Source organism: Dermacentor andersoni, chromosome 7 (assembly GCF_023375885.2).
Source record: "Dermacentor andersoni chromosome 7, qqDerAnde1_hic_scaffold, whole genome shotgun sequence".
In the NCBI taxonomy this organism is placed as follows: domain Eukaryota; kingdom Metazoa; phylum Arthropoda; class Arachnida; order Ixodida; family Ixodidae; genus Dermacentor; species Dermacentor andersoni.
The window spans coordinates 82,752,091-83,040,448 of record NC_092820.1 but is presented as its reverse complement, the minus strand read 5'-3'; the positions used below and the strand labels follow the sequence as shown (position 1 = coordinate 83,040,448).

Genomic DNA, 288,358 nt, shown 5'->3' with positions numbered 1-288,358 from the left:
GGCACTTTACTTGGTAGAGAAGTAAACGAGGGATCCAAAAGGACGGTGACTGTTCCGCAAATATAAATTTATCATTCTTCCAGAGCTAATTAAAAAAAAAACGCCACTATAGTCGGATACAGCTTAAAGGGACACTAAATATAAATACTAAATCGATGTGGACTGTTTAAATACCATTCCAGAAACTTCGCAGCGCTTGTTTCGTGCCAAGAAGTGACTTGGTTTACCAGAAAATTGCATCTGAAGGGTCCGGACACCTTTTTCGCGATTCAAATCTCCCGCCGCCCAACAGGGGAGTGGTGACGTTGCATACGCCATCACCGGCCTTAGCTGCCGTCGGCGAGTAAAACGGCGCCCGACAGACGGCGGTATCGAGCCAACACACTTCCAGTGACTCTAAACACAGATAAGTCAAGAGTGGCGGATTCGCCGCTGCAGCTGCTTTTTGGTCAAGTGGCGTAGGCCGTTCAAGCATCCCGCGACACGACGTGGAAGTTGAATTCTCTGCTACTTGCACTTTGTGCGAGTTTTGCGAGCCAGCAAAACCACTGCAGCACTACGCCATAGCTACTGAAACGGGAAAACGTGGGCGTCGCGGAGTCGAGAAAAAAGACGAAACTGTTCGACCGCCCGCGTCGTTGTCAAGGGTAATTTTATTGAGTTCTTTTGTCTAAACATGAAATAGAACTGGACAAGTAGCAGTTTATTTCCTCTTATAATACAATGCAATGATGTTGTTCTGTTTGCAGCTAGTGGTTGAGTACTAGTGACAGAATTTAACTGACGAGTGCTTTCGTCATCGGGCAAGTACTTGAATGTCCCGAGGGAGTCTCTAATCATGTCCTGCATTTACCTCAATTTCTCGCTTATTAAGGTTCTGTTCGCGATAACATTGACGCCTTAGAGATTCCCGAGCACTAATCTATCACTTTAGCTTGACTTAATATTTGCTTTTAGTGTCCCTTTAAGTCTCGAAGCCTCGCGCACGCACTCATAATCGCCAGCCACTGTTCCTCCGCGATGCTGCAAATGATTTTGCTTCAAACTTTTCCTGTTACGCAAATAAGGCGGTAACCACAAAAATAAAATTATTAACGCGTAATGTTATACGTTTTCACTCGCCTATTATAGTGGGATGGCGAAAGCCTAACTCTTTATTGAAGTAAAATAAAATGCTGCTTCGCTGCAACTATTTATTGCCAAGTTTCACTTCAGTTGGCAGTGAAATTTCATGAGTAAAATGGGCTCAGCAAGAAAATGAACTGTATCGCAGACTTTTGAAGATTTAATTAATTATGGAGTTTTATGTGGCCAATACCACGATCTGATGATGAGGCACGCCGTAGTGGGGGACTCCGGAAATTTGAACCACCTGGGGTTGAACCACCTGCGTCCCCGCGAAGAGGGGACGCAGGAGACACCCACGCGTGGAAGGAAATCGGATTAGTTGTTGCACCGTAGAAGAGGTGCCAGATCTGCACCGTCGCTCCGAACAAAAGGGAAGACTGTCCGAGCTGAAGGGGAGCGTTCGGGGTGACGGGCGCGAAGACAAAAGGTAGGGGATGCTTGAGGTCACTGCCACCGCTAATGCCCATGCGCTTCCCACGTGTCCCGTCGGCCGTCTCGGTCACGGAAATTGGGCAACGCGACACTGCCCATCCGGTTTAAATGTCAATGTTTGGCATCCGCGCGCGCCTTCTGAGAATGCCTTGTGGAATCGGCGGCATCTTTACGACCAGTTAGCCGGCTACGACCGATGGATGCGTTTGGGTGCGACCGCCATCGGGTCCCAGTTATGGTGTTTGTTTAGATTTCTCAGTACTGGCAGGGCAGCCCACTGTGCGGCAGACATGCAGTCAATAAGCCGTCGTTTCGTGGAAACATGCTCTCAGCTTGCGGAGCGGCCGCTTGCAGGAGAAAAGAGGAGGAGGACATCAAGGCGGACACTCGGAGCCTGACGTAGGGGAGAGGGAGATGGCATGTGTCTTTGAGAAATCCTATCCCCTGGCGTGTTGTATGGTGTGCCACTCTTTCCACCGATGCCGTGTGCGGCACGAAGGTGGTTGTGCTATTGGTTGCAATGATGTGAACTCGCATGTGTGATTGGCTGGTTTGCGACTCCTTTGTGCAGCTGAGGGTTTTAAAAGTCCTGTTTTGGTTGTGTGGGAGAGAGCGGAGTTTGGGGCTTGCACTCGGACAGACGCCTCGGCGTTTGAATAAAGCGTCTCTTTCCCGGACAACGGCTCCTCCTTCGCGCTGCCACCGTGCACTCGAATCATGGAGGGGCGGCGACTTCGGACCTTAAAACATTTCTAAAAGCTACCAGAGGAGGAGGAGGAATAAACTTTATTAGTAGAAATGAGCCGACGGTAAAATCGTCCGAGTTGGGCGGCGTACCTAGTCCAGGATGCCGTGGGCCTGAGCCGATAGCTTGGCCCTGCTCACCAGGCGATGCTGGTCTTCAGGGCTAGAGCTTGTCAGCTGGGCCTCCCATTGCTCGACGGTTGGTCCGGTGGTGGGCGGTGTCGATGGGTTTTGTTGACATTCCCATACCACGTGGTAGAGGGTATTGGGCGTAGAGAAGAAGGCGCATTTGTGAGTATGGCTCGTAGGATACATGGCGTGTAGCAGGGTGCCGTGCGGGAATGTGCCGGTCTGTAGTTTTCGGAAGATCACCGCCTCTTGACAGCTTGGGATGCGGGGGTGGATAGACCCTCCTACCCAGTCTGTAGTGGCTCAGGGTATCGGCGTATCTTTTCGGGAAGCTATCTTGTTCGTCTACCGGTGCTCGTGAACCCGGTGGGATAGCCCGGAGAATGTGATCTCGGGCAGCGGCATTAGCCGCTACATTACCCGCAAGGGACTCGTGTCCCGGGGCTCAGACAATGTGCATTTCTGGAAAATTGTCTCGTTTTTCGAGGATGCTCAGGGCTTGTTTGGAAATGCGGCCCTGTTGGTCATTTCTACATGCTGTTTGTGAGTCGGTGATGATTGTGATTTGATCTTCCTCTCGCTGGCCCGTAGTGGCCGCCAGGGCTATCGCCGTTTCTTCCGCGCAGTCGATGTCTGGAGTGCTTACCGAGGCCGCTGCTACCTCTTGTCCTTGACCGTTGATCACGCTGATAGCGCGGGCCGCTCTGTTCTTGTACTTTGCCGCGTCGGTGTATCGGACTTCTCCTTGTTTTGGTCCTTCGTAGGCCTTACGTAGAGCTTTCACTCTCGCTCGCCTCCTTTCTCTGTGGTATTCAGGGCGCATGTTTCTCGGGATGCTGGCTACCGTGATCTTCTCCCTCAGGGGTAGAGGAACCCGCTGGTTTGTGGACTCATATTCGACTGGGTAGCCCAGTCTTATTAGCGTGTCCCTACCCGTGCTGGTGAGCTTGAGTAGCTCTATCTGGCTCGTCTTGTGGCCCTCTACAAGTATTGTAATGCCAAGTATTGTGGATGCCCAGTTTGAGTAGCTACCAGAGGATAAAGGGAAAGGAAATTAACTATATGACTGTCGGGTTTCTATTTTGCAAATGTAATATTGCCTCTAATATCGCTAATTAAAACTTTGTCTTCATTGGCTGCCAAACCTTAGGAGATGTGCGAATGCGCTTATCACAAGTTATCAGTGCAGCACCCTGAATTATTTGGTGCAGAAAAATGAAACAGCCTGTATACCTCCTACATTAGCGATCTCTGCGAACGAAAGCGAAGGGGAGGGGGGGAGGTCCAAAGTGGCAGTGCTTGTGTTGACACGTCACTCCCCTCCCCGGAAATTTTTGATATTCTCGCATTCCTCACTACACACGGGGCGACAAGGGGGGGGGGGGGGGGGATGACAGAAGATTTATGGGCCCCGGGTGCCAGACGACCTAGCTACGCGACTGCTTAGGAGTAAGGATCAACAGCGAATATCTCAGCTACCTTCAGTTTGCAGATGACATTGTCCTGTTCAGCAACACTGGGGACGAGTTACAACAAATGATTAAGGGCCTTAACAGAAACACTGTAAGTGGGGTTGAAGATTAATATGCAGAAAACAAAGATAATGATCAATAGCCTGGCAAGGGAACAAGCGTACAGGATCGCCAGTCAGCTTTTAGAGTCTGTGAAGGCGTACGTTTACCTAGGTCAACTAATCACAGGAAACTCTGACCATGAAAAGGAAATTCACAGAAGAATAAAATGGGTTGGAGCGCATATGGTAGACATTATCAGTTTTTGACTGGAAGCTTACCATTGTCATTGAAAAAGAAGGTGTACAAACAGTGCATTTTACCGGTGCTGACTTACGTGGCAGAAACTTGGAGACTGACAAAGAAGCTTGAGAACAAGTTAAGGACCACGCAAAGAGCGATGGAATGAATAATGCTAGGCATAACGTTAAGAGACAGAAAGAGAGCGGTTTGGATTAGAGAGCAAACGGGGATAGCCGATATTCTAATTGACATTAAGAAAAATAAATGGAGCTGGGCAGGTCATGTAACGCGTAGGTTAGACAACCGGTGGACCATTAGGGTTACAGAATGGGTGCCTATAGAGAAGGGAAGCGCAGTCGAGGACGGCAGAAGACTAGATGGGGGGATGAAATTGGTAAATTTGCGGGCGCAAGTTGGAATCGATAGTTGTCGCAGGATATATAGGGGTAATTGGAGATCGCAGGGAGAGGCCTTCGTCCTGCAGTGGACATAAAATAAGCTGGTGACGATGACTTTAATTTGCGAGCAAACACATTTCGGTAAAAGCTTACCTCGCTAAAGCCAACGCAAACACAGGGCACCGCCAAGCAGAAATTATCAACCACACCTATGCGCATACAGACACGGGGTGTCAAGCTGAAACTATTTAGCTATCGCTAGGTGTCTATGCCTTATAGTGTTTATTTCTTTTATTTTTTGCGCGCATTGATTATGCATGCATAACCAACCAGCCCGCTGTTTAAGTTTCTTTGAATATAGCGGCAGTTTCGAGGACGCGGAAAAGTGGGACGTCGACCGTAGATGTACCCGGTTTTTGTAATTCCGATCTTGACGGTGGTTGTCGCGTTCATTTCAACACACGCAACGAATTTCTTTAGCTCTCTTCATTTAAGCGTTTGTCGCATTAAAGCACCGTTTTCGAGAGAGAAAAAAATTTATCGGCGCGTTATAGTCCATTCAAGGCACTGCCGCTCCACTCTTCCCACTTTGAGTATCTCAAGCTGATCAGCTTAAGAAACGTCTGTATGCCGCTCGTGAGCGGGTTGTCGCAGGTTTATGTCATGCGCTGCCGAACATTTTCTGATTTTCGTAGCCAGCCAGGCCGATTCCGGCTATGGCAGCGGCGTGGCGGCATCCAAGCCACTGGCGAATGGAACGCTGAACGAATTCTTGCAGCAGAATACAGCTCCGAGTGGAAATAGAAAACGTAATGAATTGTTGAGGGTGCAGTATTCAGAAGGATGATAAATGGAATGATTCGCTGCGATGCACAGCCCCAGAAAGAGTGGGGAACGGAATCGAGTCGGTACAACAGAACACGGTGTGCCAAATCTAACGGGAAATGTAACGGGCCGTTAGAACGAAGCTGCGGACCCCAAGAGAGTATAAAATGAAATGTATTGTTGCAGAAAGACCGGAGCCAAACGAAATGGAGCAGTTTGCTAAGTACGGGCCTAATATAAGGATGGAAAATGATGTGGATATTTACAACAAAATGTTAGTGCCAAACAGAAGGGAAAATGGAACCGATTGTATAACAATGAAATACGGCCCCCAAAATTATAGAAACTGGAATTGATTGGTGTAGCAAGATACGGAACTAGAATGTAAAATGTATTAACAGCATCTTCCGAAAACCATCCAAATCTTGGCCAATCCCCCGTAGTGGTTACGCGCAATCGTAGGAGGATAGGCAATCCTATCCCATGAGGCGACCATTAATGTATGCGAGTAAATACGGTATACGAATCAATGGTATGGGTAAGAACTTCGTGTGAATAGAATTATAAATACAGCCTAATAACGGCAATAGAAATAAAAGCAACTTTCGCAAGTCTGCGCATTTACGATGACTATTATTATTCCCTACGCATGCGTGAAGCGCTTCCACAGACTCTGTTCCAATAACTCTCGCGCAAATGTCAGTTGGAACGTCGTTGGACGTTGCTTTGCATATTTGGAGCGGATATTGGGTCGCGTACAGTCCAGTGCTCGAATAAAATTAATTCCGATCGGGCGCAGAGGTTCCAAAGGTAGCCTCAGAGGCGTTGGGTGAACGCGTTTGGCCGAGAGAGAGAGAGAGAGAGAGAGAGAGAGAGAGAGAGAGAGAGAGAGAGAGAACCTCTTTATTAAACTCGGCACCTTACTCCGTGTTCTCAGTTCTCAGTCGTCAGTCTGGCCTACAAGTCGAACACCCACAGAGGCTAGACGGATTCGTCGAGTCCTCAGTAGAAGCATAAACACAAGGCCACTGCCGACACCACGCGCCCCTGAGTACCCGCGCCAGCATGCCGGGACGTCACAAGTCAGCCGGAGCTCTGAGAACTTCGACAGCAGCGCGACGAGGTTTTGGGCGCCAAGTTCAAAGAAATGAGAGACCATTTGAGTCCATTTTTGTCCGGTAATTCACCAACCCCCGCCGTCGAATGAACGAAAATAGCGTTTTGGGAGGTCTGGAATAGTTCCGTCTGCCACAAGCAACCTTACACAAAAATTTTGGAATCGTTCGCCGAAAGATGATGATGATGAGACCCGTTCACAGAAAGAGAGGAAGACGACGACGTCGATGGCGCGCGCCGTCCGCCAGGCCTGCGGCTGTGACTGGCCTCTGGTGTAGAAATGATCGGGAGAAAATTGTGCGGCGCCCGCCGTCGCCGAGGAGGCCTGGATCCGTAGCTCATCGCCATCGCCCCCCCCCCCCCCCAACCGACCACCGCCGGCAAGCGACAAAATTTCGCGACCAACTTCGGCGCGCGTCCGTCGTGTCCAGAGACACCGCCGCCACCAGGGTTGCTGCGGTCGCCGGCGTGCGCCGGCGCGGACGGTGCTTGTGGTAGTGGGTGCGGACACCAGTCGTCGAGATAAGCCCCGCCCAACCCCCCGCGCCCGAAACTGACGCCCCGCCCCCGGTAACGCTGTCATGGGAACCGCGACGGACGCTGACGCCCCCGGTCCGCGCCGAAGGTGATCTTGGGATTTGTTTTCCAAGGCCGCAGTGCCCGGTGCGTTGAAGGCACGATTAATTTCGTTGTTGCACCTGTAAGCTTCCGTACGTCTACCTACATCTTGTCCACTGAGGTAGTGGTACCAGTGAGGAAATAATACAGCAGGATTTGGTAATGGCCTTTGGCTTAGCTATGTTACAGGCATTGCTCTTACAAAGATGTCTTGTTCTGCACAGTCTGCGATGGAACTGTTATAATGCACCCATGCAAGTTTCATTAGTTTAAAGGGCTAAAACTTATGCGCTATCACATTCATGTTTTTTTTTTTCGTAATTGTTTGAATTAACACACCTTTCACATTATGAGCATTGCACGATTTTGTAGTTTGCTGCATAGTTAATGGAGATGAATTATTTTATGGCCATGCTCACTTCAACCAGCCTTGGTTGTACAAAAATTAACATTATGAGTGTCAAAACTAAGTTGAGGTGAAGTCATTTGAGTTTTGCCTGTAAAGTGGGAGGTGTTTGCCAATTACGGAAGGCTTTGAACCATTTTCTAATGTTTCCTGTGTGTGATGTGCCCTAAAAGAGGGTCAACAGCAGTGTTGCCAATTTGAAAGGTTGTTAAAATTGTTGATTAAACTTTTGAGTGAATTTTAAGTAATATAGGCATTTTGAAACACTATAATGTTGGCTAATGTGGCATAAATTATCTGCTGACACATTCCACGTTTGTCGAATGTCCATGCAGGTGAGGAATCAGCAGTGAATTTATCAGCAATACATAGAAGACTTTTGCTCTACTGATGTATGCTAACATAATAGATGATGACACCAGAAGTTATCGATTTACCCTCACATTGTGAAGTTACAAATGCAGCACAATTAAAATGAACACAAGTTACCTGATTTTCCCAGCTCAAAAAAGAACTTGCTCCACATTTTACCTGCAGAGTTTCTAGTCTTTGGCGCTCCTGAAAAGGGAGCTAAATTCTGCTGCACTCACTTCGTGGCGTATTAATGCTAGCGGAGACATTTACATGACATACATATAGGCCAGTACTGCATTTCTGACCTTTGGTATAGACGAAAGCTCGAGTCAATATTGATTTGTCCAAAAGCAGTGAGAAAAAGAAGCAGTGTGCTCAGACTAGCATGAATGAGCTCAGCCGCTCCAATCTCCTTTTTACTGATAGTCTTTCTAAACTCAATCTATCTAATTGTTCACCCACTGTCTTCTGAATCTCATGACAATATTTATAGCAATAGTCGTTGGCAAGCTTGTTTACTGCTATGATTGCAAATGTTCACCAGTCGAATGTATTTAGTGAAATTGCTGAAACGGCAGCATTAATACCCATTCAAATTGCCTTTGCAAGGAAGCTAAAAAAAACACTAATTCTATCAGTGCAATGCGAATCCTTTGAAGGGCACCGTACTGTGATACATAGGTGTGAAGACCACTGATGCGAAAGCAGTCGTTCTTTTATCATGGCCACAGAGCTCACACATAATTCAGCCAATTTCGAAGTTGCTAAAATATTGGCAATTGTTCTGTCATGCCACTAAAGAAAATCACAGGTCACCTTTCAAAAAATTGTTGCAAAATGAACAACAAAGTTGTTAAATCTATCGACAAATTTCTGTGGCAAAAATGGTCCCCAGGGCCTTATGAACTGCTTGTCGAACCAGTTAGAAACAGTTCCTCCAACAAGTTCCGATTCGGGTTCAGTTCCAAGGTGGAGGAAAAATAACAGTTTGGTTCAGCTCCAGTTCAGCTCCAGTATTTGGTTCAGTTCCGGTTCAGTTTGACACTCTGGAACTTACAGACAGCAAAAACATGCATGAAATACACACACACAACTATCCCCTACATGTTGTGTGCGAGTGCTATCCATGTCATTTTTTGTGCTGTCTTCCATTAATTTGGTTTAGAGGGATCGTTGCAAATTCATCGCACATGCAACGCATGTGCGATGAATTTGCAACGATCCCTCTAAACCAAATTAATGGCACATGCAACGCATGTGCAAAGAATGTGAACATCACATTCACATGTGCAACTCTGGCAATCATTGCCTGGCATGCAGAGTTTGCTTCTTGCTAGTGTCCAGCTTCACAGCTGTGATTGAACACGTGAGCCATTGAGCCATCCATTTACTAGGTTGTTATGACAAGTGAAATGTGTGGACAGGCGCGCTGACAGGCACTGCATAGTAAGCAGCTTGTGGTTGGCTGATCTTTTAAGGTGGCGTGATCGTTATGATGAAGCGGTGGTGTTCTTGCTGTTAAACTAGGGTCAAACGTGGGCTGACTGCTAGTAACTGGCTTTTAGAGGTTTCTATGCAGTTGGTTTGTATCGTGGCCATATCGTATCAGCTTTATGAAGATCAACATACACAATGGGCAGACCTGAAGAGAGAAACAAAATATACAGGATACTGAGATGTGACTTGGAGATGTCATCCTTGCAGCTTCAGTTCACTTCTTGCTATTTTGTCATGGCGTTGATGCCTGCCATATCTGTCCCAAGGTTTTGCTCTCAAACCACTCGTAAAACAGAGCTTTTAGTGCTTGCAGTCTCAAATTCACACTTTTTCTTGCACTGTTGCAAACAGGAAAAATGGTGAGCATGGCTCTGCACTCTCATAAGGTTAGGCACTGTCCAGTTATCTGTCATTGACTGTAGAATTGCAGAACAGAATAAGACAGCATAATTCGTATGCATTAGCTTAACTACAATTTGATCACATTGCTACTGAAGAAGTCTTTGCTCACAAGGGCTCTTAAGCAAACATGCATCCACCGTGCTAGCTCTGTATATGCAGATTTGTTTTGTTATGGCTTATTGAAAAATGGGACAAACCCCTCTCACGCAATTTTTAAATGCGAAGCCTGTCTTGGCGAACATTTGCCACTTTGATAGTATCTGTCTGTCTAGCTGGCTGCATCTTGGTGCTCTTGTGGTCGTTTCGTTAACTTGGTATGTACCACGATTGGCATAGTACGGCAAGAGTGTATGACGAACATAAATGATTGGTCATTACGTGACTGTCATGACATGTGTGTCATGTAGGTCATGAAACAGCCACCTATGTCTTGGTGCTCTCATGGTCGTTTTGTTAACTTGGTAGGCTCCCTGCACACTGCTTCGCACGACGTCGATTCCCACAGGGCGCGGGACCTGCTTTTTCTTTGTGAGCTGTGCAGCCTGTTAGCTTCACATTGCACAGCTCATGTTGATGTTCTTTCCAGTCGGTCACGATGAGTAGCTTTGTATTGCCGGCAGTATGCTGTTGAGTGAACTAGACAGCGCCCCAAAGCGCCGCAGCCACTTCACGTTTTCAGGAGCTAGAAATAGTAGCTAGGTGAGAGTACTACAGAGCTTCCCTTGAAGCTGGGCTTTGTGCCCAGACAGCCCTGTGTCAAGGTCATCCCAATGCCATGTCTATTCCTGAACATCTGTTTTATTTGGGCCTCCCCTTCAGCATCTGGTTTCTGCGATAGAAGCCTATATATAATGGCATTATTTCGAGCATTTTTTTTTTTTCACGAGAGCAAATGCAACAGAATTTGGGGAAAGACTGGTTCTACCGATCCATCGGAATGTATTGTTTGTAGCCTTGACGTGTTAAGCCCTCCTTTCAGAGGGCAAATGACCTTGCAAAGCTAGACAGCTGGGCATCATTTAATGAGAACTTCTCTAAATTCTTCAAATTTTGTTTATTTGGTTCTTTCCTCTTCACCTTTATTTTGTGGCAAAATCCTGAACACCTCTTATTGTTGTGCTAATGCTAAAGCGGGAGCATTCTGCACAGCTTCCAGCTCATGCTGGTGTTTTAAAGGGAAGCAACTCACATGATAACTTTTTTTTCATCAAGGCGATAAAAGTCATTCGTTGGTTCTAAAGAACCTTGACTCTGTCTCAAGCGATCGACTTGCATAGTTACACATTGGATGGGTATAGTTTGCCTTCAACTTTGAATGCCCGCTTTCTTGCACAGCACTGGCCTTACTTTGAAGATGTGTTCTGTTGTGCGTAAGTACAAATGTCACCTCTGCACATACACACGTGTGCACTGTGTGCTTTCATCTTTTTCACACGGACCGTGCTCTGCTTCACATGACTGAGGTTAAGCACATGTTTTTGCCCGTTTTGATAATTCGTGCCATGTGCACAATTGTGCACGCCAAGGAAGCGTGTAAACAAAACATAGTACTGCTGAAATAAGGATAATAAATATTTCTCACATTTCGAAAAACTTCCAATGGAACCTGTGCTGCAAATTTGAAATACATGTTAAGTGTTCTAGTAAAATGTTGTTGAAGGTAGATAGCTGGGTTTTCGCTCTCAGTCTCAGTATGTCATTGTGTAGTGGGTTGACTTCTTTCATTGTTTTTCACAAGTTTTATGCCAGGCATATTCTTCGGTTGGCTGGATAAGTGCTTTCTAAGTATTCTACACGTGAAATAGTTGGGTTCCGATATCCCGCTTTCCTGTAGGGAGCTATCACGGGAAGTCTGCATTCTGCAAACTTGACAAAGGTCACTGAGCAATTGAAAGTTCTTAATCTCTTCTGCTGGTGCATACCCTTTTTTTATGATTCTGGAGATGCAAGAAATGTGGTGAAATGAAATTTTCAACTGTTAGGTTGTCACAAGTGACAAAGAGCCGCCGTAAAGATTTGGAGTACCGCAAGATGACTCGAAAATATAGGGTGCACCACCAACATGGCAACCCACCACATTGTGTTAACTACTGATCTCTGTGTTTGGGCAAAGAAAAGCTACTGTTATTGTAACAAACATGGGGATATGGTTACTTTGTCCGCAAACACATGCTGCTTTCATTGACTAACTGTGGGATTTAAATAAAAAATGGGTTTTGCATGTTCGTAGTGCACCAGTCATTAATAACAACCTACATGAAAAACTGGGAAAACGACGGAAATGTCTTTGAGCTGCCTTTGGATCTTGGGATTTCGGAGGGTACGTGATGTTCAAGTCCCACCTGCTGTCTCATATGCCGCCTTCCAGCCCTGAGGGTCATGCTTTGCTGTACTGCGGATGCCGGAAGTTTGTCATCATTGTGCACTTCCTATAGCTGGTGTACAAATTGCTTCTTCAGCAAACCTCAAATTTAAAATTTATTTTTCTGAGTGAGAACAAATTGCCATTTCTCTTTTTCCATGAAAATCTGGTGAGGGGATAATTGACGTTATTGCATTTTAAGTTCCTGGCCCTGAAAAACCTGGTATGCGCTACAACTGAAGGCGCATTATAGTTGAGTAAATATGATAATTGATCCATTTTCTCTTGATTGTGTGCTCATCATGGAGCTGTTGCATTTGCTTCTGACCTCATAACATCAAGCAACTTCAGACTAATTCAAAAACTAATTAATGCTTTTTATTTATTGTGTAGATGCACTTTCGCTCTCTTTGCCAAGCTTCTACTTTGCTACTAGCGGGCATACTCCCTGTCCTCGATGGGACTTGTGTGAGCTCTGCTGTATTTTCTGTATTTTCTATCGCATCGTATGGTACCTGCAAACAGTGAGCCTTCATCCCATGAGGCCACCGAACTGTGATTCTTGGATCCACGATCCCAGTGGCATCGAGCCCTACTGATGTACATTGCCGAAACCGATCTGTCTTTGTATAATTAATTGTTTGTGCCATTGGGCAAACTTCCGAGAAAAAAAAATCAAACTTTATGCAGAATGTAGTTCTCCCTCTTCACAAAGAGGCACAATTTACAGTAACTGAGGATAATCACATTTTGGTAAGCTTGATATCTTGTGGTCTGGGCTTGGCAGCCATGTCTGGCCAACTGAAACAGCCATGTTTTGTGTCATTCCGTTGACCCATTCTTGCTTATGATGGGCATACAGGAAAAATGTTACACACCACCAGACAGATGGACAGAAAACTTTATGGAGGTACCTTTTGGTGTTTGCAGATTATGAGTGTTTGCAGTGCTTTCAGAATTCTGCTTGATGTAGAGAGAGGCTTTGACATAATTTGCATGGACATTTGTACTTTGTGTGCTCTAGTCTGTAACGCCTGATTTAGGCGCTCGGGGTAATTAAAGTGGGCTGTGCTGGCAAAATAATAGCCTTAGCTCTTGTAGTATGTAGAGTAGGCATGGTTGTTTTGGCTGACTACAGAGGCAGAAAGTTGGCGACAGTGAAATGCGTAAGTTATAGAGAAAAATTTTGCATACAAGTTGCTCCCAAATCGGCAAGTGTGCATCTTCCTGCTCTTCTGTGCGATTTCTGCTTGTATATATTTTTTTATGACTACGATGCCTGCTATGTGGATATCTTTTATTGTTTGAACTTGTTTTTCAAACTTGTGGATTGTGCAAGGTCATTCTCAGTAGGCAGGTGTTGTAGCAGTTGTATGCTTCTTCATTTGTTGGTTCTTAGAAAGACACGTTCGTCATTCGCAACCTTTCTTTCTGCTCGAACGTTGTTGAGTTGGCAAGTGCTTCCTGATTCTTAGGCACAATACACTGCTGTCTGTTGGACCACTAAAGCTCGAGTTTCATTTGAACATGTCCGTCGCCAGTAGTAGACAAAATGGATGTTGCATGGAACTTGCGCCTTATTGTCGAGGCTTCTCAGGCTATCAGGTACGGATCACTTATTTACTGTCTCTCTGCATAGGCACTTGTAGGGTGCAGTTGTCGTGAAATTCGGTGGTCGCTGTACCTCACTGTTCATTTTATTCTCCTGCTCTCAGAGCCATATAGGCATCACAGGGAGTTGGTCTGCGAAACTTTCTTTCTGAGAAAACTGTGTAGATTTTTTTTGTAGCTTCATGCTGCAGTCGACTGCATAACAATTTTAGAGCACAGCTCTTAGGCGGCCGTTCCTGCGGCTGCCATCGTCGGCTCACCCTAGAACGTGCAGCATACAGTGTCTGAAATAAGAGCGTACTGAAATTTCGGACGCAAGAACGTTTCGCCGCCCGACCTCCCGCACTTTCTGCCGGGACCGCAGGTCCGAAACGGCATTAATCAAAGCCACCACTGCCGTCGTTTTGATTACTTCGCCGCATTGAGCCGGTGCTCTCGCACGCAGATCCGCTGGCAGCCGTAGCCACTACCGCGGCAAACGCTAGGCCGGTACTTCGCCGTTCGCTATTAAGCTTCTTGCCCTTCGCCGCCGTGTTTTTCCTGGAAAGAATTCGCCGCTGTCAGCAATGGCACCGACTCCGCCTTTTTAGTCCTCGCGATTGGCTTCGAAGCTCGGAAAGCACGGCGCGTTGCATAATGCCGGGTCCTGAATGTCAGCTTCTCCTCGATACAGCAATGTTACGCGCTGAAGCATACGCGAAAGTACTGCGGTGAAGCATAATAAACGTGGGAAGGGGCAATTGTCACGGGACACAGTATGTATTCCTTAATTAAACACGCGTTTACCCGCCATCTCACGTCACAATACGAGCGCCGATTTGCCTAATAAGTGTACTGGCAAATCTTTTTGGATGTCCCTGTGGCTTTTTGAGCCCTTAAGGGCAGTAAAAGACGCGCATTCATTTTTTCGAGCTGCCCGATTTTTCGGACGTTTTCGCGTCCCCTAGGGAGTCCGAAAAATTGGACGTTGACTGCAACAATGACCAAGAGAATCCTTCAAATGGTCTGTGGGACGAACGCGCGGTGGGAGAAGGACGAGAACAGAAAGGACCGCTGCATTGATGAATGAACGGGAAAGGAAGCATGCCGCCGCTTCTTTCAAGAAGCTTGAGCTCAATAAAGCAAAGTGTTGGCTGACGCCGAGATGCAGGTGTCCCTCATCCAAACCAAAATAAACTCTTTAAAGCAGTGAAACGCAACACTGAGGCATTGTGCACAGGCTGAGAGTATGTCGGGACAGTAGAGGTTGACTTTTCAGTTGCTGAGAGAGAATCTCACTTGCGACAAAGTTTGGGCCTCATACCAATGAGCTTACTATCAGTTGATAAAAATAGCTCACATCCCCTTCAGTCACGTCGTCCACATTTGTAGATGCAGCCTATTTTTGCCATTTCTATGCAGTGGTAGCAAGGAATAGAGCACAAACGTTAAGCTTGGTAAATTGAACATTCTAATAACGTAATAACGTTCTAATAATGTATCATTACAGAGTACTGCTTTGGTGACGTTTGACGTGAAGCATGTCGGTAGCAACCTTGAAATATATTTTTTTCTTTCTTGAAATGCTTGAGGCCAATGAATAACTTGTGCATGTAATTCGAGCAGAGCATTTAATCCTTTTTATGAAGAAATGTAGCATGGCTGACTTTACAATATTCAAATATTTAGTTACTCTGTAATTATAACGACTCATCATAATATGCTTAAAGAGTCATTCTTTTGCTTTCAGTGAAGTTTCAAGCAACATCGATGTTTCACGCATGTATTGACAGTCAATCATAATTCGTGACTGAAGGGGATATCCGAAAATATTTCTGTATGCATCTCCTTTTTATTCGTATTTGACAATGTTCAATTCGGTTTGCAATGAGTTTTACTATTTTTTTCAAAGGTATTTCATTTCCAGTGCACTTTACTAGCCATCCCTTCTGATTTCTTTTTGAATAAAATAAATGCTGCTCCTTACTATTCAAACTGGATTAAGTCGTTTTGTTTTTTTCTTAGCATGTTTACTAGAGAGTGACAGCATTGGGCAACATGATTTCAGCCTGTCTTGACATAAAACAAGGTTCTGTGTCACTCAGGGAATTTTGCAAAGGTGCTCAGGGAAAACCTGGAAAACTTGGGGAATTTGGAAGTGTCAACTTGGTAGACACCCTGGAACTGAAGTGGAGCACCGTTTTCTTTCTTTTTTTGCATACTTTATGCGCATGGAAAATTGTGCATGCATGCATTGTGCCTCCGGTATGAAGTGTGGCCTTATTATATATTTTTGTGTCCGACGCAAACTTGTGCCAAAATGTAAAAATATGCAAGCTCCATGTAGCTGGGCAGAACCAAGGTAATGCTGTTTGCTGTCGCTTGGAGCAAGTCAGACCATTTTCTGTATGTGGCGTAATGACATAATTAGTAATTATTAGTTAACCAACTGCACAAATATTATATTCCGAGAAAAAGTGTGAATGAGAAAATTGTAGACTTACCTGAAAAATTCCCGGTCCAGCTTTCGTTTGCTCAATATGTACAGGCTACATAAAAGTTTTTTCCAAGCCTGAAAGAAAGGCTGCAAAACACGAAAAGGTGCTGTGTGATTAGTTGCAGAGCACATTCTCTTGCTTTGTGAGTGCTTTTTGTGAGTGTGCTTTTCGGTTTATTTCAATGTACTCTTTTTATTTAGGCCGTGGCGGCTTGGTAAACGTTCTTGAATGTTGCCAAATTCAGTCTTTGGCTAGTTTAGAATAATATCACAGTCATATCTACTGGGAGGGCAAGGGGGGCAAAGTATGTCATTTGCTCCCTCCCCACACATTTTTGAGAGCGGGCACTTTTGGCTGCACAGTGAAAAGTCCAACAAAACTACAGCTGAAGCTAAATTTTCTTTCTTAATAGAGTGACCACACAAGTGATGCTTTCCTTTACTATGCATACCCTGCTTGGACAGCAAGGATTGTCATTTGTGTCTTCTCGGGACGCCCTGTAGCGGATGAAGTGTGGGATTTGCCATACACGCTTGCATTGCAGAGAACGCTTGACGCCGCGAAGTTCCCGCCCAGCAAACTGTCAGCTTGCGCTACATGCATCATGCCCAGTTTTTTGGGACCGCTGTATCCCTATTTGAAAACACAATCAGCTTGCTACATTTAACCTGCGGGCGCGGGGTAGGTCCGGATAAAGTTTATAATCAGCCGCGCCTAACAACTGGTGTGCCGTACACCATGAAATCGTTGGTTTATCAAATGCTATAACTATTTAATCTCTGTCCAGAGATAGCCTACATAGCGTTTCAGTCTCGGGATCTTATCACCATCAAAAATCTAATCAAACCTCTTACAGATATAACTGTCGAATTTCATTGTGCAATCGTCACTTATGGTAGATATGCTTGGGAAAAGGACCTTGGTCGAACGGGCAGAGCCATTTCAATACCCATAGAGCACTGACTAGAATTTTTTTATAAAGGCATGTGTCACTTCTGACTTTCATGATTTCATTTTCATTTGCTGTTGCTAAATAAGAGCTACACTAATACTTGTTTCCCTGCAGGAGCTGAAACAGCAGATATTTCGTATTTTGAAAATATGAGGGCCACTTTTTGGTGATGTGTACCGATATCTTGCACTGTATAGGTTGCTTATGTGCTCTGAAAACAGTTACTGAATAATTAACATAGAAAGTTGGGCTAGTTGGTGACTTTCTCCCAATTTTTATGCGTTATAGATAGAATTTAGTTGTCTTTCCCCTGTATCCTCAGCAAAATATGTGAGCCACAGCGTTTATACTTATTCAATGTTCGAAGCAATGTTCTGAGGGGCGAGTGATATGCCTTTATTCTGTGTAGGTTCATTGCAGCCTTTGTAAAAGGTTACTCATTCAAGTGTTTCAGGTTGTCATACTTCCTCTAATGGAAACGTTTCCACACTCCTAAAACAACAGCACTAGAGACAGTTGAAATTCCATGAAAATAGTGAGAATATTAAAACGCAATGCATTGCAAAACTTTCACTTTCCTGCTTTAAATGCAAGTGCTGCAGTTAATTACTAATTCCCCATTTTTCCATGTGCTTCCATGCATTATACAAGATTCATGGTTTGTTTCTCCAGTGTCTTCGGTGAGCTAAACAAGGCATCTTGTTTATATCTGAAGGAAATTAGAGGCATGGTATGGCCGATATGTTCAAAATGGGTGGGTTGAACGCACATTTTCCAGTAGAATATGCATGCAGGTGGTCCATAGTGTTATTAGTCGGTTTTATAAGCCGTGTAAAACTTGGATGGCTGTGCTGGCATAATTACAACTACATTTGGGATAAAAATTTTTTTAACGTAAGGAGAACAATACGCCAAGTTTATGTGCAATGGTAAATGTGTGTTGATCACATACAGCATTAAAAAGATTGTAAGCGAGTGCCCGAGAGTATCACGCTGCTGTTAGCTAGGTTTTCCAGTGTCCCAAGAGAACTCTGCGTTTCAAATACTTGACACTTTTAAAGGAACAGGCAGCATTTAGTGCAATGTGTAGTGCAGTCGTAATGTTTCTCACTTATCTTGAAGCGTTACAAATAATTACAGAACCCTGATCTTTTTTTCTTTTTGCTTTTTCATGCGTACAAGTTTCACTTGGTGTCTTCACTGAACTAAAGGGGGTAGCTTTGTTATGTTTGGTGACTGTAAGGCCAATTTAATGGGTGATATGTAGCAGAAGTTCGAAGTGCATGATTAGGTGGGGCTTTCGCAATGAATTACGTGTGCAAGCACTCTAGAGTGTTATGAGCACGTCTACTGAGCGGGGAAGAATTGAACCCGCTGCCCTGGCAGAACTATAAAAAATCAAGAACAAATTTAGCTGAAATTGGAGCTACGCTATAGGAACTCTTTATGCGAAGGTAAATTCGGCCGGATCAAACGCAGCCTTTGCAAAAAATTTCTTAATCAAGTGTTAGAGCGTGTGATATGGCCTCTTATCAGCTATGCTTCCCATTGTCCTGACATAGCTGTAGTTTACAACAGGTTTATATTTTGTAGAAAGAGGAGGGGGGACATGGTAATCTCTGTCATCTCCTTGCACTATGAATCCTTGCCAACTAGCTCAGCTTTCTGTCATTCTAAGGGACATGGTAACTGCAATGTTCAACAAAATTTTTACGTTCCTGGTCCGGTTAGAAGTGTTGCGAATAATTACTGAGCCGTCATTTTTCTTTCCCTATCTTCAGGCATCATAACAAGTTCCGACTTGGTTTTAGTGATGTCCGTGGGGAACTAAACTGGATATTTTGCTTGTATTTGGTGAAAATAAAGGGCGCGTTATGGGCAGTATGTAGGTAAAATTCAAAGACAGGGGAATAATTATGACATTTGCAGTAAATTATGCATGCAAGTGATTCGGAGCTTTAGAAATGTGTTTTGCGAACGAAGAATTTATCTCGTTGCCTTGGGAGAACTGTGAACTCGACCGATATCAAATCAAGCAGAAATTGAGTAGGGGGGGGGGGGGGGGGACACCCTGGTAAATGTAATGGCTAAGTAACGTGTGTGATGAATAGCTGGGTTTTTAAAAATTCCCAACAAGAAGTGCTCCAAAGCATTACAAACGGGCAAGTATTCAAATGGACCGTTGTATATATATATATATATATATATATATATATGTGTATATATATATATATATATATATATATATATATATATATATATATATATATATATATATATATATATATATATATATATGGGGGCATTGTTTTAAAGTATGCAGTATAATTACAAGAAAATGGAACCTTTATTGCAACTGTGCAAAAGAAACAGCTTCGCTCGAAATTCGGTCGTAATTCTCCAAGGTCACCCACATTTGCTGTCTTTTTTTCTGCTGAATATTGCAATTAACTTATGTTTATTGTACTTCATTGCCTAAAAGCTCGACAACTATATTACCTAAACTAGCGATACATTTAGACTTAAACACCAAGTACAATTCTTTAATTATTAAAATTCTTTTTAGCAAATGTGCATTCTTTATGTGCGCTGTACCGCCGCTACTGGGCGGGATCCAGGACCTCTGTGAGGCACTCATTGCCTTTTGTCCCTGCATCATCTTGAGGCTTTATATACAGTTGCAAAAAATAACTGCAAATTCAAATAATTTTTTGGGCCGCTGAATACAATGTAGTTAATCTTTATTGATAAAAAAATTAATTAGGCCCAAGCAGACATCATATATATCCACAACATCACACTGAGCTCGTACAGGAACCTTGCATTTATTTTTTTCACCTTTTCTGGCATACCAAGCATCCCCTAATAGTAAGAGTGATTGTTTTGGTATTGTAGAAAGATAATTTGTTAATATACAGCTCACATATATATTTATTTTCCCTTTAGTGTCCCTTTAACCCTGTATCTTGGGAAAACTGCAAAAAAAAATCCAAAATTTTCTTTTCCTATGAAGTTTGCGTGCAGCATTCTCAAAGAAAAAATATCAAACATTTGCTCTATTTCTTGTACTCGTATAAGACATCGAATAACAAACTGTGTTTTCATAAACAGTTTTTCTCACAATAAATGAAAGTCTTCAATAGTATTCTTTCAATGCACGTCAGCAGGACCAATGTAAACTGCAAAATAATATGCACTGGCACCCAAACTCGGCAGTAAGCTGTGTGATGAGCAGACGTGCATGACTCGTTCAGGGCGATTGATGAGCAATGGAAAATGTAATGTAGATGCACAAGACTCGTCCTTGGTGATATTGCTTCAAATTGGCAGGACGAGCACTGCTCGGGCTTGCTAGTTAAACGTTGGTTAAGACACCGCCTGAAGCATTTAATGGGAAGTTAAGCGAGTTGCTGCCAAGTATATATGCTAATTGGCAGACTCGCACTCATGCTTTCGAAAAGATTTCAGTTCATAAAGCACCAGAACATCACTAATGGTGCACTGTCCGCAAGCGCGCTGCTTTCTTAAATTATGAGGAGAGGCCAGAGAGGGCTTTCAAACGATGTGGATTCAGATTCTGCACATAAGTGTACATGGGAAAACTACAAAATATTTACCATCAGCTGTTCGTAATTTGTGACCAAAAGAGACTGTTTGGAGCATCCACAACTGCTCACACGATACCAGAGGGAGGGATGCACAAAATATCAGTTTCTGTAATAAATAAAACATTGTGCATTTCATTTATTATAGCAACTACCACTTCGACAGTCTCTTTTGGTCACATATTATGAATCACTATTGGTAAATATTTTATGGGTATTTACTTCAATGGAGATCATTCTCGGAATCAACAGTCAGAATTCTACCCAGCATCGTGCATATTTGAAAGTTGCTTTGCTTGATACAAGGCAAGTACTGGGTTGCTTGAAAGCTCAGATTTAGCACGGTGCGCATTTTCTGTGAGCGCAGACTACATATAATATTTGCCCAATTTTACCCAGACATTTCTCTACGTTGTTGCACTCCCACATGTCAAAAGCTCATTCAAAAAGGACAACGAATAAAATGTGGCCTGATGTGCAGACATCGTAACGATTCAGCGACGCCTTGTCTTGATTGTCATAAAGCAGATGTTGCTAGGTTCCAGGAGGGGTAACCTAACAGTATGGTCTGATTTCGTTATTCGTACAGCCTACGTTGGTTCGGTAGTCCAGATGGTTCAACCTTTGGTGTCCTTTTCAAGCTATATTTTCACAGCTGCTGTTTTGTTATTGCATCAGTGGTTTCTTTCTTTTTGTTTTTTTTAAATCTTCGACGAACACCTTCATGCCTTCCCGTGTCGTGCATGCAGATGTATGGGCACAGCCGGAAGAACAGTGACAGCACCGAGTTCAAGGAGATGTCCAAGGCGGACGCCCAGGCGCACCTGGCACAGGAGCTTGAGAAGCTCTGCCGCACCGCCAGCGCTGCCGAGCGCGAGACTGTTGAGGCTGAGTTTCGTGGCTTCCAGCGACTCTTTCGCAAGTTTGTCAAGGACACCGGGCCGGCTATCGTCTGGGACAAAATCCAGCCCGTGCCCGAAAATGCGGTGAGCATCTGTCTGTCTGGTCAAGCGAAGTCATTTTTCTGTTTCACTCTTTCGTGGAAAAGTGATGGGAAAATGACTGGTTTCTAAGGCATCCCAGAAAGTGTTTTTTTTTTCCTTGCTATAGACATCCTTTTAGCATAAAATGTGGTATTCCGAAGTGTGAAATCTGAAATAATTTTTTTATGAACATGTCAAAAATCAGCATTTGAAATTGTTGATCACTGGTCATCTATTTAAATGTGTGTGGTAACGAAAGAGTGAGAGGGTTAAACTGCATATTTTGCTGGGTAGGAGGAAGGTGCAATCTCGTTTGTGTGACAGTAGGCATCTGAGTCATGCTGTTGCTGTTTTTTTATCCACACAGCCCTGCAAACTGCTAAGAAGCATTGAGTAAAAGGGCTTGTGGTAAAATAATGTCACTGAAGGGCGAAAATAAAGGAAGAAAGAATAAAGTTAAGGAATGCACAAAAATGCTAGGCTGATCATACAACTCACATTTTATACAACAAAGAAAAGAAAGAAGGGGAGGAAGCAGAAAATACAAGCATAACATATGTGAAGCTCGATGACTATTATTATACAGTGTTGTACAAAGGATAAAACATGAAGGTGTAACTTTTCATCAAATGTTGCAGAACTAGTTTCCACTAGTTTCACTCGGGAGACTATTCCAAAATCTGCTTATGAAGCAGTGCAGGGTTGAAAGGTTGTGTATGGCTGAAAAGGCTCTTGAAAATGAAGCCGATTACCTAAGAAGCCAAGTGTAAGTGAGTGCACGGTAACGTGATAAAGTGCACACTTTCCTGCTCCTTCTAAGCCGAATGGGAAAGGGCGCTTTACTCTACTTGCTTCGGTTTAGCCTCGGAATCCTGCACCTCTTTTCTCATCAACTGCACGGCACGCAACATTACGGTAGCTAGCAATGCACTGAACCTTTGCCCTCGGCTCAGGTTTGTCCAAAAAGCGTCTCACGGGAGTGAGAGATTTTGTTTGGAATAACCGTTGCGCAGTTTTCGGAGTTGGAATTCGCGGGCATTTTTCTCGATTCAAATACGTGGCTCTTTGCTAGGGCCAGCAGAGCAGTATCAGAGCAGCGCATAGCACATGAAGCTTGAACAGAGGGCTGAGGCGAGAGGGGTGTGGTGCACTTAGAGCGGGTGATGCGCTGTCGCAGGTCATCAAGTACGAGACACTGCCAGCGCCAACAGAGGAGGAGGCCATCCGGTCTATGCTCAACAAGCTGGTGGTGGTGAAACTGAACGGTGGCCTCGGCACGAGCATGGGCTGCAAGGGCCCGAAGTCTGTGATCCCCGTCCGCAATGACCTCACCTTCCTCGACATGACTGTGCAGCAGATTGAGGTGGGTGCCGAGGCGGCTTTTGCTGTGCGCATGTGCTTCCCTTGCTTTACCGGAGTATCTTGCAAAACGTATGCAATTTGAAAATTGTGGCACACTTACAATGAAATATAGGTATTGCACTACCCAACAAGCCTTGGGTTGTACGTAGGTCTTGCCTGAACTCCAGTGTCAGACAGTGTCTGGTTTACATTTTTGCTTCTTATCGGCTTTCGCATTAACCACCTCCGTATTTTTGTCCGTAAATATCGGGAGCTACGTCGAATTTATATCTCAACTTGATTATTAAGCTTTAGTGTTGATAGATGGTTTGATATTTATACACTCTGCCTACTGTTTTTGTTTGCAATAGTGCATGCAGTATTTTGCCTCTGCCAAAACATAATTGATAGGGGCTTGTGGGCTTGACCAGCTGCATAGATACAGCATTTATCTGCAATTCTTCCCTATGTATTTCTTGCATAGAATACAGAATATACATACAGATTAGACTAATTTCATTTCATATTTTGGCTGGGCAGTTCTGTAACCCGCTTCACTTATCCTTGATGTGCTTTGGTCTCCGCAAAGGCGTCCTTGCAGGTCTTGTGCTGTGTTGATGCCAGGCAAAATGTATATGCCAGAAGAATTGTGCTGGCATGGCCTGGCTGCAGAATGGCAGACATGCCAGGAGACGCGTTTTTGTACAGTTTGGTCGGCGAGCTCGGATGCGAAACTTGGTCTGCGTTCTCAAGCGATCAACTTTGGGAAAGTTTTCACTTTTGCATAAGGTGGCGGACATTGCATGATCCCACTGAAGTAATTAATAATTTTTTTGCCCACCGGCTCAGCTGAGCAGAGCCCTCTGAAAACTGTCTGTATCCTCAAGACTGATCGGTCCCTCTGGGTTTTGTTCAAGCCTATTGTCGACTGGGTGAATCTTCTGGACTTGTATTTTCCTCCTCTTTTAGACAGCTGAGCTAAGCCACTAGGACTGTATAGTATACATATTTGAAATAAAAATCTGGCAACCCAAGTTTTCTGGTAAGCTTAGCAGTGACTACACAGTGCACTTCCATTAATAAAAAAGTTCTGATTAGACAGATTGCCAAGGTGACCTCAAGTGCTCCTTGAAGTGAGTGCTCTGTGAACAAGGCTTGAAGCACAGTGAGCCTTCGAATGGTACAGCAACACCTTTTAGGAAAGGTGTGTAGTGTGTGAATGGACACTTTGCAAAAAAGTGAGCGCCCCCTGCCGTAGGCCTGAGGAAGCGTTCGGGGCACTGGGTGCGACAGTAGTTGCGTGGAAAACATTCCCCGTCATCGCCTTATTACTACCTGTACCATCGAGTTTTATGGCGTGAAATTCAGCTTGCGTTGTTTGTTTAGTCTCCTTACGTTGTGTCAGAATGATGGGGAGGAAGACTGCATTTTGTTTTCTTTTTGCACACGGGATCTACTTGCGAAACAGCGACCAGGTGCGGAGCTCCCTGCCTCAACAACTGCGACCGTGTGTCAGACCCATCGTGGTTGGGCATTAAAAAAGAGGGTTACGTGGAGAACATTATGCTTAATCTCAGTGACCCAGAAGCGCTTCTTGTTCAGACAGCTTGCACCTTCCCCATTTGATTTGACGTCTGTAGATTCACTCTTGACTTTCTCTTCCTGCAATGTCGTAGAAGCTGAACTATATGCATTACAATGCACATTTAGTGCTGTGCAAACTGTTACATGTATGTATTAAAACAAAGCTAAAATGAAGTTGCCGGTATGAACTGGATCAAGTGGCTTGGGTAGACGCTAACACATACAACCTGTCGCATCGTCAGCTGTCGAAGCCAGCTGCATTCCATCAGCTAGCCTTTGCTTCATATCGCTCACTTTTCTCGCACTGCCCTATTTTACAACAGACTGCATTTATGCAATATAACTCGTCGCATCAAATAGCCAATCTATGTGCTATCGAATGTGTAGCGACGTGTGAGATGGTATGATATGACTTTCAAAGTAATCGTTAGCAAATACGGCCTTTGATTTTCCTTTCCTCTCGTAATAAAAACATGTGCGTTAGCTGGCCTGCGCACACGCACACGGTTTAAGCCGGCGATATGCTGGTGGAGCGAGCCCGCGTGCTGAGAGCTAGGAGCGTACACCAAGCACAAAAACGCCCTCTGAAACCACTAGCCGCCACCGCTGCGGACATGCCATCCTGAAATCCTGCTTCGCTGTCATTAACATGCTCTTACGTGCCTCTTCATCAGTGCAATGACCGTGCCGCTGCGCTGCAGCCTGACCGGAAGTTCGGGTGTATGTGAAAACAGTTGGCACGTAGTCAGGGTGGCTAGAAAAGTTCAAAGGCTGGCCTATAATTGAAGAAGGGCAGATATTAATACAAAGGACTCATTACAGACCAAAATTCATGAGGTACACCTGTTATAAAGTGCTCGCTGCAAATCCAAATCCTTGAGTTACCAAACTGAGCCGTCCGAATTCAACCGCCTTACGGTGGTCACCCACGATGCTCTTTTTAACAGGTACCACTACTCGGACAGAAACAAAATAACAAAAATGATGTTATTCTTGCCTTAATAATTCGTACATCCATACACAACGCAGTGCACTGGCATAGCATTCAGAAACGTGGACACAGGAGCTTGCCTGAGCCTGCCTGAATGCCCAGCCAGGCCGGGAGTCGTCTGCTAGCTTTTCAACTGCATAGGGGGCACTCGCACATGCGCAGCAGCTTTTTTGCTAAGTGTCCATTCAGGAATCTTTCACAACAAGGAAGTTTTTTTAATGCGCTTCATATGAGCAGAGTTATCAGCACTCAAATCCTGCCTTTGCCGCAACATCTTCTGTTTCATTGTTTCTGCATCTGAAGCTGTGTGCCTGCATTCCTCCTCACATCATTTTGTTATACTTTCATGTGAGTATGGCCTCCAAGATCGGTACATCACGCCATCGAATCTCTGAGGCCATACTATTGTCCTCCCAACAACAATATTGTCCTCCCCCAACAAGATCATACCATTGCCCTAGCCGTCACAAAATTTCTCTGTACCTGGTCCTGCTGAAAGCAATGCTTTGTTATGACATGTAATGAGCTCTGGCCAGTAGCCATCATATTTACTGGTGTGCCACAATAGACATGAACAATTTCAAGAAGCCAAAGAAGGCATGCAGTCTTTTTGGTGAAATTGTAAGCTGCCTGGTTACATTTGGAAGAACGACATTTGACAAAGGTGCTCATGAGAGCATTGTCTAGCAACTAAGCAGGTTTGTTTACCATGTTCAAGAAGCACTTCAGTGTGCTTTAATAAAATTGTAATAAACACATTGTTAAGGCTCTTTCAGAAGGCCTATCTTGATTTTAGATAGCTGAAGTTGTTAGTGACTCTAATGCAGCCTTATTATGTATAATGTTCTGCTACATTCGGCTCAAGAACATTGATTTAGAAAAGGCAACTAAGTGCGTGTACAAGTGCAGGTACTTGCTGTGGGTTTGGAGCTATATTACTCCATTTTATAACTTCCGGTTCAGCAATAATGCTTGATGAATTAAATAACATCAATCATCCATGGTACATAATCTGCACAATGAGTTACAAGCGGTGTCTAGAACATGGCAAGTGGGACCTATTTTTGGCTCCTGCAATTACTTCCAATTCTTGCAATATGTAAAAGCATGGCCTTCAAGTGTTTCCGTTCTGCAGAGGCAGCCATAGCTCGGTGTGCGATTTCGACACCTATTGTGTAGCTTCACTGTTGGATGTAAATCCAAAAGAAGGCTAAAGCCCCGACGAAGGCAAGCCCCCTTCTGGAAACATTGGCTCCAACCTTGGGGCGTCCCTTGTTTACTCACTAGGTGAGTAAACTCACCTTGTAAATTCACCTAGTAAACTCACTAGGTGTGTTTACTTACCTCACTAGGTGTAGCGGGTGTTGAAGACAGAGTAGAGTGCATTTGAGAACATTGAAGTAGAGTGCATTTGAGTGTTTTCTGAGTTCATTTGTGTTCCATTGCAGTACCTGAACAAGACATACAACGCCAACATGCCGCTGGTGCTCATGAACTCATTCAACACTGATGACGACACGTCCAAGGTTCTCCGCAAGTACAAGGGTTTCAAGGTCAAAATATACACCTTCCTCCAAAGCAGGTGCGTGGAAACTAGGTCATCGGTCAAGTTATATAGTGTTTACACACACACACGCACGCGCGCACACACGTGCACGCACGCACGCGCACACACACACACACACACACACACACATACACAAAAGCACGTTGCATGGTTGTATGTGGTAGGGGGAACATTTGACTGCTGTCATAGTTGTTAGGTGTAACGTGCGAGATGCAGACGTGTCAAACAGGTACTTCAACATCTATCAACATCGACTTCTATAGTTGACTAGGCATCATTGTGGTCAACCTGATATTATCAGATTTCCGATGGAGAAGGTGGTTATGGAGAGACACAGTGGTCATTGGAAGTTTTTTTGGGGGCGAGGGGGGGTGTAACGCTGTGCCCGAAACGCTGTGCCTATGTTGTGAGAGACAGACTAAATTTATCACCTGGGTACCTTTACTGTGCATATGACTATCACTGTACAGGATATCATCCATTTTTCTCTTTCTTGAATGCTGAAGTCACAGCAGTGAACTATACTAAGAGGAAGCTGTTGGTTGCAGACAAATTTAGCTTGCAGAACAGTTTCCTAGTCATTCTTTCTTTTCTTTTCTTTTTGTGTGCTTAATCTCTGTTTCTCTCAATTGTTGGCTTGGGGAGTGTATTGCTTCAGACTTGATTTCAAATGAGCATGAGAATGAGAGCATTGTATTATATCTTGTTCTTAGCAAACAATGACTAGCAAGTAGTTTGTGGAAAGGTCTGTCAGTACATACCCCTTCTTCTTAATTAGTGTAATTAACTGTGATTTCTTGCATCACTCTCATGCTGCAGCTAGGTGTGATGTAAGGGTAAATGAAGAATTTGAGTTTGCTGTTTGTGACCTCCCTCCCTTCTCTATGAGCAATAAATATTTGATGTCATCATTTGTTCACCCTCCAGATATCCAAGGATAAACAAGGAGACGCTCATGCCAATTGTGACCTCGCTGAGCTCACCATCAGATGAAGCGTAAGTATGATTGCTTGCTAGAAACAACATTCTGACTAGATGTGTGCATAGAGTGTCGATAACATGGATCAGCTACATGCAGGTGAATGCAGCTTGTCTGTCTTTATTGCAATTACAAATGTCGCTGCATTTTGTTTCATTTTACTGACCATGCCTCAGAACCATACTAACAATTGTTCGTAGGAATTTTTTTTTACTGTCTGTTTCAGATTGACCACATAGACCATATTTGTGTCGCAATTTCAGTGGGATGTTGCCTATTTTTTTCATTTTGTTAATATTGTTACGGGCTTAAAAACAGTCAGACGTATATTTATAAGATATTTACAATAATAGTAGCAGCTGACATGATGGTAGACAGCGCGCCAAGTCTAGAGCGTCGCCTTCCTACCAAGCTGACATCTTCTTCGTCAGCTTGTCACATGACCCCCAGCGGCTGAAGCACCGGTTCGGTGCTGGTTAGGAGGCGGGCGAGTGATACAACTTAAGACGCGCAACGTGGACCACGTCGGAGTGATGCGGAGCCACGGTTGGCTCAAGAGGGGCGATTTCGTACGTGACGTGAGTTACTTGACGCAAGACACGGTAAGGGCCAGAGTAGCGTGAAAGTAACTTCTCCGAGAGGCCAACACGTCACGACGGTGACCAAAGGAGAACCAGGGCGCCTGGTGTGTAATGGGCATCACGATGGCGGGCATCATATAAGCGCCGCTGGTGTCCTGCGGCTCCACAAGTCGACGTCGGGCAATATGGCGTGCTTCTTGTGCTTTGAGTATGGCTTCACAGGCGTACTCGGACGTGGAATTCAGGCTAGCAGGCAGAATGGTGTCGAAAGGTAGTGTAGGGTCGTGGTCAAAAAGGAGGAAGAATGGAGAGAAGCCTGCGGTATCATGGTGAGACGAATTATAGGCGAAAGCAACGAACGGCAGTGCAACGTCCTAGTCGCGATGGTCAGTGGAGACATACATAGACAGCATGTCAGTAAGGGTGTGGTTAAAGTGCTTGGTTAGACCGTTCGTTTGTGGATGGTAAGCAGTAGCAAGTAGCGCACGAGTGTAGAATGTCATTGACAACATTAGAAAGAAAGTAGCGGCCTCGGTCGGTGAGGAGCTGTCGAGGGGCGCCGTGGTGAAGAATGACGTTCTCTAGGAGGAAGTCGGCGACATCGGTTGCACAGCTTGTCGGAAGAGCCCGTGTGGTTGCATATCGGGTGGTGTAGTCTGTTGCTACAACAATCCACTTGTTTCCCGAAGCAGACGTTGAAAAAGGGCCTAAAAGATTAACACCTACACGGAAGAATGGTTCTGATGGTACGTCAAGTGGTTGAAGATGACCAGCAGAGAGTGTGGTCGGCTTTTTGCGTCGTTGACAAAGGTCACATGCAGCAACATGACGGCAGACGTCACGGTATAGACCAGGCCAATAGAAGCGCCAACAAACGTGGTCATAAGTCCGTGACACACCAAGGTGATTGGCACTCGGTGCATCATGAAGCTGGGCGAGAACAGTCTGATGCAGATGCTCAGGCACAACGAAGAGGCGGGCAGGGCCATCCGGGCGCATGTTAGAGCGGTACAATATACGATCTTGGAGTTCAAACCATGCGAAAGGAAGGATCGGGCGTCGTTGAAGTGAGCCGTTGAATAAGTTTTTGTAAGGAGGCATCCCCGACGTTCGGCTCCAATATTGTGAAAAACAGCCAGAGAGAGAACGGTGACAGGTATGCCGGCCACAGAAACGACAGGAGGGTCGACAGGATGGCGCGACAAGCAGTCCGCATCTTGATGTAACCGGCCAGTCTTGTATACAACTGGATAGTTGTATTCTTGAAGGTGCAGAGCCCAGCGGCTGAGGTGCCTGAAGGATCTTTGAGGGACGAAAGCCAACACAGAGCGTGGTCATCACTGATGACTGTGAATTGGTGGCCGTACAAACAGGGGCGGAATTTACCCACTGCCCAAACGAGAGCCAGACACTCGCTTTCGGTGATGGAATAATTGCGCTCAGCAGAGGAAAGAAGGCGGCTGGCGTAGGCAATAAGACGTTCTCACCCTTGTTGTTTCTGTGCCAAGATAGCGCCAATACCGTAGCCACTGGCATCGGTACGGACTTCTGTTGGAGCTGACGCATCAAAGTGAGTGAGAAATGGGTGGGGACGTAAGCAGCCCAATCAGCTCGTTGAAAGCACCAGCTTGCTCAGGGCCCCAAATGAATGCATCTTTCTTGAGGAGCTGATTGAGAGGGCGCGCAACGTTCGCAAAATTTCAGACAAACCAACGGAAGTAGGAGCAAAGGCCCAAGAAGCTGCGAAACATCCTTGGCACATGTTGGCACGGGAAAGTCTTTCACTGCCCATATTTTATCGTGATCAGGGCGTACACCAGAAGAATCGACGAGATGCCCGAGCACAGAAATTTCCCGACGACCGAAGTGGCACTTGGACGAATTTAGTTGTAGCCCCGCCTGACGGAAAACAGATAGGATCGTCGATAGGCGTTCGAGGTGTGTCGCAAAAGTTGGAGAAAAAACGATCACGTTGTCCAGGTAACAGAGGCAGATGGACCACTTGAAACCATGTAGGAGGGCGTCCATCATTCGTTCAAATGTAGCCGGGGCATTACATAAGCCGAAAGGCATCACTTTGAACTGATACAGGCCATCGGGAGTAATAAAAGCTGTCTTCTTGTGGTCCATGTCATCAACGGCAATTTGCCAGTAGCCGGAGCGAAGGTCGATGGACGAAAAATATTGTGCTCCATGCAGGCAATCCAGGGCATCGTAAATGCGTGGTAGCGGATAAACGTCCCTCTGTTACCTTGTTGAGGTGTCGGTAATCCACGCAAAATCGCCAACTGTTGTCCTTTTTAACTAGTACAACAGGGAAAGCCCATAAGCTGCAAGAAGGTTCGATGATGTCTCGAGAAAGCATCTTGTCAACTTCATGTTGTATGATGTGTCACTCAGTAGGCGAGACGCGGTAGGGTCACTGATGGATAGGGCTCGCATCACCGGTGTTTATTCAATGTTTTACGACAGATGTTTGTCGTAGAGGGCACTCTCCAAGGTCAAATACGTCCCAGTATGAGGCAAAGAGGCAACATAGTTCTTTAGCACGCTGGGGCAGAAGGTCAGGAGCAATCATTTTTGTTAGGGCATTCAAGTCTGAAGGGACAGGGGGCAAAGCGAGTTGAACACGAGGAGCTGTTACAAGTTAAAGCCGAAATGTGGTAGTCTCTGGCCGGCGTTTTTTGTGCCAGGGGTATTCTGCGTGGGAGTACTTGTGTACAAAGTCCAAAGTTCACAAGTGGAAGGCAGGACATGTTGTCTGAAATGGTAATGACGGTGTGAGGAAAAGCGACGTTATGCGAGAACAGGACATCCGGATTAGGGGATACGATGTAGTCACCGTCTGACTACGATGTAGTCACCAATGTAGTCATCGGCGACTCGGACCACAGGCAACGGGGCAGGAGTGAGGACTTTCTTGAGATGATTCCGAAGCTGAGCATTCATCGCAGATATGTGCACACCAGTGTCAATCAGAGCCATAACAGGTACACCATACGTTCACTTTAATGAGGTTCCGATGTGTGTGCAAGGTCTGAAGAGGATTTTTGCGTCGGGTCGATTTGGCAGCATCACCTCCAGGTGCTGCCCCCTTTAGTTTTCCGGAAGGGTGTGCCGGGAGGAGCTAGGAGACGGTGATCGGCGAGATGGGAGCGATAGGGAGAAGCGGCGACGTGGCGAAGGAGAGCGGCTAGAGCGGGTAGGCAGAGCAGTGTCACCAGAATGTACTGGCTGCGTTTGCAAGGGGATCCGAGGAGCAGCATGAGGGCCATGGGATGGGAGGCAGGGCCAGAGGGCCGAATTCCTTTAAGACCGGCACTGACGTGAAATATGGCCGATACGGCCACAAGTGAAGCATACAGGCTTGTCGTCTGGAGTGCGCCATTCGGCCATGTTGCGATACCGCGTTGGGGCATTCAGGCTGCGGGTGCGTATGACAGTGCTGGACGGTGTGTAGTCAGGCCGATTGACCGAGCAGACGTTGGTCAAGCCAACGTTGGCCAATTCTTGGTGCACGACGGACTGTATCAATGAGACGGTCGCCTGGCAGTTGTCGGGGCCATGGGTTGGGGTTGTGACAGGAGATGCGGCTTCCATTTCACGTCGGATGATATGTAGGACATCATCAGAGCAATTGGGTGTCGGCGGACTGCGGAGGGGCTTTGCAGGTGGACTTAGCAGCCGTGTTGGGAAGGTGGGGAAATGGTTGGGCAATGTGGCGACTCTTGGCTTCTTCAAACCGCCGGCATTCAGTAATAATGGCTTGTACAGTGGAAGAATTCTTGAACACAAGGAGGGGTAAGGCATCATCTGCTATGCCCTTATAGACATGTGCAACTTCGTCAGGTTCGGACATCTTCGGATCCACTTTGCGGCACAGAGCAAGCACATCCTGGATGTACGTGAGGTAGGATTCAGTGCACGTCTGGACAAACAAACCGAGGTCTTTTTGGGCAGCGCGCTGATGTCCAACAGGCTTGCCAAACAAATCCTTGAGCTTCTGTTTGCAAATGTCCCAGCTGGTAAGTTCCTCCTCGTGGGTCTGAAACCAAACGCGTGCCGTGCCCGCATGGTAAAATATCAAATTAGCGAGCATGATGGTCTGGTCCCAGTGGTTGCTGGCGCACACCCCCTCATATAGTTGAAGCCAGTCTTCAACATTAGTGTCCTCGGTGCGAAAAAAGGCTCCTAGGTCGCGGGGTTGTGCTAGAAGGACGGTGGGCATGGGTGCCGACGGGCCAGAAGCATCCTCGCCTTGTGCTGGCATTGTAGATGCAGCCAAGGAGCGCCTGCGGCGTAAATCCGTCTTGATAATGATCCCGCTACCTCCACCAAGAATGTTACAGGGTTAAAAACAGTCAGACATATATTTACAGGATATTTACAATAATCATAGCAGCTGACAAGATGGTAGATAGTGCGCAAAGTCCAGAGCGTCGTCTTCTTCCGACCAAGTTGACAACATCTTGACAATATTGTGGTGGCATGTTATTTAAGAATCCAACTCTTTATTGGGCAAATTTGTGCCCAGAAAGGCGAGCAACAGCTGAATGGCATTGGTAGAGGCGGGCACTGTCATCAGTCGTCAAATGTAATCTGATAGGTCAAGTCAGTCTGCTGTTGACAGCAAACTGACTTGAAAGGTGACTGAAAGGTGACTGCAAGGTGACTGACAGTACAAGTCAGTCACCTTTCTCTCAAATGCTCTTTTCAACAGAAGCCTGCTCCTCACTCTTTTCTGGGTGCTTTATTTCTTAATAAAGCAGATTCCCATGCTGTTGTGTATAATTCTTTTACTTTGTCCCCTCTGCTATCCTTTCTCCCAGCTACGCCTGCTATTGTCTAATAGCTGGCGTCAATCAAGAAGGGTATTTGGGCCAGTGTGCTTCTTCCTACTGTTACTGTGTCTATTTATTGACGAAGTTCAATAAACAGGCTGAAGTAAGCGAAAACGTGCTTTCAAACTTGATAGTAATTACATACTTCCAAAAAAAAAAGCGGACTGTCTGCCCACGCTCAGTCGCGACCGCCCACGTAGGAATAAAATTTTGGCCACCTTGCGTATTGGTGTCGTAGCTGGCAAGTCTCACTAATTTTGACTAGTTTTGAATGCTTAACTAGCTGTGAGTGTGAACCACGCGGTACTTTAGGTTGGACCACATGCACGCTTGCCAGCGCATGCTCACTCCTGGCCACTCCTGGTTAGTTAGACACCTTGGCAGACTAACTGATAGTGCTTAAAAAATGTGCAAGTTGGATGTGGCTACTATCCGTGGGTCAAGCTGGTAGAGGACAAACCCAGTCTAGACCACATAGGATGGTCAGACTGTAGCATATGAGCGCAAGCATGTACGCAAGCCCTGTCGTGCACAAAGCAAGCACTGCGCATATGCACTACAGTTGCATGCAGCTGCAGTCTGCTACTTATCGTAGGTACTGGGAGTATCCAGCGATGAGTCCACTGGTTAAGTGCACTGCAGCTCGCGGAGGACAACCACGTTCGGCTTACACGTGGTGCATCATAAGCGCCAAGATTGGAAGATCAAAAGTAGTGGCATCTATGTTAATAACCAAAATCAAATTTGAACTGCACCCCACGGTGAATGCAGAGCATTGTGGGCACGCTCTGCTACGTCGCATTCTTCGCAGTGTATGGCATTGAAGGAGGACCAGAAGCACCGTGAAGGCCGTGTTTTATTGCCAATAACTCCTCTTCTGCTGGACGCGTTGTACTTTTTGCGGCAAGGTACTTATGAAGTGGCCTGTTTTAACTCCAAGTTAGTTTCTCCACTTCGATAAAAAGCGGTTCAGGGCCCCTTTAAGTGAAGAACAGTCCCCGAAAGAAAAATTTACGTATGCATGACAGTGTTATCACTCCTAAAGCACATTAGCTTTTAACCGTACAATAACCATACGATGCCACTCTGAATATAGCTCTGAAATATTCCATATTGTTCTCTAAAGGTATTAATTTTCTTAAATTGCGTACCAAGTCAGCTTGCTGCACGTACTCCTGTGGCATGCGCGGAAGGATTGTTGATGTGTTGTCAAACTGCTTTTGCGTGCAAGCATTGACGTTGATATTCTCTCTGGCAGCTTCTATCCGCCTGGCCACGGGGACTTCTACGCGTCATTCTGCCAATCGGGGCTCATGGACCACTTCCTGACGGAAGGTCGCGAGTACTGCTTCATCTCCAACATTGACAACCTTGGTGCCACAGTAGACCTCAGTATCCTTTTTTTTCCCTCTCTGGGAGAGCCTCCCGTCTCAGGGTTGCTTCAACACGGAGCAAAATGTGGCGTTCTGCTCTCTTATGCTTCACAGTTTGTTTGTTCATTCTTAGTTTTAGGTACACGCTAGAAGAGAGTCTTAGCTTGTCCGTAAGTGCAGTACTCTTTACAGAAGGCCGGTTTACCGGAGTTGTCGACGGCAGTAGCAATGCTAGTAGTGACATCTTTTGACTCTTTCTCCAACTACAATGTATTCGAAACATTTTTTACGTTGTGCGAGTGTTCCCGTTGAACAAACAAATAAATATAACTGAATTTTAATGATTGTTACTGCCATCACTTCACAACGACAGTTAAGCAGAGTACGGTAAGTCAACACAATAAGAGCCGTGTCCTTTCTGGTTAAAGTCTGCATCACGAGATGGAATGCAGCTGGTTACGTAAGCACCTCTGGTAATGGTGTATTTCACAAAGTGCAAGATGTATCTTCATTAACAAGCCAAAACTCTCTAGAGAACCCCAAGTGGCTGAAATTAATCAGGAGTGCACCACTACAGTGTCCTTCATAGCCCATGTGCTGCTTTGGATCATGTTGAACCACCCGCCGTGGTTGCTTAGTGGCTATGGTGTTGGGCTGCTAAGCACGAGGTCACGGCATTGAATCCTGGCCACGGCGGCCGCATTTTCACTGGGTGCAAAATGTGAAAACGCCTGTGTACTTAGATTTAGGTGTACGTTAAAGGACCCCAGGTTGTCAAAATTTCTGGAGTTACCCACTACGGTGTGCCTCATAATCAGATAGTGGTTTTGGCACATAAAACCCCATAATTTAAGGAACATGTTGAACCCCGTAATTTTATTTGTTTTTTATGCCCAAGTCAAGATGGTTTACAGTTTAAGCTCAATATAATATACAGTGAAACCTCGTTAAACTGTAGTTGGCCGGAGCTCGGAAAAAGTACGTACTAAACGGTAGTACTGCTTAACCGATCGCCCACTTACCTGTCAAAAATCGAACTCAGAGTGAGTGCGATGAAAGGGGAAAAAGACATGCAGTATTTATTGACTTCGCACAACAAAAGTGTTATTTTCATTTGATGCTGCAGCGGCCTAGCAGCGACGACAGCGGCCTCAACCTTACTGAAGCTGCGAGCCAGCTTTTCAGCCAGCCCCCTCTTCTCGGCAAACACTCGCATGGCAAATTCCTCGTTGGCATTACATATTCTCCATGCTCGCGTGTGGTGGCTCTGCAAAAGTCGCAGGGCTTTTTTGTTTCTTTTTTTCATTTTGGGGTGCTGTTCTCGTCACGACGTTCGCAATCACGAGGCTGACGTAACGTGCAGCTTCTGCCACTGTCGGCCCTGAATCGCCCGTGCTTTCGCTTTCCGTGTCGTCCTCATCACTGTCGCTAGCCGACACTTCGGCAACAACAGGCAACGATGGCAAAAAGTTGAACCTCGTAGCCAACATCTCTTCGCGGTCGCAGCAGCTCTGCCGAACAACTTCTTCGCATTCCAAATGCCACACACTGCAGTCAACAGCAGATCCCTGTCGCGTACCAGCGCCGACTTCTTCGTGTCATGTTCGATAGCACGAACGATGTCTAATTTTTCTTCAATGCTGAGCACCCGGTGTGTTTTTTATCCAAGCTTCGACATGATGCAAGTCCTCGCCTGCAGGACGCCACAACGCTCTCTGGCACGTTGCCGAAATGATGTTGATGTTGATGTGGCTTTACGCGCAAATGCGCAGGGTGCTTGGAGGCCATTGTTCTGATCTCTGAGGCTTGTTGTTTTGCCAGGCTGCCCAATGGAGACAACGCACCGCTGTGCTTGCGCGACGAAAAGTGGAAACAGTACATGTTAACCGACACGTACGCAACAAGTTGGTACGGTTTATGTGGATACAAAACACATTATGTTCAATGGCCGCTGAGTCGGGGATTTGACTTTGCTACTCTTAAACGAAACTACTGTTTAAGCGGGTACGGTTTAACGAGGTTTTACTGTACGTCAGTATAACTAAAGTCTCGTTATAACGAAGTCTTTCATGTTTTATAACTTCTTGTCCATTGTGGGGTCTCACACACGGTCTCTTGGGTCAATGAAATGACAACACAGTAGTGCAAACAATAACAAGAGAATCTATTGCGCCTCTCATACACTAATGCCTGCTAGCTGAATTACTATCCAGAGAACATGCCGATGGGCGTGACAAATTGAGGAAGCCTGACTCATTGCGACTGGATAGCGAGTGAAAATGTTCGCCCCATGCTGGCCACCAACTCCTAATCGTTTGCGCGTACGATCACGCGAATGGTGGCGCGTTTGTCCATTCCAATGTCCTGCTTCTAGGCCTTCCACAGGACAGTCTTCCACAGGACAGTCTCGCAGTCGCCCCACTCTTTGCCCCATTTTGCAATGTGCCGCACGAGACAGATTGTCCGCGCCAACCATTATATCGCTAAATGCAAACATGTACGGAGCTGCACTCAGATATCGCATTAGGGAGTATCGTAATTGTCGCTGAATTATGGTCCCAAACTTTAATTATTTTGATCCTGAAATTGGCTGTCGGTGAATAATTCGATCCTGACCTGTCAGCACGCATCCAGATAGCGACCCCTTTAGTGGCAGCGTCTATCTTGGCGCAGCTTAGGAGGTGGTGAATGTATTGAGCACATCTCTAATCGAAAATGCCAATTTTTGGCCTGGCCTAGGAGGACTTTCAAGCAAGAACCGTAGATCACAATGTTCGAGTACGGTGTTTACCCTGCTATAGTGTGCACCTTTCCTTTTAAAGAGAAAATTGGATCGAAAGTTGCGTGCGCGATGCAATCGGACACGAAATTTACATATGAACATAAGAATGTTGCCTTCGCTACGTTCTTATGCTTTGCCGCATAACAGGTATGCGGCGAAGCTGACTTTAGGCAACTAGTCGCCATTGTGTAACAATTTATATTGTGAAGAAATCGGGTGCACATTAGGACCTTTAATGTCATTTCTACGTTAGTTTTGAACACATGAAAAGAAAGTGTTTGATTCAGGGGCATGTGCTAGAATTCGGCAAATACTGTCGAATGAATCGTGTTCTGCATCTTGTTTAATTGGACAAGCCACATAATTCGATCATTTTCGTTGGTCCGGTCAGGGTCGAATTAATGGAACTTGACTGTATACTGTATAACGAAGTGTGTTTATAAACAATTCCAATATTAGGAATCTTCACTGTCGCCATAAAGGAATACCGAGACAACAGATGGAAACTTCCACAGACACAGATAGTCAAATGGTCGAATTACAAGCGGCTGCTTGCAAACACACTTCTCAAATCGCACGCAGCATGACGAGCAACCGCTGAAGCAGAGCTGTATAAAGTGCAAGTGTGATAAGATCCTATTGTGCCTCGCACGCAGTATGCTTTGGGTTCGAGCAAAAACATGAGAGAGTGAGCTGAGAAGGACGGGGGCTTGATGAGCGTTGTCTTCCCACGTGAGCAAGACGAAAGGGAGGAGGGAAGCAAACTCGCGGTGACACGATCAAGCGCGAACGAGGGGGAGGGGGGGTGGAAGTAGGGGCAGGTTAGCGCACTTCTCCTTTTCTAGCATGGCTGTCGGCGCGGCTGAATCCATGCATGTGTGCCCTGTTTTAACGGTAATTTGCCACTTGTGGAAAAAGTGGGCATGCAGAGGTGGCATGGCATCACGTGTAGTCTTCCCACGCGTTTAGTACTGGAGGTAGCATAACCTTGAGTCTCGGAGACATGTTGAAGTAAGAGGTAGATGAAGCTTTTGCCGCCTATATTGATGGCGTCGTCTCACTGCGGGCACCACTATCAGCCATGGGGACAAAGTGGACGTGAAAGTGTCGCTGGCTTCGTTTCGTACCACCACTCTGAAGATATTGTGGACATGGCATGATACCATATCTTTCACCCCTGAATCTCAAATTCAACAAAATTAATTTTTTAAGATTCAAATTGCTCTTTTCTATTGCCTAATAAACCGCACAATTTTGCAGCCCCTTCCATTTGAGAAAAATTAACTGACTGCTATACTTGCATAAAAGGTGAAATTTTTATATAAGGAAATTTCTATAAAATGAAGCAATTTGTCAATTTTAGTGTCCTTGCTTTATCGAGGTTTAACTGTAATATGGTGCAATATGGTGCAATATGGTGCAAGGTACGTAAAATGAACATAGTAAGTAGCTACAGCTACTTACTATGTAAGTAGCTACAGCTACTTACTACTATTTAGCTAATCGATGGCTGTACTTATTTTCATAAAAAGGGAAATTCTTATGTAATGAAATTTCTAAATAACGAAGCAATTTGCCAATTTTAGTGACTTTGTTTTGTCGAGGTCCAACTGTAATATGGTGCAGCAACAGCAAAAGGGGTATGCTTGGCCTCTATGTCACTGCTAGGGCTGGCTAGAATGAGAGATGGTGCAAGGCACATGAACATGAACATAGTGAGTAGCTATTACATGAACATAGTAAGTAGCTACAGCAACTTACTGAATAGCACATTTACCTGCGGAGTATACAAGCATGTACATTAGTTTTTCTGCACTTTAATAAGAAGCAAACTTGAAGGAGCCAGCTGGAAAGCTGTGCGTTTAAATTTGAAAAGGAACAGCGCAATGTATAGACATGCATTGAGGAAGTAGGCACAGAAAAGTATTAAATCTAAATATTATTGCAAAAGACAGTGTATTTGCAGCTAAGACAGCTCTTGTGCAACAGCAAGAAAAAACAAAGAAGATCAGAAGAAAATACAATCAAGGACATGCATTCTTTTGTGCATTCTAACTCTCCCTTTCATACATATGCTTGCTTTTGGAAACCCTTACCCCTCCTCATGCAGGTCAAGGGTAAGGGTAGGAGCTGCTGAGGTGTCCTCTCTGGAGTGAGAGTTACAGCGCTGTAAACAATTTCCTTGCTTTCCTCTGTAATAATCTCTTACACATCCTCCTTTTGTCTAATTTTGCGGCGTTACACAAAGCCAGTGGATTGAGGCTACCTCGCTCAGGTGTTCACATGACAGTGTACTAGGTAAGTTCCCCCGCCACAAAGGCACACACAAAACAAAACAAAGAAATGAGAAAACACCAAGGTTAGCAAGGAACGACACCAAACAAACCGGCAACGATAGAAAAGCCTTGAGAACAGTTCAAGACACAACCTGCTTGTAGTTCAAAGCTACTGGCAGCTGAACGATGTTCATTTTATAATATTTTTAAACAAAAAGTGCAAAATGCATAACAACTGTCTGCTTCATTGTCAAAAGGAATATGAATCAAGATTAGATTTTCTGGATCTACTTCATGCCTGTCAAGGTTGCGCTGTTTTCTAAAAAATATATACATTTTTTTAGCCTGAGTGATTCTGTGTGCTTAGCAAATCTATTCCTTGACCGGAGAAAAATGCGTTCAGGCATCCTGAACATGCTGCTTTCTGCAAGTGGCAGTCAGGCCCCAGACTTTGTCATGGAAGTCACCGACAAGACAAGAGCCGACGTCAAGGTGCGTGCCTTGGTTTCAGTTTCAGTTTATTTCTCTAATAAGTTGATTTACATGCTTCCACAAGCATACAAAAGGAGGTCCCAGAGCATGATGGCTGAAAGGGGACCTCCTTTCAGAAAATATATACATTAGAGCAAATACACAGCATAAAACAGCAATATAGTAGTCAATAAGTGGAAGATTATGCAATGTAAATGTAATACAAACTGCAACATAACATAAAGTCAATAACTAGTTGTAGAATTAAAACAGTAGTTTAAGGCATTCACGACAGAACAAACCAAAAGTATTTATAAATGCTACAAATGAGAAAAACTAGAAAAAATGAAAAGGAAATGAGCAGAAGTGAAGTGAATGGCTTAGATATGTGGATTATTTTGCCTATTTAGTGGAAAAGTGAATAATGTTTTCTTGAAGAAACCTAAAGACGAAGAGCGCTTGACATCTAGCGGGAGGCTGTTCCAAGTATATAATGCTGCGATATATCCAGATTGTTTTCCATAATTAGTATGTATTAGTGGCAGTAAGGAATTGTTGTTTGCGGCAAATCTTGAGCGGTTCAAGTTAACCAAAGTAGCCTCAGAAAATATATTCACTGAGGGAGGATTACGTGTTACCTTAAATAACATTATGGCTAATTTGCATTTAATAAGATAAATTACTGAAAGTGTTCTGTGGTTCGGGGAGAGGAGGAAAAGCTTTTCAAAAGCATTCCTGTAGAATGAGCTGAACAACAATATCCGGATGGCTTGATTCTGCATATGCTGTAGTGGTGCTATATGAGTTGGATATCTGTTACGCCACGCTGTAATGCAATAATTGAGATGGCTGTGAATAAAAGAATAATACAAGGTCAGCGATGTTGGTTTGCTAAAATAATACCTTGCTTTAAGTAAAATTCTAATACCGGGAGAAATTTTGTGCTTCAAATAGGCGATATGCTTCGTAAATTTTAAATTTGAGTCAAGAAATATACCAAGAAATTAGCATTCATTAACTGCACTGATGTCGAGAGAGTTTAGGTTGACAGTGGGAATGAATTCTGGTGTCCTATGATATGAATGAAAAAGCATAAGATGTTTTGGTATGATTTATTCTTAGCGAGTTAAGCTGGCATCACGTTAAAACATTTTTCAGGTCAGTGTTTAGCTTAGTAGTCAGAGAAGTTAGCGAACGATCGGTTGCAAGTAATGGGGTGTCGTCAGCATAAAGGAAGGCCTCAATTTCTGATAAACAATTGGGTAAATCCTTTATATAAAGCAGGAATAGTAGTGGGCCGAGTGTAGACCCCCCACGGGACCCCTTTATTGGTTGTTCTGAATTTAGAGAGTGAGGAGCTAAAATACACAGCTTGTTGTCTATCTGTTAGGTTACCTTTTATAAGTTCCAATGCTGGGGCCATCGACGCCTACTGCCCGTAGCTTAGCAAGTAAGATGACGTGGTTTTTTATAAATTCACATGCTTTGGATAGATCGATAAAAACTGATCGTGCATATAAACCGGCATCTATAGCGCTTTCATACCCAACTGGGGTTTGGGATATGTGATGTTTCTCACAGAATAAATCACTTGCAGGCATCTGGGTATGTGCCGCTGTGACACAAGCGTTACAGAATCCTTAAATGTATTTAGATACAGTCGAACCTGGCAGCAACAGCTGCTTATGGCGCGGGCACACGGGCTCTCTCTTTTTGAATTGAATTGAATTTATTTCCATGTTGAATGGGGGAAAGCCTGAACCGAAAGTGAAACTTAATTCACCTGACAGGAGGGTCGGGCCCCCTTTACAAGGCATACAGTGGGAGGAGCCAAGAGATACACCTTCTAACACAACAAGCATTATTTGAGCACAATACACATTAAAAACAAAATAGCACACATTTAATTATCAGTATTTCAGGCACAAACTATAGTTTCATACTGCCTCTATTGGAAAAGAATGCAGAAAATACAGAGAATTGCACAGGTACATAAATAAAGTGCATATACTGAAATGCATATTAGTTTTCAGACAAGCACATCCTCACAGAACTAATGGTATCATGAACGCATCACAAAAATAGTGATATCGATCTTTCATGGAAAAAAAAAATTAGAACTGCAGGTATGGTGAATTGAAGCATTTGTTCGCCATATTTCGTTCGAGAAAATTGGACTTTTCAAAAACCTTTGATGCATGTGTTGTGTATCGGTGTCCTAATCTTCAAGTGCGATAACAATGTTATCATGTCTTCCCTTGTATTCGTACTGTGTTTACATCGTGTGGCCATATTATATGAATAAAGATTATGAGCATCTATTACATTAAGCCGCCTGAAAAGTTGCTCGTTATGTGTTTTGAAGGGCATGCCAGCTATGTGTCTAACATCTTTTTTTTTCTTTTTTTTGAAGTACACACAATTGATGTAAATTAGGTGATGTAGTTTTGCCTCATATAAGAAAGTAGTAGTTTTAGTTGGACAAAAATAATGCATTGTAAATCAGTAATTTGATATTGGGTGGTAGAAAAAAACTAAAAATGATATCTTTTCAAAATGCCGACAGTCCTTGAAAGTTTGGTGATGATGTGTTTAATATATGTGTCCCAGGACACGTGCCTGTGGCAGTATGCACTGAGTGTTTTGAAGGAGTCAACAATCTCTAAAGGCATTTGAGCAAACACAGAGTTTTCTATGCGAACTACCGGCAGCTGTGTAGGAGTAAAAAGGGTTGCTTTAGTTTTGCGATCTTGAAAGGGATCTGCAGGGGGTACAGAGTCTAGGTGCACTGAGTGCTGATGGCTTCGTGTGCGCTGTGTTCTGACCGCTCGGTTTGCTTTGAAGCGAGGGGCAGCACAAAGGTCAGTTTACTCCCTGCTACTACCACACCCTTCCTCACGCCAGCATTTTTGACATCGAGTGTCCGCAGTCATTGAGTGACATGTGTTTGTGTTTACCTGTGCGTGCATGACACCACACTTGTTAATTTAGTTAGTAAGTGAATGTTTTCAAGGTTATACAGTCGATAAAACTACTGTCCTTACTTCATATATCTGTCCTGATAATTTGCTACCACAATCGGTGCTTTGCGTTTTGGACGAAATTGAAACATGCCTTTTTATGTTTCATTTTCTTCATACTTGGTTTTGTGTAACCTGCGAGCTATTCTTCTGTTATTTGTTTCTTGATATTGTTTGATTTCTGTGGAGAATATACTATGCTTTTGCTTTGTTTGTGTTTATACATCAGACATATTTTTGTATATTTTTTTAAGTGTGTGTTTTGCTTACGTCTGCTTCACTGTGATGCTGCTGCAAGGGTGGCATGGCCTTGTCAGGCACTGTATGCCTTATTCCATGTCATCCAAGACGATTTCTTGTGTAAATTGTCTTTAACAAAGAGGGAGACATGGAAATAAAGATAAACAGTTTCGCAGGGCCATCGTCACAATAGTGAGGCACGGAGAGCAGCAAATAAACTGTTGCAATGAGTACAGCGCTTTGACTCTGACAGCGATGCTGAACCAGGTTCAGAAATGGTGTCTGCATAGCTCCTTTCTTATTTTTATTTTTTTCTGAATTTGTAGGGTGGCACACTCATCCAGTACGAAAACAAGATTCGTCTGCTGGAAATTGCGCAGGTTCCTAAGGAAAACGTGAGTTGCTTCTTCTTTTGCTATTAATTGCAGGTCAGATGACTTTCACAAGCTTTAGTCTCTCTTCTTTTAGCAGTTAAAAGATTCGCTGGCATTTATAACCCTTTTTGAGTTGAAGTTCTGCACTGTTTGAAGTCTGCACCTTACGTGGAAAGTTAGTGTAATGCAGAAGATCTGAATAAAATACATTTATGTATGACCTGAGCTAGCTGGTGGCTTGTAATGGAGCCTTTTCATAGTTTTAACGCTCTCTGATGACGTAGTTGGTCGATTTTGTAATCGTTGTGTACAAACACAGTCTGCTTGTCTTATGACATGGAAAATGTAAACATGGCTTTTGTAATGAAACCATTTGCAAAAGACAAGCTCCAGCATGTGCAGCAAGCATTTCGTCTGCCATTCAAACCAAGACTGTTGCTGACATTAGTTGGGTGAATGTGTCATGCAAAAAGAGCACAACTGCGTTTTAGGAGAAGGGTGCGTTGAGGTTTCCACAAGGAAATGAAGTGTATTTGCGTCACCAGCTGATGAGAAGTGTACTATTGGTGGTAACTTTTTGCAGCCGTTAATATGTGGCAACATAGCATTGGCACGGCTGTCCAGCTAATCAAACTCTTCAGTGAACTGCTCGAAACTACTCTGATTGACTTGGTGCAAGATTGCAACCCTGGTGATGTAATGTAGCGAGCGAATGATTGTTTGAGATACCACTGGTTCCACAAGACCTTGTCCTCGAAGTCTAGACCTGCGGGCTGAAATGTAGTTGTACAGCACACACACACGTGTGTGTGTGGGGGGGGGGGCACACAAAGTGGAATTGAGATTTTAGCCAATGTCGTGACCTCACAGACTTCCATGCATGCATCTTTGAGGGGGTTTGGAATTGTCATTGAAGCACGGTGCAAATGTGCATTTCATAGTATAGAATTTGCACAGAGCCATTTTTAACCTCTCTTCCTACGAGTTACTACCCTTCTTGCTGACTTAATGTGTTCTGCTTTATTTACAGGTTGATGAATTTAAGAGTGTAAAGAAATTCAAGTGAGTTCTTTTCCTTTGTACATTTTAACAAGTGCTTCTTGGTACTGCTACTCTTGTTCATTTTTTTAGAGCACAGCTCTTAGGCACCCGTTCCTGCGGCGAGCGGTGGCGGCGTACTTCATAACCAAGCGAACCGTGAAAGATGAGACCAAACGCGGAGCGTAGCGGGCGATGAAAGACGGCGAGAGTGAAGATCATGTGAGGAGCAAATTTGAGGAGGAGGACAGGGCAAAAGCGTGAGAAGAAAAGCATAGTGCCGCGCAAAACAGACTATGGCGACAGTGACTAGGAGGTGACGCTATAGTAGCGCACATTGTGAGGGTACCTCGAGGCGCTTGCTCGCCTCTGCCTTGTTCGCGGGGATACGGGTATGCATAGAGGCACTCTGTGTGTCGTCTGTTCACCAACACGTTGCCTGAGCAGAGGTCTGTCTGCGGCAGCTTCTGTGAACCGTGCCCACGAGTCAGCCATGTGCTGTCTCTCGTGATCTCCCGATTAGTGAGGTAATCGCGCCACACTTCGATCTGTTTGGAACGTGCCGCATGAGGTGGATTGTCCGCACCAGCCAATATATCGCGAAATGAAAACACGTATAGAGCTGTGCTCAAATTTCGCATTAGGGAGTATTCTACTTGTCAGTGAATTTTATTTTTATCACTTTAAACATTCCTTTCCCATCTTCTCCTTTGCACGTGTAATGCAGGATCTTCAACACGAACAATCTCTGGATGAAGCTGAGCAGCGTTGGCCAGTTGGTGGAGAGCGGTGGCATCGACATGGAGGTCATCATCAACAACAAGGTCAGTTGAATTGATTTTCGACTCCCTTCTTTCTGGGTGTCCGCAGGTTGGATGTGCTGGCATGGCTTGAAGGGCCACTAAAGAGACAAATTATTTCAGCTGTCTTAGTAAATTACCATCCTACAATGCCAGAAAAGCCACACCTACAGAAGAAACTTGTTAAGACAAAAGAGATGCAAAAGTGAGAGACAGGTGGAGACGCCGCCTTGAAATTCCCGCGCCACCTTGCCGTCATGTCGTGTGGATTTTGATGGTGTCAGCTCGAGCTTAGTTATACTTTTATCGATGAAAATGGACTACATTGCGTCCTAGAAGAGCCAAAGACTGAGCTTGAGAAGTTCAAGAGGAATGTTTGCTCAGTCACAACAGCTCAAATGCGAAAAAATACATTGAAATCTGTGATGTCACGCTGATGTGCTGGCTTTGAGATTTTGGCGCAACATTCGAAGAATGAATTTATACCTTCATTTTCTAATAATCAACATATTACCGTGAAATCGACAAAAGTAGAGTTCTTTAAGTATAGTACCTTATCACTCTAAACTGACTTATTTCTCTTTCATGTCCTTTACAAATGCAAGGTGCAAATAAATTTCACTTTGGCTAACTTGGTTATAAATGAGTACAGCATATACTTTTGAAGCAATCTTGGCAAGACTGCAGGGCTCTCAACTGTGGAATTCTTTGATTCATCATCATCAGTTACCCCTGTCTTGCACTAGCTGATTCCAACTTGCACGTGCAGGTTCTGCAACTGTCATGATCCATTAGTTATCTACCCTACATATTGCATGGCCTGCCCAGCTCTATTTTTTTTCTTTTAATGCCACCTATAATATTGGCTATACCCGTTTGCTCTCTGATCCACACCGCTCTCTTCCTGTCCGTTAATGTTACCCCTAACATTTTTCGTTCCATCACTCTTTGCACGGTCCTTAACTTGTTCTCGGTCTTCTTTGTTAACCTCCAAGTTAGTGCCTCACGTGTTAGCACTAGTAGAATGCAATTATTGTACACGTTTCAATGACATTTGCAAGCTCCCAGTCAGGAGTTGGTAACGTCATATGCACTGCAACACATTTTTGTTCTTCTGTAAGTTTCCTTCTTATGATCAGGGTCTCCTCTGAGTAATTGACCAAGATAGCTGTACTCCTGTACAGGCTCTAGAGGGGCTGGCTGACGATCCTGAAATCTTGTTTTTTTTTTTTTTTTGCCAGGCTATTGAGCATTATCTTTGTCATCTGCATATTAATCATCATTGTTTCTTTGATCTTTGATTAATGCCTTCAAATAGGACCTAAGCAGGTCTTTGTGATGTGACACATGGATATTTGCAAAATATCGCCTAGAACCGCATTGCCACATCTGTGCCATATTGATAAGTTATGTAATTAGTGTTAGTGACAGTCCAATTTTTAGTTTTGGTGTTTATTTTTCCCCATGTCGAATATTTGTCATAAAGAATTAGGATTCATTCGACCAGAAGGTGTTAACTTTCTTTCATTTTTTGAAACAGACTTTGGATTCGGGCATCAACATCATTCAGCTCGAGACGGCAGCTGGAGCAGCTATGAAGGACTTCCAGAACGCCATTGGTGAGTTTGGTGGTTTCCAGTTGGTTTTGAACCTGGTTTCCTCAGCACAGTAGTCCTATGATCTACCCATTAGACCATGCCTACAAATCCGACATAGCACTCTTACCAGCTTCAGTCGTGCAAGCCAGTGCCCTGAGACATTAGGCAAGTGAGTTACTTTGCATGACAACAATTTACTATATTTACATGAATCTAAGGCATACCTTTTACCCGAAAATAAATAGGTCTGGAAATTGCCTGCACGTTACAGTCCAATACAAAACCAAAAGCGCATGGGCGGCGTCAGCAACAACTTACCGTCGGAGCTGTCAGACGCAGTGTCATCGCCATCACGGGATGGCTGCAGAGCATGCTTTTTTAAAGGTTGCCGTGGATTCATTTTATGCTCGAGCATGATCACTTTTGTCAATACTATCGCTTTCACAATATTTTGCGCGACTCGACACCAGATGCAACTGTGTTTCAGGCACCATGCCAAGCTCACTTATCTGCACAGAGTGCCAGCATGCTCTCACCTGCGTATTTCGACAAGTCTGATGCAGAGTTATGTAAGATCTCATGAAAGTGATAGTAGTACAGTTGAGTCTGGATATATCGAACCCACATATAATGAATTATTGTATGTATCGAACAGCCTTAAATCCCCTTGAAAATGTTTGTATAAAATGTTTATTTAAATGTTGAATTGCCTATATATATATCGAACTTTTATGTGATCCCTTCAGATTCAGTATATCCGAGTTTGACTGTATCTCTAAAAGTGATAAATCGAGAATATTGCCTTGTGCGCTTGGTATCTTGAATTGCAAATGGCGGCGACCTGCCGCTTTCATTATGAAAGCTCATTTAAGAAAAAGCTTCCCTTCTGTGAAGGTCAATTCTGCATGTATCATATTTTGTGAACGCGAACGTTGGGACAGGATACCTTTTATAAATTAGGTGTATATTACATTCATGTGCACATTTGTTTTCTTACTTTCATCTTGTGATAATTGGGGTGTGCTTTAGATCTGGGCACATGTTAGATTCGTTTAAATACAGTGCTGATAAAAGTGAGAACGTGTGTTCTTTTAGTTGACTATAAAAATGAAAATTTTACACCTGAAAGAGACGTATATGCAATCATGCCAAGTCAGATGGGCTGAACTTTAATTCCACAGTGCCAGTGAGACAAAACTGCTGCTGGGAGGCCACTCTTACTGAACCTTTCTTTGCGCCATCTGAAAGCGCTCAAGTTCACCCAGTAAAAGATACATCAGCTGCACGTTGCCCCCGCTACTGCATCAATCGCGACTATGCATGCAGCTGATTACAGAGCCTCTCTTGCAATCAGGACGTCCACCTAAGGGGCCGTATCAGCTGCCAAGCTAGAAGAACGGACCCCCTCATATGTGTAATTGGTATTGAGCATGAAGCAATGGGAAGCTGTGAATGACCACATTATATAGTAACTAAAAGATATCTTCAGCAATATGGTGCATCGCTACATTGCTTGAATGCTAATTGCATTAACGTCAAAGGTCATCGTGAGATGGGTTCTTCCAGGACTTTCCTTTTGAGTTACTAGTAGTAGATTCAGGTGGTGTGAGCAACACTGACAAGCGATATGATATGACATGCATGTGCAGCAACTGCTTGTAGATTCGTGTCACATTTCGGGCTCGGTAATATGCAGTAATGTAAAAAGAGTTCACATTGCAATCGATTCATTTGCGTAACTTGTTTTGCATACATTTTTCAGGCAGTGATGCTGGTCTTGATAAGCTTTTTGTTGGGGGTCATTGCTAGCCGGAATGTGCAGGCTTGCAGAAGCCTACTCTCAGGTCCAAGAAAGAAAGCTTAGTTTTGAAGTAGTCCAGGCTACACTTTAAAGCTTTATTTCTCATTGAAACTTATCCTGTGGCAAATTTGGATGTCTACTGTAAGTTCACCAGTAACCACACACACTCTTTCAGTGCATCTGAACATAAGATATGCACCAACAGCCCTCGTAAAGCCCTTTTTTGTTTGACATTTTGAAAGCATGTTACAGGACTCTCATCTGCGTTTGTGTAACTGTAGCTTACTTTCAGCCTCAGTGTGCACTGTGCTTCATGTTTTTGCATGCATGGAGCCGTAATTATACTAAAGACTATTTGCAAGATATATTTACATAAGCAATTGCAAAAGTGAGCAATGTATCTGAGAGCTTGAACAAGGGGGTCAGTTCATCGTCTTCTTCATCAGGGTGATGGTGCGTATTGTTCAAGAAATGAATGTAGAATGCAGACGCACACACCACTGAGATGGCGCAATGCAGATCAAGCTGAATAGGTGGATGAGTGTCCCCTATGTGCATTTTCGGACAGTCATGCATCTTGAACAGGCTCTTGATGACATGTTGCACCCACGTGTTCTGGCTCGTATATTCTGCATTGGCTGATGTCGCGTACGCTATCGAAACCTGCAGGCATCAACGTGCCGCGCAGTCGTTTCCTCCCGGTTAAGAAGACCTCTGACCTGCTGCTGGTGATGAGCAACCTATATCACATGAAGTTTGGCACGCTGGTCATGAGCCCCAAGCGTGCCTTCCCAACCGTGCCCCTCATCAAGCTGGGCGACAACCACTTCTCCAAGGTATGGGCTTTGGCCGCCTGCTAGCTATGCAGCAAGTTCGGAAGGTTCGGATGTGCGGCCAGAATCACTGGTTAATCTCGCCGGCCACTTTTCTCCCAATTGCTGAGAATGTCTCGTCTCAGCTTGTTTCCTTCTACAGCAAGCAGCTGTGTTTGGGAACTCCGTACCGCCCAACTCTCGAATTTAGGATTGTTGTGTAGATTTTTCAAAAAATAAATTATGTTTGCAAAAATGTTTTAAGTGTGTTGAAGGATGTGGCAAGCAAGATTTAAGAAAAAAAATGCATATAAGAAAGAAATTGTGATGGTGCCTGCGGCTGCCCTTTTGTGTAAATGCAAGGCACTAGACAGAGGGCTGCTCGCTTTGAGTAAGAGAACTTTCTGAAGCAGGCTAAATCAGCAAAAGCAATATCACTGATCAAGTCACTGTGATTTAAGAACACTGTATTGCCACCTCTGCTGTGCCTAGCTTGCTGCTCCTTATGTACTGTGTCTAAATGTAAATAATCGTAAATACAGTTCGTGTGAATCCCACAGAAGGTATGTTTTCAGGGCAAACGTTAGCAAAAGAAGCACTGTAGCAATTGAAGTTACTAACTTCTGCGCATAGCCTTTGTCAGGGATATAACTTGTGTGTATGAACACGGTGTAATGAGTGCGTGGCGGAATCCAGAGTCTCGCCTTGGTCTACAATGCAGGTGCGAGATTTCCTGAACCGGTTTGCGAGCATACCGGACATTTTGGAACTGGACCACCTGACGGTGTCCGGTGACGTCACTTTTGGCAAGGGTGTTTCCCTCAGGGTGAGTTGTCGTTGAAGGCTGTTTTTGCTTGTTGTGTGCGTGCGCGCGTGTACACATGCATATCAGTTGGCCCACGTTTCCCGCATTGCGAAAGTGTGGCCATTGTCTCAGCAGTAGTGGCACCTTTATGCGACACAACGGACAGCACAATATGTAGCTGGGCAGCAAAATGAATTCGCTGATGTCGGCAAATTTCTGCTGCCATTTCTGTCATCAGTGCACACAACTACTTCATAATGAGAAAGTACAGCACGTACTACTCATAATGGCAATCAGTTATGGTAGTATGCATTGTCTACATTAGTCTGTGCATACCAATATCTGCAGTTGACTTTCACAATATCACAATGTTGGAACTCTTGACGAGATGTGTAATGGCCCAATGTTTTTTACATTGCATTTGCTTTTGCCAAGTTAACCAAATAGGGCATAGAGTGCACTTTTTATTTATGTGCATGGCACAACAATGCCCAGGATTAACTATGAAACAGAAAATTGTTGCTTTATACTACACGGCCATGAGGGGCATTGGCTGACACTACGCTGTTCAGATCTTGTACGCATACATAAATATCTGAGTATGTGGATGTGGAAACAGCCGCTACCGTAGCTCAGTGGGCAAGAGCATCACATGCGTAATGCAGAGGATGTAGGTTTAGCTCCCACTAGTGGCAAGTTGTTTTTGTGTCCACTTTCATTTCCCTTTCTCGTACCATTTCTACTTTCAGTTAAAAACAACCAGTAATTTCCTCTATACTTTCTTCGGGTTCGTTATCTATTGATTTCATGGGGTTGAGACTAACAAAAATCGGGCCCCTCGGTTCTCCTTCTCCACACTCATTCCATGTGACATAACTTATTAATTAATAGCATGACCCTGCTGGAAGGATAGTGGCAAATCTTCTAGTTGAGTGTGCCTGTGCTGTCTGCATCATGCTGTTGGAAAGCTCCAGGAGGCAGTTCATTTCCTTGTGCATCTGTATACTTGACACAAAACCACTGCGAACTTCTTTTACAGGGCACGGTAATCATCATAGCCAACCATGGTGACCGGATCGATATACCAGCGTCAGCCGTGCTCGAAAACAAGATTGTGTCTGGCAACCTGCGCATCCTGGACCACTAGGCTGGCCGGGGATGCTCGGAGAACTCTTGCAATCCTGCAGTTGTCATGTTGTGCCCATCTGGTGACCTCTCTACTTGGCTGTGCTGTGACACTTGCTCTCTCCTGTTGTGAATTGTTTATCTGGTTTATACAGTGATGCCCTTATCTGTTTTTTTTTTCTCACCCGCTCTATAGTTGCGTGTCTCCCAAGCTCTTTCACAGAGATTTAATGCTGGCAAACCAGTGCAGGAAATGCAGAAGCCGTACCCGTTTGTATGGCAAATGCTGACCTAGCCTCAGAGCGAGCTAGGTAATGTCTTAATGGCATTTAAGGTGAACCAAAGGCAAATGTGTAATTGAACAGGTAGCAATTGAGTGTTGTAGAAGATTGTTTTCAGTACATCTCCACGGCAGATGTCATGGTCATATCATGGTTCATTGTGACATGGTCGAGACATAGCTGCGTCACGATTGTGACATAACCATGCCACGGTTGTGGTCACGTCACGGTCATGATGCACTGTGACTGCTTACTGCATGGTCGTGTCACATTTCATTGCGGCAGTCGTTGCAGACATCTCAAAGGTGTTGTACAGTCTTGCCGTGCGGCAAAATTCTCGCATAGAGATATTTTTTACTCTTGACACACGCTGCTAATGTGTTGCGTGAAAGTGCTTTCAGAGAAGTTTGTCTGCACGTATGAATGTTAATGATACTAATTTACGTGATCGCTACAGGGCGCTGTTCACCTGCTGCATTGCTTGTGAAGGCATTACATCTTGAGTGGTATTGACCATCCATTTTCCTGTAGCTTCCGCACTTGTTCATGTGCATTTAAGACTGTTGGCACCCTGAATTTTACCCATTGTGCCATTCCTATAGCTAGAACTCCTAGTCTGAGCCAAGTTAACACAAAAGAATGGTGGTTAGTATGTTGTCAGTCAGTTTCATTCAGCAGTTTTCAGGATGCCATATTTGAAGGGGCATTCACATGTGAGCTTATTTGACATCTCAAAACTGAGCTCACGTCTGTGCCATAGACGAATGAAAAAGTTGGTTCTCTGAAAAAAAAAAAAAAAGATTTCTTTACAGGAGTGAGCTTATTGCATACACCTTGTGCCATTTCTTTCAACGACGCTGTAAGCCTTTGATTTGTGATAAGTCATTAAGTCAGCAACAAGTCTAATCATTTTTTCTTTCACATTTTAAGCAACTTGAAAATCATAAGCCTGCCTTTGTTCACCTACCAGCAGACTTTGTGTTATTGATCATTGTTACAGAAGTGATGCCAGGGTTGACTACTGATGGAACTCTCATTCATATGAAATCAATGAATTCTTGCGTTCTTTGTTTACTATTACTATCTGGCTGTATGGGTTTATTTATCTGGGAAACGTAGGATATGTTGTACGCTATTTTTTTTTGTTAATGGTTTTCGGGGAAGGGATGAGTTGTAAGAAAAGTTTACTTATTATGCGTGATTACGCGCACATCTGGTGTTGGCCCCAGGTTGATGGGGTCTTGGTTAACTCGGAGCAGCATTATTTGACAATTTTCATGTTTAGCTGTGCGAGTGTTTTAGCGGATGTTGCCAACAGAAAGGGATGCATAGCAATCCACCAGCTGCGTTGTCATCGAAGATGTCTATGGACTGCAGTTATGTACAAAGTAGGAAGTTTTGTCTTAGGTCATGAAATAAATTATTCTTGAATTCTGTGTACTTTGGTTTGTGTGACTCGCTTTCTCTGTCTTGTGCAGCAGAACGTAAAACTTACTACATTACCACGTGTGCATCATGCTTTTGCCTTCACATGTTACAGGAGTGTAACATGCTAACAAACTTTTTCTTTTTTTGCATGACCAATGTGGATTAAGGGGAAGCTTTAGCTCGAGTGCTCCCATCTAAATACATGTAAAAGAAGAATTCGTTTTTTTTCAGCAACCACTGCACCAAATTTGACGAAGTTTGTTGCATTTAAAAGAAAAACTTAAAATCTAGTGACTGTTGGCTTCGAATTCTTGATTTATGTCAATTTTTTATTAAATATTGGCAAAACTATAAAATTTTCAGAAAACAAAACTATGAAGTTTAGAACTCGTACAAGCTGACAGCAAGGAAACTCAGCAAGGAAAAATTATATTCTGTGACAAAATCTGTGACAAAAAAAAAATGAAGCGTGAACTCTTCACTAAAAACAGATACCGCAACTGTATAAACTGCATTTCCTGGAGCATCTGAAGCAGACATGTAATGTACAAGCTGACAGCAAGGCAACTCAGCAAGGATAAATTATATTCTGTGAATTGCATCTGAGGGTACATGTCAAGCAGACAAAACTGACATGTTACACATGAATCTAAAAGAAGTCAGTAATATGGAAATCGTTTTTGCAGAACCCTTATACACAACGTAACAAATTCACATAAGTTATAAATTGACATATAGAATTTGTCCGCTTTGATCTAATGGATGCCGTTTACAGAGCTGCAATAGCTGTTTCTGATGCAGAGTTGTTAATATATGAACTCATGCATCTATTATTTTCTGACTTGCGAATTATTTAAAAACTTATTAAACGAAATTCAGGCCCAAAATCGAAATTCCGCTTCCAACAGTCACTAGAATTTAACCTTCTCTCTCAAATGCAACAACTTTCATTAAAATCGGTCTAGCAGTTATCTCGGGAAAGCGTTTTTGCGTTTTACATGTATTTGAATAGGCCACATCGAAGTTGGACCCGTGCTAAAGCTTCCTCTTAAGTTGACGTCGCTAAGCTATAGCTGGGGCATGAAGCATTGCATAGTAGTATTAAGGAATTTCATGGGGAAGCATCAAAGAAATGCTTTATCAAGTTTTGCCAGTTTTGGCTGTTATCATGCTTACAAGAAAGTTGTAATTTTGCCTCATTTCTTGCAAAAAAAAAAAATTGGGCCTGTAACATAAAGCAGTGATATAATAGGTGGCGAAATGGAATGCGCAACAAGCCTTGGGCAGTTTCATACGGTGTTTCTTGGAATAAGCATTTGCAGGCAGGAGCGAGCAGTCCTCCTTCAAGTAAAAGAAGTGCAAGTCATGTTTGTTTGTGGAGAATACATCTGCCGGTGGTGAAGCGGAACGACTCTTTTTTTCTTCCTTAGCTCTTAGCTTCATACTGCAGCATTTGTTTAGCTTTTCTCAAATTCATATTTGGGCTACTTCATTAATAGGGCTCACGTTAATCTGGAAGAACAGACATCAGCACTGCCAGTAAACATAACTGGGCATAAAACAAGAAGACTGATGAAGATGAGGCAGACGCACTCGTTCATTGTCATTACCACCCGGTTCGTGACCTATCTGCCACAGCGAGGTTATGCCATCAATTAAGCATTCGTAAAATTCGTGGCCCATTACCCCTGAATAGGTTGTGCCATTTCACTAAAGACCAACCAACCAACATGTGGAAGAAAACTTCATGTAAGACCACCCCCACAACTTGAGGCCACAACAACTGGGCAGACAACATGCTAGAACACATGTCGAGGCCACAATAAGATGCGATTGCCAGCTCTATCCAGTACATGGATATTGAGCGAGCGTCACCCTATCATCACAGCTGCTGGTGTGATCGTGCTCTCCAGAATCTGTATTCTCCACTACTGTAGCAGTGGCAGAGTGGTTGAGAGGTAGAATTGCCAGTCTGTTGGTCGTAAGTTTGAATCCTCGCGGCACAATGAAAATTTTCCTTTCTTTGCAATTCTCTTGCATGGATTCCAGCTACAGCCCTGGTGCACATCAAAATGACCGGGGCAGTGAGCCCATGACAGCTATCACGGTAAGAAAAAAAAATTGCATAAGAGCTCTACCATTCCACGTGCAGTACACATGAGAAAAAACTTCGCATTGCCAAGGACCATGTAATGAGCGATGGAACGCAGAATTATAGGCATTAAGCGGAGGCTTTACCTTGACCTTTTCCTTATCTTTATATCCAATTTCCCTATTCAAATACATACACATGAAATGCAGATATTCTCTCATTTTTGCATCGTCACGCCAGCAGCTGTGATAATTGGCTAACGCTTGCTCAGCACCCATGTACTGAATAGAGCTGGCGATCGCACCTTGTGGCCTCAATGTGTTCTGGCATGTTGTCTGCCCAAGAAGAGTAGTCGCTGAACTGATTTCAACAAACGTTGCCTTCAGGAGAGAGTTCTGAACTCTGCCAACTGTAGGGAGTGAAATATTAATTTAGGGCCTCGTAGGGTAACAGATATTACCAAAAATCTGTGACAAAAAGAAAAAAAATGAAGCGTGAACTCTTCACTAAAAACAGATACCGCAACTGTATAAACTGCATTTCCTGGAGCATCTGAAGCAGACGTAATGGACAAGCTGACAGCTCGTACAACGTTGACAGCTCATGACGTTTACAAAGGCTTGGCGAAAGTCCTATTCGAAATATAGCGATACATTGCAGAGTAGTATATAATGCATCAATTTTCTCCCATAATGTCGCCGTAGGTGCAGCAATGGCACCTAGGTGGATTAGTAGCTATGGCATTGGTGTTGCTAAGCACGAGCTCACGCGTTCAATTGTTGGCAGGGGCAACCAATAGGATCGTGGCTTTGACACACAAAACCTCAGAATGCTAGCTCAAAATTTATTAGGTGCAGCTCACAGTATTGCGGTACTGTTATTTGTTGCCGAGTTAGTCGTAAATTTTACTTTTTGGAAGAGGGGGGGGGCTGCATTTCTTTGGTGATGTGGTGGTCTAAATGAAAAATATGCTCCTTGTATTCAGTAGAGTTTACCTTTTTTCTTTTATAGGTAGCAAACCTAGTAAAGTTCAATGCAGGAGATGCTGAGCAAGGAAATTTCTCTCTTCTCGCATACTATTCAGGTAGAACCTACCATGATAAAGCTTTGTCTCGAGGAATGGGAAGACAACAGTGCGAAAGCAATGGAGGTTGGCATGTGATGTGTAGTTTAACCACGTCATGTTCTATTATCATAACGAAATGGGAAAGCCAAGGGAAGAGAAAAACATGTTCAAAGGTGGCAGAGCACTAGTAGGCATTAAAGGGGGCCTATTGACACAAACGAGGAGTAATACCACAGTCACACATTGAATGACCATTGAAATCAAATATCATTGAAACTTGCGAAGCCTATTGGCTTCCTTTTGCAAGCTCGCATTAAGGAGCTAACTAGGCGTGCGGATTTCAATTATACCAGGGTGTGTACCAACTCGTTGATTTTGAGTAGTCTGAAAAAACTCGGGGAACTTGTGCTTCTATCACGGAAAATTAGCTGTAATCTTATTGAAAGGGTCGAAAGTCGAGGTAATGCTGGCTCGAGTAACAGACAGGAATCGTTATGAATCGTCTTTGACGTCATGTCGTCAGCTGGAGGAGTTGCCAGTATACAGTCAACGACCGACTTTCCGAATTCCCGATAATTTGGACGGCTTCGCGGCACCACCACGTACCCCATAGAGTCAATGTATCGGAACGTCTTAAATTTCGGACCTAAGAACTCTTCGCCGTCCGATTTTCTGGAGGTTTTCCCGTGACCGCAGGTCCGAAACGGCGTTAATCAAAGCCACCACCGCTGCCATTTTGATGACCTTGCTTCATGGAACCGGCACTCTCGCACGCAGATCCGCTGGCAGCCATAGCCACCATGGCGGCAACGCTACGCCTAGCTGCTTTGGCGTTCGCTACGAAGCTTCTTGCCTTTGGATGCAGTGTTTTTTATTGAAAAAATTCTATTCTGTCAGCAATGGCACGGACTGCGCCTTTGTGGTCCTCGCGGTTGGCTTAAAAGCTTGGAAAGCACGGTGCGTTGCGTAATGCCGGTTCCCGAAAGTCAGCTTTGCCTCCGTACACAAATGTTACTTGGTGAAGCCTACGTAAAAGTATTGCAGTGAAGCATAACAAGCGTGGGAAGGGGCTATTTCCATAGGACACAGTATGTATTCCTTAATTACACACGCGTGCACCCGGTATTTCCTGTCGCAGTACGAGCACCGATATGCCTAATACGTGTACCGACAGGCCTGCAGAGCGTTTTCGACTGTGCCTTTGGCGGATTGAGCCCTTAAGGGCAGTAAATGACATGCATTTATTTTTTCCAACCAGCCGATTTTTCGAACGTTTACGCGGCCCCTAGGGAGTTCGATAAATCGGACGTGGACTGTGCAACTGGCCAAGAAGATGCGTCAAATGGTCCGTGGGGCGAACGAGTGGCGAAAGGCGGACAAGAAACGAAAGGACCTACGCACTGGCGAATGAACGGGAAAGGAAGCATGCTGCCGCTGTTTTGAGCTGAAAAAACAAAGTGTTGGCTGATGCTGAGATGCAAATGTCCCTCATCCAAACCAAAATAAACTCTTTAAGTGAAACATAACACTGAGGCGTTGTTGCAGGTTGAGAGTATATGTCAGGACAGTTGAGGTTGACTTACGAGCTGTTGAGAGAGAATCTCAATTGTGACAAAGTTCGGGCCTCATATCACTGAGCTTGCTACCAGTTGATAGAAATAGCTCATATTCGACAATATTTGCTTCTGTATGCATCTCCTTTTTATTTGTATTTGAGAATGTCCGACTCGATTTGCAATTTTTTTCGTAGACATTTTATTTGCTGTGCATTTTACTGACCCCTCCCTTCTATTCTTTTTTTGAATAGCATAAACACTACTCCTTAGTATTCAAATTGGACTAAGTCGTTTTTTTTTATAGTTTTCACATGCTTACTAGAGAGTAACAGCATCGGGCGATATGGTTCCAGCCAGTCTTGACATAGAACATAGTTCTGCATCACTCAGGCAATTTTGCAAGGGCACTCAGAGAAAACCTGGAAAACTCAGGGAATTTGGAAATGTCAACTTGGTAGACACCCTGTATACTATTTGGTTTCAACACTTGCTGCAAGCCAGTCTGCGACTGCCGAGAGAGTCCTTTTTGTTGCAACAGACATAAAAGACATATTTTTTCAAGGCTTAAAGGGCCCTGAACCACCTCTGACATTGTTTTAAAGGTTTCAAATAAACTACTTTTAATAAATTGTTTGCAAGTGCGGCAGCACTATGTGCCGAAGGGATGCCCCATATTTTCTAAAACAATACCATGCTCCTCTCCTGGCCTTTCCCTGCATAGCAATGTGAACGAGGTGCTCCAGGCAATGACACCAGGGTTAAACACTGTTGACTGGTCGGGCTACAGGGAACTACAGCACCTACATGACGATAGCTGACTGTGTGCTTCGAGAATGGAGGGGGCTCAACCGTACTGCACCAGGGAACTTTTAATGGAAGCTTCTATTCAGTCAGCTTCAAGCAGAGGGTGTCAAGGGGGCTGACAATGGAGGAGCTTTGCTTCTAGTGTGCCAACGCAACCATTAGCTTTCGCTGCACTGCATGGAAGTTGGTGCAGCTATGTGGCGAAGAGGAGTGTCAGTGGAGAGGGTAGCGAAGCCGAGCAGCCACCTAGTTGTTCATCAAATGCCCGAAACTTTGCTACTGTGACACCATTTCTAAAAGTTATTTTGCCAATATGTTCTTTGTAGGCTACTAGTGGTGCACATCAGCCACTGTGTAACTAATTTCAAGCTGATGGTGGTGCAGTGTTGCAACGCAAGATGGGCTACAAGGGATGCCTTAGTGAAGAGCTCCAAATTAATTTTAACCACCCGGGTTTCTTTAATGTGCACCAAACTCCAAAATGCAACCACTGTTGCCAGTAATTGAACCCGCAACCTCATGCTTAACAGCAGAATGCACTGAAATGGATGAACATATAAAAGAGGGTAACGATGAAGAGGTAAGTTAAAGCTGTAAATTTACTTTGGCTAAGTAAAAACGTCTGTTCTTCCTTATTACTTAACTTTTATGCTACAAACCTTAAATATGTAAATTCTGCTGCTCAATAGCAAAGATCAGGTGCAGTTATTTTCCTGGGTACAAATTTAATTTGGCCAAATGGTTAGATAACCGTTGGATCATTAGGGTTACAGAACGGGTACCAAGAGAAGGGAAAGCGCAGTAGAGGACGACAGAAGACTACATGGGCTATGAAATTAGTAAATTCGCGGGTGCTAGTGGGATCAGTTGGCGCAGGACACGGGTAATGGAGATCGCAGGGAGAGGCCTTCGTCCTGCAGTGGACATAAAATAGGCTGATGATGATGATGTAGTCCCCGAGAAGCTAAACACAAGCGGCTAGAAGCCAGGGTACCGAGGGGATCGATTTTTGTCAGGCACCACCATACGAAGCCAAGAAAAGTGCAGGGGAAATCAAGTGCGGTTTTTAACTGAAATGTAGACACAATAAGGTAAGGGGCAAAAAGCGGGAAAAACAACAATGTGCTGCCGGCGGGAACCGAGCCCACACGTTCCGCATTACACTTGCGAGTGTTAGCAAGTGCCACTCATGGCAATGGATGACAACACAACCAGACGTCTTGTTGATAGGATTTTTTTTTACTCTGCCTTATAAATTAGAGCTCTTTCTGTCAATTTTATATACAAGTTGATATTGCATCATCATTTAATGTGAGCAATGGTGGGTCTCGTTGTTCATGATCCATCGAGCCTGGAGCCCTGCGTGTTCCCGTGCATGAGGTACAGCGTGTCTCGGACAGACGGAGGCAGCGTCGGCCACTGGGACTGGAGAAGGTGCCTCAGTCGTAGAACTTGCTCCAGGCAGATCCTGCAGGAATAAAAGGGACAGAAACCTGCACTACTGCTTCTCGTACGGAAAGCGTACATCGAATTCCTACTTGGGGCTCGAGTACAGTCAAACCTCGGGATAGACTTTTTACATAATGCCGACGACCTTGTGTGCACACTAGGTTCTCGCCACCATAGTCAAGGATAGATATGCGAGCGAGCGTAGGACGCACGTAGAAAGCTTGTGCACCACGCGTACTCTACTAAACATCTCATTTGGGTTTGCTGGGATGCTCTGCCATACACATTGCAGGTCGATGTTTTGCAGCGTATGTGCTAATGCAAGCTTGGTTCCCCGCAATGGGATAGGTTGAATATCTTGGCATACTCCCGCACTTGCACCGCAAGAGGGCCGTTGACTAAGGTTAAATGAAAGCGGTAACGGATGACTGCAGGAGGTACAACTTTTTGTTGAGGCTTATGCCATTCTCGATTTTATCAAAGCAAAGCAAACTAAGAAGCGTGGCAAGCTGTGATATCTTGTGCATTGGCGTAGCAATCCCGCATGGTCGTCAAGCGCAGCCTAAGTGGCCTTACAAATGCTAGGGTAGTCAGCCATACGAGTGGGTGAGCTTGTCGCAGCCGCTGTTACCTGGCATATCATTTTTCATAATTGGAATCAATTGTTATTGTGCATTATATGAGTACATTTAGATACACAATATGTACAGAAGGAGGACTCGTAGTCAAAGACTGTAAGGGCGAGACTTCCCACTAATAGTTACAAACACAAAAGTAATAATTATTACAGCAAACACCAAATTGATGTATACATGAATAAAATACGAGCATAAATGCATCATAAACAATCAAACATAAGTATGAAAGAAAAGAAAAAAGAAGGAAAGAAGATGCGTAAATATATATGCTATGTTGTGTTTATACATATAGCAAGAATGTGGGCAACTCGAATTTATATCAACTAATGGCGGAATATTCGTTAAGGTTGGTGGGTAACATATTCTATATAGCCAAGTTGAGGCGAAATTAGCAGGCAACAAAAATATATTCTGTGAAGCAAATCTTGTAGGTGTGCCATATGGGGATCTGGGTTAATCAGAGATACTACTGGGAGTTTTCCAGTGATGAATTAGTACAAACGCGACTACTGTGGCCTACACAACTTTAGGTGAAACTTTGCCCACTTCCAGCACGAGTTGTGAGTGCCAAGTCTCAGCAGTAGATTTGCCAGCACCAAGTCAGCATCAAATAAACTACACTGGGGCTGGACAGCACGCTGAGACACATGCACAGCATGGTATTGCTGCTCTACCAATGTCAACTCACCGGTACAGACTTCTTGGCGAAAAGGATAGGGTGATGATCGTGTCTTCCTGCGAGGGAAAAAAAAGTCATGTAAAACAACATGGACCACTGTTTCTACAGCAAGGAAAATCATTGGACGAACCCAACAGCTGGCTACAGGTGGCGTTATACTCGCACGTGAGCAACGATAAGAAACTTCTCAGTGTGAATATTTTCATTAGGAGTCTCCCTCTATGCTGTCTATTATGTCCCTTGGCAAACACCAACTAGCCAAACACTGGTTGCTTTCACAAAAATGCAGCTCATCACCGCCATCGATCGGCACTGCAGATGCTATTGGTGAGCGGAGGGCGGTTGGAGACCGAACCAAGTTTCATGCCCAGTGAAATACCATCGGCTTACCGCATGGATGCCGCCACGCTGAAAGATGTTCCCCGCACAGCCACCAAATACGATGACCTCATTCTCACAGCTGAGGCAAGCCGAATGCCAGAGCCGTGGAGGAAGTTGCAGCTCCACACGGACCCACGTCAGGGCAGGAACCACAAACAGCCAGCAGTCAGCTGCGATGGTGAGAAAATTTTGGCACAAGATCAGCAGCTTTTTGACAGAGCAGCTGCCTCCTAGTTGCTATGTGTTGCCAGTATCGTCAAATATTGATCGCAACAGACAGTGGCCACATAAGTTTTGGGGGTGCTCGTCTCTCTTGTGTCCCCCCATGTTTGTCTTCCCTGCACGATAATAGCATCTCGCGAAGGCCAGCTTCACCGCTTGACACACACGCGATGGTGGAAGTCAGTGTTGCAGTTATGCAGATGTGACAAGAGATGGCGCGAATGTTCCAATGCGGGTGACACCTGAAGGCATGGATATTACAAGTGCAAAAAGAGCTTGCTTTCTTCTTTTCAGCAGCAGGACGTTGATGCATGCACACGAACTTTGAAACACAACACTAGCACTCCAACTGCACATAATTGTCACCGCCCCCACAATGAGCAACCTACAATTCATCTGCTTTTTATTGCTTCACAACTAAAAAGGACCACAACACAGGATGCAAAACAAGAAACAAGACCCACTGTACTGTCGCGTTTAACCCACAGAACATGAACTCACCCAAACTGGCACCTTACAAAACACTTCCGACTCTTCAACAGCTGTTGCCCGAGCAGCTTCCACAACGCTGGCGCTGAAGGAAGCTGCTGTGTGTGAAACCTGCCTACTTGAACACGTGAAAATGATGACACTTGAAGCCAAGAAGAACTTATTTAAGTTTGTGTAAATATACTAAAAGCAGTTTTATTACTCATGCCGCTGAGTGTTTGTTAGAGACATTCGCGAGCCTCTTTCTCTATGAACGCTGTTAGCACACACACTGCTCTAATGATGCAGCTAGAATTATCTAGCTAACAGAAATATTCATGAATATTATTTGTGAAACATTCATGTAACGAGTCTAAATTTTGGCTGCCACTATACATTCTGTATTCATATTCGTTCGAAATCAGTTTTGCTTTAAACCAAATGCAAATCAAAAATACTCAGATTATTTGTGTTGCTATGGAAATTGCAAACAAGCTCTGAAAAATCTGGCACATTGTGACAAAATCATAAACGTTGACAGCTACACAAACCGCTCCAACAAGAAACTCTGAATGCTCCTGCCTTGAAAGTTTCAATACGAAAACATAACCGCTTCTCAAATATTTACTATTGATATTACTGATCTTCAAAAGCCAGTACACCTGTCAACTTCACTTGCTCGGCATGAAAACAAGCCCCGAGTTCTTTTTTTTTTTCGTTCATTTGTATGGCAAGAAACCAGGCTCACACTAGCTGAGGCCATTCACACAGCCTCAAGGTTAGAAGAGCAAGCTGGTATCTTTCCATGAAATGTGTTGTAGTTTCAGTTCCTTCACAAGTCCAGTTTTAATTCTAGAAACCCTGCATCACTTTACTATTTTGGATATCTATCATCTTTGTAACAAAAAACGTGCGCACAAGTCATCGAAATGATAGAGCACAAAGCTGCCGACAATGCACGGACACAATTGGTGGACAATTTACATCGCACTGTTTTATAATGTGGCTGCAGTTCTGCAAAGAAGGGTGGTGTGGTCACTTTTCTCAGTTCATACTACAGTCAGGTTTGTACAAGCTTCTGTGGTGCCAAAGGAAACGTCTTGTCTCACTCTACCGTATTTGCCAAAACTAGACGATTGTTGAAAACAGTGTTTGCGTATGCCCACTTACACAGTGGTTCCTCCGTCTGGCTGAACCCGCCATAGAGGACGATGCGGAACGGGGGAAGGGCCGTGAAACTGTGCCACGACCGACCACGCGGCTTTTCACCGACGGTGTCCAACCTGCAACAAGGATGCATTGTTACCAATGGCCGAGATGAAAGGCAGTGCATGGACAAATTACTGCACCACACAACCTTGACATCAGCAGCATGCATCAAGTCTTTCTATCCGATCGCGTCATCTATGCTGTTCGACATATTGAATGCAAAACTAATCAGCTCAATGTTGCACTTTCGCGATGTCGGTAGGCCCCAGAGCAAAATAATTGTATTCACTGGGCAGGGTGCCCCGAAATTTCTGGCCCGAATTAATGTTGCAGTGCAATACGTTTGTGTACTTTTTGGGGCCCATAACTGAGTAGTTATCGTGTTTCGTTTCTGCACCAAGCTGGTACACTTGCTTTCAGCTGCCCCCCCCCCCCCCCCTTGCTGTTTACAGTGACACATTCACCATATCGAATGCATGAAAACCCCAAACAATCTGCAGTGCATTACCAGCATAAATTGAAATGCGAATAAACAAATAAAACTGATCAGAACACCTGTTATGCCTGATTAGATTACAGTTGCAATGAACAATCACTCCGTGGACAGTTTAAAAGCATGGTGTAGTCTTGGAGCCCAACATAAGGCATGGTTAGAAATGTGCACAAACCAAAAAACTCAACAATACACTGCGGTTGTTTTCAACTTGTTTGTGTTTCACTTTATGGCGATGTAGTACATGCCCATGTATAAATACCTGACTCGGAATCCGCATGGCGTTCCTGTGCCGAATGTCAACAATGACTGTCCGCTGTGTTGTCGCTGCACAAGTTTGCACAATAAAGGCCGTCTTGGGTGGCATCAACTGGCTGTAGCACTGCCAAGCTAGTAGGCATCACAATTTGAGGCACGAGAAACCAGATCAAAGTATGCCAGTAAGCTCAACCGAAGGGGCAACTGCTCATTTACCCTACATGAGGTGTCTGAAGTTCCAAAATTGCAAGCTGGCTGTGATGGAAAGCTCTGCTCACACCAAAGGCTCTTGCCCACAGGCTCTTTAGCATTTTCAAAGTGAAACGCTTTCTTTGGGTCTTTCGACTGCTTTCGTGGTTGCTTGATGGTCGGACTTGGCGAGGAAAGCATTCTTTCTTTTGTTCAATCGGGCTATTTGCATACATTGACAATCATCGTTGATGGTTTCTGCACAATTTTTATTCAGAAATGTAACGAAGATGCTACCTGGTTTTTGAAAACCCCTCCCTAATCTCAACCTTTCCAAATTTTAATAATAATAATAATAATAAAAAAGGCCAGAATTTTTTCTTTGTCGTGCTCTTTTACTATGTTCAGTTGGCAAGGCTGCGGGCCCACTTACGTGCCGCTCCACTGCATAGCATCAAGGTCTAGCCGGTGGATATCGTTAAGTCTGCTCTGCTGGTGCCGGCCACCAAAGATGAAGACGAGGTTGTCAATTTGTGCAGCCGCGTGAGCTGCTCGGGCCACCGGTGCTCGGCCCTGGAAATAAAATGGAACTCTCAATCACCGGAGAACTTCAAGCACGTAGGCGCACATCTCATTCAAACTTTAGGCTTGGTGCAAATCTCATGTGACACTCCAACAATCAATAACAGTTACAAAGCCCTTTCCCTGCACCACTTTTTCATAGTAGTAGCGATTATACAGACACTCCAGCTACAATCGCATCGCTGGCCGCAATTTGCCTCGGGCTGCAAGACAACAGTCTGCGTAAAACAAAGACAGCGTTCTTTTGTCGAACACAACACATGCTGGAGCACTGCCATGTTAACGCAGGATTCAACAGAGCAATTCACAGAAAGAGTAACGCTACACGAGGCCCTGGCCACGGCATCTGATGGTACTATAACCAGACATATAGAAAAAATGAATGCACCAGTGTGTCTCTTGTGTCGTCACATCGTGAGGCTAAAGACTACCAGTTCAGTGTACCCCAAGAAGTCTGTACGTCACAGTGCCCACTGGGTTAACCTACAGAGTGTGGGGAGCACCCGCCCCCATTTCCTTCCACATACTCGCGTTGTCCCGTTCGCACGTGGCGGACGGGTTGAGCCGGCGTAGACAAGGGAGAGAGGCACTACGCACCCTCCCTTTCTCCGTCGCTCTTGTGACGCGCATATCCCTCTCCCCCCACGCGGCTCACGGAAAAGGGAAACGTATCCGGCGGGCGAGGAGGACTTCCTCTCGTAAAAAGGTAAAAAGGCATAAAAGCGCGCCACCGGAGGAGACCCTTTGGGACGCCGGACAGCTGGACCGCCTGGACGAAACCACCTGCTGCAACCCGTGAGTGACCTTCTTTGCCTGACCTGCCCAGGCAACGAGGCAAGCCTATTTATTACTATTACTGAGAGGACGTCCCTCTGCGAGTGTTCGTGATTGCTAATAGCAATAAACATTATTACCGTTGACGCCGCTGGTTGCCCCTGCTGTGGCACCTTCAGTGCAATACTCGCCCGCCCGTCTCACACGAAAACGCCGGCGTACACTCAGTTTCTTATTCTGGCACCAGCAAATCTTTTCCGGGGTCGTCGCAATGCATTCACATCTATCGCCACCAGCCCTGTTGCGATAAGCATCTTCGCCTATCTGTTTCACAGTGCGTAATGCCGTTGGAACTATACTGCAGGCCTTCAACAGGCGATAATCCAAAAGTGCCGCCATTCCCTGCTGATGGAAATGCGATGCGAGCGTCAAGTTTCAATCCCGTAGTGTTCGCCCAATCTAGACAGATTAAACATTCCTCTGTTTAGTGCCCCACCAAAGAATCAGATTCAGTTACACACCTTGTACATAGGCCAGTTCCAAGTGTTGGTGTGGGTGTTAAACACCACCAACTGGTTGGTCCATCCCCTCTGGATGAAATGAAAATGCAAGTGGCCAGTCAATTACACCAGAAAGAGGACAGAAACCGAAGACACTGCTCAGAACAACAGCCTCCTGTCAGGATGGGTTATATACAAACAAAAAACTGACACAAGATATGAAATGCAGAATTTAGCACATAACATTTAGCTGTACTTAATGCAGTGGACAAAGAGAGTCCTTTCTTTTGGCTTCTATCCCATGAGTTACACAAAACATCACCACGAAGGAGATGTGAAAAGGATCTGGGGTAATCAGTGGCATTAAACTCACCAAGACCAATCAGCTAAGCAACAAGCGTGTTTTAAGAGCGACATTTTCTGGCGAAATTGAAATATTTGAGAAATATGTTCTTTAAAAAAGTGAATGAAAAACAATCTTTTCTCTGCTTCCCAAAACAGAAGCAGCAGCTTGAAGCAGAAGTGTGGTAAAGATTTTTAAATGAAAAGAGAAATGGATTTATACTTTCCAATGCTACTCAGAAGTCCATTTATTTCAACAACTTGTAGATGAGCAACAACGAAAAGCCTCCAGAGTTTCAGGTTGGTGAGCTTAAGCGAGCCCACTTTCCCACAATATGCAGATTCAAATATATATAGTAATTACATGTATAATTTGGCCATAAGTGGACACACTTTCAAAGTAAGTGATTATGAAATTCTTAAACTGAACCTAAACTGAAACTGAAAGTATTCAATTCATATTTGAGTACTGGCACAACCCTACAAAACAATAAATACTTACCCAAGGTGCTTGCATGTCATGGACGTAGGCAAAGTCTAGCGGCCGTTGCACTCCCGCACGTGGCGCCATGCCAAACCCACCAAACACGTAGAGACTGCAAATGCATGGACAAATGACAACACTTGTTTTCAAGCATGCTTATTCGCACCAAACAGGAGGAATGAAACAACAGATCAATCAGAAAGACTACACAAGATTGACACAGGTAAAACCTTCAGGTTCCGACACCCCTACCCCCTCGACCTGCAACTTCCTACTGCTACTCTTTAAGTGCAACTGTAGCCGAAAGCTAGAAACTAGGTTTGCTGTGTTCGTCTGTCCTCTCTGTTGTATCATCATCAAGTCAACGCTGTTGTCTTTCTATAATCAGGCCACCTCATCAGAGAAAACTTTGCCCACCACCGGCTCTGTGATGCGCAATTCAGAGTATGACGAGCTAACTACTGTGCTATCACTCAGCTTGGCCACTTGGCATGTCACTGGACCGCACAGTGACTCAGAGTGTCTGCGCATACATTTCGGAGGCCACAGCGGCCAGTACTGCGGCGGACGAAGGTGATTGCACAATTAAAAAAAAAAAAAAAAAAAAACCTTCTTGAGAAGATGGCAGTCCACTATAACAGCCTGCAGTTCTCTCAGCAAACGAGTTCAGAGCCAGGGAAAGTTCTGGTCTGCCAATTTTTATTTTATTAGCCTTCTTAAAATATATCAAGGCAAATGTAACAATCATAGTGAGTAAGTTTAGCGACGCTGAAGTGAAAAGGATGAGATGCAAACGGAAGGAACTGAAGCAGGTCACAAAGGCTCGTTTGGTTGCCCCAGTGTCTCACCAGTCCTGATGCGTCCAACCTGCTGTCTTGTCGCAAGGGATCGGAAGGTTTCCCTGCGCATCCACCAGCTCCCACGTGAGTGTGGTCAGGTCGAGTCGGTACAGCTGGTTGGTGTTGCGGTCGGCATGGAATCCACCGAACAGGTACATCGTGTCCCCCAGCACTCGGGCCACTGCACCCGAAGTGCCTGGTGGGACGTCTCCGGTCAGGTTACGTGGGGTCCTGTGTTAGGTACATGTTATGAAACGCAGTGAAAGTGTAATTGTTACAACTATTGTTACAATTGTTTTGTTATTTATTCACCGTAATATGTTATGTAATGTTGTGTAACCCCCTATGCAATACCTGTAGAAGGGTCTTTAGGGTAAAAATAAAATTAAAAAAAAATATGTTTGAAGACATATATTATACAAAGAAAGCAACCCCTGGCAGCATTAGTAATAGTCACACAACCAGAATAAATGAACCAAGCTCGCATAAAAAGAAATTTTTTTTTCCGTGCAAACGATCCTGCTGCAAATTTTGCATCACAATGGCAAAGCTTATAAGAAAAATACTTTTTTAACTGTATCAAAGGTAGGCTTCACTACACATAGGTTGCTTTCATAGCACGTTTTGAGTCTTCTTATTTCCACATACCACTGTATCACTCTCACTCGAAGAAGCTGAGCTCTCTGAACCATCATGCTTTCTTTGTCACACTATCTTGAAGCGTTCACTCATCCCATGAACGATGCCCTCTTGAAAGAAGCAAAAAATAAATAGACTTAGTTGACAACTTATTTCAGTAGGCACGTTATGCCATGTGGTGTTGTACAAAACAACCACACAACAGAGGTCGAGCACAAAACGGCGCTGGACGAGTTGCGCTTGTTGTTCATCTGTTTGGCAAGAGCATGCATGATGAGCTGAGCTTGTCTTCTGTCCAGAAAGGGTGAACAACACACATTTGAGTGCTAATTAAGAGGGTCATTTTGAAACATTCAGCTAAACCCTACTAGGCCCACAACTTCAGTTTTATCATTAGTGGTTTTACCAACATGCAGCGGCGTGACAAAAAGGAGGGAAGTCGCGACGGGCAAACCTCGATTCGAAAATAATGTTTTCAGCTGTCAACCACGCAAAGTTCATGGGAACTCTTTTACGTACATATATAAAAACCAAAACGAATCAACTAACTTCTTTTATTTGCTCTGCGACAGTGTTCAACACACCTTATGAAGACGATTCACTTAATTCGTTTCGCCTGTCTGGTGCGCGTTGGAATAACGCGCGTTTCCCACACAACACGAGCAATAAGTATCGTTAGACGTGCTTCCCAGTACGACATGAAAGTGTTGCCGTGAAGCCAGCCTACTGTCTCACGCGCTCGGGCAGTTTCGGATTCGGCGAGACGCCTGCAGCCTCCGTTTCACTAACTCACCATCGTCAAGTGCAAAAAGGTAAACCCTGTAAAACTGCTTAATGCTTTCATTGTGACTGAGGCGATAAAACAAAAAACGACACAAGGGAGAACATCAAATCGGGGAGTCGTTGGCACACTGCCAAATGAAGCAACCACATGGCGCTCGCGCGGCTGACTCTCAGATGTGCCCTTTTGTTTCGCGAGACGCCAGCCCGTGCCAAGAATAGCTGACAGCCCGAAATGGCCGCGTTTTCGAAACTGTTCCCTTTCCTTGTTGCCGACAATGTTGCAACACGCTCGATTGCTGGCGTCACTGGCAATCCGTGGCCCATGGCACCCACCACAAAGTCCGTGTGCTTTGTACTGCTTGTCACGCGAGCATACGTAACGTCCCACGCAAGTTCATGACAGACGTCATGCTGACACCGCTAAGAAACGTTCAACTTTCTTACCATCTCTCGAGGAAAGTATCGTAAAACCAGAGCTCATTGCCGGGCAGGTACCTCGTCGATCGCTCCGTCTCCTGCAATGGTTCGCAAACACAAACTGTAAGCGCTCCTTTCCGCGGAAAGTGTGTGCAGAGTGGGCGTACCGAGCGCAACGTCGTCTAACGTTGTGCAAGCGAAAGTGCAATTCGTCAAAGCGAGGTCTCCGTTATGTAGTTAATTAAACCACGATGCACACAGCTAACCGCGAGCAAACTGCAGGTAGCGCTGCAACGGTACACCATGCATCAGCCGGTCGTTACGGCAGCATCATTACACATACCCGGGTCGTTCATGGTTTTGTGAAGACGGTTGACGGCAAGTTTGAACACGCTGTGCGGTTAAGCGGGCTTCGTACGCTGTCAGAAGCAGCTGTGTCCACATCGCGCGGCGTCGCTGCACTTTCGAAGCGCAGCGACGACCAAAAGCGAAACATGCTCGCGCAGCGATGGCTATTAATAAGCACGCATCGTTCGTACCAAAACAAATAAACACGAACCGCCGCCTGCTGCGGGAATCGCCGGCGTCGCAAATGGTCCTCCTCTGATGAACCTACCCGGTAGCCTCCCCAGACGAGCACGCCGTTCTTGTACGAAGTGGCGACGTGCCCTGTCCTCTGGAGCGGCTTAGTAGCGCTCTCTGCGTTGCTCATGCTGCTTGTCGCGCACTGGCAATGTATGCGAAGCTTGCATTTGAAGGGCCTACTTTTATCGCCGCACGACACGCAGGCTGCCCGATGAAGCTCTAGAGACGTTCCTTTTCCGCTCGATGAAACTGATAGCTTCTGTTGGCTGGGCTCTAATCGACTCGTGTTGGCCGCTAGTGTTGTATGCTAATACACTAGACTGATGCGGCCGGTGACATAAATTGTTGTATGAAACTCTATGGCCGGCGACCTACATTGTTAAAAAGAGGTGTTTCGTTTTGTATGACCCACTAATATTTACAAGTTATAAAAAACCTGAAATAAATTTGTGCATAGGGGTTGCGTTTTCTTTTATTTTATGTCGACAATTCCTCTGATTTTTGTGTTTGTAACGCCAAGTAAAGTAATCATTTGAGAAGCACTGATTTGTTGAATTGACTGCACAAAGCGGGGTGATCAGGCAGGAGATTAAAACTCGCTGTACTGATGTGATAATAACCTTAATATGTATGGCTAAAGGCCGCTTTTCAGCATCTCTGAAGAGGTGAGGAAACTTGTGTTTTTTCGCCAATGTGTTATATAAACTATGCCTACCGGATGCGTGCGTCTATTTGTCGTACAAAAATCCCTCACGTGACCTGATCCTAGGGGCCTAGAGACAGCATCACAGCATCATTTAGGGATTTTTGAGAAGGCGCGATGCTGGCGCCGAGCGACGCCGTGGCGAGTTCGTCCTCGACGTGATCGTTCCTATGATCGTTCTCTGAACCGCGCGTTGTTCAACATTGCTCATGTAATCGTGCGTGCGTTGCTTGTGTGTTGGTTGTAGGTTCTGTGTTACTTGGCGGAAAGCCGTGAGTAGTGGCGGTGCGGCTTTGGCCTCGATGAGCTCTGGCACTACAGAATCTACGTTGTGTGACCCGTGCTTTCTTGAGAACCCGGCGGTGGTGACAATTGAAATATCGAAGTGGCCTAGCGCCTCGGCAGCGAAGTTCTGCGAACCGCGATGTGGCGTCGCCGTGTCCGACTTTGCTTAACGGACATCGAGGGATGTGCTGCTCGCTGCAAGTCATGTAAATGCAACTGCGTCGACCGCCCACTGTTCAGCGCTGAATGTGTGTTTGGTGTGCTGTGCTTGAAACGAGTGGTGCAGCCGTGCAGCGGGGGTGGCAGAGGAGCAGAGTGGCTTAGGGGCTCCGTTTGCGCGTTCACAGACATGTCCCGTCTTGGTCTCATTGGCGCCTGTCGCGGGACTGTCGTGTGCTAGCTCCTTGCCTAGTATGAAGTTTACGACGCTAACACACAGCATGTTCACGTTTTTCCGCGATATATGTCATTTGCATGACGGCCGAGTTGAAAACGAGACATATAAGATTACTTTCTATTGTGGAAGTTCTGGAAGTCTTATTACGCAAGGAGTGCGAACGTAAACATAAACACATATGTGTGTCTAAAATTTTGAATTACCTATAATACCCTTTACGACTGATAAGTGGGCTACACTGCCTGTGTGAATCAGCTACCGTATGTTGCGACACTCTTCCGTGTGGTAGACTGATGCATGGTGCGCGTTTATTTCTGTACGGTTGTAAAAACCATTTGTTTATTCACTCAATACAAACGTACGGCTTCTTCGCCGCAGTACATTTTAGTTACGCGGTGAAGCATAATAAAAGTGCGAGGGGGCCACTATCAGCCAGCATAGTATGTCCACTTAGGCGACCTGAGAGGCGGCGGGTTCGCGAGCGTATGATTAAAGAACTCTTATTATGTCCAGTGACAGTGGCCCCTTTTCACTTTTAGTATGCTTCACCGCGAAATATTAGTGTATTGCGAGAAAGATAATCCTAAAAAGCCTAATTATCCAACGTTTCTATTGTAGCTTGCTACACCGCAATACAGGGGTGAAAATTAGCGTCATGCAGTAAAGCATACTAAGAGTGGAAAGGGCACATAGGTTTACGCTGTGCTCATTATTTTCAATTGTGACCTAATTTGCAAGTGCATCTGTGCTCGTGGTAAGCTTCATTGACAATTCTTTGTACATCACAAATTCATATTGCAGGGAAGCTTACTAAAGCACATTCGCCATTATGGTACGTGTTATTCACCTTCAATGCAGGAGCACAATGTGGATTCTTGCCCCTGCTTTTGGCTGGACTGCACATGCTCATTGAGAATTGATTCATTGTTCATAAGTGCACTGGTACTTTACTCTAAACGTTAATATGGAAGCACAATTTTTATTAAAGGGACAAGATGTTGCCGAGATGGTTGCAGCACAGCTTTTTTTTTTTCTTCCAGGCACCTTTTCTACTTGAAGCTTCCATTGCAGTGTTTCAAACCTCTTTGAACCAGCACATAGTGTATATAAAAATTGGACACTGATTGGGGATATCACCTAAGTACATGCCTATATATAGTAAAAAGATGTAGCACGACCAGACAAAATAAAGGAAGGGGGTGGGCTGTAGCAATACTAAGTGTTAAATGGTGCTTTATCCTTTCTTTTGAGTTTTCTTTCTGTTTTTGTGCTTTTTATGGATCCTCCGCAGTAACCATGCGAGTGCTGAGCTTGAGCTTGTTGGTTTCAAGTCTCATGGTTGTTACTAACAGAACAGTGTGATAAATGAACAAGGGCTTGGAGGCATCGGTTCACCTTGCTTGCCTCATGGTGCTGCTTCATAAGCACCGTGAGCATCCAGGCCAACTAGGAAGGGAGGTTTGTTGCAATTGCTTCTGAACTTTACTGCCACCAAACCAACAGTGCTCTCAATGAGAGCTTTTGGACAGTAGAATGCTTGTACCCAGCAAAGTCTTAAGAAGGAAGCATTCAGGATGTGCAAAATGGGCTTTTGAAGCTGGCAGCATTACTGAAGGGGCTTTGCCCATCTGCCCTCTTTATGGATACACAAAGATGATTTCCTCTTTAAGAGGGATTGCTTCAGAGGTTGTTACATGGCAGCAGTGTTGGGTGTTTAGTAGCTTGTCTTTGCCCACTGTTAATAACCTGTTCCTTCTCCAGTGCCCCTGTGAAGTGCCTACTTTTTGGACACAATGTGCTCTCCATGCATGCATGCATTTTTAACTTGTAAGGACGTCTATTAACCCCTTGCCTCAAGCGGGTCCTTGCTGATGTCACCCAAGAAGGCATTGGGGAGTATGGCAATGTACACTTACAAAACACTGTTGATACCAGTGAAACCAAATTAATGGAGCTGCTGTTCTTTTTTTGTCCACTCCATCCTTGTTAGTTACAATGAGCAATGTCCGAACAGAAGGCATATGTAGTTGGTCGTGCATAGCCTGCGCACTAAGACTTGTTGGCATGTTATGACCTTAGCAGTGTTTATATGTAAAAACCTTCTGATGTGTTGATGACTACCTTTTCTTTATCATACTTTGCCTGATGGAGCCAGCAAGTGGGTCAACCAGATGTTCAACAGGCTTCCCACTAGTTTTCCCAGAGTCTCCTTTACCAGGGTGCTGCTCATAGATATCTGTTTTCTTGATCTTGCACTGCACTTCAACCATGGCCACACCTGCTAAACCTATAGCATGCGATCAAAAAAGTGCTATACATCATGTTGCTCCAAACTTGTAACATGTGCCACAAGGCCTTGAGGAACACCCTCATTTAGTTACACCCTCATCATACTGTATGAAGCTTCGCATGATAAGTGCGACAATTAACATCTGCTGGTTTTTCAGTGTTATTCCTGTCCAGCTTGCTGAAAGCTATCCTGAGTGTTTCAAAAAGCAAACGACCGCTGCTAGACAAGAAGTGCTTAAAACAAGGGTCGCTATAACCACATATGTCACACGAAATGAAGGCCACTGAGTATACAGGCGGTTTACTTCATATCCGACAAGCTTGGTTCTCCCTTTGCTAGTGAGTGAACTCAACTTTCCCCGAATACATGGCCTGTGACAAACTATGTGCCAGATGCTGTGTCCCCTGCAAAGCTGAAGATGTGTGTGAGATCCTGACACCCTGCAGCGGCTTCTACACTGGGCAAACAGGCTACTATAAAAACGACTGCCTTTACTAATATGCTAATAACATGAAAACGGGCAGAAATTTGGCTATTCATTGGACCCAACTGCAGGTGCAAGCCACCCTTCCACCAGATGTGTGTTGTTCACAGAAACGGGAGCTATACAAATGCAGATAAAAACAATGATGTTTGAAAGTAGTAGAGCTGCACTATATTCTGCACAAGCAGTGCTATCTGCAGCGCTGGTACCTTATAGCCACAATTCATGGCTGCACCACCATGCAAAGGCACTATTCTTGAATTATTAACTTCTATTATATTTATGGTGGCCATATATTGCAATTACATATCATCCACATTGTGTGCAATATGGTTAAATTTCAATTATGATAGCCATTCCTAATCTGAAATGCAACAAAAGAGCAAATCTAGGCAACAAATTGCAATTCAAAGAGATAAAAAGCAACCAGTGCGCAGGATAAGTGACAGACTTCCTTTTATTGAAAAAGAAACGTGACATGTGTCATGCCACCACCAGTGGGTAGCAATCTTTCAAGCTTGGGTGACAGAGGCAAAACTTAGCAAAATGCTACAATCACGCTGTAAAACGGCCTTGGACACAAAAAACCGACATCATATTGTACAGAATGAAAGGGCAAGACTTCATCTAAGAACAGTCTATGGCACCACATACTTGAAATGGTGCAAAAATGTTGACATGCCCTACCCATAAAGAAAAAGCAACAAACACAGAAAACACGCCTTAAAATGCAATGTGCAGAGTCTGAAACCAAGAAAAAACAACCAGAAAAAGGTTTCGCTAAGTCTTTCAATGATTAAAATTGTCAAACTGTATCATCACTTCTTAATGAACCTGCACAGATGAAAAGGAAGGAAAGCTCAATAGCAGGGCTGCAGAAAATGTCACCGAATAAATATACTTTGCTTACCAACGATACCTGTGGTTTAGTTGTGGTCTGTGTATAAACTAATTGTGTATAAACTTTTCTTGTTTAGAATGGCTGAGTGGATAGGGAAAAAATGACCATAAGAGCACCAGGTGTATGCGTAGTTTACGCACAAAAAGCCACTGCTTTCTTACCTTTTTTTCTCTGTATTACTATTCATGAGTATTTAGGTGCCTTATTAGCACTGCTAACATCCCACTGCAAAACACAAAATTGGGCAAGTTGTGGCATAAAGAAAATTGAAGTTTCACTCATAATGTGAAACAATGATGCAGTAGCTGATGAAATATGCACAGGAAGCTTACTTCATGCAGTGTTTGCTGAAGTGAACACTTGCCAATGCAAGTCGGTAATCTCCTTAAAAAAGTAAAATAAGTAAGAGTCCTATTTATTTGTGGGAGTTGTGCCTCAGTGTTGAAGTGGAAAGACTCGGTTTTTCTTCCTCCTCTTTCATATCCGGACTTAGCCACTGATCTACACCAAAACAACCCTTTAGCTTCTTACTGCTGAATTCGTTTTGGTTTTCTCAAATCTATATTTGGGCTACGCATTGCTATGTCTCGCGCTTTGCTTGAGGAAAACAAGACACCAACAGCTCCATCCAGTAAATCTGAGAAGCCAAGCACTAGAAGAAGAATAATGAAGCAGATACACCCAATCATTGTCATCACATGCAAGAAGAAAACTTAACATAGGACTGCCTTCACAAGTGGGAAGGTGATGTGTAAGAACTTGAAGGTGTGGATGCCAGCTCTATATACAGTATGCAGACATTGAGCAGGTGTTAGGCAATCTAGGCACCTGTTGGCTAGATCACGCTCTCCGGGATCAGTATTCATCACGACTGTACCTTCAGCAGAGTGGCTGAAATGTAGAATTGTGGACTGCCACTCTTTTTATCGTATGTTTGAATCCTCGCAGCACAATGAGAACTTTATTTGCAATATTCTAGCAAGAAATTCGGAAATTCCAGTGACAACACCAGTAGACATCAGAACAACCAGGGGAGTTAGCCCATAGCAGCTATTGCTGTAAAAAATAAGACTAGCATAAGCACAAGAATTGACATGGGCATACTACATGCCTTTGTTCTGGTAGTGGTCCACTACTTTGGTGCTACAGTTAATGATCTCCACTGTCACTGGACATAATAAGAATTCTTTAATTATACACTCGCGCACCCGCCGCCTCTCAGGTCACCTGAGTGGACATACTATGCTGGCTGATAGTGGCCCCCTCCCACTTTTAGTATGCTTCACCGCGTAACTAAAATGTACTGCGGCGAAAAAGCCGTACATTTGTATTGCGTGAATAAACAAGTGGCTTTTACAACACGAAGAAATAAACGCGCACCATGCATCATTCTACCACACGAAAGAGCGTCGCAATATACGGTAGCTGATTCACACAGGCAGTGTAGCCCACTTATCAGTCGTAAAGGGTATTATGGATAATTTAAAATTTCAGACACACATATGTGTTTATGTTTACGTTCGCACTCCTTGCGTAATAAGACTCCCAGAACTTCCACAATAGAAAGTAATTTACAACACACAAACAAAAGAACACTATATGTCTCGTTTTCAACTCGGCCGTCATGCAAATGACATATAGCACGGAAAAACGTGAACATGCTGTGTGTTAGCGTCGTAAACTTCATACTAGGCAAGGAGCTAGCACACCACAATCCCGCGACAGCCGCTAATGAGACCAAGACGGGAGCACACGTCTGTGAACGCGCAAACCCTAATCCACTCTGCTCCTCCGCCACCCCCGCTCCACGGCTGCACCACTCGTTTCAAGCACAGCACACCAAACACACATTCAGCGCTGAACAGTGGGCGGTCGACGCAGTTGCATTTACATGACTTGCAGCGAGCAGCACATCCCTCGATGTCCGTTAAGCAAAGTCGGACACGGCGACGCCACATCGCGGTTCGCAGAACTTCGCTGCCGAGGCGCTAGGCCACTTCGATATTTCAATTGTCACCACCGCCGGGTTCTCACGAAAGCACGGGTCACACAACGCAGATTCTGTAGTGCCAGAGGTCATAGAGGCCAAAGCCGCATTGCCGCACCGCCGCTACTCACGGCTTTCCGCCAAGTAACACAGAACCTACAACCAACACACAAGCAACGCACGCACGATTACATGAGCAATGTTGAACAACGCGCGGTCCAGAGAACGATCACGCCGAGGACGAACACGCCACGGCGTCGCTCGGCGCCAGCATCGCGCCTTCTCAAAAATCCCTAAACGATGCTGTCCCTAGGCACCTAGGATCAGGTCACGTGAGGGATTTTTGTACGACAAATAGACGCACGCCTACCGGATGAGCGCGAAAAGGCCGCCGTCTATGGCGGCGCCACCTACGTAGGGTACGAGTAAGCACATTGAAGGGAGCGGCAAACCTCATCACGGAGATGTCGCAAATGCCGCATGATAGCGGTAGCAGACGACAAAAGTTGTTCGCACTCTTGTCATAATAAAGGTTTGATCGGCGGTTGCGGTGATGGCAGACGATTTCTTTTTTGGAAGCCGCAGAATTGGAAACGTCGTTGTGAATGTTTCGCTGCTTTTCCTAAGTTTTTCCTTGCAGCTATCTCGCAAAAAATGCGAAGTTTACTTTCACGAAGGCAGGATTTCATGCTGGAGCGCTAAAACCAAGTAAGTATTCACGATTTGCAGCGTATTAAATAGGATGGAATAGCACAGTGAAGTTCGCTGAAACTGTACGTATCATCGTTAGATTGAATCGTTTGTTAAACGATTCAACAAACGATTCAAACAATTCAAGTTAAACGAAACGTTAAAATTGTGTGCTGAGGTTGTACTTCTCGCATCCACCTCATTAAATTATCGTGCGATCAAAGTTTACAATTGCATGTGCTGTTTTAAGCATGCATTATGTGAGTCGACGAAGTAATTTGTCTGTAAAGCGGGATATGGCTGTGGTGGGGTGCAAAATGCATCGATCCGTTAGCATTACGCTAACCGTAACTGTAAAAAAATGTCCTTGTATATGATTTTAGGAAACGGGAAGGGCAAAACGATATATATATATATATATATATATATATATATATATATATATATATATATATATATATATATATATATTTGCTTACAGACCAAGATGGCATACTGTTGCGTGCCCAACTGCAAGTCGGATGGGAAAAAAAAGGTACCAGGTGTATCTTTCCATGAGATCCCTGCCGAGCCCACACTGCGAGAAGCATGGATCAGAGCAATTGATAGACGTGACTGGACCCCAAATGTATATTCCAACTATTCAAGGGTCTGCAGCAAACACTTTAAGGACGAAGATTTTACGAATGGGCAAAGGCGCCGTCTGAAGAAGGGCATAGTGCCTGCGCTCTTTCCGGAGAGATCGTCAGAAGTGCTGCGTGCGCCTTCAGCAGAAAGCACGATTGAGCACATTGGTCATTCAGAAAGCGAACCTACACAGAACAAAGAAATTAATAATTCAGCCAGTGTGGCAGAGACGCCTATGGAGGTTGAAAAATCCACCGAGAAAGAACAACGCGCACAGTCTTCTTCGAGTGCGGTGCAAGAGCAGCTATGTGCGCCACCAAGGACTTTTGATGAGGAATCAGACAATAACTCTCAAATAGTTGTCCAAGAGGCGCAGATGGACGAAGAAGAAGAAGCTTCCAGTCTTTACGCAAACGATCGAGAGAGCAAAATGGTTGAGAAAAGAAAGAGAAATGAAAAGAAAAATTGACAGACTCCAGAAAACAGTTGACAGATACAAATCAGAATTAGAAAAGGTCAAGGAAGACTGCAACTTTGCGGATATGTCGTACATAAGGCAGCAAGCCAAGCAAAAAGACACATCGGCTGTCTTCCTTTGGAATCAAATAATTAATTTCAGACGAAAAAAACCAACATGGTCGGAAGATGTTGTGCGTCACTGCATCATATTAAGGCACCTGTCCACCAAGGCCTATGAGCGTGCTAGGAAAGAAGGACTGCTCAAGCTGCCCGGCAGGACCACCCTTCAAGAATTCCTTGGGGGCATGAGTGGTGAAGCAGGCTTTAATTCTTTGATAAAGCTGCGCTTAAAAGCAGAGATTGAGAAACTGACGTCGCCTGCTTCAAGGCATTGCTCCCTCATCATGGATGAAATGCGCATAAGGCCAAAGCTGCAGTACAACAAACAGCAAGATTGTTTTGTTGGCCATGCTGACGTAGGCGAAGTGAACGACCCAGCGAACGAGCCCTTGCTGGTGAATTCGTTGTTGTGTTTCCTCATAAATGGCCTGTCAACCTCTTACAGGATTCCAGTGTCTTATTTCTTCACGAAGAGCCTCTCTGGTTCTCAGCTGTCGCAGCTGGTGCGATCAGTTATTAAGAACGTTGAAGAATCTGGCTTCAAAGTAGACAGACTCGTGGCTGACAACCACAAGATAAACGTGAGTGCCATGAGAGACCTCTGCGGCGGATTTCTGACATACAGAATTGAACACCCGGTTGATCCCGACAGACCTTTATTTCTCAGCTTCGATTGCTGCCACGTCCTGAAAAATGTAAGATCTCAATTTTTGGAAAGAGAAATTGGCCCGGACGGAGAGATATCTTCTCGTTACTTGAAGAAAATATACGACTTGCAGAAAGAACTGATCGTTAAACCCGTGAGAAAACTTACTAGAAAACATGTCTTCCCGAACAACATCGAAAAAATGAATGTCAAGCGTGCGCTGGAAATTTTTTCTCCAAGCGTAACGGCGGCCTTGGAATTTTTAAGAGGACAGGCAGGGCACAGCTGTGACTACTCCTTCGCTGCAGCCGGACCAACAATAACTTTCATGAAGAACATCTACCGTTGGTTCATACTTCACGACACCAGCAACACGGCACAATACATCCACCAAAACAACCCCGATGTCAGACACTATGATGACTCCGACGATAGCCGCCTCGAATGGCTTGAACTAACTTTTCCCATGTATGTGGAAGAATTGAAAAACAGATCGCCTTCCGCGCACAACTTTCTCACGGCAGAAACCTACGAGGCGCTTCTCCTGACGACCTACTCCACGGTCGCTTGCGTTCGGCACTTGCTTGCAAAAGAAAAATTTTGCTTTGTGCTGACAAGGAAATTTAATAGCGACCCCATCGAATCCCTTTTTGGCACGTTGAGGCGATCCTTGGGTTCTAATGACCAATTGGACGTGCGCTCCGCGATGAGTGGCCTTGAGAAACTGCTCAAAACAGGCATCGTAGCCGTGCCTGAATGTAGCAACATCCTACACGAGCAAGAGCTCGTGCAAAGCAAGGCGCTCCCCGCTGCAGTTCGCACACGCAAGGAACCGTCCATTCTGCCTTCAGCTGCCATTCACATCCTGGAGCGCTTCAATGTGCAAACCGTGCCAACAAGCTTGCCGACCCTGCAAGTAACAGCAACAGTCTACATGGGCGGATACATAGCACGAGTGGTTAGAGAGCACATGGAGTGTTATAACTGCGGTGAACTAACAAGCAAAGTTCCCAGCAGCCAGCCACTTCAACAGCTCACCAAGAATCAGGACAGAGGAGGACTGCTATACCCCTCAGACGAACTTCTTTACGTCCTAGAGACGCTAAGAATGTTCATTAACAGTGCACTGACGGAAACGCCAAATCTCCGAAGGCCCCTGGCATCGCTACTCAATGTAGCTGTACCAGCGCTGATACATTCAGCCCTTCTGCGATGCACTATGGGTGACGACCAGCACCGCCAAAAATTGGTTGAACTTGTGTGCTCCCGATTCATGAAGCCCCTGCTCAGCAACTACGCTTCCGCTGTGACCGACAAAAGCGATGTATGCAAAAACTTCGCTCGGAAACCGCTGTCGAGGAAGTACTTGAAGTTGTAAATCGAGCGGGCACAGTGAACACGGGTGTCCGTGGTGCGACGTGAGCAACTTCGACGATCGACCTTGCACAAAAGCATTCTTTGTGCAAATGGGTGTCACAATTTATTTCTTGATTACTATTACAAGCGGTGAGTTTTTAATTAGTATATAACAGTGAATAAATATGTTTCAAAGCTTCAGAAGTAGACGACGCACTCGCGTGGTACATATGTCCAAGATCACAATTAAATACTAAGCATGATATATGGGTGCTCACGTGCAAAATCCACGACATCCGGAGTCCCTGCATCCCTTATTATCATAAGGGATGCAGTATGGTGGTACTCCGGATTAAATTTGACCGCTTGGCGTTCTACACCATGCATCTAAATTTAAGTTCACGTATATTTTTTAAAATTTCTCCTCGGTTGAAATGCACCCGTCGCTGCCGAGAACCGGCTTGCTTACGGCGCCGTTCTTAGAAATAGACAGGCTTTCTTTGGTGACGACATTCTGACCGACGAAAAAAAGAAAAGATTTCATCTTCGTGCCAAGCACCACAATCACTCATGATTTGTTTGAACAGAGAAGCACGACGAGCGCGTAGTTCGCAAAATTTCAAAAAGCGCGCCTTAGACCCATACGTAAGTGGCGTCCCCATCACAAGTTTCGACGACGACCTCTTTGTATCGCTATATTATTACAACACTAGATTATATATGTATTTACACAATTTTTATTCACTTTTAAGTTCTTTTTGTCACCTATGAGAACCAAGAACGTAAAAAGTTCACACGCGGCAACCCTACGTAAGTGGCGCCACCGCCATACTTCTGACGATGGCCGCTATCCATGCGATCGCTGATAATCCGGCAGGCATAGTTTAACTATATTAAGTATTAGTGCTGGAAAAATAAACTTATACGTGACGTCATAGTTAGGTTGAAGTATTATGTCACACAGCGACTTCCACTCTAATGGGAAAAAGCGTGTGAGGAGGAGGCAGAGGGAGGGAGGTCATTCGTGAGACTCGCCGGTCAAGTTCTCTGCTTGCGTGGAGTAGCAATTTTCCAGCGCCCGCTCATCGAAACAGGCGTTCTTCTCGCCCCATCGTCCTCGCTTTTATCACGTGCTGTTATCGGCCGAAGCAGCCATGAAGCTGCCAGTCTCCCTCGTCTCTCAACTGCGGCAGGTTGCGCGGCACAACTTTTCACAGGGAAGGATGGCCCTACACTCGTCTGCTAGCAGGACAGCAGCCGCTGGATCGGTGAGCTTCGCCAGATGTTGACGGGGACGAAGATAACCTGCGCTTCGCGAACGAGTATATGTCGTGCACTTAAAGTGGTTGCGTGCCGAGCACTGCTGCACTCCTCTGAGTGAGCAAGGTTACGCGAGCTTTATCGCGGTCTTGCCATGCGTAGGACGAGCTCGCCTCACGTTTTTGCGTCCCCCATAAACGCAACTTGGTCTTGCAAAGTTAATTTTTTTTATGTTAGTTTGTGAGATTATGGGATCGGCATTGGTAAGTTTTACGTTACGTTGTGGCTGCAGTTGTGATAAGTTCGTCAATCCCGGCCAAAAAAACAACAGAGGCATTGTTCTTCTATGGCGTCTGCTACTCGTTCTCTTGGTCTAACTTAACGAAGTCGCATCAAGAAGAATCGCACATATACTGTAGTCATGACAGTACGTAGTACATAAAGTCTAGATATTAATTCTTTCAACGAGCCCTATACAAGCAAAAGCTCATCCTAAAACTGAGAACATTTTTCGCACTGTATATGTTAGAACTGTTAAAGGAAAACCTGTTGTGGCTTTGAAATTATAGTGCAAAACTTCGTTACCCCAGTGGCTATTGTGCATGTTGCTGTTTTGCTTGCTGTGAATTTAATTCCTTTTTTATTTTTCTTCTTGCAGGGAGACTTTCGGATTGAGTCCGACACATTTGGCGAGCTGAAGGTGCCCAGCGACAAGTACTATGGAGCACAGACAATGCGTTCCATGCTCAACTTTGACATTGGTGGCGAGCACGAGAGGATGCCAGTAGGTGTCATGAGACTTGAATTCTGTTGGCTAGCCCTTGAGGTTGTTTCATTCCATGGCATCAGTGCAGTTGGCATTAAGTGATGCATTTTTAAGACGAATGTGTCGAGCTCAAAGCAAAGCAGCACCTTTCCATAATTTAACATTGTCCGATGATAATCTTGCTTTCAAGCAGTCAATTACCGATTGTGAAATACTGAAATCATATTGTGCACACAGTGTGGTAGAGGTGTTCTACTGACGACGTAAAATAATTAAAATCCTGTGCATCTGTTGGGGTCAGGGGTGCAGACCATGTCTTCCTATTTCTTATAGTGCTCGCCACATCCATGTCACAGCTCCACTTGAGAGATGTTTGCAATACTACCATGCAGTTTTCTAGTAACCAACGCCGCACACAAGATGGAACCACCTTCCTCACGACTCATTTTGCCAGGATGTGTGTGCCCCCCCCCTCCCCCCACTCCCTTTTCTTTAGAGTAGATAGAACCCACTGTCTGAAGCCCAAGTGTGCTTCAAAAATGAGTGATTTTCTTTTTCCTTGTTGTCATCTCCCTGCTGTCATGCCTTTGGGCAATGCTGGGTTATTCTTTAGAAGAGTTCTAAACTTGGCTAATTGGGGTTTCTTCAATGTGGTGAACCGCACATACAATAGAGCAAGTGATACACAAACAATTATGTCCTGTGTCAGCACACCCATTCCATCTGTATATATCATGTCCCACCATCTGCAATGTTTGACATGATGGTTCCTGAATAAGCTTGCAGAGTATCACATGTAATGAATTGCAGAACCAACTGATCATCGCAATTCTTATTTTAGATGTCAGTACAAGTTCTAAGCTAAAAACATTACTGCTGTTTATATCAAATGCACCTTTTTCCTTCTACTTGCATGTGAACGAGCATGGTAGGTTTGAACTTGTTTGCATCGAATAACTTGTCAGCAGGAATAAAAATAATTGAGATGAACTGGAACTGGAGGTTCCCACACTCCCATGTTTTTGTTTCATTTGCTTGGATTCCTTTCTTTTTTTTTTCTTTGAACATTTCGAACCTCCTGTTGCACTTGGAGATTGAATCAACCCTTTGTAGTGCCACATGACTGCAGAAAGATACTTTATTATGTGTCCTACCTCTTCTTCAAGTGTGGGGTGACTGTATGAAGCTGAGTCATGCCTGTGTGGCTACCAATGATACGATGGCCTTTTACCTCTTGAAACAAGCGTGTTGATCTAATCAATCTCTCTTCTTTTCAGCTCCCAGTGATAAAAGCCTTTGGCATCCTCAAGAAAGCCGCGGCCATTGTAAACAAGGAGTACGGCCTGGACAACAAACTGGCGGATGCCATCTCGCAGGCAGCCGATGAGGTCAGTGCACTTCGACTTAATCTTGGCTGCCATCCTTATAGTGCAATTCTTCATGCAGTCGCACTGTAATTGCAGAGAATCATTTTGACTCTAAAGTATGTTATCTTGGGAGACAAAATGCAACAAGGCACTGTATCGGACAACACACAAATCATAGACCAACAACTATTTTATTCCTGAAGAAGCCACGCTGCACGTGCTATCACCCAAAGATAGTAATTTTATGTAATGAGCACTTGTAAATGATAAAATCAAATACATACTTGTCTTTTGGGGCTTGGCATAGCTTAAGGATGCACTTTTATTATTATTTTTTTAATCCTCGTGGGGGGTCTCATCCCTGCTCTTGGGACCAAAGAACGACAACACAGTAGTGCAAACAATGACGAGGGCATTTATTGCACCCTTCATACACTAATGGCTGCTAGCCGAGTTGCTATCCACAAAACATGCCTATGAGCATGCACAAAATCGAGGAAGTTTAACTCACCGCGACCGGATAGTGAGCAAATATGTTTGCCCCATGCTGGACACCAATGCCTGATCGTTCACATGTACGATCATGCGAATGGTGGCGCGTTCCAACGAGGCCTCATGAGACTGTCTCGCAGAAGCATGGATTGACGCATGCGTGGAACGTCCATGCCGCTTGCCAATCCTGAGCCAAAGAGGAAGAGCCTACTCCCTGTCGCACCCGACTAACCCCGCCATTAGATCGCGTTAGCAGCGCAGCACTCGTACCATCTCTCGTAGTGTGCTGCAACCAGGCTGACTGCTGCCGGCACTAAGCTATGCAGAGAAGGCAGATTACAGAAGATGGGAGCCACACAGAGAAAACAACATCAGGGCACGCGTGAGAGTTTTGCATCCCCACATCTTCTATAGTTCTATATAAAACAGTATTTGTTTTGAAATAACATAGTCATTAGTTCATGCATAACATCCAATATAGTGTCTGTGCCTGTGCAATCACTCGAGTGCTGCTGTTCATCCTCCTCACTTGGCCTCGCATTTCATCTGGATGGATGGATGGATGGATGGATGTTATGAGCATCCCCTTTGGAATGAGGCAGTGGGTTAGGCCACCAAGTTCTTGTTATTTTATTACCTAATGTCCTACCTATGTTGAAATAAGAAAAAAGAAAAGGAAAAAAACCCACCATGAATTTTCATAACCAACGTTCCTGAACCCCTATTGTGAACTTTGTTTTGTACGCTTCCTCCATTGTTTGTCATTTCCCTACTTTCACCAGTCTTCCAATCACCTCTTATGAATTGCTATTGCAGACATGTTTACTTTCTCCCTGCCCTTGCTGAACCCAAGGGCTTCAAGGAGATCAGTGATTCCTAAACCGACCGCTGGGCAGACATCTTCACATTCTAATACAACATGCTCCATCGTTTTCCTAGCTTTACCGCAGCAAGCACATGCTTCTTCTTCCTTCTTATATCTCGCTTTATGAGTGCGTGTCCTAAGGCATCCGGATCTTGCTTCGAAAAGTAATGAGCTTCCCTTTGAGTTATTATAAATTGTTTCTTTCCTGATTTCGTTTTTTTTCTTTGGGCTGTCAGCCTGTCAGAGACTGAGAAGGCACTGTCAGCCCATTCTGGGCTGACAGCGCCCTCTCTAGGGGTGATATCAAAGCGTCTGCGAGCTGTGGCCTGCATGCATAAAAAGTGTAAAGGTAGCAGGCGCGCTTCTGAAAGTCTACTAAAATGTCACACGACTTGTTTTCCCGGATAAGGCAATGGCTGAAGATAAATGATAAAATGAATATAAAGCAGCGGCTGCTATATGTAAAGCAAAAAGGCGGTTTCATTTGTGAAGTTGACTACAGGTGTACCCTTCCCAGAAAAATGTACAGATGAGCCTGTCCTACCAAATTCGTTGTTGCACTTTGTACTGAACGAACTCTGTTTGCTTCACTTCAGAATTTCTGTAAACTGCATTTATATAAAAACTGCACTGGTCGAGAGCTTCACACTGTTGTGCAGTGCGTGCTAAAATAAATTTGAACGGGTCACCTTTCTCATTCTGCGCACCATCACCGACCATCACAAGAATAATGTGGCTGTGTTTTATTGTTGACTTTACACCACACCATGAAAGATCAGATTGCTAGTTATTCTTTGTGTTCAGTCAGTGTCATTTGACCATGAATGCAAGATCACAATTTTTTACGTGTGACCTCAGCTAAAACGGTGCTCAAGTGCTGCCATAGCACTGTCAATTATTTAGGCTTTATTCATCACGAGAAGTTCTTCGAGATGATCCTGGCTAACTTTTTCCACCTTCTGCTAAGTAATTTGCCCTGGAGGTAATGGACAAGAACGACATCGCCAAAATGTTTGCACAGAAGCCTCTGTTATTGATGGTTACAAAGTGTAACCGCAACTGAGGGCAATATTTGTGTGTGGTTTGCATTTTTTCAAACTTCATATTTTTTTTTTGCTTGGCTAACGTGTAAGACAGCTTCAATATGTAAAAAAATGCTATGAAGCACCTCGGAATAAGTGCGAACAATCTCTCGTGCTCATTCTTTTTTCTCGTATGCATTTTTTCCTTTTCGGCAGCCAGTTTGTTCATGCCAGTGTAAGTGTTGCTGCCACTTAGATTCAGTAAAGCTATATAGGATGCGCAGAAAAAAAGGCCAGATCAAGCGGGCACTGCGCTACAGCGTCGTCTGCTCTATTCTCGTCTGGCGGTGCCGACTGACGGCGAGCGCCAAAATTAGGTGTGACGGCATGAAAGTATATGGGGGCTACAATTCATGCTTTGTATATACCATCCTAAGTTTCCCTTGTTGCAGTGTACAATCAACTAGACCCGTTTGCCACCTCACAGTTTTACATCCATCTTCTGATAACAGGACACCACAAAGGCCTTTGAAGATTCTCTGTTTCTCTTCATGCCTGCTTCATGTTAGAACTAGCACTAGTAAACATTCATAGATTGTTCCACAGTTGTTCTCCGCTGTCAATATGAGCAATTATTGGCAATGCGCACTGCAGGGCTGCTACTTTGCAATTTGTATTGTGCTAACGAGGACAACGCCATAGCGAAGAGTACAGGATAAATGCGAATGTCCTGTTTTCTTTGCTGTGGTATCGTCCTCGTTAGTGCAATACAAATTGCAGAGTCGTACTTGTCCGCTACACCTATAACACATAAGATCCCCTGTCGTTTTCTTACGAATACAACCAAGGACAATCCCACTATTTTGATTGACATCTCACACCATTATTACTGCTGGTTTCATATGTAGCTAGTGAGATAACTGTGCAATGACACAAATGAAATTGGCTGCGTCATGTGTTGGAACAAATGACTTGTGACCTATTAGAGCAACAGACTTGGGGCCAAGGGAAAGGGTGTGGAGTGACAATATAAAAAAAAAATGCTACAACAAAGTTAGCTGTTGCAAGACTTGAGATTGCTATAAGAAAACTTTGGCCTGTGGCAAACTTAAACAAGTTGGTAGTGAAGATGAGCACGTCTGAATGGGATGGTTTCAACCTGTAGGTGATTGACGGGCGGCTGGAATCCCACTTCCCACTGGTGATTTGGCAGACTGGCTCAGGTACCCAGTCCAATATGAACGTCAACGAGGTTATCGCCAATCGGGCCATCGAGATCCTTGGAGGCAAGCTTGGCAGTAAGAGCCCTGTTCATCCAAACGACCACGTAAACAAGAGCCAGGTGGGACCTCCTTACCTTCCATGTGCTGCATGATGACCACCTTTAGCTCCAACATCTGTGGCACGCTTTGTCTTTTTACACCTATTAGGTGAACAATTACACCTCTTTTTGGGTGTAACCTTTATCATGACAATAGCCATACCTGCATACATTTCTTTTCTTGAATGGTGCGTACCTGGTGCTTTTCAGTTAGAAATGCTACAATCATCTAGATGTTCCTGTGGCATTTCTGACGAGAAAGTACTGGAACCGTTGGAAGGTTCCCCCCTGTTACGCTTTCCTGGCTGCTACGTTGAATTTTCATTTCATTTTCAAAGCCCATTGACTCCTATGTATTACCTTCCCATTTGATGTCGCCATTCTGTAATGTTCTAGTATCTTACGATGCATTTGAACACTGGTTTTCTTAAGTCAGCTTCTTTGCAACATAACAATGTTATGCAGTGAAGTGTATTAGAGGGGGACCCTGAAACACTTTTTAAACTTGGTAAGAAAACATGTTGAAACAGAACTGCTTGTTGGCCTAGTTGGTATTTGCTAAAAGACATGTTTTTTGCCGCAATTGAACACACACAAAAGGAAGACACATTGCCTGTGCACTGCAAGGCCTGCATGTGCAAACCACGGTTTTCCGAGATTAGGATTCTTGGCAGAAGTAGATTTCAAACAGCACGTGAGCTGATGGAAGCCTACTATATAAAAAAGAAAGGTACAAATTGCATTAGTGATACATCTATCATGCTCTATAAATTGGAAACTAGATTGTTTGACCGCTGGGTTACGTAGATCTGTGAACAGCCAGCGCACGCGTGTATGTATATGTATATATATTCTTGGGTCAAAGCCCAAAATAAATCACTTAAAGCCGCCTGTGTTGTCTTTATGTGTCTTCCTTTTGTGAGTGTTCAATTGCGGCAAAAAAACGTGTCTTTTGGTAAGAAAATGTTGTTAATCTGTTGTAGAGGCTGCTGTGAACATGTAAGCCAAATATTGCTGCATTGTATGCAGCAGGGAATTTGATGTCGTGCCAGATCGGCAAAAAATCTCTTGCTCCCACAATGTTGCCATGCAGTGTCATCGAAACCAGTTGGCCCACCAATGCTATTGACTGATTTCGTGACCATGAGAGAATCCTCAGTAATACATAATTGCTAATGTTTAGTTAAATAAATGAAAAACATATATGTCTGCTATCATAAAAAGACAGAAAAGTAATTTTTTCTTTGCACTGTGCACAGCTGTGTCTGCTGCGCCTGCTGCACGTGGCCTCCAAGATAGCAACGGCATTGCTGTGTAGCGTAGTCTATTGCGGCTGCCGCGGGATGCCACGACAAGCCCTTTTGCTGCCACGACACTCAACTTCTGGCTGGGGCTTTGCCGTCTTGACTTCTCTGCTGTATAGCCTCCAGCGCGTTAGCAGAGATGCAAATTTGGAAGACACTTAAGCTTCGCTTTTAAAAATGATATCATTCAAAGATCCCTGACTGCTTTTCACGCTTCCTGGGATATGCTGGTGGCAAACGCTCCGCACGAAGGCAAGCTTTCTGGTAGAAACGTGGCTTCTTGCGTGGACCGATCTCCTGTTATTGTTTCGCACTTTTCATATTTTAGTCACTGAAAAGATCTAACATAAGAGGCATGCGCTGTCAGTTTTTTTTTTATTACATTTATTTGTGGGCTGTCATTCTCATACTGGCAGCCATTCAGAGCTGTTTCTGACATTGCTGAGGCAATTCGGAGCCATCCTCGCTGTTACGTTTTTCCCTACTGTTACATTTTTTTCCTGCAGTTTCTTGAAGAATGTATCAACAGGTTTGTAATTTATACAAAAATAAATGCTTGTAAATGCTGCAACCATTAAGAGCTGTCCTTGGGCCTTTGCAATTATATCAAGAGGCGCAGAAGGTTCAGGGCACTATGGTCAGGTAACAAGAAAGGCTTAGCCCAGCCTCTCCCAAGATGTGACTTTTTACAAGCTGTCAGGCATTTAGTAGCATCAAGTGCATGAATATCATGCTGTGAAAAATCATCCAAAACCTTCCGCTCGGTGTCCCTCAGGTTTCATTTTTAGATGCTGAATGTAAACAGTTAATGTGCAGCTTTGTAGTGACACTTTTGGCTGTTTTCTTGAGATCAGGCACTATGTTCACAGCTAAACATTACGAGCTTGCATTGGATTGCTCCTGTTATCTTATTTCTGTGCTAGTCAGGCATATAAAAGGCTTGTTGGGCATCAGAAGAATTAAGGGGGTTACGAATTCTCTCCCCTGCAATGGCAAAATATTCCGAGCCTAAGAAATGTGCGTAGGTTAGCGTCAAACGGCAAGGATTCTTACGCACGGTACGTGCAAATGTTTTTCTAGGTGTTTTATACAGTATGGCTGTAGCACTAGCAGACCTAGTTGCAACACATTGCAGCCAACCTCTGTTCACTGCATTTTCTAGTGGCTCGTGTCTGTACGCATTGTTGTTTCTGGCGGTGCTATGAAGGGAGCATACTTTTCTGCGTGTCTCTTGTGGTCACCCATGTCGTATGTTTCCTGGCTGCACTTTTGAACACTCGGACCGGTACACGCACTTTCAGAGTTCAAACGACACGTACCCAACGGCCATGCACATAGCGGTCGCCATGGAGATCGACACGCGCCTGTTGCCGGCACTCAAGAAGTTGCACGATGCGCTCCGCACCAAGGCCCGGGAGTTCGATGACATTGTCAAGATCGGCCGGACTCACACTCAGGTGAGTCTTTGCAGAGCTGAACCGGAGCACTTTAGGCTGTTTCCTTATAACTCGCACCACTCTGAAGATGCTGCTGTCTACCAGTGTTTGGTGCAGGGTGGTCCTTTATTAAATGGAGCGCCTAAATAATATTGAGGGAACACTATAGTTTTAAGCTCGGCTAGTTTGCTAGCGAGCGTCGCGCGAACTTGCAGTGACCCAGATTCTTTGACAGGTGGAAAATCACGCTGAACCTGACAAAGAAACGGCACCTGCTATGCCCGAAGCAGTGTTCGAGTCAAGTGATGCGCATTCCTTTCGTCTGTTGCACAGATTGGCCTTATGTTAACCCAAGTGCCATAATGTTGGTTTAGCACTTGTGTATCTTAAAAACTGTAAAGAAAAACTTTCTGTAAAATAAGTAAGATTGCTGCTAACCACAGGTCTACTATTGAATTCAGAACCTCACTGGTATTCAGTACAACAGAACGTCACTAATTCATTTGTTTCAGAGGGAAAAAACAACACTTGATTCTATTCATCAGAAATTCTATTGATAAAGAAGATATTTCCCAGAACTTCATGTACTAGAGCTGAGCTGCAATCGGTGCTGGCATACTAATTTGGCGTTCCCTTTAATAGGAGCAGACTGTACTGTAGATTTCCATGTACCTAAGTTACTGATAGCCTGAAACATTCTTCTTATGCAATGCTAGGAATCTCTCACGCAAGTGCACCACCGTATCTTATTGCCCAAAATTTGTAAGCACTAAATTTCTTGAAAAACTTTCTGATATCCGATATTTCATTCCATATTCAGCTTTTTTTTTTTTCTTAATTTGGTTCGAAATCTATTATTCAGTATTCTCCCGCCCTACCTATTCGTGGGCCTATGTGTTCTTCTCGTGTTCTTCTGGCATTTCACGTCTTCCGTTGCATATTGTTGGACAGCGAGTACATGTAGATACATCTGATGTTTTTCACGTAGGATGCCGTACCCCTGACCTTGGGCCAGGAGTTTGGCGGGTATGCTGCCCAGGTCGAGTTCGGCATTGAACGAGTGAAAGCAACGCTGCCACATCTGTATTACCTGGCAGCAGGTTGGTGTGTGCTGGTCAGTCTTTGACGGCAAACTGCGCAATGTTCTGTCGTGGGCAAATTATACAGCACTATTGCACCACCGCTATTTCTGAAAGATCTATGCAATCATTTAGGGTCATTTTCTTGCAAAGAAGTAATCGTAGTTGGCGATTTTAATTTACCTTCTGTTGATTTGCATTATCCATTTTCAAATACAGATCAGTGTTCAGATGTTGGATCTTTCCTTGATATTATGCTTAACCTGGATGTACATCAACTAGTAACCAAGCCTACATGAGTTTGTGGTGCATCCTCTTCAATTCCAGATCTTGTTTTGGTTCCTAGGACAATTGAAGAATGTACAGTCTCTGTGAATCCCGGTATTTCTGATCATGCAATGGTGTTGTTACCATGTAGCCTTGAAAAACCTTGTATTCCTCCCTCTGAGATAGTTTCTGTAAAAGATTTTTCTCGTGCCAGGGATGAGGGTGTCCTTGATTACCTTGAACTAAAATTCAGCAGCTTTCAAGGCTCAGGTGTTAATATGCTTTGGAATCAATTTAAAGGATATGCACTTACTGTCTCGATAATTTCGTTCCAAACAAAACTAATAAATTTAAAAAGTCGAATCCCTGGATAATGAGAGACGTCTTGCATCTAAAAAGAAAACATAAGTGCCTTAAAAAAAAGTATCACCTACAAACATTGTCAAAACCGCTCGAACGGCGTTTAATTAGGCATTGAAATGTTCCAAATGGCATTATTTTCAACATACCCTACCAGATTTTTTAAAAGAATCGCCTCAGAAGTTCTGGGACTTCTTGAATCGGAAGGAAAAGTCTATTGACGAGATACAACTCAATGATATTCGAATTGTTGACAAGGAGGCCATAGCGGAACATTTTAACTTATATTTTCACAACGTATTTTCAGTCCCTTCTGAAACAGTCAGTCACAACCCTGTGTCATGCTCTGATCTGGAAGATATTGCATCATTACAAGGTGTTGTGACTATGCTTCTTAACGTAAAGACTTAAGCATCATCTGGCCCTGATGGTCTTCCAAATGCGTTCCTTGGTCGTCACGCGGAAATGCTCGCCCCATTCCTTGCATGCATTTTTTGTACATCCGAATCATCTGTGGATCTACTGGCTGATTGGTGAACGGCGCGTGTGTTGCCCATACACAAGAAAGGCGACACATCACTGATTTGAAATTATTGTCCTATATCTCAGACTTCTTTGAGCTGTAAGATGCTTGAACATATTGTTGCTAATTACATAATCAAGTTTTTAACAGATAACAACATTCTCTCCTCTTTTCAACATCGTTTTAGGAAGGGCTTTTCTACAGTCACACAACTAACCACAGTAATTCACCATTTTGCAAGCATTATCGACTAGTCTGGTCAAACTGATGTCATTTTTTTCGGACTTTTGAAAAGCGTTCGACCTTGTTCCACATCAAAAGTTAATCTTCAAACTAAAATGCATTGGCCTCCCCTCTTTCATAATAAACTGGATTTCCGCCTACTTTGCGAGCTGCACACAGTCGGTTTATGTTAATGGTCACCAATCGTGCCATTTGCCGGTTACTTCAGGGGTACCACAAGGTAGCGTACTGGGACCACTCTTATTCTTTATTTTTATTAATGATATTTTTAGCACTATTGCTGGACCAATACAAATACACTTTTTCACAGACAACTACATTTTGTTTCATGATGTTGGTTGCAAAGAGGATCAGGAACTTTTGAATAATAACCTTCATAACATTTATTCATGGTGTAAAGAATGGGACATGAAGCTGAATGAAGAAAAGACAGTATACATACAGATAACCAAAAAAAGGACGTAGGTGGGCGTTTCCCTATAGTCTTCCTAATCATCCTCTCGTCGAAGCAAATGAATATAAATATTTGGGTGTGACAATAACTAACAACCTAAGTTGGAATTCTCATGTCTCAAATGTGTGTGCTGGATCATTTCGCAAACTCTGTATTCTGCTTCATAAACTAAAACAAGCACCCCCCAGAAACTAAACTTCATGCATACAAATCACTCGTTAGGCTGAAAATGGAATTCGCATGCACCATCTGGGATCCACATAATAAAGCCAATATTAATGCACTGGACATGATTCAGCGGAAAGCAGTTAGGTTTATTTTTTCCAAGCACCGTATAACTGACTCACCAACAACTACCGTGCACGATCACTGTGTACAGACATTACAACTACGGCGGAAAATTCTAAGGATTAAATTTCTTTTTTTACTCAAAAATAAATAACTCTCGATCCATCTTGCTCCTTATGCCCGACCATTAACCACAAGACAAACCAGACATCAACATTCTGAATCCCTAACTCTCTATCAAACAAGAACTAATGCCTTCAGATTTTCCTTTTTCCCCCAGTACTATTGAAGAATGGAACACACTACCATTATCATTCTTAAAACAGCACTGACTCAATTGATCTGATTAATTTTTGATCTGTTAATCTTATAACAGAGATCTCCAGCAACGTGGTTTCTGAGCTTTGTGATAAAATAATCTATTTCACTCTTGCACTCAGTTTGCTTTGTTGTTACATAGTTATTTGAGATGATAGTCTTTGTGTTCTGTTTAAGCAGGCTTAATCTTGTTTGCAGCAGCGTAATTATGATTGTGGGGCTGTATGGGTTTAGGTTTATGTGAGGTTATAAAATTGACACACTTTTCTTGCCATGATTGTTACACTAATCACAAAGATAAATTACATAAAGCATTTCATCCTTATATGCTGTTATATGTAGCTTATTAGATGTGAAATATTGTAATAAAATTTTTCAAATTCACATTTTTAAGAAAAAATTGATGCTCTGCAATTCCAAGAGCAGTTAACCTCTGGTTTGTGATTATTTTAAACATTCATAGCTGCTGATATACGGCTATTACAAGCAATTGATACTTTAGCACTAATGCAGACTTGGCACTGACAATCATTTAGCAGAAAAAGTAAAGAGAAAAGGCCATTACTTGACAGTGTTTAAATTTAAGCGCGCTTCATTATCAGCAGTAGCTTTTGTGACGAAATGCTCGTTGAAACATTATGCGAAAAGCTGACATGCGTCAGGTTCTTTTCCACTGCCCTCTCTCCTCAAAAAGTGGCGGATTTGGCTGGTTGGTATTTCATTCCTCAAAGATACACCATTCGAGGGTCGCAAAGTGTTCAGTACAGCTTTATTTTTTTAATATTTGAGGACAGCTATTTGCAACCATGTGCATCTCCCTAGCATCACAACTGTCATGCCAGCAAAAGTCATGCGCCCAGTTTTGTTTCAACGAAACCTGGCAATTGTCTTTCCTGCAATTCAGTTCACTTGTGCGTGCATGTTCTCCAGGTGGCACGGCTGTCGGCACGGGCCTCAACACGAGAATTGGCTTTGCCGAGAAAGTAGCCGAAAAGGTCTCCCAGTTTACGGGTGAGTTGACGGTGGCCGCACGCCATCATTAGCGGCCTTTGGCAGCCAGCTACATTGTAAGTGCAGATAAGACTAGTTCAAAGGTATTGTAACATGTGCTGTCCTCTGTTGTTTGTATCTATCTTATTTGTGTTACCATGGGTTCCCCAAGTATCAACCAACTTGTCCAACAGCGCATTTTCATTAATACAGTATTCCACTGAAAGCAAAAACACTTGCAGTTTGTTTTAGAAAAGGCATGTGAATAAATGAGCAAGTAAATGTACTTTTGGACAAAGTAGCCTGCATTCTGTTATGTTCTACGAACAGCCTATTACTGTAGAAATAAATACTACAGTGAAAAGAAGGCATAGCTATTTGTTATCAATTTGGATATTTAGCTGGCCTCATGTCCGTGCTCTGTCATGCAACAAATACTCAACATTAGCGACACAGACAGCTTTGAAGTGTTTTTCTTCAGGGGATGAATCTGTAGAAAAAAAACAAGGCTTGCCTGGGTTCCAGTGAGCAGTACCTAGGCTAGAGATGACCAAATTTTGAGCTCCAATTATTGGAGCAACTTCTTTTATCTTACATAGGGGCTTCGACAATATGGAGTGCTCGTAGGCACATAATTTGCCTTGCTGCACAAGAAATTCTGCTTTGGGTCTGCATATGTCTTCACCAGGGTTCTCTGCAGAAATTTTTGAGAGGTGGACATTTTACAACCAGAGTAGGTGGGTGGGTTAGGGGTGGTTTACACATACAACTAAGCCTCTCTCTCTCTATCTCTCTCTCTTCTGATATGACCATTCCACCATTTTGAATTGTAAATTCACCACTTTTGCAATTTTGACACATTCTCAATATAAAAGTGAGCCAGCTGCGCATCGTACCGCAATGGCCAGCTGCGCATTGTACCGCAATGGCCAAACTTCAACGGGTCAAAGAAACGCGCAGCACGCCGCTGTACGAATGCATATGAAACATACAAATACAAATGCCTTTATTTCCATAAACGTACAATTTATGGGGGGATTTAAGGAAAAAGTTGCTCGCAGCAACTTGACTGGCCTTAAAACCCGGTCTGAGGGCAGCAGCAGAAGGCACAGGCACTAATTTAGAACCGACAAAACAATACATAAGCGAAAACAAACAAACAAATAAACATTACAAATCATAAATAACTACGCGAAATCCACAGTTTACAGTATTGTACAAAAGAAGCATCAATAGAACAAGGTAATCATTGTAGGAAAGAATAAGACATGATTTGACAGAGGCTAATATCAAATTGAGATGTGTGACGACAGTCTACTTCAGAAAACAGTCACAAACAACACATTAAATCGTCTTCAAAATGTCACTGAAATTGCTCATATAAATGCGATACAGGACAGGAGGTGACATCTATGTTATTACATTTAAGCGTGTTTAATAGGCGTGGTAAGCGGTGGTACAACATTTGAAGAGAATAGTTAGTGCGAGGGTGCGGCACATACCAGTGCCGTGACCGTGACCGTGTATTATATTCTATTCTGTTTCTAGTTAGCTGTGCTAACGATGTGATGTATGGCTGGCTTTGTTTTGCTTCTTTACGATAGGCAAGTAACAGCCTCAACTGCGACAGAGAATGCAGTGTGAGTAAATTCAACTGTTTGAATAGAGGTGCAGTGTGAGCGTCTACTGAAGCATTACAGATACTATGTATTGCCTTTTTTTGAAGCAAGAATAACCGGTTTATGTTCGTAGCAGACGTCGTACTCCACACGAGGCAGCAGTAGTGTACGTGACTCAGGAAGAGAGCGTTGTACAAAAGAAGTTTGACCTTGCGTGGCAGCGGTCTTAAGCTGAAGAGCGCCCCAGCTACTTGCGCAAGTTTGCCTCCGAGGAAGTCGATGTGATTAGTCCATAACATATGGCTGTCAAAAAAGACACCTAACGTCTTCGCAGACTGAACAAGCTCAATTCTTGAGGAACCTATTATAATGTCGGTCTCTAAGCTCACACCTTTATTTTTTGGTTGAAATAAAATAGCTTTTGTTTTGTCAGTGTTAATTCTTAAGCCATTATCCTGTGACCATGTGTGTATTTTTTTAAGAACAGAGTTTGCAGTTGAAACCAGCCTTTCAACGTTGTTCGATGAAAAAAGCAGCGTAGTGTCATCTGCATAAATAATGTATTTAGGTTCACTATCGACAAGAAACAAGGTCATTAACGTATATGTTGAAAAGCAGGGGGCCCAATATGCTTCCTTGGGGAACACCAACTGTTACTTCCTTAAACTGGGAGCAGATGCCATTAATTTCAACGAGTTGATTCCGCTGATTTAAATAAGATTTCACTATATCCAAAGCAATACCACGAATACCGTAGTACTCTAGCTTCTTTAACAAAAGTTCGTGGTTAATGGAGTCAAACGCTTTACTGAAGTCGATAAGAACCCCGAGCGTGAGCAGCTTGTTTTCAAAATTTTGTAATATTTGTTCCTTTTGTGTTAGTAACGCGAGCTGGGTTGACCGTCCCTTTCGAAAAGCATATTGACAGTCAGTGAACAGGTTATGTTTTTCAAGGAAATCTGAAATACGCCGAAATATTATTTTTTCAAGTCCTTTTGAAAATACTGGAAGTATGGAAATGGGTCTGTAATTAGATATCACAGTTTTATTGCCTTTTTTAAACAGAGCAAGTACTTTAGCTGTCTGCATTTTGGCAGGAAATACGCCAGATGTCAGGCAGAGGTTGTAAATGTATGTTAAAACAGGCGATATAATGTTCAAGACATGCTTTACAGGTGTAATCTGTATGCCGTCAATGTCACACAACGTGGTATTACGCAACTCATAAAATAAATGGACTAGCTCAGACTCAGTAGTAGGATATAAGAATATACTATCAGGGCACCTGACCTGAACATAGCGGGTGGCATTTCTGTGCACACATGATCCAGCTGCATTAACAAAGAAATTATTAAAGTAATCAGGAAGCATTTCATCCGGGATGATAATGCCATTTTCAAAAATCTCAATATTTACAGGTGACGACAGCGCTCGGTTTAACAGAACATTTAACCCGCCGTGGTTGCTCAGTGGCTATGGTGTTGGGCTGCTGAGCACGAGGTCGCGGGATCGAATCCCGGCCACGGCGGCCGCATTTCGATGGGGGCGAAATGCGAAAACACCCGTGTGCTTAGATTTAGGTGCACGTTAAAAAACCCCAGGTGGTCAAAATTTCCGGAGCCCTCCACTACGGCGTGCCTCATAATCAGAAAGTGGTTTTGGCACGTAAAACCCCAGATATTATTATTATTAACAGAACATTTAGTTTTTTCCAAGTTTTGCGACTATCATTTTGACAAGACATGAAATATACACATTCATAAGAGGCCTTGGCTTTCCGAAGCTTATTTGTTAGTTTATTGCGGTAGCGTTTAAATATGTGTAGATCGGTTATATTACGAGACTTAACAAACTGGTTATAGAGCATGTTTTTAAACTTTATTTTGCGAAAGAGGTCGTCCGTGATCCACGGTTTGCGAATGTGCGATGATCGCTTGCGTCTAGTTCGCAGAGGAAAGTTTTCCTGGTAACACGTGATGAAAATACGTAGAAATTCCTCATATGCTGATTGTGCACATTGTGTGGCATATACATCGCTCCAGTCAAGTAACTGAATCTGTCTGCAAAACGTTTCGAGACGGTTTGGTGTAATGACTTGGCTGGGGATAAGACGCTGTCTGTTTTTTTCAGTGCATCGTTTGAAACAGAAAAAAACAGGCATATGGTCGCTCAGGTTACATGAAAGAACGCCGGCTTTTATGATAGCCGTTGAAACATTGGTGATAAACAAATCCAGGCAAGTTGACGCGGCATAGGTTACTCGTGTTGGAACAGAGATAACGCTTGAGCAACCATGCGACTGAAGCAGGATATGAAATTCCCGAGTTAAGCACGTGTCAGCTAGGAGATCAATGTTAAAGTCACCACCCCAGATTACGTCGTACTTATACGTACATGCATATGCAAAGAAATTTTCGAGAAAACTAAAGAAACGTGGAATATTGCCTCCAGGTGGACGATAAAACACCGAGTAAACGCTTCTGCCGCTGACAAAGGATAGAACTTCGTAGTCATCTGTGACACATGAGAATTCTTCGATGTAGTCGACATTAATGTTGTCACGAACAAGCAAGCTAACACCGCCGCCTCGAGAGGTAGTCCTAAATTGGTTGAAACATTGATAGTCCGGTAGATGCCAAACAAGAGAACTGTGGTTGTACCATGTCTCAGATAACATAACGAAATCGAATTTAAAGTTAAGACTAGCAAATAACACATCTAGCTCATTATGTTTGTTTCGAGCAGACTGGCAGTTTAAATGAAAACATTTAGTGGATAGCCAGTGTTCCGAACCGATGAAGTCGAGTAATTCTGTAGGCGATACCCAATCTCCACTTGACATGGTGAAATGATGGCATGCAGATTAACTCGTCATTTGAGACTATTTAGATCAGATAGATTCTTTACCACATGGGCGCTATCTCCTTCTTCCTTCCTAATAAAGATCTTGCCACCACGGTGCCAGACAAAGCGGAATTCGTTTGCTTTCGCCCATTCCTTAGCCTTCTTAAGTAGAGCCCTATTTTGCGTTGTCAAGTTTTCCATCACATGTAGGCCAGATTGAAGAGCCGGAAACGCTTTCCTTTTCTCTAACCACTTATCTCTCACCGACTGATTCGCAAAACGTATCAAGACGGCTGGAATTTTATCTGCTCTAGCTGGCAGCCTGTGGATTGCCGAAACTAACTGATTATTCAGCATGTCTAATTTGAGTTTGGATGCGATAGCGTTTATTTCTGTAAGCAGGCATTCGTCTCGAACTTGCTTAAGACCATGAACTTCGAGGTTCAGCTTTCTGCTCTGGTACTCAATGTCATTTACAGAAGAAGCAATGCGCTGCAGTTCTGCACCAGAGCCGTCTGTTTTTTCGAGCTTTGAAACCCTAGCGGTAAGACATTTAATCTCGCCTTCATGCCTGGTTACATCACCAAGAATGGCATCGTACTTGTCAGACATGAGCTTGACCGAGGCCTCTAGGTCGTGAACCATCTTCTTCAAGGGAAGCAGCTCGTCAAGCTTTCTGTTCATCTCAAGAAGCAGGGCAGCAACAGAAGTATCTTCAGCATCTTTGGGACGGGAAACATTTGGCTCAGACTTTCGGCACTGTGTACATTTCCACGATTTCTTATAGTCGTCGCCTTTCGACTTAAAAGTTTTCTCCGAGACTCCGGAGCACGTGCCCAAATGGAAAAGGCCTAAGCATTCGCAGCACACCATGTGCCTGATATCAGATGATATATCTCTCATGCAGTTCGCACAGGTTGTATCGCTGAGATCGCTCATTGTAATTTAAGAGCACGGCTATCTGGTACAGAGGAAAATACTTTTCGGAAGGATAACTGACAAGGGCTAGGAGCACTTGGAACATAAAAAATGCAGAAGAACCAGCGTGGCAGCAGCAGCGGCAGAGTACGTTAACATGAGTGTTTGCTAAATAAGTCGGCAAGTGTAAACAACCAACCTGTAAAAAGTTTTTAGCAGGTTCAGATAGCGCGCCAGGCCTCTCCGCTGCTGCTGCCAGAAATGACTGCAGGCTCGTGGGGACGTCCTTTTATGCCTTGGCTCCCCTGGCGGTTCCGTCGTAGCGGCAATGATGTGGCTCCTGACGTCAAAGGAAGATATCTTGCGTGACTTCAGAGACTGCGCAGCAGTTGGGGCTCCGAAAACAGTTGATCAGGCGGATCTGTAAAAAGTTTTTAGCAGGTTCAGATAGCGCGCCAGGCCTCTCCGCTGCTGCTGCCAGAAATGACTGCAGGCTCGTGGGGACGTCCTTTTATGCCTTGGCTCCCCTGGCGGTTCCGTCGTAGCGGCAATGATGTGGCTCCTGACGTCAAAGGAAGATATCTTGCGTGACTTCAGAGACTGCGCAGCAGTTGGGGCTCCGAAAACAGTTGATCAGGCGGATCTGTAAAAAGTTTTTAGCAGGTTCAGATAGCGTGCCAGGCCTCTCCGCTGCTGCTGCCAGAAATGACTGCAGGCTCGTGGGGACGTCCTTTTATGCCTTGGCTCCCCTGGCGGTTCCGTCGTAGCGGCAATGATGTGGCTCCTGACGTCAAAGGAAGATATCTTGCGTGACTTCAGAGACTGCGCAGCAGTTGGGGCTCCGAAAACAGTTGATCAGGCGGATCTGTAAAAAGTCTTTAGCAGGTTCAGATAGCGCGCCAGGCCTCTCCGCTGCTGCTGCCAGAAATGACTGCAGGCTCGTGGGGACGTCCTTTTATGCCTTGGCTCCCCTGGCGGTTCCGTCGTAGCGGCAATGATGTGGCTCCTGACGTCAAAGGAAGATATCTTGCATGACTTCAGAGACTGCGCAGCAGTTGGGGCTCCGAAAACAGTTGATCAGGCGGATCTGTAAAAAGTTTTTAGCAGGTTCAGATAGCGTGCCAGGCCTCTCCGCTGCTGCTGCCAGAAATGACTGCAGGCTCGTGGGGACGTCCTTTTATGCCTTGGCTCCCCTGGCGGTTCCGTCGTAGCGGCAATGATGTGGCTCCTGACGTCAAAGGAAGATATCTTGCGTGACTTCAGAGACTGCGCAGCAGTTGGGGCTCCGAAAACAGTTGATCAGGCGGATCTGTAAAAAGTTTTTAGCAGGTTCAGATAGCGCGCCAGGCCTCTCCGCTGCTGCTGCCAGAAATGACTGCAGGCTCGTGGGGACGTCCTTTTATGCCTTGGCTCCCCTGGCGGTTCCGTCGTAGCGGCAATGATGTGGCTCCTGACGTCAAAGGAAGATATCTTGCGTGACTTCAGAGACTGCGCAGCAGTTGGGGCTCCGAAAACAGTTGATCAGGCGGATCTGTAAAAAGTTTTTAGCAGGTTCAGATAGCGCGCCAGGCCTCTCCGCTGCTGCTGCCAGAAATGACTGCAGGCTCGTGGGGACGTCCTTTTATGCCTTGGCTCCCCTGGCGGTTCCGTCGTAGCGGCAATGATGTGGCTCCTGACGTCAAAGGAAGATATCTTGCGTGACTTCAGAGACTGCGCAGCAGTTGGGGCTCCGAAAACAGTTGATCAGGCGGATCTGTAAAAAGATTTTAGCAGGTTCAGATAGCGCGCCAGGCCTCTCCGCTGCTGCTGCCAGAAATGTGCTGGCGATTCAAATCTACATCAGCCAATGAAAGTGCTTCTCGTGAAGATGTGGCAGCAGTAACCAATCACGACAGTAATTTTTTAACTTGTTGTTCACTTCTTTTGCTTTTATTTCTGCACGGCGAAATGCGGCCGTGTGGCTATTGATGCTCAGATCTCACCTCTTTAAGATGGTTCCAAAATTGCAGTGTTTCGTCAATGGAAAGTTGCACTAGTCGCACACACTGCGGTGTGATAGCACCTCCTGACACTCGTCCTTCTGCTCAATTTCTACGTTACTTTTCTTTCTAATATTTCCCCACGTGATAAAGGAATGCCAAAGGATCACGAAAAAAGAAAAAAAGAATCTGAAAATTTAATCAGTCAACTGGAATAGCGGATCTTAAATCTGGAGCACTTGGCGGTAAACCAGAGAGGTGGGCAGCTTTTGCATTTCCACCGCTGCCCATTGTGGTGAGAATCCTAGTCTTCACACATTATTACAATAGCAATTATATAGACCTTCCAGGCGAATTTCTGTCGTCGCCGTTGCCGTGATGTTCCACACAAAGTCCAAACATAGTAACAGCGTCGGTGCGCCGCATGCTGTACGTGTGAGTGAAACTTGCAAGGGTCACCCACTCGGTGATCGCGACTCAATCTCGTGCATGTGAGGGAGGAAAGCGGGGAGGCAGCGCGCTGTCTTTCGTCACGTGCGAGGCACCGGGGGGGAGTGACGAGGGGGTGGGGTTCTACTCCGGTGCCTGCTGCAAACGACGAGGCCGTGCCGGCACTGTATCTGAGAAGTAATCTGCAATGTGGACAAAGTGCGCGATCGCGTAGGCCTCATTGTCAAAGCGATTTGTGATGTGGACAAAGTGCGCAGAGTGCTGGTATGTTGTGTTCATGTTTACCGCTGTGTGCGTGACACCATGCTTGTTAATTAAGTTAGTAAACGAATGTTAACAAGCTTATACGGCCGATAGCTTTGCCTTTTGGGTGAAACTGACTTTTTTTTTTCCTGATATGATTAAAGCATGCCGGAAGGCATGCACATCTTCACACATCCTGTTTACATAGAGGTTACATTTACAGTTCGATATTTCTAGCATCTTATTGTGCAGCTAAAAATGTCGATTAACATAAAAAAAAATTTCAGATATGGTGTTGTAAATCTAAAGTGCTTTTTACTGATATTAGTGTGCAATGAATGTATGCTTATAACGAATACCTGATAGAACGAGGGTATTTTTGTGTCAGATGCAACTTGGTTATAACAAGCTTTGACTTGTAACCAACAGCATCGTTCTTGGTAAATAGTGTATGCATGCACTGTGAGAGCAGTAGGCTGATCATCCATGCACTTTCATGTCACTACCTGTTACATTCGGTTGGTAACCATCACAACTAAAAGAAATTCTTACGTTTGTACATTGCTGTTTGGCAGAGTGCATTGTCTGCTGCTGGTAGGGTCATGTTTGCTGCTCTCCTGCGCTGAGTGGCTGTTGTGTTGTCGCAGGCCTGCCATTTGTGACAGCACCAAACAAGTTTGAGGCTCTCGCCGCCAACGACGCCATGGTGGAGGTGTCTGGCGCCCTCAACGTTCTCGCCTGCAGCTTTATGAAGATAGCCAATGACATCCGTTTCCTCGGATCGGGACCAAGGTGCGGTTTCGGCGAGCTCTCTCTGCCGGAGAACGAGCCGGGAAGCAGCATTATGCCAGGTCTGTGCGTTTGCAGCGTAGTAGTAATTGCACTGTGCATTTTCATGTACAGTCGACTTCCGGTAATTCGACCCTGATGGGACAAACTAAATTGATCTAATTATCCAGCGGGTCGAATTAAACAAGATGCAGAAAAAAACGCCAGAACACACCGCCGATTCATGTGCAAGTATTTGCCAGATACTAGCATGCCCCTGAATCAAACGAGCACCCATTTTCTATGAGTTCAAAGTTAAAAACTAATTTAGAAGTGACATGAAAGCTTCTTAGTCAAGTAGACATCTGACACGCAATCGATATTTTAGCAATAAGAGTGGGTAAGGATCTAGCATGTGTTCCATAGTGACAGCCGGTTTTATAAAGTGAGCTTTGCCGCACGGTATTTTTAATTGCAGCTTTGCTGCAATGCACTAGTGTTATGCGGTAAAGCATACAAACATTGTGAAAGCAATTTTGGTTTCGTATTCTATTGCACCACGCAGGCAATTTCCAGCCCCATTTTCCTTTCAAAAGGCATGCATTAGATTCGGGTAAATACCATAACGAGACATTGTGAGCTTCTGTTATTGCTTGAAAACCTTCCTAGGGCAGGCCAAAAATAGGCAATTTCAATGGGAGATGACGTGTTCAACAAATTCACTGTCCCCTAGGCTCCACCGAGACGGATACTGCCACACCAGGAGTTGTTATTGGGGTCACCATAGAGGTCAGGCATGTGCATGCTGACTGGTGGAGTTCAAATTATCCAGCAAAGGTTGATTTTAAGATTGAAATAACAAAAGTTTAGGCCCATAGAAATGCATGGGCACTGGCCAGGACCTTCGGTTGGAATCTCATTAACCGGAGTCATATTAATGTAGGAAATTTTCTTGCATAGTTAAATTATACCAGTTTAAGCATTCCGCTTCTAACTGCTTTCAGCATCAATTTGCGTAAATCAACTGACTGACGTGCACCAATGAGTGGTAAAATAAGACTTTTCTGTGATGCATAATCACCCAACACCTGCTAGAAGAGTGCTTGATGTAAAAGTCGCATGTAAAAAGGATGCTGTTAATTCGGGTCCATTCATAGATCTACTTTTGTTGGTGCAGTACTTGGGAAAATGGCATTTTATAATTTGTTTTGCCATTCATAAGTTGCATGACGGTATGCTTTTTGTCAATCAATGTGTTTGTGTCCTGAAACATGGGATGTATGGAGTGTTTCCCAATGAGTGTGATTGAAGGGCTCGAGTGTTCTCAAAAGTTCTGAGTCCGGAGCATTTATAACCATTAACGGTCGTTGGAACTTCAGGACATATAGAGCAGCTCAATACACAGAGAACCCACATGCCACCATATGGGCAAGGGAGCTTCTCTTTCACACTGGTGTTCATTCCTTGCCAAAGCATAGTTATGGTGCAAGTAAAACATTGTGTTTTCGAACATGTAACCATCCCTAAAGCAACCCCTTTATTTATTATGCATGAGATAATGCCTTAACAGCTGTGAAATTTGAATGTTTTGCAGCATTAGCAAACTCTGACCTTTCAAGCCACCAACCTCGTACTGTGACCACATAGTGCACAATCACCACTGCAAACCTTGTTCTTGAAAACAAAAGAAAACAACTACTTAGGAGTGTGAACACAGAAAAGGAATGTTTATTGCCCGTCAGGTATAAAATGCCAGCTAGCTAAAATATTGGGAGTAGTAAGAGTATGTTAAGGAATCAAAAATATTTAACTCAATGTTTTGGATCACTGTGTGAATGATAGCCCATTTCCAACTCGAAGGCCAAATTCCTTTGCAGGCAAAGGAATGCAGGCAAAGCCTGTGAAATGCAGCACATGCGAGGGGTTATCATTACCACGAGTCTATGACTTCCGAGAAATGTTCCCAAGCTGAACAACAAGCATGCATTACATTTGTGCCTGTTGAGTTCCCGAGGTCAAGAAGTGGGAAGGATGCAAGTTCTTGCACACTTGCACAGCTAACGCCATTAGGTGAAGCCAGTAGCTGCATACCTCTGCTACCTCTTGTCATTACTGTGCAACTACATCTGACTAGGCTCCTGCAATTGCATGCATGCCATGCAGGGAAGACATTGCATGAGAGAGTTGAGAGCATTCCCCTCACCCATTTTTTGCCCCTTTGGTCATTCCACTTAGCTTGGAATCTGCATTCCACACAAAGACTTCCCTGCATATAAAGTGTTGGTCTCCCCGTTTGATCGAATGTGACCCGACGAGACTGTCTTTTGTGGGCGAACTGCAGGCAAGGTGAACCCAACACAGTGCGAGGCAGTCACAATGGTGGCCGCCCAGGTCATGGGCAACCACGTTGCGGTCACCGTCGGCGGCAGCAACGGCCACTTCGAGCTGAACGTGTTCAAGCCGCTCATCGTGTCCAACGTGCTCCGCTCCGTGCGTCTCCTGGCGGACTCGAGTGTCTCCTTCACGGACCACTGCGTGGCTGGCATTGTGCCCAACAAGTGAGCAGCCGTTTCTGTTCATTGCACTAATGTGTCGGAAACCATTGCCCTGCACTTTACCCAAACCAACCACTTTCATGCGTTGTAATAGAGTTATTGCAGCTGCGAGATATATAGTACACTGTGCTTGGAAAGGACATCTCATGTTTTCAACTTACCTAGTATCTTTCCAGTGGTTTTCATTCAGACATACTTTGCAGCTTTTTTTTTTTGCAATACGGAGTACTAACTGAAATGAAGGAAATGCAACGCTAAAGATGACAGAGATTTCTGAACTATGGGTGGCCAAGTTTCTTATTGCCACCACAATACTTTCTTAGAAGAGCTGCCTGGGTGTTGCCCCAATCTGCCTGCACTGTTCTGGATGCCTGCTTGAACAAATTGGAATATTAATATGGTGTGCGTATGCATTAGTCGGTGCATACCGACTGGCATTTTTAGTAGAAGTCTAGATGCAAGAATTATGGGAATAAAGTGCTGCTGACAACTACAATTTGCTAAGACATTGCTGAAAGTGCCCTCATCACCATCATCAGCCTGGCTACGCCCACTGCAGGGCAAAGGCCTCTCCCATACTTCTCCAACTATCCCAGTCATACCACAAAAAGGAATACCTGACTGTCTGCAAGTAGATGAAACATAGCTGTTCAAGGCTTGTTTACACAGCAGAGAAGTTATCAACCTCTATATGGGACAGGGCAACTTAACTCTTTAAGGATGGTAAAAATACGGAACAAACTTGCAAAGAAGGCAGAATTTTTTTTCTTTACATGCAAATGAGTTTCATGATCATATAAAGCAAGACCATATGAAAACTTGTCAGAAAGGTGAATTTTAGTATAAAAAAAAAAAAAAACTTTACACTTATGAAAGTGGGCTTCACTGCACACAAGTTCTTTAAACATCAAGTGCAAATAATTCTGATGATCATACAAAGCAAGACCATGCAAAAAGTTTGCCATAAAGGTGAAATATTTACGCTGTTATGAAAGTGGGCTTCGCTGCAACTTCACCCAACTTCACTGTTCAACAGCACTGAACGAGCTGGTCTCATTGTTTGTCTTTCTCGCAAGATTTTGCTTGATGAGGTGAGCTCGTCTTCCATTCTTAAAGAGTTAAAGTGTGCTGACATATGCTGGAGCATATGTGCCCTGGGCCCACTTGTGACAGTCCAAAAAGCATGTTAGCAGCGTGGGCAGTGTAAAGCTTCACACGAGCAACTTCTTTAATACTGCAAAATAGATTCGATTTCGTAATACAATTAAACCTTGACATAACGAAGTGTTATTAAACTTTGTATAACTTGTCCATAGAACGCCTTGTATATTGAACCGCAATATAACGAAGTGTGCTTATTCACGATTTCAGTATAACAAATTTTTTTTAGATCGCTGTACTAGTATGCTGTTCATTCCAGCACTGTTATTTGACCATAGCACTTGGAGCTTTAGTGGATTTGCTATTATGGCTACAGAAGTTGGGGCCCACGGGCCCACTTACAACTTTGATAACACCCGACTGCTTTCCAACCATTACAGGGAGCGCATCTCCAAGCTGCTGAATGAGTCTCTCATGCTGGTGACTGCGTTGAACCCGCACATCGGCTACGACAAAGCGGCCAAGATCGCCAAGACGGCGCACAAGGAGGGCGCCACGCTTAAGGAGACTGCCATCAAACTCGGGTTCCTCACGGCCGAGGAGTTCGACAAGTGGGTCCAGCCCAAGGACATGCTGGGACCCAAGTGAAGAGCACACAGTAGTGGGAGGTTCCCATCATCATTTTGCCTGAACACACCGGCGAAGGTGTTCCTTTGTTCAAACTGGATCGCCTCTCTCATCTTGCTGAATCTGCACACAAAACTTGGCTGCACTATTGCCCGAACGCGTGAGAGTTTATGCTGCCCTATTCGTGTGCCTTTGCTCGACTCATGGGTGCAAGGACTGCGCTGAAGACGTCGCAACTCGTATCTTTTATGAAAGTGTTGTACATCTCGTGTTATGGATGGTGTTCTTGTCTAATGAAGGAGTCATGTTGCAACATCGCTTGCCTTTATTCTGTCACACGTTAAGCTTAAAAACAAGGAAGCCGGGATAGACGGTTACAAGTGGTGTGATCAGCAGTTAATGGTAATGGACCTGTAATTTTAAAAAGAGAGTACAGAACTCTTGCATTTGTCTCGCTTGCATCTGTAAATTAACATCGGGGCCTGTAGCAGCCTTTAATTTTGAAGGGCTTGAAGAACCCTTAAGTATGGTGCTTTTTTGAAAGATGCTTGCATTTCATGTTGAACTAAGTAGACTTGGCTCAGATATCTGGCTGCAGGGTTGGTACAATCCAAAAATCAAGCCATTCGAATCTGGTTAGCCGCGCGTTGTCTTAAAGGGGCCATGACATGGTCGTCCAACAGTTCTGTTTATATTTGTAACTGCGACATTAAAAAATTCAAATACAAGTTATTTACTGCACCAAATGCACTCAGATTTTGCCAGCTTGGTGTAGGACGCATAAGGGTTGACATACATGCATAATTTAAGCTTGAAAATTTGGTATCATGGCACCTTTAAGTTAGTAGTGGTTCACTTGTAAAGTCAGTTGTGCATTGTTTTTCAGTACTGTGCAGTAAAAGAAAATCGTTTGTTCCTTATTAAAGTCAATACTTTACATCGAAATATTCAAAAGGAATGTTGCTTTCGTCCTCTGAAGTGCTTTTTCAGGGCCTTGGGAATTCTTAAAGCATGTCATGCAATTTTTTCAACAAGAATCCGAGAACGCCTAAGCACTGCCGAGTTCTGAATGCAAAAGCATTAATGTCCAATTGAACACTACTGAGCGGTCCTTCGAGTTAGAACTCCTCGCAGGCAGGTGAGCACATTTTGTTGATTTTGGCCTTAGAAAGCAGGTGAGAGCTTGTGCAGACAAGGAACGTGCCGATAACAGAAGCTTGCGAGAGCAAGGGTGACATAGCATCACGGTGATGCTCTCTCCCCTCGCACAACACCTGGCGAAGTGGTGTTCCGTTTCACCCGCTCTGCTCCGTTGAGGCGCATTCATGTTGTGGCGTCGCAGCCAATGGCAATTCAGGCTGCTACAGATGCCGGTTCTTTCGCTCAGTGAACCATTTGAAGCTTTCACTTCAATAATCGCTGCAAACCTTGAACATGAATTATAGGATGTGTTTGTACTCCAGTGCATAAAAGCTCTACTAAAATGTCTCTAAACTACACCAAGCAAGACTTCCACTAAACAGACTCTTGCTTAATGCCCACAGGGGTATAAGCTGCAAGATCATAGTGACAGCCATGAAAGCACACATTTAGCATAAGTGTAGTCCTCTGGGTTTTCAGCGACAATCGCACAGTGAAGCGTTCTTAGTTGTTGCACAAATTACAGGGGTCGTCATGAAATATTAGGACAACAGAGCTCGTGTTTGTCTGTCTTTTGCCAACCCTTTGGTCTTTTCTGTTTTCTTTCCGCACTTCAATGTTTTACGCTGCAGAAGTCATGCCACAGGTTGAAATGAGTAGCTGTAGTCATTCGGAACAGCATTCATTTCCACAGTACTCAGATCGAGCTTGTAACCATGGATAATTATGGCGTTAACTGCACCACAGTAGGTTCCCTTTGAGACAAGACTTGTCAAGCTAATTTTCTGATAAGCTGCAAACTATAGGTGTGTGCAAATGTCACCTAATCAAGTCAAATAGTGAATGCTCGAATAATTCTATTTGCGAATCGAATATCTCCTATTTGATTTCTCGAGTATTCTGTATATTTAGTGTAGAGACCCACACAGTGTCACAGAGCCCCTCGTACTCGATGCCACCTAAGCGAACGTTCCACTTCATTTTCACTGCCAAGGAGACTGTCGAGCGTGGTGGTAGCGATGCGAGTGCTCCCAGACAGCTCGGTACGGGAATCGCATGCATAGCGCACGAATGCCACAATTTGCAGAATGGCACTACATCGGCCGGGGCCACCCATCTCAGCACAAGGTTTGTCCAAGTCGGCAGGACTGATAGAAATTATAATGCGACACAAACAGAGGGAATGGCAACATAAGCAGCACACATTTTGTGAAGTATGAAGTTCAGACCGATTAGCCGTCGATAGACATGCAGATCACGTTGGATACACGGCAAAGAACTTCAGTCGAACAGCCATCAATCTAACCTGCATGCGTAACCTTGGGACTGATCACACGAGGAGCCACCAATATAAACATACTAGCAGCATGCATTGCATAACGGTTTGCGGCCCATTACCACATCGGCCATGCAGTGGCGAATTTTCGTCACGGCCACACTGCCCGAGCCATTAGGCCTAATTGGCACTGCTTCACCGGACGTCAGTGACTAAAGTTTGGTGCCGAATCAATTTAGACCGATTCGCAGCAGCCGCACGACATTCGGAAAGCCATTAAACGAAAGTGAGTGCACGGGCGGCACTGTGCGCAGAGCAATGTGACAACCTTCGCCAGTCTGTCGTTGGGAATAGGCTTCACATAGGTTAAGTTATGCGATACCAATTTTTTTGCAACCGCCGAGTGTTAAAGCCTGTTTACTGTTCTTCGTCTGCTAAACAAAGTAATACAAATCATCAGAAGTGAACAACAGCAAATGTTTGCGAAGCAAGGCAGAAACGAAATTAATAATGCAGGCCTTATTTTCAGTGTCGAGCCTTGTTTCAGTGGAAGCGTACATGGCAAACTGTGATTATTGCTTGTAATCTGTCATTTAGTGTTTTTTTGTAGTCTAGTCACCTAGCAGATTTATTTATTGTGTGAATGCAGCAGCATTCACACAATAAAGTGACAAGAAATGGATAGGGAAATAGAATTGCCACAAAATGTGGCTGGCAATTTTTTTTCTGACACACAAATGCTACAACCATGCACGGGAACATATCACCTCACTTTCTGGTGTTCACAAAGTGAAATTATAAACAAAACAAGATGAGAAGGCTCAGGAACAAAGAAAATTTTAATTGCAAGTTGGCCTATACATGCTATGATACATGTCCAAACTGCGAAAGGATGCCCATGTTTCTTGGGCATTTGAATATCATGAGAAACAATTTACTCATTGTGCATAATTTTGTTCGGCCTGGTAACAGAGCTTTGAAACATACCATTAGTGTTATACAATGCAAACTGGAGATGCAAACTTTGTCTTCTTACAAAACCACCATACTGTTAATTCTACATCAAGCAAATCAAACATTTCTTTTAAGCACTAAGGAACAGCTTAGTTGCTTTTTAGTGCTTAACAAACGTGGAATGCATGATGCATGTAAAAGGAGACATGGACAAAAAGAAATACAAGTGAAAAACTTGAGTAAACGGGAAATGCTTAGCAGACACTGACAAGGCAATGCTTGATCTCAAATTTTGAGAGAAGTCGCCAGGTTATCTGCTAACAACACAGTCCCCGATATGTCGGGCCATACCGTAGAGCATAAAGTACACATATGACAAAATAAGGCTTTCACCTGACTGCACCTTATGGAAGACACTAGGGTCAACCTTAAGTTGTTTTCTATTAAAGGTTGACGGGGCTCATCCATGCTAACATGCACATGTACCCACAGGGCTCTTTAGTAGTATGCACGAGCTGTGAAAAAAAAGGAAAAGAATGCAGGCATCGTGGAGTTGACAGCTGCACTGACAAGTGTGGGTGCACATTTAGGCTTCGAGCCAATTACAACTTTTTTACAGCTGGCATGTCCCGAGAAGCTTTGTGGGCACCTGTAATTCAACTAAACGCAAACACACTAGTTCGCGCACATACCTACTGTGTTAGCGTATGTGAAGAAAAATGGCAATGGACGAGCACTGTTTGAATTGCATAATCCCACTGCAATCAAGTATTCATCCGTCAGTATTAAAAGTATGAAAATAGTTGCATCAGGTGTTGACCAGAAACAAATGAAGTTATGGTCATCGTGTACATTACTGCACACTGCTGACAGCATACAGTAGGTACAGTCAGCGTCAAAAGTTACCAGACCGGGGGATGCAAGAGGTGAATATATTTCCAAAGCCTGTTATTCAATCTGCAGCCTCTACTAGTCTAAAGATGCATTGATGATGGCAGTCTTTCAGCAAATACTAACTACAGTTCATTCAAAAACTTTGTGTTGTACAATTTTACGGGCCATGGTCACAAAGTGCAAATAAATTCTAGATTTCTTTCATATCACACAGTTTGTAATTTTTTTTACACCAACTGCACCTTACAGATGGTAGTGCCGGACTTTCTACCATGTCAATAAATGAGGCACCACTGATACCAAAAAAAGATGCCAAAAAAGATGATGTGACAGTTGACCTATACACATTGCAAACAAGCATTACAAAACACACGACATCTGTAATATCAAATTTTATACCACAGAAGGCAGGACTTTCTGCGCAACCTTTGGCAATATTGTTGATCTTGAGCTAACGCAGAGTACACTTGGAGCAATAATACTGCTATACAGTCATGAATAAACTCTAATATAATTTGCAATCATAACGATAGTGTACACTCACATACATGTATTAAAAATTGATAAATACTATACATATGCCAAGGTAAGGTTTATAATAATATTGGCACACCGGTGCAGACACCCCTGTGAGCGAGTAGTAGTGTACAAAGTACTGTAAACAACCTTTCACGCTTCTGACCCAAATGTAAGTTTCAAAACACTGTCTACACCCATTAATTCCAGTCTACAGCCGTTAATTCGACCCTTGCGAAACCGCATAATCTGCTCGAATGATTCCAATTGACAAACAACGGCAGAATGAACAGATTCAATTTTTTTTTTACTGCTTGAAGTAGCTCTGGTTCTTTCTCTTGAAGCACGACTCAACCAGCATGCAGCAAAGAGCACCAGCATGTTTTAACACTGCCTCAATGTTGGACTGTCACGTTGCTGACACTGTCATCGTCGGTGAGTGGCCCACATACCGCTACACTGTTGTTGGCACTGACAACATCCTAAAAAGAAACAAAAGCAGTAGTGCCGTCTGCTGAATTTTTTGTGTATTCAAGGTTTTGGCAACAACTGCGCACATGAGAAGGCGCTGTTACGAGTCTGTCGGGGTCGAATTAACCAAACAGCATGCTTTCACGTTCAAACTAACGAGTTTTTCTTTTGTAGCAATGCATTATTGCTCGCTGAAACTTTCCAGTGCGTCCAAATTTAAGAGACAAACCTAATTAGCCATGGTCGAGTTAACGGGAGCCCGACTGTAATCTGCGGGTACACAATTTTCCAAAATGGAGGGGCCTTGTCTGTATTATGATGGAAGTCTAAAATGAATTGTGGGACCAAATTGTAGACCATTCACAAAAATTGCAAGAATTAGCTTCGTTTGCAACAGCTTACAGAACCTAATACGTCAACATCACCGAAGCATTTAGTGGGCCATCACCATCACAGCATACCCAGAAACTGTACCAACTGCTGTGACGCTCTGGAGAGCAGCTTCCCGTAGAATCTATTTGTGAACATATGATACAGCGGTGTTCTTGATCTTTGTGTTCTTAAAAGGGACCCAAAGGCAGATATCAAAGCAAGATAGAGTTTTAGAAAAATGCTCTAGTGCCAGCACTGGTGTCGCCCTCTCTATATAGAGCTGCAAATTAACGTAGCCAATACTAAAAGGCCTCCAGGACCTCCAGCACAGCTATGCAAGAGACTCCATTCATTATGGGCTATCTCAGACCCTGAAGTTCTAATTGCCTGCGCAACTATAAGTCCTCTCTTGGCATATAACAAACGACAGGTTTTCCAAAGGGCAACTGAACAATTTAGACTAACCCGAAGTTTGTCACTCAAGACATCGCCTGAAAAAAAGCAGTACTGTCCCTTGAATGAAGCACTCATTACTGAGCAGTGATGTTCCCAGGCGAAATCTGCAACAAACAGCCGCTTGAGAAACGTGCCTACCGCTTCAACATGTTCTAGCACGGGCACCGAAAGTGGCGATATTGCGTTGCCGAGTTCAAGGTTGCAGGTTCAATCCTGGCTGCGACGACTACGTTTCGATGGGGGTCAAACGCAGAAACACTTGTGTACTTAGATTTCTAAAAAACGTTGAACCGTTAAAGAATGTTCGTGAACCCCAGGTGGTCAAAATTATTCGGGAGTCCCCCACTACGGCACGCCTAGTAATTAGATAGAAATTTAGACATGTAAAACCCCAGACTTTAACATTGAAGAATTTTAATTGAAAGTGGTTGATAGTAAAAAATATGTTTCTGGAGTAACCAGCAGTGCGGTAAGTGCTTCAATTGTGTACTAACACTGACACCATTTTCCTGGAGTTGAGGCACTGCACTGAGTGGAGGAGTACTAGGGCGAATGTCCCAGAGAATATGATATCCTGGTGCCCCGTCAACCCGCCTTGTACTGTACATGTTATACTGACAAGCATGCCTGAACTCATACATAAATGTAGTAACATGGAAATTGTAACAATGCTTAAAATTTCTGGTAGTCTTTGCTAACAGAAGAAACACAGAAGAACAACTTGAGCTCATCTGCAGAGGCAATACTAAAAACAAAACAACTAAAAAATTGTGGCAGACATTGTCCCCAAAAAGGGATGACCTAGTTGCTCGCACATACATGACAGGCACAAGGTGCTGCAGGATTGAGAGGTGCTCTGAAAAATTGTTCTACCAAATCTCGTACATCATGGCAAAGGAGTTTGCACAGAGAGCGACTTCCCAATGCACTGTCGCGGGCAAAAGTAGCAGACACCCTGGTATTTTTCAAACCGCGGTCGGGCATCACTTAATGGAACAGTTAGCGTTAATTCTAGTTTAGAATAGTATTCTTTTGGACTAGTTGGTGAAGCATGTTTGTCAGTGTGAAGTGCAAAGCATAAGACCAAAGAAAGGCGAGGCGAATTGAACAAGCGCTACTAACAACTGCGAATGTTTATTGGAAATATTCCCCCGATACTCTCTGAAACCTGCAACGACGGAGGGAGCAGACAAACAAAAATTGCGTACAAAGCATGCACAATCTTGTTAAGTAAAACGACAATTAGGCAGCACTTGTCCACTGTCAACAGCCCACAATTGTTGCAGAAGGCATAAAATTGAATAGGTGTGAATGATGAACCAGCTTAGCTGTTCATTCACAATGGTTAGTGGCACCTGTGTCATCCGTTCTGCCTTCCTTTAGTCCAGTGCTTTATTATATTATATCCCCGAAGGATGTTCTACAACTAGAAACAACATTTTTGCTAGGTGATGCGAAAATGGGGATCCATACCACAGGGAGGTCTGTTATATTTTTACACGAAAGGAACTATATATAGCAACAAAAGGCACGCCTGTTCCACGGTACAGAACAACAAGATCCAGAATCTGCCAACGCTATCACAAATAACGTAAGAGACAGTACCTGCACAGAGACCGTACAACTGACCAGGGGCTATCACAGCCGACGTACAGACCCGGGACAATCTGAGCGGCCTGTGAAACTGTTGGCATCGGCGTTTCCTGCCTCACGTCGTCTGCTCCATGGTGCTGCTGCTTGCCTCTTGGTCACCACCCAGTGAAGGAAGGCTAGCACTGCTTTCGCGTGTAGTAGCTCTGAAGAGTTGCCTCAGCGTTTCCCCAGTCTTCTCGTCAAGCTCTGTCCGAAGGAAAAATACCGCATGGTCGATCCCGCTATAATCCAACCAACAAACTATTGGCAGTGACTATGTTGCTTAAAAGTAAGCGGCACGCAAACACTGCTGCGACGAATACAAACATTTTGAGGCAGCAACCAAAGTGCAATGAGAGCACCACAAACATGATTGTGGCAATGTTGAGAGAAGTCGAGGAAGGTTCCGTTTACCTCACATTGCACGCCCTCTTGTTGTATCACTATGAAGTTTTTTGAGCATTGTAGCCGCGAGATACAAATTTTCGCAGTTCTGCAAATCGTCCTCGAATTTACGAGTAAAATGTAATTATTGCCTGAGGAACAATCCAGTGTGCTTATGAACTGAAACGTCATTTCTTTCATGATTAGCAGGAAATATTAGCGGGAAAATATAGGTGTGCTTGTCACACCTATGTGACAAGCACATAGGTGTCAGATATATGGCAGCTTGCACAAAGTGCTTTCACAAAGTACTGCGGCCACAGAAGTTACCACTGCATGCACCTCCTTGCTTGTAGCAGCAGTGCCACAGCAATAGCAATCCGAAGCACTTGATTAAACAGGCACTAAGACACGTTTTAAACATGGTAAGGAAAAGCTACCAGAAAGGACGACAAGCAAGATCCCTCTTTGTTGAGATTGCTCTAGCATCACTCTGTGCTGAATATGAAGGCAATGTTTACCTCCAGCGCAATGGAATTTGCATCGGATCATGCATGGCACCAGTGTTGTGGAACATTTTCATGGCAAAAGGTGACCATGTTTCAGCTGCTTTGCTAAGCCAATTGAACATTAATGCTTGTTTGTGCTACACCGACAATTTTCTGCTTTGCTTCCCCATCCAAACCATCCTCAATGCAGTCGTTAAAGGGCCCCTCACCAGGTCTCGCCATATTGAGATGACAAGTGCAGAGCACACAATGCACAATAACGATCGTGTCTGCAAAGTATTAGGTCACTACACGCCGCGGAAAAATCTGAAATTTCAAACCGAACGCCGCTTTCCCTTCTCCTTGCGGCTGCCGCGCTCCAAGCCAGAGCATGATGCACACGTGCTAGTGCGCCTACGTACACGTTCGCACTGTGACATCGCTAGTGGTGACACGTGACTTCGAGAATTATTCAAAGCAGCATCTGTTTGTGTAATATGGTGCTTGAATAGACGAATTAAAGATTAGAGAAATAATGAAACACACAAACCAAATGTCTGCATGGTTTTGTTTTACTTCGCACCACAGCAAGAAAGATGTACTTCCGTTTTGTCTGCTTGTTCCCATGTCGTGCAGTCGCGCGTGCAGACACCGAAACTACGCTATATTCTACCATGTTCTAGCGCGGGATCATGCTCTGTGATCCACTTGTGTCTGCCTCAGTATTCGTGGAGCACTGACTTATACCACTAGTCAAGGGTCCTTGTGCACAGCACGCAAAATCGTGCGCTGCGCAAAACAAGACAATCACAACAGCTCGTGCGTGACGCCTGCAGCGATAGTGTGCCGCGCCGCAAAAAAAGCGAGAAAAAAAATAACGAAGGTGGGGTCCGTGACGTATGCGTCACGCTATCCTCAAGGTCCAGTATGTGAGAACGCAGGGAAGGAATATTGTTTGCGGAGACCAGATGGGGCAAGTGGAGAGAGTATCGCTTGGCAGTGGAGCTCGCCTCCTGAAATCATGGGTTCGCGGCACTGAAATATTTCTATCTCGGCTATTAATGAGCCAATTTGAAAAATTATTGTGGCAGAACGCTTCCTAGAGCACACGCAACAACTTCCAGTGTATAGGTAACCAAAATTTGCTATGGGGCCTGTTGAGGGGATCTTTAAGGATGTTTTACAGGTCTTTATGAAAGTGTCTGCAAGCTTAGGCTTCACATGTGAACTGCTTAGCAATTCATGATTGAAGCTCCTAGGAATAGTATTGAATTTCACCTCTAAACATACTTGATGGATGTATCTAACAAAGGAAGGAAGCTGAAAAGGTCACACAAGCACAATATTGAAGCAGTTTCTTATTCCCCAAGATGGCAAATGGCAAGTGAAAAAAAAAACTAAAGATTGCTAACGAAACCTGAGGGATAGAATATGGGTGCAAGTTTGCCGAATGTGAAAAAGAAGTGATGTATAATATACCAATGGCATGTGGTTGAAGATGCTCTGATCAGACATAACAACGGGCCAACGCCAGACTCAGAGAGCACCATGTCCTCCTCATATTGCTTCTCACTTATGTACAACCTCTCAAGGCTCACCTTTCCTTTTCCTGATCTTGGCATCCCTCGTTTCCTTGACAAGATCAGGCTGGCTGCTGCTGATGTCGCTGGAAGTATCGTCTGCACAAAATTAGACCACACAGTTGCCAATCTACACTAAGGAACAATAGACTGCTACAAATGCATAGCTGCAAAAGCCATGGTGGTTCACTGAAATTGTTTGCATGAAGTTTTGACACATGCCTGTCTGCCCCTCCGTGGGCTTTAATCCTGCAATATAATTCGTCATTTCTGCTGCTTCATGTTGGCACCTTACATAAAGCAGAAGACAAAATCCACAATGCACTAATTTCCATGCATGGGAAAACAGTGCGCATTCACTAACACATTGAAAAAGAAAAAAGGAATGTTAGGCAATGCAAGTCATGGTTTTGCATGCTTGGCTGAGCACTGGAGTGACTTGACATGTTGCCACCTGTCCCTGTGCTATACAATACATTTGCAATGACAGCAGGAGACCAAAGGGTGCCTCAGAATCTTTCTAATGTGTGTCACCTCATCTCATCACTCAAGGCCATTTACTTTGCGCAGCGGTGAGTAACCACATGGAGAGTGTCGAATGCAGTACTTTAGACTTGGCAGCATCCGGCATGTAATTTTTTACGCTGCGCAATGACCACGCTGTGGTCCCGAGCAAATTGCATTCGGTTGTACAATAATGTGGTCAATGGCTCAAATGTCTGGCATTTCAGCCACTAAAAGGGCATTATGCAACACAAAACGGATGTGCAGATGCTCTAATATGCCACGTGAAAACTGCACTGTAAATATGTTTTGCATGGTTGCCACTTCAGGGTATAACCTCTGGTATAACTAACTTGGGTCGTAACAGCCTACCCTTGGAAACATTCCTCCAAAGTGCAACTTTTGCCCAATTTAATAATAATGACAACAATCATTGTTTATAGGATTGAAAGTTCAACAACACATTCTTGCACTGTACGTGAGCACAGGAGCTATGTCAATGCCTTCAATCCCATAAAGCTTCAAGTCACACATATTCCCCTTGCTCTAACAATTGGTTGTGCTTCCATTATGTTTGTTCGCAAGTTGTCTAGCAAGTTGGCTTAACTATCAGGGAAGGAATTTCTCAAGTCTAAATTTAGCCTTGTACATCTCAAGATTCCTTTCCTGCTAACACAGTGTTGAAATCGGTCTGGAGCTTAGACATAGCTTGCAATTATCAGTGTATCTCACAAAAATTGAAGCAGCTGTGTGCAATGTCTGTGCATAGCTGCAAAAGTGTTCATAGCAAATGAAATGTGTTACGTGATTGTTGTGTTTCTCTAAGTAAGCTGTAGCCTTGCTGCAGAATGCAAACACTGCACATTTGCATTTTATGCTCTTTTTTTCTGAAACACCAAACACATCGTTCATGAAACATTTTGATGCCAAACCTTTGATCAATCATTATTATTTACTTCTCGAAGGCTGCTACATGTATTTACTTCTACAGAAGACTACCAGCAAGTGTACATTTGTTCTGTGTGTAGCATACGTACAGTGCTCAGCAAGTCAAATGTGATAATCGAAAAACATGGTGGCATTTAAGTGCCGTGTGCAGGATGGAGAGTTGTTTTCCATCTTGCGGCCCAAGTGGGCATTGCTCAACCACAGCTGGCACATTGTGGTTGTGGCGAAGCTCAAATCTCGCACATCCCCCCAATGTTGTTTTGCCCACGTGGCTTTTGAGTCTCCTGAAATTGGGCCTCCCCATGTAGTACGCGAGGCACTGGTGCTTGCGCAGTAGTACGAGGGGTGGCCTAAATGTTCCACTGCCAATTCCACCCATCAGAAGGGACACAAGAGGGGCCAGCCTTGGTCTCTCTGGCTACGGGTACACGGTGCACGCAAATGGACCATGCGTGCACTCCACGGGACTGTCCCGCGCACGCTTTCCCATTCGCTCGTTATGTGCTAGCTAGCTTGCTTATTTTATAGAAGGTGCAATAAATGCCCCTTGGTTTGTCTCCACTACCGCGTCCTTTGTTCTAAGAGCATGGATGGGACACCACAAATGGTATCTTGCGCCCGAGTATCCCTGCCGTCAGGTGGCGTTACCAGCGGAACGCTAGTGCCATCTCTTGTACTACTGTGAAACTACCGCCGCCGCACGTGTGTTGTGCGGAGAGGCCGAATCCCAGGAGACACGAGAGCCGTGCGGGGAAAACAGTGTCACCGAATGCGCGAGAGTCGAGCGTCCCCACATAGTATACGATAAAAGCAAGAGCCTTTGTGATGCATTGCAATTGCATTTGGCTCCCCAGGGCTCACCCATGGCACAAAAAGTGCTGGCTGATTATTGCATTTTATCGCTGGGCAATGCACTTCTACAGGTGAAATTGAAAACATTGTTTACCCTTTCACGTTGTAGCCTCATAACTTTTACAAATTTCACAAAACATATAGCAGATGTAATTTTGTTCGCATAAAATACATCTGAACCAGAAAAACATGAAATTTAGTAGCCAATAATGTATGCAACATGCTTGTTGTACATAATATTTTGGCCATGAAACTATTGTTTTTAAACACCTTAGATTTTGAATGCTTGAATCAGTTAATATTTAACAACAGAGACACAATATCTCTCTGCCTGCAATAACTTTCTGCAGCAAAAATTCTGTCTTGAGCACGACTAACTATAATAGGTGTTATTTTTACTTTACTTTTATACTGAGTACCATGGTCAAAAGAAGGTGGTGAAGGGATGCAACAGATGGCAATGTAAACCTTGGGAAGTTTTATTTGGTCTCTCCAGAGCTAAATATAAGTTTAGAGATTTATTTTTTGGATGACCATCTTGTAGGAGACAAAAGAAATACATTCTTCGCATTAAAGAGTGACTAGACGATAACCCTGCATCCTGCACAGAGCAATGATTACACAAAGTTTGCATGGAGGAACACAGGCTCAGCAGCAATGTGGTAACCACAGAACAGGAAGAGTATCACTACTTGCCACTGGACCAGTTGGTTCGCACTTCTTGCTGTGGAAAAGAAACACGAGCAGCACTATTGCTGAAATGAACAAACTAAACAGAATCCATGCATTCCAACACTTCTCATTCTACACTTATGCAAAATGGGGCACAGTTTTATGTGAGCATAACCTTTTATTTATTGTGCACTAAGTTCTCCACACAGAAAAGGGAAAAAAGAAAGAAGGTGAAAAAGAAAAGGCTTGACAAAATGAAATGCAGTAATATTTTAATCTGCTTCAGTTGAGCTTTCCTTGCCGGACATTGTGCAAGGAAAAGAGGCAGCTGAAGTACCAACTGTAACAGTAAATGGTACTGGTAACTCGCCATCAAAATAAATTCAAATTCAAACAACTAGAAAATGACTAGAACACATGGTTACGTTTCGCTCACCTGGACATGTAACACCGGCTTATTCAGTGTCTGCAACATACATTTTGCCATACACTGTGCTTATAAACTAGGTACACAGCAACCGTGCTCTACAGTAGCATGTAATTACATTTAACAGGCATTCAGATCACTTTGTTCCTGGTCGCATCTCTATTTGTGCTGATGGTACACCAGCACTTTTCACATTGCACATGATGTCAGACAGCAGCTAAGGCAATGTTTTGTATACATGGGCAGTGACAATGCTACTAATAAACACGAGCATCGTATGCCAGTACTCTCCACATTTCATGCGATGTGCCCAATGCGATCATTGTTGTTCCTTCTCATCTATGCTGACGGTGTAACAATACCATCCATGCCCCAGCACTTTTCACATTGCATGTGATGCCAAGGGAGCTATAGTAAAAGTCTTGTATGCATGTGCGATAACAATGCATGGTACAAGTAATGTACATCAGCACTAGTAGCATGCACCAGTGTTTGTCATTGCAAGTCACGCAATGAACTCTTGAAAAGAGGCACAAGAGAGGGCAGTGACAACAGGCACCACTGGAAGCACAAAAAAGTCGCATTTAGCATCATAGCTGGCATGAACACAAGTAAAAGCTAACATTTTTTTTTCCTTACTAAAGCAGCCTTCGAATTCTTAGCACTAAGAACAGAAAGGGCTGCTCACAAAACCCACGTATTAACACTTTAGGGCCGCTTCAGAACGACGCTGGCAAGTTGCTGCACTCAAGCTAGTATGGGAGAGGGTGGCTCGCTCGGCAAAAGTTCGAAAGGCGGCCACGTTGTAATGTCTAAGTCGCGGTCTTCCCATTCCAGTTCCGCACGCAGCGGCGACAAGCTCATACCTTCCGACTCCTCGGCATCTTCCAGCTGCGCCTTCTCACTGCTGGGGTGCTTCTTCCTCTCTGCCAAGGGGCGGCGCGGCTTTGGCTTGGCTGGAGTCAGGTGGTTCCAGGACAGCAGCGCCACCAGGCTCACGAAAAAGAAGTTGGTCGATATGCCCACGACGGCCGATGTGAGTGGCCAGTTGTAGAGGATGTACCTGCCAGCAGTAATGCTAGAATGAGATTCCTTCTCTTGGCACAGATGCCGATCTAGTGTCCAAGACAAGACGCAATAAAAGGTGCATTGCCCGAGGGAACAGCGAAGAATTGCTAGTTGGCTTAGCGAATCCATCACTTAGCGAATATAGCACTTGTCCGATCAGTTCTTCACATTTGTGCCCTGGTCAGCTTGTGCAGTAATGGGCAAGACGACCCCATGTACGAAATGTTATGCTGCATTCCTGAGCAACTACACGCTTGCCTTTTAAAAGATTTGGAATGAAGAAAGTAGAGGGTCAAGCTAACCATTACAGAGCGACAGAATTAACACTGGCAAAACAGTGAGAGAGCATGGGACAGAACAAGAAGCAAGAACATCCGGCTCTGTGTACTTCATTATTTTTATGCGACTTGAAGAATAAAAAAAGAAAAAACATTCACGAAATAAAAAACTGGGCAAGCCAACAACATTGCTCAAACTTCTGCATGAAAACACTTTACCAAAGCTCGTTTCGATGTGTGCAGTAAGCGCGTTCATAGAATACTCAAGGGACTTCGTCCAATACATAAGAAATGCAACCAGAACACTACAAACCACATGCAAACTTGCTGAAACTCTTACTTGCGAAAGTCAGACTCGGCTCGGTTTATTTGAGCTCAAACTCGCAAGAAATCGGACCCCTCTAAACTCGCTCAAACTAATCAAAATCAGACTCAAGCAAGCCACACTGAGACTCGTGCTCACTTGGGCTCGCTCAGATTCATGCAATTACAGACTCGCAAATGAAATAGTGCTAGACTAGTATGAGCTCAATGACTATGACAGAGGGAAACACGGACATCGTAGCCATAGGGAGTGCACCTAATGCCACAGAGTGTATAACTTCCATGTAGACCTCTGCTAAAATCCATATTTTAGGAACCAGGTCTGTACTATTTACTGTACAGGGTGCGGCAAAAGTTCCCACATTCTCGAAAAATCAGTTGTAATGGCCCAAACCGAAGAAAATTTCTGATGTTCTGTGCGAAGAATTGCGAAAGAGAAGCTGCACAAGTACAAGGTTCATAAAGCTACCAGGGTGAGAAGATGCAAGGAACTGCTCAAACGCTTCGACAGTATGGCACGCCAGCATTGTCTTCACAGACGTGGCAATGCTCAATATTGAGTGGTTTTTAAACCACCAATTGAGAGGAAGCCTCAAAGAAACCAATGTTAGTGGAAGGATTGACTCAAGAGTTTCTCATCATCAATCAGTGATGGATTTGGGGGCAAAATTTGCCTCTGATGGAGTGATGCCACTGGTTTTCTCGGAACAGGGAGTGAAAGTGAACAGTGAAAACTATCTGGAAGATGTCCCAAAGAAGAAGATCCTGCCTTTGGCTGAATCACACTTCGGAAACCGTCAGTGGATGTATCAGCCGGTTCCGGCTCATGAGGCCAATGTGGTGCAATAATGGTGCATGGAAAACTTGCCCAATATTATTTCTGCTGCAGAAAGGCCCCCAACAGCTCGAATCTACACCCTCTTGACTATTCAGTCTGGTTTGTATCAAAAAGCATAACCTGCTCTACTCCTCATCACAGTTTGGCTGCTCTTCGCCAGGCAATGCCAAAAGCATGGAGTGAATTACACAAAGACTACATCTGTGCCGCCATTGATACATTTCCAAGAAACACAAAGCTTGCATTCACGTGAGAGGTAGACTTTTAAAAGCAGATATGAATTTATGCATGTAGATTACGTGACACATTAAGTTAAGATACAAGTGTTTTTCTACAATGCAACGCAACCACATTTATGGGTTTTTATTTGAGTGCAACAACGTTTGCCACACCCTGCATAACCTTGTAGATAGAACGCTGCATGTCCTGCCTGAGGCTTACTGGTTCGAGCAGACCTCACTTGTGGACAGAAAGTCAGATTCACCCGCATTTACTTAGACTCGGCCTTGGATGTAGTCTCACGGACTCAAAAGCAATCGGAATCCCATTTGATTCAGGAGTACTTGGACTCATTCAGACTCCTATGAACATTGATTCACCAGTCCTCACTCTGACTCAGACTCACAATTACGTGGATCACATTGACCCAGCCATACTCGAACTCCCACCTATGGGAACCACCGTGGCTAACTCGAACCCAAGCTCATACCTGCACTTAGCTATAGACTTGTGCTGGCTCTAAGAGTGAGGAAGCCAATTCACTAGAGAGTCTGCTGACCTATGCTTGAACCACAATTTAAAAGCTGTGGTCAGTGATGCTATCGCTGCTTTGTCAAACACTCAGTTGGGGCAATAAATTTGCTCACTGATGCAGCTTGCTGCAACCATGCTTACCTTAACCCAGTGAAATCTGCATATACTTTCAGTGTTGCCGAGTAGACCTCAATGTGGCTATTTCGGATCACCAGGCCTGCCTGCGTGGCTGGCTTTGCCTGAAAGTGCAGGACTAGCATAAACTTTACAAATATCTAACACTGCTAAATATCTAAACTACTAACACGAGGGCCATGTGGAAAGTGCACTGTTAAAGAATTGTAGGTCCTCACGCTTCACTCGAACTACTAATGCAACAGCATTACTAGATCCTACAATTCAATGATAATCTATAGATCCATACATTAGTTTTCTCCCTTCTCATGGCTGCTGTGCGAGTTATGGCATGAGACTCAAGTGCTGCTGTCTACTAGTCTGCAATGTCGCCTATGGCAAACTGAAGCACAATGATTACTTTTTGTTTGTTGCTCCAAAGAGCACTGGCACATATTTGTCAAGTTTTAGGAACTTTACCACATGCTTCACGCATGTAAAAGGGTTATGCCAAAGCCAGTGTGAAGATTCGAAAACATATCTTCTTTTAGGTACCCACTACGATGAGGGGGCCCGCCATAATGGTGCAGCTGCTAAAGTGAGTGGGCCCCTTTTTATTCCATCGCATGTTACGTGTACAGAGTTGTGCTAGTCAGCGGCCCGCCCCTGTCACTGGGGTGCACAGTAACAATGCGTCATTATTCATTGGTTTGCAGCTACTGAAGCGGCATCTATGTAAGCCCCCACCCCTGCACCTATAATCATTTCGCTCCCCTTGGCAGGGACCCTCCGTATCACACCTGGTGGTGAAGCATAGGACAAAAGAACACTTACTGAAGAAATTAGACGACGAAAATAATATAGTAATGCAGCAATATAAAAAAAAATACTATCCCTACAAATTATTTGAACCAAGGACCCAGCAATCATGAGCCCAGCAATCTTGCACGGCACCACGTAACCAGAAAGGAAGGTCTGCTATTACACAGGTTCTGCATCAGCTGCTGTTAACCCATCACTACAGCGTTACTACAGTGACTATGGTGAAGGGCCCCCTCACCATAGTCACGACCATAATTTTAACACTGAGGTTTGTTTCATAATGCTGGACCTGGAACATCATTGTCATTATTGTGACGTCATGACACGGCTAAATATATTGCCAAAGTTGTGCAGTAGTAACGCTAGGTATGACGACAATGCTCGCAATAAAAACGGACAATATTGCCACACGCAGTGCTCGCATTTGGCAGCTGCAGCTATAGCAGGAATGCAGCGAGCCAATGTGCCACATGACATCACGATACATCCCATCTCTCCGGTACCAAAACAAAATTGGTCCATAGAAACCAGTGTTCACACACTAGTTACAGCTACTTGCTTCATCACCACCACCTCCATACAACAGTGTGGTCAAAAGCATCATGCAACTGCTGCTACCCCTCCAATCACGTGCCTCTCTATATCATGAGTACAACACCAACAGCCAGTTTTGATATGCATAATGATGTGGGATTTAAAGGGGAAAAAAAAATAAGTGCACCATGTTGAACTTACGTAGTCTTCCACGTATTTCTCAAACAGCAGGAGCGATACTGTCTGTTTCTCCTCCGCGGAACCGAAGAGGAGCATTGGAATGTAAGTCAACGTTGCAAAAAGTTTGACAAGCATCGACTTGTACCGTAGAACACCCTGTTATAGGACAGTCAGAGAGGAAGAAAGTGTTGCAAAGTAAATTCTAATGAGTGCAGATCAAATTTCCCTGACCTACGTGCCAGACATGCACAAACCCATGCAGACATGGATGCATTTTATTATGCTGTTGACAGATCTTTGTTTGAATTTGCATTAGTAGCTGAATTTGCATAATGTATGATAATAAACAGATTTATAGGTTGCAATATGAACAGCAGCTGCAAAATGTAACTGCTGTTTTTATTTATGTTCTAGCATGTTAGATTTGCTTCTCTCATTATATCCAGGTATCGTAGTTTTTTCTTGGGGGTGTGCGAGCAGCGATCTTTTAGACCAAATGGAATAGTGCCAGGAGCAAATCAAATACTTTTCGAATAGTTTTCAAATAACGAACAGTTGTTATCATAATTAATATAAAATACCGTTCACACCCCAGTATTCTAAAGATTAGCACGTTTTTCTCATTAATAAAGGGAAAATGAGACATCCACCCAAACATAGCAATTGCTACAAACGAAACCGAAATGGGTTCCTCAAAAGAAAAAGCTTCGCAGTTGAAGAAAGATTCATCCTGGTCATCACGTTATCAACTGGTGAAATGTTATCAATGCCTTACAAATGTGTTCTCATCAGCCATTCTATAGCATAGTCAGAATATTTGAAACAGCTAAAGCCTTCTAAATAAATTAAGCAGATTCAAAAGTGCAATGGAAATGCAGCCCACGAAATAAAATTTTCAGATTTGTTTGCATTAGCAAGAAAGTTTAATAATCTGTTGCAATCATTGTGAGCCAAATAAATTTCAACTTTCGGACATGCGACAATTTTGGAAAATAGTTTTGACAAACACACGTGAGCATAAAAGAAGTTTGAACAGCAGCAGGTATTTCAAGCACACGTAGGGAGAGTACATGTATGAGGAAATGAAGAAGTGTGTATCCATCAACACAAAGGTGTTGACCGACACAAATACAGGCAGGCAGATGCACACAGCATGACACAGCAGTAACAATAATGTCACGAAAGTTTGCAAAGACAGGCTAGGTGGAGTTAGAATGGTTTTGTTTTATGGGACCAAATCATAGTCATGGCAGACAATGCAAACCAAGACTTTTTGGAAAAGAATGTCTGTTTGTGCTAATGCATAGATTATTATGCCCTGTCACTGCACTGTGGTTTGCAAAGACAGGCCAGGTAGAGTTTGAATGGTTTTGTATACGGGACCAAATTATAGTCATGGCAGACAATGCATAGTTTATTATGCACCATCACTGCGCTGTGGTTTGCACGGATCAAGAAGGTCTCAGGAGATGAGGGAGGGAAAGAACACACACAGAAGCCGACACAAGTGCAAAAATACTGTGGCAACGGAGACAGACAGAACACAAGTGATAAGGACTGTGAGTAAATGAAGCAGGGCAGGCCGAGAGAGAAGTATGCAAATAAGACAAGGTGAACAGCAGGAGACGAGGTTGAATTGGTCAAGCAGAAATGAGGCACGGGCATTCGGTGAGCTATGTGCCTTACACAGCTGCCTCGTCCATGCAAATTAATGCGTGTGGTGAGGCAAAGCTGAACAAGGAAATAGCGCTTGTCAGGGTGAATGGAACTCCACGTTTAGTCTGCAGCCTTACCGATCTGTGCGTAGACTTCAACACTTCACCATCTTCACTGATCATGTCAAGTCCGACTGTGAACATACCTGCACATATTTGACCATACAGTGTTCAGTGTTGTTGTATATTAAGTGAAGCCAATATGGCTCACACTAAAATGGTCAACGTGTGTCAAAAGTGAAAAAAAAATATAGAAAACCCCTTCTCCCAACCAGCTCTTGTGTGATACCAAGGCACTCAAGCATATGTATGAGTGCCTCACTTCACTGGACGAGGCCAGATAAGAACAGCTCGTCTGCTTCTGTTGCTAACTCTATTTAGGTGTCGCGAGCCAAAACGATGGAAAGCACGCAATCCTCACCAATTCTTTGATTAGCCTCGGACTCTGGCATCTCAAGATCTAGATAGATCTTGTAACGCTGACCCCTGGCCAGGTACTGCAACGATAACAACAGTGCGACATACATCCGGTTACGGCACCTGAATCTCGCACGAAGTGCGCGATAACGGCTATAGGTGTAGCCGGACGCGAGGTGTACGATATGCGAAAGTTAAAAACTCACTTCGTCTTGCCCCGGCCTCACGATGGTAACGTTTGCCATTAGGAAGTCGCAAAAGCCTGCGGGACATGCTGTCGACCTGTGAAAGGAGTATTTGCAACGTCAAACAGATGCGAAAGTGCGCAACGTTGATGACCCCGTTTAGTCGCTTCCGAAACCAAACACACCATTTCCCCACTCCTTGGAAACAGCTGGGGTTTAGCACGTATATCCAAGGTCGTGACGAAGGGAAAAAAAATATCGCGGCCAAACTCACTCGAAGTGCAGGTGCACCGGAAAGACGTGCGACGATTTGGGAATGTAGTTCCAGTAGAAGACGCCGTACAAGAGTATCGAAGTCCACGTTATCACCGAGAACAACACGGCTACGAAAAACGTCTGCGAGATGAACTGCCTGACGCTGCTGAACACGACGAGCGGCAGCTTGAGCAACGAGAGAATCATCGTGCCACCGCTGCTTCACTCCAGGAAACTCGCTCGGGCATATGATGATGGTGTGGCGACGCGCACAGCCCCAAGGCGATCATAACAGCTCGACCGATTACGGACCATAGACCCATAGATTGCCAACGGCCGCACGATTGCGCGCCTGCAGTGCTGTTTTGTTTGGGATCTCGGGTACCGGTAGCGCACTGCTTTAAAGTGATCGCGCCACAAATTACATAGCGGTAGAGAGGTAAACTGCAAATAATTGTAAAATATTTAAATTATATCACAATGTTCAAGCATTATAACCCAATAAACTAAAGCAAATATTGATTATACTGCATTGTTTTATTGATATTTACGAATAAAAATGTCGCAATTTTGGTTTCCCTGGCGGACGAGGCGGAAAGCTGCGCTTTTCTCGTCTTCTACTTCCGCTACTGGAAGTCGCTACATTACAACACAAGTTCACAGCAGACGGTCCGCGAAATTGTTTTTTCGCGATAGCCGCGGTCTAGCACCGTGTATTTTCACCCATGAAGTTCTTTTCGAGGCTAAAGAAGACGACCAGCAGGGGATAGCGCGGCGACTGCGCCCCGGGCACAGCCACGATGTCGAGGTGAGTGGCGCACAAGCGCGACGCGCTCGCTGCTGGCCGGCCGCACACCACCACCACTCTGCGTCAAGCCGCCTGCCCCGAGAGAGAGACGACGGCGGTTAGGCCTAGCGCGCGTGAACAATAAACACCTTCGGTGGACGTGCCCCGGAACGCGCGACCACAGACACCGCTCGGCACCGCACGAATCGCCGCAGACGGGGCAGCCGCTTCGCCGACGGGCCTTGGTGCGACGCCGACCGTTTCCCGTGCCGAGACAGCGCTGCGAACAATGGTTCATTGGGAGAACGTCCGGTAGGCCTATCACGCTTTGAACTGCACGCAGCGTTCTTGCAAACGAAATGCGGCCCCACGGACCGGCGCATTTCGACTCTGCCGCTGGCGAGACGGTCGCCCGGTTTTGTGTAGGCCGCTGTCGAAGCGCTTCGCGCCCAGCGTGGTCGTGCTGCTTGTGTGCGTGTTCGGAATGTGTTGCGCGGCGCATGTTTCAAGCGAAACTACGACGGTGCCCAGTCATTGGCAGCGACACCGTAGCGGAGGCAATTTTTTTTTTTTTCTGTCCCGAGAAGAGCTTGGTTTGCGCAACGCCGCTTCCGACGAACCCGTTCCTTTTTGTCGACACTGGTTGCGTCGGCTCCCCTGATTGACGCGGAAGGGCAAACCGTGCCCCCACGAAACTACAGCCAGCCCGTGCGTGCTACCGCCCGTCGAACGTCGGCAGTTTTGTCTGGCGGTCGTCGCGCGACGCAGCCTAAACAAAACGTGCGTCGTTGGCGGCCGAAATAGCTGCCTCTGCGCTTTACTTGTGGTTCGTTGCCTCGGAGCCAGGACCTGCCACGACCGCGGTTAACCCCAACCTCGTAGTCTGAATTTTTGTTGCCGAAGTACGACGTAGATTGTATTCTCGAAGTCGCTTTGCGTAATTCCACGCGATTCGAAATGGCGTGCCGCTTCTTCGTCGAGGAAGCGGAAGCGAAGCGCCAGTCTCGTGTCACGGGAGTTCATTCATTGCACTGCGATGCATAGCCAGAATGCCTCGTGGTGTTTTTTGACAGTCTAGTTATTTATAGCCTCCGCGGCCGTCTTGTATCGTGTAGTTGCCGTTTGCAGCTGTAGTGCACGACATGAGGTGCGCATAAAAGTGCGTGCCGTTTGTAATGTTCGCGCAACGTGTTGAGAGTTATAGCACGTGCTTCCGTGAAGCGCTGGTGGCCCTGTGCGCTTGGGTATCGTGTAGTCCTCGTCTTTTCGCGCTGTTTTTAACTGCGACATGTTGCACAAAATTTCGCCAGCTGACTAGGCTTTACTTATTAGGGGTCGTAGGTAAAAGTGGCATTGTGAAGGATGCCACGTTTAGTGCCGCTTAAGCGTAAGGATTCTTCGAACGTAATATTGTTTCCATAGCGACTTGTGTAGAAGACAGTGTGGCTGGGCGGTGTGTGCTAATGCATGCAAGAGGAGGTGCGGATAAATACCATGGAAGATTTTCGTCCGAGTGCTGGTTGGAAAGTTCTGTGCCTGACTTGTGCCAGTGACCCTTTCTGGGCAGCTTGAATTGTATGCACCAGTAGGCATGTGTGGTTTTCAGATGAATGTGTGTTGGGCTGAGCTTGGCCACATACTGTTGCTTACATCAGTGGGCTAAGCTGTCTGTGCTGGTCAAGTACCAAGCATTGCTCATATATCAGATATTTTGAAATACTTCACAAGCGTGGAGTCTGCTGTGTGTGAAATTCAAGCAGCAGGGAAACGCATCGTGAAGCATTGTGCTGACACTTGTGCCACGGTAACTTGCAAGGCAAAGACTGCACATGCAAGGCATTCTGCACATGCAAACTTCAAATTGCCATTTGATGTGCAGTGATCACGGCAGGTGCGATTTTCACATTATCCGGACACCTAGTGGAAGGCTGAGCTGTTCTTGGTATTTGCTTATTGAGCTTACTTTGGTGCGAACAAAGTAAAACAGACCAGTAACTGTTATTGTGAAAAAATTTTTGTGTTCGAGCTTTTAGTAAAGCAAAGAAGGGGGCTAGTTGGTGAACGTTCATGGTTATATTGCGCTCAGTTTTACAAACACAATATTAAGGAAGGACAGGACGTGGACGGACGTAGCGCTACGTCCGTCCACGTCCACGAGGTTGCGCTACGTCCGTCCACGTCCTGTGCTTCCTTAATATCGTGTTTGTAAAACTGAGCGCAATATAACCATGAGTGTTCGAGCTTGTTGTATCCAAACGGAAAATAAGCTAGCAGGCCACAGTGACCTGTCCATGCCAAATGCACAAATTTGCAGAGTTCAGCAACTTGGAAAATCTGAAATCGCACAACGCATATGGCATATTTGACGCATCTACAAATTCAGATCATGTACAAGCTTTAAGGCTCTTATTGTCCTTTCTCAAACAGTTTATTGGGAAGCCTATAAACCTTAATTTGACTTCTGAAAAATAGACCCATTTGTGACTTCTGTCACCAGGCCATTTATATGCCTTATAGACCCCAAATGCCAAGTCTAAGAAAGTGCAAAGCAGCTTACGGGAAGTTTACAGGCAACTTTGTATGCCGTCCAGGCATTTTCTTATAAAGATGCTTCCGACATGTTTCCACATTGCGAATGAAGCAATGCTTGCAAGTATGCCTCGTGCAAGGTTAGGGCCGAACAACCAAGTTGCACTATTATACAATGATGCTCTCTGCTCAATTGTATGTCACTTGTGTCATCCACGGTTGGCTGATCCCTTTCATGACGCAGGCGAAGCGCCACTCGGGCTCTGATGAAACGTGATATGGAATGGCATAGGAAAAGACACTGCTTGCAAAAACCGCTCACTTTTGTAAGAGGAGATACCTCTGGGCAAAGTGTTGGTGTCATGTTTGATTGGGTTACTGTGGTGCAATGCATGAATGGAGATGCAGCAAGAGGAGCTCACAGTGCTTTAGGGGAACCTCCTGCCGGGTAGCAGATGGAGCAAATGGGCAGCTTGCTGACACGTTGGTGCGTGCTTGTCCGCAGCTTCCCCGTGCCGGTGGGTCGCGGGGACCTCCTGAGTGGCGGCGGAGCTCTGCAGCCGCAGCAGATGGGCTCGGCCGCCGGCGTGGCAGACAAGACGCTGGGCATGACCTCGGCCATCAGCACTGCCCCGCCCAAGCCCAGTGACCTGCAGCGCACCCAGGAGCTCGAGGAGACCCTGCGCCAGTTCGGCCTGTTCGAGTCGGAGGATGAGCTCGCACACAGGTGCTCATCTGTTTTGTGCCCTTGCAACTGTGTGTGGTGGTGATAGTGTGTGTGTGTTTCTGCGGGCTTGAGGGGATGCTTTTCCCTTCAGTCATTGAAAAAAGAAAAGAAGCCACAGTTTTGTTTATTTCACAGTGGAGATAGGTGGCTTCTGAAGACCACATCGACGTTAGGGACAGAGTCGTCAAGAAGACTCGCCTTCTCCGGCTTCGCTGCATTCTGTTGTGGTAATTGCGTATGCACGAGCTCCACCATCCCTTGTGCTGAAGAACACAACTGTGTGCGTAGTGGGCGCAGCCTTTGCGTGGGTGTGCACCCCAACGGGCGCTTTAGGTATTCCTGTCGTGCTAGTTCGAACTGTTTTTCTGCCAGCTTGGAGGCTCCCATGGCGGCCTCGTGTGGTTATTTTTAATGTGGCGGAGGGCAGGTGAATGCCATCTGACGGTTTAAAAGCTAATATGTTGTAAAAATGTGCAAGAAGTCAGGTTTTGTAGTGCAGCCCCTTGCATATTGTGTGCTGTATTACACAGAAGCTTGTCTACGGGCTTGAAGTGTTGGAAATTGGCTTTTGTGTTCATTGTGGGTAACTCCATATTGAAGTGCTCATTATGGCAAGTGCCCGCTGTGATGCCATGGTCCTTGGTTTTTGTGCCTAGGATGGATGTGCTGTCGAAGATCAACCAGCTTGTCAAGAAGTGGATCTATGAAGTCAGTGTAAAAAAGGTGAGCTTCAGGTTCATTTTGCCTCAGTCTTTTGGAAAGCTTCTTGTACAGTCTCTTTTTTATTGAAATTTCTTAGTATTTATTGCTCCCAGCTCACCTGGAGTTTTTTCCACATGGATAGTGAGAGAGTGATAGCAAATGACCCCGCCTGCATTTACAGTGAACACATTCCAGGATGTATGCAACAGGAGTATTCGCAATGGCAGCACACTCTGGCGACACATACAGCAACCATTTAGCAGAGTGATACGGGATGTAGGCACGCTTCCTGCCTTTGTTTACACTGAACAGCTCATTTGTGCATGGACCATAAACTATGTACATTGACTGAACATGTGGCCCATGACTTTGGGGATTAAATGGTCACAACACACAACGAAGTGCATCTAAAGGTAATGTGCTCATTAACAGCTGTGGTTCTCCTGCAGACACCGCATAGCGGTGCATACATAACCTAACCTCTATATCATGCTGTTATTCTCTGATGACACTGCTGACACTAGACGCACCAAAGTTAAGAGCATTTAGTGGGTTTCTGTGGGTTCATGCGTGTGTTTCTAATCTTGTACAGAACATGCCGCCGAGTGTGGCCGAGAACGTGGGAGGGAAGATCTACACATTTGGGTCGTACCGGCTTGGAGTCCACACGAAGGGTAAGTTCTAGGAGAGAATTGACATGTAGCTGTCGCATTGAGCAGGCCTCCTGGGGCTGTATCTTGTGCGGTTTTTATTGTCGAGTGAAATTTTCGGTCGTTTGGGCACAACGTGGATGATTCACTGCGAAGGCATTTTGTTTTTGGGCCCTTATAGCCTGTTGTTTGCCCTGGTGCCTTTGCCAAACCTGCGTCACTGATATTGTATCAGTTTACTGAGAAAGTGCCATATCTGGAAAAGGGCCATATCTGCCCACGTGTTGACACCCGAGATCACTGGCAGGCAGTGTATCGGTCTATTTCTTACAAAGGCAAACAATTAAATGGGCTTGTCTGTGCGGTGTGCAAGTGATTTGCTGCGTTTGGTGGCATCATTGTGCACCAAAGAACAATAAATTGCACTTGTGGCTGGCACTCACGGTGGCTGCGAAGGCAGGAAGGAAAACTTCATTTGCATAGTTGCCCACAAAATATTGCCGGGTATGTGAGCGTGCAGCCACACCTTAGCGAAGCAGTCCTTTGTGGGTGCCATGACGCCTGGAGGCATGGCTTCGTGTCATCTGCTACAATGTTTGGATGCGCTCAATGGATGTGCTTACTGGTATTAATGACCAGTAAGCACACTATATATTGTGCTGGGCTTGAGGTGGTGAACCTCTGTTTGATGCAGCACACAAACTCAAAGGCTGGCTTACCGCAACGGTGATATGCTACCGAAGGCAAAATTCGCTTCATCGCACCAAGACCCGGGCTTGGTGGGCCCAAACAAAGTAGACATAAAGCGAGCGCCTCTGCATTGCTGTAACTGTGCAGATTTGCTTCGACACATTTACGGCATTTTCAGTGGCACTCTGCAATACTTTCTGTGCCAAGTGTACAAACATTTTGTCACTTATGGCCTAGTCCCCTCATCGAGCTTGGGTACACACAACGGATACTGGAAACTGCAGGATTTGCACGAGCATTGTGGGACTAGGGACTAGTATGATGTGACAGGGGAAGACATTTATGATAAAGACGTTATTGTAAAATGTAACTTTGTAACTATTGTAACTTTACTATCTTTAATTTTACGTTCAGTTTAAGGCAGAGTTGATTATTGTAAAGTAAGCATACGGCCGAGACTTGATTTTTCAGTGACCAATCTTTACCAGCTGGATTACTTGGGCTTATCCACAGTGCCGCCACCCACTCTAGAACTAATGCATAATGGCAACCAAAATTTTGGCCACCATTACATTAATGTTTAAAGAGTATGTGTTTCGTCTGTTGCTGACCACTGTAACTGTGATTATAGAGTGAAATGTCTGTTCACTGTTTCTACAGAGTAACTTTCATGCAGTCGAAGTAATATGCATTTTCGTATATTGCCCCACATTTTCATATTTTTGGGCACCTAATATTTTTCAAATTTTGGCATGTCTGTTAATGGCTCACATATTGAGCGGCTTCTAGGCATTGACTTTTGAAACTGGGGTGTGGATTTCTGTTGCTTTTCCTAATATGAAACTACGCTTCTCTGCACTGCACATTTGCCCACCTAATGGCGGTACCGGTCATCATTCACATGAGATGAAGTGTGCTAGCTGCTTCTTGCTGGGCGGAGCTTGTCTCTCAAAGACACTTCTTTTTCTTTTTTTTCTTTTCCACGAGAGCCACGTCTACATATTTCATGTTTTACTACAAGCACTGCGCTTACACATGTTGTTTGTTGCAAAAATGACTATACCACCATTAACTTTGAGAACTGTTCCGCAGGAAAGCTAGTTTTACAATTATGAAAGGGGTCCATTGGTTTATGGTTCAGTTTCAGTAGTACTTGTCTACAGTGATGCTGAGAGTTGCGAAAACTGGCATTTGATCAGCACAGGTCAAGCCCAACTTGTTGTGTTACTTTATTGATACGTTTAGTATCACGTGCCTTGTTTGTGACTGAGCGCCCGATTCTCATTGCATTGTCTTTGACATCGGAATGTTTGTGCTTGTATGCAGGGGCTGATATCGATACCCTATGTGTTGCACCACGGCACATTGAGCGTAGCGACTTCTTCACCTCGTTTGTGGAGCTGCTCAGGCAACAGGAGGAGGTCAAGGACCTCAGGGTGAGCCTCTGCTTCCCTCCTTTCTTGCTTTTGCTGTTGTTCCTTTTAGCCACAAAATTGTGTTCCACCGCAATGCATTGGAGTTTGGGCTGCGTGTTCTTTGCATGTAAATCGCACAAACAGTGTACAAGTACACAGCATAACACCAAGAATGGAACTACATCCAAAGTATTAGAATGGTGATGCTAAGAATAACAATGCACTTACGGGCTATAGTGCTGTGCTGCTGAGTGGGACCTTGCAGTTTCCTTTGGCTGCCACATTCTGATAGAGACGGAATGCAAAAGCACTCGTTTATCGAGCATTATGTGCACATTAAAGCGCCCAAGGTGGTCAGAATTAATCTGGAGGCTATGGCATGCCTGATAATCAGACCGTGGTTTTGGCCTGTAAAGTGCCATAATTTAATTTTTAATTTAAGGATAGCATTACACTATAATTCTGGGCAGCATTCTACTTGCGAATTGCCTATATGTTTTTTTTTTCTTTTTTTTAATTGTATGCATGACTTACGTATGTAACCTTTTACAGGCTGTTGAAGAGGCTTTTGTACCTGTCATCAAAATGACATTTGATGGAATTGAGGTAATGTGCACCTCTGTTATGTTTTTCGTGGGTAACTTTTATGGCATTAAATGTAAATGCCATTAGTGAATTGCCAAGTTCCAATGAAACATGGAGTGCTTGCACTCTTTACCAGTGTGTGTTCATTCATCGCTTGCTTAGGTATTTCAAAGCAGAGGTGTAACAAAATTGCGGTGATGGATTGTTCAAATATATTTTCATGCATGTGAAGTTGTGTCAGGCTTGTTAGTTTAGTTTGACGTCCTCAAAACTGCTGGTGTCGTTCCACTTTCACCAATTTAGTCTTGAATTCAGCAACAGTTGTCAAGAATGCTTCAGACAAAAGCACACTTGCCAACTCTCCCGAGCTTTTTGTAAACTTCATGAATTTGGGCTTGATTTATGATGTTACGAATGTTGTGTCAAGTTTTATGAAAGATATAATTCGTGGGAGAGTTTTGCTAGTCAATTTCAAAGCCTTCTGTTGGAAGTCTTTTGATGGTAGGACAAAAGAGGGGTGCCTGCTTTGAGCAAGTTTAGACAGAGAAGTTCCTGGAACAGGCAAAAGCGGCAACAGCAAAGTAGTTGTGATGTTAAAAAGAATGTTCTGCTTCTCAGTATTTGCTGTCCCAAGTTTGTTGCAGCTTTTGTGCTGCATCTAAACGTAAATCCTTGTTAATAAAGTACATACATAACCCTGAGAAGGGGTGTGCATTCAGGGTAAGCTTTAAAAAAAAAAATGATGCATGTTCTTTTTGAAGTCGTGTCAAGGGGATTTTACAAATTTTGAAGTTCACAGATTTGCAGGTATGCTACAACGACACTTCTCTGAAAGATGGACTGGTTGAAATATGCATATTACTTTTTAGCAACAATCTTTGTACTTCAACAAACTGTTTCTAATAAAGTTGGGATGACAGACTTGTAGGACCGACTGCATGTATTGTCATTACGGGTAAACAAGGGCGGCGCGAGCTTTAAAAATAATGATGCCAGTTGGTAAAGCCATAGGGTGTGTTAAAAAGCACCAGCAAGAAAAACTGGGGCAGGGGTCATGTAACCGCATGCCAGTATCTAGAGTCCTTCATTTGTTTGCAGTTTTGTTATGCCTGGACCTATTTGGGACTGGCACAATTCGATGGCCTCTTCCACCCCTCTGATGTGAACCAGTATTCTGATATTGCAAACCCTGTAGCTGTAGAAGGGAGTTGTTGGCTTCGGTTTCTGCCTAATGAATGTGTATAGTGAAAGACGAAATGGAACAACTTGCATTTTTCCTTGGTAAGGGAACGCAGTTCATGGTTGGGAGCAATACTCCTCGGGGCAATGAAGGCAAAAGTTCGAGGTACATCTTTTGCTCGCGTGCCAAGTGTTGCAACAGCTTGTCGCACATCGGGAGCAAAGTTGTATACTCGGAAGCAGAGGTAACTCTCGCACTTCCATGTCATGTTCCAGCTGGACATGCTGTTTGCACGGCTGGCCCTGAAGGACATTCCGGAAGACCAGGATCTGCGGGACGTCAACATCCTCAAGAACTTGGACCAGAAGTGTGTGCGCAGCCTCAACGGTGGGTGTGCGCACATAGTCGGTTGGTTGACGTGGGATATCTTTTGAGCGTGGGCTTGGATTTCGCAGATCACTTGAATCTTCTTGTAGAACACAAGAGGCTTGGTCAAGCCAGAAAGTCTGCATTATCGGAAGTCGGGGTGGCGGCTCCGCCTTTGAAGTTGTTGCGCCAGCCCACCACGACATCAAGGATATTGGCAGGGCATCTGCTCAGGCCTGTAAAGATTGCTCTTTCAGATGTCAAGCAGATTTTCTGAGCCACTACAGCCCAAGTACAGGAATATTCTTTGAAATGTCGCCGATACTATCGCTGAGGCGACTGGTTGCCAAAAGTGATTGTCACAAAATATGTCCCTGGTTAGGTCTAGCCGGCGGGGGTGTCGGGTGGCATGCCATCGCGGGAAGCTCGCCCTTTGTATGTTTGTACCTGTAGACGATTGCATAGAGATTGCACGTGCAGTCACGCACACGCTCACGGTCTGAAATGACAGCAGTGCATGCGAAGCGGAGTTTGGTTTCTCTGGCAATCAGGCTGCGGCAACTACTGCTCAGGCGTACCAAGTCTGTATGTGCGCGCACTGGTAGGAACGGTGGAAGCTGACAAGTGCATGTAAAGCCTAATAGCTCCAGCTCCAAAATAAATTGTAAAACACGGCTCAAACTGACCGCAGTCAAGGTCACACGCTCTATATCTGCATATCACGACAATGCCTGCTGATAAGCAGCTGGGCAAAAGGCTTCTCGGTCGCCAAGGAAACCACCATGCACCCGCTTAGTGCTGCCACTACTTCGATCCCCCCCCCAATACTTCTTTTGCTCATGTCTTGTCTCGCGCTCCTCCTTCGCATCACCCTCTTTGCTCTTCCCTCCCATCAGCTGGCGCACCTCATTCAGAAGCATGCTTGCTGCCACACTTGTTAGTGGGATTTTCCGGCGGAAGCTGCATTATAACTGGTATTTCATCTCGCGCAGCTGCACTGTAAGCAGTATGTGTATACATGGAGTTCTATGGGAGGGTAAACGGGAGTCGGCTAACGCCTCATTTAGCCAGTTCTGCACTATAAACGGTTACATTATAAGTGGTCTAAGCTGTAAGTGGAACTTTGGTCTCAATTCTCTCTCCCAGTAATGAATTTATTGCCATAGAATTAACAGAAGTAGATTTGACAACATACTTTTCTCAGCTTAAACTGGTTTAGTGTTCCTCTATAGCTTTTTTTTTTTTTATATAGATGATTTACTCAATTATTCTCAAATACACTTTCACTAAAAGCTGTTCCTCAATTCTGTCGAATAGAGAAAAGCATTACCCTTCAACTGAATGAAGGCACTGAGCTTCCATAATGGGCCTTCTGCCATTTGGGCATTTGAGGCAACGGCGAGATTACCGTGCCGCAAAATTTTACTGTAATTACTAGAGCTCCTGTTTTCAGTTATGCACTCGGTTTTCCCTTTACATGCTTCAGCTGAATTTCTGTGCAGGATGACAAGCACAAAACATGCCCTGTTTGTGTGCTCAACTTTTCTGGGTAACTGCAGTAGAACTCCGTTGACACATTTTCAGAGGGACCGCGAGAAAAACGACCGCACCAGCTGTGAAAACATAACTGCGAGGAAGCACGCAAATCGCCACAGCACAATGTCAGAAACAGTCCAACTAGTGCAGCTATTAGAAATCTCGGTGCACGTACTGTGACCAGGAATGGCAGATGCGTGTGCATATAATTAAGGGACACGTACAGTGTCCCGTAATAGTGGCCCCTCCTGCCAAATTTTGTATATGCTTCACCACATAACACCGTTCTACTGCACCAAAGCTGTCTAATGAGAACCGGCAATTGTGAAATGCAAATGAGACCCCTGCAGGCCCCAAAGTAAATGAAGCCTTGCACTTGGTAGGATCGGCCCTTTGTGCAGGGTTCCCAGTAGGTTTTAATCGATGCACACTTTTTCAGATGCTTCGTCAACTGCTCTGTGCATGCTTTTTTGCAATGTTTGTGCACTGCCTGGCTTGCAACTTTGTTTATTGCAAACTTTGGTCGCTTGTGGCAACGAATTGGCCGCTTTTTGCGACATGCCACAGCCAGTTTCTCCCTGCACCATTATATTTACGTGGTGGCCACTTTCAAGTGCTACATAAGATGCAGGAACATTACAGAATGGCACCGTATCAAATGGGAACAGAAATACACAGGAGTCAGTGGGGTTCCACTGTATCACTAGTATTTTAGTGCACCAGAGATGATTTCATATACACTATAAAGTGTGAAATAGTAAATAGATTTCTCCACTCTGTGCGTAATTAGAAACATCTGCGCAATTTTCATTGCTCTATGACAACTGAAAGGCGGAAAAAAAATGGTGTGCACAAACTCTAAACAGGCACAACCATCGTGCTTTAAGAAAAACTCAGTTGAAAGTTTATTTGTGTGCCAGATGGCAAAATTCTCACTCACATCAGCTGAAACTTGGTGGAGATATAGTTCAGTGTTCGCAAGCACATCCTTTCGCTAGTACTGGCTCTGATGCAAAACTTTGACAGCTGATCCTGTCCAGTGCCAATCGCGCATGCAGGGAGCACTGCTTCTCGTAAAACTCTCCCGTGGACTCGCGCTGTACAGTTTGTGGTCAGTGAGGCACTCATCAGCAGTGCGAAGTGACGTCAACGCAGAAGAAATAACTCCTGCAGGGCACTTCCCATTCATACACTTGGGATCAAGTACACAAATCGATGCTCTTTCACTCGCTTATGGCAGTACGGGCGTCCCAGCATGCATTTTAGGTCACGGTCAAGACCGATCGGGATAGCACTTCTCTTTTGCGATTGGCTGTTGCACAAGCTGCAAAAAGTAGCCAATCACAGTTGAGAAATCTTATCCTAATTCGGCTTTATTTGGCCTGCACCAAGCTGCTGGCCGAAGGTAGTTATGGATGAGTCATGCACTCGTGAAGGGGTACTGCAATTGCAAATCTTTCTGTGGGTTATGTGCGGGGATGTGTTATCTTTCCCAGGTTATTGTAGTTGGGGGTGCGGGTTGTACACGGAAAAATACGGTGCCGCATTGCTGCCAGTATCACCAGTGTAGCGGGCATCAGTCTGAGAAATCCACCCTTTAGGCAATGCTGTTTTGTTCATCTGGCAGCGTTCACTCCTTTGACTTCAGAAACGCGTTTGCCAGTGTGCAACGTCTAGTGGCCACAAAGCTCTGCACGCTGTGTCAGGGCACAGACATGTGGTACACACACAAATGAAGCCAGCATTTCAGCTGTGCTATTGTGAATCCTTTGCACATGGAGTCACATGTCCTAGACAAAGTGCTCGGGATAATTCTGCTTATTCAAAACAGTGGCAACTGCTGCTACTTGGGACCATAAAAGCCGAGTCGACGTCAAAAGCGTCGCAGTTGGACAAAAGTGTACGCACCACGGCATGCTCGTGCTCTGCAGGGTGGCGAGAGTCAACTTGGCAAGCTCCCGCTATCGCAGGCTTTGTGATGTACTTCCGTTTTTACTGAACCTCCATCTGCTCCTATGTACTGGCACATGCAAAGGGGCCTAACTACCACTGCTTTCTGTCTCACGCATGCGTTGAAATAGCAGATGGGCAGAATTAAGTGCAAGGTTCGTCCTGGTGACACTGTCAATAGGGCGTCGTTCAGTGCGGAAATTGTGCCAGTTCAGCACGAGCGAGAACTAGCACCCATAGCCCCCCGTGTTGCTTTGGGAGGCTACAACCTCTTGAATGTAGTCGGTCCTGTCCTTTATCTGTCGCACTGTTGCCAAGCCTGGCTGCCCGTTCTCTGCGTGCAGGCTGCCGTGTGACGGACGAGATCCTGCACCTGGTGCCGAACCGGGAGACCTTTCGGCTGTCGCTGCGCGCCATCAAGCTGTGGGCCAAGCGTCACGGCGTGTACTCCAACGTGCTGGGCTACCTGGGGGGCGTGTCGTGGGCCATGCTGGTGGCGCGCACCTGCCAGCTGTACCCGAATGCGGCCGCGGCCACCCTTGTGCACAAGTTCTTCCTGGTCTTCTCCCAGTGGCCCTGGCCCAAGCCCGTGCTGCTCAAGCAGCCCGAGGAGAGCCGGCTGGGCTTCCCCGTGTGGGACCCGCGGGTGAACGTCGCCGACCGCTTCCACCTGATGCCCATCATCACGCCCGCCTACCCACAGCAGAACTCCACCTTCAACGTGTCCGTCTCCACCCTGACCATCATGCGGCAAGAGTTCAAGCAAGGTGGGTGCCAGCTACGGTGGTGCACACCGCATGGGGGTGGGGACAGCTTTGTGCGTTAGCTCAAGTTGCCGAAAGAATGAAGGATGATGCAACATTTTCAACTTGTCATCTTAGTCCAGAAAATTGAGATTTGAACAAGAAATGCTGCCAGAGACAACCCTCTTTTGGCACAATGAGTGGCGGTATTTAAACATTCACTCTAACCAGTTGACAAAATAATTGCAGGAGAATGTCAGTGTAGTCATATACAAAGCACAGTAACCAAAATTCACATTTCTGTCTACAATAAATGCTGCTAGCATTCAGGGGGGTGGTCAGAACTTTCTTGTTTCTTGGTGGAAAGTGCTGTAAGTTGGCACACAGTGCACATTGCAATAAAGAGACAAATCTAAAATTTCATTGATATCTTCATTTGTTTTTAATAAGAGTTTATAATAAATTCTAAGTTAACGAAACTAGGGAGCAAGGAATACTTCTGTTTGCCGAAATGTCTAATCTACTTCAAGACAGTGTTAGATTTTTTTAGTACCCTTAATTTTTTGCTGAACGTGAAGTGCATGTGACTGTGCTTCACTGCATAAAGTTATGTAGTTATTGCAAAATAAAAAAAAATGATGAACAGACAAACATTTCAAGACTGTCTTAGTGTATGGAGGGTCTCAACTATGGTTAAAACCCTCAAAATCGTCATCGGCGAAGCCTGCATCGGCCTCGAGCGGCATCGAGGTTGTTGCATCCCCAGCAGAGGAGGCAGTCTCTCGCTTAAAGCCACAGTGCTTGAACGAGTGTTTTCGGGACACTGCGTCCCACAAACTGGCAATAAAACTGCATGGTGTCGAGCACAGGGATCTTTTTTTCCGACTCGCTGTGCTCCATAGCCGCCAGCCGATGCTGCAGCACTAACCGCTTCCGGTGCCCTTGCTTGACGCTCTTAAGGGGGGACACGGCTTTTCGCATCGCGAAAAATTGCCAAAAAATCGATTTTTCGAAAATCGCATTTTCAGTTTCTATAACCCTTTTTCTATCTGCTACCCAAATACCATCACTGTAAACCACTTAGAAGTGCTCTAAAAAATTCGTTTTATCACCCAAAGTGGCAAAAAATCATGTGGAAATCAAGAAAGAACAGCATTTTTCAAGCCGCAATATCTCCGGAATGGCGCGACCGAGCGCCACCATCTTGGTCTCGTTGGAAAGCGCATTTCTCAGTCTTCAAATTTGCCGCTTCAGCGATCTCCTCCGTACAGAAATAAGCGCACAAAAAGCAAATGACTGAAGGTCGTGCCAGAGTCTGTGATTGGCCGTGCCTGCCACGTGACTCCAGCGCGGTTCGCCATTGGCCCGGCGCTCGCGTCGTCTGCTCGGCTCTTTGCACCTTGCAAGTCTGGATGTCTCCACTCGCCGTAATCTCAACATGTCAAACGTGCAAGTTTTTTTTTTTTTTTTTTTTTTTTTTTTTTTTTTTTTTCTCGTTTTTCTGGGCATCGCTTTACCACTGGGGATGCGCGGTATTTGCCTTTTTTTTTTTTTTTTTCAAGCGTGCTGGCTGACTAATGATTGTAATTTGTTCGTGACTGGTCGCATAAATGGATTATCTTGCTCAACAATATTTACTCCGGATCCATTATTTACGTGCAGGAATGCTACAAATGTGCTCCAACATATCATTTTTCCTGTGAAGAAGTCTGCCCCAACCCTTGGGCCATTCTCACTTTTGAAATTTGTTTGCCTTCATGCGTATAAAGTGAACAGGGGCCGAAGACGAGCATTTTTGTTGTTGTTCTCATTCTGAACGAAACGTTCATATTAATACACGGGCTCAGTTTTTATCCCTTTATATTGGCCTATTTTTGTCTTGTCAAGGGTCCAAACATGCAAGGGTTGTGCCACTTTTGCCTGGCGTTCGTGCGCATGTGTGATTTGCAAGATAGGTCTGGGGACTGCACCTAGGCAATACGGAGGAGGACATGCTCTGCTCTTTTCATCCTTAGCCAATGGCAATGCGCAGTATGCAAGAAACGGTGGCCAACTTCTGTTCATACGAGATCACAGTGGCCGACACAGAGTCCATAATGGGGAAGCACACAAAAAACGAATTCACACTAACAATGTGTCATTATTCATTAAGTATCTACCTAAGCCCCCCACCTCCACGCTTTGCGACGGGTCACTTCGCTCCCCTTGGCTGGGACCCTCCGTGGCAAGCATGGTGCTGAAATATGGGGGGAGGAGCGAACAGGCACTGTAGAAGAGAAAGGGGTAAATGATATAATAGTGCAGATTGAGTTGGAAGAAAAAAAATATACTGCACTCATTTTTTAACTATGGACCTTCCGCTCATGAGCGCGGTGCTGTGACGGCTATGTCACAGCACCGCTTATTCCAAAGTATTTATCAGCAGCACAGTGCAGCTTGGCTAGGGACAAATTGGCCTAAGCATGTTTTCCTCTGTAGTACCTAGGCTCAGTCCCACATGGTTCTCATGCAGATCAGGTCACGCAGGTAGGCCGCGTATCTCTTGCATGTCTGTGTCGCCAATAAGATAGAAACGTCCTGTGCACTGACCGCTAGTGGCGTCATAATGTAACGATACAGCTGTTACTGTGGCTTCTGGTTTTCGAAATTTCTTGGAATTAGTAGGACAGGAACTTAATACGCTGCTGAACACTGCTCGGCTGGTGTATGGCAGAAACCTGAAATGTTGTGTGCAATGCTGAAACGCACATCCCTGTTCGCAATGCAGGGCTGGCCATCACGGACGACATCATGCTCCGCCGCAGTGATTGGATGAAGCTGTTCGAACCGCCCAACTTCTTTGGCAAGTACAAGCACTTCATCGTGCTGATGGCCAGCACCCAGTCCAAGGAACACCACCTGGAGTGGTACGGCCTGGTCGAGTCCAAGATCCGCATCCTCATCTCCAACCTGGAACGTCACCCATACATCGCCCTCGCACACGTCAACCCGGAGTCGTTCCCACCCTGCGAGCCAGAGGGGTGAGGCACCCCTTGTCGTCCGATTGCATGTGGCACCCGATTTGCATGTGCAGCCGGAGCACTTCTGGTGTTGCATGTAATCATAGCTGGAGTAATTCGGTCCCTCCGGGGCTTCGTTTTTGCGAGAAACCTTTTGCTGCACTACGTGGAGCACCTGGATGCCTTGGAGAACGATGTCAGCAAGCTTCGCGCAAAGCATGCAAGGCTGACGGACATGAGGTTTTCTCGTGCAGGGCAGTTAGAAGCACGTGGCTAGATGTTTGTGGCAATCTTGCCTCAGCGTTTCTTCTGGATTTCTCAATCTGACAGGCTGTCGCAGGCAGCCTTCTCGCAATCTTTAAAGGCCCCTTTTGGGGCCACCGAAGTGATGCCTTGGCGGTGCTTGCATATCACTTGCCAGCCGTGACCCCTCTGTGCAGTTGTCGTAGCAGTGCCATTCTTCAACGCCAACAGCCGCGGCTTGTTACACGCGTTCGGAGCACCCAGGAAGCAGTTAAACGAGTGAACACAATCAGCAGCCAGATGGAGGAAGGTGGTGGGGAGTGGCACTGGCCTCCTCGCCATTATAGTTTTCTCACTACAGCTCTACCCACCGTAGTTGCTCAGTGGCTATGGTGTTGGGCTGCTGAGCACGAGGTTGCGGGATCGAATCCCAGCTACGGCAGCCGCATTTAGATGGGGGCGAAATACGGGAACACCCGTGTACTTAGATTTAGGTGCACGTTAAAGAATCTCAGGTGGTCGAAATTTCCGGAGTCCTCCACTACGGCATGCCTCATAATCAAAGTGGTTTTGGCACGTAAAACCCCATAATTTTTTTTTCCACTACAGCTCTGCCATCCCCATATTTTGATTTTTTTTCATGCAACCCGGTTATAACAATTATCGGTTATAACAAAATTTTCGTGGCAGTGGACATTGTTATAAGTGGGTTTGACTGTATCAGCTTATATTAGTGTGCATACATAAGTTCTTTTTTATGGGTTGCACAACTGGCTCCCTTGCCATATAATTTTGACCACCTTATAATCGAATAAATACGGTATCCCTCAAAAAGGTGTGTGCTGAAAGCAAGAAACTGACAGCCACACTTTTGTACCATAAATACTCTGTGGCTTTTACTTAGGTGCTGGTGTTGTTAATTGTGATCAATTTTAATGTCACTTCCATGGCGGTCGCAATGGACTGGACATGTGATCTTGTGGGCTGAAAAACTGGTGACATTGAGCTGCAGAATTCGTCAGCTAGTGGCAAGCATGTTGTCGTCGGCATCAAAATAGTCATCGTCGGAAAGTACAAATAGTTCTTGCACGATGCTCCTTCGTTTTACATGAACATCGTCAATAGAAGCACGTCATCGTGCGAGCGAAAAACGGTTCACAGCAGTGCGCCATTCAATGGCGTACGGCCCCAATGACAGCCGCCGATCCAGCCAGGTGTGCTCACTGGCCACCACAGCTGACAGCACTTGTGCTCCCGCCACAGCTTCTCAGTAGAGTGCCTTTTTTTTGCCAACATGATTAATTTTTGCAGAGTTCTTTTAGTTTTCTCGATGCCAAGGTTACAAAAAGCAAATGTGTAAGCTATGCAAGAACTGCCTTGCTGATACGGCTGGCGTGTGCGGTGGTCCGTCTGAGAGGCGAATGCTCTTGCATCGCACCTCCGTATCGCACCCGTGTTTTAGTTGTGGGCACTCCTGTGCAGGACAGGTGCACTTTCAGCATAACCGTATTCTGTTAGTTAATATTTAGTGTCGGAAACAAGCTGTAGTTGATTTTTATGCCTCTGTGAGCAGCGATAGATACGTACGCCTCGGCTGCAGTGATGGACCACCAAGTAATCGGCCTACCACAGCACTGCTTTCGTGCAGATCTTGCACAGTCTGTGCGAGTTGGTTCGTACATCGTCCGATCCAAAGCCACATCCTGTCGGTACTTAGAAATTGGTTGTGTGTGGTAGTTGGTACAAGTCGCACGCTGCGTCGTATCGTTTGTGTCTCTTGTGTACACACGAACAGCCCTGCATGGAAGCAAGAAAGCAGTGCCCCATCGTGCTTCCAGCAAGTATTCCTATGTACGACGTCGACAATGTTTGAATTGAACGACACGAAACATCTTGAGTTCGAAATTCTGGTGTTCTGTTTGCAGTGCTTTTATAAATTATAATAGTGTCAGGTTGGCAGGTATGAGATATTGAGCAGGAGGTGATAAGAAAGGAATGGAATCTAGGAATGAGAATAAAATGAAGCTCATTTAGAGCTGAAGTATGTAGGGATTATTTTTGTACGATTTGAGTCTTTTCTTACCAACAGTCTCACTAAGTGGCCGATCTCTGTGATGAAAAGCAGAAAGGGTGGAAAATGTAAAGATTTCTTACACAATATGGGCCTTGATGAGTTGCATATTACTGGAGAAGTGTAGCCTTTTGAGCATTTCTCTTTGTATTTTTGGTAAGTGAAGCTTGACTTTTCTATTGTGCCTGACTGCAGGGACAAGCTACAGTCTATGTGGTTCATTGGCCTGCAATTCAACAAGACGGAGCACGTCAACATTGATCTCACCTACGACACACGGTCATTCGTCGACACTGGTACGAGGGCCTGCCCCCTTCTCTTTCTGCTGTAGAATCGCACTGATGCCGTAACTTATGGTGCAATCTTTGGGGTGCTACAAATTTAGTCACAGCCGAAATGGACTTCAGCCCTGTCCGTGCCAGGGACAATTCTCACTCATCCAGGCATCTTGTGGCTGGACTCGGCTGCATGTATGCTTCATTCTTTCTGAATGATGTGCTCAACTTAATGCTGTTCCATATGCATAGTGACAAACGTGCTCATCACTAGATCATACCTGTTGCTGGACCTCGGAGTCACAGCCATTTAATGGTGGCAACACTGAAGTGCAACTCAAGTCCACAACTAACACGGAAAAGCTGGAACACTCCTGCAACAGAAGGGCTGTGGTCTCCACAGCAATGTGCTGAATGTTACACCACTCACTAGTCAGGCTGGTGACTCGTTCGTGCTCAGATTTCATGAGAGGTGGCATTGGCCAATGCATGCAGTCTAGTAACCGTGATTGCGTGCTCTACATGCCTGTGTCATGCACAGTTCAGGACATGCATTGCCTACAACAACTTTAGACCACACATACGATTGGCAGGAATTGAACACTAAAAACAGTGAAATTGGGCAGTTGTCAAGTTTTGCCTCGGGAGACGGATAGTGCCGACATTTGTTGCAGAGAAGTGATGCTATTAAATTGGTAATTGCTGCAGGTGATACATATTTGTGATCAGTTCTGGACAAAACGCGCTATAATGCATCCAAATGTTGTGTTAAACTATGCTATGGTGAATGTCACCTCAGAAGCAGCATTCGTGGATGATAGCAATCGGGGATACAATCATTTTCACGAGATTTAGTGTGAAGACGATGCAAGTAAACAGGGGGAGGCTACCCTGGAGACCGAACTTTTTTATTTTTTAAGATATCCTGATGAAACTTTCAGGGTATGTTCACACCACCGAACTATTAGGAACTGCGAAGTTTCATGAAGATAGGTTTATTAGTTCCAGAGTTATTGAGGTCTAACTAGGTGATTCATGTATATGCCTGAGGAAGAGCCTTGAGAAATGCCAGGACATCGTAGGAAGCTGAAAATCACTGTGATGATCCCTTGATAGATATCCCAGGGGGCTAAAGAGCCCTTTTCTTTAATTTCCGCTCCAAAAATTTTAAGACAACTTTGAATTTGATGTAGCCAGTAATGACCACATTCATCAAAAATTAATTGCTTATTATAAATTAACTGCGCCAACTTTCAATAAAAGAAGCCTGTTACCCCCTGGCAAAGTCATTAAGGAACAGAATAAAAAAAAACGGCATACAAATCTGAAGAGCGGTTCTTGAGATATCGCCTTCCCCAGCACCACTACTAGCGAAAAAATACATTCCGAGAAAACAGGCCTTAAAGTTGAACACGTGTTTTTTTATTAGAAAGCTCCTGCGGAGCTTCTAATTAGCTCTTGGGGCTCCAGGCACACTCAGTGTGTCGGATTTTCGACTGGCGACAGCCAAAAGCACAGTTTCGCTGCTGAAAAGCGTCTACGCAATCGGCACTCGCTGCGGAAGATCGGAAGTTCGATGCTCGTACAAGACGCATATCGCGCTCCCGCGCACCGAACATCGGCACTGTCTTGGGCTTTGCCGGCATAGCGTGCAGCGAAGAACTAGCGAAAAAAAAAAAGGCTGAGCAAATAATCTAAAAGATAGCGCTAGGCGGTGAACAGCTCGAAAGCAGGCGAGCAAGGGACGCGAGCGCGGCGGGCGCGGCATCAAAAGGAGCAGCCGCCGCCGCCCGCGCAGCAGCCAATGGCAGGCGCGCTTTAGCCCGCGGGATTTGAGCAGCCGCTGCCGCCCGCGCAGCAGCCAATGGTAGGCGCGCTTTACCCCGCGGGATTTGAACGCGCTGCTCCGGCCAATCAGCGCTCCGCATCACATCGCGGGAAAACGCCAATAGCGCCTCAACCGTGCCGACGATGCCACTTTGTAAGGCGGCAAAATAGAGACAAAGAATCCACGGTCAAAACGACACCAAGATGGCGAGGGCAGGCCGCATGGTCCGGGAATGGCGCGCGCGCGAAGTTTGACTTCATTTCGGCATTTGCGCGTGTTTTGTGGGCCGCGGTGGCCTCAAAAGTAGCGTTTTTTTTTTTTGGTACTTTACGGTTGAATTAGGTGCTGATAATTACAGAACAGGTAGTTTATGAGACATACAACCCAAAAATATGGTTTTTCAAAAATAGACTTTTTCGCGATTTTTCGGTTTTCAAGGGCCGCGTCCCCCCTTAAATAGATTTGCACATAAATATCTTGATTGTGAAAGAAAATTTCCTTTGTTGCCAATTCCTTGCTTATGTTGACCCAATTTGTTTGTCTTGTATTGTTACTCTTGCAGTAAAGAGGCAAGCAACAGCAATCAACATTTTCAAACAGGACATGGAAGTGGACATCAAATACGTCAGGCGGTAAGTCTTTTTGCATGTTCTGTTCATGGACGAGGCGCAAGAATGTAATTACTGTAACACTGGATGTGTTAGCGTGTAATAAATGTCATTATGAAGAAGCAGGACATGCATCAACCAAGATTAATACAGTCGAACCTCGATATATCGAACAGCGCGGTGATCGCAAAATAGTTCGATATAGCCAGAATTCGATATATAAAATCACGTAGAAAACGCGTGAAAAACTAGCGCAAATCAATCAATGAACCAATCGTGGCGCAATAGATACTCACATGAAGCTTCAAACAAAGTATTTATTTAGTTCGCTGAAAGTACTGAAGCAGCGTAGCCGGCTTCATATTGGCAACCGCGTGCTTGACCACGGCGTCCTCAACATAGTCCAAACGGTCCACAATAGACAGTCCAGTGCCTTCTATTGCACCACAGTAGCGGCGTACAACGACCAAAGCAGCAACAGCCTCAGTTGCAGTCGGGAGCGGGGCAACATCAGCGCTTGCTGGATCAGCCTCGGCAGCATCTTCGTTTGGCCGCTCAGCAGTCACTTCTGCCGCGATCTCCACGGCTGTTAACTCCACCACTGTTCCGGTGCAGTCGTCACCGCCAACGAAGTCCGCAGTGCACATGATGTGTGGCTCAGCACCGACAAAGCGCTCCAACTGGCTCCACGGCCGCCTCGATCACGCGCGCATGGCGGGGGCAAGCCTCGCCGTGCGCGCGTGATCGAGGCGGCTTGCCCCGCCGTGCGCGCATAGGTGCGCGCGTGATCGCGGCGGCCGTGCTGGCTCCAAGCCGCCGCGTGTGTACGCCGCTACGTTCAAATGGCGCCCTCGGCGCAACCGATGTGGGCAGCTGTCGTACGCAGCAGTCTGGAACGCCGATCGCGCCGCCGCTATCTTCGAGGTGTTGCGGGAAAGCTCGCCTCATGTCAACAGAGCGCACTTGGTCTGGGGCGGCGGAGTTCGATATACCCATTTTACATCCGGCCCCGTTCGAAATAAAGAATTAAAAATGCATGCGATTTTTCATGTGATATAGAAATTGTTCGATATACGCAATAATTCGATATATCCGTGTTCGATATATCGAGGTTTGACTGTAAAATAATAGCTTAGACATCCTGGCCCCCACACGGTACTCTTGGTCAGGTTGTAAACAAGCTGCCCATGTAGAGAACATAATGCCAAGTCCAATCTTTTCAGGGTTTATACTGGTCCTTCAAAGCCTTGAATGGGAAATGCCTCTTAAGGTCTTGAAAATCGCAGTTTTCATGATCCATCAAACTTTGTCTACATAGATTTAGTGCATCTCTTCAGCGTCCCCTTAACGCTTGCATGTCTTTCTGCAGGAGAGAGCTTGTGAAGTACCTACCTCAGTCTGTGCTCAATCGGTCCAAAAAGAAAGGAAACAAAACGGTGAGTTGTTTGCTGGTTCTGGCTACCCTAGGTTTCGGGTTTTGCTCAGCCCATTCGTGGATCACCTCATTGCTTGCAGAATGCGACGCCAAACTCCACACCTCAGCACAGCCCTGGCTCAACCTCGCAGACGGGAAAGAAGACTCTGTCTTCGAGCCGTTCAGACTCTGCCCTCCTTGGCTTGGTGGCTGATGGGATCGGTGGCACTGCCAATGATGTTGCGCTGATCAGTGACGACTCCTGCTCTAGCCTCAGTGTGGTGAGTGGACTGCTTGTATATCACGGCCTTGTGTACTTGGGAAGGATATGTTGCTGCTTGTTAGGTTTGAGGCTGCTTGAGTGAGAGACTATCGAATAAGGTGCGTTATGTTTGCGCTGTTCGAGTGCAATGGCTTGTTAAAGGAGTTGGGCACCTTTCAAAGTGTCCCTAAACTACCCCGAGGTTAAATTTATATAATGGCAGCTGTGTAAGAGTCCACAATGAAGGCGCAGCTGCAAGAGTTTTTCAAAACGATGCCATAATAGCTGGGTTACAGGCTTATGATGATCGACGACACGGGGGCTGCTCATTTCTCCCTCTCCTTCGAGCATCTCCCTTCAGACTGTTAAACTTGAGATTACGCACCCTCAAACACTAGGCACATGGGAACACAGTGCGCATCGAGGCACCAGCCATCTTGGCTCGACCTTTCCACTTGCCACAGGTTACCTCGAAGACATTGCCCACATTCACTAGGGGGGGAAGCAGGTGTTCGCATGCCTCGCCCCCGTTAGGCTTGATCACGTTGAGCATGGGGGGGGGGGGGGGGGAGCACGCCCCTCCCCACCGTTCTTGTGCTGGAGGAACAATTGCTGGCAGCGAAACAGGGCTGCCTATATGCATTCAGGCTCTGAAAGCAGGCCTCAGTTAAATTAAGGTTTATTGTATTGAGGATTTCACTGACACTTTTCTTGTAATTATACGCCAAAGCAGCAAGTGTCGTGCGAGAACACTGTATGCACGACGTATCCAAGGGGATTCTCATACATAAATGTCTTAGCCCTTTGCTGGGATAGGGCTTCAGCTGTGTTGTGCCTGGGAAAACATACAATTGAGAAACATATCAGCGGGGTTCTAGTATGCCGTATCTATTCGAATCTAGGCCGATAAGTTGTTTTTGTATTTTCACATAACCATATACCAAACTCCAACGTCAGCTTAGATTCGAGGCTTTCAAAAAATGTGCCAGTTTGTAATTGGAAATGATAGCTATGGTGCATATGTAGCGTTGTCTAGAAAAGTCTGTATCGCAGCCGTTACTGGCCGCTCCAGTACACGAGCGACGTCGCCATTTTAATCTGTGTCGTATTGGTACGGTGGCTTGGCTAAGTATCAGCTTGCGGTGTGGCATTATTGTAATGGTACGAAACAGGCGATGCCACAAATGAAAAGTTGTGCTAGCTGCAGAGGCATTGTCAAACGTTAAAAAGCCGGGCGGGACTTCAGCATCGATGACAAAAACCTCCATCGTTGGAGGGGCAACGGGACACGCCTTCTGCATGTGCCATAATGACGAGATGATAGCGATAAGAAAGATAAGTGCGAGATAACAGAAAGGTGCTTTTCACCAAGATAGTGCTGCGGCGCCGGTCGTACGCATTGAAACGTGCCGCACTGTCTGTGCATGTCTGAGCGCACGGGCGTGAGCTTGTGCGTGTCCACAAGCGTAGGAGGCTAGCAGCAAAGATGTAGAGTGAGCTTGCCATGTCCATATTAAATATTTTCATTTTGTGAACGCTGTCCTCGCTTTTTTGTTCAGCTTACATTCGAGGGTTTTTTTGTTTTTTTTTCGTGCGTTCGGGGGGTCGGCTTAAAAGGGGGGCAGGCCTAGATTCGAGTATATACACAAATTTTTATTGTCTTGGCTGCACTGGTTTACGTATGTGGACCAATGGCTTTTCGGAAGGAAAACCGATTGTGGGTGAGCGCCCATGTGGTCCGTACCTGCCCCAAACTCTTCTGGGGAGGGTGAACGGTATCTAGCTCAGCCCATTATCGGCTCTCATAACCTACTGCCTGCCTTGTTTGTGCCGCGCAGACTGCCAGCAGCAACCCAGCCTCCATTGCTCAGCACAAGCGCAAACTTGACCCCGAGTCTGGCGTGGATGTGGCAGTGTCAGGTGGGGGTGGTGGTGGTGGTGGCGGCGGCACTGGAGTGACTGCAGGCAGCCACCCTTACCACAACCAGAATGCCAACAGCTGCAGTGGGGGCTCTGGCGGGGAAGAGGCCAGTGAGGAGGACGGGGGCAGCAAGCGCTGCCGCTCGGACGAGGTCAACAGTGCTGCCTTCATGGATGCCATCGGACTGGGCAAGAACGCTGGCTCAGACCTGCCCTTTCTCGAGCGCACCGCTGCCGACAGCCAGCTGCAGGTAAGGATGCCGTGCATGCTATCTCGTCTCTGGACAAGAACCACAGAGGAAACACCGCGAGGCTATATAGTCAACGGCAACCTAAGAATGCAGTGGCAAGTGCGGTCGAAGCTTGATACTATAACAACTATACTATTGGATATAATAGAGTAAATGATTAGAGTTGTTTGCGTGCTACATATCGGCACAGCAAAGGTCATAAAAGTAGACAGGAGACTTTACAACTCATTGTGAAGCATTATGATAGTGTTTCTTTTGCAAAGGCTCGATTGCCTTTGTTGATACGTCACAATGCTAATAGCTGAAGTACAGAGTCTCCACACGGCGCTCATGGTTTGTGTGTAGCTGCTCCATGGCCTGTGCACCACGCCAGAGGCCGCGTCGGAGAATAAAGTCTGTTCACTCTGAGTTGACGGCTCGGCACGTTCCCTTGTTCATTTGTGGGCCTTCTCCTGGTAGTCACAGACTACTCCTAGCCATCTGCACCACTTGCTCTGCTGCACCGTTTGAGACAGGGTGATATGGCAATACCAGCATGCAGAGTGTTCAGTTTCAAGTGACGAACCCAGAGGTGCTGTGCACTGGTAATAGCAAGACCATTGTCGGAAACTATAACGTAGGGGAAGCCATGGTGAGCTAATGCAATTCTCGGAGCTGAAGTCGTAGCCTCTGAAGACGTGGAAGCCACAGAGAAGACTTCGAGAAAGCATTAACAATAATAATGTATGTCCTAGCAATGGTCCCCCGATATCAATGTGAAGCCTTGGACCAGGGTCGCTGTGGAAAAGGCCAGGGCATCTGTTGGACTGGCTGTGCAGGTCGATGTTGAGCCTGGCGTGTAGTGCACCTCTTCGCACTGTTGGCAATGTCTATGCCTGGCCACCAGACGTGGCTCCTAGCATTCATATTCCTCTTCTCCGTACAGGGGTGGCTGGCATGAAGCACATGCAAGTATTTGGGCCCGCAGTGGTTTTGGAACCACGACTCTTGAGCCCCATAGTAGACAGCCCTCGTGGAGATTGAGTTCTGTGCTTTCGGCATTGAAGGGGTTCCGCTGTGGCCCTGCTGCGAAGCTTTCTCCTTTCAAAACGGAAAGAACATAGCCCAGAACTGAACCGTTCCTTGTGGCTCGTGCCACAGCAGCAGGTGATAGGAGTCACGGATATGCCTCTTCCAGCAGGATCTTGCCAGGGAGAGGCAGTGTGGTGCTGTTGTTCAGCAGCAGCAGCCCACTAAGAACATCGGCATGCCCAAGCTCTTTGCCGTGCTTGTAAGTGGAGAGCATTGCAGCCCACCTGACCACTCGAGGCAAAGCTTGCACTGGAACAGGCTTGTTGGTGCCCAACAGTCCCAGAAGTGGCGTGTGGTCAGAACGTGCTTCAAGCAATATGTCCCACACATACTGGTGAAACCGATCCACCCCAAACACCAAAGCCACTGCCTCCTTGTGAAGTTGGCTGCAATTTTGTTCCGCTTTTGACAAGCACCTTGAGGCAAAAGCAGTGGGGCATTCTTGGCCATCAGCATCTATGTGCACCAGAACTGCGCCTATAGCATGTGATCATGCGTCACAGCCGAGACACAAGCCGGTCGGGCAGTGAATGCACCTTGCTGTTGCTGTCCCCACTCTCGCTTCTTTCCGTCAGAAAGAAGCAAGTGCAACGGCCGGAGGAGTGCAGAAAAATTGGGCAAGAAACGTTTGCTTGTCTTCGGCGACATCATTCACCTCAAAAAATGCTTCGGGCCGGTCCACCCTCTTGAATGGTTTGAGAATGCCGAAATTTGGCATGTGGGCAGATGGTAGAGTGGTTCGGAAACAGACTCGTCACCAGTTGATAAAGTACCGACGGCCGAGGATAGTCTGTGGCTACCGGGAAAAGAAGTAGGACATCAGGCCCGCGAACAAACAAAGGAACATGCCAAGCTGTCAACCCAGAACAAGCTTTTATTCTCTGGTGCGGACTTTTGGCACTCTTGCCAGGCCTGGCACAGCTACACACAAACCATTAGTGCTGCGTGGGGGCGCTACACTTCAGCTATTAGCATTGTGACAACTTCGATGTGGACAAGCACAAATATTATCACGTATATAATGGAGGTACAGTGAAACCTCGTTAAACCGTAGTTCGCCGGAGCTCAGAAAAAGTATGCGCTAAACAGTAGTACTGCTTAACCGAAATAGCATGAGATCGCCCACTTACCTGTCGAAAACAGAACTCAAGAGAGAGTGCGATGAAAGGTGAAAAAAACATGCAGTATTTATTCACTTCGCGCAACAAAAATGCTAGTTTCCTTTGATGCTGCGGCGGCCTAGTACGACGACAACAGCAGCCTCAAACTTACTGAAGCTGCATGCCAGCTTTTCAGCCAGCCCCCTCTTCTCGGCAAACACTCGCGTGGTGGATTCCTGGTTGGCGTTACGTATTCTCCGTGCACGTGCGCAGTAGTGCTGCAGAAGTCCCGAGGGCGCCTTTTTCATGGCCGGGTGCCGGAGTTTGGAATAGTTACGTTATCGCGCCCCTGTTCTCGTCGCGACGATTGCATTCATGAGGCTGAGGAAACACGCAGCTTATGCCACTGTCGGGCCTCAATCGCCCATGCTGTCGCTTTCCGTGTCATGCTCATCACTGTCACTAGTCGACTCTTCGGCAACAACACAGGCAACGATGGCGAAAAGTCGAACCTCGTAGCCGACATGTCTTCGCGGTCGCAGCAGTGCTGCCGAGCAACTTCTTCGCATTCCAGTTGCCACACATTGTAGTCAACAGCAGATCCCTGTTGCGTGCCAGCGCCGACTTCTTCATGTCACGTTCGACAGTGCGGACGACGATGTTGATGTTGATGTTGATGGGGCTTCACGCGCAAACGCACAGAGCCCTTGGAGGCCGTTGTTCCGATCGCTGAGGCTCGTTCTGCCGGGTTGCCTGATGAAGGCGGCGCACCACCGTGCTTGCGCGACGAAAAGTTGAAACGCTACGTTTTAACCGATGCGTACGCAATAAGCTGGTACGGTTTATGCGGATACAAAACACATTATGTTCAATGGCCACTGAGTCGGGCATTTGACTTTACTGCTGTTTAAGCGGGTACGGTTTAACGAGGTTTTACTGTACTTCCGTGTCAAATTCAACTTTGTCGTAGAGAGCTTTGGCTGTGCACTGCCACCAAGTCTGAAAAGAACCTGTATGTATGCTGATCGAAGGCACAGAACGCTGGTGTGGTGCGATTTGGGGGCACAGCCTGTCCCAAATTCTTAGGTTGTCGCAGAGTGAACAGGGCTTTTCACTGTAGCTCTAAGAGCATTTGGGGAGGAGCAGTCAAATAGGTCGAAATGGGCAGCTTTGGCATGGATTACAGCGGTCATCTATCAGATGCTGCGAAGCTTACTCAACCAGTGTAATTTGCACTACCACAAGTCCTGCAAAATGTCACTCGCATTGCTATCATCGTGAAGGAAACGTGGGAATGGCTTTTAGCACACCCTTCCGCTGCTTTGTCAAGCATCTACGATGGGTCGTAATGGGCTGTATGTGGCCGAGGTTGCGACTGCCTGCCAAAGCATACAGAGGGCTGCCTTGTAGCCTGTAACCTCAACCTGTAATGCGTGCCACTGTCAACGTGCATGCTGTCCAAAGTGCATGCTGGCCTTTGGTCTCCAGCTGTTGAACTTCAGTGTGTGACACATTCCTCACTTTTTTTCTTTAGTATCCTGTTGCAGAAAAGCCTGAAGGCTCTTTTGCAACAGTAGAGCCCATAGAGGTATGTCGCAGAGGTCACATGACCGTTTTGGGCCACCTGCTGTTTCTTGGTCTCGAGTTGCAAGGCCTCTCACAAAATAAACTGGGTAGGAACAACATGGTGGGTTAGCCATTCTAGGATTAAGTTTACTGCCTGGTTGTTAATCGACCATGTGACGTCTGCTGCCATTCAGGAATGTACACTTACTGTGTGTGGTTTACGCCGAGGCACAGGGTGCATCATTTTGCTTGACTCTGCTCTTGCAGTTGTGAGCAGCAGCTTAGTTACAGAAAGTTTCCTGTACACTTTGGGTAGAGGGCGTAGCATCGCATCTCGGGCTGTATTCTGTCTGTGGCAAGAGACATTCTTTGATTCAGCCACATTATTACTACTTCTTGTCCTGTCTTGCCTTTGAAGCAGTCATAGCAGCATACAGCCCATGGTACGCTGCAGCAGTCCCTAGCATGGACAAAACCCAGGCCACAATAAATTGACTTAGTTTTACCAACTGCACCACCGTTGCCATAAATCATGTCAGCATTAGCAGCACTTAGCCGGGTGAATAGCAGCTATGGTCAGTGTCGAAAGGCAAGAAGGTGAGAATAAAAACATTCTACCATGGTAGCGGGGTTGAGGGGGCTCGACCCCAAACTTCAACCTAATATTCACTGGAAAAATGCACAATGGCAGTGTCCTCAATGTTTCTTCAAACCCACGTACAGCGAAGAGGCAGTGAGAACTACTGTCACTGCAGCAGCGACCTGCACTCTAAACGTGGTGAAATCTTGTCTATTGTTGGCCTCGCACATGCTCCCACATGTGGTGCCAGTCGCTGCTCTTGGGTACCAGCCCAAGTGCTCTTGCATCACACGGAGCGCTGGCTTCCTCGTTTGCCAGCGGATGTCTCCCGCACGGGTTCTTGCCAAGAGCAACGCTTCCACCACCAGCTCTGGCAGCATGTGCTTCGGTGGCCCGTGGCATGGTGGTGGCAAAGGTAACATGGTGTGTGGTAGCTGGCCCATTGCGTCCCACTTGGCACCAAGAAGGCTGCATCGCTGGTGAGGGTGGCATGGCAGCGGGGGCGGTGTGATGGAGAGCCCCCTGTGCGGCAGTCAGTGTTGCCATTTTGGCAGGTTTCCCACTAGATCTGGCATGTTTCATGCAAAACAGTTCATCTTGAATGATAGCTTTCTGAATCATCTTTGGAAGATTCACCAAAGTGTGCAACCAAAATGCGACCTTTGCCATGTCTGCTGGTCATGGCGCACTGAAACATCTGGACACTCTGGTCACCTCCCTTCTTCACATCGTGCTACCTTTGCCACTTCCAAGCTGCCCCAGCGCCATGGGTTTCAGAGAGCGTGTCGTTGCATCGTAACGCGACTTTTATTTAACACTTTTGACCACTATCGGAAGGGCCGTCCTTGCTTCAGCGCTACCTCTCCTTGCATTGTTCTCTTGTAGGTGTTGGGCTGACACTTTTCCCCGCTACTTCCTCCTCTCCATGAGCACGTGCAGAGAAAAAGAGAAAAAAAACACAAAAAACATCGCCGCCGCTGCCACCGCCGCTGTGCCACCTCGCTTGCTCGGTCCTCGCGGCCACCTTCTTGACAAGCCCTGTGCACCCTGCTTGCCTGCCATCTGGGAACGCTCCGCGTTTGCATGCACGCTGCCTGCTGGCTTTGTTTTCGGTGCACACATGACGCCCTGCGCCTCTCCGCGCCCTGCCCGTCTCCTCGAGACAGTAGTATGGCTGTACATTGCATGGCTGCGATTGATTGACAACCTGTGATCTCTCTCTCTTTTTTTTTTATCCCCCTCCCATAACACTCTGCTTAATTTGGTGCTTTGGAAAACGGACAGTAGTACACCTTGCAGCTTCTGCATGCACGTAAATTGGGGATTTGGCCAGTATCTAACCCTCGGACAAGGTGCATTTTTCCTTTGGGATGTTTTCTATCCCCTTTGACCTTCTTTACCCTCTCCCGTTTCCTGAAGTCATTGGCAATGTTTGTGACCAGTTGCTTTAAGAAACGTAACATTGGCTGCTGTGCAACCCTCTGTGTGGGCAACTGGTTAGAACAGCCTGTCCGAAATAACTGACAGTTTCTTCTTCTCTCATGCAGTCCAAGCTGAATCTAGTCACATTCTTCCAGCTTTTTTTTTTTAAGTTCAAACATTTTTGTTTCTTCTGTGTCTCGAGCAGACAGGCCAGGACTATCTTTTCTCATAGCAGCACCGTCCTCCCACTATGGATGCCTGCGCACAGCATTTAGGCTTTAAAAAAAAAAAAATTAGCAGTAGAGTTTTGCAAAGGTGTTTCTTTTTTGAGATACTGTGGCTTATCTTCTCTCTCAGCCCCTCATCCCCTGTCTTAGTAATGTGCGTGTTATGACTCATCTGCTGCCCGGTGTTTCGCTAAATTCAGGACTGTGTGTAGGCTTCCCACGGGAACGTGTGCTGGAGCCTGTGTTTACTATTGTCATTTGAGCAGACATTCCGTGTGCGGCTTCAAAATTTCAAGGCGCGTCTTTCTTGTTATGCTCTCTGTGTGCCAAAGCAGGTTGTAATGACTTTCAATAAAGGTACTTTTCTTCTAGCAGATGTTTGGTGCTTGTGACTGTTGTGTGTCTTGTTGGATCATGTGTGTTTTAGTGCACCGTTGTACAGTCTTGGGTTACAGCTGTTCTGTCATCTTTTACAGGCTTAACCTGTATGGATAATTTTTCTTTTGTGTGTAAACGGTTAAATGCCCCTGCAGTGGATTTTGCAACAAAATTACCTGTGAAATGTAGGATTCTGTATGTCCCGGCTAAATTCTAGATGCGTATTGTTCAGGCCTCAGCAGCGAAGACCTCCACAACAAATTGTTTGAGCATCTCTGGGGGCAGATTTGTTGAGTTACAATAAATGCATGTAGTAGCAGTGCTCCCTGCTCTGTGCAGTGATATTGTCCAACACCACAGCTCAATATATTTTGTGGTAAATGAAGTGCAGATGCTGTTGGAGTCGTAAGATTGCCTTCAGGATCCCCGAGCGCATGCATGTTCGTGCTTGGGCAAAAGTTGATTTGCCACCTTGGAGCACATGGAACAAAATTGAGAGAGGGAATTTGAATGTACCAGGGCTCAAGAAAAGCCTCTGGAACACCAAAACAGTAAATACTTAGCTGCTTACTTACTTTATTTTTCACAATTTGTGCTCTTACGCTTGAAATACAGGCTAACCCACATAAAGTGAATTATTCTCTATTGTAAAATTTACTGGCTGATACTTAAGCTAAATAATTCCCTCGTGAAAAACTCAATGTTAGGTGTAGCTGAAAAACTGCCTTGCCGGACACTTCCCGGTGCTGAGCTAACATTGGGAAAGGTGGACTGCTGGATCAGGTCTACACAATCTCGCACATGAGGAATGCTTAGTGATACTGAGAAACATTCTGAGAGAGGCAAGAATTACTGTCTACTATGTGTAGTTTCTTGACCAATAAAGGCATTCCTTTCTTTTCTTCAATGGAGACAGTTTCGTACATAATGAACACGTCAGGAAAGTCTATTTTAGGCAAATTTTGGGTATAGTGTTAGTATCAAACTATTTTCAGCGCATAAGCCTGTTCACTATATCTGAATTCTACTGTAATCACTGCCTGCCTTCAGTACCTTGCAAATGCTCATAAGCCGCATTTGCAAGGTATACTATCCTCATAGTGCCAAGAAGTGTTCATCTTGTTAGCTTAGTGGGATGCGAACCAGTCTCAAGGTTCATAGTTTCACCAATACATAACGTTGGAGGGAGGGAAAAGTAGAGGTAGCAATGACTTCGTATTGCACCATAGTTTGGTTGCAGCGGGCACACTCGTAATGCCACAAGTTTTGCATGGCCTCCCGAGATGGCGTCGATGTTGTTGCTCATCCTCTGGCAAGCAGAACACACGAGTGATGCACAGAAAAGCAGAGTTGTTAAGGAACTGAATTTAGTGCCGAACACGTGCATAGCCAAAAGGCAACTCCAGAATACCCATTTATATCGGCTTGCCACAGTTATGATGCAACGAAATGTATGGCGAGAGTCTGACGCTACCGATGAACTAGGCTAGAGCAGGTCTTGATGAGGCTGGTATCATTCAGCCACAAACACTTCTACGGCTGTTACCTGTTTGCACACTGGATGTTTGCACACCAGAGAATTGCATGTTGTGAAATTCCTGCAGCAGTGCTGCTAAACATTATTACAAGAAACCTTTTCTCCTCTACTGCCACCTGGCTGTTCTGGAGTAGCTACCTAAATCCTTTGCAAGCACTTGGATATTGCACATCCAACACTGCCAGAGGGCGGCAAGCTCCGCACTGTATCCTGGCAGAAGCTGCCTTATGCAGCCTGCATGAGGAACATGATGTTGTAGAAGTCTTCAACCGATGGCAATACAAAGGCAGGTTCATTGCGACAATATGCCTGGAAATGGAAACGCAATTACAAGTTTCCAAAGGAAGTTCACAAATTTCTTGTGGCTAAGCAAACACCACTACTCGTCCCAATGATTTGGTAACATGCCACGACTTCTGAATGGAGGATGGTGAAGTATCCTGCGCATGCAAGAATGATGCACACTGTTGCATGTTGCACAAGCAGTTTCCTATGCTCTTCTAACAGTGGCACAATGAGACTGTTGCATGCAACTTTATTGTGGAGTGCTCTCCACGGAACTGTGCTCTGTGGTATAGCTAATAGTTGAATCCATGCGTCAACGAAGCGACAGTCATCTGCATTGCAACAACCCATTGCCAACAAAGGCACAAGACAGCCAGGGTGACCAGATGAACTAGGGTCGACAAACAAGTGACCTGTTTATTGAGCAGTACCAAAGTGGTACAGTTTTTTCTTGTAAGAGTTTTTTTTTGCTCCCCAAACAAGCTTTGTCAAAATTGGGTTAAACCGGATTTCCCCCCTGGAGTTTGCACTTTGATATAGGGTAATAAATGCAGGTGTTTAAGTCCTGCCAACCTTGTCTGAGCAGGTGGTCAAGATATTGATATTATCCACATATTAATTATAATACACGCTTCTTTTTTTTTTTTTTCACTTAATACTCAAGTGAAAATCGGTACATGTAAGTCGTGTCCATCTATAGCGAACTCTATAGTTCATCGAAAAGTGGTCTTTGTATCAATAATTGATTATATATATGCAGGGATAATTAATCATTCATCATTTTAGCCTTTTGTTAAGGAATGGAGATTTTTTGCCGGGTGCTGTCAAAAAAGGTTGAAACAGTTATCTACTTTTGTAGGATACTCTTTTAATGTTTGAGAGGTGGAACCTAGTTTGACACATAAGTGTGTAAGTGTTGATAAAGTATAGTCTCTAACTTGTTAAAAGACTAAATATAGTTCACAGTAGTGGTTTTTGAAAGGAAACAAAATGTTATGAAATGGCACTTAGTACAGACTAAAATGCATGGCTCTAGTGAATCCCTGTATAGTCCAGTAAAGTAAGAAAAATGCCAGAAGTGAAAGGTGAAGTCCAGCTGCAATATCCAAAAAATTGCAATATACACAGGGGAAAAGAAAATTACTGGTTTAGGACTTGAGACCACATGGTCTTTTCTACAGAGCAAAGGAACCGACACCTTCTTTAAATGATCGGATGCTATAGATTTGCTGGAACTTCATCACAATGCATGCTTCAAACCGGAGAACATGCTATGCCATGTCTTTAGTGGGCTAGTAGTGGTAAGACGATCAATGGCTTGGTTGCTCATAGTATGCCTTGAATTGGAATGCCCCCAGCTTCGGGCGACGTCGTGACGTGTGCGGTGTAGGGAAGGATAGGGGAAGTGCTCGGCTCGCCATAGCTTGGGACTCTGAAGAACAGTCGACGATCGCTGTACCACAGCCTTGCAGCACTCGCTGCTCGTCCAACGCCACTCCAGTACGATTTACTCCAGTACGTATGTGGCAAGTAGACAATCCCAGATCTGCTTATTGTAAACCAAACTGGTCAGTTTGCTCAGATTGCTCAATCGCTGGTAGCAGGCAGATCACAAAATAAAGTGGAACAGGCTGCACGAATACTTGGGTGCTAGCATGTATGTATTTCATTGAGGCTCCTATGGAATATAATTGCAACCCAAGTTTTAGCGAAGTATACTGCATTTTGCAGCTGTATTCTGGTTTTATTGATTGCTCGCACTATGTTGTGGCTAAGACAGCTTTGCACTGATGGGCGTTGCTGGCATTGATCCGAGGAGAGTCTGCAATGTTGTTTCTGGCAGCTGCAGTGTGCAGTGCCACTCGTTTGCTGAGAAAATTGTCGTGCAGCTACATAGGTTGTACTGCGTAGCTGGAAATAAAAATTTTGACAGATCACTGGTTTAATTGGTACGGTGTTTGTGTTATGATGTGCAGTGCCTGTTTACATGCACATGCATTTGTTTTACCTGTTCTCAGTTGTACAAGGTGAGTGTCTCGCATTCACTGTCCTGTTGCTCACCTGCGTTTGCATAATTAAGACTGTTTTAGCACTTCGTACAAGTTGATGCAAGGAGGGAGGATAACAGCAGGACATTGTGCAGTTCTCACCTAGTTTTCTAGGCAGTGGCAGTTGACTAAAGTAAGCAATAATCTTTACAGCACTCGGGAGTAATCTTCAAATTGTTTTATACAAAGAAGCTCTACTGTCGTCAAGCGTGACGTGGTGGCAGATGTATGCTTGTGCCGTAAGCATCCACAGTTTGAGTGGTTCAAATAAGTACATAATTTAGTACTAGGGGAAGAAAAAAAATGAATATCCATTTTAAAGATGTAATGACATGCATGTCCATAGTTAGAACTAAGCAAGCCAGTGCATCCGAAAAAAAAAAAGAAAATCTTGGTGCCTTGGCATGTAACCCTACACTGAGACTGCAGTTCATGCATGACTTTGCAAACAATGTATTGCACTCGTCAGTTGTGGGTTGTCAGTCTGAGTGGCCAAAAAAGTTTCTGGTTTGCATATTTGTTAGCATGGGTGTACATATATAAACACGCGTTTTGAAAAAGGTGGATGCAACTCAAATGAGCGTTACAGAAAATGTAACCCTTAGCATGACAATGTATCCAGCACGTGACATTCAGTGTAGTGCTGTTTCGAAACACGTTATTGTGAAGACGAGTTCCGAAACAGGATGAATGAACAGCAACATATTTGCCTCGGAAAGCACGTTTAACAGTAATGGCAAACTTCACTACTCAGCGCGAGGTTGCAGGTTCAAATGAGAGCACTCGGAGAGTGGCAAAATGACTATGCAACCATCGGTGGTGTGCTATAGATGAGAGCAAGTAGACGTGAGCAGGGAAGCATTAGAGGAGCTGAGACATGGAAGGCCCCCACTTCGATGTTCCCGACAGCCTACCATACAGTTTCAGGACACGAAACCCTAAGCCCCCCCCCCACAAGTCAATTAAAATTTGATGTAAATAGACAGGGTAGTGACATTTGAAAACTGCATGCACGTGTTGATTATGGCAAATTTTGAGACAAATACTGTACTTGCCTCGGCCATGCATAGACTTGTCTCGCTCTTTTTACCTCTAGCTTGAGCACTCGTCGCATACCTTTAAGTCCACTGGATGCTTGGCAGTCGGCACCTTGAAATGCCTCATTCTTCCCTCAGATGGACGATTCGCCGTCACCTCTGAACACCAGTGGTGGCACGAAGCGGCAGTGCGATGATAACTCTGAAGCTGATGGTGAAGTGGTCAAGCGGTCCAAGCCTGACAGCAGTGAGGTGTGTGGGATCATTTGTTTAATTGCACAAGTGTGGCATTTAAGGATTAGGATTGACCACAGCAGTTCTACTTTTTTTTGCGGACTGCAGGTCTTATTGAAACTTGTCTTGTAGAGTTGTGAGCGAGATGGGGGGGGACAACCAATTTCATTTCTAAAGCAGCAAGCTACTTGTGATGTGTGGATTCGAATCTGATGCATTAATATGTAACGAGTAGCTTTTCAGTTTAAAACACCCATGTACCGTGTATTGGGAGCATATTAAAAAACCCTGGGTGGTCAAAATTAATGCGGAGTTCTGCGCTATGGTGTACCTCATAATCGGATCATTGTTTTGGCATGTCATTGGTGGAACAGCTGCGCCAATTGCGGCAAACTGCACCGAGAGCGGTTCTTTGTGCCATGCTGTGCCAAAATGGCATTTTAGTGGCAAATTGTGCCGAGCCTGCACCAAAGCATGTATAAGAGCGAAACCCTCCTTTCGTCGATGCTTTGCAGATAGCAAAACTGAAATCAAAACCTACAGCACGCTGTCATCATCATCATCATGAAAAGAAGCAGAAGGCCTGTCCATAGTTTCCCACTATATAGTGAGAAACTCTGTGGACTGTCTGTCATTCGCGCATTTATCTCCGACGGACGTACGATGCAGTGCCACTGGTCTTGTTGGCGCTTTATTTCGGTGTTCATCAAACCCACTTGTGTGGTACTGCAGAGTTTGCCGAAGGTAGATATCACGTTTTAGGGGTAAATGTAAGGTTTTTCATAGTTTGTGGGTGATAGCAGGGCTTTGCAAAAGAGCCGCTGTGATCAGAGTCGCACATGGTGCATAGTTAAGAACGGTATTGGCGAATGAGGTCGAATGCGGTGCACCACGAGAGCCAGCACTTCTATGGGTGCTGCCATGTTTGTCGACACAAAACTTTTGCATTGAGCTTGGGCTGCTGCACTATTTCGGTGATATGGTATCACCGACGCAAACGCAGAACCCTATTTGTGTCACGTGCATATGCAGTGGCGCTGACGTTTTTTGCGATGCTAGAACCTCTGCGGCCCCTATTCTAAAACTGCCTAATGTGCATGATATCACATTAGTATATTGCATGATGTCGTATTCAGTACAGGCGTGCGTACCCTATCGGTCTTGCAGTGAGCCCTTGCCGACAAGCTGCGACTGTCGCACTGTTTAGCATCCTGGGTTAGTAAACACATGCTTGTTGACGATCTGTCTGTGCTGTCTTCTCTGTCCCGTATCAACGAACCCTGTCGCACCACCCTTTGCGTCATGGTGTGGAGGTGCATAGCGTTCTCTTTTGACCGCGCTTGCAGGGTAAGCCTCGTGCAAACCTGTCCCCGCAGCATATTGACTATATGAGTTTAAGTTTGCATGGTGTATGGTAAGAACACATGCATTGGACCCTGCGCCAAATCGGCTTTTTGCCTGCGCCAGGACCTGCGCTGAAAGGTCAAATGGCTGTTCCACCACTGGCATGCATGTAAAACCACATGATTTAATTTAATTCTGACTGAACACTGTCTCATTGAACATGTTTATCTGGGACACATCACATATGTCTTTCTGAGTATTGAATGGGTTTAGGCGCTATGGCCTAAAAAATTTAGTGAATACCAAAGACATAGACGGGAGTAGTGCTATTTCTTGCTGCTCATTTCGTGCCTAAGCGCCGCGCGTTACTGCGCAGACAATGGAGGAAGACGACGACACCGTGTCCTCGTCGTCGCAACGCAACCACGTGGTGCCCGAACGTGAGCCTCCCACGAGTGAGGGGTCGGCGGCAAGTGGGCCTGAGGTACTGTTGCGACTGGGCAGAGCCTGCCCATCATCGGGAGGCCACTCTTGTTCACTCTCTCTCTTTCTCTCTTTGAGGAAATGTTTGCACTTTGAAGCGCAGCGCACAGTTGTGCTCTGTTTCTGGGGGTTGTGTTAACTGACCAGTGCCAGTAGAAGCACTGGGAATGTATGTAGGCATTCCTAGGCTACAACCTCATCAGACTTTACAGCAAATGGCGGCCAGATTGTCAAGGAGATAACCATTCACTGTATTCTAGCCTCTCTGATAATATGCACATCAGGAGTACTAGTGCAGTTTCTCTCACCTGGATTTGTCGCACTCTTGTAAAGAGCAAACTTGGTGTGGGGTGGATAAGTCAGTCGTGATCGTAATCCACCATAATTTTATCAGTATGAAGTAGGCGAGGGTAGCGTTAATATTGGTTTCATCCTTCACAAGTATGGCAAGTAAACAAGTTGTGTCCGGGGCTTGCACCACAGGCAAAAAGGTAATGTGCCAGGCTGCGTAACTAGGTAAACTTTAATCTTGAGGAAGTTTGATCCCAGCCACAGCAACTGCATTCTTATTCGGCCTCATTTTGAGGTGGCTATCAATGTTGATATACTACATGCATCAAGTGACAATATTAACATAACTTTCTGTCTTTATCTTGCAGTTCACTTTTTAAATTGTACCCTCGATCAACAAACATCATCAGTGATGTCCATTCCAGCACAGATGCGTTCCAGAATTTTCGTCTTTCACTGTTTGGGCAGATTGAAACTTGTTGGTCATAGTAGATACTCTGCTCAATATGTGGGGATGTAAGGAAAAGGCGCACTGACGACATTAAAAAATGGTGCCTGTTTTCCTACTACTAATCTTTATTTACACTTGCAGCCGAGAACATTTAGGTGGGGGAACGCATGCAAATAAATTTCGCGGAATCAATCACAATCAAGAATAATGTGCAGGAGTTGTATTTCGTGCCGTTCCAACCCCTCCTAGATAGACACAACTGCGCCCCTCGTTCGTGGGGTGCACCAAAGTCATGACCACTCGAGTGTAATCCAAGCACACTATTTCCACAACCTCAGTAATTTCTCTCCTGGCTTCGTACAACGCATGTGATTGCCTGAAAGTATCTTTGCATGTTCCTGTTCGAGTGGTTTGCTGTGCAAGTGCCAAGATTAGATAACGGTGCTGGTGTTTGGTCTCGTCATCGTGTGTGCTTTCTCTGTTAGTCTCTTGATGGCGTACCGAGTGTATCTACCATTGCTTTTGTGGCTGGGGTGTGTTTCACATCACATGCTGTTCAGTTTAGGTTTTCATTTGCAGCTGGTGCGCTGAGGAATGTTTTCACAAGACCTTGGCCTGTGGGGCAGTGTCCTTGGAAAAGTAAATACTGGGGGTATTGTACATGTGCTAATTGATTCAGAACACATCTCAAAGAATAAAAAGCAGAGTCGGCTGTTTGTTTTAACGCCTTGTGACTGAATTTTCTTGGAGCACTTCCTCACCGCATTCTACAATGTTGTGGCTGTAAATGAAAAGAATCTTATAGTTGTACCCCTGATGGGCATTGCAAGTACTGAATTGTGGTCAGTAATGCAGTCTGGACATTCAGTATGGCAGAGAAAAATTGTCATGACATTTCACGATACTTGCCCCGCCTTGCGGGATTCCGCAGAACTGATTTGCCAGCATGGCAGAGTAACTCGGGGTAAGCTGCATTCTTTTTTTTTTTAACCTTGTCGTGCTAATTGTTGGGCATAGCTCGTGTACCATAGCTGCTAGCCCCTCTTTTGGACGGGCAAGAAAACAGATCTTGTGTTGTCATTTGGTGTGGTGCAGCTGTGTTGGATTGTGGCTGGGTGCTGCTTTAGGGTGACACTTCCTTACCGGCAGTCAAGGAGTAAGTTTTCTTGACACACAAGTTCTTCTGTTCCTTGCACCAGTGCTCTTTTGAGTTTTCTTATCCTTTGCGTGTACTTCCAGATGCCGGCTGGAGGTTTCGTTGCATGAAAAGTGCCTTCTCGCCTAACTCAAGTAGTAAATATCGCACAGCTCCTCGGGGGTTAGTGGAATGGGTTACCAGCAGGCCTCGTGCATCTTGCATTCACTTTTCTTATCTTTTTATTCATACATTCTTATTCTGTGTCATGACATCTTAAAAATGTCATTGATGCGAAGTTTGGCGTCTTGAGACTAACTTGGCTGACAAATTAAGATGTCCTACAAGTGTTTCCCAGCCTTCACACTTTCTAATCGTCATCTTTGTAAGTTTGAGAAGCGTTTTGAAGAGCTTTTACAATTTATGAATTAAGGCTTTTTTTTTCCCGCCTAAGAAGAGCTGCATCACTGTAAACATTCACCCATGACCAAGTGCCTGTGCTCCCGTGACAGTGTCAAACAACACATTTCAACTTATCGCCCGTTTTGGTTGTCAACACCACCCCACGTCAAAGCTTCTGCAAGCATTTCATTTCACTAGCCTCTGTTTTCATCGATACTATATGCGGGCTTACAGTGAACCAAAGCTGAAGAAATCCTCGGTGAGCACGAGTTGACGAGAAATTGGTTGGGGCTGTGTGGCTGAAAACGTGTGCCGTGGGCTTTCATTTTGTGGCATCCTCGGGCACTGCCTGGTTTCGGTAGTCGTGCTAATCAGCTTCCCCGCTTTCTCATTTTCTTGTGCAGTCTGTGATTGCCTTGCAGCGTGACACTCTGAGGCCCTCCTCTGCCGTGACCTCGTCAACTGCCGTCGAAGAGAAGGCACGCATCTCAGACGTAAGTTCACTGCAGTCCGCCGCAGGTTCTTGGAACGGTTGTAGTGAATTTGAGACCTTGTGTGCGAAAGCTTGTACTCCGCTTGGCCTATTCCTTATTGTGAGAGAGAGAGAGCATCGAGAGTCCCAGCAATTTCCACGTCTGCTCCTCCTCGTCGCTATATGGTGCATGCAGTTATAGCAAAGATGAGCACTGTGTCCTGTCTCGTAGTCTTTGTATTTACCAGCTCAGGCTTTTGTTGGGTGCAGTGTCCCACAAGCCGTAACCAAGGAAATTGTAGGTTAAATGTGCCTCAAGTAAGGCATTGTGCAAGTGTGCTTGCTAGTCCTTTGTATGCCATGTCTGTTTTTGCTCTAGAAAACATGCCCTTTCCTTCTTGTCACGCAGGGCATTGACAGCACTGCGAGGTCTCCGCTCCATGCGACGGCGCTCGAGACCTCGGTGTGAAGCAGCCTTTTGTTCCACTGCCGCAGGTAACAAAAGAGAGGGGAAAACACTCGGGACAAAGAGACGCAGAGTGAAAAACAAAAATCTTGAGCAGCAGGAGCAGAGGATCCAGGAAATCCGTCACCACTGCTTGGCTTTGACCATGCTCTGTTCTTTGGTGTCCTCTGCAGTTTAGTGCACATGTCCCTATCGCTTCCACCTTCATCCGTGAACCCTCCTCCGTCCTGCATCCGTCATTGACACTTTCCTGTCCCCTCACACCCCCCCTTACCGTGCATCTTTAACTCCGTCGTCCTCTCATAATTTTTTTTTTTTTTTAAGTAATCGCTGTCATTCGAAAGCCAAGCAGTTATTGCAAAGGATTGCTTTCATCACCTCCTCCTTGCCGATTCTGCTCTCTGAAACGTCGCCGGAATCAATGTCATCGTTCGATGGGACTTGACGTGCGACTTATGCACCACTGGACGCAAGCATGACCAGTTCTGTTATGTGAGGAGGGACTGGGGCTGTGTTTCTGGTCTTGATTTTACCGCGATTTCGGTGTTGACCACAAACGTACGGAAAGTGGTTGTCTGCTGGGCAGAGCACTACGCTAAGTTGGTGTTAACGTTTATTTTTTGACAGGCAGGGTCAGCCATTTTGTTTTTAATTATTATTACTACTGTTACCTTTGGCCACTTCACAGTGTGTTGCACTACTGCAGGGCTGAATACTGCTCAGTTGCAGCTCAGTTTTAGTCTAAGCTTTAATTACGCACTCGCAAGGAGTAGTCCTGTCTTTGGAGCTGCAGCAGTGGCACAGGCTCGTCGCAGACGAAGGTCCACACCCTTAGACGCTGCTCATCTAAGCTCCTGATGTATGCAGCAGCCGGCTGATGGTTGAAACCCACAGCCGATCCAAGCCGGTCCGGTCCGCCACTGACTTACCGTAAACTGCTGATGTTGCCCGTTGGCAACACAGACACACCATTAGACGGCTGGAACCGTAAAGCAAGCTGCCCTTCAGTCAGGCCTGCATATCAGACGTTCAGTGTAAACACAATATTTGTATTTTGCAATTTTTTTTACCTTCTTTTTTCCTCTCTCTCTCTCTCTGCTTTCATCTGAGTGCCCTTTCTTTTTCATCTTGTGTTATGTGTTACCAAAAGAGGACACAGCTTGCTTTTTATTTATCTTTTTCTTAAGAACCTCTAATTTGATTAAACTGTTTCATTTTCACCTTCTCATTCCCTGTTGGTGCTTGACTGCTGTTTCTTAAGAGTAACACTAAGGACATCTTCACAGATGGCCACACCTCGTGTGTCGATGAGGATGCCAGTGATGCTTATTCTTGGTTGCATCCTGTTGAGGGGTGGCTGCCCACATGAGTCTCCTTGACAAGGAAGCCACAATGAAGCCGGTTTTTCTCGAGGCGGCCATGAATTGCCAGGTGCACTCTGGTGGCTACAAGTCGAACCTAAGCCTTGCAACTGTCAATATCTTTGGCCTCGTGAAGAACATTTCTTTGTGGCTTCTGCGGTGCGCAAGACATTTGTGAGCAGCTGCAAGTGTGTGAAAGTCTTGCTGTCAAATGTCAGGAAAGTTCTAGTGGAAGTAAATTGGGCACCGGCCAGTGTCCCTCAAGGTTTGTGTTAGTTTCGAGATCTGTTGCCTGAGAAGTGTTTGTTGCATTTGTTTGCTTTGCGCATTGTACAGGAATGTGACGGACTTGTACCTTCTGTATGTATGCGCTTGCATGAGTGAGTTTTCGTCAGAGCATTACTGAGTTCACAATGCATATTTTTCTAAAGCCAAGTCATAGGAAAGTTCAGTGTTGCAGGAAGCTGCTGCGACTTCTTTTTTGCCATCTCATCTCTTTTTATGATTCTTATCATGTTTTTGTCACAAGTTCATTTCATTTTTCTCTCTCCCTTTCAAACATTGCCTGTTTAATTGTTGTTATACATATTGTGTGTGTCAGTGTAACTACATGGACACTTAGGGAACCCGTGGTTGCCAAGTCTTCTAGTTGCACTGCTGAAGAAACTCTTCTATTGATAGAGTTTGTTGCAGTGGTACCTAGGGGGAAATCTGGTGCTGCTGTCTGTACAAGTTTCCTAATGAGAGTTGTGCCTTCATGGGAACGCCGGCATGTGGGTGGTTCAGATTGTCTTGAGCCTGGCTTGGCCTTAAACACGGTTGCTGCCGCACAGGTAAATTTTTCGTGGAATTGAGTGTTCTCCCGCAATGCATATTGAATTTATGTGGGCTCAATTATGGTATGAGCCAGAAAACTGAAAAACATTTGTTGGAAACCAGGCCCCCTCACATTTTCTGGAAATTCTTTTACTTGCTGGCAATACTGGCTTCATTGCGATATAACTTTACACATTAGAGTGGGTACTTATGTTTTGATGGCAAAGCTTTGTATAATAATGCAACAAAAGAATGCTGCCTTAAGTGCTGTTAGAGTAGACTGAAGCCATCTTGACAGGTGGAGCGCCAGTTGCCGGACACATGTTGGAGATGTCCTGCCAGTCCGAATCCCCCATTTTCTTACATTCCCGTGCGTGAAGCCACATTGCAGCACCACTTTTTCCCCTAGGCGATTGTAGAAAATTCTCTGCTTCCCTATACCTCTGCCCCACATGCCCTACCTTTTTATTATTGCTCTGCAAAGAGTACTCCCCACTTTTATTGGCAACATCATTAAATTTGCTAGGTGTACTAGGTGAGAAAGGTGCAGTTTGGTTCCAGTCACTTCATCGTTGCTGTTATCGAGCAGGCAGCTTCGGTGTGTGCCCTGAATCCTTCTCTTCACCCACCTTCTTCCCCCATCTAACCTTCAGCGCTGAAGATTCGTCTACCTGAGAGGTATCACTGTCGTGTAGGAGGTTCCCCAAGCAAATGCTCTCTGTAAAGTCTCTTGCGTGCACATTGCACCGGTGTTTTCCGTTTGAACACCCTTGCTCCTTCCTCTCTATTTCTTGCACATTATTACATGCCAGACTGTACGAGCTCTGCTTTGTACGGTCGTCATGACCAAGCTGGTCTTCTTCCATTTGGCATTGCGAACGCAACTCGTGGTCAGTGCAGGATTTTGTTTTCCTCTCTCTCTCTCTCAACATCTGCAGCCACATTTTCTATCAATGGCAATTGAGTCCACAAAAGCACAGTGTTTGCTTGCTTGTGTCCATGCAACTGGTGCAAGCCATTGTTGTTGGCTCCAAGGTTGGTGGGGAATGTTAAAGAGTGCGCCACTTTATGTTGCTTAGCGAGTCAGTGACGACCTTCCATTGGCCACAGCCTGTTGAGAGTATGTGTCACTTCACGGGAATGTCATTAGAGCGCATTATTTTGACAAACAGTGATGGTTACTGTGGCAACACTTAACAGTGTAAAAGGGTGCAACATGTGCAAAGTGGCACTACGCAGGCATTTGGGGTTGTGACACTGTAGAAATAGAGCGGTTGCTGGACATTTGTGTTCAGGAGCGTGAGCAGAAACAGACAGAGAAAAGCTGTAGATAAGGTGCTAGCTGAAACTTTCTTTATTTGGTGACAATTTACTGACAAACAAGTGATGAAAGAAATTTCAATCAGATTTCTGCCTCTTCTTTGTTCTGTTTTTTTGCTCCTAGGTGTGATATCCATCGCTAGCTATAATTAAAGGAGCTCTGTTAGAAGTGCTGAAACAGCAGTGACTCGATCAGGTTCGTAAGGCAATAAAGACCTTTTCCTTTTTAACTTTTAACAGAGGGGAAGCACAGTGCCTGCGCAGTGTCCCTTTCTATGCATAGAATCCCTTTTGCTCAGCTAAAATGCTGTTGTAAATGTGTCATCATGGCAGTTAGTGTCCTTTCTGTAATGTTGACTTTCACGCCACGTTCTGCCTCTTTTTGCATTTTTTACAGTTGCCTATGTCATAACTTCGTTCTCACCCGTGTTATCTGCGCTGAAGGCTATGCTGCCAAAGTACTGCATTTGAGAAAATTTGATGATTGGATGACGTTCTTCCTGTGTGATAATTTTTTTTCATTGCCTCAACGTAAGGGGTAAAAATTTCAATGGCGTGCATGATGTTCGCAAGGTTATGACTAATCTAACTCATCGCCATAAAGCCTGACATCTGTCGTCTGTGTAATGGCAAACTTGCTTAAACATTTGGAAGGCTCTTTGCCCCCTCCCCTTCCTCCCCCCCCCCCCTTTCTTTTAATCCCCGGTTCCAGCCGGACGTAGCAGCACTGTGCGATGGAAGATACTTAGGCAACTGTTGATGGCCTCGGATTAGTGCATTCTGTGAATAAGTGAGAGTCCACACCGTCGCCTTCCATGTTGGGATTTCAGGTGTTGTGGTTTGATTTTTGGCCATAGGATACGGATGCTCTGATCTCTTGTGTTGTGATCAAGTCTTGCAGGTTTTGGGTTGGTGCGTGCTGGGAACTCCCGGGAATGCTGTAAATACTGAAGGTCAAATAAAGTGCGCTTTTTTTTTTCTTTGAAATGTTGCTCATTATTTCATGGCAGTTCTGCACATGTGCGTTTTCTGCCAGTTTGCTTTGTGCAGTTGCGTCCTTGACGTAATTAATGTGTTCTAGCCAATTGTTCGTGCGCAGATGCAGTTAGAAGCACCTCTTGACCTTCGCATGCTTTGTGTCTGCATTTATCTGCGACCTCATGTGGTGCTTTTGGAAACCTTGTGATTTACCTTTTTATCAGGGTCATGTGAATAGTCATTTTTGAGGCCGTATCAAATAGTTCCAGAAACGAACTGAATGGATATGCAAAATAACACCAGTGTACTTAGACTTAGGTGCACGTTAAAGAATCCCAGGTGGTCGAAATCGGAGTTTCCCACTACGGCGTGCCTCATAATCAGATTGTGGTTTTGGCGCATAAAAACCACAATCGCGTATTGGAAGAACCACAATAGAGCGCAACCTGCGCCGCTTCTGCTATCGACTTCAGTGTTTCGGCATTCCGTAAATTGACAGGCTAAAGGCTTGGAACAGCAGCACGCCTCGAGCAAAGAAGAAACGAGAGAGATTATATTGGGAAAGGAAAAATTGTGGAGGATGCTTAAGCTTCGCCTTTAAGATTGGAACGCAATAGCATATATTCAGATGCCCGACTGCTTCTTGCGCTTCCCGGCGACTGCACCTTGTGTAACTGGAATGTTTGCCGGGAAATGCTGGCAGCGAACATTATTCACGAAGGCGAGCTTTCTGGTAGAAACACGGCCTCCTGTGTGGGCTGTGGATGCGCAAAGGTAGGTGCCATCTGAATGGTTTTGCAAGGAACTGGGTGCGCCGCTGCATGAATAGTAGGAACGCAGGAAAAATGGTTTGAGTTTGTGCCTAAGAGCATTGTTTTCTCGTACGTTCAAATTGCAGTCCGACGCTATCATGTCTATAGGTTGTAAGTCTTATTTTGCTTTTCTGACGCATTTTACTTTGGGAAATTCAATTAGTTCAGTAACGTCTTTTCGCTACACGGAGAGCATGCATGGTTTGGAATGATTTATTGCTCACTGTGCACAAGACTCGACGCGGGACGCCAACGCCGGGTTTTCTGTGACAGGGGGGGGCCCTTAACGCTGCTGCGTTAGAATGCTGAGTGAAATACATTGCGGTTAACAAGAGGGCCGGGGAAGGAGCAGTTGGTTGTCCTGTGCTTAGATAAAAGAGAGCGACGATACTGGGAAAAATATGTATCTATATTTACCTATAGATACAAAGGCAATGTTCGACTGCTGTTACGTTGATACCAGGTCGCGGTACCGGGAACCGATGTGAAGGCTAAGTGTGCCATCTGCAGATATACTGCAAATTTAACTAGCACAAATAACGAGGACACAAGAACTTGTGTACACAGGACCAGCGCTGGTCCTGCAGACATGTTGCATCGTTATTTGTGCTGGTTGGCTTTGCAGTATGTCGCACTAACTGGCCCAAATTGAAGTTATCTCCTGATAATTTGCAGTTGATTTACAATGCAATGCAAGTGTCACACAGTGCAATTTTGTTTGCAATTGATCCCGATCCGGATTGAATTTCCGGTGCAATTTTGTTTGCAGTTGAGCCCCCATCCGGATTGAATTTGCACAAACCGCAGTCTTGGAGAAGTCAGTCGAGATTCTTGCTCCGGATCAGGCTCGATCACAATAAAAATTAGGCCTTGGAACACCGATATATATAGCTTTCTTTGATAACGTAACTTCATGAGTGGTTTTCAAAGGTACTACTACAAATAAGCGTGTGTAACTTTACTGGCAACAGCAGAAAGGCTGTCAAAATTCAGTTTTACTTGGTACCATAAAATAAAGGGCCTTAGTACTACCAATAGGTGTTCTGTGCTACTGCTACAATCTACGTTTGCAAATACAATAAGCGTAGACGTGCTCCCTCAATTGAAGGGGATGTTTTCACAGCAAAGCTGTATATGGCTAGCCAATTCTCCGTCTGTCGGTCGCCTGTATGCTGAAAACTCCGGCGCCACCCTAAATGCATGCGCGGTAAATAAAGGCACGCAGTTAGCTAACACCACCTGGCGTGATGTAACCGGTGACGTTATAATCACTTGCATACGCGGGAGCATCCCCATTAGTTGGCAGTCAGGCCAGGTAACGTGACGACGTGGATCGGAGTGAAAAGGGCCTTGTGCTATCTAGGTGGTGGTGGATTAGCTGTGCCAGTAGTGACGTCGTCGCTCCGTCGCAGCCAGGCGTGCGCGCAGCAATTTCTCTCCGGCTTCGAAATGGGTAGGCCACACGTCATATATGTACTCCTTAGGAACAGGCAGCCTTCGATCTGCTACGCCGCGAGCTGAACCGGGACCGAGCTCGTCTACGCCGTGCCCGATGCTGCAGCCCGGGCACTAGAACAAGCTCGTGCAGCCGAGCGCAAGCAGCAACTGCATACCGAGGATCCGACAGCCCAACAAGCCGTCGTTTAATGAACTGTTGGGATTAACTGGACGTGATAAACACCGGGGCCGCACGTTTCAGCGTCGCTGGTTAACCATCTGTACGGAGTGCTTCGGCAGTGATTTTTACAGCGAAGCTGTTTTACGCTGGAGCCGCCCATCGCCGCAAGCCGCACCGCACGCGTTCGGTCGTGTGAAAGATTGCATGTATCAAACACTTGTGCACAAATTTCGGTTTACAATGTGTACGGTATACACTGTGTGCACAATGTAAACGGTAATTTGTGCACAAGTGCTGGATACGTGCAATTTTTCGCGCATGGATGGATGGAAGGTAGGATCGTCCCCTTTGAAACGGGGCGATGGCAGTTGCCACCATGCTCAGATATTTATTTTGCCTTTAATTTTTATTTTTATCTGTGTTGTGTGTTATTGAATTTCTCGATTTTATTTAAATAAGTCTTCCTACCCTTTTAACCTTATGTCACCTCTCTGCTTTTGAGCCACCAATCCTCCAATCGCATTTTGCTAATTTCCACCGCATATTTATTTACATGACTGTATATTATCATCTCTGAACCCTAGGGCTTCAGGAAGGGTGACTGTGGCCGCATCGACATCTGGCTTGATACCATCACATTTTAGTATGAGGTGTTCCATTGTTTCTACATGTTTACCACCCACAGTACATGTCTCCTTCGTTAAATTTGTTTTTATAGCTCCGCGTTCTAAGACATCCTGATCTAGCTTCAAAGAGTAGGGCACTGCCTCTTGAGTTATAATAAAACGCTTCCTTCCTGATGTGCTGTTTCCAGTATCGATATAGTTCCACACTATGCTTCTTTTCCATTGAATTTATCGAATTTTTACCTTCCGCGTTTTTTAACCTGTCGTTTAATGCTCTGTCTTTCTTCGTCCTCGTGTCTGGCATACTTACTGGTTAGCTTCCTAGTTCTTTTCCGCCATTGTGAGTCAACGCTCTTTCTGTATAGGTATTTAAACACCTTAGCTGCCCACCCGTTATCGTCCAATTTCCTCAGACGTTTTTCGTATAGGATTTTACTCTGAGCTTCCCGTGCTTCGAACGATGCCCAGCCCATATCTCCCTGTACTGCTTCGTTTGTGGTTTCCCCGTGGGCACCTAGTGCTAACCTTCCCACAGCTCTCTGATTTACTTCTAGTTTCGACTGAACCTCTGCCCTTAAACACAGGACCGCATTCCCGAAAGTAAGCCCCGCCACCATTACTCCCTTCCAAATACCTCATACCTGTTGTACCCCCACAATGCCTTATGTTTCATTATTCCGGCATCTCTTCGCCCTTTTGCTATGAGACACTGTTCGTGCTTTTCCGTGTACATCTGCCCTTTGTTTATCCATACCCCGAGATATGCGGTTGTGGCAAGCCGCATCGCACGCTTGCGGTCGCGCGAAAAATTGCACGTATCCAGCACTTGTGCACGAATTACCATTTACACTGTGTGCACAGTGTGTACCTTACACATTGTAAACCGAAATTTGTGCACAAGTGTTGATACGTGCAATATTTCGCGCGACCGCAAGCGTGCGGTGCGGCTTGCGGCGATGGGCGGCTCGAGCGTAAATCGGCCCTAAAAGGGCTAGTTCCCCCAGGATCGTGTACGTGTGTAGACACCAAACTCCCTATACGTGGGCCAATCCCAAAGATGGTGCAATGCCAGGCCGACCCACGGCGCAGGTTGGATGGATGGATGGATGAGGCTCAACCCTTTGAATTGGGTGGCGGCGGGGCGCGCATGCATACCTATGTATTTACTCCTTTACTTTCGCGTTGATATTATCCACGAAGCCTCCGTTAGTTATTTCTACCTGTTCAAAGTCTATTTTGCTTTCCCGGTCTTTAAAACCCAAAGCTTTGAATAGTTCCCTGTTGCACTCAACTGCAGGGTGAAGTTGTTTACAAGCAAAAAGGTGTTCAGCAGTTTCCTCCTCCTCTTCACGTGCACCGCACAAGTCAACCTCCTGGCTCGGTACGTTTTAGTCCGCAGTACACCTGTCCTGGCCTCAAACAATGAGCTTCCTTAGAGTTATCGTAAATATTTTCTTTGGCTATTTCTTGCTTAAATGTCCTGTATGTCTCTAATGCTGATTTGGTTTGCATCTCTGTTTTCCAAATACCCCTCTCTGTCTCCTTAACCTTTTAACGCGAAAGCGTTAAGGAGCTCGTGTCGCAGAAAAGCCGGTGTCGTCGGTGTCGGCGTTGGCCGTGAGCGATAAATCCCAGAGGGCACTTCATAAATAAAAAACATCTTGCAAGATGGGCTGGTGGGAATCGAACCAGGGTCTCCGGAGTGTGAGACTGAGACGCTACCACTCAGCCACGAGTTCGTACCTTCAAAACGGGACAAAATCGCCTCTAGTGAATGCGGTGTTGCCTTAGAAACGTGCCGTACAGAAAGTTATACTGCGGTGTATATCGGTAATTATGACCATGTAACTTACAGAAGTCGCAGTTTCACGAGTGGCGAAGTACGTTTCCGCTACATTTCATCTGCGCACAAGCAGAGCCATCTTGCGGCAAACCCAGAAGACCCCCTCCTCGCAATGTACGGCGCTGCCCCGACACGTGGCGCGCCACTCGCCCCATGGCGCGCCACTCGCCCCGCCGCGTCGGGGCCCGGCTATCTGTGCCGATCGCGACGTTTGGCTGGCGTAGCGCGTTTGAGTAGGCGGTGCGAACGGGGTGCGATAACGCTATCGCGTTCCACTCTTGAAGGCAAAGCTTAAGCGTCCTCCAATTTTTTCTTGACGGATGATTCCTTACCTGTCCCCCCACTGCTGCCCAAGTATTTGCTTGACAATTTTCTAGTTCGCTTCCTCCACCTTGTGTCAACATTCCTCATGTATAAGTAACTGAAAACCTTCCTAGGCCACCGCATTCCTCCCATTTTTGTCAATCAGACCTCAAATGCTATCTTGCTACTATAGCCTCTCTGCCCTCGAAAGAAGACCATCCCAGGTCACCCTGCACCCCAAGATTTGGTGTCTTGCCGTGTGCTCCCAGAGCAAGCCTACCCACACCACATTGCCTAGTTTCCAACTGTGCCCGGGTATCTGCTCTCATACATAGAACTGCATTGGCAAAAGTCAGGCCTAGAACCATTACCCCCTTCCATATACCTCGTACTACCTCGTAGCTATTGTAGTTCCACAGTGCCATACTCTTAATTCATAATCGCTGCACTTCTGTTACCTTTAGTCGTTACATATTTTTCTTACTCTGTCAGATACTCAATTCCATTATTTATCCACACTCCAAGATACTAGTACTTATCGACTATATCAAGTGTGGCCTCCTGCATCTTATGCTCGCCGCCAATGTTATCATTAAAAATCATGACTGCTGATTTTTCTTTGCTAAACTTCAAGCCTAATCTGTCTCTTTCTCTACCACATATGTCCATCAATCCCTGCAGATCTTCTGTATTGTCAGCCATTATACAATGTCATCCACATGCATCAGTCCTGGTAATGACTGTTCAATCAATTTTCCTTGTTTGAAAAATGATAGGTTGAAGCCGAGTGCGCTTTGCTGTGTTTTGGCCTCTAAACCTTGTAGGTACAGCGTAAACATCAGAGGGGACAACGGGCACCCCTGCCTAAGCCCCCGCCGAATCATTACAGGCTCCGAAACCTGCTTTTCCCATTGTGTAATCACCCGGTTACATTTATACATATCTTTTAAGAAATTGGTTGCTCCATCTTGCACTCCTAAAGTTTCCAGAATGCCCTACAAGCCCTCTTGAAGTACACTGTCATGCTCCCTTGATATCCAAAAAAGCCCGCCATAGGGGTCTGTGTTCCTTTTCAGTTATTTCAATGCACTGTGTTAGTGAGAACAGATTGTCTTCTAGCCTTCTATGCTTCCGGAACCCATTTTGTAGCTCTCCGAGCACCCCCTCGTGCTCTACCCATGCCTGCAGTCTGTCCTTTATAATCTGCATAACCACCCTGTAAACCACTGATGTCACTGTTATAGGCCGGTAGTTATTTATGTCAGCTTTAATTGTCCCCCTTTCCCTTATATATCATTATCATCCTACTTAGCCTCCATTCGTCAGGTACTTTACCATACATTAGCATTTTGCTCACCACCTCTCTCAATGCTTTTTTAGATTTCGGGCCCAATTTCTTTACTAACATAATTGGAATGCCATCCGGGCCTGCCGATGTGCTACTTGGTACCCTCTTCTCGGCCCTTTCCCACTCTCTTTGTCCAAGCGAAAGCAGTGGATTGACCGGGCTATACCTCTCCGACATACTGCATGTACCATTTCTCTGTTCTGTAAATTTTTCCCTCATCATGGTTCCTATGTGCTCCATTGCCTCCTCTCCTTCTAACCGAGTACCTTGAGCTGTTACTATATACCTCTGCTCTAGGCTTGTCCTATTACCCAAGGAGTTCAGATGTTGCCAGAATTGCCTAGCTGCCTGTTTATCTTTTTTATTGCTTACTACTGACAGCCATTGGGACCCTTTTGTCTTGATTTTCTCGTTGATCAAATAGGATGCTCCCCTTTTGCATTTTATGTAGTTTACTCATTTTCTCTCTACTTCTGCTTCAGGTTCTCCCTTACTTTTGGAATACCTGGGTTCCCTGCAGGCTTCCTGACGTTTCTTTATGGCCTTCTTAACCTCTTCATCCCACCAGCTCTTTGAGTTTTCGTATCCCTTGCCTTGTTTTCCTGACTCGCACCTTACCTAGCTCACGCTCAAATAGTCTCATTAACTTTGGGTAAGTCCAATTAGTTTCAGTACCCTCCGATATTACCTCTTCAATTTGTTTGGCCGCTATTTCCACTTGCTCTTCTGAGTTAAAAATCCCATCTGGCTGTTCCTCATGCCACGTTCGTGCTTTAGTTTTCCTCTTAAAACTCAACTTGATACGTTTGTGGTTGCTACCTACACTTCTGGAGCCCTGTACATCTATAATCATGGCTCCTAATCTATTGTACATCCTATGTGACACTAACAGATAATCTATTGTCGAGTGTCGACCCCCTACCTCCCATGTTGTGATCCCGTCACACTTCTCAGTAGAGTTACCGACAACTAAGTTATGCCTCTCACACATATCCAGCAGCATGTTACCTGTGGAGTCTGTGTACCCATCCATATATCTTCAACATGCGCATTCATGTCTCCTAAAACAATTATCTCTCATCCTTTTCCTAGTTCATTGTTGTCCGCTGCTATACAGTCCAACATTTTTTTTTCCCTCTAGCATTTGATCCTGTCCAAATGTAAAAAGCCTAGAAGTGTTTTGCGCCCGCTACTCTTCCTTTTAGCCATAAATGCTCCTTGCATTCCTGTTTGACCCTTTGCCAATTTGTATTTTTATGAACGAGTGCTCCAATTCCCCCGCCCTTTGTGCTACCCTGCAATCTGTTGCAGTATTAATGAATTCCCATGCATAATCAGGTGAAGCAGGCGTTAAGCACTCCCTATACGTGGGCCGATCCCGAAGATAGTGCAATGCCAGGCCGACCCGCGGCGCTGGTGAAGCAGGCGTTAAGCACTCCCTATACGTGGGCCAATACCGAATAAACTGCAATGCCGGGCCGATACGCATACACAGCTTTGCTCGTCATCCTTCTTCACAGAGAAAGGGCACTGAGTTTTTTTTTTCCGCTCAATTCCCTTAATATTTCTGCTATATCCACCCACAAAAGAAAAGAAAAAGTTCCATTTAATACGACAACACACTTTGCCTGTCTGTGTAAGATACAGTCATATGCTACAATGCGCGACCGCTTAAGACGCGTTCACGGATGCGCAGTTGTGGCCCCTCGTTCTTGCGTACGCAAGCCGCTTGCGTCCCCTAATCAAAACTCAAGCGCGCGTGCACCATTAGCTAATGCTTTAGAGTTGTTATGTTCGAAACCATGGAGGATGTTCAAAACACCGTTTATAGATCCTTTATAAACATGTTATAAACAGTGGTTCAAAACGTTCGAAACCAAAACCAACGCCAAAACAAAACTGATTCGAAACTTGCGCTGCCTCTCGCTGTTCGTGGACGGCCAGGTTTTGAATCAGTATGGCCGCTTCGAGGTATGGTCTGGTATGGTGCTTGGATACAAGTTTGTTGTGTTGTGCGGTTACACTTGCGGTAGATTAGCAGTAGGATGCTGAACGTACAAGGCTTGTTCTCGGATGTGTGAGCTTCTGGTTACTGAAACTAACTTGCGCGAACTTAGAGGTCGCCACAAGGAAGAGTGCAGCTCCTGCGCTTCGTCGGGCTGCGCTGGCGTTCGCCGAAACCCGATGCGCCGCTTTTGAAATCGCACCTGTTGATTGTCGCCACCTGTTAAACTTCTGCTGCTGCTACCCGTACGTTTATGTTGCTCCATGTCGCTCACCGACGAAGAGCTTGAGCGTCTCGCCAGGGAGGAGATACTGCGTGAAACGAAACGCGGCGCCGAGCGGGCGAAGGACCACGGCGCCTACGGTTGGCAAAAGCCCCGCATCCATCCGACCAACAAGAATTTCCTCAAGAACACGCTCCTCAGCACCCTAGTTGGTAGGAGGAGAGATGACGCGAAGCGAGAGCCTGGGCGATTGCCCAAGGAGCACAGCCGCCCAGTGGGCAGTTACGGCAAGTCGACCACGTTTTCTGATGACCGCGCGAACAAGCCGTCACCGGACCGAAAGGACGAGCGGAAGATCGGTGCCGATAAAAGTGACAGGAAAAGGACACACGATGGTGTTCGAAAGAAGAAGCAGTGATTCCAAGGTCCTGAGCCCGCTCCCGAAACAATTTTTCTTCCGAATTATTTTTAATAGAGCGCGTATGTGGACTACCGTGGACGGGCCGGTGCCACGATCCTTCAGTGGCACGCGGGTTGTTTGGATTGATTCCTCCCGTTAGCAGCGCGCTTGAGCACGTCTGCATTGTTACCACCGCTGGTCTTTTGCTGACCGTCGGACTGTAGAATGTGTCAATGCTGCCGTTCTAGTCATCAAGAGATCGTGCTGTGAACCAAAGAAGTGTGTGTGCGTGTGTGTGTCTTCTGTAACAGGGGGGGGGGGGGGTACCCACTGTCCGTTTCACTACGTTGACATGTGGTCCAGTGTGCTCAACAACAAGCGCGCGAATACTAGCTTAGCGTCCCATGTGTCTGGGCTGTAGCTGAATTGCAAGTGTGGCTTCTGGACAGGCAATCAGCTCTAAGGGCTCGGAGTTCAGTGTCTCATTGACAGTAAAACACAACGTTGCTCGCGGGCACTCGGCAGTTTTAACGCGATCGCAGAAAATCCGGCGTCGGACGTCGCTTCGGCAAAAACAGTTTCGACCCACGTATACCCAACCATGCGGGCCCTCCATGTGGCGCAAGGAAATCACTGAACGAATTGAATTATCATGGTAAAATACGTAGAAAATAGTAAATTACGACTTACACAGGACCTACAGACATGATAGCGTTGGATTGTAATTTCAATACATGACAAAACATAATTCTGTTACGAGGAAACTCAAACACAAACCCCTTTTAATGTGATGGCGTTTCCCAGCTGCCGTTGTGAGAAGCACTCGAGGCTATCGCGTTCCACTCTTAAAGGCGAAGCTTAAGCGTCCTTCAAATTTTTTCCTATGTTTTGAGCATAAGAATGCATGACTTTCCAGAGTAATCTGTTAACTAAATTCCGCCATAACTATTTTCAAGTTGGGCTGTCGGATCAGTGTCGGAAGATATGAAAAACATTGCCAGCCATTTGCTTCTCCTGACATCCAACAGGAAGTATCTGACTGCCAAATGCCTGGTTCATTAATTCATGGCTAAGGAAGGTTCGATATCGCCAACTTCTGGACATGATCAAACTAGTCAGGTAGAGCTGACATTAGGTAGCTAAAGCTGACATCACCTGTGTTACAGGTGGCTCCAGCTCCAACAGGTGGCCCCAGCCAGCACTCTTCGAAATATTGTGAATTACCTGCTACATCTTTGTTTCTTATTTTAGTCTGACCTGCTGCAGTTGTGATGGCATCCTGCTACTGAGCACAAGGTGCTGCAGTGGCCACATTCGGGGCAGTGTGGGTGGAATGCAAAAACACTCCCATGTACCGAGATTTTGGTGCACGTTGAGGAACTCCAGATGGTCAGAATCTGAAGCCCCTCCACCAAGGCGTGTCTCATCTGAGTTTCTGGGAAGTCAAGCCCCACAATTAATGTTTTAAAATATCTTATGTGTTACAGTACAGCGAACTAAATACGAGCTGGTGCTACTGCTGTCTGTTATGCAAAATGGTTAATACTTTTCTGCTTCTTGTGCAGTAGGTGGTAGGGAAGCTTGCAAATTGTGTGCTCATTTTTTTGTTTAATGCTCATTGAAAACAGTGCGACACCAGAGGTATCTTGAAAGTCAAAAAGGATAACAGTGGAGCCTCAGTCCTCACAAAAAGATGCATTTAGTGTAGCAGTGATTTCAGTTCTTTTTTTCATTAAACATGGATCAGCTGGATGCGCTGCCCCATATGGTAGTGTGTTTCAAAATGTTCCTATTATCAATGTAGCAATGAAGTGCTGTTCAGACTAAAGGACACTAATGCTTGAGTGATGACATGCTTGCTTGAACAGTGCTTGGAAAAGGCTCTCAGAACTTGTCCAGAGATAAAGCACTTTTACAAAGTTGCTGCATGTTCATTGTCAGAAGCTCAAACAGTCAAAGCTAACCCTTTTGCAAACTCCATGCACAGAACAATGCATTATTGTTGTTCACTGTGCACTACTGTATGGTATAAGTGTTTGTGCAACCTATTCTAAGCAGCATATGACTGTAGCCTGCAAAGCCCTGCAGAAATGTGTTGTTGGCATATCCTATTAGAAGGCGGAAATCGAGACCTGGCTTCGTGGACAGGCTGCGAAAATATTTCACATTTTTGTGAGATCCTGTGGTCTGCAAACTTTTGATGTAAACTGTACATATTTAACATAAGGACCCGTATACGCAACAGTGCACTTATCTGCAACATACTGCACCCTGGGTAAAAACTTTGGAAGGTTGGAAGCCGCCAGAATTTCTCTCTCGCGTCCGCTCTTACTCGTGCCTGCACACAAACGGCTGGCTATCCCTCAAATGAACGTCTCGTGTCGAGACCCATAGAGTTTCATACATTTGTACGGAACTCTATATGTCGAGACCCGCTTGTACTTGTGCCTGCGCACAAGCAGCTCGCGATTCCTGAAATGAGACGCTCGTGGTACACCGTAAAAACAGTTGCACCCTTTGGGGTGTATATTTGCCACACAACAATATAATCGTCATCTGTCTTGTCCGCATTTCCTTTCTTTAACGTGGCGAGCCCGGTATTTTCCAGTAACGAACGGCATGCACGTTATCAGCATGACATAGCATTCCTGATGGGAAAGTAACGAGCACAGCGTTTTCAAGAAAGGAAATGCGGGCAAGACAGATGATTATCGTTGTGTGGCAAATATACACCCCTAAGGGTGTAACTTTGCCTACACACTCAGAAACATTTACACCCTTTAGGGCTTATCTTGTCCCACAAACATAATCATCTGTCTTGCCCGCGTTTCCTTTTTTTGAAAACGCTGCGCTCGTTACTTTCCGGTCGAGAATGATCTGTCATACTTATAACGCGCATGTCGTTCGTCACTTGGAAGTACCAGGTTCGCAGCGTGAAAGAAAGAAAATGCGAGCTAGAGAGATGACGATTATTGTTGTGTGGCAAATATACACCCCAAAGGGTGCAACTGTTTTAGGGTGCATTCTAAAAAAGTTTACATCATTTGGGGTGTATATCTGCCACACAACAATAATCGTCATCTGCCTTGCTTGCGTTTCCTTTCTTTAACGCTGCGAACCCGGTACTGTGCAGTAACGATCGATCGGCATGTGCGTTATCAGCATGACAAGCATTCCCGACAGGAAAGTAGCGGGCGCGGCGTTTTCAGGAAAGGAAACGCAAGCAAGGCAGATGGCGACTATTGTTGTGTGGCAGATATACACCCCAAAGGGTGCAAACTTTTTTACAGTGTGCACATATACACTCTAAGAAAAGTCTACACCCTTTGGAGTGCCCCTTCTGCCACACAACGATAATCGTCATCTGCCTTGATGCGTTTCCTTTCTTGAAACCGCCGCGCCCGCTACTTTCCTGTCGGGAATGCTATCATGCTGATAACGCGTATGCCGTTCGTTACTGGAAAGTACCGGGCTCGCAGAAAGGAAACGTATCAAGCAGATGACGATTATGGTTGTGTGGCAGAAGGGGCACTCCAAAGGGTATAAACGTTTCTTAGAGTGTAGGCAAAGTTACACCCTTTGGGGTGTACCTCTGCCATACAGCAATAATCATCTGCCTTGTTTGCGTTTCCTTTCTTGAAAACGCCGCGCCCGCCACTTTCCTGTCGGAAATGCTATGTACAGTACTCTCAGGCAAAGTTACACCCCTTGGGGTGTATCTCTGCCACACAACAACTCTAAGAAATGTTTACACCCTTTGGAGTGCATATTTGCCACACAACAATAATCGTCATCTGCCTTGCCCGCATTTCCTTTCTTGAAAACGCTGCGCTCGTTACTTTCCTGTCGGGAATGCTACACTCTAAAAACAGTTGCACCCTTTGGGATGTATATTTGTCCCACAACGATAATCGTCATCTGTCTGCGAGCCCGGTACTTCCCAGTCACGAACGGTACGCGCGTTATCAGTGTGACGCAGCATTCTCGGCAGGAAAGCAGTGAGCGCCGAGTTTTCAAGAAAGGAAACGCAAGCAAGGCAGATGACGATTATCGTTGTGGGACAAATATACACCCCAAAGGATGCAAACTGTTTTTAGAGTGTATGTACAGTACACTCTAAAAACAGTTGCACCCTTTGGGGTGTTTATTTGTCCCACAACAATAATCGTCATCTGTCTTGCCCGCGTTTCCTTTCTCTAACGCTGCGAGCCTGGTACTTCCCAGTCACGAACGGCATGCGCGTTGTCAGTGTGACGCAGCATTCTCGACAGGAAAGTAGCGAGCGCCGTGTTTTCAAGAAAGGAAACGCAAGCAAGGCAGATGACGATTATCGTTGTGGGACAAATATACACCTCAAAGGGTGCAAGCTGTTTTTAGAGTGTACTCTTAGGCAAGTTATACCCCTTGGGGTGTATCTCTGCCACACAACAACATTCTAAGAAAAGTTTACACCCTTTCGAGTGCATATTTTCCACACAACGATAATCGTCATCTGCCTTGCCCGCATTTCCTTTCTTGAAAACGCTGCGCTCGTTACTTTTCTGTCGGGAACGCTATGTCATGCTGATAGCGCGCGTGCCGTTCGTTACTGGAAAGTACCGGGATCGCCGCGTTAAAGAAGGAAATGCGGTCAAGACAGATGACGATTATTGTTGTGTGGCAAATATACACTCCAAAGGGTGCAACTGTTTTTAGAGTGAATAATCGTCATCTACGTTGCTTGCGTTTCCTTTCTTGAAAACGCCGCGCCCGCTACTTTTCTGTCGGGAATGCTGTGTACACTCTTAAAACGGTTGCACCCATTGGGGTGTATATTTGTCCAACAACGATAATCGTCATCTGCATTGCTTGCGTTTCCTTTGTTGAAAGCATATAGCATTCCCGACAGGAAAATAGCGGACGCGGCGTTTTCAAGAAAGGAAACGCATTAAGGCAGATAACGATTATCGTTGTGTGGCAGAAGGGGCACTCCAAAGAGTGTAACTTTGCCTAAGAGTGTGTCTTGCCCGCATTTCCTTTCTTGAAAACGCTGCTCTAGTTACTTTCCTGTCGGGAATATGCTATCATGCTGATAACGCGCATGCCGTTCGTTACTGGAAAGTACCGGGCTCGCCGCGTTAGAGAAAGGAAATGCGGACAAGACAGATGATGATTATCGTTGTGTGGCAAACAGGTGTAATTTTGCTTAAGAGTGTACACTCTTAGACAAAGGTACGCCCTTTGGCGTGCATATCTGCCACACAACGATAATCGTCACCGGGCTTGCTTGCGTTTCCTTTCTTGAAAACGCCGCGCCCGCTAATGCTATATGTCATGCTGATAACGTGCATGCCGTTCATTACTGAGAAGTATCGGGATCGCAGCGTTAAAAAAAGGAAATGCGGACAAAACAGATGGCGTTTATCATTGTGTGGCAAGATACGTACGACCCGAAGGGTGTAATTTAGTTTTAGAGTGTATAGTGAGCATTGTATGAAACTCTATGGGCTATCCGAATTCGTGCAATATAACCATCGCTTGATGTACTCGTTATCAAGTGCAATTATAATATGCCTTGCTAATACAATACGCAGATGCCTTTGTACCAGCGAAGGAGGCATATTTATAGAAAACAACCGCTAACGACCGCCTTACAGAGAGGATCGCCTACCAACAATGAAGTGAGTGGGCGGAAGTGAGTCTCATTTCACTTACGGTTTCGGGTGCAAGTGTGGTGTAATGTTGTCGACTTGACGTATAATGGCCCTCTACCTCCCGGTGTTCGTGTTCTAGTGTCTGCCGGTTTTGTAGTCGACCGTTAGGAACATTAGAAATGACTTCTCCCATCTACAACCCGGTAAGATTTGTCTGAACATGGCGACACTGCGGTATTGCCTATATATGGAATGCCACATGCGCATTTGCTTGAGTGGGCATCGGGCACGGCTTCTGGGGGGTCCTCGTACTAACATTTCCCACTGTGTGCGCTCACCGCGTCTCGCGTTGTTGTTTGGGCGTGTAGCGTTGATGCCTAGTCATCAGAAAACGCCGTATTTGTATACATCAAACGCGACATGTCCGCGCAGCCTCTTTGGAACAGCTGTCTGTACGTGGAAGCCGTTTCACTGATGTTTCTGATTTGATGATCTCAACGCGGTCGTTGACACTGTTTGGGAGGTAAAGCGGCAGATAAGTGCTCGTTCTGTACCTGTAATGTACCAATTGCAGGTTAGTACCGGTGTGAATTAACCTCGCAGCACGCCGCAGAAATATAATCTGGCGCCACTCGAGAAACTCGAGTATTGAGGTATATTCTCAGAATAAATGTCCATACTGCGTCCATGTAGGTATGACGTAAGAACTGTCCAGTTGCACACGTTGTGAGTGTCATACGATTTCAAATTCGCTGTTGTATTTGTGAAGGTCTAACTTAGAATACGACCGGTGTACTTTCGGATTCGAATTGTTTTGGCAGTTCTGCCAACACACTTCGAAATATCTAGGCAAGAAGTCGGGAATCACATATTTCATTCGAAATGAACGTGTCAGTTGTGCAACATGACTAAATTTTCAAATTACAAATCGTTAACATTGTTTCCTGTACCCTCTCACACCCGCTAAATTCCACAGAAAATTGACTTCTTACAGTTGGGAGCAGAGGAGACTTGCAAACAAAATAATATAACTGATAAGTTACTTTCATGTTAGATTTTTGCTGCTCTATATAATGTTTATGTATCATTAACTGTATATCTCACTACACAACTCTTAATTTATTCATTTATAGCAAGTTATCCCATAATCATGGCAAACAAGAGAAATAGTCGCAGTCTCTTAAACCAACAGTTAATGAAGCCAAGGAAAGCCTAGGGAGAATTATGTGTGGTTTTTAATCGAAGTGTAGAAATGATAAGGCGAAGGAAAATGAAAGTGGATGAAAAAAAAAAAAAAGAAATACAACTTACCGCCAGTGGGACCCGAACCCACACCCTTGGCTTTATCTTGTCACCTTAAAGCATTCAGTTTGAGTGCACTGGATGATCAGTCCTACTTCATGCAGTCATTTCTGGTTTAAATGTGTCATCTGCATCTGGAATGACATGTACGACAAATACGACATGTACATGACCTGCAATGTTTTCAGCCCCTCCCTTACGTTGGACCCATTCCTGGGGGTGTGCTCTCCATTGGCACCCTCATTCGCATCCAGGGAACGCCTCACCACTCTGCAAGATGGTGTGTACATACATTTTTTAATTCCTTATGTTTGTCCCAGGCTTGATACCCGTGTTTTGCAGTCCACAAAACACTTTTCTTTTTTTTTTGAACGCAAATCCAGATTCTTATAAATTGCTTGTTCTTGCAAGACTAATTTGCTTAGTTTGGTGTGTGTTTGCTCCGATATGGTTCTTTGTGAAATGTGGTGATGTGCCTGTAAGAGAGGAAAACAAAACAAAGTGAGCCGTGTCAAGATATGTTTTTTTTGTAAGTTTGTGCTCCTTGTTGGAGCCTGGATGTAGTATTTGGTTGCAGCATGCATTAGTAAGCGATAGGAAACTAGGGGAGAGGATGAGGAATGTTCATGAAATAATACAGTGAGCTATAGGCACCTACTGACAAATGCCGTGCTCGATCACTGTTCCTGACAACGTGCATGGGGAGATAAACACACTGTCTATACACATAACACCATAGTTAAGCTCACTAATGTATGTGCGCATAACTGTATAAAAGTGTGTACCTACACAAACTAGCCACATGATCATAGTTTTTGATAGCACAACATGTAGCACTTCATGGTAGACATCAAATCATGAAATTACAGATTGAATAAGGTTTCCCCAGCATTGCAGCAAAGGGCATGTTTACCCCTAAAGGAAGGAAACAGAGAGAGGAACATCAAAGAAAACACAGGTGGTAACTTCCAACTTGGTTCAAACTACTAATTACGGTAACATAATTTCCATCTGCTGTTGCAGTTAAAAAAAGTTCCAGGACCGGAGGGCATCACGGCAGTCAGTTTGTTTCTTTGATGTGCAGTAAGGGTGTGGTAAATTTGGTGCTTTGTATATTTTTTTCGTTTACCAAGCTGTTACTATTCCATAAAAAAAAAAATTGCAGTCCCAAATCAATGTTCAGTTTCCAACAGTTGGTTGAGATTAGCTGTCTCTCAAAGATGCAGCAAATTTTATTCAAATTTGTGTGTAGTTACTCAAGGAGAACATATGTGTGTTTCTAATCTGCTTGAATAGCGATATTGGAGTTGGCCCTAAGGTAAGGCATCCTCTTAGTAAAATACTGGTGTTGGGGCTGTCTTTTCTAACAATCTGTTTTGCTATTCATTCCTTTGTACGTTTTCTCACTGGCTCGGATGTGGCTCACACACAACTCGGACGATGTCATCGCCGAGATCGGCCGCATGGCGCGTGGTGTCCAGGTGGTGTTGGAGCCATTGAGGGAACATGAGAAGAATGAATAATGAAATGTATAGAAAATACAGCCCCTGCTCTTTGTGTCTATATTATTTTGCTGTGAGAGTTTTTGGGCTTGATTACCGGCTGCATTCTGGTAGAGATGGAACGCAATATTGCGTGTATACTGTGTACTAGATAGAAGAAGCATAAAGGTGTTGGGAACACTAAATAAAGGGTGTAATAAAAGTGTAGGGTGCAATAAATAAAGGAATATTGACACATGCTTTGCAAGTTGTAGAAACTCTGCCACACATTTAGCTATTGTGAAGGTTGAGAAACGTATGACCTTCTAATCTGACACTAAGATGCCATGCAAGATGCTAAACTTGGGGCGTCATCGGCACCACTGCAATGGCATGACAAAGAGCAAATCTTACTGATGTTGTGTTGCAATATAATGATAGGTGTTATGAAATTGCTAAAAAAAAAAGTGAGCAAGAATGTCTCGCACATTTCTTCTCGATGCGTTAACATGCCAGCTGCAGCAATCACAAGAACCAAGCAAGCCTATGTGTCATGACGCATCCACTTTTAGGCTACCTAAACTAAAACTTGTTCGTAGATACATGCATTATATTAAATTACGTAGGGTGCTTCAACGCCTTTCATATCCTTCTTTTATTGTTTAAAGAGTTTGGACCTTTGCTTAACGTACGAAAAAAAGCCTACAAGACAGGAAATAACGAAAGTCATGTGGTCAGAATTGATGGGAAACCTGCCACAGCAGCATCTCATAGAACCTGTGCTACAGGACATCAGGCTCCGTCAGTCAGTCAGTGAAGCTTACTTGTTCTGTACCAAAAAGAACGATTGTGCTACCTTACAGGAGAAATAACGCTCACAACCGATTCCCTGTCAGTACTTGGGGGCACAGCACTCCATTCTCGTTCACTGACTGTCTTGCAGCTTCGCCATCAACCTGCAGTGCGGGCCAAATGTGCACCCACGCGACGACATCGCACTTCACCTGAGTCCCGTCTTCTCGCCACCACCACGCATCGTCCGCAACTCGATCCAAGCCCAACAGTGGGGACCTGAAGAGTCGCACGGTGACCCATTCCCGCTCGTCGCGGGCCAGAGCTTTGAGCTCTTGGTGCTCGTTGAACATGACCAGTACAAGGTAACTTGGCAGGCAGCTTGGTATTATCTCTTCGAAGTGGGATTTTGATGCTTATTCGAAGTGACAATAAAACCCATATCCTTCTCGGACCGAAATGCAGTTAAGAGACGTAATCATATTTCAAGTTGGTTCTTGTTACTGACTGGCATGTTATGAATATTAAAAGGCCATTCTTCTTTGAAATTCTGCAGTTTGACTCTGAAGGCAGCATCTCCAGGTATGCGAACGAAACTGAAGAAAGTAATTGGAGTAATTGGAGAGCAAAGAATTTATTTTCAGCCACATCACTAGTTTCTAACACTTTCCAACCGTGTTTTCATATAACTGCCCTTTGGCTGTAATTTCTTTAGTGGCGCAAGTACACCCATGTGAAGTAGCATTTTTTTGACAGGAAAGAAATTAAGTTGTATTTCTTGCCTGTCTTCCCATGCAAGTCCCTCCAGTGTGATAATGCATGACATGTAGTCAATTATCAGTAGTAGTAGAAACATGTTGGTGCAGGCATCTTAAGGGGACACAACTGTTATACACCACTTGGAAATATATCACTAGTTCGCGAGTTGTACTCCTACAAAACCCGGGTAAGAATTGTAAGTTTCATTTAAGAGAAAGCTTTAGCTTGTGTCCAACTCTGACATGGCCTATTCAAATACATGTAAAATGCAGAAACGCTTTCCTGAGATAACCCCTGGACCAATTTTTAATGAAATTTGTTGCATTTGAGAGAGAAAGTTAAATTCTAGTGACTGTTGAAAGCGGAGTTTCGATTTAGGGCCTGAATTTTGTTTAAAAATTTGTCAAAAATTTGAAATTTCAAAAAAAAAAAAAGGAATAGAAGCACAAAGTTTACAAATTAATAGCTCTGCATCAAGAACAGATATCGCAGTTCTGTAAGGTATATATATTGGAACATTCAGTGCTGTTGTCAATTTACATCTTACATGAATTCGTTATGTTGTGTACAAGGGTTCTGCAAAAGCTGTATTTCCATATTACTAAATTTTTTGAGATTTATGTGTAACATATCAATTTTGTCTGCTTTAGATGTCCTATGAAATGCAAATAACAGAATTGTGATATCTTTTTTCATTGCTGAGTTAGAGTATTAAACTTTATGAATTTTCTGAAAATTTTTGATTTTTGCAAATGTTTAACAAAAAATTGACGACCTACATCAGAAGTTCGAAACAAACACTCACTTGATTTTAAGTCTTCCTTTTAAATGCAACAAACCTCGTCCAAATGTGCTGCAGTGGCTGCCGAGAAAAACAAATTCTCCTTTTACATGCATTTAGATAGGAGCACCCGAGCTAAAGCTTCCTCTTAAGCCGTGAACTTGTTTATTAAATTTGTCTGTTTCAGATGTTCTGAGAGATGCAGTTTGCAGAATTGCAATATTTGCATTTTGTGCAGAGTTACAAATTTGTGAACTTTGTTCTCCAGCTTCTCTGTTTATTTTAACTTACTGATTTCCAGCAATATTCTTTAAAAATTTGAGGCCCTACCTCAAAATTCTGCTTCCATATGTCAATAGAATTCAGCCTCTTCTCTTAAGGGGCTCTGTACCATATTATCGAAGTCGAGAAATGGATTTGAAGTTAAAATACACTGTTTCAGAAATACTTTGCTGCAAAATGTGCTTCCATGTGTTCAGCAGAAGTGGAGTTATTGGCAATCAAACGTCCCCTATGCAGTGCTTCCGCTCCCTCTTCAATTATTTGCACTCAAAAGGTTACATTGGAGCGGGGCATGCCCACCACGCTCCGGGGCACGAACTGTGGCATCATCGTGGGCGGCAGTTCAAAATTGATTTTTGTGTTCACGTAGACGCCACTACTTCCCGTTTTGGCGCCTACGACGAGCCGCAGTGCACTTAGCCAGCATACTCGTTGCGGCACCCCACGGTGTCCATGGTAGCTACGCTACATAGGAAACCGCAAATACATGCAACTGTAGTACCTATGCGCATCCTTTATGCACGACAGCGCTTGAGTGCACAGTCATGCTCGTATGCTCCAATCGGGCCGTGCTACATGGTGCAGGCCGGCTTTGTCCTGCATCAGCTTGACTGCCGGATAGTAGCCACATGCAACTTGCATATCTTATAGTGCTGTCGATAGCTAAACACGAAGCGAAATCTGCCAGGGTGTCCAACCAGGAGCGGCCAGGAGTGAGCGCGCCCGGGCAAGCGCGCATGTGGTCTGACCTGAAGTATCGCGTAGTTCGAGGATAGGTGAGTGTTCAAAACAAGTCGAAATTAGCATGACCCGATGGCTGCGACACTGATAAGCAGGGTGGCCAAAGTTTAATCTCTAAGTGCGCAGCCACGGCCGAGCATGACCAGATGATAGTCTGCTTCTTCCGGAAGTAAGCAGTTATTATATAAATTCGAAAGCAAATTTTTGCTTACATTAGCCTGTTTATTAAACTGTGTCAATAAATATGCACAGTGACAGTAGAAACAAAGTTCACTGATCCAAACACCCCTCTTGATTGATGTCATCTGTTGGTCAATAGCATCCGCATATGGAAATCTTCTATATTACGAAATAAAGTGTTCAGAAAAGAGTGAGAAGGAGGCCTCTGTTGAAAAGAGCACGTTTAAGAAAAAGGTTACTTAACATTCCGCTTGCGAGATTGCTGCACCGTGTGTGACTGCAAAACTTGGCTGAGATGTTCGCAACAGCGTATGCTATCCGTGGACTGGGGATTCTTCACCGATCCCGAGGGGTGGTTCAGGAACCCCTTAAATGCAACGAATTTTGCTCAAATTGGTTTTCTAATGAGAAAACTTTTGCATTTCATGTGTATTTGAATAGGGAAATAGCAGTTGGTGAGGTAAAGCCTCCTCCCAGGGCCACCCTTCCAAATAAAGTCCCAATCAATTATTTACCAATTAATCAATCATTCAAACAATCAATGGTGTAATTTGCCTCCCAGGCGAGATACGTGTAGAGAAAAACATGATTTCATGATTTCTTGGGCCGATGAGCATGCAATTCATTTTGCGTTCTGATCTAGTCAAACCGTTGCTATGCAGATTGCCATCAATGGCAAGCACTACACAGAGTTCTGGCACCGCATTCCAATTCAGCGAGTCACTCACCTCACCATGGATGGTGACACGACTATCAGCTTGGTTCAGTTCGAGGGAATCCCATCGGTAAGAAATGCTGGTAACATAAACTAAGAGCGCTTTAAAGAAAATGTAGCTGCAGAAATGTTACTCTGCAAGGATTGTCACCCTTGGCTAACTAAAAGAACTCTTGTAGCCGGCAAGTGCTTGCCTGTTTGTTCAGTCAGTACCTTTTGCATTGCTTCCTTTCCTGTTTTTCCTTGCTTCTAGTTTATTTCTGTCCTAGGTCTAGTTTGTTTTTGTAAGCGCAGCACACTTTGGCATTCTCAATAGAATGTTTTGCCAGTTGTAAGAATGGCATTTAATTCGCTTAGTTAACCATCTTATCCGTGCCTGTGTTTAGTAGGACACAAAGGCACCATGAGCATTGTTACGTTAGTTTGTGAGTGCAGCATGTGTTGATGCCATTGGCCATACGGAATGCATTTTAAATTAGTAATGTGCTTGTTTTGGTTTGGTTGGTGAAGTGCAAAGAAAAGAAGATTGTTAGCAGGAATTATTTTGCAATGCTTTTGTTACCCATTGCTGGTTCTGATAATTTTTTGCTTTGAAGTCACATAATGAGCTATGTTCTTAAAAAGAAAACTAGATGCATTGAAGTCATCCACATAAATATTTACATTATGTCATATTTTTGTTTCCCACCACAGGCACCAGTGGTAAGGATTGCATCTTGTGGTATGGAGTAGTGCCTGCAGTGTTATAATTTGTGTGCATAGAATAAAGTCAGCTGTAGACTGAAGATAATGAACTGCTTAACTGCACAAAATCGAACCACCATTCAGCAGGCAGGAAAATAAAAAAAGCTTGTGCACCTTTACTTCTGATCAAGAAGAATACGTTTGTACGAAACCCCCCCCAAAAAATAAATAAAACATCAATAAAGTGTTGTTTGCATACATAATTAATCAGTATAACAATTAATTATTCATTGGCTTTCTTAACTACATACAACAGAAGACTTGCCCCAATATATCAAAAACTGCTGCATTTCTTTAACTTTCTCATACTTAATTTAGAGCTTGGAGGCGTGAAATCGAGTGTTTCAGCTATGACATGTCAGACTATGTGGGATTGAAATAAATTGCACTTACTTTGTAATTTGTACAGGACTTTAGTGCAAATTTGGAAATGCAAAATGGCAGTCTGGGCTTCATTCTTGTCGCAATTGACTTGAAAATATATGTTACATCTATTTATGTGCCACATCTTGCAAGTAAGTTTGCTGGCTGCCAAACTTGAGAATGTGCATTCAGTAGGGTCTTCATGTGATTGCCATATGCTCTGCTGTATTTCACAGAATTATCGGCAGTTAAAAAAAATCGGTCTACAGCTTTTCATTACTGCAGTGGCTCTTGCTGTGAAGAGAAGTGTTAGTTTAAACATGTTATGGGCGTGTGCAAGTAGTAATTGTGGAAGGATCATTGCGCTTATTGAACATTTAACGTGCATCACCACATGGTTAAGCTTAGCTACCTCAGTCGCTATGGTGTTCTGCTGCTGGGGACAAAGTCGAGGTTTCGATTCCTTGCAGTGGCGGCCTCATTCTGATGGGGGACAGAATACAAAAACAATTTGTGTACCGTGGTCTTTTAAAGAACCCCACATGATGCAGACTAATCCAGGACCCCCTACCACAGCGTCTGTCATAGCTGCTGTATTTCTTTGTGCTTATAAAATCGGTCAATCACTCCATCTATAGTAGCCACTGCTAGGCAGTGGCTAAAGATGAAAAGAAAGAAGTGTGGTGACACAGGACGCACACACGAGCAACATCGCAAAAATTGAGTAAAAAAAATGTTAAGTGCCGACTTTCGGTTCTCATCTCTGCCTCACCTTGTATAGCTACAGTGGGGATCTAGACCTGGAACTGTCATAGCTTCAAATCAGTAAATGAACGAGAATTGACCGAGTGAGTTAGAACTACCAGCAGCAGCAAGTTACAGGGCTGTTTCTCACTTTTTAAAAGAAATAAGGTGCTTTGCTCTGCCAGATGACTAAAGCCTGCTTCAATCTGTCATTGTACCTTGTGCTCGATCTCATCACCTGAGAGGCAGCATCAAACTTCTTCCTCTGGCAGATGCCACTAGGACCCGGCATGCCCATGCCCATGCCAGTGGCACCTCCGTCTGGTCGGGTGTCTCCCTATGGCGACACGAGGTTCGGCGCACCATACCCTCCGCAGGCAGGCTATCCACCAGGTGGCGGTTACTACCCACCTACAGCTGGTATGCAGCCTGCATACCCTGGAGGGGGTGGTTACCCAGCGCACGGCCCAGGAGTGCAGTACGTTGTGAGTATGCAGAGCCCTGCTCGTTGAGATATTCTGCAGCTGCGTCTAGCAGTGGCCGGCTGCTAGTTAGCCTCAAGGATACCTTCCATGTGCAAATAGTTATGTTGATGCCAGTTGTGCATGTCTGCTGCCGTGTTGCCCCCTGAACGCTGGGGTCCATTAGTTGTCCCGATGGAACCCATGGGCCCTCCACATTGATGGGAGCAATAAGCGATGAAACAGCACGTGTGCTGCCCCTCAGTTTTTCACAGTTGAACTTCAGTCATGATAAAGTTCAGGTGAATCCTCAAATTGTTTTGTTAAATCAAGAAAAATATTGGGGTTATTAATATGGCTGTTTGGGCTGGTTGGTATGACTCGTCTTGTGCACTAAAAGCTTCAGTCAGTGGGATTATAGATATGTCTTTGCGGTGATGCTGCATTTTGGAAAACTTCTAGGATGATTAGTTGATGATTTCCAAATCTTGGCATAAGCAGCTCATGCTATTGAGCCATTCTCATTTGGGTGTGGTTTGCCTTTCCTGTTTCCCGGTGGGCATCTGCTTGTTGCACCTAGAAGTTGGCTACAAAAACGGAGGGACCAGAGTGTCTCATTACAGTGCTTTTGCCTAAGCTCACCGCTCAGAGTGAAGGCAGCAATGGAGGGCAAACATTCTGCAACTGTTAATTGCTTCATGCTGCTGAAATTTCTGCTGACTCGTGTTTTATTGGGTATATGTGGCTGTGACCTGTCAGGCCTAGTTGCAGAGCTATTTCACACTTGAACATTGTCAGCATGAATTGTTTCCGGATAGCTGCTCTGCTATTTAGGCAGTGCCTAATGACATGCTCCTCACTGTGCTAAAGTTAAGCGTGTCTACAAGTTCATTAAAAAGCACTTTCGCAACATCCTATCGTGTTTCTTTGAAATATGTAACATGGAAACAAATGCCTTTGTGTTGCTGTTGGAGTGCCATGTTTCCGTATCTTTTTCTGTGCACTGTCTTTGTGTGTGCTATTCACTGTACATTCTCTTTCCTACCCTGACAGCCGTACTCGCTCGAATATAGGTTGAGCACAAATGCAGGGCGACCGTTATGCTAGGCATAATAAGGTCATTCAGACATAGTCATGTCTTTTGGAAAAAAAGAAAAGCATAGTGATTAGTAAGTGATTATTCTTTGCACTTATTTTGACCGATTATCGACAGTATTTATGGAGAAAAAAAATGTATCCTAATATTCAAGTAAGTACGGTACACCTGGTCTCTGTTGCGCTTTCCCATCTCTGTGTGCTTAATTGGCCCTGTAGCCATATCCTGCAGACCAGAAACACAGCTCCGGCTTGGGAACTGGCTTGGGAGCCGGACTGGCAGCCGGCGCTGCTGCTCTCGCGGGCTCTTCGCTCCTCAAGCATGGGATGGTAGATACACTCCTTTCACTCCTCTTCTTTGTGCTTGCAAATACCCTGTTGTGACGTCTGTGTTATAATCTGTAGCCAGTGACAAGTGGAGGATGCAGGGGAATATCTTGAAGTTTCAACAGTGCGAAACAAGGTAAGGATGGGTACAAAACAAAAGGACTCACTCAGCATGTCCTTTTCTGTCCTCGTACTGTTTGGCACTGTTCGAACTTCAAGGTGATCAAACACCAAGCCCAAATTTTGGCGATATCAAGGAGAAGTTCCTACTACATTGGTACAGCGCACTGGCTGTTTGCGCTGCCACACTGCACTCTAAAAAAAGAGTTTACACCGTTTGGGGTGTATATTTGCCACACAACAATGATCGTCTTCTGTCTTGCCCGCATTTCCTCTCTTGAATACGCTGCGCTCATTACTTTCCTGTCAAGAATGCTCTGTCACGCTGATAATGCGCATGCCGTTTGTGACTTGGAATTACCGGGCTTGCAGCATTAAAGAAAGGAAATGCGGGCAAGACAGAAGACGATTATTGTTGTGTGGCAAATATACACCCCAAAGGGTGCAACTGTTTTTAAAGTGTAGCAGCACGCTACGTCGAGTCTCTCAAGGATGCTGAAGGTTCTGCTGCGTCTTGGCAGTAAATGCGGGCCATGCTTTAACTGGGCTCACTCAGCCAGAAAAGATAAATAGAGACGGTAACTGGTGGCATGGATGCTGGGAGGAAAATTGATTGGGCAAGTATGCATCATTCGACTTGTGGTGAACCATTGCAGTGCAGGCTGGAGATTAAGAGATGGCAGGAGGGTACGTGCTGCAGGGATGGCACAAGCACTTAGTTGGTGCTAGATGTGTTAGGCAAAGTGGACGTGTAGTAGCAGGGTGTGCGTCTCAAAAGTGGTGCGATCCTTGCCGAGCAGCATGTTCTGGGCGTCTCTTTGATTTGTTTTCCTGGAATGTCCGAAATGCTACGTACACTAATGCTAATTGGCTGAAAGGACTTGGGAAGTACTGGGTATTCGAGGACGACAAAACACAGGCACCTTAAGATGCATGTCAGCAGATGGAATCAGGCTGCAGGAGGACAAACGAGTGATGCTGATTGCTTAACAAGCAAGTACTGGTTCCCTCCGAGGGAAATTTGCTGCTGCACTCTTGACTTTGCTTGTTGGCACTATTTGCTCCTCCTTCTGTGGTCTATGCTGTGTACTGTGGAATTCTGATTGCATGTGCGGATGTTTCATTGTCTCATTAGTGTAACACACAGGCTCATTGTAGAACTGTGCTGCGCTCCGTTTCAAGTCAGTGATGCCAAGCCCAGCTTGTATTTGCCCAGTGAATAGCTTGCTGTTACGGGTTCATTATACAACTTTTTGATTTTCCTCGTGAATACGATGTGTAATTAGTATCACTGTCTTTGGTATCGACTCACTGCATTTCTTTCAGCTGTACACAGGGTGGAAAGGTGTTTGAATAACACTGTGTGTTCGCTGCAAAATTCTCTGCAAGTTTTGCTGCACTGTAACCTGCTTGTATGTGCAATAAGAAATAGAATTGAACAAAGGTGCACAGGAAGACAGATCGGCAAAGGCAGTGTTGAATGCAGAAGCACCGTGTTTTTTGCCCCCCACATGATTGCACAAGATTGGGTCGGTCTTGCATAAACTAAGCGGGCTCCACCTGGTCTACGGTGCTGCGGTCTATGTGCTATGGGTGCTATGTTGCTTACAAGTCCACACACGTACCTCGGCGCTACTGACTGGTGTGCTACTGAGGCACATCGGCACGTGCAACACAGAGTTTATTGGGTCTTCCCAACGAGATGCGCTAGCTTCTGGGATGCTCAATAAACGGGCAGGAGGCAGGCTAGCAAGAAGCAGGGTTACCATTGACCTTTGCTTAGTGCTGCAGCCTCCTGCATCCATAGCCGCTTGCTCTTCTCCGGTCATGCTTCTCAGAAGATGCCGATTTCCACTGCTTCCGCTCCGGTCGTCCAACTCTCGCACCTTCTTCAGGTGTTTGGGGATTTGGGTGGTCCCATTTGAGACCTCCCCTTGCGAGAGTGAGGGTAGAGAAGGTATCTGGCAAGGATGTATTGGCGCGCCTTGCTGCAGATGAAGTAGCAGATTTCCACCGTTTCCCACAAATTGCACGAAATGATAACACAGGATTAGGAATAAAGCAGTTCTTTTTGTATAACTCTGCAAGCACCTGTGTACAGACGACCACAAAATTTAACAAAGCACGGTATCTCTGAAAACGAATTTTCAAGCAGCCTGTTAAGTAGCCAGTAAAACCGTACATCACAATGTTGTTTGCATATTCTAGTAGAGGTTTGGAATACGAATACCAGGCTACACTGTGAGGCTGCAGAAATGTTTTCAACTTTTTCTGAGATCCCGTGGTCTGTAAACTTTTGTGGTCGATTCTACAGGTGTCTAGATAATAGTTCTTTTTTTGATGGTCATGCAGCTTTGGCATAATTTGTGCAATGCATGCCTGCCAACTCTCCCAAATTTCTAGTAATGTTTATGAATCCGGGCTTGTTCTGCAATTTTATGAATGTCTATGTCAAGTTTTACAAAAAGTAGATCATGTTTGCAAAAATGTTTAAGCCTTTAAAAACGGTAAAAAAAAAAAAAAGGATGGAAAAGACTTGCAAAAGAAATAATTACTTTTTTTTTTGGACGCGAGTGATCCTGATGATCAATAAAGCAAGACCATGCAAGAAATTTCTCTCGCAAAGGTGAACTCTGCTAGGAATTTTTTTTTTTACACTGTAACAAAGGTGGGCTTTGCTGCAACATCTATGCAAACTATTCTGAAGATCGTATAAATCGAGGCCATGTGAAAAATGTCTCTCAGAAAGGTAAATTTTAGTAAGAGAGAGAGTAAACATTTATTTCAAGGGTCGGCATGAAAAAGTTCTTTCTTCACCCACGGTGGGCGGCTCCCTTAGTCCAGAAAGTGGAGAGCAAATTTATTACACTGTAAGGAAGGTGGGGTTCACAGCGCACAAGTGTGTCACACTGTGCTGCTAACTTTGCTCTTGAACCTTGTGCCATTCAGTGTTATTTACAAACAAGCACAGCATAAATGCACGCCACCCAGAAGAAGCACGGAGCAACACAGGAGCCCAAATTGGCTTCGAGCCTGCATGAAAAACACGAAAAGTGCTGGATGTTAAAGGACGGGGTGAGCAAAATTGAAGAAAAAAAAAAGCATGCAAGAAATTGTGGTAACTGTGCCGCCCTTTCGTGGCAATGCAAATGCAAGATGCCAAGCATAGGGCTACTTGCTCCGAGCAAGTTTATTCAGACAACTTCCTGTAGTGGGGCTAAACCGGCAAAGGAAAAGTCACTGAAAAAAAAGTCACTGTGACCTAGAAACACTGTGTTGCTTCGAAGCCTGCTGTGCCTAGCTTGCTGCTCCCTATGTCCTATATCAAAATGTAAGTATGTCGAAGCTCCATATAAGAAACACGGATACATATAAATAAATAAACATTACCTCAACATTGTTGCAGTGTAACATATACATATTTATAATGAATACCAGGTATAACGAACCTATTCTCATGTCATGTCAGACGTGACTTCATTAGTATAACAAGATTAGACTGTAATCGTAACTAGAGCATGCAGTTGTCCCACAAAAGGTGTGTACTGAGGGCAAAAATAAATGCAACGCATGCTGCACCTTTCTCCTCTGTCCTCACCCCGTTACGTTTGTCATGTTCGTAAGTGTTTTTACGAATTTTAAAGTTCACAGGTTGGCAGGTATGGAAATTGCATGTTTATTTCAATTAACACAGCACATGATGTCAATGATATGTTTACACCAATGCTAGCATCCAATTCTTCATGCTGAGTACGGGGGAAAATAACTGTGACCTTGCTTGTCCACGTGTGTCCATTTCTTTCCACAGGATGCACTCTCTTTCACAAAAAACATTGTTGAAGTAAGGATTTCTCGCAAAAAGATTTTTGGCATTTGGTTTCCATTTGAAAGAGTCTGCATGCGGTAGCATTTGTTAATGCATGTGTGTGGTGTGCAGCTGTTCAGCAAAATGCGTCTGCATTTGACATGTCTGCAGTTTTGTTGCTCTTCAACCTTTCTTCGAAATGATTGGTTGTTCTGCATACAATGCCTGTGGAATGGGATGCCCATGAGAAAAAAGAAAGGAAAAGTTTGCAGTGATGATTGAGAAGAAACATTCTACATTTGCATTTTGAAATAGGTAAAGTGAGTTGCAAATTTATGCCTCCTGCTTCACGTCGTGCACAGTGAACACAATCTGTCAAAAGTGTGCGCACAGTGGCAAGCCTATGAACCCTCTTTAAAACTTGTTTCACTGAACTATAAGACTAGGACATGGTAGCCGAAAAGACATGTATTGTGTAAACACACTTGACATGATAGTAGCATTGTGTGGACTGGGCTTCTATGTTATAACTGGGTGAACATGTTAGCTAGGAATGTGTTTGCGAGATTGGGCTCTTATATGCAAGTGGTTTGTGCATGTGTTTGTGCACTTTGTTAATTTATGGCAGTTTCAAGCATCCCACGTACCTAATGCCTGTAAATGTGTTTGTTTCTAAGAAAAAGACTGGCAATGGTTGTCGTGTGTGTCTGTGTGTTGTTTGACCGTTGTGTTCTCGTGCCAGGGTCACAAGAAGGGCTTTGTGCCAGCTGTGGCGGGAGCCGCCCTGGGTTCTGGCCTTCATCACAAGGTGGCTCACCTACATATTGCCGACTGCTCTCTAGATCAGCAGCCACTAGGCTGCTGGTCCTCGCTAACTTCAGCTGTGGCTAACATGTCACTAACATCACACGATGACCAGCTGTCAGCAAGCACGACTTGTTCTAACCGTACCTGTCCTTGTCGCCTCTGTTGTTGCTGGCGTGCATGCTGTATGTAGCCTGCTTATATACTGAGCCTCCGGGGTGAACCTGTGTCTTTCTTCAATACTTCTGTCTTCCTTGAATTCTGTGCAGCACTCAAACTTTGTTCTAACTTTGTTGTTTTTAGACTGACTGACAGCTGTTGACGTGAGCTGTGCCTGCAGTCAATACTCGCTTGGGTTGCTTGCTGCAGGCGCTAATTTGGAAGCACCTTTAGTGCCTACAAGATAAACAGCTGTAATTGCTGTATTATGCAACGGCATGCCCGACGCGTTTTGATGTGTACTCATCAGTGTTGTCGAATAATGCCTTTTGAAAAATGTGCTGTCTTTTCTCTTGTACAGTGTTGAGAAGTTCAGATGCTGCGCTCCGGCCTGACTGCACTTGAGAGCATCAGCACATATTAACGAGAAAATTGGCAGGAGTGGAACATAATGAAATAAATTTATGGCCCTGTACTCTTCTCATGGGTTATCGGTATTTCCTTAGAAGTAGCTGCTCACATGCATTGAACAAGACGAGTAGCCAGAACAACGTTGCAACAAGGAATGTTTATTACAATTAATTTGACTTCCTTTAATTCGACTCTGATGGAACCCACTAAATAGATTGAGTTATCCGGCGGGTCGAATTAAACAAGATGCAGGAAAAACGGTAAACAAGCCACCTGATTAATTTAGTAACATTTACCCGCGCGACAACTTTCTAAATGTCCAACGTAGTGAACTAAGGTATAAGTGACATTAAAGCTCCCAAACAAAGTAGAAATAAAAAGCGCACCCAATTTTTTAGCAAGAAAATTTACTGCACAATGGTGGCCAGTTTTCTAAAGTCAGCTTCGCCACAGAGTCTTTTAAAGTTAGCTTTGCCGCAGTACTTCATGCTATGCGGCAAAACGTACAAACGTTGGGAAGGTGGTTTTGGTTTCAATTTCGTCACCTTTTGCACCGCGCAGACAATTTTTGATTCAGTTTTCTTTTAAAAAATGAGGCGCGCGCGATAGGATCGGGTAAATGCCGTAATCAAACATTTTCAGCTACGTTTATTGCTTGAAAATCTCCATAGGGCGGGTGGAAAACAGGCGTTTTTGATGAGAGATGATGTGTGCTCGATGCATACTCTGTGCCCTTAGTTCCGCCGAGACAGACGCTGCGACCTAAAGGGTGGCTGTCGGGGTGACCGTAGGCGTCAGGCGCGAGCGTGTGACTGGTCAAGTTTGGATTATCTCGCAAAGGCCACCAAAAGATTTATAAACAGTTTTTTAAAAATCTTGGATGCTGAGACAATATGATGTCCTAGTTGGCTTGGTCCCTCTGCGTGTGTAGATAGCTGATGGAAAAGGCAAATACTGTGCAGTAAGTCTAATAGGCTTAGCGTGCTGAATGAATGTGAAAATTCCAGAGGAAAACTGGGCTTAGCATGGGCGAAGCACTGAATCACTGCGAAACACATATGTCAGATGCCACTACCCACACGGTAATCTCACGAATGCTCAATATCTGTTGCATTAATCGTGTATCAAAAAAGACTTCATACTTTGCCGCTTCAGTGAGCCTGGCTCTGCTGGCATGCAGCTATCATGAAATGTCACTTTTTTTTTTTAATGTTTACAATTGCCAGACAATGCCAGCATAATTACGAAGTTAGGTAAGTACATGGTTAGTTATTTCCATACGAGTTTGTGTGCATTTTGCTGAAGTCGCCTGGCAGTCCCAGTATACTTAAGGAGGTTATGAGAAGTAGACGCTCAGCTGTTGCAGTGCGAGTTTGTGTGCCTTTAGCAGGACTTTCCCACGAATCCACATTTCTTGTCCTCCTGTGTGTGCAGTCTCATGGATACAAGCCCAAGTCCAGCATGCCGCTTCCCATTGGTGCTGGCACTCTCGGAACGGGACTGGCCGTCGGTGCCACAGCGCTCGCCGGTGCAGCTTTGGTAAAAAAGGTGAGTAGTGTGTCGTGAGAATGCACCATAATCTGTGGCGTTCAGCCAACGAAGTGAAGGCTTCAAATTAAGCGTGCCCGTGCTACTAATGGTATCCTGGCACACAAGTGTTGGCCTAATTGTTAATGAGAACTGTTGGTCGTTATTCGCCAGCACTAAAGACTGATGACGTGACGGGATGTGTACAGAACAGTCACTGCAGCGACTCACTGGCTGTGGCATTTGACTGCCGACCATGAGGTTGTTGCATGTTCTATTCCAGCTTGCAGCAGCCGTCTTCCAATAGGGACACAACACAAGAATGCTCGTGCACCAAGCTTTAGGGTACACATCTAATGCGCGCATTCTAATGTTCCTCCACTGTACCTCAGCTCAAGAAAGTAGATAGCATTGTTATCCCTTCGCAGGAGTGGTCACTGCGCTTAATGATCATCCACGGATATTCTTGAGATGCGTAGCGTCGTCTTCAGCTGAGGGGAAACGCTGTGCTCAACTCAGTGGACCGGAGGAAGAGCGTCGGGAGGATTGTTTGTAAATGTGGAGGATAAGAACCCCAAGTTGTCGAAATATAATTCAGGGACCTCTACCACAGTGAGCCTTTACCTGTAATTGCATGTGGAGTCTTCTATATATACCGGGTGCTTCTGCAATGACCTTAACCTATCTGCAAAACTGCTTAAGGTCTTTGCAGAAAAACATGGTATGTTCAAAAGTGCATACAGCCATTGCAAGCTATGTTGATCTATAGCTACATGTGTACTTTTTGCTTATTTGCAGCTCAAGCCCAAGAAGATGTTCAAGCACAAACACAAGCACGGCTGGAAAGGGTGGAGCAGCAGCAGCAGCAGTTCGAGCTCAAGCGAAGAAGAGTGAACAACATCCTCTGGACATTTTTCTCTTACATCAATGATGTTCTCTATATGTATACCTGCGCACCATGTTATTCTCAATGTCATGTGGCTTAAAGATCTGTGATGAAAGTTGTAATTCCAGTTGCTGTATTGTAATTGAAAAAGCATGTTCTCGGATGCTAATTGGCCAAAGCTCCGATGCCAACAGCCCACTCACAAGACGCAGGCACCATTATCATAAGTTCGGTAGTCAGATGTTCAGTCGTGGTGTTTTGTCACGATGCTATCCCGATTGATGTGACATCATCATGATGACATCGCAATTGACATGTCATGTAAATCATACTATTCCGAGATGGCAGACATTTTCGCTTGAGAAACTTTGGTTTCGCAGATGCATTATTTTTGGCAGGTGCACTATTATTATTTGCTTTATTTCTTTTTTGTCTGCACAATGTAGAAACCTTGAGACTGTCAATGCCAAACATCCTGGACTTTTGTGCACCAAACTGGCTTAGCCGGTGAGAGCCTTTTAAGATTACAGGCTCAGTGCCAGAGCACCTCGTACATCAGGCATGATTAATCAGTGTAAATTTGGCCTTTTTACTGCATCCTTCAATTTCTTCAGAAACAACTGTTGCAAACTTTCTCACTGCATCGAACAAGACCACAAATTTTACTTGATATAGAAGGGCCGTCCCTAACCACCTGTTGTCTGAGAAGCTCCTGTACAGTCTACTTGGATCCAGTCCATTGACTTAAATGTAGTCACTTTGCATCGATAATGCTTCTTGGATGTCCGTGAAATAATTAGTTGCCTGAAAGATGAGCAGTTTCGCCTTTGAGTGGAAGCCAAAAGCATGTAATTAAGATGGCTTTGGAGTTTTGATGGAGCATAATTATGAGCACATAAGGTTCTTGGTGGCACTGGCATCAAGTTGCAGAATCAAAATCCTCAAGTAGCGGAACAGTTGAAGAAAGTGACGGAAGGTAGAATGGCTAGAAATGGTTGTTATATTCACAGCCTGTAGTAACTGTGTGAAGCTAGCACTTGGGGATCATAACGACGACTGCTATCCCACTACATTGCCATGCCGTGAACTGGAAGTGTTGATCCAACCTGTATATGACTATGACATTGGCATTACATTGGCATAAGCCGGTAGATACTGTCATTTTCACTGGCTTGCCAATGTTGGGAAAGATAGTGCTGCTTAAATTTTTTTTCTAAGCACTGAACTCATCTTCAGAAAAGTTGATTCTGTTGCAAGTTTGTTAACACTGTGTTGCTGCATCACATTGCAAATATCATGCAGTGTTTTTTACGTATTGCATGCAGCCATTCTGTCCACTAATGCTGGCTCCCACTCACTCTGCACAAATGCATTGAACCTCAGTTTTTGTGGTATTTGCTCTGTGACATAGCAGTATCAAGTCTGCAGCCATCATATGGGAGGCTAGCTCGAGACTGGAATGCACCAAGACAGGCAATGCCAAGGGTAACGTGATGGAGTGGATTTGATGTCTCTCAGGAACTGTTATTGATTTATCATGAAACCTCTCTGCCTTGTTCCCTCGAATTTGAATGCACCGATGACTCTTTGAGTGCCTTTCATATAGCTGTGTAAATTCCTTCGATGTTCTTTGCTGTAAAAGTTTGGAAGTTGTGCTCTTTTGCTTGAAAGCATTTTTTCTTAGGTCATGCTTGGTTGTTCCAAGCCCATATACTGTGCTATTCTTTGTGCTTATTGCCCCTAGGCTGTAATGTAATGCGTGAAGTCATGAGGTGTCGCAGTGCCTTCTGGTGTATTTTTTTTTTTTTTTTCAGTTTAGTTTTAGCAGCCCCCCCCCATTTTTTTTTCTTTTTGTAGTCTTGCTGTACTGATATTTCGTAGAAGCCAGAATTGGGCTTTCAATTTGTCTGTTGTCGTGAAGTATACAACCTCTTGAAAGACTTTAATGCCCAGATATGCATAGTGTTTTGAGAGTCTATTGCCGTGTTCATGTTTGATGGAGTTGTGTAATGTCTTCACCATCGGCTTGTTATTCATGCGTCCCATATGGTGATCACAAAAGCAATACGTATCTGGCTAGCGGAGACTGCATTGTGTGCAGGAATTTCAGTGTAGAGCTCCATTATTTCTATCTAGAGCATCGAGGTTCCGTGCTGCTGAATGAAGAAATGCATATTTGAGAGGATATTTAGGGTCTTAGAGACAATGGGAAGTTTTAGCTTGTATGTAAATGTACTGACCTTTGTGGGATACTCGGTTACAAATGACTGGTTTGGTAGCGCAGCATTTAGCCAGATGGAACACAGCGGCATCATTGCAGTAACCAACCGCATTCTGTTTAGCTGCTGGTGTAATGTGTCGGCAGCGACGTAATCTTTACCATGCAGCACTTTTTTAAAATATTTTCTTTGACAACAATACTTACGTATCATGAAAATGTATCTAATGCATTGTGGTTGGACATATTACCACAAGGTGCCACTATCAGCTCTGTTGTTGCCATCCATGTCTCCAGTAAGCTAGTATTCCGTGAAGGTTAATACATTTACCGACAAGCTGAATTTCTGCTGCTTGAACTCAAGGAACTTCAAGAGCGTTTGCTGTCGGTGTTTAGAATGAAAACAGCTTGAACTAATGGGTCTATGAAGAAAAACACTTTGCCTTGTTCCATCAGTTTGCACTGTTTTTCTTTCTAAAGCTTGAGGAAAGGCATATGAATCTATTACTGCAGCTTGAACACCGAGAATGCTGAAAGATTCTGCTTTCTTTTCTATACAGCAGAAGGCAGCAGTGTCCTCAACAGCTGTGCCCACTTGCATCGCAATGCTGCGTCATTCTAAAATGTCTTGTAGAGCAATACAATTCTAGTCTGATGTAGCTCTGTGCATGGCGCAGATCTCAGAACTGTTAATTGCAGTGCGCAAATGAAATATTATGAGCACTTGTGAAGTCTGTGCACTTTATTCTGAGCTCTGCTGCCTGTGTCAATGAACGTTGCTTTCCTGGGATGAGGCTCGGTGGCACTAAAAGGAGGAAGCAGCGCTCAAAATTTCTTAAGAACAATGCGGACAAGTGTTCAATTCTCCAAAGTACATACTTCCAGGCCAAATACTGTCTTCCGCAGTCTAATTCATATTTTAACGATATGTACCTCTTGAATGCAAGAAAGTCCATCAGTGCCAATGCCCAATATGTCAAAACTTTCAAGGTGCATTTCTAACACATGGTGCAGAATGTGTTTTCAAGCATGCTAAGGTTGCTGACGCCTGGCTCTCTTACCTTTGTTTGCATAGGGTGTTTCTTTCATTTAAAACATATGTCAAAAAATGTTTATCTCTAATCACATATGGCAATTTGGTATCCCAATGTTTATTCTGGCTTCTGCTACCAGCGCCCAAACATGTGAAATAGACATATAGCTTCAGTAATGCAACAAAAGCAGAATCAGTATTTTGCTGTTTCCCACTCACTTTTAACATATACTATTGCTTGGAAGAAGTTATCATAATAAAATTATTTGACTTTGTTTCCTTATGTTGTGTGTTATGAGCAGCGCTCTCGTGGGATCACAATGCAAAGTCATGGATCTAACTTAGACACGAGTGACTAACTGCCAAAGAACACTGAGCAATCTGTGCATAGGTCTACACTGCGCTGTCTATTTTAGCCATTTCTTGAGATTTGTGGCTGAGGCTTCGTGGCATTTCAGTCCACGCCACTACTATTGCTTCACTTACTGTCATCGTTTTAATGCCTATTGTAAGATGACGTCTTTGGCATCGCTTCTGCAGCATTGCACTCTTACCTGCACATCCACTGTCCTGTTTCGTCAGACAGGGAAGCGCGCTACTCGCTGTCTTGTGTTCCTGCTACATGTAGTACAGTTGAAACTTGATTTAACGAAGTGATGACCATGCTCAAATTATTTCATTAAATCAGGAAGTACGGAAAATTGAGTAGGGGATTTTTTGGTCCTCCCAACTGTAGCATTGTATTTGCCACTAACCCACATCTGCGCATGTAGAAGTTAGGTTAGGTACGTAAGAACGCTAGCTACTGCCAAGTCCATTGTTCCGTGCATGGGCGAGGCATGCAGCCTCGTCAAAAAGCTAGAACCATGACTAGTGCGCCTAGATGTTTGAACACAGTAGCGTTCAAAAAAACACGCTCGAAGAAAAACCCATCTGCATCAAAATTAGAATTGCAACTTTTTTTACTTATTTATATCTGAAGAAGCTTCGTTAAATCGGGCTTAATGCAAGCGACTTTTGTTAATTCGGGTTGGTGGCAACATTGAACCTTGTGGGTACTTGCCAGGGAATGGAAATTTCTTCGTTAGATTGGGCACTTCGTAAAATTGGGTTTCGTTGGATCGAGCTTTAACTGTATATGGACACTCCAGGCGCATTTTTGCCGTCGCCGTGGAGTCTATGAACGATAACCCGTGCCGCGCACCGCATGCTGCATGTGCGAGTGAAAGCTCATGAGGGGAGCCAACGATCGCGGCTCAACCTGGCCCGCGTGAGGGAGGAAGGCGAAGAGCAAATTCTGTCGCAGTCTTCTGTCGCGCGAAAGGCCATGGGGGGATGGGGGTGTTGGGCTCTAGCAGCAGCAACTGCATATTTCACGACCAGGAGCTAGGGGAACTGATGATTTTGGCTCAATCTTGCATGCGAAAAGGAGGAAAGTAGGGAGGCAGTGCAGGAGGGGGGCTTCTATGCCACCAGCAACTGCGTAATTTGCGTGGAGGTGCGGGCACCACATCTTGAAAGAGATCTGCTGACGGCTCATACCTTTGAGCATGCTGTTTTCTCGCCGCTATTTGCGTTGAAGCGCTAAAGAGCATGAAGGTCAAGTGCCGCTGGTGCACTTGCTCACGCCAGCGTTGTGACAGCGAATGTCTGCGATCGTCGAGGTGATGGGCTCATGATTGCCTGTGCGCGCTGACACCATGCTTGTTAATTCAGTTAGTAAGCGATTGTTTCCAAGTTTATAATGCTGATAAAACTGCTATCCTTGCTTCGTATAGTTGTCTACTAATTCGCTATCGCAATTGATGCTTCGCCTTTCGGGTGAAACTGCGACATTTTTATGTGTTGGTTACGATGGACCCCATTATGGTTTGGTTCTGATTGACGGTTTAGTTTTAGTTAATTTTTAGGTTAATTTAGTTTGCATCATTTCTTGTTTTCCACTTTATTCTGCCACATCATTATTGCTAAGCAGGAGTATCTTTTTCTTCCCTGGGCAAAGAGCAATTTGTAGGTTAGGTAACTGCTCCTTCAAATGCTGACTTGTTGCTGAAGATTACCTCGGTAAGTTTTGCAATTACTGAACACATTTTAATAACTTCACGAACTTACATAAACCAGTCTGCATCTGCTTGGGCACTTTTGACAAGCTACTTGCTAAATAGTAGCACACACCATGGTAATACAGTATAAAATCCTTAAAATTGTTTGCGGACAGTGTCAACAAAAACATCCGCACCATGGCTCTCCGGTTCAAACGAAAACCACAGCGCGCACCTCGTACTTGAACAACCTAAAAACTCGCGACCGAGAACATCAACACGGGTTTTTCACACTGCACTCAACTTGGCTGATGCAGAACCCTTGGCATTGTGTACAGTAGAAGCTGACCTATACGACCAGATATCAGCAGCTTGCCTCCTTTTGGTCTACCGCACTTTTCTGTCAAGGTCTGTTCGATTCGCCAGGACTTCCTGAAGTAGTTCAGGAGGTTCATGTACGCTTCGTGCACAAATGTGTTCACATCATTCCCTGCACTTGCGTAAGATGTATATGTGCCGATATCGTGCGCCAAGACTGACACTGATGTACTCTTCTCAAGACGAATGGGCATACAATCGGCCAGTCGGCAACATCGAACGTGGGCAGTCACGAGTTCTCAGTCTCCTGGAAGAGGCACTCGGGGCACGAGTAGAATATCGTCTGCCCTTCGTCGGCGGACCTCGTCTGCAGCGTGGCGTACGTCATCCCCTCGTGGCCGCAGCGCGAGCACTTGCGGTCCACCAGCGGCCCGGCGGGCTTGGCGGTCGACTCCGGCGCCGCTTTCTTCAGGGCTGTCTTGCGGTCGTTGAACACCACCCGCGAGTTCGTCTCGAGGCCGTGGAAGTTGCGCACGTCGATGTTGGCGCCGCACAACTTGCACACGACGAAGTCCTCGTAGCCTGGTAGCGGTAGCACGGCACCGCACCGCTTGCAGAAGTCCGGGTCCGAGGCGAACAGCTCCACCGTGGACTCCATCCTTCGGTAGTAATTAACTGGCCTAACTAACCACTTTGATCAGTGGAAAACTCGAGGAAGAGGCTTCTGGCCGATCGCCGAAACAATGGCACAAAACAAAACGAACGTTCTAGAACACACTCCAACGCAACAAACGACAAGCATGAGTTCTCCGACCACGGAGGTCTCCGACGATGGAAGCTGCCATACTGATTTCAACGTCATCCTAAACGTCATCAGAAAAACAGAAAATAAAACGAGGCTTACACTAAAAGCGCAACAATAGCTTACAAATTTATGACTAGTTTAGTATCTTGTACGTTAACCACAATTAAAGATTGTTTAGTAAGTAAATAAGTTGTACGTCACAGTGACGTCATCCGCTATTTAAAAACTTGAGAGCAATTTGCAGCATTTGCCTCTAAATACAATGCCTTGTGCTGTGCCCCATTAAAGTTCGCCGAAATGTGCACCTGTTGCGCAGACTGGGATATGAGAATGCGGCTAGGAAATTTTACGACGATGACTCATCGGCGTAGTAACTTTGCGTCATAGTGACGGCACCAATGCGCAATCTACGTCATATAAATATTGCCTTAAGAAGTAAAAAAATAAAAATTGTTTGCGTTAATAAATAAATTAGCGTCAAAAGTTACGTCACATAAAAATACAAACTTTTTTAGATTAAGCCTTATTTGCTTCGCGTACCAAAATTCGGCTTGTGGACCAATGAGAAAGCTGCTTGGCAATCGGCATTCGTTTGTTAACCACCATGACCGAGGACACGACCGATCATGAAAACTCCAACGAATCAACGGTAAAACGCCCGTCTGCTCTTTCGTGGTGATTTTTAACGCGTTTATGAAACTCCAAGGGCTCCGAAAACGCATAACACTAGTCTGTGAATTTCGCTACCGATTTAGCGTGGGCCCCTTTTGCGCCGGGCTCGATGCACTGAAGTCAGCCATTTTGGATTTCTCAGCGCCGCATAGGGGCGCTAGCGATTTTGTTGACATTTGCATGTCTCGCACGTGTACTGTGGCGCGCGAAGGTGGTTGCGGTCGGGAGCCTTCATGTATGATGCGTGTGTCATGTATGTGTGTATGTATGTAATGTGTGCTCGTGTATGAAGGCTCCCTAGTTGTTCTGTTTCCGGGCTGTTGACAAGCATCCAACGTTGATGCACTTAGGGTATTTAATACGGCAAGGCTCTGACTGGGTCGCAGGACCCTTTCTTCGTTGCTGGGTGCTTTTCTCTTCGCGGCGATGTATTGAATTTTTTACAAGTACTGCTCTAGGGGGGCACATGTGACCGGCAAACGGAGGCCTCAAGAAAACATCTGAGATTATAATAACGCCGTGTCTAAAGGTACGTCGCACGTAGCTGCTGTGCTTCCGTTTCGCTAACTCCGTGGACCCATTTTTGCACATGTTTTTGCAGAAGGACAGTTGTTTTAACTCAAAGCGGATCATGAAAAATGCTTTCGAGAGGTCACAGAAAGCAGCATATGAAAAGCCTGGCGCGATCGACGATACCTTTCCAGGAGAGCAGGCCCGGTCTCTACTACGGCCTCTACTGCTCCCCCGGGGAAATCAGTGATGTTATATCGAAGGTAGAGCGCCGTAAGGCGCGAGAAAGATATTATCTGGCATGAGTGACTCAACACGAGCGCCGCAGGCGCGAGAAATTTTGCTTGACGTACACCCAGAACCGAAAAAAGCGCTCCGCGACTTCTACAACATAAGTCAGAACCTTGCCTTTAATACTAGAAAGCTTGTTTTACTGATTATGCATCCGCTTTGCTTCGTCTTCAGCCCCAGGTCACTGAGGGATGTCGGATGCCCGTTCGCATGCGGAACAGTAACGACTGGCGTAAGTATGAATGATGTTTTCAAGCTGCACCGATTAAGAGGTGCCTTCAGAGTGTTCTATAGTAGTTCGTTGGAACATGCAGCACGTTGACTACGATTTGCTTTCATAAAGGATCTCTGTGACGGCGAACAAAAACGACTAGTTCTCATGAGTTACTCGGTGTGCTCGTGCCCTTGACAACTTAGTATGCGACACATCATGCTTTGTTTTTTGGCACTAGGAGCCGTTTACGAATATGACAGTAAGTAATTCGGAGTGAGCGATGGATGCGATCTTGCAAGACTTAAGGCAAAGTGAAGAGGAACACGTGTCTTCTGCTAGTTTAATGCAAGCATAGCATATCACACTGCGTGTGCCGCGTCGCACTAACGGTCGCGTCTGTTGCTCACTGGAAACTTTTGCAGTGAGGTAACCTAATCTCTTTCATCCCCCATAACGTTAAGCGTTATAACGTGCAGTGGCTAGCTTACAGCTTTCCAGCTGCTCATTTCTATGAGATCCCGCATAGATGCTAGGTGAAAACTGCGCTGCTGTTACAAGCCAAGCAACCTCTATCATGAGTACCTTTTGTGTTAGAACCATTTTTGTAAAAATCATTGTGTACATTATTTAATGCCTAGGAAGAGCCCGAAGCAGCAGTAGCTGTTCTGGGAAATGGAAGTTCGTAATTACTACATTTTGGTGAATCATGCTAGCCACGTCTCACTGACATGTGCTCATCCTTTTATTTCCAGCACTTGCTGAAATACTGAGCATCAAGGAGTTACCTGACAATCAATGCCTGTACTACGTTCACTTCATTGATTGTAAGTACTGTATTCTTTTCTGACCTAACTTTCTTGACCTCCAGGTCTGCTGGAAAAAAATAAGGGAGGCGAGAGTGGCGAAAACATAAAATGTTAGGTGGATGGTGTTACAAGGACGGTGCAATAAATTTTGTCAAAATGCAGAAGATTGACCTAAGTGAAATGTAGTTGCTTGTGTTTTGTGTTTTCTACTTCATTCATTCTCCTACCTACCGCACACAAGGTGTGCACACTTAACACGTCACTGACACCATCCTCGTCATTAACACGTATGTGTCCCATGGCATGCGTAAATGAGCAAACTGGCAATGAATAGCTCCTTCTTCTTGCACGCGATAACCCTGTAGAACACACTTCTTGATACTGGAGCTTTTAGCTCGGACCAAAGAAACCTTTACGAAAGGTTAACCAGCCACCTGGTATCTCGAGATGCACTCCCACCGTGGCACCTGTTTTCTTTTTCTCTCTCTTACATTGTTTGAACATAGGTAAACGCAAGTTGTAGCAGTACTGTTGTCTTTATATTACTCTTCGTTATCAACTTCATGTTATACTTTCTTGCTAGTTTTGTTTGCCGTTGCTTTCTTTTTTCATCTTGTACTTGGACTTACACTTTGATGTGTGCCATGCACAGACAACAAGCGTCTCGATGAATGGGTGACAGTCGAGCGCTTGGACCTGAAGAAGCTGCAACTGCCTCGGAAAGAGAACAAGACTCCGCTGAAGGACGTCAAGAATGGCTCTCGGCCCTGCTCACCGGACTTGCTGGCTGCAACGTCTGTGGTGAGGGTTTTCCTCCAAGTCTTTTGGCGCTTCGTTCTTTCTTTGTCAGATGTTCATCTACTTATGTGCACGGATGGGTGGGTGCAGACTTCAAGCTGTGTTTTCATTAAAAGCTTGAGCTCACTTGTGAGCTTACGAAATGTTGCTCTTGAATGCTCTAATAACATTCTTGAATCAGTGTCTGGTGTTTATTTTATTAAAATTATGTTCGGTTTGCTTCTTTTCTCATGAATATAGCAGCGACCAGCACCAGCTGTATCTATCCAATAGCATGCAGTGACTGTTTCTGATGAAAATTATTTGTCAGCTTTGAAACAATTCTCATGTCGTTTTAGGACCGTCCTGCTGCCACCACATTCGAAATTTACCAGTGCTGTGTATAATTTGCAGGCATACCTGACAATTTTGTATTGCGTTACATTAATGCCTTTGCAGTACGAGGCAGATCCTAAAACTGTTCATTACCTTCCTATTGTCATTTTAGGACCGACTTCCTCCCCCTGTAAGTCAAATGGCATTGCTAACTGTTGTGTACTGAGTATTATATTCACGTCCCACCAATCAGTAACATGTTGTAGAAGCTTTCTAATCTCATATTCTTGTCCTGGTAGGATCGTCCAGGTCTCTCCGTGAGTCTGTCAAATTAACATTTGCTGTGCTAATATTATAAAACACATGGCTTGACAGAGGATTGCTTGCTTTCAAGAGAGAATGGAGAGAATGAAATAACAGTGATCGCTCAGTGGCCTAAGCAGGGTGAGGGTCAACGGTGGGGGCCAAAAAAAGCGAGAGAGAGCGCATTAATACTAACCTTCCGGTCTAGTCAGCCTCACTCATCAACTCGCGTAGAGTGTTGCTAATTTGCTGGGCATCGGTCTGAGGACATGGTGTTGTCCGTGCCTCCAGTGAGGTAATACCACGTCCCTTGTCTCTTGCTATTGCAAGACAATCTTATCTCAGCCAAAAATCATTTAGGGCAACAAAAGCTACGAAAGAATGTATGTTTAACCTGCTGGCTTGCAGTAATGAAAAGTGCCATGCCTTCTTCATTTTTGTGTTTTGTCTCAGTTGTGTTGAGGATTCTGCTGTTACTCTGAGGTTTCTTATTATACTTATCTGTCTTTTGTGATAGTCATTTCATTTTAAAACTGCCTGTTCTGTCCTGTACAGGAAAGACTGAATGATTCATGGAAGGGAAAGCGGGCCTGCTTTGTGCTACTGCACGTTTGCCAATTTTTCCCTAAAGAACGTTTGGCCACTGAGCAGATTTCTGCATAGCTAATTTCGTTAAAATGGCTTATTAGTGCTAATTGCAGTGACGGGTAATGAAGGATGCGGTAAGGTGGGGAGAGCTCAAAATTGGGTGACACTGTCCGTCTTCTGAGCCTCGGCAGTGTCCTGAAAGTGTGTACTTTATATATATAGATATATATATTTTTTTCAACTTCTTTGTCCTCATAGAGTCGCTGTGCTCGCGTAAGTAGAATGGTAAGGTTGTTTTTTTTAACTAGCGTAAGCATTGGCTCTAATTGTTCAGAGCACACGGCTCGGCTTGAGCAACATCTGGACACTTGGGTTGTGCTGGACCGCTGCAACTAAGTCCGTCAATAGTTAGCACACTCACGCAAGAATAACTACGTCAACTGGTGTTTCTGAATCTTGTCGGTGCGCACCAGCAGTAAATAAGTGTGGTTCTTTGCCTATAAGCCAAAACTTAGTCGCTAAAGCGACACAATGACTTTACGGAGTTATTCCTTCCACTGTTTCCGTAATGCAAGTCCCATTTGCTCTGTGCAGGTGGACGTGTGGCCACAAAAGTCCCCAGCAGAGGCCAAGGTTCCAGTGAAGGAGGTAAAAAACTGTCAGTTTTTCCCAAAGGCAAAGCGTTGAAAGCGATGGCATGGTTTAGCGTTACACTGAAGGCGTCTCGGGAGGATGGCGTGGTGAGCGTGCTAGTAGCGATGGCACACGAGATGGGATTAACGGAAAACACACAGACACTGCTCGGTGCTCTTGGTGACTATTTAAGTCGGAAGGTTGTCAGAACGTCACAGAGACATTTGAGACCTTTAGTTAAGCATTGAAAATGGTTCAGCAGGCTTCATTGCACATTCTTGTTGTCAGACAAAAATTAGAGTAGTTTGAACACTTTGTGTGGGGGGGGGGAGGGGGGGGGGCAGTTTTAGCGCAACACCATCTAAGCATTGAGTGAGAGTAAGGAGAAACAAGGAACTTAAACTTTTTTTTGGCTGATTATAAGAACGGGAAGCAAACAGATTAATGAAACCAAAGAAATAACAAGTGATGTAAACTGTTATGTTTAAATGAAATGTAGAAATAAGGAGGAGGCACAGAGATTTAGATTGCCAAACTTTAGGAGACATGCTCCTTGATGGTGATGATTCAAAAGACGCCGATGCAACTATCGTTCTGGTGCAGTTGACTTGCACATGGTCAGGTAACCTATACTAAGTCGCATTTCTCACACCTTATGGAACATCTTCAGGCACAGCTGATCAAATCTGTCAAAGCATCTGAATATGAACTTTCAACACAAGTCTAGGAGCACTAAGTGCTCAAGGCCAACAGACATTAAAAGCATAGTGTTTAGTTACACAGTGAACCTTCCCAAAAACAAGAGGTTTAGGGAAGGTGCATGAGATTGATCCTAATTATAAGGTGTTCAGCCAAGCAAAAAAAGAAAAGATACCGTAAGCAAACTTGTTATGATATTGTAACTGTTACTGGGACTGAAAAGAAGGAGGCCGAATTAACTGTACTATCTAGGGTGTAAAGAAAACAATAAAATGCTTGCTACGCCAATCGGCCTTTACCAAATAAAATCGCAACCCTTGGTTCTATTTTGCACAAAATCAGTGCACAAAATCGGTGCAGAAGCGGCAATTCTCATCATCTTGTGTCTGCTTAGCGCTTGCAGCAGCGAAGGTCTTGCAATTTTCTTTGCAGCACAGCTCATTTGGCCGTGGCGTAAGCATGCGTCTTTATCTGGGTAGACATGCTTTTTACTACCGAGCCGCACATCTAGATTATTTTTCCTTATTCACCTGTGAGCTGATGGACAGCAGATTGTTCGTAGAATTGTTCTCTGTCCTCGACAGCTTCCGCAGTGTTTCTGACATTGCACCGAGTCAGAACGTAACTGCTACCTGCCGTAGCCCCTAGGGATGAAAAGGCAGTGGCTATCATATGTGATAACTGCGCAGTTTTCTGACGACATGCGGCCACCATGCACACGGAGTCGAAATGAAACTGCTGTTTGCTGCAGCTGCTGCAGACGAGACTGCGATCATTTTCAACGCAATCGTGGGTAGCAACTACGTCTGTCGAATGCAGTCTCAAGTGCAGCGGTAAACGCAAAAACAGACAGGATGCGTTCGGCATTTCTGTCATTTCCGTACAGTTTCCGCTGATGACTGTGGCGATTTTAGTTGGCTGCTAGCGCCTCTCTAGCGGCACTTGCCGAGCTCTGAGGGCTGTCCGAATTAACCGGTGTGCGATCAGATATGTCTGAATTAACGAGAGTTTGATGCCATTCAACAGTGCATACACTTGCTCGGACCAAAGGATGACTCTTGATTGTCTGATCTTCCAAATTAATGAGGTTTTACTGTATTGGTGTGGGAGAATTGTATTTCACACTTTGCAATCCTAACTTTGTGAGCGAAGTCCAAAGAGCATGAAATGTACCGGATAAAGGGCTAATTATATGTACACTTAGGGGCGACAATAAGTGTTCATCTTTTGAAAGAAAGGCTTGCGCTGTAGAGGTGCCGCGGACATCTAACAAAACCGAGCAAAAATGCGACACTGCAGGCATGAAGATGGCATAGGCATGAACACGTCCCGTACCTGAGCTTGTCCCAACTAGTGCTGTTCTCTTGGTTCTGGTGCTCCCCCCATTCTTTAGTTCACCCCTCCCCCCACCCTGTTCCTTCCATCTCCTTCCCACTCTCCCATGCCCATGTCTTGCTTGATGCTTAGTTTGGCACATCCTGATTATGTTCTGTTTCATTTTGTGTCTTCTGTCTTTGGAAAAGGCCCTCCCACCGGCCAGCGCGGCGGAATCGTGGGCCGAGAAATCGCCCGACGAGCCGGCCCCATCCGCATCCGTGAAAGATACCAAGGAGGTACGACGGCTGAAGCTACTGTTATGCCAGCCGCTTTCGTTGAGAACAGAAAGCCTCTGCCTTTTTTTTCTATTCACATTTTTTTTTGCTTTTATGCTGGCTGACTGATGATGAAAGGCCTTGCGCTGAAGCAGCTTTTACTTAATGAGAACATGAGACTGTAAAAAAGCCCAACTTCTCATAGAAATTGTGTTATTAGACTTTATATGACAAGACTAGTGGTACATGAAACAATGCTATGATCAGCACAACAAGATTTGTATCTTTGAGCAAATATGATGTTGCGCTTGAGGTAGAAGTGCATGTAATATTTCTTGCCTGCTCTTCTGTAACAAAGACACTTGGTTTGTTTTGCAAGACATAAGCTTGGAAGGCATCGAAAGCTGTGTACCCTAGTAGAATCTTGAACTAATTCAAAGTTGTGTATTGTTCAGACTGCAAAATGTAAAAATATAATGTAATTATATTTTGGCCCGCATTATCGAATCGAACTCGAATCGTCGTGAATGCTTGTTATAAGTCTGGCGTAATCCATTCTGTTGCGTTGAAATGTTGACCCACATCAGTTGTATGAGTTGTAAGCATGTATGATCTATCTATCCAGCTTTGCATTATGCCACATTGTGAGCCTCTGGCTGAGGCTGACTATTGCACATTTTGCAGTTTTTTTCTTCTTTGCATTGTGTGTAGCACAGACGAACATTTTTCATGCTGCTATAGCTTGTGCTTCTGCGGTACTTCTGTGGCTTACCGCTCTTACCGTTCTTCTTTCTGTCCACCTGTACACAAACGCAGCTGTCTTGCTTTCTTCCCTGTGCGCAGAACTCCGAGGTTTGGAGCAAGAAGGCTAGGACATCCGAAGTGAGCAAAGCAGTCAAGGAGGTGAGTAGGGAGGGTTTGTTCATTCAGGGGTGATGGCCACGTGTCAGGACACTGAGACACCCGTCGCTGATAGTGGCGGACGGTTCCGACGGTTGTGGGCAAGCAGGAAAGAGTAGGGTGTCATACTCGTGTCACGTTCGATAGCACGGGCGATGTCTAATTTGCCTTCTATGCTGAGCACCCGGCATCTTTATCCGAGCTTCGGAATGACGCGAGCCCTTGCTTGCACGACGCCATAACGCTCTCTGGCATGGCGTCGAAATGATGTTGATGCGACTTCATGTGCAAACGCACAGGGCGCTTGGAGGCCGTTGTTCCGATCTCTGAGGCTTGTTGTTCTGCCGGGCCGCCCAATGGAGACGGCGCACCGCCATGTTTGCGTGACGAAAAGTTGAAACGCTACGTTTTAACCGGTGCGTACGCAATAAGCTGGTACGGTTTGTGCGGATACAAAACACATTATGTTCAATAGCCGCTGACTCGGGGATTTGACTTTACTACTTTTAAAACGAAACTACTGTTTAAGCGGGTACAATTTAACGAGGTTTTACTGTAGTGACCATGTTGATGAGCGGAAACAGTGGGCTTTGTGCGCCAAAGTGAAACTGCCTATGTGTGCAACCAACACTGTGGCAGCTGCTGACATTACCGAATGCTGGGAGCACGTCGCTAATGGCGATAAAGTAGATGGTGCCTCGAGGGAGGAGTTTCTGAGTGCAGATAGAGCTGCCTCATTCTGCGAAGACGTCGCAACACTGACGGTGGCGTGGTGCGACGTAGGAGACAACAACTGCGGCAGTGACAACGATATTGACAGTGGTTCATCTTTGACACCTACCCCAACGTTCACGCAAAGTGCACTCACTGTCATCGATAGAGTCGCTCACCGATTTCAAGCACGCTAAATTATAGCCGCCAGTGTTTGCGCAGCCGCTGCATGCGATGCACACTGCGATTGTGAACCTGAAACTTCCGCGCAAGCAAGTGCAGATTTCTGATTATTTCAGCGGGCCTAACACTTGACATGCTGTTTAGAGGTCTAAATAAGTGTTTCATTTTTCGCAACCCACTTTCTGCAACACCAAGTTTTTATCGTAAGGCGCAAATTCGGTTGCGGAGTTATGAAGGTATCCTTGGCAGCTTTTTTTTACTTGTTGTACGGCAGTCCAGATATAGCAATAATCGGTTATAATGATTGGATTTTTCGTTCTTCTTGATATTATTATAAGCGAACTGCACTGTAATTCGATGGACACTTCTTCAGCACGTCTTAGTGCCAGAAGTGCTCTTTAGAGCGGCAAAACTTTGCCCATCGAGTGCACCCCATAGCATGCTACGGCACAAGTCTGCCTACGGTCTTTTGACCACTTTTCGGCATTCAGAAGACCGCAGTTTTCTGGGATTGCAAGCCGTCAGGAAAACTTTATTTTCATGTGGATTCTAGCACAGGGGACACCAGCGATGCGGTTGTGACTGAGATTAGCGGTTAGGGGGTGCTGCACCATGGAATTTGACAGGTTTTCTTCGCTCCACAGTGAACAGCTGGGAGTACTTGCACTCGCTTGGTGCTCGTTACTAGGCGGTCATTGGTCTCGGGTTTGGTAATCTTGTGGCCTGTTCTGCGCCTGCATGGGACTAATTCGTCGGCGGTATTAATTTGACACTGCATGCGCAAGCAATGTCGATGCCTCTGCTCGCCACTTCGCTCTAAGTGGGTCAAGCTCTTCATGCGCTTCGAGCAAGGTGGCTTAAAATGCATGCATTTGGGTTGGGATCGGGAGAAATTTCTAATAAAGTGATATTTCGAGTAAAGCAATTTTGTTATAATGAGGGATTACTGTACATTGATTTCTGTGTGAAGATAGACGGGAGTCGGAAGTGGCCGCAGATTATCCTCTCCTGCACTATAAGCGGTTACGTTATAACTGGTCTGAGCTGTACCATCTCGGCCACAACTGCTGTGTTGCTCTGGGGTGCTGAACTTCAGAGAACAATCAGATTGCCTCGTTAAAGATTGTCTGATGTGCTCGCCATTTTATGCCACTTTGCTTGCTCTAAGCCAACATTCTTTTTGTTTGAGCCAAGCAGAGTCGAATTCTGATAGGCCCCCAGAATGTGGGCAAGGGCTCAACTGATAAACTGGCACTGCTTCTCTATTCTAGGACTTGGCAGTATGGCACTGCCGCATCTGTTCTCCCGTAAACTGTACTCGCTTTTCATGTGGATGTTTGCACCTTACCGTCGGACTAGTGAGAAGCGAATGACATAATGACTTGAAAAGGATGTTCTCTCCGTGTTTGCCCGATGGTGACATGTAAACAGTCGCATTGCCACTGGGTGTCTACTAAGAATGTTGACACTTGCAATGTTTGGTAGTTCAGTGTCTGCTTTGCTTGAAATTGGCCAGAATTCATAACACAGCAGAAATTAGCAGCATTGCTGTGTCTGGAACCAGTTATGGTGCATTAAAGGATGGGTTTCAAGTCTTGCGTTAAAATCAATGGTCTGATATTTTCGGTTAAAAAAGCAATTGTTATAATTTTAGATATTGTCTAACTAGTATTACCACAAGTCATTTTAGAATGTATGCCTCTGTAGTAATAGCAGTCGTGAGGAAATAGCATAACTATTCCCTATTTTTAAGGAAGGAACTCATTGTTTGATACATGCTGCATATTTGTGGCTTTAGGTGAAGTCAAAATGGTGATAGTGTGACTTCTCAAAGTGGAATAGTGGCTGCAGTGCTGTTTTGGCATAACCACACGGGGCTGAAATGCTGCTCTGCACCTGTATTTTACAATCAATCAGTCATGATTTTCGTCTCTTGTTCTTGGCTCAGATGCTGCCGCACCGTCATTATCACTGGGATTGGCGCGATGGGCAGCTGACACAAAAACCCAGAACGGGAAATTAAATTAAATGTTAAAAGTACACTCCGTGGTTAGAATTTCTTTAAACAATGGTCTTTTCGAAGTTTTTGTTGGATTTCTAACCCCAGTTGTTTTGTGCCTGCAGAATGGAGCTCCACCAAAGAAAGCAGCGGGAAGGAAGAGGAAATTTCCTCCCACCGAAAACGAGGTGAGTAGTACTTCTTATTTCTGGCACTGACACTAGCCTGAGTGTTTCTGAGACGCGGATACCAGTTGTATAAGCGACATATATGTCTTTCTTCGGGCGTATAAAACTGATGCATGTGAAAAATAATATTTGTTGGAAGTTAGCGCTCATACTGTTCATGTGTGTTTGAATTTTACTGTCTCGTCCCCTGCACGCTATTAATTGCTATTCAGATATAGGCACAGCACTACTGGCACAACATGTCGAGGCTGTAACCCTGGTTCTGTGCATATAACACACGTCACTCACTTATTGGAAGCACATACACATCCTTTCACATTGGTAGCTTCTTCACGTGAAGGACATTTTGATGATTTAATACCACTAACACTCTTGGATGTCTCAGCGGCCATTGAACGCCACAATCGGTGATCTTGCCAACCTTGGTCAAGAAGATGGAAAGCAGTAGCCACTTCACTACAGAATGCTTTGCCCACATGGGAAACTACTGGGAGGCAGCGCGGACCTGACTCTTGCACTAATACTCAGTGCAAGCATGCCTCAACAAGTTGAGCAATGATAGCGTTTGATGGCGGTTGAGACTGTATTAAGTGTTGTTGGTTGTGCATGCGTGCATCTCCAGTTGCCCCTGTCCCGTAGCAGCATAACCCAGCATGTGCACACAAGTCTCTTAATCTCCGTCACTGATTTTCTGCTGCCTTCAGCTGCAGCACACACACCCGTGGCATCCGCCCTCCTAGTATCTTTGAAATAATTCATTATCTGGTCTACACACTTGTTTTTTTGGTTTGTAACCCCAGACCGCCCAGGAATGTACGAGAAGCTGTGTACACTCATTGGCTGACAGAAGTGCAGTCCTGGGCAGTCTGGCACCACAAATTGAAAAGACTTACTACTTGACCTTCCCCCATCCAAAACGTCAACGAAGATATCAGCATGCCTGCTTTAGCTGTCTAATCAATTATAGTGCATGTAGTGATGCTTGAATATGGCAGGCATTTCATGCAATCTACACCAGCAGGACACCATGCCACCATTCTCGTTGTAGTGGCAGCGAGAATAGCCCGTTTGCTGGCGGTCAGTAGTATGCGTTGCTGGGCTAGTCTGTTCATGCTGAACAATTTCAGACTATAATATTTATGACCACTTGGCACACAGTCGAAACAGAAAGGGGGAAGGGACAAGGTGCATGCATGGCCCCATCCTTGTCAGGTCGAGCGTGGCAGACTAGACATGAGGGTTTATGCTTCGCAGGCTGTGCCTCCAGTAGTGGCCACGCAGGACTCCCAGGACTCGTCCACACCGTGCCCACGCTCGACGGGCAGCATGGTGGCCCACCATGACGACATCGTGACGAGGATGAAGAACATTGAGATGATCGAGCTGGGCCGCAATCGCATCAGGCCATGGTACTTCTCTCCATACCCACAGGTGGGCACAAGTCGTCCAGCCGATGGCCACAGCACCTGTGACTTCTGCGTAGCTTGCGGCTTTTGCAGGGAGTGGAACAGAATAGGAAAGGGAGGGGAGGGAACTCAACTAAGACTGCAGTCAGTTTATGGCCCCATACCGTGGGAACGCAGTGTAATGTAATGTCAAGAGTGTTTGGGTTGTGTAAATAGTGTTTCTTGAGGTTGACTTGAATCGTGTCATGTTTCATTCAAGGATGATTTGTCTCGGTGATCGTTTCACTGCTCTCGTGCATGACTTGTGACGCCTTTGTGAATTCACGCACGCTTATACATATTTACTCACGTCGCAAGAGTAGGTTGTAAAGCTCTTCTAAGCATCGTCTATGCTGTAGCATTTACTTATTCTTGTCAATGGACCTTTTAAAAAAGCATTTATGTAATGCTCTAATTAAATTGACTGATTAATTGCTTCCAGAGTAGAAAACTAGCAGTAGAAAAGTTTCTTGCGAGTTGTGGGGTTCCCATCCATGCTCTTGGGACAGCGGAACAACACAGTAGGGCATACAATAGGAAGGGCATCTATTGCACCCTTAATACAATAATGCCTGCTAGCCGAGTTGCTATCCACAATACATGCCGTTGGGCGCATGACAAATCTAAAAAGCCCGACTCACCGCGACCAGATGGCGAGCATGTTCGCCCCATGGTGGACATTAATGCCTGGTCGTCCGCGCGTATGGTCACACGAATGGCGGCGCAGTCGAACAGTCATGTTCGTTCATTCCTGTGTAGGCCTTGCAAGGCGGTCTTGCAGAAGCATGAATCAGCGCATGCGTGGAACGTTCGCACCGCTTTTCGACCCGTAGCCTACTCTCTGTTGTGCCTGACCAACCCCGCCGTTAGGTGGTGCTAGCAGCGCCACACTCTCGCCATATTGTAATGTGCTGTAACCAGGCCAGCCGCCGCCGGCACTAAGCTATGCGGGGAAGCCATGTTACAGACATGCGAGACATGCGGGGAAAACAACATATAAGGGCATGCGTGGGAGTCTCGCATCCCCACAAAGTAGAAAAGTTTCTTTACTGCTGTCGATGCACTAAACAGCTACACTGAGTGAGCTAATGAAAAGAATGTCAGCTTTGCAAATTTTCCTGGCAAATTGCCCTCTGTCAGTTTAAAGGGACACTAAAGCGAAACAATAAATCAGTTTAGACTAATGAAGCATTGTTTGAGAACCCTGCAGGCAGTCATTTAAAAAAAATAGTTTGATTATTAGATAAGAAAATGAAGGTCCAAGTATCAGTATTGGAATTTCGCGCCGAAACCCCAGCGCCTGTATGTCAGCGTGACGTCGGGATTCCAAAGTATGTTTTCGCATTTGGGCTGCCTTGGCTGAGTAAAGGTTCCCGAAGCTTGCCACGTTTAATATTTGGTTCCTTTAGAACACAATGTAGTCAATCTGTACCGCTATATATAATTAGTAGGGCCTAGAACGTGCATCAAAATCCAAGGTGTCACAGCCCCCAGGTGCGGGAACTTAAGTAGGCGTCGCCAACCGTATTTCGTTCTTGCGCTTTTTCTGGCTTACCAAACGTCTTATCGTTGTAAGAGTGGTGTTTTTGGTGTTGTAGAACGGTAATTTACTGATGCAGAAGAAATCATTTTTCACTTTAGTGTCCCTTTAAACGTCTCCAAGTGTGATTGTTCTGGAACACAACCTTAGCAGAAGTATGTCATTTGCTGCTCTACAACTCAACAAGTGTTCATTGTGATATTTCGCCATTCTTGTTTCAGGAACTAGTCAACTCGTGCATTTACCTCTGTGAGTTCTGCCTAAAGTACACAAAGTCCCGAACCTGTCTCAAGCGACATCTGGTGAGCAAACTTTCTGAAATTCGGTAGTGCTTTGTGCGGCATGACAGCTGCCTGGCTCTTGTCTGCTGCAGCTTTGTCACGCTAACTGTGCTTTTGGGGCATTAGTGGCCCTCATCTTGATTATGGTATCGCCCCGTATTCATAACTTAGTGAGAAATTTCTTAAATTTGGCGAATTTTTAGTTGTCGATTTTGCCTATTTGGGTTTTTAGCTAGTTTTAAAGAAAAATGTCTTTTTTTGCAAGTTACCCCCACTTTTCCTTATTGGGTTTGTGTGTTTGTAGCCTCTTTTGTGGGCTGATGCTGGTGGTGCCACCGTGTGGTATTGGTGGTACCAGTGGCACAAGCAGCAGTGGTACTGGTGGTACTACCACTGTGTGGTATTGGTAGAGGTGGTACCAGTGGTAAGGATAACTTTTTTTGCATTCTTCCCCCATGACTGTTAGCATTTTGAGATGCTGCCTTTGGTCAGACATAGACGATGTTGTTTAGACGCTGCAGGCCTCTCAGAGTGAATTATGTGGTCCATACGCACCATTCGCGCCTCCAGCTCGCTCAGGAAGGTTTTGTCTTTCATTGATGTCAACTAGAGGTTGAATCACCTACCAACTTATTTAGTGATATTTTTTATTACCATAAGTATACAGTATATAAGCATGGTAAAATTGCTCAAGGTATTTTGCCCAAGTTAGATGCTCACCACCATTTTATCCCCAGGCAGATATCAAAGCTGCTCTTGAGCACAATCAAAGCACAGTCTTGAGATCTGATGTTGTTTAAAAAAAAATTGGAAGTTTTCCCTTTTCACATTCTGGCTATGTTTCACTAGTACCTGCCTTAGATGGCTAAATAGTTTAGTGGGCAGCAGCCATCCTAAGTCTCTTTCCAATTCTAATGAAGGTGGCAACAAATACGGCATCGAAGTATGAAACAATGCAGGCCACATTGATGTTCAAACAATATGGGGGCTGAGCAGAATGCTCAGAAACTCGGTGGAAAGATCTGCACACGATAAAATGTAGTCGCACTCTTATCTGCTTTGTGTAAGCTACATTGGGTTTTTAATATGTTCACACATGAAAATCGTTACAAAATAGTGTTTATATGTGCTTCTCGCAGCTTTTATCAGTCAACACGAGGTGGCATCAGTTGCAGAGACATCTTCATAATGCGTTCCTTTACTTTGGGCTCATATCTGTTTTCTTAGCTGTCCACGTAGACTGTCATTGTCGACTGTCCCTAATGTTGTCCAGAATTGGAAAGTCCCCTCTGACTGTTGATTCACCGGCACTGGAGGTAATTTAAAGCTATAGTTTAAGAAATAAGGTACACATCTAGCAACAAGAAAGGTAGAATTCCAAATTCATTATCATTTATTGACTTTTCACTAAGAATTGAGTTCTTGGGCCTCGACCTGAAGACATTTTCCCCTCCCCCTTAAAAAAATAAAAAAAATAAAATTAATGCATTTGTTTCCAGAGGAGGCTCTAGAACTCCCCAGTGTCGTTATGCATGCAACCTCTGTGTTGTGATGGCACTATTTGGCAAATTTTAGTTTTCTGAGTAGCAACTTCAAACTAGTGTACTAAACGAAGTAGAATTAAAGCTTCCATCTGCACTTTTGGCTTCATTGATCTTGAACTGTGTTTAGCTTGTTTAGCTGTGACCTTGTTGCAAAGGCAATTTTGATCTTTTAGCATTACCGTGGCCAATAATGAGGACACTGCTGCCTTCCTTTCCCAGTGACATCAAATAGCAGTTTCAGGCTCCGTAATTTAACTTTGCAAGCACATGTAATGCACTTGGCAGCAATTGTGTCTTCAAATGCTGTTGTTTCAACCGTTCTTGAAACGTAACTACCATATACACTTGAGTAAGGGCTGCACTCATATGAGTCGCACCCCTGAATTGGCAGCCCAAAATTAGAAAGAAAGAAACCTAAAAAAAAAAAACCACAAATTAAGAGCGTTTCTGGCAGCTTATTTGTTCCTTGATTCTAAGCTAATGGTGTGCGGCATTTTCAGATGGTGTTGTGAAAAGCTTTAAAGTCACAGACATACTAACACTATGGATGGCACGAGAGGGTGGCTGTACCCACAATGCGATGCTGAACTGAACCTGAGCAGAGGCAGCAGTTATAGTGGTGATGACTAGATGGGCACCAAGTATGTGCATCCGTGAAATAACAATTGTGTAATTGAAACAATGGCATTGGCTTTTTGGTGCAAAGGTATTGTGGGGATTATGTGAGCTGGAAAAATTGGACCGAAATGGCCTGCTCCTATGTAAAGGCCGCACCACGTCCAGATTGCGGGGAAAAAGAAAGGAAAGGGCAACTGCCCTTATTACACCAGTGCAATGGTACTTTCTACTTCATCGGAGGCAGCCTAATCTCACCCTGCATATATTCTGTCTTTCTTGCTCAGGCCAAATGCACGCTCAAGCATCCGCCGGGAAATGAGATCTACCGCAAGGGAAACTACTCTTTCTTTGAGATAGACGGCCGCAAGAACAAGGTTTGTGTGTCTAGTATTTCCAACCTTGCAGTCTGTGGAACATTTTGCTTGTGGAAGTGAATATGTGTCAGAGCTGCTTCACATTATTTTATGCAAGGTTGCAAATCCTTTTCAATGCCTACACTAATGCCTGTCAGAATTGCCAGTTTTTTTTTTTTTTTTTTTTTTGTCGTGTTATGTCATTAGGGAAATGTGTGCAGTGGTACGTAAGCTGTATTCTTACTAATACATGGGGTGATAAAAAGGTTGTATCAAAGACGGGCTGAGAGCTAGATTTTGCAGAAATTTCATGCTTTGTTGCTGACTGGGGATTACACAACTTCCTGTAGCCTTTTTCAGAAAAATGACACATGAGGTATGACCAACCAAGTTCTCCATACGCCTACTTACTTGCCAAAACTTTACTTCCTTTCCTGAGTTGGTGCTGCTTGCATCTATGTGTGTGCTCAAGTGCTGACATCCATGTGTTGTTGGTGTTGCTGTATCAATCTTGTATTTGTCTAGGTTTACTATATCCTCCATTTTTCTTTCATATTACACCAGTAACAAGAGAGGCAGCCATGATGTCCTTGGTGTCAAAAGGGCCTATGTCCCTCCACCTTGTACAATACTCCCCCCCCTTTCACCCCCACCTTCTGAAGGCCTAGTGTATTTCTACGAAAGCCTACTGTATGTCCATGAAAGACAGGTAATTTGTGGCAGTGTTATGTAGATAGTTAAAGGCCAGAACAGCAAGCTCAAGTTTCCTACTCCTTCATATCTGATTAAATATTTTTGAAAGGCAGCATTTGACAGGCTTGGAAACTTTGCAGTTAGCTACCATGGAGCAAACGTAAAGCAAGGGAAAGGTGCCAAGGCGTCAGGGAGAAGGTTTTGGTTGGGAGGCTAGCCCCAGCCCCTGGCAGGCACCCCACCCACGCCTGTGGCTGTGTTCGCACCTCGTTGTGCCTGGAGCTAACCCCACATGCCCGTCTTCTTTGTTGCAGATGTATGCACAGAACCTCTGTTTGCTTGCCAAGTGTTTCCTTGATCACAAGACGCTTTACTATGACACGGACCCATTCCTCTTTTATGTCATGACCGAGGTCGACAGTCGTGGCTACCATCTCGTCGGATATTTCTCAAAGGTGCGCCCCTGTATCTCTCGTTTTGGTTGTTTTACTGTCGCTGCCCTCTGGCTAGTACATTTACGTCTTTCTAGCATATGTACAGTTGTTTCCATATATGTAAAACTCGGGTATATCAAGCTATTGTCTCTATCAAACAATTGAAAAATGTTCTTGAAAATTCTATGTAAAAGTATAGCGGTATACAATCGACCTCGAATAAAGCAAACCCAAAGGGGATTGCGGAGTACAGAGAAACCTCGTTACTGCGAACACCACATTAACAAACTTTACAGATTAACGAACTTTTCAGAAATCCCCTGCCGACTTCTTATGGTTTCAATGTAGAAATATTTCACTAATACGAACTTCAGAATACTAAACTTTTCAGAATGATGATCGTTATTCAGTTTCCGTGTCATGTTAACAATGCCTCAGTACTACAAGCTAATGTTTCGAAATCTGGGTATTCTTATTCTGTGTATCCTTCACGGTAGCCGATACAGTAGGCTAGCAGATGACAAAGCGCAGAAAGCGGTGTACGGTTTTGGAAAATCTGAGACGGCGCTCAATAAAAAAACGCAGGAGATGATTTTTCTTACCTATAGCGGGGGCGATGCCGCATCGGTTTTTGCGAGAACATGCTCCGCCCAAGCAAGTGTCACCTAGCAACAGAGGCATGTCTCTTCCTTCTATCGCCCATCTTTCTATGCATTCCTCTTTCTTTTGAACTTCTTTCTGTGGCCGTACTGGCTACGCGTGCGTGGAAATGTAACCTCCATACTCATAGGGATGCCACACGGTTGCACCTTGCACTTTCTGGGTGGTGTCATTTATGCGCACTTGCGCTTTGGAATATTTCAGGTGGCTGCCTTGAGTGAGACAGTTATGGTGTCCACGGCAAGGAATGGGAAAACAAACAAACAAACAAGAAACATTGTGCTTTGGAGGCGACATAGAGCTTCCTTTTTGTCAGTAGTTTTCTCAGTGCCGGCATCTGCTTTGCGTGCGCCACGCTTACCATACGGCGGTGCATGGTGGCAGAATCTATGGAAAATAGCGACAGCATGGGCTGAGAGCCAACAGCGTCGTTTTGAGGGATAGCTCAAACGGTGATAACTTATGAACTGATGGATTGATGAGTGGAATTATTAATTTCGGGGCTTTCACTATAACGACAGTTCAGAATAAGAAACTATTTTTGGCGGTCTCATCGAGATTTGACTAGTTCGATATCTTGATAATTGAAATATAAAATATGGCTATCTGAAGCTTATTTGAGATATCCGCACGTCTCGGACATTTTCCAGACATTGTGAAAAGCGAGAACTTATCGAGCAATAAAAACAGTGCTAAACGACAGGACAAGTGAAGTCTGTGTCCCTTCACTCGTCCTGTTGTTTACAGCGCTGTTGTCTGTGTCCCTTCACTCGTCCTGTCGTTTAGCGCTGTTTTTATTGCTCGTAATCATGAACCAACCAGCCCAAATGCGTACGCTTCTGCAGAGAACTTATCCATTCACTTCTTCAGGGCTGTGTTGGATGCACAAAAGCTCATTTATTTTTTGCTCACAGATGTTGCAAATGGCTTGCTCTGCGGAATGGTCTCTGATAACGCTAGCTATAAAAGTTCGTGCTGGCCTGACTTGAGACGGCGAAGTGCTTGTTTCCCTTTTTATTCAAGATGAAGTGGAAATTTACTCACCGAGAAAGCAAGCTAACCTGTATGGATACGCGCTCTGCCGCTATTGGCACACTTTTACTGCGCATTGCGCATGCACACGCCCGGTGTCTGTTACAACAACAAAAATGTGTTGTTGATCGTCACATGTGGCCAACGAGCCAGGCGCACCGTTGTCAGGTTTTGAAATTGTCTTCCTGTCAGAACCACTCGTCCTTACATCTCAGCTGCACTAGAGAGCCCACACATCTCTTGCATGCCGCTCAGCGTTCCAATGCCTCCCAGCTGGTATGTCCCTTCGTTCTTGGCCCTTCCATTCCAGCCCCTGCATTGATGGCTGCCGACACTACACACCTGCTGTTAAGTTTCAAAAGTGTCTTTCAGTTTTGCAGAATGTCCGAGTCCATTCCCAAACATGTGTAACCATGTTAGAGCGAATGAAACGCGCTCACTGCGGACCCTCAAATAACACAGCGATGAGTCTTGCACGCCACTTCTGCGAGGGGATGGGGGCGTGAGTAGGGGGGCCTTTCTGCGAAGTGTGGATGTGGCGAAGTGTGGATGGCAGGCAGCTTTGTTAAATTTAGTGATGTAAAGATCCGTCCAAGTGCCTGCTAGGGTCAGATTTGTTCAGGCCACTCACGGAGTCCTAAAATACTGTTCAAAGAAAGCTGTCGTCTGCATGAAGACAGACCTGACGGTGTGCAGCATCTCCAGTTCAGCATCCCATGCTTAGCTCAGTGAAAAGATTGATTGTTTTTCGAATGCGTATTGTATCGGGAAGCTTTTCTGGTAGCTGAAGCAGTGTGGCGATCTGATCTTGCAGATAACGAAAAGCCGCCATTTGCACGGGCCATCCATATGTGAAGTTCTCGTGTTGTCGGAAATATTAAATGCTGGCAAATTTGAAATGCCACTGCTTTGGGAGATGCTGTCAAACAAGAAACTGAACCTTAACGGCAGTACATGCCATGTAGAAAAACTTAGCAGGGTTTTCAGTTTTGCTCACTGCGCATATGGATGGCTCGTGCAAACTGCGACCGTTCATTATTGGCACGAGCAGATCATCATTCTGCTTCAAGAATGCGAAAGGCTTCCTGGTCCCAACGCATTCTCTATCTTTATCTCGATATTTTCACTAAGTGGCGCTGGGCATGGGATGTCAAACTGGAGATGCTGTGCCACCGTGTTTGTCTTGCAGACAAGGTCTTTCCATGAATGCCATTTTGTGATTCCTTGAGCGGCCAGATCTTAACATTACAGTTCGAATTTAACAAAAGCACTGCCTGCCATGTCTGCATTTCCTGGAAAGATCATTGCAGAAGCGGTGCTCATGACTCATCGCTGTGCGATTTGTAGGTCTGTGCTGAATGTGTTTCATTCATGCTCGCCTATTTCTACGGGAGTGGGAATGGACTCGGATGTTCTGCAGGCTGAAAGCGACTTTCAAAACTAACATCCTATACATTGTGTCGGTTGTCACTGAGGCCAGAGGAGAAGGGCAGAGAACAAAGGGACATATCGGCCGCAAGGCGTTGGAGCACTGAGCAGCATACAAGAAGAGGTGCACAAACTTTTTAGGTCAGTTGAGAAGCAAGGATGACTTGTTCTAACGGGAAGTTGATTCTGAATCCTGCTGGTAGGAACGTTGCTGCAATTGACAGACAGCTCCTGCTGCATGGCTCAAAGAAAGCCTATGATTGACCAATTTTTTTAAAAGTCTGTGAATGATACAGGAATGTTTTAGCATTCTAGCAGGCTCAGATCATGATACACAGTATGCTAAATCGCTCCAACAAAGCTTTATTGGTACCCGCAATGCACAATTCTTTTCGCATTTACTTTTTTGACAGTTTTTGGATACTGAGTACTGCAAAGTACTCCTTGCAATTCTTTTGTGTGGAAATACGTGAAATTTTTGTTGGTTTTATTATACGACATTTCTGCCAGGTCCTGAGAAAGTTGTTTAATAATAGGGGTTCCTCTGTATAATGGCAGAATCAACTCCTGACACCGCGGAGTTGACAAAAGCAATGTTGCACGCGTGTAAAGCAGTATGGATGCAGTTCTTCACGAGCAGGTTGATGGTTGCCCTGTGCAGTTAAGGGCATCTTGTGATCAAGTAATGTGTGAAGTGTTCTCTTAGCTCAGCCCTTTTGACCGCAGGAGAAAGAGTCAACAGAAGACTACAATGTAGCCTGCATCTTGACACTGCCACCCTACCAGAGGAAAGGATTTGGCAAGCTGCTGATTGAGTTCAGTGAGTGTCGCATCTCCTTGTTCTACATTGTCCGTTTCAAAGTCCTATTTGTTTCAGTGAGATTCATCCTTAAAGCGAATGCCAGGTTACTAGAGAGTTTTACCTTGGCCATAAGTGCAATTACCATTCACGACATGCTGGGTTACTGGGCGTGGTAAAACGGATGCTTTTAACTCATCTGCGCTTCCACGTGTCATCCGCTTGTGGAACGACCTTCCCGATATCCTGGTAGCTGAAGCTAACAAAGAAAAATTCTGTCACGACATGAACATTCATTTCTTACTTTAAATAACTTCTAGTCTGCGTTGCTTCTTGTATGCCCTTTTTTTTTTATCTGAGGATTTTAGAGTTTGTGTAAGCTTGATTCTTCCTTGTACTATTATTAACAAAGCCCTTTATGCTCTTTATAATTGTATGCTCTTTATACTATGTAAAATTTTTTGAAGCCTCCCTTACCCAATGCCCATTATTCAGGCCTGTAAGATATTTTGAATGAATAAATGAATGAATAAACAAATAAATAAACAAATAAATAAACATGCGTAGCTGTGTTGGTGGCGCCACCTTGTGCTGGAGAGCTTAACCAGACAGGGCACAGAGCTAGCTATTAGTGTAGTAACCACTTATATTCTACTTATCCGCTGGTGTGAAGCCTTGGCCATGACACAATGGACATGCAGTCTTCATTGCTTTACATTGCTTTGACGAAAACACCCATGCAACACAAAAGTACCTCCTGTGTCAAAGCATCGCAAGATGTCACTACTAGTGCTGCTACTGCAGGCTACATTTACTGTTACAGTGAAACCTCGTTAAACCGTAGTTGGCTCGAGCTCGGAAAAACTACATACTAAACGGTAGTACTGTTTAACCGAAATAGCATGAGATCACCCACTTACCTGTCGAAAACGGAACTCGGAGAGAGTGCGATGAAAGGGGCAAAAACATGCGGTATTTATTCACTTCGCGGGACAAAAGTGTTATTTTCGTTTGATGCTGCGGCGACCTAGCACGACGACAGCGGCCTCAAACTTACTGAAGCTGCCTGCCAGCTTTTCAGCCAGCCCCCTCGTCTCGGCAAACACTCATATGGCAGATTCCTCGCTGGCGTTACGTATTCTCCGTGCACGCGCGCAGAGGTGCTGTAGAAGTCACCCGCGTTTTCATTGCTGGGTGCCGGAGTTTGGAATTTTTCGTTTCGAATAGAGTTACATTATCGCGCCCCTGTTCTCGTCAGGACGATTGCATTCATGAGGCTGACGTAACGCGTAGCTTCTGCCACTGTCTGGCCTGAATAGCCCGTGCTGTCACTTTCCGTGTCGTCCTTATCACTGTTGCTAGGCGACACTTCGGCAACAACAGAGGCAACAATGGCGAAAAGTCGAACCTCATAGCCGACATGTCTTCGCGGTCGCAGCAGCGCTGCCGAGCAACTTCTTCGCATTCCAAATGCCATACACCCGCCGTGGTTGCTCAGTGGCTATGGTGTTGGGCTGCTGAGCACGAGGTCGCGGGATCGAATCCCGGCCACGGCGGTCGCATTTTGATGGGGGCGAAATGCAAAAACACCTGTGTACTTAGATTTAGGTGCACGTTAAAGAACCCCAGGTGGTCGAAATTTCCGGAGTCCTCCACTATGGTGTGCCTCATAATCAGAAAGTGGTTTTGGCACGTAAAGCCCCATAATTTTTTTTTTCCAAATGCCATACATCATAGTCAACAGCAGATCCTTGTCGCGTGCCAGCGCAGAGTTCTTCGTGTCACGTTCGATAACACAGACGATGTCTAATTTTTCTTCTATGCTGAGCACCCGGTGTCTTTTTTATCCGAGCTTGGGAATGACGCGAATCCTCGCTTGCACGACGCCATAACGCTCTCTGGCACGGCGTCGAAATGATGCTGATGTTGATGTGGCTTCACGCGCAAACGCACAGGGCGCTTGGAGGCCGTTGTTCCAATCTCTAAGGCTTGTTGTTCTGCCGGGCCACCAGATGGAGACGACGCACCGCCGTGTTTGCTCGACGAAAAGTTGAAACGCTACGTTTTAACCGATGCGTACGCAATAAGCTGGTACGGTTTGTGCGGATAAAAAACACATTATGTTCAATGGCCGCTGAGTCGGGTATTTGACTTTACTACTTTTAAAATGAAACTACTGTTTAAGTGGGTACGGTTTAACGAGGTTTTACTGTACCTGGTATTTCCTCAAAGAGTGGACAAGCTAAATCTCTCTAGTATTTTGCCATCAATTACCACTAACGCATAGGACGTAAAGGCTGCTCTTTTTTATGTGTACATTTCTGTCTGAAGCATCATGTGAAGTACTTTCTTCCAGTAAAATTGATTGTATTTTCCATGCTGGTTGTGACTAGGTTGTAATGACAATGCAGGCTGTCACTTGACTGATCACTCCAGCTAATTGCTTCAATGAAATGAGCAATCAAAATGTTTCTCTGTGATTAACAAGTTTTGCATTCTGCTTGAATAAATCTTCCATGTTGAAGCTCACTGGCTGTGGTGTTCAGATGCTGAGCACAAGGCTGAAAATATGATCTCAGGCCTTGGCAACCTTGTTGACACATGAACATTATTTAGTTTTTTTGGGGGGGACTATTTTTAACAGCTAACCACTGTTACAGAGTTATCACACTGTGCAAGACGTCCCTACATGTGTCCGAAATTTCCTGAATTCTGTTGCGATTCCATTGCAATTCTTTTGCGCAAGTGTCTTGTCTGCTCAGATGCCTGGCCTTGGCAACCATGCTCAGATATTGTGTTGAGTTTAGGCTTGTGTTGAAGAACTCAGATGGTAAAAATTACCCTGGGGACCTTCGCTATGACTTTGCTCATGCAGCACAGTGTCGCCTTGGCATGTAAAAACACACTAATCAGTTGGACTTGGTGATTGTACCAGCGGTTGCAATCGGTGGCCTTCCCGGAAATGTCCTTCGCAGGTTATGAACTGTCCAAGTTTGAAGGCAAGACGGGCTCCCCTGAGAAGCCACTTTCGGACCTGGGGCTGCTGTCGTACCGCTCGTACTGGTCCGAAACCATCCTCGAGATCATGATCAATATGACTCCCAATGAGGCAGGAGAGAAGCCACAGATCACAATTCAGTGAGTTGCCTCCTGGCAAAATCAATGGATTCAGGTCTTTGCCATTGCTTGAAGTAGAATCAGACTACTTCCATACAGTGTTACAATAACTGCACATGTCGTCGTTGGCCAGTGCCACATCCACCCTTCCCTACCATGCATTGTAGTCATGATGGTAACGCGATACGTGCAGATCTCTCCCGTGGTAATCGCCTGTGTTATCAGCGAGGCTGCATCGGTTCACACCGAGGCCGGTGTGAACCACCAAGTAGGGACTAGCAGTGAATGTTGTGTCTGCATACAGCATACATTAGGCCAGCAATGGGCCTAGTGGCCAGGCATCGAGAGTGGACCGACCGGAAAGGAAGTACAGGCAAGAGACTAAGGGCGGGAAATAGCCATCCTTTATACATGTTATCTCTGGTAGGGTGTGGTGCCATTCAAGGCATCTACTGTGTCACTGTTTTTCATCAATTTCATCACAAAAGCGGCTGACGAGATGCTGAGTAAAAACATGAGTTGCTGATGATCAGAACATGCCATTGTGCCTTCAACCATATGACATGGCCTCACTGTAATTGGCGAGAACTTCAGAATGCAGTGTAACATTCACTGCTGTCCTAGTCATGGAATTTGTATAGGTGCACCAGCCAATTAAGTTTGCTCATTTACATGGTGTTATGGTGGAGGTGAACCTCTTTTGATATCAGGATCTCGTAGGAAATATGTTATAGAGTGTAGGTGGACATAAGGAATGTGCACTGCTGTTTGGTGGCCAGAGCTTTTGCAGAATTCTTAGCTTGTCGCTGGGTGTAGTGTGCCAGATGTTAGATGGTTAAAGGGACACTAAAGGCAAATATTAAGTCGAGCTAAAATGACTGATTAATGCTTGAGAACGTCGAAGGCATCGGTATTACCGAGAACAGAGCTTTATTGATTGCAAATTTGAGGTACGTGAAGGGCATGATTTGAGACTCTCCGGGGACATTTGTGTACTAGCCCGATAACTTTGGCACTCCTCATTATAATTCTGTCATGATTACTCAACCACTTGTAATAGAAAGATCATAGCATTACATTATAAGACAATACAGTGGAACCCCGTTCGTACGTTTTTCACCGGACCGGGGAAAAAAAACTTAACAGCCGGGAAAACGCAACAGTGAGGAAAGCTCCGAAAATGAAAAAAGAGTGCAGCTTCAACTATAGACAATTTATTTCCACAGAGTGCGCTTAGGACTTTAAAAAGTATAGAATGGTGGCTTGCCGTTACTTTCGCTCGCTAGAAATCGCCACATGTTTCTCAATAGCCTGGAAGGCCGCATTGCTGTCAGCGTTGCTGTGAGGTGCGACGTACCTGCGGAGGAGGTCCATAGCCACGACGGCTTCTCCAAAGCTAGGATTTGGCAACTCTCCGGCATCATGCGGCTCGTGCTCCGCGTCGTCACCGCGCCATGGCAATGGCAACGGACGAAGGAATATCCACGGGAAATTTTGCCCTCTTTGGCGTAATCATGCTAACGATTGTTTAGTATTGCTGCGGAGCGCGCGCATCCGAGCAGCCCGGTTGCGCGCAGCGCGGTGTGGGAGAAATGTAAACAAGAGAGGAGAGCTGGGCCCGATAGGCGGAGCAACGCCACGAGCAACGCCAAATTCCGGCTTCACTTTAGCTTCACAAAGAGTGACGTCAGGGCCTCTCCCGAGTTTCCTTCCTCCGTGAGTCGACCCGTCCAACAACCATGCGGTGACCGTAATCACAGTGATGATAGTGAGAGCATTTTTCACGAATGGCCACCTAGTGGCGCCTCTCGAACTGGCGTGTGGCTTTTTGCAGCCAGTTCCATTGCCAAGCCCGGCCAAGCTCGGTCAAAACTCGTCAAAAGCCAAAATGGCGGTTGGAGTGCGTTGCCTACTTTAGCCCAGGCGGGTTCGGGTTGCGACGCATCATGCGGGAACGTTTTCACAGCTACTACGTAACAGCGGGGTTCTTTATACATTGGATCCTATGGAAGCTATGCCGGGACCGGATGCAAACGACGTAGCAGCCGGGAAAACGCAGCAGTGAGGAACGTAACAGTGGGGTTCTACTGTACAGTCAAACCTGGCTATATCGAACTCGCAAAAAAACGCCTATCAGTTCGATATAGAGCATAATTCGATATAAGCCTGCTAAATAATTGGATGTTATAAAAGCACATACCATTTATAAAAGCACTTTATTAACGAAACTAGCTTAGTTTGGCATAAATTAGTCCTGCATTTTCTTCTGCTTGGGCAATTTCGCTGCCTGCGACGCACGCACTTCCCCACGTTGTCTAAGGAGTCTGAGCAGCTGAGGCCGCAACCTTCCGCATTCGCGCAGAAGCGCCGGACTAATGCGAGTGCACCAATCACTTCGGAGGGTGTGGGCAAAGGACCGTAGTTGCTTTCCTCAATGTGCCTACTTTCATTTGTGCTCAGTACAATGTTGGCAATGTAGTCTTCGTTTCCGGGCTCTACCGTGGTCGCGACACCATCATCTGCACTCACAAACTCGTCCACCGTCGATTCGAATGTCCCGGAAATTTTGACAGCTCGCTCCAAACTTCGGCAATACCGGCAACGGCTTCGTCGCATTCATCAGAAATTACAGTCCTTACCGAGCACGCGGAAACCGGCACGTATGAAGAACCCCTCGTACACGGCCATGCGTACGCGTCTGGTCCCATGGGCACCGGGTTGCGAGTCTGGCCCCTTTAGCCCTAATCGTGCCGAGAGTGCTCCTCGGAATCTTACACGCTGCGGGGACATCCAACTTCTCATCGCGTTCGACGCGATTTATGATATCGAGCTTCACGACGAAAGGCGAATTCTGCCGCTTCATCACGGCAACACTGCGGGAGAAGGCCCACAAGGCGCAAACACGATAAACCAGAGAAGCAGCCAGACAACTCGCACTTTCGCCATCTTGCACGAAGAGAGCACAAGAGCCTCTGATTGGCTGTCTGAGCAAGCGCTGTAGGCGGGCCAGGATCATTTTATGCTGGGGAGTGTCGCTAGATAGTGATCTAAAGAAAGGAAGGACGCTTGATTCTGCAACCCGTGAGGGAGCACGGCAAAGCGTCGTCAGGGGAGAGGGGTGGCAAGTGAAAGATGATAGAAAAAGAGGGAGGATGTGGCCTAATAGACTCCACTATGCGCGACAGGGGGAGTGTCGACGGCTCGCCCGAACAGCCCGAGGCAGCGCGGTCACGGTAGGGAGAGCGGTTGGATGGAGCCGCGCCGCCGGGTGTCCCCGCTACCGCGAGGGAAAGCCAACTTCTGGGGGCACTTTTCCGCCGCTTGACGTTCGATATATCGGGAGTCACTGCAATATTTGTTCGATGTAAGCGTAATTTTTGCTATATATACTCATTCTAACTATACCGTGACCAGAAATTGTTCGATATATAGAATAATTCGATGTAAACGGGTTCGATATAGTCGGGTTCGACTGTATAAGACAGAAGGAAGGGCTACTTGTCCAGGATTTTTAGAAAAAGGAACTTGTTGACGTTACCCTCAACGATGATGCGGGCTTTCGAAAGGTTTTATTTTCGCTCGACTCTGCGCTGCCCGCACTTTCACGTTTCCATACTTTCGCTATTGTGTAGTGCTGCACTGGTTTTGCTGGCTTGTGAAACTTGTACAAACTACAAGCAGCAGAGAATACCACATTCATGGCACTGGACACCATATCAGACACCGAATCGTGCCGTTTGTCTCCTACTTCACAGCAGCAAGTTCAGGGTTCGATCATTATGCGAGAAAAAGAAAAGCCACACCTCTTGATTGGAAAAGTGGGGGCTGCATTCAATATGCAAGTGCATTCATTATGTGAGTAAATACGGTAAGTCTTAAACTAAGCAGGCAGCCAGTGGGCTGCTGCTCCATGCATCTCGCTGTACCAGTTCGCTGGCTGCCCACTGCTGGGTGACATAAGCAGAACGTGGTGTCAAGAGTGGTGGCTTCACATTCAAAATAATTCATGTATTTCTGTTAGATAGTGATTAATTACTATGTATTATCCATCACCTAATGGTCGCCACCACTGATGGCATGTCTCCGAAGGAACCATCCTTTTAATTCAAGACTGCTATATTAAAATATTACTTAAAGACTTTTTAGAAACACCCTGTATACATCCACAGGTATATCCACCGAGATAGCTACCGGCCCAACAGGAAACCTCGCCAAACCTGGGAAAGTAGGCAAAGAAAGGTTGGCTGCAAAACAACTGCACTGATAAACATGTAGGGAGAGTTTGATGACCACACTACTTGTGTAACTTCATGAAACGTAACCTTCTAAGTATGAAATTGAGTACCAGGAGTGTAAAAGAAAGTAACATTGTCAAGATGCCATGATTAGATATCACAGCTGCGCCACATTTGAGAGTGTTCCTTCACTAGTGCACTCAAACCAGGCTGGATGTGAAGCTCCACGTCCGACTGAGGTGCACATTCCCTTCGACGATTCCCTTGTGGATGCCGTACAGATCTGTCCTTTGCATTGTAGCAGTACTCTGCAATATATTGGCACCATGTTCTGTGCAACATGATCTGAGGTTTCTTGCTGAATGTTCATTCTGCTCTTTTCCTCTGCCCTCTCTGCTTATTTCCTGCTGGTGCGATGTGACGTGAGCAGTACGTTAAAGCCTATCGGAGGGAAAAATAGAATTTTCTGGAGTACACTGTGTCAAATCTGATATTGCACTGTAGATCTGTACATATTACAGAGTGGCCTTCACTGTACCACGAGGTCAACTTGCATTAATCTGATCAATCCGGGACTCATAAAATCGATCGACTTATTTGGCGGGTCAAATTAAACGAGAAGCAGAAAAATGCCACAACGCACCGTAGATTCATTGGGCAGTATGTTCCTGAATCGTACATGTACCCACTTTCTATGCATCCAAAGCAGAAAACTAATGTGGAAAGGACATTAAAGCTCCTAAACAAAGCAGAAATCTAATCCACCCCTGATTTTTTAGCATGAAAAATGGGCAAGGGTCTAATATGTGTTGCGCAATGGCGGCTGTTTTTCTAAAGTCAGCTTCGCCGCAGTACAGTAGGGTTGTGTAGCAAAGCATACGAACACCTGGAAGGATGGTTGTAGTTTTGTATCCGATTGCACAGCGCGGCCAATTTTTGGCTTAATTCCTTGGTGGAAGAAAAGGAGGTGTAAGGGCAGACAGGTAAATACCATAATCAGGCATTGTTAGCTTCACAGTTATTGCTTGAAGATCTTCCTGAGGAAGGCAAAAAGTAGGCATTTTCAGATGACTGACTCTCTTAACTACTACACGCAGAGACAAAGCAACAGCACGCGCATGCGATCCCATAGATGAGATGAATACATATATATATATATATATATATATATATAGAAAACTATCAGTCATAGCTCTCGTAGTATAGCCCTCTGGGCCGTTTCCTTTTTTTTTTCTTTTGAAAGTAGTCCTATTAGGGTTATTATAATTACGTGAAGGTATTTTGCCCTCGTCAGCAGCAGTCCTTGAGGTAGTTATTCTGGCGGCCAGCTTCCCACGCTATGCGTGCCGCCGTCGCACCTGGTTAAGCTTCTCCTAGACGCTAGAGTTATACTATGTCCGCGCAACCTTGAGCGATCGGAAAGCGCGTTTTCCCCTCTTGGCCGGCGGGGACGGGAGGCTTTGTTCCGGCCGCAGAGCGCTCCACGTCTTAGTAAGGTGCCTGGTGGTGGTCTCGTGCGGATGATGCCCTCTCGGTGAGCGCATATTTCCCCTCATCTTTTCAGAGGTTCCATACTTACAAGCATTTGTCTCGCAAACCATATTTATTTCAAGGGAATTTTCCACGTCTCAATAATTTCTCTCGTCGTATCCGAGTGCTGATTGCCGTGTTATAGTTTGTTAACGAAGCTTTCCCTCAAGTCTAAATATTTTAAGGCAGTTTTCCTAGTCTCTAAAGCTGCTCGAGCTCGCTCTTCTCCTCGGCCAGCCATTTTTCTAAGAAAGTATGCCTTCCAACCACTCCGAATCAGCAAAAACCGACTATCGCGGACAACATCAGTCCCTTTCCACGTAAGTGTGAGGCTCGGAGCAGGAGCTGTGGCGCTTGAAAATAGCCCGGGGCCTGACGAACCAACCGGCTGAGTTATCTTTCCGGGGAACATCCAAGGGTCACGAGTTCAAATCACCTGTTATGTTCCTTTTTTTCCCCCTTTTTCTTTCTTTTTTTTTTTCTTTCTTTTTAATGTCTTTTCCTTTATTTTATCACTGTACGGGAACCCTCCTTAAATAAAAAAAAGAAAAATATATGTCTTCAATTATTATTAATTATGACTGAGCTATCTTTCCGGGCAACATCCAAGGGTCGCGAGTTCAAATCACTTGTTATGTTCTTTTTCTCCCCCTTCTTCTTCCTTTTTTTCTTTCTTTTTAATGTCTTTTCCTTTATTTTATCACTGTGCGGGAACCCTTCTAAAATAAAAAAAAGATAGATATATATCTTCAATTATGTATGGCCACACATGTGGAGGTCATAAATACCAAGTTCTCTAGCCGAGTGCCATCTGTGCGGTATAACCGAGCTCAGATTGATCCACCTTGACTGATCAAATAGGGCACCACTGTATGTTAAATGGGGCGTACAACTCCTGCGGGACCCACCGTGGTTACTCAGTGGCTATGGTGTTAGACTGCTGAGCACGAGGTCGCGGGATCGGATCCCGGCCACGGCGGCCGCATTTCGATGGGGGCGAAATGCGAAAACACCTGTGTACTTAAATTTAGGTGCACGTCAAAGAACCCCAGGTGGTCTAAATTTCCGGAGTCCTCCACTACGGCGTGCCTCATAATCAGAAAGTGGTTTTGTCACGTAAAATCCCATAATTTAATTTTTAATTTAACTCCTGCGAGGATGGTAGAGTATCCGCCTCCCGTGCAAGAGGACCGTGATTCAAATCCCGGGCCGCACAATTCTCCACCGGAAAATACCAGAAAAAAAAAAAAACGTGTGTTGAGAAAATTGCACAAACAGGCCTGGAGTGCGGCCTGATCCCGGTGACCAGAACCGGTAACGCACTCACCAGAGCAGGATTGGCCACCCTGGTGCAGTACTTGGCCACAACCTCCTATATGAACACAACAATCAAACCCCGGCCCTCAGTCCCCAGCAGCTGCGAAGCAACTGACCACGGCGGCGGTCAGAGCTGCGACGCTGCAGAGGGTGCTAAGAATCCCTGGCTCCGGACAGGCCGCCATTGGAATATGAACCTGGCAACGTTTAACGCTAGAACGTTATCTAGTGAGGCGAATCTAGCAGTGCTATTGGAGGAATTAGAGGGCAGTAAATGGGATATAATAGGGTTCAGTGAAGTTAGGAGGCCAAGAGAAGCATATACAGTGCTAAAAAGCCGGCACGTCCTGTGCTACCGGGGCTTAGCAGAGAGATGAGAACTAGGAGTCGGATTCCTGATTAATAAGAACATAGCTGGTAACATACAGGAATTTTATAGCATTAACGAGAGGGTGGCATGTCTTGTTATGAAACTTAATAAGAGGTACAAAATGAAGGTTGTACAGGTCTACGCCCCTACATCTAGTCATGATGACCAGGAAGTCGAAAGCTTCTATGAAGACGTGGAATCGGCGATGGGTAAAGTCAAAACAAAATACAGTATACTGATGGGCGATTTCAATGCCAGGGTAGGCAAGAAGCAGGCCGGAGACAAGTCAGTGGGGGAATATTGGCATAGGCTCTAGGAATAGCAGGGGAGAGTTATTAGTAGAGTTTGCATAACAGAATAATATGCGGATAATGAATACCTTTTTCCGCAAGCGGGTTAGCCGAAAGTGGACGTGGAGGAGCGCCCGAATGGTGAGACTAGAAATGAAATCGACTTCATACTCTGCGCGAACCCTGGCATCATACAAGATGTAGACGTGCTCGGCAAGGTGCGCTGCAATGACCATAGGATGGTAAGAACTCGAATTAGCCTTGACTTGAGGAGGGAACGGAAGAAACTAGTACATAAGAAGCCAATCAATGAGTTAGCGGTAAGAGGGAAACTAGAGGAATTCCGGATCAAGCTACAGAACAGGTATTCGACTTTAACCCAGGAAGAGGACCATAGTGTTGAAGCAATGAATGACAATCTTATGGGCATCATTAAGGAGTGCGCAATAGAAGTCGGTGGTAACGCCGTTAAACAGGAAACCAGTAAGCTATCGCAGGAGACGAAAGATCTGATCAAGAAACGCCAATGTATGAAAGTCTCTAACCCTACAGCTAGAATAGAACTGGCAGGACTTTCTAAGTTAATCAACAAGCGTAAGACAGCGGACATAAGGAACTATAATATGGATAGAATTGAACAGGCTCTCAGGAACGGAGGAAGCCTAAAAGCAGTGAAGAAGAAACTAGGAATAGGCAAGAAGCAGATGTGTGCGTTAAGAGACAAAGCCGGCAATATCGTTACTAATATGGATGAGATAGTTCAAGTGGCTGAAGAGTTTTATAGAGATTTTTACAGTACCAGTAACACTCACGACGATAAGGTGAGAGAGAATAGTCTAGAGGAACTTGAAATCCCACAAGTAACACCGGAAGAGGTAAAGAACGCCTTGGGAGCTATGCAAAGGGGGAAGGCAGCTGGGGAGGATCAGGTAACAGCAGATTTGTTGAAGGATGGTGGGAACACTGTCCTAGAAAGATTGGCCGCCCTATATACACAATGCCTCATGACCTCGAACGTACCGGAATCTTGGAAGAACGCTAACATAATCCTAATCCATAAGAAAGGGGACGCCAAAGACTTGAAAAATTATAGACCGATCAGCTTACTGTCCGTTGCCTACAAAGTATTTACTAAGGTAATCGCAAATAGAATCAGGAATACCTTAGACTTCTGTCAACCAAAGGACCAGGCAGGATTCCGTAAAGGCTACTCAACAATAGACCATATTCACACTATTAGTCAGGTGATAGAGAAATGTGCGGAATATAACCAACTCTTATATATAGCCTTCATTGATTACGAAAAAGCATTTGATTCAGTCGAAACCTCAGCAGTCATGAAGGCACTACGGAATCAGGGTGTAGATGAGCCATATGTAAAGATACTGGAAGATATCTATAGCGGTTCCACAGCTACCGTAATCCTCCACAAAGAAAGCAACAAAATCCCAATAAAGAAAGGCGTCAGACAGGGAGATACGATATCTCCAATGCTATTCACAGCATGTTTACAGGAGGTATTCAGAGACCTGGAGTGGGAAGAATTGGGAATAAAAGTTGATGGAGAATACCTTAGCAACTTGCGATTCGCTGATGATATTGCCTTGCTTAGTAACTCAGGAGACCAATTGCAATGCATGCTCACTGACCTGGAGAGGCAAAGCAGAAGGGTGGGTCTGAAAATTAATCTACAGAAAACTAAAGTAATGTTTAACAGTCTCGGAAGAGAACAGCAGTTTACGATAGGTAGCGAGGCACTGGAAGTTGTAAGGGAATACATCTACTTAGGGCAGGTAGTGACCACGGATCCGGATCATGAGACTGAAATAACCAGAAGAATAAGAATGGGCTGGGCTGCGTTTGGCAGGCATTCTCAAATCATGAACAGCAGGTTGCCACTATCCCTCAAGAGGAAAGTGTATAACAGCTGTGTCTTACCAGTACTCACCTACGGGGCAAAAACCTGGAGGCTTACGAAAAGGGTTCTGCTGAAATTGAGGACGACGCAACGAGCTATGGAAAGAAGAATGATAGGTGTAACGTTAAGGGATAAGAAAAGAGCAGATTGGGTGAGGGAACATACGCGGGTAAATGACATCTTAGTTGAAATCAAGAAAAAGAAATGGGCATGGGCCGGACATGTAATGAGGAGGGAAGATAACCGATGGTCATTAAGGGTTACGGACTGGATTCCAAGGGAAGGGAAGCGTAACAGGGGGCGGCAGAAAGTTAGGTGGGCGGATGACATTAAGACGTTTGCAGGGACAACATGGCCACAATTAGTACATGACTGGGGTAGTTGGAGAAGTATGGGAGAGGCCTTTGCCCTGCAGTGGGCGTAACTAGGCTGATGATGATGATGATGTTGATGAGCAACTTTATTCAGACAAGTTCCCAAAGCAGGCGAAATTGGCAACAGAAAGGTTGCTGTGATCTAAAAACAGTGATTTGCTTGTCAGTTTGCGCTGTTGAAAGTTTTGCGCCTTGCTACCTGTGGGCTGTGTCTAAAGGTAAATCATTATTAGTAGTAAAGTGAATATTTGTTCCACATAAAGTGAGCACTCAGATGAACCGTTAAAAAAAAAGAAGAAATTATATGTCTCCTCTACCCTCCCAGGGTTGTGTTCGCAGTGTCTGTCCACATCTTAAAGCTCACGGGTCGGTAGATATGTGTTACGTTTGGTTGCCATTAGCATTTGCTATTTCTGTGAATGTGGCTGCATTATAGACAAGCTGCTTTGACTTATCGTACCAATATGTTGCCTCAGCAAATGTTGTATGCGCAAGTGGGGTAAAGATAATCGAGGTGAAGATAACGGCAGTGGGAGCCAATGGGAAGTGTGGCGTCCCTTTCCTTGCATTTGCTTTTGCTTGCCGACTCGCTTGGCTTGATCGTGAAAGGAGCCAGCTGAAAATACGGCTCCACACTTTGCCAGCAGCACCAGTGCAGCTTAGTGACTCGCCGTTGCGGTTTCCCCTGTGCAGTGAAATGAGCGAGTTGACGAGCATCAAGAAGGAGGACGTGATATCAACACTACAGTACCTGAACCTGATCAACTACTACAAGGGCCAGTACATCATAACCCTGACCCAGGAGGTGATCGAGGCATACGAGCGGGCGGCCCTAAAACGGCCCCTGCGGATCGACCCCAAGTGCCTGCACTGGACGCCCAAGGACTGGTCCAAGCGTGGCAAATGACTGCCAGCGACTTCGGCCGCACGCCCTGCTCTGCAGGAGGTGGGTGTCTGTGTGGACGAAGGATGAATGACGGCGTGCAGGTGAAGCCCGTACAGCTGCCTTCAAAATTTAACTCACTGTGGGATCTGTGAAAACATGGAAAACATAATTTCCTAGCAGTTTATGACCGACATTGAGCAAAACTATACAACACTGTGTTGTTGGCATATTATATTAGTACAGGCTGGAAATACAAACACGAGTTTGTGTGCCGAGGCTGCAGAAATGATAATGTTTTTCTCTGATCCAGTAGTGTGTAAACTTTTGTGCCGACTGTACATACAAGAGTAAAGTAAAACCAGTTTAACATGTTCTTCACAAATATTTTTGCCCATTTGTAGTGTTACTAGAGCCTGGTCCCTGCGATGCTAACATAGTGCTCAGGACATTCATGTAACACGCTTCCTGCCTGTTATGCTCTGTTACAGTGCTGCCGTGAAAAACATGTTAATGAACAGTTCTGCTCCGTAACCTATCATCATACCTAGTAATGCAGGCAGGTGAGGTGGAGAGAATAAGCATTTTTATTTAATCTGGCGTTCGTTATTCCGGTATTCATTGCTGCTTTACATCCACACTGCTGCATGCAGCAGCGTAGTTAAATGCATAGACCAGTCGCATTGTGGGCTACCACAAACTCCGTTCTAGGCTACATGTTATGTTGAGGCATGTTGCGCTACGTTAAACCTCTTTTTAACGCGACAGCGTTAAGGAGCTCGTGTCGCAGAAAAGCCGGTGTCGTAGGCGTCAGCAGCGTTGGCCGTGAGCGATAAATTCCAGAAGGCACTTCATAAATAAAAAGCATCTTGAAAGATGGGCTGGTGGGAAGCGAACCAGGGTCTCCGGAGTGTGAGACGGAGACGCTACCACTCAGCCACGAGTTCGTACCTTCAAAACGGGACAAAATCGCCTCTAGTGAATGCGGTGTTGCCTTAGAAACGTGCCGTAGAAAGTTATACTGCGGTGTATATCGGTAATTATGGCCATGTAACTTACAGAAGTCGCTGTTTCACGAGTAGCGAAGTACGTTTCCGCTACATTTCTTCTGCGCTCTGCGCACACGCAGAGCCATCTTGCGGCAAACACAGAAGACCCCCTCCTCGCAATGTACGGCGCTGCCCCGACAGGTCGTGCGCCACTTGCCCCATGATCACGTCCGCTTTCATGGCGCGTCGGGGCCCGGCTATCTGTGCCGATCGCGACGTTTGGCTGGCGTAGCGCGTTTGAGTAGGCGGTGCGAACGGGGTGCAATAACGCTATCGCGTTCCACTCTTGAAGGCGAAGCTTAAGCGTCCTCCAATTTTTTTTGTTCGCTCATTGTGATTGTGCGAAAGCAGAGAGCCAGTGTCTTGATTCCTTGCATGAAATAGATAGAGGCATGCATTTGCTGAGTGGGGCATGTGTCAGCAAGGTCCACTATAGTTCTCGTATCTGCGAGGCATCATTTGCCAGAAACGCAGCTACCCTGACATGCACACAGGTCTTGCTTTTCTAGGCAGTGCATTGCGGTCCTGTGAGTGGTTTATAGCATGAAGTGTGATTCACAGTGCAGTCAAACCCGAATATAATAAACTCTAATAAAGCAAGTTATTCTCTATTTTGAATGCTCGAAACTTACCGAGCTCTTTCATGACAAACCAGACATTGGATATGTCAGCATGTGGCTTCTGCTGCAAGCTCCAAAAGGTCACTTGCATGAATAAGACAGCTTTTGTGTTTTTTTTTTCTCTCTGTCTCTCTCTAGTGAATACACTTTGGGCTGTTGATGTACTTTGCCGGTACTGTGTCAATATTGAAGAAAAATGGGCCGCAGTGGGTCTACGTAGCCTTACTAAATGAGAATGCCTTTCTTAGTGACGCTGCGAAGACGTAAAAGCGCAGGCAAATTTTAATTTGCTTACTACAACATAGACTGCTTTTAATGGAAGATGCCGGAGTCACATAATTTTTTTCACTATTAGCGGTGCCACACTATAACCAAAACAATATTTTGCAAAGGCTGTGCACGTGCTGTAAGATTTGGCGTCGGGCTTGTAGGACGATCGGAGGAACTTGGGGCGACAGGACTAGGCGAGCAGGGTTTATTTACATTATTTACAGTTTAAACAAGGCATACATCGACAGTCTAGCGTGACTCCCAAATGGAGCCCGCAAGACAAAGCATACAGCAAATGAGCACACAGCTCACAAGTACATTTTGAGCACGACAACGAGCACACCCTAGCAGCCGACAACAGCCGCTTATAACCACTCCGTTCGACGTCACCATAGAAAGTCCTCGTGGTCGCCTTTGTGAGAAGAGGGTAGGGGTTTTGCACACACACATGCCACACAGGTTTCGGTGCTCTCTCCGAGGGCCGATGACCTTTGCAGCGCAGTCGTCGTGGTATCCATTGTCTGGCGTCCCCGTAGTCAAGTGGTCACGCCCGACCCCAGCCGGCGCCTCTGAATTCCAGAGCTGCCTTTTTCCTCTAGTCGCCACATGTGTCGAATCCTGGGACCCCCGTTCCGCAAAGCACCCTTTTTCCAGGAGGCTCCCCCTGCCGCAGAGAGACCATGATGACCCGGCAAATTAACCAACAATGCACGGGGTGTCAAACGTGGCCAGCCCTGCTGTCTTCACTGATCCTCCAAACGCGGCGCATGGTCGGTTAGCGTTGTCGTCCTTGCTCATTCTCTGAAGGGCGCTGCCACCGCGGGTCGGTCGAAGCACGTGCAGCGGGCTGAAATAGCCGGCACTTTGCCACCCCGGCTGGCCATTCTTAACAGTGCAAAACGTATAGAACAAGCAGCTGTGCGTACCCAAAAATTGAGGCATGCGACCAGGATGTGCTCGCACTTTTGTTGGCGAAGTGGTTCTTTTGCCTTCCAAGTGTTATAACAGCCACTGCAAAGCATTTCGTTGACTCTGCACCAAACTGCAACTTTGGCTACTGATTCCCTGATGAAACAACGCTGGTTAGGCCTAGCCGGCCGGGGTGTTACAGAGCATGCTGTCTTGGAATGCTCACCCTTGATATGTATTTGTAACCAGTAGACTAATATACATAGAGATCCGGTGCGAGGTGACGTGCAAAGGCTGCACCAGTAGCGCACATGAAGTGTGGGGTTCGCGGGCGATTGGCCGGCAACTACCGTGAACACATGTAGCAAAAGCTTGCATGTGGACAACATTTCGAACTGATGAATTTGCAGAACCCAGTTTAAACTGACAGCATTGCACGTGCGATATGTGCACTTCGCAACAACACACATCGCAATGGGCGAACCTGAAATGCACGTGCGGCCTCGACCTATTTTGCCTGTAGTGCTGGATTTGTAAAAAAAAACAGCAAATTCACTTTACGGTCGAAATTGTTTTTCTGGCCTGCTCTATAATTGAGACATTTCTGCGACCCCATCTGTGTCTGAAAAAAAATCAGTCGGTGACTGTGTTTAATTTCTGCGCCCAACCTGAGCAGCCAAAGTGTGACAGCATGGGTGCTTTGGCACATACCATGCACCGCTGACAAGCAGCCGGAGCAAACGGCTTCTCCGTCGGCTAGGCAACTCTCGTGCTCCTGCTGAACTAACACGCTGCCGCCACTTTCTTTTTTTCTCTCTCCCTCGTTCCTTGTTTGTTCGCTTGCTCTGCACCTCCTCTTCCGAATCGCCCTCCTCCCTCTCCCCTTGGCCAGCGCACCTTGTTGAGAAGTGCTCTCGCTGTCTCGTTGTCTGTGGCATTTTTCGGCAACTGCATTATAACCGGTATTTTGTCTCGCACGGCTGCACTATAAGCAGTCTGGGTACACCGTATGTACCGTGTTTACCCGCATAATGGACGGACTTTCTTTGCCTTCTTTTCCTGAAAGATATGTGCAAAGTTGGGGGGTGCATTCATTATGCGGGGAAAAATCTTTGGCGATTATTTTTTTTCATGGCCACCTCTAAAAACGTCAGTTTCGCCCAAAATGTGAACCATCGATTGCAATAGCAAATGTGTAGACAGCTATACAAAGTAAGGATAGTAGTTTTATCGGCCGTATAAACTAGCAAACATTAGCTTCAATGCAAACTGAGCGGCAAGTATGCAGCACGCATAAAGGAATGAGCCACCATCGACTCAGCCCCCAACGCAGATCGTTTTCAAGATAGGGCATGCCACGGCCGTGTAATGCGCAGCTGCTGCCGGAGTAAAACGCTGACCTCCTCCTCCCTCCCCCCGGCACCATGCGTGCGACAGAAGAAGGCATGTTTCCTTCCCGCTTTCCTCCCTTGTATGCGGGAGGTAGAGCTGTGATTGTCGGCGCCCCTCAAGCGCGGTTGTGCAATACGCAGTTGCTGCCATAAGTACAACGCCGCCACCGCTCCCTCTCGGGGCCTTTTGCGCAACGAAAGATGGCGCGCGAGATTCAGCCACGATCGTGGGATTCCCACAGCGCGCTTTAACTCACACCTACACCATGCGGTGCTTGGCGATGACGGCAAAAACGTGCCTGGAGCATCCATATAATCGCTATCACCATAAACTCGGAAGACATGGTACGATTCGGCATCTGACACAATGTCAGACACAATCGCACCTGCCGGACGCTATATCAGATGCCGAATCGTACCGTGTGCCTCCTACTTCATGGCAGCAAGTTCAGGGTGCGATCATTATGTGAGAAAAAGAAAAAAAACACTTCTTGATTGGGAATGTGGGGGCTGCGTTCATTATTCTAGTGCATTCATTATGCGAGTAAATACTGTACTCGTGTAATGATCACAGGTTTTTTCCCCCAAGATTTGGGGTGAAAATCGCGGGTGTGGCCATTACACGGAGAAAAAGGCTTTTTTTTTGCTTAAATATTTTCACTGGTATTCGCCTATGTGTGTACAGTACTCACTTGTACTGGCTCTGGCTATTCTTGGCTATTGCCGTAGCGCGTCACCTGCCGGCTGGAATAAATGGTGACGCCCCACAGACCAGCGACGGCAGCACCTCGGAGGCGACCACTAAATCTCGGTGGCTGTGCTTTTGCTACCTGGAGGCGCTAAAAACTCTGCACGGCTGCCTTGTTTTTCCGCCGCCAACAACAAAAACAACAAAAAAAGCTTTGGAATTCTCGCACCGCACAACAGATAACGCTGCCCACCTTCTAAAAATTCAAGGGTGTGGCTTATACATGGGCAATCTTTAAATCTATTCTTGCAGGGATATTTTTTTTACGAATTTCTGAGTGTGGCTTTTAGACAGGTGTGGCCATTACATGAGTATATACGGTACATTGAGTTCTATGCGAAGATGATCATGAACAGGAGTCGGCAATGGGGGCTGCATTGCATCAGGTCCTGCACTGTCTAAGTGGTTACGCTAAAGATGGTCTGAGGTGTACGTGTAGTTTTGTTTTCACTAAATGTCTTCCATCCTTGTTTTTTTTTTTCGCCATTGGAGAAAATACATGCATAATGAACACATTACGAAAGTTGAAATTTTATAGTATGTGTGCTTGGGTAAATCGAATTACCTCATAAAAAAATTATTCCTAGCACGAAATCCTGTATTTTATAGCCAGATTTGACTTTATAGTAACAACGTTGATGACACGTGAGGGTCAGTTGTTTTCAAACACTATTCCCTGTGTACTCTCCCTGCTTTTGTTCAGACTACAAAACTTCGATGAGCGAGTGCGTCAGCTGTTTGCCTGTTAACCAACAGCCGGTACGCTTTTGCTTTTACAGTGACAGTGCCCTTGTCCACCACCAGGCACCGGAGTGCTCTTCACGTGGCATGCTGTTGGTGCCAAAGCCATCCTGTCGTCTGCTCCTTCAGCATCTTCAACAAAAAGCAGTGGGGTATTTGCGTCGTCAGTAGTGCTGCATTAACTGGCAGTGCTTTATCCCTCCGGCATGTGACGATGTGAGCACTGTCATTGGGCCCGTGTGTGTGTGCGTGCGTGCCTGTTTTATCGACATACCCTGGACACTTCACATTCTCTCTGTCTTGAAAAGCATGGCTTGCAAAGGGGTTAGCCTTAAAACTGAGAATCTCGCACCAAACTGACGGCATCATTACCAGTGCTTGTGTAACGAGTTGTTGGGTTGAATTGGGTTTTCCATGTGTGTGGGAGACACACAAGTTCACAATAATTAATGTTGCAGTTGCAACTCTGGCATTCATTTTTGTGTCGGCCCTTCAGCAGCTGGATGCCAGTCGTACTGCTGCTTGACTTTTATTGTTCTCGGGGTCAAATTCGCAGCGCTATTAGCAGCTAAGCATGGTTAGCGATTACCTGGTGCCTTGGCCGTCATCCCACCGACTTTCTCTCGAGGCCAATTTTGAACCCTCCGCAGGTATGGACAGCTCTCCGAATCCACCAACTGATTAATCTAGGCCGCTATTCTGTACCGATGCCTTTTTCAGTGCTAATGCCTTTTCGTGCTTATTGCGTTTTTGAGCGGCCAGAGCGACACCTCGCTCTGGGCGTAGCGTTGAACGCGACCACTCACGAACGCGAAAAGCGCGAGAAGGCATTAGCATCCGACAAGTCGTCGCTACAAAATCGCGGTCATCTCTAGTAATAATGATTGATGGCTAGGTTCACAAAACTACAAGCCATTCACACAAAAGCATATGCCAATTTCAGCACTTCCTTGTTTCTAGAGCCCTGCTGTTCACTGTGATCACTATTTTTTTAAGAGTTTAAATGATGGCTCTGGAAATGGTGCCTTTGGTTTCCATGCGAGTGGTGCAAGCTGACTTCCGTTGCTTCGCTCGGCCAGACTGAGAGTCACTGCTCATTGTCAAGACCACATTTGTCTTTCATCGCCATTAGGATGTTATTTAATTACACCGTAAAACCCCACCATATTAAAAGCAGCAAAGATGGGACATTCAGAATTAGGGTTTGATCCTGTGACCTTTCATTATAGTATTGAGTCTCTTTCTCCAAATCCTCTCTCACCCCCTCCCCCTCTTTTCTTTTTTGTTTGGTTCTTGCGAAGCGCCACATAGTACCTCATATGTAGCTATTTAGTCTCAGTAAGCAATGGTTGTAACTTCAAAATTCACTGACAGAACGATGTATGGCCTAAAGATCCAATTACTCCATGTCCCGAAGAGGTTGGGAGATTGAGTTGTTTAAAGAAAGCTGGAGTGTGTTCAGCTTTAGCAAGGCCTAAAGAAAGAGGAAAATTAACATTTGTCTTGTTTGCATTGTACAGAGCAGGTGTTTAGCTGATCAGCTTGTGGCTTTCACTGTCTCATGGTGGTATAGTGTCCCCCTTTCTCGATGAAGTGTGATATGCAGGTTTTCATTGATGCAACTTATAAGTGCTTGCAAAGCTGTCGTCTGTACGCCGCGTTCAGCTCTGTGGTTCTGAGCCATTAAAGGACATGCTGTTCGTTGTCATTATGTGGTGGTTCAGCTTCTGTTAAGTGGAACACCTTTGCCACGGGTCCCCTTTCCCGATGAAGTGTGATATGCAGGTTTTCATTGATGCAACTTCAAAGTGCTTGCGAAGCTGTCATCTGTGCCACGTTCAGCTTTGTGGTTCTGAGCCATTAAAGGACATGCTGTTCGTTGTCATTATGTGGTGGTTCAGCTTCTGTTAAGTGGAACACCTTTGCCATGGTACCTGGTGTACAAAAAAAGAAAAGCTCGAAGTCTGTTTCAATGTGTGGTGGTCTGTGGTGTGTGTACAGCATAGGAATTGAACTCTCTTCACTGTCCAGGACAACATTAAAAGAAAGCCAAAAATATTCGTTAGACATTTGTCGTCTTCTGTAATTATATTGACCTCCCATTTCTGTACATACATTACACTGCATCACCGCCCTCACTGGGTTGGTACTTATTGTAAAATGTTGTACATATACGTGGCCTCCTTTCTTTCTTTTTCGCATAAACTGCGGCAGCGCGCGACCCTTAGGTTAATAAATTTGTGTAAATACAAAAATGGCCCTCTGTCTCTCTTCTTGTAGTACTTTTGTTCTTATGTGTCATTGCCAAAACAGCTTTGCAATAAAGGTGTGCCTGCTTTGTGCTATATTAGTAAACATTAATTTTGGCAGAAAGCCTTAAAGGGCAACAACGGCGATTTTTGGTCGTGTCACGGTAATTTAGGTTCCAGAGGCCCCATTGTCATGCATCCGAAAGTAGAATTGCACGGCAAATTTGGAAATAATTTTAAATAAGCCAGAAAGTCCAAAAACGAAACCGGAACCTGACCAAGTAGCCGAGCGAACTTCGTGTGACGTCACGGGGGGCGCGCACGGCGTACCGATCTTGACCGCGGGGCGAACAGCAGACGCTCAGCTGATTAAGGATCGCGCTGGGCTTTCGGGTGGCAATGCCAGCTGCACCAGCTATTCGGATCTGTCGAATAGTGACAGCTACGATTCCGACGAATTCCACCAATTAAGCTCAAACTGTCTGCGGATGGCGAGGGCTGAAGTTCGTGTAGCGATCAACGCAACACGCTTGCCTCCCATCTATTGCCCGTCCACACAGAACGCAACTTCTAGCGATAGCAACTCATCACGCCGAACACTACTACACTGCCGCCACGGGATAAGGCTGTTACTAGCCGATTTCTCGGCCCTGTCGTCTGCCATTAATTCCCACCACGCTCTGCACCTTTTCGACCTTTTCCGTCATAACGCAATGTGACCAGTAGCTGAGGAGCAGGCAAGGCAAGGCAGGTGGTACTAAAACCCCTCCGTCAGCTCACGCGCGGTATCAGCATGGAGGGGCTTTTAGGTGGCACGAGGGAATGAATGAAATTAATTTCTAAAAAATCAGCGCAACTCTCAAGCCCGACGTTTTAAAGCAATGACGGAAGCGTACAAACGAACGCATTCAGGAAATTTCATTCAGACCCGTTGACCTCGAAAAATTGCCGGATTTTGTGGATATCTCGTCACAGTGATGAAAGCCCCTTAAAACTGTAACGCAATGAGCATGGTCTGTGGCACATATGAATGAAGAGTTCGCTTTCTGCAACTGCAGGAATGACCACACCGACTTCGTTTATTTCAAAAGTAGTATGTTGTTACTGCCCCGCATGGACTCTATACGAGTATTATAGGTTAAGCTCCGAGAAACGTTTGCAAAGTTTACCGTAAATCGCAAAAAAAAAAAAAAGTTCATTCATGAACTTCATGAACTAATGGCTGTGGCTTGGCTACCTTCGTCTCGCCATCGGCTTATCGAGGCCGGAAACACATCCGCGCGGACCGGAAGTTTACACCACCGTTTTGGGAAGTGTTGGGAAGTCCGCAGCAGGCCGGACAACCTTCGTCGTTTTTTTTTTTACTTTTCATCAATGGCGAACGGGAGAAACGCCCGATATCGCTTTTAAATAAAGCCGTTTTATGCTCGGCACTGATTCTGAATCGTTGAACGAGTACCTCTGCCTGATGGAACCGACGTCGACGTACGCAGACTTGGGGAGGAACGCCGCGCCCGTCAAGTTTGATCCGCCGCGGCTGAGCCGGAAACGTCGCGATGTCGTTGACGGCCACTCTCAGCAGGTGTGTTGTGTGTGCGTGTGTGTGTGTCGCAGCAGTTGGAATCCCTCTCGCTCGCGCTGAGGTTTCGCATCGATGCCTGGCATCGCCCCATTGTTTCGCGATAAAGGCCAGACGGTATCGCCACGATCGAGTTTGTTCCGCCCGGCTTCGTCTTCCTCTTTCTCCGTCGGTCGCATCGTCGACTCATCGCTCGTTCGTGATTGCGGATCGGAGGAGCCATGGAGGCTGTCGACGAGGATCGTTTAATCGAGGTGAAAAAATTCGTCGCCCGACACTCGAAGCGTACCCGCCATGTGCGGAGGTTACAGCGCGATCACTCCAGCGTGTTATCAGTACGCCTACATGTTTGTTTTCTCCGTCGAACGGCTCGCAAAAGCGTTGGCTTGTCAGAGATCAACGTTAGAAATCGGGCCCGCGTAAACACCGCGGAGAGGTGGTGTTTTCCTCACTTTGTCGTCGAAATCACAAGTGCCGTTAACCCGGAGTCGTTTGCTGCTTGGCAAAGTAGCGTTTGTTATAGCTTGAGTTTTCGTGAAACCTTGAATTGTGCGTTCGTACGTGTGTACGGAGACCTGCAGTGACGTTCGCGATCGTCTGGCTGGCTCTTCAAAAGATTCCTTTTTGAATGTCGCGAATTTCGAAGCACCGCGAAATGTCTCTGCCTTGCTTGACCAGTGTTGCACTACATGTGTATCAACGACGCACAATGCAGCGCTAAACGGTGCTCTCGCGCAAAGCGAATCTGTCGCTAGTTTCTGGCGCGGCATGGTAAAGGTGACGCAGCCGCACAAGCTTTGCGCAATGATTGCTCAAGCACTGAAATGCTGCGTCAGTAGGGCAGTTAAAACACTGGCGTAGCCGTACGATTGCAAGAACTTGCTTTTAACGAATGGTGACGTGCAGCGGCCTTATGCCCACCTCGGAAAACGAATGGCACTGAACGTCAGCCTTATGTGTGGTTAAAGATTTGAACTTGGCAGTGAAATCAGTACCAACCCTTATATATAGCTTTCATTGATTACGAGAAAGCGTTTGATTCTGTCAAAACCTCAGCAGTCATGGAGGCATTACGGAATCGGTGTGTAGACGAGCCGTGTGTAAAAATACTGAAAGATATCTATAGCGGCTCCACAGCCACCTTAGTCCTCCATAAAGAAAGCAACAAGATCCCAATTAAGAAAGGTGTCAGGCAGGGAGATACGATCTCTCCAATGTTATTCACAGCGTGTTTACAGGAGGTATTCAGACCTGGATTGGGAAGACTTGGGGATAAGAGTTCATGGAGAATGCCTTAGTAACTTGCGATTCGCTGATGATATTGCCTTGCTTAGTAACTCAGGGGACCAGTTGCAATGCATGCTCACTAACCTGGAGAGGCAAAGCAGAAGAGTGGGTCTAAAAATTAATCTGCAGAAAACTAAAGTAATGTTTAACAGTCTCGAAAGAGAACAGCAATTTACAATAGGTAGCGAGGCACTGGAAGTGGTAAGGGAATACATCTACTTAGGGCAGGTAGTGGTGGCGGATCCGGATCATGAGACGGAAATAATCAGAAGAATAAGAATGGGCTGGGGTGCGTTTGGCAGGCATTCTCAGATCATGAAAAGCAGGTTGCCATTATCCCTCAAGAGAAAAGTGTATAACAGCTGTGTCTTACCAGTACTCACCTACGTGGCAGAAACCTGGAGGCTTACGAAAAGGGTTCTACTTAAATTGAGGACGACGAAACGAGCTATGGAAAGAAGAATGATAGGTGTAACGTTAAGGGATAAGAAAAGAGCAGATTGGGTGAGGGAACAAATGCAAGTTAATGACATCTTAGTTGAAATCCTGGTTACAACTCTTCAGCTGTAACCAGGATCCAAAGCTTGGAATCCTGGTTACAGCTGAAGGGTTGTGGACATGTTACCCAGATCCAGCTGTAATTTTGACCATAAAAGATAATCCCATAACCATCAGGGTAACAGCAGAGAAACAAAACTCCTGCATCCTACAGCCTTATTACCAACCCTGACACCCTACTCCACATTCCTTCCCGGCAAAGGACGAATGGTCGAGTGGAAATATAGTTTTAACAAATTATCATGCAGACTCTGTTGGTCTTTTGTGCATCCTCAGTTGAAGAATGAGTCATTACAGACTCACCCAACTTTCAGTTTTCTTATAATAAAGGTGTTTTATAAACAACCAAAAGGAAAGCAGTTGGAGACACTAGTAGGCTGTTCACCGTTGACGCGCACATGTCGAGCCCAGTGACTCACGTGTAATCCCCTTGTTGGCTCCTAACGGCAGCTTCGAATTTCATCTCAGTTTGCATTGTAGTCACAATATTAACTGTACAAGGCTGCAGAACGCTTAAAGAAACACACACACGCAGGCACATAACATGGCCATCAATACCCACGCATCTGCCTCAATATAGTCACCAGCTTGATAAGCGAGGCTGCGTGCAGCATTGCTGTGAGCCGCGGCCGAGAACCGACAGTGCCCAGTTCTACTTTCTCGCAGACAAGCTGTGCGACTGTCTTTGATTTAGTGAGAACAGCTGACATGACACTTAGGAAAAAAGAAAAATTATTGCTAATCAGACCGTGCTATTATGCCCTCAACATTTACCAACCAGCAATAATGCAGCCTCCTCCGAGTCCTCTGGAGCTAAGGACTATAAGCTGGTAATTCATGGTGCCAGCATGCAAACTCACTGGCAGTGCAAGTAGTGGTTATCACGGAGGATGCTGCCCTATCATGGTGAGGTGCTAAAAAGTTGCACAGAACCTGCTGAAGTTGTTCGTGGTCTCTTACTGCGAAGTGTCTCTCTTTCTCCCGTTCTGTGCAGCCGACAGGTGACGAAGAAGTGGAAGTGGCCTTCTCTGGTGGAGCTGTTGGCCGCGAGGGGCAAGATGCGGGTGGCACTGCAATGGCGACTGGTCGGGGCCGGGCCCCATCGTGGGGTGGCGAGGGTGGGGACGAGGAAGAGGAGGAGGAGCTGAAGTACGGTGCCAAGCACGTCATCAAGCTGTTCGTGCCGGTGTCGCTCTGCATGCTCGTCGTGGTGGCCACCATCAGCTCCATCAACTTCTATCGGCACACCAACACCTACCTGTGAGTGCCCCACTCGAAACATTTTGATGTGGGCTAAGTTGGGCCGTCTTCAACCTTTATATTTGAAACAGCGCTCAATGTTGGTGGGAAAAAGGAGTAGAGGACACAGAGTACTTCCATCAAGCCAGCTTAACTTTAGACGAAGGTTTTTAATAACATTGATCGCCATACTTCCCACTACGAGCCAAGTGGAGAAGGTTTATTGATTTTAACCCTTTAAGGGGGTTGCTATTGGGGTCACCAGAGGGTTCAGGAGCATGCAGGCTTTCTGGTCAAGTTGGAATTATTCAGCACAGGCTGATTTTAGGATTGAAATAAAGTTTGGGCCCATAGAAATGCATGGGCTCCAGCTGGGACCTTTGGTCAGGATTGAATTACCCGAAATATTTAATCAACCAGAGCCAATGTCTTCTGTATTTGAAGAAAAAAGAAAAAAAATGCCCTCATCTCCGTGTTTTACTGCTGAGGATGTCTAAGTGCATCCAAGTGCATATGTTAGGTCATGTGGAAGAGTACTTTCATTTGTGTTGCACTTTCCATGGCTCCTTTTAACATCTGATGCTTGTACATATTACACCAGTTTTCACACAGTCACTTATGGGGGTAGAGTGATTCACACAACAAAGTATTGGCTTGCATTCTCTGGCCATGGCCATCATAACTGCATGCACCAACCAACATGGCCCCTTGCACAGTGTTTGCACAGGTAAGGCAAGCTTAACAAAACGGGAAGACATAGTGAGCGAGTGTCCCCAGTGGTTATCACACTCTGAGTGCCCTTGAGCATACTTTTTTGTTGTGTTAGTGTAGTAAAAACTTAGAGGATGCTTAAGCTTCGCCTTTAAGAGTGCAACGCGATAGCATTAAAAGATCTCTGAGTGCTTGTCACGCTTCCTGGCGATCGCAGCTTTCTTGCGCTTGCATAGAGGTGAGTGCGATGGTGCTTTTGCAAGGAAGCGAGCATACCGCGTCACTCTGTGAGCGGAAAAGGGGTTTGTGTTTGAGTTTTCACGTAACAGAATTATTTTATCTGGTACATATTCAAATTAAACTCTGGCACTATCATGTCTGCATGTTGTGTTTAGGTCACACTTTACAATTTTTCTGGCATATTTTACTTTGAGGAATTAAATTAGTTCAGTAACGTCTCTGCGCCATGTAGAGGGCCTGCATGGTTGTGGTTCGGAATGACTTCTTGCAACACGACGTCCAACGGCGACAATGGATTTTTTTTGCGACACGGAGCCCTTAACATTGTCGTGTTAGGACTTGGTTTGTATTCCTGTCCCATTGACAACTGATGCCTTTGTGTCATGCTGCACATGTGCATGGCTGTCCTTTCAGGGTGTACACGCCATTCACCGACCAGACAGTGGACACGGGCACCAAAGTTTGGCAGTCCTTTGCCAATGCATTCATCCTGATGGGTGTCATTGTGGTCATGACCATCCTGCTCATTGTCCTGTACAAGTTCCGCTGCTACAAGGTGGGTGTCTTCTACAACTGCAGAGCTCTAGTGGTGAGCACAACAGTGCTCGGGCAGAAGTGCCTTTGTACTGATGGTGCTGTCACGACGAAAGACATGCAGGAAGTCAACGTTAACTTGGCATATGTGCTGAGGCTGTTGTAGCATGTCTATTTTCTTGCCTTTCTCCTGTTTCATTTTTTTTTTCATTGCCACAAAAAAGTGTATTACAGTCTGTGTTTCCTGCTGAAGTTGAACCTCACTTCATTACCTCAGCTTTGCATAACCGCACAAAATAATGCTGAAAGCATTAGGTCGAATTCAGTCTTAGTTGCATGCCATTTACTATGGCATAGTGGTTATCTTGCAATGTATGGGTGCATTCGTGATCTATGGACACTGCGCATGCTTCGTGCATCTGATTTGTGAGAGTTGGAAAAGTAATGTTTACTCGTGCTTGGTGCCACTTGCTTGCAGTCCAGTTTGTGAACTGGATGACTCTGTGCATATCGTTTCAGCATGCTAGTGGTCTTTTCTTTGCTTCATATTTTGTGTGATCGTTTAAATTTTTACCTGTGCAACACAACGCTTGTCCTGTGCAGGTCATTCACGGCTGGCTCATCCTTTCCTCACTGCTGTTGGTCTTCCTCTTCGCGTACATCTTTTTGGGGTAAGTTGGCAGTAGATGGAACTTGACATAACTTTCAAGTGATGTTTAGGCTCTTCTAGCTTTTACTGATTGTTCGTTAATTTCATTGTTGCCCTCTGGCAAGCTTAATGCTGCCACGGATTGCTTACTTGTGAACCATTGGACAGGGGATGCACGCAAACTTGCATGTCTATCAGGTTGCCAGTGGGCGTTGAAGAATTCATGACAGAAAGCGGGCGTATGCTCATGGCAGAAAGCTGCTGTGTGCTTTTAAAAACCCCAGCTATTCAATATGAATCCTGAGTTTTCCATTGCAGTGTCATTCATATTCCAGTGTAGCTCAGTGACTTAAAGGGGGCACTTAAGGAAAGTGGAGCCAGATTGGAAGGTTAAGCTTGTGTAGTAAAGGGAGTTGTCATCCGTGGCACGAAAAATGAGAATGCGAAAATTACAGTGGTGCCACCTGTTTTCAACTCGGGTACCTCTCACGTGATGTCGGCACTGGCTGATTCACAAGAGAGCAGCAAAGAGACAGGTTGCATGATGATTACATCAACTTGTCTGTGTTGGCCCGGGCATATCAAATCTAGGATCAGCAGGGGGTTCTTCGGTGGCAAATGGCTACACAAGAAGGTCGTATACTGGCACACAGAAAACAATGATAGGCTTCTAGACGAATAATCTATTCATCTAGCTTGACTTGACCATTAATTGGCCGGCAAGAAATCCAAAAATGCATTCAGAAAAATGATATTCTCTTTTATTGCACATATGGATAGCAAATTTTTTGCAGATTCTAGATATATATATGACGCGGGGGCAGTAAATTCACAAATTGTGTCTGAAAAGGGGAGTATGGTAGTGCGATTCAAAGACGGGACAAGAGAAGACACAAAGGGACACACACAGCGCTGTGTGTGTCCCTTTGTGTCTTCTCTTGTCCCGTCTTTGAATCGCGCTACCATACTCCCCTTGAAGATGCATTACCAACAAGCCCACATTGCAACTCTTGTGTCTGAAGATATACAAATTTAAAACTAGGTGCTGGCGGAAGGTTTCGCCCATCTTTGTTCACTGCCATTACTACGGTGGCTAGATGGGCAGGTGTGCCGACCTCCGTAGTTTGCTGCGTCTCTGAGTAATGACAACAGGAGTAGCGCTGCGATCAGAGGCCTGTTGCAAAGCGCGCTTTGTCTGCTACTGAGTCTGTTGTTATTGAGTGCCTCTTATACTTAATTTAATTAGTTGTCACAGTAAATTCTGAAAGAAAATGGTTAAATTATGTTGAGAGAGTGCAGAAATATGTGATGTTTCTTGCTGCAATGCGTAATTTTCAAAAGCAGACATTTATATTGTCTGTGAAATGCACTGATGGCACAGTGCACCGTGCTCGCAGTCACGATAGTTCTCCGAGTTCCTGCAATTTATTTGGAAGTTTAAGGAGTGAAGTGAATACAGTGGACTCTCGTTAAGACAAACTCGGTTAAGCCGAATTCTCGCATATAATGAACAACATGGGAACATTTGTTTAGTTTTCTGTAGACTCAATGCAAAAAAAAAAAAAAGAATCCGCTTAAACTGCCTCAGACATGCTCTTCGATTAAGGCGAAAATTCGGAGTGACGCCACCGCTAGCGATCCTGGAGGCTCGGGTGCCTCGATGCGCCACGCCCAAGGGCACATGCATCAAGGCACCCTGCTGGAGGCCTGCGGCACACATCACCAGTGGACAGAGGCGAAAACAAGAAGAGGAAACAAAAACAGTGATGTTTCATTTCGAGAATGCGGGTGACGGACAAGCATATAGGTGCTATAGCGCATATGAAGCTATCGGCACTCGGTGCACCTAGACTGTCTGCATTGCAGATCGTATTCAAGACGGGGCTCGTGCAGCTGCACCATACGCAGCAGCCGCCGGCGTACAATGCCCCCTTGTAAACATTCGCGTACTAATTAAATTAACAAGCATGGTGTCAGCGTGCACAGGTAAACATGAACAGATCACACCTCATGACCGCAGACGCTCACTGTCAAAACGCTAGCGTGGAGAATTGCAGCAGCAGCAGCAAAGGAAGTGACCTTTGCGCTGTCTGTCGCTTCAATGAAAACTGAGCGGCGAGAACACAGCGCTTGCAAAACTGCGACCCATCGGCCCCCGTAAACTGTGTCCCCAAAGCAGATTGCATTCAAGATAAACCCCTCACGGGCACTCGCTGCCGAAGTACACCTCCCTCCCTCACCTCCCTGGTGTCTTGCGCGTGACAGAAGATGACACAGTCCCCCTTCCTCACACACACTTTCTTCCTTTGCGCAAGCAAGATTGAACCGCCATCGTTGGCTCACCATCGCATGCTTTCACTCACACACACAGCGTACGGTGCGTGACGACGATGTTATGACGAGACGAACCCGGTACGTCCATATCGCAAATGAAACCTGTAGCAACTGCCATAGGAGGTAAACCCAGCGCACCTCCACTTACCTTCCTTCTTAGCCATGCTTCGCCCCGTTTCTCCTTCCCCACTTCACTCAACGTCACCTAGACTTTCCTCTGGGGTGTGTTGCTTTGCTGTGCACTCAGCGTGCTCCTTTGTACTTTCGCTAGCTCGGAGCATGCACCTGTGAAGCGGCAGGTGCCTGCTTGAACTCCCTAGCAAACTTTTTTCGGCAGCACGAAGGCACAGAAGGATTTTTAATGTCATTAGGTGAGATGAAGTCGTTTGTGGCTTTTCGCCAATTTGCACAGAAGTGCCAAACATCTATCATGGACTACATGAAACCAAGCAACAGTACTACTTGAAAACAGTTTTCTATTAAGTTCAGCTAAAGAAATGCTCCTTATGTAATTTTTCCCCCGTTTTAAGTCTAGCACTTCATTTACCGTATTGAAGTAATATTTTTGGACGCACCACGCATGTTGCCAATTATTCTTCTGATAAGACAAACAAATTTTCGTCGTCCCTTCCAGTTCGTCTCAAAGGGAGTCTACTGTACTGTGGGTGACGTCCGTGAATACGACGCTTTTTAGGCTCTGAGACAGAGTGTAAGTGTTCCTTCCCAGAAGAAAGCTAGCCGGAAGGGCATTCTTACTTTGCACCGAATCGTAAATTCAGCTACAAACATCTAAGCCACAGGCTAAAATATCACTCATTTTGATGCCACGAGACCCAGAACTTTCAGAGAAACGTGAATTTGCACATTGCCATGCAGAGAACATGTGCAAACCGCATTAGTTGTGCGTCAGCACCACTTCGAGAAGCATTTCGTTAAGCGTATCGTGCAGATTCCGCAGGTGCATCTGCGGCTAACAAGTGATGCTGTACCTTCAATGCGACCCAGCACTCTAGCAGAAAGAAGCTTCCGCACAAAGAACAAGCAAGGCTTTGATGGGATGCCGGTTGCTAAAATAATCCTGAAGAGACAGTGAGCCAAACTTGCACACGCACTTCTGGCAAATAGCGATGCAAATGAAAAGAATGTGCGTGTTTAACAAGTGAAGAATGAGTATTTGCACAAAGGTGAGGGAGTCAACCTGTTGAGAGACGGTCGACAAAATGGTTCTGTGAGAAGGTCGAAGATGTTTTGGCAAGTACGACGACAAATACCAGCAGCCGCACAGCAGAAAAAAATATCAGCTTTTTCAGAACTAAATGAATTCAGTTCACAAGAAAGTGACTGCTGTGTGCACTGCCGCGGGCAACTGAAGTCTTCTGGACTGGTCGCTTGTGAGCAGCACAAACTTGAACTTACGAGCAGCGTCATCAAGCTAATCTATTGCTCACCTGCACTTTCTTGTGATGAGCAAGAACTTGGCTCCTGAGCATACTCCAGAAGAGGAGATGCACCTTACGCTGCGCTACATGTATTGCGAGCACTGCGATGCAGTGCCGTGTTTCATTTGAGGCTATAGTTTGCTGTAAAAGCTTGGCGTGTTGCTGGTTTACGCGTGCGACCTAAGAATTGCCCTTTTACATTCAAATATACGTATGTACGACCATCAAGAGTCCAAACTATTGTTTGGCATGCTACAATATCCTGCTCTCATCATAGATCATACACTTAATCATAGATCATTGAACAAGGTAAGAACAAGTTTCTTTTTCTTTCTTTTTTTGGAAAACATGTTTATTTCTATTGGCAAAAAAGGTTGTTGACTTATATTGCAAACGTGTACATCTCGACACAAATTAACATACATCTATCTCATTTATAATAGCAGCCATACAGGCAAAGAAGTAAAGCCAGGGAGTTTATCTGTCTGAATATGAACATTTATTCTATTGTATTTTGCATTCCTTCAGGCCAGGTGATTTTCATTATGCATTTCCTGGTATAAGAATATTCCGTATGCAAATTACGTTCGCATTCATCACCCACATACTGATGCATAAAACACATTTTGACTCTAGGTCACCCTTCAGAAGAACTGATGAAGGGCTGTTTCGTACATGCAGAATTTGTGCTCCTCTTCACAGACTCAATTTTATCATGTATACCGAACAAAACAGCATTAACGGCTCTATGTATTTGCCTTTCGAACTGGGAAACAGACAGCTGACGCACAAGGCAATTACGTTACCTTCCTATGTGACAGGGCTGCACTGCATTCAGAAAGCTATAACTATCTATGGTGTCGCAGTGAAGATGGTTTCCAGTTTAAATACAGTGATAAATATGCCACATTTCCACTGTATTATGGCCGCAGCAGCACACGACGTGCACCGCTTGTGACAGGCCTCTGACCGCGCAGCACCACGTTTTTCGTCATGAAGAGAATCGCTGAGCTACGCTCATAGCCCCTCTGTTGCATTAGGATGTTAAACCCAATCAATCAATTAATCAATAAACCCAGCAACCTCAGCTTGCTTTAATGTTTCCTCACTATCACGTGGCAGGGAGGTGCTGCGGGCATACAATGTGCCCATGGACTACCCAACGGTGGTGTTTGCCATGTGGAACTTCGGCGTGGTTGGCATGATCTCCATCCACTGGAAGGGGCCCCTGCTTCTTCAGCAGGCCTACCTCATCCTCGTGTCAGCACTCATGGCACTCGTTTTCATCAAGTACCTTCCCGACTGGACTGCCTGGGTCGTCCTCGGGGTCATCTCTGTCTGGGGTGAGGCCGCAGTGACCACTCGGTCGTTCCTTGTGCACGGTATTGATGCTTATGTGCTGAAGTGCTGGCCCTGCAACCTGTACTCTTGCCACTTGGAACTATACCCTGTAGGATAAGGAGTTCTCAATGGTGCTAGGCCTTTTGCCTTCTGCTCAGAGGTGCTCTCACTTTTGAGTTGGAAGTGCAACTGAGATCTCAGAGGATTCCCTTCACATACCTCCTTCAGTTAGTCTGGAGCAGCTGAATGTTTGGCTTGAGCAGGCTTTCTCTGGACCCAATCTTGAGAGGGCTCTGAGTGGCTGCAAACCGAGTCGGAATGACAACATGTACCCTCTGAAAACATTTATTACGATTATAGCTAACACTTCCAGGAGACCTGCTAGCTAAGCATGACATCACTGAGGGACTCCTCAAAGTTAATGTGTTGGACAAGGGTGGTTTGACTTGCTTGCTTGGGTGTGGTTGGCCGTAGTAGCTGCCGTGTAGAGACGCATATTTTGACCTTTTGGAGGAAAGTGGTAACGAGCAGCAGTGAGGTCTGCCATGTGCACCACTCAGTCTAGACCAAACATAGATTGAGTGAGGTCAGTGGGTTTCGACGTGACCACGCTACCAGCATTTGTGCTCCTCATTCCCTGTTATCACCCCAACCCACTGGCACGGATTGCCCTCCCAATGGAGGGGTGGTCAGGTGTTGTGCCACCTTTTGCATGCCTTCCTTTTGTGACTGGTGAATCGGAATATTAACTTGCCTCCTCTCCGCAGACTTGATCGCGGTCCTGTGCCCCAAGGGACCACTGCGGATTCTCGTTGAGACGGCGCAGGAGCGTAATGAGCCAATCTTCCCTGCTCTCATCTACTCCTGTGAGTATCCCTGCATCCCCAATAAATGTTCTTCTCTGATTAGAGAGGTTTAGTTTGTCCGGTATTCTTGTAAGTGCAGGCAGACTGGGCGTTCTACCCTAGGGGCAGAGGTGTAAACGTGAGCGGCCTGTACGGTGCAGCCACTTGGTGGTGCAGAACTCAACCAGGCAAACACATCTAACATTGCAGTAACCAAGTGTATCTTCTTTGCTGTTGGTGTAAACTTTCGGCAGCAACAAGACTACGCTGCTGCTGTAAATTTACACCAGCAGCAAAGTAGAATACACTTGGTTGCTGCAGTATTGGCTCTTGTTTGTCTGATTGAGCTCTGCAACACCAGGCGGCTTCAGCATGCAGGACGTACCCGTTTGCACCTCCACTCATCCAGCAAAACGGCCAGTACGCTTGTGTTTACCTGAATGCCGCACGCACTAAATATATCTATTGTGTGACACGACATTTTCTTGTATCTTTTGCAAGCTCACAAGAATAATACAGGAGAAGAAGCTCGGTGCTATTCTGTCCCCTTGTGGCTTCTGCAAAAGTAAAGAAGAGTAAAAACTTGTTACTTCGGATTTCGAGGAAAAAGAATTTTTGAGTTATCGGATGAACCAAGACAGGAACACGCCTTTATTTGCTGAATAAATCATAACACTCACTTCTGCTTTGCACAAAATCTGCATGGATGCTGCAAATATATCGATCTCTTGACTGATGGCTGCTCCCAGTGACAATTACCTTTTATAGTAATGTGAGAGCCACATTATTGTCAGAGTAAGTGTTTTTGCCAGTGGGGACTGGCCCCAGGCAATCGATTGTCAATTGCAATGTAGCCGGTGAGTTCGATATCTCCACATGGGGCTACAGCAGAATAGTTTTTCTTCCTCAATGGCTTCCATGGTGACACTGAATGCTTTGCACTGAAGCAAAACAAAAGCCACGCTTGCCACAGCTGCTGCAAGGAATCCCTGGTCGCTATCGATGCAACCATGGATAGTGACCACGCAGTCCTGGAGAGACATGGCAAACGCAGTGTCTTGCGCAGTGCTAAACGCAGTATAAAAAGGCGCAAAGTGTTCTGATAATTTCTGTACAGTTTTTGCTGATGACTATAGCGATGTGGACTTAGTCGCTTCATTTCAGTTGGATGCTAGTGCCACCCATGCCAATTTTTATTCTATAATATTAATTAGCTTCTTTCCACAAAAAAAAGAAAGAATGTAAAGAAAGTTTTGAAAGAACACTTTACCAACTAAATTCGTGTTGCTCTTTAGTGTCTGTTAAAAATTTATTATCTTGTCCTTCAAGTGTAATTTATTTATTTATTTATTCATTCAATATACCTCACAGGGCTCAGAAGGGCATTGTATAAAGGGGACAAAAAACAGCATAAATAGTATAGGAACAAGTACCAAATAACGACGCAAGATGCAAAACAAGAAGTTAAGTGAGAAATTGTACAGAGCAAATGATAACAAAAAAGTATACATAGGCGTAAGAAACATTGTATATGCTATGAGTAACACGAATGCGTCATATGTCTTGTCTTGGTCATTTAATGAAAAAGGTTCATACTTGTCACCCCCTTTTCCGGCCTCTCATGCAACAGCTGCTATGGCGTGGTGTGTGGTGACAATGGCTGACCGGGATCCCTTCTACACTAACCAAAACCAGCCAGGTGCACAGAGCGACGTCTCGTCAGGTATGCCACACTCTTTCTAGAATTTCGCTGAGCTTTTTAAATCTGATGACCTTGCGAGGACAGGAAGCTGTACTACAGTGCAGTCCAACGATACTATGTATAACGACACACTGGTTATAATGCTGAGTTGGCATAGGAGTATCCGCCGCTCACTCCCGCCGCTCACTTGTAGAAGGTCATGTCGTTGTCTTTTCTTTTGTTTTTTTTGTACCCCTCGACTATACGCCGCATTTTTTTCAAAGCCATCGCGCAACGAACCACTTAAGGCTTTCGCCTTAATATATAATGATATGTTATGACCACATGATGGATACAAAAATCAAAATTTTGCCTTCTGGATGGTGTTTGCCATGCAGACTGAGCATGACATTTGTGTTGGAACATTCTCCTTAAACGAATGAGGCTGAGATGGGGCAAAAACTGCCTACTGGAGTTCACGCTCGCCGCGACTTCCCACCGCGCCGATTGCGAAAGCCGCAGAGAGCATCGCGAGTGGGGCAGCACGCCACAAGATGGCGCCAACTGCTTCATGTCCATGTCACCCATGATCGTGCTCCATATGCACCCAGAGAAGAGACGGAGAGAGAGAGAGAAAAGCATTGCAGTTAATTAGTAACTCGCTTAGTTGCTCACTGATTACGTGCACACTAAAGGGTTGCTGTCAGCATTCACGCAGCAGCTGGACACGATGCACACCACGGTTGTAAACCTGAAACCAATGCAAAAGCAAGTGCAGATTTCTAATTGTTTCAGTGCGCCTAACGCATGACACACTGTTTAGAGGTATAAAGAAACATTTCAATTTTCATGGCCTACTTTCTACAATGTCCATTGTTTGCGCAAGTGGCAAATTTGAGTTTGGAGCTACAAAGGTATGTTCGGCAACTTTTTTTTTATGCGGCAGTCCAGATATAGCAATGATCGGTTAGAATGATCGGATTTTGTATTATTTTTGATATTGTTATAAGTGTACTGCATTGTACCACAAAACAAAAGAACTCATGACCAATGAGTTAGACTGGAACCCAGCTGGTCACTGAGATGTTGTTATCGTGACTCTCAGGAGGCTGTCTAAAATCATCGGCTATCGTGAGCTAACATTTTATTGAAGACGCTTATACAGTAAAGCCTCGTTAATACGTAGTTGGCAGGGAATGTGGATCAGGTGCACACTAAGCAAGGTAATAATTAACCGACAATTGCAGATGAGCGGCTATAGACTTACCTGCGAGAAAAGAACTATGTCCTGTCGGTGATTTTCACTTGCCACCAAGGTGACCTTGCAACGACGACGGCATCCTCAAACTCGGCAAGGCCGCGAGCCAGTTTCTCCATAAGGGTGGTTCTTCTATAAGAGCCTAGTGGATTGTCTATTCAACCGCCGCTGATTGGATGGGGCTGCTCGTCTCCTCCTCTCTCGCACAGCTCCATCCAATCAGCACATCAACAGCGGCTGAAATGGACCGTCCACTCGGTGGACTCTTACAGAATGCCCCTCCTGGTCCCACTTCTCTGCGAATGTCCTCATGACAGTCAATTCAAGCGCCACATTGGAGGTGAGAGCGCCATCACCCACCGTGGAAGCACCAGAAGTTATCGGAGCAGGAAAAAATGTTGTGGCCGCCACGTTTTGATGTCACTGTCGGTGGCGACCGCTGTTCGTGAGCCACCATTTTGCCATCTGCGGTCTGAGCGCACGGCATTTTCCCCTATTCCGGGCTCGTACGAGTCGAAAAATGAAGTAAATACTGTGGATTAACCGTTTGGCATGTAGTAAGTGACTAAGCAGTCGCTTACCTAAGCAGTCAGTCAACAGTGGTGACTGGGCGGGGCTTCATTGCGCTAATATTTAAACCGGAATTATTTATTAAGTTGGTATGTTTTAACGAGGCTTTACTGTATAGGCGTTAAAAATTGCATTCAACCGAAGGAATTGCCTGCATTGGCAACCAGGGCATCCACAGGTGAATTCATGCCAATGAGAGACAAAATCTTCTACAACGTGGCAGTCAGAATGTGTGCGTAACAACTAGCTCCACCTGCCGCAGGCACATCCTTGGTTCGTAAAGACCTCATTTTTGTCAACACTATGCAAGTATGTGTCCGGCCATCCGTCCCATGTGTCATTCTGACAGTCACATTGTTGCTTTTGAGATTATGTGCCACATCGCGGAGCACGTTCTGGATATATGCATCAGATGTAAACGGGATGCTGCAGTGCGGCAGTGATCACGATGCAGCAATTCTTTGGTGTACACCGACTGTCATGCATGAACCCTGCAGTGTTGCATTTGTTCAGGGTGCATGTAAGATGCCCCGAGCCATCGCACCCACTACACATATTTGTGTAGATAACTTGCTGGCTGTCAGTAAAGTGCTCTGCAATGATATATGTCGCTTGCTTATGCGAAATTGACGTGCAAGTGTGTATCAGTGCGAGACATTGCCAAAGCACCCACTAAACCAGTTTTATTGCAGTCCTTGTGTTCTTTGCTGATTCGCGCTGGTTGATTGATACGATTAGGTATCACTAACTCGTGTTTCGAGGCCAATTTTCTTTTTCCCAATCCTTCAAGATTTTTGCATTTGTGAACTATGCAATGGGTGTGGTTTTCTGCCAGATGGATTGTTTCCTATGCTAAGCATACTGCCGAATGAATTAGAGGTGTGTTATGGAATTTTTTTCTGCATATTGTTTAATACGACCCGCTGGCTGATTCAGTTGATCTTGTCGATCCCGTCAGGGTCGAATAACGAAAGTTGACTGTACAAATGTGCCAGCCAGTTACCGTCTCTCATTTATGTGACGTCACGGAGGGGTAAGTTTCCTTTGGCATTGGCACCCATCAGGAAATTTGCTTGGGAGAGCAGAGGTACAGAAGGCAGATTCTGCGCAGTTTTGTAGGCATACCGCGCGTCGAATTTTAAACAGTCACCCGGCGTAGCAGAGCGCGCAGTAACGCTTTTCCTCCCATTGTGCAGCGTCGACCAACAGCCCCGGCCAGCTAGCAGAGGGCGGGGACGCGGATCCCCCCGTGGAGGTCGAGCAGCCCCGGATGCGAGGAGAGCGGACGCGGCGGCGCTCGCAGCGTGGCAGCACAGTCGTCAACAGCGGCACGCTCGCGAGCGCCACCGACAATGCTGGCGACCTCCCCCACCAGGAAGAAGAAGAGAGTGAGTGGCTGGTGCTGGGGCATTGTGTCATGGAATGGGGTGCCCTCATTCTCGTCTTCAACGTGCTGCTAGTGTTGTTATCACGATCAGCACTTGTGTTGCCGGCTGCGGTGTGGCTACAGCGGTGTTCTGTCGTATGAGTGTGAATTCAGGTGACAGGTTTAACTCTGCCATGGCCACATTCCTGTGGAGGCGGAATGCAAAAACGCTTGCGTTACCGTTTCTTAGATGTGCGGTGAAGAATCCCCAGTGGTCAAAACTCAATTGTGGCATAAGCCACTGTGCAGTCTTGAGATGTTAAATTCTGCGATGTAATTTTAATGTTTCAGAGCTTATTATGTGTTGCTCACCTTTTTGTCCTTGACTTCGCCAGGCTGTTAGCGCGTTACCATGAATTCGTACCAACTTGGTCAGCTTTTACTCACCTCTTCGGTGAACGGCGTTTCCAGTCAGGCTTGTCGTTTGGGGAATCTGACAAAGATGGAGAGGCACACAGAGGACACACACAGCGCTGTACTTTCATCATCAACAACAACAGCAACAACAATAACGAAAAGTTTATTTTGCTAGTGCGCAGATTTTTAATACTGATCACTGCAACGAAACAACAAAAACCGTGCATAGAAGATACTGCTTTTCATCTCACTATTGCACATTGGCCGTGCCTTCTAAAACAATCAGCTCTTTTTCACACAAGGCTACAGAAGGGCAGGTTACACAGCTTTTACCCACATGTGCTATTTCAGTAGCTTCTATAATTTCCCTGGTAGAAACCGTGGCAAATGCACGTGATATCGGATGTTACGTTTTCCCGGATCACACATTTTCTTTTCATGTGAAAGCGCCAATTGGCCCCTCGAGTGAAAAAGCCAGCGTCGTCTGTATCAGTGAAACTTCCCATTGGCTGCGATGCCATGTCAGGAGTGCACCTCGCGCGCTCGTGACGCTGGCTCGCACTTGCTGGCTCGGGCTTCAACAGAGCACAGCAGGCGAAAGGGAACATTTTGTGCTGCGATAGCATGTCAAGTGTTGCGTGAGGGAAGAGGGCATCCCTTCGACGTCACGTCACCCTTGCTCTCAGAGGCCTGTGTTATCTGCACCTTCCTTGTCTGCGCAAGCTCTTGCTTGCATTCTAACTACGTCTTGGTAAGGCTAAATCAAAATACGCCAAGCGTTCAACACACTCGCTTGCCCGCGAGGAGTTCATAACTTGAAGGACCGCTCAGCAGCATTCAATTCAACATTTATGCTTCCGCATTCACAACTGATAAGAAGGGCTTAGGTGTCCTCGGATTTTTTCTTGCGGTCCCAATAAAAACAATTCCATGGTGTTCTACTGTATTGTCATCTTAGTAATTTTGTACTGCTTTCTTTCAAGTTTTCTCACCAACTAAGCCTGCTTAAACGTTTGTTTCATGCTTCAAAAAGCAGCATATTTTTTTCTTTTATTGCGATAGCAATTATATGGACATTCCAATTGAATTTTTTCCATCGCTGTGAGGTTCCATATATGTTTAGGTACAGTTGAACCCACTTATAACGACATCAGCTTTAACAACACAGTGGACTCTTTAAAACGGAGCCTCAAGGGACCAGGGAAATTGGTTCCATTTATCAGGAGTTCCATTTACTGAGAGACAAAGCTGAATACAATTGCATGAGTACAAAACCAACTAACCATGAAGATGGTGTTCCGTTTAAGAGGCAGTTCCGTTTAAGCGATTTCTGTTTATTGAGATTCCACTGTATATAGGTTACAACAACGAGAAGCTGCTGCACCGTCAATCTCTATATGTTTTCTATGGTGAAATAACCTGCTTACTACAATGCCCCCATGCCATATTATCGGTTATAACGATGGATTCTGGATACTGGGTGTCCGTGCCAAAAGGTAGTGGAATTCAAAATCCTTGAAAAGAAAAAGAGAAATTAGAGCCGCTGCACGGCGCCACATGCTGTTTCCCAGCCTTCTCCACATCCCCAGCCTCGCGCGCCTCTCTCCCATCGCCCTTCCACCCCTCCGAGCACGAATGGGCTGCACCCATAGCTTTATGCTGCCCCACCCTCAGAAACGCGAACATGAAATGCAAAATGCGAACGGGTGCTGCTCTGAGATTGATCGCTGGCCTTCGTGCTCGTCTTTGTTGGTTGCATCGAAGTTGTTCCTGGCCATGTCGTTTCTAAGCCTTGTTTTCCTCACCGCCGAAATAGAAGATGGCTGATCCACCTGCTGATAATCGGTAATGCGTGACGTTACCGGTGAAAGGAACGCACACTGCTATAGATTTGGAAACGAAGTGCTTCTAACCGATGAGGCGATCGTCGCAAACGTGCTTACATAGGATAGCAACAGCAACAGTGGTGGCGACAGTGATTACGTGGTAGTGCGGGCTGCCTCAACGTTGTCCTCTCTGGAGGCCCAGCGGATGATCAGTACCCCGGGGCTTCAGTTTCGTGAGGGACCTACCGCTGCACTACGTGGAGCACCTTGAGGTCTTGGAGAAGAATGTCTGAAAGCTTCGCGTAAAGCAAGCAAAGCTGACGGACATGGGGTTTTCTCGTGCAAGCCAGGGAGAAGTACGTGGCGAGATGCGTGTGGCGATCTCGCCCCAGCGTTTCTTTTGGATTTCTCAAGCTGAGAGGCTGCCGTGGCAACCTTCTCGCTTCTTCTAAAAGGCCCCTTTCGAGGCCACCAAAGCGATGCCTCGGCGTAGCTCGCATGCCACCTACCGCCCGTGACCCCGCTTTGGAGTTAGGGCAGTGTCATTCTTGAACGCCGACCGCCACGGCTTGTTACACGCAATCGGAGTGCAGGAAGCAGAGATAAGCAGTTAAAACGAGTCGACACAATCAAGAGCCGGATGGACGAAGGTGGTGGGGAAGGAAATTGGCCTCCCTGCCATTATAGTTTTCGCCCAACAGTTCTGCCATTCCCATTCTTATTTCTTTTTTCTTGCAACCTGGTTATAATAGTTATCGGTTATAACAATAGAATCTTGCACTTGAATATTGCTATAAGTGAATTTGACATTATATGTATGCTATATGCCATGCCATGCTACATCACGTGCAGAATGTGCAGGCTATATTGACACACCATTCTGCCACTAAAGTTGCTCATACCAAGTCTTACATTCTTGACAAAATTATTCCTTAGAATCTTGAGAATGGCAGCCCACACACAAATGTCATGAAACAAAACATCAACTGTGCATTCGTTTTATCTTAAATGTTCTCAGACTTAAATGTTAAAAGTGTGAAACAATAACAGATCTCGAACCTGAAAATTACGTAAATGTATTGGCGTGGCTGCGCACTAACCCAATACGGAAAAGTGGAGGTAAAGTCGCTAAGAAAGACGTTGGCTTTCATTAATAAGCATAAATAAAATTGTCCGACCGCAGGATTCAAACAGAGGACCCCTAGCACGACAGCTCGTTTTTGGTTAGCCAACTTACGTTTACTTCAATTCATAATGCCACTACAGCTGCAGGTCTTACACTTCGTGTTGCTATCACATTCATTGCTTCGACCTTATGGTAAAACTGTGATATTTTTTAATGAACTTGGCATTTTTGCTCGCCCTGCTCTCTTCCTTCAACAGGGGGAGTCAAGCTAGGCCTGGGCGACTTCATCTTTTACAGCGTCTTGGTGGGGAAGGCGTCGTCCTATGGTGACTGGAACACGACCGTCGCCTGCTTTGTGGCCATCCTCATTGTAAGTGGGACGTGCGATGTAGCCATGCTGCACTGCTTTACTGTGACACGCTGTTGCATCATTAGCTGTGCTTTTGTATGTTGTCCATTGATGCTATGTGGTGTCTTATGCAATTCACTTTGATTACACATAGTTCATATTGCTAAGGGCACCAAGCGTTTGATAGTAATTCCAAGTGGTTAATAAAGACATGAATTAATGAAAATAAACAAACATCTGCCTTGTTTCTTTTCACAATTTGAACGCATAACAGAAGACACCAAGCAGTGAACTAGAGCGCAAGAATTTTGTCACCCAAGTCCACTCTGCAGCTTGTCGGTCTGTTTCGTTGCAACAGGGTAATGAAAAGGGCCAGTTGGTTGTGGTTTATGCTGACCAACTGGGTACGTTGAGACATGATGAATTGGCAAACGGCACTAACTACAGTAAACCCTCCTTAAGACTGATCCGATAACTCAATATATTAGTCAAGCCGAAACTTTTTTCCTATTGTGGTGTCAACTCGTGTATTTCACCCGTTATGTTAAAAAGATTTTGTACCTAACGCAGCATGTCTGGAGATCTCCCCTGCAAAAACACCAGGGAAAAGGCAAAAAGGTAGTGTCAGCAGAGTCGCTTGCTCTTGCCTTGCACCCGCCGGCAGCTTTCTAGCCAGGCCAGACGTCCCGCTCAGCCGCGCTCACCTGCTTGTCTTTCCCACTTCTTTTGGTCTATCGCTGATGGTGCGCGCTTGATTGGCTGCTTGTTGCCGCTTCTTAGCTTGCATAGCAGCAGTCATCTGGGAGCCGAAGTTTTTGTCTCTCTCTCATTTAGGACACTTTCAGTATGCATCAGTGCGGTCGCTGCATATCCATTGTTGACCTTGCACAAGACGATCAGCACTTTTGAGCAGGAGCGATAAGGATGGTTGCTTCATTTCCGTGTGACTGTGAGGCGCAAACACCGCATCACTTGTGGGCACCTGCCAAAGGCGTGACAAATTGCGCTGTTCCGCAGTTCAGTTTCGGTTTTCTAGGTGAATTCGTCTGGAATGCGTAATGCTGCAGAAAGTAGCAGTGTCAGCTTTTTGGATGTCTGAAGGCGGTTATACTACTTGGACAACTGGCTTCAAATACAATCCTCGGCTGATAATTCACACTCGATGGGGACCGCAAAAAGCATCCGAATAATCGGGAGTATGAAATACCAGATTCACCCAAAAATGAGTGACTATATCCCACAAGTGGGCAAAAAGGGTGTGACGTATTCTCGGGCCGTCAATTTTGCGAGACACCTTCTATTATTTCGCATGACTGTAATAACGCAAGATGCGTCAGCGTCTGCGAGTGACGGCATTCTTGGGACAATGCCAAGCGTGCTACCTCATCACTGTGCAGAAGTGCTACTGCCTATCGACCTGTCCAGTGCTAGTCATGCGAAATATCACGAAAATGAAAGTGTCTTTCGAAAGTGATCGTTCATAAATACAGCTTAAGTTTGTGAACGTGCGTTGTTGTGCACACCTTTGCTTACCCTTGGCCTAGACATTCTGGGGTTGTCATTTTCCAGCAATGCCTCTTACGCTGTTTCCTTTTACGCTCTTCGCACTTCATCTTTTCGGTGGTCAGAAAGATGCTCTGAACACGTTATGAACAGGATCAGCCGGCCACGAACAGTGGATGACAAGAGTGGCACATAATATAGCATGAGGCATTGCTACAAGCTGTGGCCCGTATATCGATCACTCTCATGCTGTCGCTACAGATAGACGAAAGTACATTCTCATCGGTGACCACTGGATTGGTTAGGCTTCGCTAGCTTCGGCTTTGCGGAGCACTGGCAACATGGCCAACGACAGTGCTGACATCTCAAAATTAAAGTATCGCTATTTTTCCTTGGCTCAGTGGCCATATTAGAGCACGATTGTGCAGTCAGAGTTCGAAGTATTGCTCAACGCACTTTAAGGTGTCTGAAATTTCAGTTGTCCTTATACATTAAGGTTATGGAGCTAGTGGCGGGGCCACGGGGCTGTCTGAATAATCAGTCATTGACTGTATTGTGTTAGGATCAATTGTCTCGACTCTGGGCCAAGTACACTTGGTACAAGAGACTTGGTACAAGTTACAGTAACACAGTTGTGCATAGACGGCAACGTGTCCGGTGCTGATGAACGTGAAAGTGACTGAGAACATTACTGGCAGCATTTTAGAAAGGCTTCATGTACTCTGTGTGCAATCAACGGGCTCCTGTTTTCATGATTTCACTTATCTCGAAACTCCAGGTATCTAAAAAATTTTCCCGGTTTTTACAGCTTCGAGTCCACGGGGGTTTACTGTAGTAACTAGGGGCACTGGAGCAGCATTCTCGAACAGTCACATTTAGGGGCACGTCCACCTTCTTGAGATTTTTGCTCGACTTGACACCAGGTGCACCAGCACATGGTGTCAGGCCAAGCGCAGCACCAGATGCACCAGGCCAAGAGAATGTGCTTGGCACAGTTGGAGAACACACTGTTGGCCATGGATGTCGGCACATCTGGTGCCAGGGCACACGAAAGAGGTCGTACCCCCGAAAGTCTTGTTTGGCAGTGCCACTCCTAGGGCATGACACAAGCAACAAACTCTAGCACTAATACGGCCCAGTCCTCTCTTATGCACATAACTTGAGTTATAGCTCGGTGCGGTCAGCCAATACCGAGTGCTTCGGTACATTTCTGGTGAGCAAGTGGAGGCTGTGGTATTCACCCACGCTGCATTGTCCCTCCTCCCGATTGTTTGCAGGGCCTGTGCCTAACCTTGCTCCTGCTGGCCATATTCAAGAAGGCACTTCCGGCCCTGCCAATCTCGATCACCTTCGGCCTCATCTTCTACTTTGCGACGTCGTCGCTCGTCCAGCCGTTTGCCGACAGCCTGGCGAGCGAGCAAGTCTTTATATGATGGATCTCCACCACGAAAGGACGCTGCACGGGGGAGTTGCAGCGATAAGTCATCTTGCACTGCAATAACCAAGCAGTGGCAGCGTGCTTTGCCCGCCCGTATAAAAACGCTAATCGAGTCACATGCTGCAACATCTTGGTTGTCTTCAGTTGTTGAGAACACGGCACCCTTTGAACTATTGAGTCGACAGCATGCTGTGATGCGGTGTGTCGTGTGAACGGCCGCCATGCTCCAGAAGAATGTACAGACTGGGCCGCCAACTACTTCCGTCGTTCCTGGACTTCCAAAGTGGTTTTTCCTTTGTGTTTACCCCGACCCCACCCCCCCTAGATGCTGCTTTTAATGAAGTGACGCTTATTTATATGATTCTTCGCATGCTTCTGTGTGACACGCCACAGTTCACTTTGTTGGAAGTACTGCTAGCTCAGTGTGGTGGGTACAGTTGACTTCCGTTAATTTTACTCTGACAGGACCGACGAAATTGGTTGAATCATCCCAGGGGCAAATTAAACAAGAGGCAGAAAAAAAGCACTGAAACACACTTGTGATTGATTTGACAGTGTTTGCCCGATTCTGACACGTTTCCGAATTGAATGCACAATCACTTTATATGGGTTGAAAGTGAAAAACTAAAATAAAAATGACATTACAGCTCCTAATAAAACACAGAAACTGAATGTGCACCCAATGTTCTAGCAAAGAAAAAAGGAAATGCAGCATGCCTCCGATATTGGCAAAAAGGAAAATGCGTGACTAGCGAACTTCACCTTCACAAAATGGAACTTTATTTGGTTAATGCCCATTGTCATCACTCTCAGACTGTTTTATCACTGTCTATGAAGAAACACATGTCGTCCTATGTACGGTCCATAGCACGTTTGATACTTGGCATTCATGAAAAGACTTCACAACAATAGCAAACGGAATACAGGCCCTCACCTAGACTAACCGCTTCACTAGTTCGTCCTGCGACGCACGCAATTCTCCAGAACACCAAGAACATGTGACGGGACTTGTTGTTAACGTGCAAAATAAGCTGTCGTTTTATGCGTTTTCATAATCAGACTTAAAGCAAAACATCTTCATCGTAATGCTATGCGCAAACTCGTTCTGTTGCTATCCGAGGTCGCCATCCTGTGATGGCAGTGCCAGTGCCAATCACACTGGCTAGACTGGCTTTGACGGTAGGCTGTTTCGAATGCAGTTTTGTTTTCGTATGAGATTGCACAACCCAAGTAATTTTCACATTTTCCTATAAAAAGAAATGTGCGTTGGAATACAGTGACATTCATTGTGAGCTACTGTTTTTGCTTTAATATGTTTCTGGGGTGAGCGGAATATTGCCGTTTTTGACAGGAGATGGTGTTTGTTCGACCCATTCACTGCACCCCAAGTACTGCTGAGATGGACTCTGTCGCTATTGGAGTCACCACTGCGGTCACCACTGGGGCCAGGCACATGTGTGATGACCAGCCAGGCTCGAATTGTCTGCCGAAGACTGATTTCAGGGTCGAAGCAACAAAAGGCTCCAGCCGCGACCTTCGGTCGGGATCGAATTAACCGAAATATGAAATTAACCAGAGTTGAATTAGCAGAAGTCTACTGTATTACTGAATATGTCTCATCATCAGAGATGCCCCAAAATAAACTTTCTATGTTGCCCGTCAGTTTCACTGCGTTTTTATTTATATATTTTTTTCCCATTCTTTGCAGCAGCTGTTGTGAGGCAATAATGATGATGATGATGATAATACATTTATTGAAAGCAAATAAAGAAAGAAGGATGGTGAATCAGACGACCGAGAGCCCTTGGGCCCCGGCAACTCAAGTCACTGCCGCCATTTGGACGGCAGTGTCGGAGATTCGCGTTAAATACGTCCCGCTACATAATGCGAGGCCTGCAAGTTCGGCACTGTGCTGCACCGCTTCGCACTCTTGCTGCGCTGGGAAGCCTGTTTGCGGTATACAACATCGTGAGGGTTAAAAATGGCTTTTTGGCATATGTCAGGTGCTTAGTGGTAGAGCTGGACGTAACGAAATGATTGTTTCCTTTGTGCAACGTATCCATACAAGGCGAAATGCAATGACGGAAGCAAAACGAATTATAATACGCAAACCTGTATGCTGGCGCTGTGCAATTGATAGTCCGTACCGAAAGGTTAATTAACCGTCATCGATTGGCATTGGTCTGGGCCGCATTTGGACGGGCGGATCAATTTTGATGACTCGGTGACCCTTATCTTGCATGTAGATCTCGGCGCACTTCGTGGATTTGTGGTCAGCTGCGAACCACAGCTATATTTTGTGAGGTTACACACGTGGCGTGTAAGCCAAGCGATTCCGATTAAATACATTGCCGTGTATAGAAGATGTACTTCCTGTCAGTCCCTGCGTGGGAGACGCTGACGCGCGTCCTGCAGGACCTTTATTGAAGTTTATCCAATCCAATATATTGAGTGTATATCGGGAGTTTCCCGCAAATCAGAAAGTGTGCGTGTTGCCGGAAACAGCGTTCGCGCTCTCTTAGCGCGTGTTGGATGCATTTCTCGGTACGCGTTTGGATGATCTTTCTTCAAAGACTGAAACGAC

At 45.3% G+C, this 288,358-nt stretch overlaps 9 protein-coding genes across 22 annotated transcripts in view; 6 read left to right on the top strand and 3 right to left on the bottom strand.

The window, feature by feature from the left end:
* The window catches only part of UGP (UDP-glucose pyrophosphorylase), a 76,562-nt gene extending 22,651 nt beyond the window's left edge, over positions 1-53,911 (top strand). For 4 of the 5 annotated variants that reach the window (XM_050181453.3, XM_050181452.3, XM_050181455.3 and 1 more), the window contains 13 exons: positions 21,560-21,796; positions 22,971-23,156; positions 27,158-27,291; positions 28,204-28,272; positions 34,936-35,069; positions 40,512-40,600; positions 44,166-44,234; positions 45,244-45,275; positions 45,979-46,075; positions 47,592-47,670; positions 50,120-50,286; positions 50,984-51,088; positions 52,107-53,911. In XM_050181453.3, coding sequence (XP_050037410.1) covers positions 21,560-21,796; positions 22,971-23,156; positions 27,158-27,291; positions 28,204-28,272; positions 34,936-35,069; positions 40,512-40,600; positions 44,166-44,234; positions 45,244-45,275; positions 45,979-46,075; positions 47,592-47,670; positions 50,120-50,286; positions 50,984-51,088; positions 52,107-52,214 — 1,506 coding nt within the window. In that variant the 3' untranslated portion in view covers positions 52,215-53,911. Of the gene's footprint in view, positions 1-7,100; positions 7,152-11,138; positions 11,174-21,559; positions 21,797-22,970; positions 23,157-27,157; positions 27,292-28,203; positions 28,273-34,935; positions 35,070-40,511; positions 40,601-44,165; positions 44,235-45,243; positions 45,276-45,978; positions 46,076-47,591; positions 47,671-50,119; positions 50,287-50,983; positions 51,089-52,106 lie in introns of those variants that run through there. The other variant, XM_055072743.2, reaches the window with a different exon arrangement.
* Positions 53,912-60,637: 6,726 nt separating this feature from the next.
* Positions 60,638-71,625, bottom strand: LOC126534204 (kelch domain-containing protein 2-like). Of its 2 annotated transcripts, none has more exons than XM_050181466.3 (10): positions 71,325-71,625; positions 70,793-70,863; positions 68,936-69,157; positions 68,106-68,199; positions 67,283-67,351; positions 65,839-65,978; positions 64,427-64,539; positions 62,576-62,736; positions 62,195-62,241; positions 60,638-60,887 (listed from the first exon to the last, which is right to left on the bottom strand). In XM_050181466.3, exons 1-10 carry the CDS (start codon positions 71,475-71,477, stop codon positions 60,755-60,757), a joined length of 1,203 nt encoding a protein of 400 aa, XP_050037423.1. In that variant the 5' UTR covers positions 71,478-71,625; the 3' UTR covers positions 60,638-60,754. The 2 variants fall into 2 exon arrangements, with proteins under 2 accessions (XP_050037423.1, XP_050037424.1); XM_050181467.3 differs by having other exon boundaries at positions 71,382-71,624.
* Positions 71,626-83,288: 11,663 nt separating this feature from the next.
* On the top strand, positions 83,289-110,699 carry LOC126534200 (fumarate hydratase, mitochondrial-like). The gene is made up of 10 exons (XM_050181460.3): positions 83,289-83,563; positions 84,214-84,339; positions 85,599-85,709; positions 89,233-89,409; positions 91,994-92,149; positions 93,117-93,228; positions 96,591-96,671; positions 105,351-105,554; positions 107,813-108,029; positions 109,568-110,699. The coding sequence occupies exons 1-10, from the start codon at positions 83,450-83,452 to the stop codon at positions 109,773-109,775; spliced, it is 1,506 nt and encodes a 501-aa protein (XP_050037417.1). The 5' UTR covers positions 83,289-83,449; the 3' UTR covers positions 109,776-110,699.
* A 2,292-nt stretch (positions 110,700-112,991) lies between these two features.
* Seipin (lipid droplet biogenesis associated protein seipin) lies at positions 112,992-131,341 on the bottom strand. Of its 2 annotated transcripts, XR_008613252.2 has the most exons (10): positions 130,823-131,341; positions 130,570-130,645; positions 130,368-130,443; positions 130,025-130,092; positions 128,253-128,387; positions 126,723-126,820; positions 124,187-124,383; positions 119,936-120,016; positions 117,439-117,672; positions 112,992-115,016 (listed from the first exon to the last, which is right to left on the bottom strand). XR_008613252.2 is itself a non-coding variant. In XM_050181471.3 (9 exons), exons 1-9 carry the CDS (start codon positions 131,008-131,010, stop codon positions 117,542-117,544), a joined length of 1,050 nt encoding a protein of 349 aa, XP_050037428.1. In that variant the 5' UTR covers positions 131,011-131,340; the 3' UTR covers positions 112,992-117,541. The 2 variants fall into 2 exon arrangements, 1 of the variants encoding a protein (XP_050037428.1); XM_050181471.3 differs by having other exon boundaries at positions 112,992-117,672; positions 130,823-131,340.
* An 82-nt stretch (positions 131,342-131,423) lies between these two features.
* hrg (poly(A) polymerase hiiragi) lies at positions 131,424-177,547 on the top strand. 3 transcript variants are annotated; one of them, XM_050181450.3, is made up of 18 exons: positions 131,424-131,611; positions 134,625-134,846; positions 135,503-135,569; positions 136,141-136,222; positions 138,215-138,324; positions 138,856-138,909; positions 140,344-140,455; positions 144,265-144,687; positions 147,431-147,683; positions 150,172-150,272; positions 152,642-152,711; positions 154,057-154,123; positions 154,203-154,382; positions 156,202-156,534; positions 167,924-168,037; positions 169,740-169,847; positions 172,530-172,619; positions 173,007-177,547. In XM_050181450.3, the coding sequence occupies exons 1-18, from the start codon at positions 131,604-131,606 to the stop codon at positions 173,064-173,066; spliced, it is 2,454 nt and encodes an 817-aa protein (XP_050037407.1). In that variant the 5' UTR covers positions 131,424-131,603; the 3' UTR covers positions 173,067-177,547. The 3 variants fall into 3 exon arrangements, with proteins under 3 accessions (XP_050037407.1, XP_050037406.1, XP_050037408.1); XM_050181449.2 differs by lacking the exon at positions 131,424-131,611 and adding an exon at positions 131,627-131,902; XM_050181451.3 differs by lacking the exons at positions 131,424-131,611; positions 167,924-168,037; positions 169,740-169,847; positions 172,530-172,619; positions 173,007-177,547 and adding exons at positions 131,627-131,902; positions 161,737-162,874.
* Positions 177,548-192,364: 14,817 nt separating this feature from the next.
* LOC126534205 (galectin-4-like) lies at positions 192,365-214,362 on the top strand. Of its 5 annotated transcripts, XM_055072744.2 has the most exons (10): positions 192,365-192,552; positions 193,840-193,931; positions 196,076-196,289; positions 199,330-199,452; positions 201,506-201,718; positions 203,009-203,119; positions 207,045-207,077; positions 207,784-207,849; positions 209,850-209,963; positions 210,741-214,362. In XM_055072744.2, the coding sequence occupies exons 1-10, from the start codon at positions 192,529-192,531 to the stop codon at positions 210,834-210,836; spliced, it is 1,086 nt and encodes a 361-aa protein (XP_054928719.1). In that variant the 5' UTR covers positions 192,365-192,528; the 3' UTR covers positions 210,837-214,362. The 5 variants fall into 5 exon arrangements, with proteins under 5 accessions (XP_054928719.1, XP_050037425.1, XP_054928720.1 ...); XM_050181468.3 differs by lacking the exon at positions 207,045-207,077; XM_055072745.2 differs by lacking the exon at positions 207,784-207,849.
* A 1,786-nt stretch (positions 214,363-216,148) lies between these two features.
* Positions 216,149-217,329, bottom strand: Polr1H (RNA polymerase I subunit RpI12). Its single transcript, XM_050181479.3, has one exon. It carries the CDS (start codon positions 217,095-217,097, stop codon positions 216,729-216,731), a length of 369 nt encoding a protein of 122 aa, XP_050037436.1. The 5' UTR covers positions 217,098-217,329; the 3' UTR covers positions 216,149-216,728.
* A 466-nt stretch (positions 217,330-217,795) lies between these two features.
* On the top strand, positions 217,796-261,490 carry Tip60 (Histone acetyltransferase Tip60). Its single transcript, XM_050181457.3, has 16 exons — positions 217,796-217,893; positions 218,892-218,949; positions 219,684-219,755; positions 220,390-220,538; positions 222,336-222,389; positions 224,597-224,686; positions 225,509-225,568; positions 228,584-228,646; positions 229,901-230,077; positions 231,853-231,933; positions 234,359-234,448; positions 235,435-235,575; positions 239,401-239,494; positions 242,449-242,611; positions 253,318-253,570; positions 259,274-261,490. Exons 1-15 carry the CDS (start codon positions 217,849-217,851, stop codon positions 253,529-253,531), a joined length of 1,551 nt encoding a protein of 516 aa, XP_050037414.1. The 5' UTR covers positions 217,796-217,848; the 3' UTR covers positions 253,532-253,570; positions 259,274-261,490.
* A 1,298-nt stretch (positions 261,491-262,788) lies between these two features.
* On the top strand, positions 262,789-287,436 carry LOC126534199 (presenilin-1-like). Of its 2 annotated transcripts, none has more exons than XM_050181458.2 (10): positions 262,789-263,066; positions 265,903-266,168; positions 267,513-267,654; positions 268,236-268,303; positions 273,177-273,397; positions 274,163-274,261; positions 275,871-275,963; positions 278,946-279,137; positions 282,742-282,854; positions 285,614-287,436. In XM_050181458.2, exons 1-10 carry the CDS (start codon positions 262,908-262,910, stop codon positions 285,767-285,769), a joined length of 1,509 nt encoding a protein of 502 aa, XP_050037415.1. In that variant the 5' UTR covers positions 262,789-262,907; the 3' UTR covers positions 285,770-287,436. The 2 variants fall into 2 exon arrangements, with proteins under 2 accessions (XP_050037415.1, XP_050037416.1); XM_050181459.3 differs by lacking the exon at positions 262,789-263,066 and adding an exon at positions 263,088-263,317.
* Positions 287,437-288,358: the final 922 nt, after the last annotated feature.

Coding starts and splice junctions, on each gene's coding strand:
- LOC126534200 (XM_050181460.3), top strand. CDS start 83,450: ATGAAGCTGCCAGTCTCCCTCGTCTCTCAACTGCGGCAGGTTGCGCGG. Junction 96,672..105,350: donor AAAGGTCTCCCAGTTTACGG/GTGAGTTGACGG, acceptor GTGTTGTCGCAG/GCCTGCCATTTGTGACAGCA. Junction 108,030..109,567: donor GCTGGCATTGTGCCCAACAA/GTGAGCAGCCGT, acceptor CAACCATTACAG/GGAGCGCATCTCCAAGCTGC.
- Seipin (XM_050181471.3), bottom strand. CDS start 131,010: ATGATTCTCTCGTTGCTCAAGCTGCCGCTCGTCGTGTTCAGCAGCGTC. Junction 130,093..130,367: donor CGAGGCTAATCAAAGAATTG/GTGAGGATTGCG, acceptor AAATATGTGCAG/GTATGTTCACAGTCGGACTT. Junction 128,388..130,024: donor TGAAGTCTACGCACAGATCG/GTAAGGCTGCAG, acceptor GTCCTATAACAG/GGTGTTCTACGGTACAAGTC.
- LOC126534204 (XM_050181466.3), bottom strand. CDS start 71,477: ATGAGCAACGCAGAGAGCGCTACTAAGCCGCTCCAGAGGACAGGGCAC. Junction 70,864..71,324: donor GATTCCCGCAGCAGGCGGCG/GTTCGTGTTTAT, acceptor GAACCATTGCAG/GAGACGGAGCGATCGACGAG. Junction 62,242..62,575: donor AGCGTGGCGGCATCCATGCG/GTAAGCCGATGG, acceptor TTTCCCTCGCAG/GAAGACACGATCATCACCCT.
- LOC126534205 (XM_055072744.2), top strand. CDS start 192,529: ATGACTTCTCCCATCTACAACCCG. Junction 193,932..196,075: donor CCTCACCACTCTGCAAGATG/GTGTGTACATAC, acceptor ACTGTCTTGCAG/CTTCGCCATCAACCTGCAGT. Junction 199,453..201,505: donor AGTTCGAGGGAATCCCATCG/GTAAGAAATGCT, acceptor TTCCTCTGGCAG/ATGCCACTAGGACCCGGCAT.
- Polr1H (XM_050181479.3), bottom strand. CDS start 217,097: ATGGAGTCCACGGTGGAGCTGTTCGCCTCGGACCCGGACTTCTGCAAG.
- hrg (XM_050181449.2), top strand. CDS start 131,880: ATGGTTCATTGGGAGAACGTCCG. Junction 131,903..134,624: donor GTTCATTGGGAGAACGTCCG/GTAGGCCTATCA, acceptor GCTTGTCCGCAG/CTTCCCCGTGCCGGTGGGTC. Junction 150,273..152,641: donor ACGGTCATTCGTCGACACTG/GTACGAGGGCCT, acceptor TTACTCTTGCAG/TAAAGAGGCAAGCAACAGCA.
- LOC126534199 (XM_050181458.2), top strand. CDS start 262,908: ATGCTCGGCACTGATTCTGAATCGTTGAACGAGTACCTCTGCCTGATG. Junction 267,655..268,235: donor ACAAGTTCCGCTGCTACAAG/GTGGGTGTCTTC, acceptor TGTCCTGTGCAG/GTCATTCACGGCTGGCTCAT. Junction 274,262..275,870: donor CCCTGCTCTCATCTACTCCT/GTGAGTATCCCT, acceptor CTCATGCAACAG/CTGCTATGGCGTGGTGTGTG.
- Tip60 (XM_050181457.3), top strand. CDS start 217,849: ATGACCGAGGACACGACCGATCATGAAAACTCCAACGAATCAACG. Junction 222,390..224,596: donor CCAAGGTTCCAGTGAAGGAG/GTAAAAAACTGT, acceptor TCTTTGGAAAAG/GCCCTCCCACCGGCCAGCGC. Junction 239,495..242,448: donor CAAGCTGCTGATTGAGTTCA/GTGAGTGTCGCA, acceptor TGTCCTTCGCAG/GTTATGAACTGTCCAAGTTT.